Genomic DNA, 288,358 nt, shown 5'->3' on the forward strand with positions numbered 1-288,358 from the left:
GAACGAAGTTACCACTCTGAAACATCTTTCACCCAATTAAACATCGGCCCACTCTGGGAAATGTCAAGACACCATCAAGGAACATTACACAAACTGCATACATGTTGTCTTTAATAATGAGAGCCTTAAGTAATTCTCATCAATAGAACATGCCTGAGACTGCTTTAATAAATACACTACAATAGTAAGGAAACCTGTTCTGGATATTTAAATTACCTCACATTTTAGTAAAAATTACACTGAATCACCATCAGTACTGACCATTGCAGTGCAATGTACCAACAGATGCCCTCTAGGAGAAGTAGAAGTGTGGGAGTGAGAAAAATGGAGAGAGGGAAGGAGTTACATACTTAGGCACAGTTGTTATAAAATATTCTCAACTTTTTATTTATGGCAGTTTATTTATTTTATAAATATATATTTTACAAATCATATTGTACGGTCAGTATTCATCACACATTCTGAAAGAAATTACTAACCATGATCTATTTTCTTTAGCTGCCTTATTTCAATCTGTCAACAATGAAAAATTGTATCTGCTTACCTCTACATCAGGTGATTATTTGAGTAACAGACAAGTGTAAAGAGAGATCTATTCTGCTTTTAAAAAGTTTCATTAAGCTACGAGACTAAAAACGTTACACACATGTCTCTCCATTATTGACACAATGAAAGTATCATGGGAGGAGAACGTATCAACTACTACCCAACAAGTGAGGAGCTGGACTTTATATCTTTATTACATGTCTCATATATGAAATTAAGCATACTGAATGATATACTGATCATATATTCTATAATGATAGTGACAGCTGACTAAGGGAATATACGAAGTAAGGCTGCCAGATTACCTGGCAGCAATTTTCCTTTGCAGAAGAGAGAATTTTATATACTTGGAAACCATTATGAATGAAAACATATTCACAAAAATATAGATACAATAATTTGTACAATACAATTAAGCTGAGCATTTGAAAAGAAGAATTCACTTCTTTTTCAGTAATCTTTTTTTGACATGTTTCTTCATCTTTGTTTTCCTCTTTTCAGCCTGTTGTTCCTTGATAGCCTTCTTTCTTGCCTGGAACATTAATGGAATTAAGGTCACTTGCTAGTGAATCTGCTTCAAAAATTCAAATTTTTTTCCATCTTAAATCAATATTTACAGTTTTGTGAACAAACTGGTGGTTAAATAAATCGATTTGGACATCGGGAACATCTTTAAAAACAAATTTAAATATATGTTGATACGCGGCAATGACCATGTTTTCGCTGTGGTCGGGTGTCAAATGGCGTCATTATTATTTTGCCACTTCGAAAAGATACACTGCGTAATAGTTTTGAGTTAACAGCCCTGTTAGCACACATGATTTCCAATGCTCCTTTGTTTTCCTTTGTATATCTATGGTTTTCAAGAGTTGTTTGTGTTCGAACTACTGTACGTTGTTGAGTTGTTGGCGATGTGTCATTCTCAGAAGTAGTTATGCCTTCAAAAAAGTGTTTTGAAATGGGAAAACGTAAGTTTTATGGTAATCGGTTTACTTTGTGGGAAAGTAGAGACTGTGTAATTACATCCACAAACCAACTGGATGTTATGTCAACTCCACCAAGCGTCTCAAGACAGAAGCTACAATATTTGAGTACCCAGAGTGACATTTCTATGAAATATGATCAAAACACTGTAACTGAAAGTGTTTCCATAATTGCTGCTTTACGTTTGCTTCTAAAGAATGCTGCTGTGTGTATGCTTTGTGGAAAAGGTGGTATTAAAATCGCCGAAGATTTTGAAGGCAGGAAAGGTGTGGTTAGTAAGTTACAAGTGTTTTGTGATTTCTGTGGGGTAACTAAAACTGGGTATTCTTCTGGATTGTGCAAAGGAAGAGTTTATAACACAAATATCCGACTTGCATATGGAATGAGGTGTATTGGGAAGGGTAGAAAGGCAGCTCAAACATTTTGTGCTATCATGAATTTGCTCCCACCTACAAGATTTGAGAAGTACACACAGTTATTTCTTGAAAGTCTTGGTCAAGTGAGTGTTGTGTCAGTGAAGAAAGCAGTAGAAAAAACTGTGTAATGCTATGAATATAGCTGCAGCCTTTGATGGGACATGGCAGAAGCGTGGTCACCTATCATTGAATTGGGTTGTCACCACAACATCCCTAGAAAATGGAAAGGTGATCGACACATAATGTATGAAAGTACTGCCATGGTTGCAAAGGAAATAACCAGGATCATGTTTGTGTTCAGAATTTTTCTGGGTACAGTGGTGGAATGGAATCAGAGGGAGTTCTCAGAATATTTCAAAGGTCAGAAGAGAATTATGGTGTACGGTATGTGAAGTAACTTGGAGATGAGCACACGTTTACAAAGTTAATAAAAGATATGAAGGGGAAAAGGCTCAGTAATGGCAAACCAATTGGTGGTCGGGTCGTCTTACTAAGGAAGAGGTGGACAAACTGCAGCTCTATTATGGTTTAGCCATAAGAAGGAATCGAGACAATATTGAGGCCATGAAGAAAGCAGTATGGGCTACCTTTTTCCATAAAGCTTATACGGATGACCATCCACAGCATGCTCTCTGCGACATGGTGTGGATACAAAAAAGCAATCACTGCCTGCCATATGCGGTATTGGAAGCAATTAAGCCCATATACAGGGATGTAAGTGACACTAAACTATTGTCATGGTGCTTACGTGGAAAGACACAAAACGTTAATGAAAGTTTCAACCTTGTAATTTGGGAACACCTGCCTAAAACTGTGTTTGTTCGTTTCAATACCATGAGATTAGGTGTAATAGATGCAGTTATTTGCTTTAATGATGGGGCAGTTAGCAGATGTGATTGATGTTTTAGAGTTGTTGGGACTAACTCCTGGTTTCAATAAGAGACAAGCACTGATGGCAACTGATTCCTTGAGAGTGGCCAAAGGTGAAAACTAGGTTCTTGAGATAACTAAAGAGGCCAAAATAGCAGAGGAGCAAGAAAAGGAAGAGAGAAGATGAGGAACATACAAACCAAGGATATTAAGCAACTGGAGGGATTTAAGAACAACAGAGGTGAGTAACAGATGAAGTGTACCTTTAAACTGAGTTTCCAAGGAGTCAAATTTTCTGACATGTTTATTTTATGAAAAAAAACTATTTCAGCTAGAGGTCTGAAATTTGTGATATTTCAGGCCACCGTTTGGAGAAAAGTAGACTACAGACACCAGCTTAGTATCACCCGGAGGAAAAATATACCCTTACTAATTATTAAAAAAATTACCTTACTATTGACTGTCTAATTTATGTATTTATAGTATAAAAACTATTGATTGAAATCATTTGATTGTATCTACTTTTTACATAACAATGTCATAAATGTATGTACAAAGTTTTAAGCATCTAAGAAAAGGAGTTAATAAGTCTACACACTTCGAACACAGACTGGCAGGAAAAATTTTAAATTACTGACCGACATAAATGTTTAAATAATAAAGTTTATATCAAAGCTATTCTAATTATTCTTCTACCAAAATCTTCATCCTTAAAACACTTTCATTGTCCTAAAATTTCTTTGTATTCAGAGTTCGCATTATTTAGTTAGACCCTCATAAACTTTATGAAAATTCTTCCTGTTTTTCCAGCCGTTCACTGGCAAGTTACCTTAAAGGATTCAAAAAGATAAAAACAAATCTTTGCAAATACAAGAAACGAATCAACAAAGTGAACATTGAGAAACAAACCAAACTTCTTAACTAAGTTAATGTATAACAAGACACCTCCTAATATAAGAGGATTTTTGTTCTTATCTTACTTCTAAGTGAGATGATAATTAAATAGACACCCTAGCTGCAAACAGGCGTTTATGTACTTCATTGGGGACATGTTGAAAATGTGTGCCCCGACCGGGACTCAAACCCGGGATCTCCTGCTTACATGGCAGACGCTCTATCCATCTGAGCCACCGAGGGCACAGAGAATAGTGCGTCTGCAAGGACTTATCCCTTGCACGCTCCCCGTGGGGTCCACATTCCCAACATGTCCACACCACTACATACGTAGTGCCCCTAATAGATGTTTGCCCATGATACTCATTACTCATGGCAGATTAATCTACCAAGTCCCGTAAGAGTTCGGGCATAGTGTGTGCGTTTGCACAAGAAGGTCAATGGCCGGGAAGCCATATTTTAACTATATATGATGGTAGTATCTGTTCCCGAAAGAGCAGTTACCGTGGATGACCATGCAGCTTTGCTAGAAATGAGATGATAATTAAATGGACACCCTAGCTGCAAACAGGCGTTATGTACTTCATTGGGGACATGTTGAAAATGTGTGCCCCGACCGGGACTCGAACCCGGGATCTCCTGCTTACATGGCAGACGCTCTATCCATCTGAGCCACCGAGGGCACAGAGGATAGTGCATCTGCAGGGACTTATCCCTTGCACGCTCCCTGTGGGATCCACATTCCCAACATGGGAATGGATAGAGCGTCTGACATGTAAGCAGGAGATCCCGGGTTCGAGTCCCGGTCGGGGCACACATTTTCCATCTCTTACCAATTTATGCGGTATCAATCCCTAAATTGCTGTTGCTACTATATCTTTGAATTTGAACCACATCTCGTCTACATTTGCATAGCCAGTTCGGAAGGAATGGAGATTGTCTCTTAGGAAGGCTTCTAGTGACACTTCATCCGCTTTTTTAAATAAAATTATTTTGCGTTTGTTTCTGGTGGTTTTGGAAGAAATTGTATTGAGCCTAGCTACAACAACCATGTGATCACTAATCCCTGTATCAGTCATGATGCTCTCTATTAGCACTGAATTGTTTGTGGCTAAGAGGTCAAGTGTGTTTTCGCAACTCTGGAAACAATAGTTACAACTCATCTTCCACAAACTCTGTGCGTGAGAGCTGTCTCTGTTGTTGCATACTTTTTGCTGCTCATTATACTTTGCTCCATTGTGGTGGACTGAATGCAATCTTTCAAATTGTAGTTTCATGTTCCTTTCACAAACTCTTAAGTATTATATCTACATCTACATCTACATCCATACTCCGCAAGCCACCTGACGGTGTGTGGCGGAGGGTACCCTGAGTACCTCTATCGGTTCTCCCTTCTGTTCCAGTCTCGTATTGTTCGTGGAAAGAAGGATTGTCGGTATGCTTCTGTGTGGGCTCTAATCTCTCTGATTTTATCCTCATGTCCCTTCGCGAGATACACGTAGGAGGGAGCAATATACTGCTTGACTCTTCGGTGAAGGTATGTTCTCGAAACTTTAACAGAAGCCCGTACTGAGCTACTGAGCGTCTCTCCTGCAGAGTCTTCCACTGGAGTTTATCTATCATCTCCATAACGCTTTCGCGATTACTAAATGATCCTGTAACGAAGCGCGCTGCTCACCGTTGTATCTTCTCTATCTCTTCTATCAACCCTATCTGATACGGATCCAACACCACTGAGCAGTATTCAAGCAGTGGGCGAACAAGTGTACTGTAACCTACTCCCTCTGTTTTCGGATTGCATTTCCTTAGGATTCTTCCAATGAATCTCAGTCTGGCATCTGCTTTACCAATGATCAACTTTATATGATCATTCCATTTTAAATCACTCCTAATGCGTACTCCCAGATAATTTATGGAATTAAATGCTTCCAGTTGCTGACCTGCTATTTTGTAGCTAAATGATAAGGGATCTATCTTTCTATGTACTCGCAGCACATTACACTTGTCTACATTGAGATTCAATTGCCATTCCCTGCACTATGCGTCAATTCACTGCAGATCCTCCTGCATTTCAGTACAACTTTCCATTGTTACAACCTCTCGATACACCACAGCATCATCTGCAAAAAGCCTCAGTGAACTTCTGATGTCATCCACAAGGTCATTTACGTATATTGTGAATAGCAACGGTCCTATGACACTCCCCTGCGGCACACCTGAAATCACTTACTTTGGAAGACTTCTCTCCATTGAGAATGACATGCTGCGTTCTGTTATCTAGGAACTCTTCAATCCAATCACACAATTGGTCTGATAGTCCATATGCTCTTACTTTGTTCATTAAACAACTGTGGGGAACTGTATCTAACGCCTTGCGGAAGTCAAGAAACACGGCATCCACCTGTGAACCCGTGTCTATGGCCTCGTGGACGAATAGTGCGAGCTGGGTTTCACACAGTCGTCTTTTTCGAAACCCATGCTGACTCCTACAGAGTAGATTTCTAGTCTCCAGGAAAGTCATTATACTCGAACATAATACGTGTTCCAAAATTCTACAACTGATCGACGTTAGAGATATAGGTCTATAGTTCTGCACATCTGTTCGACATCCCTTCTTGAAAACGGGGATGACCTGTGCCCTTTTCCAATCCTTTGGAATGCTACGCTCTTCTAGAGACCTACGGTACATCGTTGCAAGAAGGGGGGCAAGTTTCTTCACATGCTCTGTGTAAAATCGAACTGGTACCCCATTATCAAATGTAATCACCATGTTATGACCTTAGAATTCTCTCATCAGTGTGTCACTTCCAGTTAAATAGCTGGATATGCACTGTATTCCAAGCCATGGTATTCTTTTTTGGAGAGAAATGCAACATAGTTTTCAAACTACAGAAAAGGGCAATAAGAATAACAGCCAAAAATAAGAATCACATTCATCTTAAATATCTGGTTAACACAAATGGTGATTTCAACTACACCATGTGAGTACTGATGCGTCAACATCGAGCCCACTATAGATTTGCTGATATAACATTTGGGGATCTGTGGATTGCAAACCCTATGAAATAGCATGCTACATGCACAGAGTGGTCTGTTGGTTGCTGTTGAGGAGGCTGTGAGGAGGGGCAGCTGGTGCTGGCAGTTGCTCTGGACGGTGGCATGCAGAAGTAGCAAGATACAGCCGTGAAGTGGGCACTGCCTTCAGTCTTGGTGTACTTGGATTTCAGCCAGGATGAGGGTGTGTTCATCCTCGTCATTCAGCACGATGTCATTGCAGATACAGACATCCAAAAACTAGGTGAGCTGCACTTGGGAACTGTGTGGAGTTGTGGCGACATGCTTACTCTGTCAAATGTTGTCTGAAGTGAGGGCTGTGTTATTGGAGAATTGTGAGAATAAACATACTACTGATGTCTCTGCATGTCAAATGTTTAATAGTCGGCAACGGAAAGAGGAGACCATGGTTCAATGGGGTTCTCACATGGATACAATGAATTCCATTTCAGGGAGACAGCAAAACGAATAATGAAGGACGAGGAAATGATAGGCAGTTATGCCTTAGTTGGGAAACTAGGGAGGGCAGTCTTTGTTGAAGAATTATATGAGGACAGGATAAAGATGGTAATAAAGGCTCAAGGGGAAAAGTTGACTATCGGAGACCATTGATTTAGTGGTGTCAGAAGAATGCGTAATTCTGTCTAACAAGGAGAAGCACCAGGTAGTAGGCAAGCCCCGGCTAAAACGAAAAGTAGCTGCTAAATATTTCAACTGTGACAGGACTGGGCATATAGCATGAGAATGTAGACAGAGGTACACTGTTCATAAGGCAGATACAGCAAAAGAAGCTCCCCACAGACCCAACAGTGCTAGGCTGCCAACTAAAGAGATAATTGTTAAAGAATTCAAGGGAAACGGGTCGCGATCACATTGTCCTCTGCCAGTATGATGTTCACAGTGTAATCTAACCAGGCACTCTGCACCATGCCTCAAGGAAAAGCCTGTGACATGCATCAAATGTCACCGGTTTGGACATTTCACCCAGGAATGCCAGGAGAGGAATGAGTTGGGAAACACTAGACGGGCGTATTGCAGCAGTCCCATTACGCTGCGTCAGGGATAGTACGAACCGCTGACTGCATTGGAAAGAATGACTACGTGTGCTTGCAAAGTAGGGATGTGAATGGAACAGAAACAATGCCATTAATTGATAGCAGTGTTCATGTGAATCTCATAAAGGCGAGTGTCTTGGAAAAGCATGTACAATGGGACACCAGGAAGGTAGTAACTATAAAAAGTATTGCAAATAATGAAATGCAAACAAAAGGGAAGGTATCCATACGGCTGCAGACCAAGATAGAGGCCAAATAGATGTCTTAATTCCAACCAGTAGATGCTCATATCAATTTACCATTTGACAGACTATTGGGGGCTAGAATTTCTGGGAAAGAACACGGTCGTACTAAATTTTGCTCACCATGAAATGTGGATACATGAACTAACAGAAACCGGGGGAGGCAAACAACCGCAGTCTTCAGTTGTAACGAAAATGACCTGTAATAAATGTAAGGCAGCTATATGAGATGGCAGTCTTTCTCGTTGTATTCCACTGATGAATTCTTCTCGGGTTATCATCCGAGTGTTGGCGTTATCTTGTTGCAACGTTTCAATGAGTTTCGGGCCCATCACCATCTGGCGAAGTGTCAGGATGCTGTGTTTTGCATATCTATGTAGCTGCTTGGCTGCCGTCCACCACTGTAGGCTGCCCAATCACGTTCTTCTGGAAGGGGGTACTGCGTCAGTGGTGGTGGTGGTGGTGGTGATGGTGGTGGTGGTTGTGGTTGTGGTGGTGGTGGGGCAACGGCGGCGCGGCCCTATGTCGAGACCCAGTGGTTATCTTGACGGCAGGAACACTCCGATCTGAAGGCAGTGGCATCCGCAGACAGATTGGATAGCCACCTGGTCTTGACACCAGGCCGCGCCCCCCACGGGCGTACAATTTCCCGGCACTTTAGAAATCGAAACTCAGGGAAAAAGACATGTTTTGGAAACATCTTTGACGTGCAGCAACATGTACGATGCGTATTTTCGAATTACGGAAGTATACACTGGAATCCCACCAGACATTGCATGTTACTTTCGGGATCATTGAAACCGAGATTTCGCCGCACTTTTTTTGTAGGCCGTTCGTAGTTCATGTCACGTGATCTCGCCAGCCAATGACAGCGGGTATTCAGAGCAAAGGACACATGATGTAGTCAGCCAACAGCAACATCACTGTTAAGTAGCATGAACACACAAACAGGGACAGTAAATAGTTTAAATTAATATACATAGTGTTGCTACAAGAAAAGCAAAGTTTTCACATATAATAATGTTCTCAAGCTGCAAGAGAAGCTAAGCTTTCGCATATACTGTTGATCTTTTTTGCGCATATTACACTTTAAGATATATCACACAAATGTGCCAGTCAAATTTTAAATGATGACATAAATGTATGATCTTCGAGGTTCAAAATTCTTCTAAATGGTGCGTCATCAAAGAGTTGATTTTTAAATGAGAGTCAAACGCTCTGTGATTTAATAAATTCATGGTACATTCTTGCACGTAGTTCAACTCACGTAAAAGGATATTTACTTTGAAAGTAACGCTTTTCAAACCACTATTCGCAATACTTTCCCACGACCTGTTAGAAATAGGTTCGTTTCAGCAGTTGCCAGAAAGCACAGATAACAGGTAACACCACGCTTGGGTAGCTATCATGACGTAGGAAGCCCGTATGTATGTACATATAAGACATTGAAAGATCACACATTATGTCATAAAAGAAACGAGACATCAGAGGATACTGCAAGAGCATCGGCATTTCGTGAACAATATTAGAATGTGCACATTTAAAGTGCACATTTGAAGTGCACATTCGTATTTCCGAATTCCCAATGAAGTAGACCTCGACCTGATATTAAGCTTTTCAGTGTGGTTTTCGGGATGTAAATTTTCTTGGAGCACCAGTACTGTATTATATCAGGTATGGTGAAGGCAGCAGAGAATCAAGTAGGTAAAAAGACGAGGGCTAGTAGAAATCCTTGGGTAACAGAACAAATATTGAATTTAATTGATGGAAGGAGAAAATATAGAAATGCAGTAAATGAAGCAGGCAAAAAGGAATACAAACGTCTCAAAAATGAGATCAACAGGAAATGCAAAATGGCTAAGCAGGGATGGCTAGAGGACAAATCTAAGGATGTAGAGGCTTATTTCATTAGGGGTAAGATAGATACCACCTACAGGAAAATTAAAGAGACCTTTGGAGAAAAGAGAACCACTTGTATGAATATCAAGAGCTCAGATGAAAACCCAGTTCTAAGCAAAAAAGGGAAAGCAGAAAGGTGGAAGGAGTATATAGAGGGTCTATACAAGGGCAATGTACTTGAGGACAATACTATGGAAATGGAAGAGGATGTAGATGAACGTGAAATGGGAGATACGATACTGCGTGAAGACTTTGACAGAGCACTGGAAGACCTGAGTCAAAACAAGGCCCCAGGAGTAGACAACATTCCATTAGAACTACTGACGGCCTTGGGAGAGCCAGTCCTGACAAAACTCTACCATCAGGTCAGCAAGATGTATGAGAAGAATATAATAATTCCAATCCCAAAGAAAGCAGGTGTTGACAGATGTGAAAATTACGGAACTATCAGTGTAATAAGTCACAGCTGCAAATACTAATGCAAATTCTTTACAGACGAATGGAAAAACTGGTAGAAGCCGACCTCGGGGAAGATCAGTTTGGATTCCGTAGAAATATTGGAACACGTGAGACAATACTGACCTTACGACTTATCTTAGAAGAAAGATTAAGGAAAGGCAAACCTACGTTTCTAGCATTTGTAGACTTAGAAAAAGCTTTTGACAATGTTGCCTGGAATACTCGCTTTCAAATTCTAAAGGCGGCAGGGGTAAAATACAGGGAGCGAAAGGCTATTTACAATTTGTACAGAAACCAGGTGGCAGTTATAAGAGTCGAGGGGAATAAAAGGGAAGCAGTGGTTGGTAAGGGAGTGAGACAGGGTTGTAGCCTCTCCCCAATGTTATTCAATCTGTATATTGAGCAAGCAGTAAAGGAAACAAAAGAAGAATTCGGAGTAGGTATTAAAATCCATGGAGAAGAAATAAAAACTTCGAGGTTCGCCGATGACATTGTAATTCTATCAGAGACAGCAAAGGACTTGGAAGAGCAGTTTAACGAAATGAACAATGTCTTGAAAGGAGGATATAAGATGAACATCAACAAAAGCAAAAAGAGGATAATGGAATGTAGTCGAATTAAGTCAGGTGATGTTGAGGGAATTAGATTAGGAAATGAGACACTTAAAGTAGTAAAGGAGTTTCGCTATTTGGGGAGCAAAATAACTAATGATGGTTGAAGTAGAGAGGATATAAAATGTAGACTGGCAATGGCAAGGAAAACTTTTCTGAAGAAGAGAAATTTGGTAACATTGAGTATAGATTTAAGTGTCAGGAAGTCGTTCCTGAAAGTATTTGTATGGAGTGTAGCCATATATGGAAGTGAAACTTGGACGATAAATAGTTTGGACAAGAAGAGAATAGAAGCTTTCGAAATGTGGTGCTACAGAAGAATGCTGAAGATTAGATGGGTAGATCAGGTAACTAATGAGGAGGTACTGAATAGAATTGGGGGGAAGAGGAGTTTGTGGCACAAATTGACTAGAAGAAGGGATCGGTTGGTAGCACATGTTCTGAGACATCGAGGGATCACCAATTTAGTATTGGAGGGCAGAGTGGAGGGCAAAAATCGAAGAGGGAGACCAAGAGATGAATACACTAAGCAGATTCAGAAGGATGTAGGTTGCAGTAAGTACTGGGAGATGAAGAAGCTTGCACAGGATAGGGTACCATGGAGAGCTGCATCAAACCAGTCTCAGGACTGAAGACCACAAAAACACCACCACCACCACCACCACCACCACCACCAACAACAACAACAACAACAACAATGCCATACGTGCTAGAAAATGAAAACGTGCACTTGAAATGCGGCGAACAGTTCAAACTAGCCAGTACTGTGTAATTAAACATTTCGTTTCAAATACCTTGACTGCCCCTTCGGAAAAGGTTAACAAAAGTCAAATTTCTTTAGCAAACAGACAAAAATAACTTCATTGTTCTGCAAGGCGATTAATGCTTGACTGTCAGAAAGGTGGAAATAAAGTAAAATCTGAAACTAATGACATACTTTAGCCTGCCGTAATTATGTGAATGTGTTTTAATTCACTTGATAGCTCCCGGCCACAGATATCCGTTTTGTTTTCATTTGACGTGACAGTAAACGAAGGGGAAACAGCAAAATCACTAAATGTAAACACGGGTCATGTGGAGACTACCCACTACAACTCAGACTGCTCTGCACATCAGCCCCGGATCTACGACATTTGAGAACCGAGTCAATACTAAAAAAAATCAAATTTCCAAAATACACTCCTGGAAATTGAAATAAGAACACCGTGAATTCATTGTCCCAGGAAGGGGAAACTTTATTGACACATTCCTGGGGTCAGATACATCACATGATCACACTGACAGAACCACAGGCACATAGACACAGGCAACAGAGCATGCACAATGTCGGCACTAGTACAGTGTATATCCACCTTTCGCAGCAATGCAGGCTGCTATTCTCCCATGGAGACGATCGTAGAGATGCTCGATGTAGTCCTGTGGAACGGCTTGCCATGCCATTTCCACCTGGCGCCTCAGTTGGACCAGCGTTCGTGCTGGACATGCAGACCGCGTGAGACGACGCTTCATCCAGTCCCAAACATGCTCAATGGGGGACAGATCCGGAGATCTTGCTGGCCAGGGTAGTTGACTTATACCTTCTACTGCACGTTGGGTGGCACGGGATACATGTGGACGTGCATTGTCCTGTTGGAACAGCAAGTTCCCTTGCCGGTCTAGGAATGGTAGAACGATGGGTTCCATGACGGTTTGGATGTACCGTGCACTATTCAGTGTCCCCTCGACGATCACCAGTGGTGTACGGCCAGTGTAGGAGATCGCTCCCCACATCATGATGCCGGGTGTTGGCCCTGTGTGCCTCGGTCGTATGCAGTCCTGATTGTGGCGCTCACCTGCACGGCGCCAAACACGCATACGACCATCATTGGCACCAAGGCAGAAGCGATTCTCATCGCTGAAGACGACACGTCTCCATTCGTCCCTCCATTCACGCCTGTCGCGACACCACTGGAGGCGGGCTGCACGATGTTGGGGCGTGAGCGGAAGACGGCCTAACGGTGTGCGGGACCGTAGCCCAGCTTCATGGAGATGGTTGCGAATGGTCCTCGCCGATACCCCAGGAGCAACAGTGTCCCTAATTTGCTGGGAAGTGGCGGTGCGGTCCCCTACGGCACTGCGTAGGATCCTACGGTCTTGGCGTGCATCCGTGCGTCGCTGCGGTCCGGTCCCAGGTCGACGGGCACGTGCACCTTCCGCCGACCACTGGCGACAACATCGATGTACTGTGGAGACCTCACGCCCCACGTGTTGAGCAATTCGGCGGTACGTCCACCCGGCCTCCCGCATGCCCACTATACGCCCTCGCTCAACGTCCGTCAACTGCACATACGGTTCACGTCCACGCTGTCGCGGCATGCTACCAGTGTTAAAGACTGCGATGGAGCTCCGTATGCCACGGCAAACTGGCTGACACTGACGGCAGCGGTGCACAAATGCTGCGCAGCTAGCGCCATTCGACGGCCAACACCGCGGTTCCTGGTGTGTCCGCTGTGCCGTGCGTGTGATCATTGCTTGTACAGCCCTCTCGCAGTGTCCGGAGCAAGTATGGTGGGTCTGACACACCGGTGTCAATGTGTTCTTTTTTCCATTTCCAGGAGTGTATTACCTCATCAAAGTTCGTCAAACGTTTTGCTACATGAAAAATCGAAATGTCGTTATCTGGTACTGAAGAAGCTGTTAATACAAATAATACCCAAGACTGGTGTGGTTTCTCGATCTGATTACGTCACTGTCTGCTAGATAAAACAAAATAGGCCTTTCTAATATGGCAGCAATTTTGTAACACACCAAATAAACGAGACGGTTTTGGCACAAATGGCCATTTTTATAACACAACAGAATATAATTCACGAAGTATCAATATCAAATGTCTATTAGGCCTACTGCAAGCAAAAACCTTTATGTTAGGAAATAGTTTCACATTTCATTCAAACGCACCAGCTTCTCAAGCACGAGATCGGAAAGTAGTATTACGAAATTTTTTATATAAATTTGGAATCGTCTTATTCTTCCATAATTTGTGTGATGTCCCCGTTTCTTCTCCTTCCTCGTTCTAACAATCTTGTCATCACCAATTCTGTAGCTATTGCTGCCATTGTCAAAATCTGTTCGCCAATTAACTTCACTAACCCTGTCAGAATCACAGGTTTAGTTATCCCGCGATTATTTTCCAGTTAGGCGTTATTACGTGTTCGAACAACACGTTTTCCGCGTTACTTCCAGAATAGAACTTAAGCGGCTGCTAGCCGGGGACTGTACAACTGGTCCTTACTAGTGTAGCGATCTGGCCAAAAATTTCTGTCAAAATTTCATTTTCTTGGATACACCGAGAAGATAATACGTAATCTTTCTCACCTGTTACTCCTGTTAGTCATTTATTTCCATTCTGGTAGTCTGAATCTACGGATTTCGCTAGTAATTATAACAATGCTGTTGTTGTTGTTGTTGTGGTCTTCAGTCCTGAGACTGGTTTGATGCAGCTCTCCATGCTACTCTATCCTGTGCAAGCTTTTTCATCTCCCAGTACCTACTGCAACCTACATCCTTCTGAATCTGCTTAGTGTATTCATCTCGTGGTCTCCCTCTACGATTTTTACCCTCCACGCTGCCCTCCAATACTAAATTGGTGATCCCTTGATGCCTCAGAACATGCCCTACCAACCGATCCCTTCTTCTGGTCAAGTTGTGCCACAAACTTCTCTTCTCCCCAATCCTATTCAATACTTCCTCATTAGTTACATGATCTACCCATCTAATCTTCAGCATTCTTCTGTAGCACCACATTTCGAAAGCTTCTATTCTCTTCTTGTCTAAACTATTTATCGTCCATGTTTCACTTCCATACATGGCTACACTCCACACGAATACTTTCAGAAATGACTTCCTGACACTTAAATCAATACTGGATGTTAACAAATTTCTCTTCTTCAGAAACGCTTTCCTTGCCATTGCCAGTCTACATTTTATATCCTCTCTACTTCGACCATCATCAGTTATTTTGCTCCCCAAATAGCAAAACTCCTTTACTACTTTAAGTGCCTCATTTCCTAATCTAATTCCCTCAGCATCACCCGACTTAATTAGACTACATTCCATTATCCTTGTTTTGCTTTTGTTGATGTTCATCTTATATCCTCCTTTCAAGACACTGTCCATTCCGTTCAACTGCTCTTCCAAGTCCTTTGCTGTCTCTGACAGAATTACAATGTCATCGGCGAACCTCAATGTTTTTATTTCTTCTCCATGAATTTTAATACCTACTCCGAATTTTTCTTTTGTTTCCTTCACTGCTTGCTCAATATACAGATTGAACAACATCGGGGAGAGGCTACAACCCTGTCTTACTCCCTTCCCAACCACTGCTTCCCTTTCATGTCCCTCGACTCTTATAACTGCCATCTGGTTTCTGTACAAATTGTAAATAGCCTTTCGCTCCCTGTATTTTACCCCTGCCACCTTTAGAATTTGAAAGAGAGTATTCCAGTCAACATTGTCAAAAGCTTTCTCTAAGTCTACAAATGCTAGAAACGTAGGTTTGCCTTTCCTTAATCTTTCTTCTAAGATAAGTCGTAAGGTCAGTATTGCCTCACGTGTTCCAGTGTTTCTACGGAATCCAAACTGATCTTCCCCGAGGTTGGCTTCTACTAGTTTTTCCATTCGTCTGTAAAGAATTCGTGTTAGTATTTTGCAGCTGTGACTTATTAAGCTGATAGTTCGGTAATTTTCACATCTGTCAACACCTGCTTTCTTTGGGATTGGAATTATTATATTCTTCTTGAAGTCTGAGGGTATTTTGCCTGTTTCATACATCTTGCTCACCAGATGGTAGAGTTTTGTCAGGACTGGCTCTCCCACGGCCGTCAGTAGTTCCACTGGAATATTGTCTACTCCGGGGGCCTTGTTTCGACTCAGGTCTTTCAGTGCTCTGTCAAACTCTTCACGCAGTATCGTATCTCCCATTTCATCTTCATCTACATCCTCTTCCATTTCCATAATATTGTCCTCAAGTACATCGCCCTTGTATAGACCCTCTATATACTCCTTCCACCTTTCTGCTTTCCCTTCTTTGCTTAGCACTGGGTTTCCATCTGAGCTCTTGATATTCATACAAGTCGTTCTCTTATCTCCAAAGGTCTCTTTAATTTTCCTGTAGGCGGTATCTATCTTACCCCTAGTGAGATAGGCCTCTACATCCTTACATTTGTCCTCTAGCCATCCCTGCTTAGCCATTTTGCACTTCCTGTTGATCTCATTTTTGAGACGTTTGTATTCCTTTTTGCCTGTTTGACTTACTGCATTTTTATATTTTCTCCTTTCATCAATTAAATTCAATATTTCTTCTGTTACCCAAGGATTTCTACTAGCCCTCGTCTTTTTACCTACTTGATCCTCTGCTGCCTTCACTACTTCATCCCTCAAAGCTACCCATTCTTCTTCTACTGTATTTATTTCCCCCATTCCTGTCAATTGCTCCCTTATGCTCTCCCTGAATCTCTGTACAACCTCTGGTTCTTTTAGTTTATCCAGGTCCCATCTCCTTAAATTCCCACCTTTTTGCAGTTTCTTCAGTTTTAATCTACAGGTCATAACCAATAGATTGTGGTCAGAGTCCACATCTGCCCCTGGAAATGTCTTACAATTTAAAACCTGGTTCCTAAATCTCTGTCTTACCATTATATAATCTATCTGATACCTTTTAGTATCTCCAGGGTTCTTCCATGTATACAACCTTCTTTCATGATTCTTAAACCAAGTGTTAGTTATGATTATGTTGTGCTCTGTGCAAAATTCTACCAGGCGGCTTCCTCTTTCATTTCTGTCCCCCAATCCATATTCACCTACTATGTTTCCTTCTCTCCCTTTTCCTACACTCGAATTCCAGTCACCCATGACTATTAAATTTTCGTCTCCCTTCAAAATCTGAATAATTTCTTTTATTTCATCATACATTTCTTCAATTTCTTCGTCATCTGCAGAGCTAGTTGGCATATAAACTTGTACTACTGTAGTAGGTGTGGGCTTCGTATCTATCTTGGCCACAATAATGCGTTCACTATGCTGTTTGTAGTAGCTTACCCGCATTCCTATTTTCCTATTCATTATTAAACCTACTCCTGCATTCCCCCTATTTGATTTTGTGTTTATAACCCTGTAGTCACCTGACCAGAAGTCTTGTTCCTCCTGCCACCGAACTTCACTAATTCCCACTATATCTAACTTCAACCTATCCATTTCCCTTTTTAAATTTTCTAACCTACCTGCCCGATTAAGGGATCTGACATTCCACGCTCCGATCCGTAGAACACCAGTTTTCTTTCTCCTGATAACGACATCCTCTTGAGTAGTCCCCGCCCGGAGATCCGAATGAGGGACTATTTTACCTCCGGAATATTTTACCCAAGAGGACGCCATCATCATGTAATCATACAGTAAAGCTGCATGCCCTCGGGAAAAATTACAGCTGTAGTTTCCCCTTGCTTTCAGCCGTTCGCAGTACCAGCACAGCACAATGCTGATCAATCACAAATCCAATCAACCACATAATCAGACAGCGATTGGCATTCATCTGTTCGGCTTTACTCCCTCAGCTCGTATTGCCCCGCCCCCTTTTGTCTGCGGAAAGTTTTTTTCTAGATGCGACGAGGATTCTCCTGACAGACACATCACATACACTATGCATGCATTCAAAAGCCAACTTACGATTCATTCAGAAATCCACTTAAAATGAGTTCAAAAATGTTCAAAAACCAGCAGGGAAGCGTTTCAAAATCATATGAATAATCGATAGGCAAACGTGTGCTGGATGCTAGGCGCTTTGTGAAACAAGTTTTTTTTCCTGAAGAATATGAATTTGGCACCCCATTTTCCCGGTAGCATCTAGCTGCTTGCTGTGACTGCTTGCACAGCCAACAGCCACATTCCTGTAGCCAGAAGTGGGAGAATCTACTACTCAAACGTGACTCAACTGCGCATGCGCACGAGCCTGCGCGTAACTGCTAAAACAAATCAAATGTAAACAGTTGCGACTTCACGCTCATTGGAGGCAATTTGTTGTTTTGAAGCACTGCATAGTCTTCCTAAAGCCTTTGACACATTTTCAATTGGCAGACGCTTGCATGAGCACTGTGTGTCGTCGTTGTATATGGCGCATTTCCTTTGCAATTTAAGTTATTTTCGTTTTTTTTTTCTCTTGTTTATGTTTTATTGTTGAAGCATTATTCTGCAGTAGCGGGATACAGTAATATCCTTTGTTAGAGTTTCGGTTCTTATCAGTCAAGATTACAAAAATTTAACTGAAAACTCGAACAATGAAAATTTCCCGGAATTCTAAAAATATCCCAGGTTTTTCCTGGATCTCCCGGGTCGTATACACGATGTACAGTTCCCCACACTTGAAGTGTTTGTGGAGGAAGTTGCATCCCCGAGCTGTCAAAGTTTTTTAAACCTTGTCAAGGTACAAGAGTGGCAGGATGTTTATAGTTCTGATAGCAAAAATGACAAATATAATGCTTCCCTTAACACATTTGTCATGCTCTTTGAGAGTTTCTTTCCATTAGACCGCTCTAAACAGTGCAATAGCAGCAAAAAGCATCTTGGGTGGCTGATTAGTGGGATAAGGATATCATGTAGAACGAAGTGGGAATTATAGCAAAATGTTAGAAGTAGTCACAATCAAACAACAGTAGCCTATTACAAACAGTACTCTAAGGTGCTAAAAATTTTATTAGGAAGGCAAAGAGTATGTTGTATGCAAATACAATAGCTAATTCACGGGGTAAAATTAAAAAACCATTTGGTCAGTTGTGAAGGAAGTGCATGGTCGGCAGCACAAGGTCGACGATATAAGTCAGTTCGTAGTAAAAATATTTCTTTTACTGATAAATCAGATACATGTACAGTCCATAACCATCATTTTCTGAGCATTGCTGGTGAATTAAATAACAATTTAGTTTCTACAGGGAATAATATAACTCTCTTGGCAAATGCCTTTCCAAGATTGACGTCTGAAATACAGACAAGGGAGAGATTGAGTCAATAATTAAATCGCTGAAGACTAAGGACTCTCAATGGATATGATGAGGTGCCTAGTGGAATATTAAATTACTGTGCTGCACATGTTAGCCCTGTATCCAGCCATATTTGTAATTTTTCCCTTATGAATGGTAAGTTTTCTAAACGATTAAAGTACTCAGTAGTAAAGCCACTTTATAAAAAGGGAGAAAGGGATAACATAGACAATTTTAGACCTATTTCTATGCAATCAGTGTTTGTTAAAGTTATTGAAAAGGCTGTGTATGTAAGGGTAATTGATCATTTTATATCACACGATTTGCTATCAAATGTACAGTTCGGCTTTAGAAGTCATTTAACAACTGAAAATGCTATACTCTCTATTCTCTGTGAGGTACTGAATGGGTAAAACAAAAGGTTTCGAACACTAGGCATATGTTTTGATTTAACTTAAGCGTTTGATTGTGTTGATCACAAAATACTCCTCCAGAAGTTGGACCATTAGGGGGTATGGAGAGTAGCTCACAATTGGTTCATCTCTTACTTTAGCACCAGACAGCAAAAGGTCATTACTCACAGTGTTGAGAATGGCTGTGATGTGGGGCCTGAGTGGTGTACGGTCAAAAGGGGGGGGGGGGGGGGGGTGCCCCAGTTACAGCCACTCCTGTTCCTGATTTATATAAATGATATGCTCTCCAGTATTAAGGATAACTCTAAAATACTTCTGTTTGCTGATGATGTTTGATGATGATGGTAGCAAAGGATGTCGTGTGGAACATTGGCTCAGTTTCAAATAGTGCAGTTCATGACTAGGTCATGGCTCGTAGAAAATAAACGAACACTAAATCACAGCAAGACTCAGTTTTTACAGTTTCTAACACACAATTTAACAAAACCTGACCTTTTAATTTCACAGAATGGGCATATGATTAGTGAAACTGAACAGTTCAAATTTCTACACATCTGTATCTTGTTCAAAGACTTACTGCTGAGATTTTTACTATTCGAACGGTATCTGAAGTGAGTTATCATTTGACATGAAAATTAGTCTGCTTTGCTTATTTTCATTTGCTTATGTCATATGGTATTATATTTCAGGGTAACTCTTGCCATTCTAAAAGTGTATTTTCGGGTCAGAAACGGGTGGTTTGGGCAATAAGTAGTGCAAGTTCACAAACCTCTTGTCGACCCCTGTTCACAAGTCTGGGTATTTTGACATTGGCTTCTCATTATATATATTCCTTACTGTCATTTCTTGTTAACAATATTAGCTTATTCCTAAGAATAAGCAGCTATCACTCAGTTAACACTCAGCAGGAATCAAACCTGGATTTGGATCGGACTTCCTTAACTCTTGTGCACAAAGATGTGCAGTATACTGCTGCATCCATTTTCAATAAGCTATCACAAGAATTCAAAAATCTTAGTAGTAATCCATGCGCTTTCAATTCGAATCTGAAGTGTTTCTTCGCGGGTCACTCCTATTCTGTTGAGGAGTTCCTTGAAAAATTAAGCTCATTCTTGTTATATTGTTGATTGCATTTACTTAAAAACATATGGACTGCCTTTTTTCAGGTTCATAAACATTTTATTTTTATCAGTTATTACTTTGATGTTGTAATTTCATGTACCGACACGTTCCATGACCCTGGAGATTTGCTCCTCAATTTGGTCCTATGGAACTTGACGTGAAAATAAATAAATAAATGTGAGTTTCTCCGCAAGGAAGTGACACTCCTAGGACAATTGCTAATTGAGGAAGGGCTAAAACCTAATCCTACCAAGGTCAAGGCAATAGAAAAATATCCGCAACCAAAGACAATGACTGAATTAAAAAGTTTTTTAGAGATGATTGGGTATTACAGGCATTTCATGAGCTATTTTAGAAAAATTCCTAAATCTTTGCATGAGCTACTAGCGAAAGGGGTTCCCTATGAATGGGGAGGAGTGCAAGAAGAAACATTCCAGCAGTTGAAGGAGGAAATGCTCAGTGCTCCATCTCACAATACCCGGATTTCGACATGGACTTTTTAGTCATGATGGATGTGAGCAGTCACTCTTTGAGCACTTACCTAAGCCAAGGGCCAATGGGAAGAGACTTTAAGTTGTTAAAATTCCGCCTAAAGTTAGAGGAGTACGACTACCAGATACTGTACAAAGAAGGTAGAAGTACAATTAACAGATACTGTACAAAGAAGGTAAACAGAATCGAGTAGCTGGTGCGCTTTCCCGTATCCACAGCAAGTTAGATGGGGATGCAAAACAGAAAGAGAGTGCTGAGGAGTCAGTCAGGAACAATGACAAGTGTAAAATAAGCCGACTGCAGCCACGTCCACGGAGATGCAAGCAACAATAATGGCTCCAACACTGAGCACTGAAGAACAAGCCAGTGACATAGGAGAAGACGCACCAGAAACACGCAAGGAGAATGTGATGAGTACCAAAGAAAAGCAGGGAGCACTTAAGCAAATGCACTATCGGCAGACATCAGGGGATGGGGAGGACATATGAGCGAGTAAATCAATACTGTACTTGGCCTGAGATGAAGGCAGAAGAGAATTTCATAAAGAAGTGTGAAAGTTGCCAGAAAAACAAAATAACACAGATAAAAACGAAGCAGCCACTGGAATTAACACTGACCCCAGAGTCTATTTTTGAAAGATGTGATATTGACATCTTAGGTCCCCTACCACTAACCCAATCCGGTAATCGATATATTCTGTGGTTTTAGGGCTTGCTCAGAAAGTTTGTTATAGCTGAGCCAATTGACTACTAAGACGCAGACATGGTCCCGCATAAATTGGTAGAGAACATAATCCTGAAGTTTGGGATCCCAACAGATTTACTCAGTTACATGGGGAGTAATTTTATAAGCGACACTATGAAGCGAGTAAGTAAACTATTGAGGATAGATAAAATACAGATGACAGCTTACAGCTTACCATCCACAAACAAATGGTTACAGCACTACATTAGCCGAGATCAGGGCAATTGAGACCACTGGACTTCTTTCACGACATTTGTGTACAACACGACCCCACACCGTACAACCGGGTACACACCTTACAAATTGTTTTTTGGGAGGAAGTGTAAGCTACCTAGGTGGTTACATAGAAAACCTGCAAATGTAGTTTATAACTACATGGATTACGTGACTGAGGTCTGAAAATGCATGCAACTGCTGCATCAAGATGCCCCTGTGGTGACCCAGAAAAGCAAGGGGAGAAACAAGATTAATTATGACCAGATGCAAAACCCAAAAGAATTTAGAATGCATGACCACATGCTGTATGATGAAAGCGTGTGAAGGGGAAGCAGTTAGAAGCTGGACAGTCAATGGAGAGTGTCATACACTGTAAAAGGTCCAAATGTAATAATTCGATTAAAAGTAAATAAATGTGTAAAAGTACATACGAATTGGTTGAAAGAACTTTTCTGAGTAATACGGGATGATTAAGGTAGTGCATACCAGAGTGAACTGATGTCAGGGAAAGGAATAAGGGGTCATGCAAATGGAAACAGAAGGCTGAGGAAAGCCGTTTCTTTTGCAGATGAACATGATGCAGGCACTATGGGTGACAATCATTATGGGAAGTATGATGCTGTCCATCCTCATGGAATGAAGAGTGCTGCCAATGGACATATGAGTGCAGCAGTTTAAGTCAGCAACAGGGATATATTACGACAACCACGATATAGTTAACCTGTACAGCACAACTTTGAGAATTGTGAGTTATTTTCAATTAAAGGAACTACACGAAAACTTCGAGCAGATGCAAGCATTGGCTGACAGAGCAGTAGTGCATTGTCTCCACAGGTTGCACCAGGTAAAGTTGAAGGCTGAGGAGTGTGAAAACGTTCAAAAGACAGTAGCAAACATGCGGGAAAAATTACACAGTCAAGGTGGTTAACTGGGCAGTTACCCCAGCATGAGAGACCCAGAACTAAATAGAGGAAATTAAACTTTATTGGGGAGACTAGTAAAATACTATTTGACGCAGCATTTTTCAAGGCAAAAACAGATGTGTTAGAGAGCTGTTGCGACTGTCCAAGGAGCAAGAGATGATAGCCAAGTCGTCATCGACAGGGGATAATCAGACACTAAACACGGTAACTACAAATGCTTAAATTATTGCAGATGAAATCACGAAGCTAAATGCACACATAGAAGACTACAAGAACAAGGTACAAGAGGCCTTGATTATGATAACCATCATGGAACAGTTAGTGCAACCTACGGCCATGTTAAATGAATTAGAGTGAGAGTATGATTTGCCGATTTCTGCAATTGTGAATGCGCAGAGGGGGCTCCTAGAACCACCTTTGATAAATCTTGTGCAGGTAGTTAAATATTTGGAACCAATCAAAGGAGAAATGAAAGATAAAAAGTTCCTGCAGAACTCCGGAAGGACCAAGGATATATGTTATTGCAAATAATATATTTAGACATCTTTTTAATAGACGACACCGTAAGGTAAGTATTAAATGTATTTTTAGTTGATAGTTACATATATACACTGTATAAGGTATGGCCATTACCGATTGAGTACAATAAGGTAAGGAAATTGTTCTCTTATATAGCACCAGAGGAGGAGTTCCTCATAATAGATGAAGCGAAGTGACAGTATGCGCAACTGTCATGTGACCAGTTACTTTGTAAAATGGTTATGGTGAGAAACCAACAGGCAATACTGACCCCACGACTTAGCTTAGAAGACAGATTAAGAAAACGCAAACCTACATTTCTTGCATTTGTAGACTCAGGGAAAGCTTTTGACAATGTTGACTGGAATACTCTCTTTCAAATTCTGAAGGTGACAGGTGTCAAATACAGCGAACAAAATGCTATTTACAATTTGTACAGAAACCAGATTGTAATTATAAGAGTTGAGGGCCACGAAAAGGAGGCAGTGGTTGAGAAGGGAGTGAAACAGGATTGTAGCCAATCTCCGAAGTTATTCAATCTGTATACTGAGCAAGCAGTAAAGGAAACAAAAGAAAAATTTGGAGAAGAAATTAAAATCCGTGGAGAAAAAATAAAAACTTTGAGGTTTGCCGACGACACTGTAATTCTTTCAGCGACAGCAAAGGAGATGGAAGAGCAGTTGAATGGAATGGATAGTGTCTTGAAAGGAGAATATAAGATATCAACAAAAGCAGAACGAGGATAATGGAATGTAGTCGAATTAAATCAGGTGATGCTGAGGGAATTAGATTAGGAAAGGAGACATGTAAAGTAGTATACGAGTTTTGCTATTTGGGGAGCAAAATAACTGGTGATGTTCGAAGTAGAGAGGGTATAAAATGTAGATTGGCAATGGCAAGGAAAGCGTTTCTGAAGAAACGAAATTTGTTAACATTTAGTATAGATTTAAGTGTCGTGAAGTCTTTTCTGAAAGTATTTGTACAGAGTGTAGTCACATATGGAAGTGAAACATGGGCGATAAATAGTTTAAAGATAGTAGAAGCTTGCAAAATGTGGTGCTACAAAAGAATGCTGAAGATTAGATGGGTAGATCACATAAATAATGAGGAGGCACTGAAAAGAATTGAGGAGAAGAGGAATTTGTGGCACAACTTGACTTGAAGAAGGGATCAATTGGTAGGACACGTTCTGAGGCATCAAGGTATCATCAATTTAGTATTGGAGGGAAGTGCAGAGGGTAAAATCGTGGAGGGACACTGAGGCATGAATACACTAAACAGATTCAGAAGGATGTAGGTTGCAGCAATTACTTGGATGATGATGATGATGATGATGATTAGTGTTTTAGGGCGCACAACAGCGAGGTTATCAGCGCCCGTTCCCAAAAGTTCAATTCAGAGCCGAATCGTGAGAGAAGTGGTATTGTTCAAATTCAAGATTGGACACAGCACATCAAAACAGGGAGATAAAACTAAAAATAAAATAGCAGTACAAACAGGGAAAAATAAGTAACGGTGGCTGAGTGACCACTTACAAATAATGGGTGACCAAACCACTGGACAGCACATTAAGACTTCAATCCCAATATTTTGGGAAGAAGGCCAGACAACACACAAAAACGTAAAACTCTAGTGACACTCGCCTCATTATTAGTTAAAAGAGAGGGTAGGTCCGGTGGGAAACTGAAATCGTCCCTCAAACCTGCATATAAAACACACTCAGTTAAAATATGCCGTATCGACAGCTGTGCCCCACATGGCTGACACGTTGGTGGCTCCTCACGACGTAACAGAAAACCATGAGTCAAAGGACAATGTCCTATTCTAAGCCGTGTAAGGGCGACTTCCTCAGCGCGTCGTTGTCGGAAGGAGGTGAGCCACGGTCGGACAGAATCCTTCACCGCTCGCAACTTATTATCCCTCACGTCCAGCCACTGAGCCTCCCACCAACGCATGACCTTCCGAGTCACGAAAGACATAATAGCCTGCAGGGGGACGGAACAGCGAGCAGGAGGTGGGATGGAGCAAGCCTCCTTGGCAGCCGCATCTGCAAGTTCATTTCCAGGAATCCCTACGTGCCCTGGAACCCAGCAGAAAATCACATCCTTACCCTGCTGTTGCAAGAGCAGGAGTGCGTCCTGCACCTCTTGCACCATCCGATCTGCAGGGTACATTTGTTGAAGAGCGTGTAGAGCACTTTGGGAATCGGAGCAGATAATGAATTTCGTGCCACGATGTCGGCGCATATGCTCTAATGCGTGCAGAATGGCAAACAGTTCTGCGTAGTAAACTGAGAACTGCTCTGGGAGCCCTATCCGATGGACAGTATGGGGAAACACAGCAGAGCAGCCCATAAAATCCCCCTGTTTAGAACCATCCGTGTAAACAGGAGTAAAATCGGAATGGCGTTCTAAAATCTCAGTAAGTTTAATTTTAAAAAGGTGGTCCGGGGTACAATACTTCCTGTAAGCAGCCAGATCAAGAAGTAATCTTGGCCTTTGTAGTCGCCAGGGAGATCCCCTACTCCATCCCTGGTGGAGGACCTTAATGCCCTCCAGGTGTACCGACTCGAGACTCTCCTTTGCACGGATGCCAAACGGCTTTGTCGCCGCCGGACGGTGGCGGAAGAGACGTGCCAGTGCCGGCTGGGAAAAAGTGTCGGACGCCAATGAAAGAGGAGTGGACCTGGTCCTGTACGCGTGCCGTACCACGAGGAGAAGACGCCGAATGGACAGCGGAGGCTCTCCCGCCTCGACACACAGACTAGCAACCGGACTCGTGCGATAAGCCCCCGTTGAAAGCCTAATACCCTCATGGTGAATCACATCCAACATTTTGAGGTAGGAAGGTCTTGCAGAGCCATAAGCTTGACATCCGTATTCCAGTCGAGGTCGCACAAAGGCCTTATAAAGTTGGAGCAGACGTGCCCTGTCAGCGCCCCAGGATCTATGACTGACGCATCTAAGGACGTTTAAAGCCTTGAAACAGCGGACCTTTAGATCCTTTAAGTGTGGCAACCATGTGAGCTTCTCATCAAAAATAAGCCCGAGATATTTCACTTTTTCCATAAAGGGGAGAACAGTGTCTCCTAGTTTTAAAACAGGGAGGTTAAAAAGAGAACGGGAACGGTTAAAATCTACACAAATGGTCTTCTCCAAAGAGAATTTAAAGCCCGTGGTCTTAGACCACTTCTCCAATCGCACGAGTGTCAGCTGTAATTGGCGTGTAGCAGCTGTGACGGAGGAAGACGCACAGAAAATGGAGAAATCGTCCACAAACAAGGAGCACTGCACGGGCCGGCGCACTGTGGACGCAATACTATTGATGGCAATTGCGAAAGCTGTCACACTGAGGACACTTCCTTGAGGGACACCGTTCTCCTGCTTAAAACGATCAGACAGGACATTCCCAACCTTATACATAAAATACCTGTCTGACAGAAAGGATCGGATGAGTGTGGGTAAACGCCCACGGAAACCCCACTCATAAAGCTGCCGCAAAATGGTATGCCTCCAGGTAGTATCGTACGCCTTCTCCAGGTCGAAGAAAACCCCGATAAGGTGTTGCTTACGGAGGAAAGCATCTTGTATTGCTGTTTCGAGTAGGATCAGGTTATCTAGGGTGGAATGATACCTCCTGAATCCACACTGGCAGCGGGTAAGTAAGGATCTAGATTCGAGAACCCACACCAAGCGCCTATTGACCATACGCTCAAATGTCTTTCCGGCGCAGCTCGTGAGACTAATGCTACGGTAGCTGCTGGGTTCGGTCCGATCCTTCCCTGGTTTTAAAAGCGGAATTAAAATCGATTCTTTCCACGAACTAGGAAAGTCGCCGGTCTTCCAGATTTCATTAAAAAGTTGAAGGAGGACTTCCTTTGACCGCAGATCCAACTGCTGCAGCATGCTATACGATATCAGGTCTGGACCAGGTGCGGTATCCCGAGATATGGACAGTGCAGAGTCCAACTCCCACAAAGAGAAAGGCTGGTTGTATTCCTCAGTGTTCTGTGAACGGAAATCAAAACCAGCCCTCTCCTGTGTACCCCGATAGCGCAGAAATTCGGGGTCCTGGCTAGAATCGGCCGTAATAGTTTGAAAAGATTCTGCCAACGCCCGGGCGATGTCTCTCGGAGATGTTAGGAGACACCCCCGCTCACGTATAGCGGCTAGTGGCGGTCGAGAGTATCGCCTTGAGATCCTCCTAATGGCTTCCCATACTTTGCTTGAAGATGTGGACCTATTGATGGAGTGCAGGAACTCACGCCAAGACCTCCGTTTACTCTCCTGAACGATTTTCCTCGCCCGCGCCCGTGCTATCCGGAAAGTTGTCAGATGCGCAGCAGTGGGGCACCGACGGAATCTCCTCAAAGCCGCCCGCCTGTCTCTGATGGCGGTACGACAGTCGTCATTCCACCAAGGGACAGGCTGCCTCACAGGTGTTCCCTTTGACTTTGGTATGGATACATCAGCGGCATGGTGCATCACCGCCGTAATGTGATCCACCCAATCCTGGACGCCTTCACACCGTTCAAAAACAGCCAACTGCCGGTAGAGCGTCCAGTTTCCCTTCCGGAACAACCATTTCGGCGGCTGTGCGACACGACCCATTTCAACTGGCAGATGGAGCCAGATAGGGTAATGGTCGCTGCCATGAAGGTCGTCGTCGACGACCCACTGAGCAATGTCCGCAAGCACAGGCGAACAAATAGAGAGGTCTATGGCAGAAGACGAACCTGAAGCGGTGCTAAAATGCGTGGCCTGACCTGTGTTCAGCAGTATGACGTCGGAAGTCCTGAGCAACTGCTCAATCATCTGGCCTCTGGGGCAGGTTTTGTTGGAACCCCATAATGCATTATGAGCATTAAAGTCTCCTAAAAGGAGAAAGGGACGGGGTAGCTGATCAATGAGCCGTGCGAGGGCTTCACTGTCAATGAGCTCAGCGGGTGGTAAATAGACGGAGCACACCGTAACATGAACCTGGGCCAGGATCCGAGCTGCAACCGCTTGTAGCGTCGTGGTTAAGGTCACAGGTGAGGAGTGGAATGTGTCCTTAATGAACACTGCCACCCCACCCTGAGCCCTATTACCAGTCAGGTCGTCTTGCCTGTACATGCGATATCCCGTAAGCACAGGCGTGTCAGTCTCTTTAAAATGTGTCTCTTGCAAAGAGATGCAAATGGGGTTTGCCTGTACTAACAGCCGCAATTCTGCAAGGCGAGGTCTGACTCCATTCAGATTCCACTGAAGTATGGGAGCCATATCAACGTTTCGGTTTAGATTTCCCCCTGTCTTTGCGCCGCGCTGGTGAGGCACTTGTAGAGCGATTGGCAGCAGAGGGGCTGCCAGGTTCTGGGGAAGAGGTATCAAAATCCATGACGATGTCCTCCTCATCAGTCAGGGATGCCATGACGACATCCGATGGTGCCTTTGGCAGGCGTGACGTCAAACGCCGTGCCCCTTTCCCTGGTCCCGTTTTCTTTGTGGAAGCTGGGGATGCGGGAACTGGAGAGGCACTCTGTTTCTGGAGGGCCTTCGAAGGTTTCACTGGAGCCGTCTCTGCAATAGCGGTGGGTGCAGGCGGAGCAGCCTGAATAGCGATATCGTTAGTGGGAGTGCTCTGGCAGGTACAAACACAGGTACAGGTATTGGTGAAGGATACTGCGACGCTGGACATGGTCTGCGTCGAAGCGTCGACTCGCGACGCACGGTTGTGCACCAAGGAGGCATAGGACGTGGCGAAGACAGTGGGTGTTGTAGCCCTGTACTCTTTTTTGGCTTCCACATAAGGTAGCCTCTTTGTCACCTTGATCTCCTGAATTTTTCGTTCTTCCGCAAAGACGGGGCAGTCTCTGCTCCAGACGGGATGGCTCCCAGAGCAGTTTATACACAGCGCTGGAGATGTGCAGTTGGTCCCAGCTTCATGAGCTGCCTTGCCACAGATACCGCAGGTTGGTTCACCCCCACAACTCATTGTCGTATGGCCAAATCGCTGACATTTGAAACAGCGCATAGGGTTAGGTATATAAGGCCGAACCCTAAGTCTGAGGAAACCAGCCAGAACGTATTCAGGTAAGACAGGCGAATTGAAAGTCACAATGAAAGTGGCAGATTTCTCCGTGACGCCATTATTTCTACGTGTCCTTTGTTCCACGTCTACAATCCCCTGTGTTGCCCATTCTTGCTTCAGCTCGTCGACATCGATATCCATTAAATCACGGCAGGTGACAACGCCTTTACTGGAGTTGAGGGAATTGTGCAACTCGACAGTGATATCATACTCGCCTAACTTGGGTGACTTCCGAAGCAGCTCCACTTGCGATGCCCTAGTAGTCTCAACTAACAGGGTACCATTCCTCAGGCGTTTGATAGATTTCAGTGTACCTGCGAGTCCTTCTAAACCTTTATGTATGTAGAAAGGAGACACTTTTTCAAATGAGCCCTCCTTCCTCTTAATCACGATGAAAACATTGTCATTTACGACTCCATGAGCCCTGTTACTCTTTTCCATATGCATATCTGGAGGACTAGCCTCCCTCATGCGCTTGACTGATTGCGAAGTTGGTGAAGGGAAATACGTGGTTGCCATGTGCGTCCCACGAGCAGCTAGGGAACGAAACGTCAGCCCAGACAGAGCCCCGCATGCCTGGGTAAGCCTTATACAACTGAGGTGCGGCAGGTTCCCCAGAGGTTGCCCGCTATCGACTGTTCCACCTCAACAGCCATGCATCTCATCAGCGCGCAGCACACCTTGAGATTGAGGGTTTTTTTATAGAGGTTTATTCCATCCTCACGATCCGGGCGGTCAAGCCAAGATCCCCATTCCCTGAGACACACAACGTTCCACCGCCGCGCCGCACGGTGGTCGCTGAAGCATGCTCAGAGGTTACGGTGACAGGGGACGGGCGGCGCTTACCAGTCCCCAGCTCAGGAACCCCGGGGTCGCCAAGCCCGTACCCAGCAAATGAATGCTGAGCCCCTGGGGGGCAATTACTTGGAGTTGAGAAGCTTGCACAGGATAGAGTAGTTTGGAGAGCTGCATCAAACCAGTCTCTGGACTGAAAACCACAACAACAACAAGCAGTTTTGAAGGACAGCAGGTACACAGGAGAAGCATAAAATTATGCTACAGTAAGTCCCCATGGAAGGGACTAAGTACAAAAAAAATTCTGCTGAAAAAATAAGGGAAAGATCAGGAGAAAGAAAGTAAAAAAGACGAACAGGAAAAGCGCTGCAAATTGAGGTCAGGCGGGCTGGAAGAAAAAGTACATGTTGCGAATTTCCATCTGAAGTTCCAAGAAACTGGCACCAGAAGGGAGAATACACATAGTGTATATTGAGATCGAAACAAAGATTGTATTGCAGATGTAGCTCTCCACAGGGCACTATGTATTGCCACGGTGGGCATGTGCACGCTTTATGCGAGTTGTTTGGCTCTCCCTTTGATGAATAGTTCTTGCCAGTAATGAAGTTGGTGCAGGTGGCAATCAAGTGCAATGAGATAAGTTTTACACAATGTGGCAAGTTAGTTGAGTTGCTTCCCCATCAAAGGGAGAGCTCCCTCCAGGCCTGGACCCAAAGTCAAATGCATGATGTACCAGGATAAAGTTCAAGTGGCAAACTGCTGCTGTAAAGCTCTGAGGTGCATCAAGCGCTCAGGCAACTGCGACAGCTGTACCTGTGATCGGCAAAGAAGAGGCTCCAAGATGTGCATGCTGTGGTGGGCCTCGTGTTCCCAACTGGTATGACTGCCAGACTGCCTCAAGCAGCAGCTGAGCCACAGACAAGAAAACAGCTCCAGCTCCAGCAGAAATGGACATTGATGCAGGAGAAGGTGCTGACAGCAGTGGACTATGCTATTTCCTTGGAGTGCCTGGGAAACCTCAACTGTTAAAATAGTTGTGTGTGTGTGTGTGTGTGTGTGTGTGTGTGTGTGTGTGTAGAGGGAGGCAGTACAAGAATGGAAAGTGGCAAACACTGCCTGTGCCAAAGACGATGCACTGGAGGTGGTAACACCATCATTCAGTGAACTCTTGCCCGATGCAACAGAAGCTAGCCATCCTCAGCTGTCCTGCCCATTAACAGCTACAATACCACCCAATGAGAGTGGAGAGCCAGTCAGCCATGTGCTAAAAGACAGCAAGGGCTACATCAGGGGCAACAAGAAATTAACGATGCCCTTCTTCATAAGACATATGCTGACAAGACATAGACGAAGATCAAATTCGTGCTCTAAGAAGCACAGAGTAGGTTCTTTGAGCAGCAGATTCAGAACTGAGTGCAGCAATGAAAATTACTGAAGACCCACAACTAACAATGGAGGAATGGGTGCCACAGGTGGAAGAAGATCAGCCCAAACCTTGAAGACCAACCAAGAAGTGCAGACTGACGAAGTTTTTTCAAGTGGAATGCTGGTAACCCAGGAGAGACAAGACCTCATATTAAAAATTAATGAGAAAGTGGTACAAACAGCACAACAGCAGAGAGAAAAAAAGCCATGTACCACAATGGAAACATCCTGTGGCAAAATAAGGTGTCAACACAAGCAGTTTTGGCCAGTGCTTTGGGAGGTTTCCCCTGACTGTACAATAAATATCTGAACTGTCCCCAACAACATCCTCCCCATAAATTCCCACTGGAAAAACAAAAATCTGCACAGCATCACAGAAAAACAATGAAGCTGTGAATAGAAAAACCAAACCCAAAGGCTGAAAAAGGGTATACAAAAATCCTTCAAACAGCCTGCCCTTCTTTGTAAGGCAAGGGAATGAAAAGTTAAAAAATGAAAAGTTAAAAATACACAGGGATATGAGCTATAAACAAGAAAATGGATTTAGGAGGAGTACAGGATCTGATCAGGATGCAACTGTAGTGAAGGAATTAGTTAGGATGATGTAGGGCCAGACTTTGTTGGCAATGGCAGTAAGGACTTCTGATACAAGAATTCACTCTCATTCTGCCAGAAGCCTTGTCAAAGACAGCAGAGGAGCTCACAGAAGTTACCCTCTTGATCTTGGGGTGGGAAATTGCCCCTAAAATGAAGCAATGATTGATGACAGGATGCTGAAGGCAATGGAAATCACAGAATTAAAGACATACTATGTATCCAAGTGAAATGTGGCCTGCAGTTGGAAATGTGTCATGGTGATCTCTACATTGACAAAAGAAATCTGGCTAACCCCCCCCCAATTAAATAACCAATGAAAGGATAACATTATTAGTCAGAGCACATGGAATGTGAAAAGCTAGAAAATTTAAAAGGAAATTGCAAAGGCTCAGTCCAGATATAGTGGGGGGCCAGTAACTTGAAATGGAAAAATGGTAACGAATTCTGATCAGATAAGATGTTGCAATGTGCAATGACAATCACAGGTGGAAATGGCTATGTTCCATCATGAAACGGGTCAGCGGCGAACAGGGCCTGTTAAGTACATAATGTCAATGCCAGCAGTGCGGATTATCTCATTGGACAGATCACAAATAACTTTATCAATACAACCTGACAAAGATGAAGAAGGTATGAACATGACCTGGCAGGTACATAGTGGCCAATCAGTATGATGGAAACCCATTGGGGTAACCTGGACATCAGCAGGCAGGAAGGGAAGTAGAGGAGAGAATCAACAGGAAGTGATCACTACCAGAAAGGACACTGTGGAGCGACCAGTGTAAGGAAGGATGAAGAGGAGAGGAGGGGTAGTGAGGCAAAGATCAGTAGCAGAGAAGGTGTCATATGCGGCAATATAATGAGTAGGGAAACCATAATTAAGAAGGCACATATCATGGTCCAAGAGAAACTGGTCAATAAGGAGCCCACAACTAGATAAAAAAGCACTGCACCACAAAGGGTGATGGGCATTAAAATCCCCAAGGAGGAAGAAGGGAGGGGGAGTTGCTAAAGTAAGGCAGGTAGGGCAGCAAGTGTGGGTGGCCTTTCGGAAGGGAGATAGAGATTGCAAACCATGACTGACTGCAGTGTCCAAGTGGACCTGGACGGGAGCTCTTAAAAAGTGGTACGAAGGGAAAGCCAAGTACTAACAATGTCCAAATAGACCAACGTGCAAACACCACCAGAAGCCCTCAAAGGGCCGACCCGGTTCCTACAGAAAGCACAGAACCCATGAATGTTAAGTGAGTGAGCAACAGTAAACTGAGATTCTTTGAGAACAACACAAACTGCCAAGTAAAATGAGATAAGGGATTGCAACTCTGGGAGGTGACGGTAGTATACATTACAGTTCCATCAAATAAGCACGGAGCAAGGATCCAAATGGGAGGCAAACAGGCTGGAGCCCATAACGCCATAGGGTCACCATCTGTCGCCAATGAGGATAGGGTAAGATCCATAAATAATAGGTTAGGCTCAAGTTGTGAGGGGGAAGACGGCGCCACTGAGAGCGAGGGGGCGGGTGCAGGGGCTTTTCCCGAGAACTCCTCCTCCTCCTCCTCCTCCTCTTCTTTTGTAGGTCGAGGGGGCAGGGCAAGGTGAGAGTGAGAGAGAGAGAGAGAGAGAGAGAGAGAGAGAGAGAGAGAGAGCAGGCTTCTCCTAGATCCAGAACTGAAAGAAAGAGGGCAGCCTTGGGTCACACTGACTGTGTGCACCACAGCTGAATTGTGGTAGCAGCTCTCTAGCATGGGTGATGCTGGTGGAAGAGTCCAGGAGGGAACCCCATCACCAGCAGGCACCAAAAAAGGGCACTCTTCTGGCCAGGGAGCAGAAGAGACACCCAAAGAGGGGGCGGGGTGCGCCATGGGAACTACAGGAGAGAGGTAGAGGAGCGGGGAGTAGTACTGGGGTAAGGAGGAGGGAGAAAGGATGCAACAGAGGCAAAGTTAGATGTTCATTGACACAGGACAAAGTCAGTCACATTTCTCAAAAGCCTCAGTGCAGAGTAAATGATAAAGGGATTTTGCCTCTTACCTTCTTCTCCTTCTTATAAGCCAGGCAATCTGGTAAGCATGTAGAAATGATCACGACAATTCAGACATACTAGCTCCCCTCATTTAGTGAGGGTCAACATTCACCACATAGAGGGTCCACCACACAACAGGAAGACACGTGCCCGAAATGCAAGCATTGGAAACACCCCATGGGTGGCAGGACGTATGGCTTCACGTCACACCAATAACAAGTAACCTTGACCTTCTCTGGGAGGGTATCTCAAATGCCAGAATAAAGGTACCAGTACCAGTGCAACTGTATTAGCTTTCTGATTATAACGAACAAAATGAACTCACTGTCGTTCCACAATGGCCCAGAATTACTTATCAGTTTGAAGGGTGATGTCCCTATGAAAAATGACTCCCTGAACCATATTCTAAGACTGGTAAGGAATAATGGACACTGGGACCTTGCCCAGATGGTCACAAGCCTGGAGGGCTGCAGACTGAGTGGCAGAAGTAATTTTGATCAACAGCAAACTCAACTGCATCTTACTGAGAGACACCACTTTACCAAACTTTTCTTCAATATTTTCCACAAAACATAACGGCTTGGTGGCGGTGAACCTGTCCACATCAGTTCTAATGCAGACCAGGTAGCGTGAAAAGTGTTTCACCCCAGGATGGTGAGTCTGGCCCTCCTCCCAGGGTGTAGCAAAGGAAGGGTAGACTGCAGGGTTATAAGAAGCAGACTTAAATGATCCGTTAGCAACTGAAGAGATGCCTGTAGATGAACAGCCAGTTTTTTTTTTTCAGTTTAATACGTTTCATATGCAAACCATCCACTCTGAAACCACCCATCCAGATCATGGGCTCTCTCTGGGGGCACCACTCTGCCACAGAAAGAGCCCTCAGGCAATGCAGCTGTTGCCACGATTTCCAATGCTGCAGGACAGGAAACCACTCCTAAGCATACACAGGGAGGCAACAGGTCAGGTATCATAAGTGAGATCCCTGTTTTGTCAGCGGGCTTCCATGCTGTGTGTGTGTGCATGTGCGTGTGTAAATGGAGAAATTTAGAAGTGGAGGTCAAATCCCAAAAGGGGATCAAAAATGCCAAAAAGGAAGGATGAAAAAGAAAAGGCAAGTGGAATAAAACTGGGAGTAACAGAAGAAACCAGGTGGATAACTAGGTCGATGTAAGTAGGAATACTGAGAGAAGGGAAGGAGGTTGCAGAGGCGGAAGGAGCACGGATAGAGAAGGAAGTGCAATGGGATGGAAATGCAGCCTGGGAAGGAAGAATGGGTTGCAGTAACTCAGGGTCCCGTGTGCTCTATGCGCGAACTCACAAAAGAACCCTGAGGCCCCTGGTGGGATTCCTGCTGAGTTACACCATCGTCAGACAGTGACAACGAAAGTAGATATTGGATTGTAAGACAGACCCAGGGACAGATAAAGACTCAGTTTAAGATTTAGTAATAATCATGAGTCGATTGAAATTTAAGAGAATAATTCAGAATAATCAATGTGGAAAGAAACGGGATAGGCCAATTTAAGTACTGAGGAATGATAGGGTGTGTTTCAAAGTTCTCTATGGCTATACATCCTGTGATAAAGAAAACCACAACAGTTAGTTCATTGAAGATGAGTGGGTATCTCTAAAAAGCACTACTGCAGAATCTGGAAAGACAAAAAGATGTACCACAATGTAAATGAGAAGAGATCTTGGGTAACAGAAGAAATACTTAACTGACTGACAGGAGAAGGAAGGATAAAAATGTTCAGGAAAAGATAGGGAAACAGCAATCTAAGACACATAGGAATGACATAAAGTAGTACAGAGGTGCTAGATGAAATTTATACACATCAAATGCAAAGAAATTGAAAAAGAATGAGTGATTCAGCACATAGAAAATTCAAAATGACCTTGGGTGAAATTAAAAGCAAGGGCATCAATATCAAGAGTGGAGGAGGAATTCCACTCTTACACATAGAGAAGAGAATAGATAGATGGAAAGAATAGACAGAAGGCTTCTACAAGGAGGAACTGTCTGATGATGTGATAGAAGAAGAAATGGGAGTCAGTATGGAAGACAGAGGATCTAGAGTTAGTGCCAGAGTTTAAAAGAGCTTTGGAATAATTTAAAAAAAAACTATGATTTAAGACATATCAGGTTTCCAGCAAAATCACTTCCACAAAAATCCTGAAGTTAGCAATGGCAACTAAGTGAAAAAACTATATACAATCAGTTTAATAGCACACATACCAAAGTTGCTGACAAGAACAGAAGAATGAATAATCTAGAATCTGTTAAATGATGAGCAGCTTGGTTTAGGAAATAAAGATACCAGAAAGGTAGTTTTGATGCACTTTATAGTAGAAGCAACACTTAGTAAAATTCGAACACATTAATACAAACAGTTCACCTAGAAAAAGTGTTCGGCAACGTAAAATGGTAGAAGTAAAAAGTTCTCAGAGAGACAGGTGTCAGCTATTGTGAAAGATGGGTAATAACAACACTAGTGAACCTAGCAATGTTTTGCATCACCCCAGTTTCCAGAACTCGGGAAGATAGATGTTGACTGTGGATTTTGTATCACAGATTCAGTCCCTTTGTTCAGAGATGTCACTAAACCTGCCCAAAGATGTAAACAATCATGCATGAGCACCGCCTATTAGACGGACGGGGTCCGACAGCCGGTGCGTTTCAGTCATTCCACCAGGAAGGATGTACACGGCTCGTGTTGTCTGTAGTTTAACCATGCCTAGATGGTCAATACCACGGTTTTATCGCATCCACATAGTTACTTGTGCTAGGAAGGGCTATCAACAAGGGTAGTGTCCAGGCGTCTCAGAGTGAACCAAAGCAATGTTGTTCGGACATGGAGGAGATATAGAGAGACAGGAACTGTCAATGACATACCTCGCTCAGGCCGCCCAAGGGCTACTACTGCAGTGGATGATCGCTACCTATGGACTATGGCTTGGAGGAACCTTACAACAACAACACCATGTTGAATAATGCTTCTCGTGCAGCCACAGGATGTCGTGTTAGTTTTAGTTATGTCATGTTCCGTAGATCATTTTCCTGATTATTTTATTGATATGATGTAGAACAAGTCAGATTACAAGAGATAGACACACACACACACACACACACACACACACACACACACACACACACGAATAGCGCTAATATTAATATTACTGAAATTTATAGTTCTACACATGAAACTACATTTAGAGGTACAATAACCCTCTTTGAGGCTCTTCTACTTCAGGTAACAAATCAAACTGATTGCTCACTGGAATCTGAAAAGTGATTTCAGGGGGTTTTCTTCTTCTGACTACACTTGTAACCTGTGCCCAGCCCCCATTGGCTCTTTCCCTCTCCAACCTGTCTAATTCAAAGTACACCATTTCTAGTTCGGCCTGAAGGGTTTTTCCCTGTTCCACAATTTTCTTGTCATGGCTAAATAATCTACACCTCCATTGGCGAGCTTCATCTGGCACTATAACAGCTTCCCTGTACAATCTCCCCATTGAAACACCAACCCACAATACTGACATTTCACTTCCATGCTCACTAATCTACAACAACATCCACATTTGTCACACATGACGGCAGATTAAACAATAAAAATTACACTACAAACAAACAACACAAATACAAACAATACAAATTACACTACAAACAATTCCGTTACACCAATTAATAATTCGCAGAAAGTAACTTAGCTTATGGTGAGATGAGTAGAGAACTTCTGGACGTCAGGCGAATGTAGCAGCAGGTGAATGTAAACAGCGCAAAGTTAATTGCTGGCATAGGTTATAGTGGTGCAAATCACGAAATGAGTAAGAAACTGAAGAGGCTAAATATTTTCTAATGACAATACTGAATTACGTATAAATACTCTAATGGAAACAGAAACACCACATAATGACTTTACTGCACAATATGGAAAATTAACTGTACGGACGTATAGAAAAACAGAAAACATGAACCGAATGCAAACTCCTCATAATAAAGCTACATAGACACTACCCGGAAATTATTGAATAATCATATAACTTATTGCGGTCGATAATGAAAACAAACCCATGCCAAAGGCTTGCACTTTAGAGCAGTTATCCTTTCAAGAAAACTACTCAAGTAAAAGTGAAACCTTCAATATATAGATCACAATAGATACTAATTTACTTATTCAAGCTACAATATTGCGTCAAACTGTGTGCAATAGGCTGCATGACGAGCAACTTCACTCCCGGCGTCCGTGGCGAGGTCCATCTTTGCAACCACACCACCATGCAGCGTGGTACAGATGGGCCCAACAACATGCCAAATGGATCGCTCAGGATTGGTATCACATTCTTTTCACCAATGAGTGTCACATATGCCTTCAACCAAACAATCGTCGGAGATGTGTTAGGAGGCAACCTGGTCAGACTGAATGCCTTAGACACACTGTCCAGCGAGTGCAGCAAGGTGGAGGTTCCCTGCTTGTTTGGAGTGGCATTATGTGGGGTGGACGTACACCGCTGGTGGTCATGAAATGTGCCGTAATGGCTGTACAATACATGGATGCCATCCTCCGACTGATAATGCAACAATATCGGCAGCATACTGGTGAGGCATTCGTCTCCGTGGACGACAATTCATGCCCCCATCATGCACATCTTGTGAATGACTTCCTTCAGGATAACGAAATCACTTGACTAGAGTAGCCAGCATATTCTCCAGACACGCATCCTATCAAACATGCCTGGGATAGACTGAAAAGGGCTGTTTATGGACGATGTGACCCACCAACCACTCTGAGTGATCTACACCAAATCGCCATTGAGGAGTGGGACAATCTGGACGAACAGTGCCTTGATGAACTTTTGCATAGTATGCCACGATGAATACAGGCAGGCATCACTGCAAGAGGATGTGCTACTGGGTATTGGAGGTACTGGTGTGTACAGTAATCCTGGACCACCAACCTCTGAAGGTCTCACTGTATTGGTGTACAACATGCAATGTGTGGTTTTCATGAGCAATATAAGGGGCGGATATGATGTTTATGTTGATCTCTATTCCAGTAATCTGTACAGGTTCCGGAAACAAGATGATGCAAAACTTTTTTTATGTGTGTAGATCCTACATAGTTTCCAACAATGCATATTCCATAGTAGTATTCTAATCATAAGCTGACAAGCCGTACATACCACTTTCCTCTTTTCTGTGAAAACCAAATGCAAGGACAAAAACAAAACGGCACATAGCTGTGTATACAATTTTTGTTTAAAATAAAGAATGTATATGGGAGAAACACTGTATCTATGGTTTGAATGGACTGCTATTGTAGTTAAAGCTGAGTGAAAGGAAGAAAACAAAACCGTGCATTTTCAGAGTACAGCAGTTTCTTTCTTGCAGTTTGTAACAACAGAAAACCAAAAAAGTTTTTTATGAAAATATTTAGCCTATGTCCACCTGAAGATTTATTGGACTGTTGCGTAAAAATCTGAAGTAAAAAGGTCAGGAACTTATTTATAATTTTCCTAACAATGTTTTTTTACAAAAATTTGAAATACACTGGTTGAGAGTTTTACTAACATGTCTGTCTGATGTTTATTAGAGTATCGCGAAAAATCTGAAGTAAGTCTGTCAATAACATTTACCATATGGTATCATTCCATGCAGTAGAACTGTTTTTATTTTGTATGGATATATTGACCTAGTCTTAAAACCCACCTTCTTGCTTTCTGGTGATTCATCTCTCGGCCTTGCACTATCCACAAACTTGCTGCTTTTTTCTGTGTCTGAATCATCTTCTGAGGCATTTTCTGTATCTGAATCACTTTTCGCACCCTGAAGAATCTCTGGTGTTTGCTGTGGCTGGGACAGGTCACTTTTGAGTCCTGTGATTGTCTTGTATGTGATATCTTCTCCTTCACCCGCTTTTGCTTTTGTAATATCTCTCTCAAAATCTACAACCTGCAGCAGACATGAATTGATAGAATGGGACTCCAGGTATATCACACATGAAACTAAATACTCAAATAAACCAGATCAAGTTACAACAATATACAAGACAAATAAAAATAGCTATCAAACTGTCTTAAAGAGAGAGAGAGAGAGAGAGAGAGAGAGAGAGAGAGAGAGAGAGAGAGAGAGAGAGAGAGAGAGCAAACTCACTCGCTCCTCGCCACCACCACCGCCACCACCACCACCACCACCACCACCACCACCACCACTACCACACCTATTAATGTGTGTGATATTTAAACTATACTTAATAGTTTTCCTTCTCCTATATTTTTATTTAATACCCTTGAATTTCATACTTCCAATTCAATTTGCAATATTAATGTAAGGATTTATGCTTCCACTTTAATCTTTTCCAGTTTTCAAACACTCATTGTTTCACTTTCACACAGAGCTGTGCATCAAACATATTATTCAACAAATGCTTTCCCCTGCTCTAGAGAGTGTTTACGTAAGTTCATTTTTGCTGTCTAGAAAGAATGGTTCTGTACAGACAGTGAAACCCTCACTCCCACTCCACTTCTCTTCAGGAAAATCACTTTTCCAAGCACAGAATTTTTGCTAACTCTTTATTAATGAGTATCTCATCTAGAAATCTAGAAATATTAATCACGGAGGTGAAATTGAGATATCTGAATTTTGTAATTCTGTGTCTGAACACAGTAAAATTGAGGCTTAGCACTAAGATATTACACATCCTCAGGGTGAGAGAGTAGGTGTGGCATAAGAAGGAGCAAGAACATTTTGAGATTGGGTGGGTGACAGAACATTACTTTAGGAGGGGTGGGAAGGATTGCAGGCAGTTTCTTCCACATTTATCATAATGATGGTAAGTTGTTGAAGCCTGGCAAAGGATATGCTCAAGTTGTTCCAATCCATGGTGATGTGTGATGAGGTAGCTGGATCATGAGGGCGATGTGAGGATTAGGTGCATGTGTGGATCTAACATGGAAATCGTCACTGCTGATGTGCCATACACAGATTGCCAGACTATACTGTAGAGACCTTAGCTTGGAAGAGATGCAGGTACTGTGGGTGGCTAGCAGGTTTGATACGGGCTGAGGTTTGAATTGTGCTATCAGGGAAGTGAACACCCATGACCAGGAAAGGGGCACTATAGGCTGAGGACACCCAGGTGAAGTTGATGAGGGACACCATGTTGCAGCTGTGAAAGAAAGAGGACAGGATCTCGGCCCTGGGTCAAGACCATAAAAGAATCGTCAATGAACCTGAAACTGACAAGCGGTTTTGGATTTTGGATGGCTAGGAAGATTCCTCTAGATGGTCCATAAACAAGTTGGCATAGGAGGGTGTAATGTAGGCACCCATGTCGAGGTCTGTTGGTGTATCTTGTTTGCAAAGGAGAAATAGTTTTGTATAAGGATGTAGTTTGTCAGATACATAACGAGTGGGTTCAGAGTCAGTACAATGTTGGAAGAGGTAGTGTTCAATAGCAGCACCACCACTGGGCATGGGTGGTGGTGGTGGTTTATAGGGAGGCAGTGTCAATATTGGCAAGGGCACTGGGCATGGGCATGGTTGGTGTTTGTTTGTAAGGAGATGGTGCCAGCAATGAAGAATAGGGAACCATTTGGTAATGAGGTGAGCATAGTTGAGAGACAATGAAGGAAGTCAGAAATTGATATTATGCTAGACATCTGGGATGGGATCATTATCCTGGCAGGTGGAAGAATCATGCCAGGTTCATCACAACTGTGGCAGAGCCACTGTCTGCAGGGGCAGGTATTAAAATGGTGTCTGTCTTATGCTTTGAGTGGCTGTTCTTTCCCCCTGCTCAGAAATGAGGAATGTCCTAACCTAATAGTTCCCAACCTCCCAAAGTAGTAGTTCATCACCCACACTCTTGCCTATGAAATATCCTAGTCCATCCTAACACTACAAATGCTCCCAACCCTTGCCACAGAAGTCATACCATGAGAAGGACGTGGGTGTGAGACTTGTCTTAGCATCCACTAAGCACATCCTACACCAATCCTGTCAGAGGTAGCACTACGTGACAGTGAGAGCAGTCATGCCATATCATATCATATATCACATCATGCAACAGCTCTGCAGTAACTTCTATAGAGTATTTTACGTGAGAATGACCACCAACCAGCTGTCCACCCGAATGCATGGCAACTGCGAACTGGGGCCCAGAGCAGAGTCAACCACCCAGCGGCAGAACATGCTACTGAACAAAACATGCTCGATTTCAATGGATGCTCCCGAATCCATACAATCTGGTTACTTTCCACAACTGCAACTTCTCTGAATTGCCTAGCTGGGAACTGTTCTTCCAATGCACCCATCCATCCATAAATACTTCTGGTCTCAATGTCTGACAGCTCCTGCCCCACACTTGGCTCCAACCTGTCTAGCTTAACCCATTCTACACTCACACCCTCCCCACTTCAGTGTGTGTCCCTCTTTCTTCTTCTGTCAAATACTAACCCCCCCCCCCCCCCCCCCAAACCACTCCTCCGTATTATTGTGCACTGCACACAACTCCCCATACCTGCAGACAGAACAAGTTCACTGTCGCTACATTCCTATCCCTTGAGCCAACTGCTCTCTCTTACAGCTGTCAGCCACCTTATCCCACCTCTCCAACACATTTCCCCACCTATCTCCACTCAGCCACTCCACCTGAGAAGTATCCATACCCCAGCTGAACAGCAGCAGAGGTATAACATAGTCAGAAGAGTTCCTGTCATACGCTTTTGGTAATCACAGTTTCTGCGGTGTAATTCAGCTTTAAAAATATTAGCTGTAAGAGTTAAAAATCACCATAGTGAGGAGAGTACGTTTCCTGAAACAATAACTACATGTATGTTGTTACGGTCTTCAGTCTAAAGACTGGTTCGAAGCAGCTTTCCAAGCTAGTCCACACAATGCAAGCCTCTTCATTTCTGCATAAAAACCACAATCTACATCGATCTGAACCTGCTTACTGGAGGCCTTGGTCTCTCTACAATTTTTACCCTTCCACTTTCATTACCAAACAGAATTCTTTGATGCCTGAAGATGTACTCTGTCAACCAGTCCCTTCTTTTGGTCAAATTCTGCCATAAATTTCCCATTTTGGCAGTTCCATTCAGTACCTCCTGATCTATTATCTGATCTACTGGTCTAATCTTCAGCAGGCCTCTATAGCACCAAATTTCGAAAGTTTCTACTCTCTCTCCTTTCCTCTATTGCTTATCAACCACACTCCATTTCCATACAAAATTACACTCCAAATGTTAAAAAACAGGTGGATCCCTTCCAACTTTTCTCCACCCCCAACCCCCTTTTCATGCCCTCTGACTCTTCTCTGCAATTTATCTTCTGTAGAAGTCATAAATATCCTTTCAATCCCTGTATTTTATCACTGCTACCTTCAAAATTTCAAAGGGTGTAGTCCAATCAGCATGTCAAAAGCTTTCTCAAATTCTACAAATGCTATAAACATAGGTTTGCCTTTCTTCAAACTATCTTCTACAATAAATTGTAGAGTCAGTATTGCCTTATGCATTACTACATTTCTCTGGTATCAAAACTGATCTTTTCTGAGATTGGATTCTTACAGTTTTTCCATTCTTCAGTAAATTATTGATGTCAATATTTTGCACCCAAATTAAAATGATTTCTTTTTCAAATTCTTAACATTTTTCCTGCTGCCATTTCACTTCAGCTTCCCTTCCTATTTATTTCATTCCTATGTGCCTTATATTGCCATTTCCTGTCTTATCCTAAACAATTCTGTACATCCTTAGCTAATCAACAGAAATATTTCTTCTGTTACCCTAGTTTCTCTGCAGTTATCTTCTTTGTACGTATATCTGTCTTTCCAACTTCACAAGATGGACTTCTTTGGTATGTCACATTCTTCTAAGTAATTTTCAGGCTAAGCAACACATGCAGCAGTGACTGTGTTCTAACCTCACCCAATTTTTAACGTACTACACAGACATTCTTACCTCCTGTAGATTCTTTGGTATGTAGGCTTTCTTGAAGACTTCTTCTTCAATTTGTTCTTGAGCTGTTGTCTCTTCCAGAGTTCTGGATGCAGCTTTTTCTGAAACTCTATCTAAGTATTCCTCCATATTTCTCTCCGTTACAGTTGGATCAGTAATGAAGTCAAACAGTTCTTTCACTGTCATTGTTGCAACTCCTTTGCGCCTAAAAAAGTCTGTAAATAAGGTGGTGTTCTATAATGAAAAAGGAGCCTAGTGATACATTTTATTAGGCACATAGTAAGCACACCAGAGTTAACTTATCTAGGATAGCTCATAATCAAGAAGTACAAATAAGTGCCCAGTTTCACATACTAGATTTAATAAGGTTTCACATATTGCACTGTAATAATACCCCTTCCACAAACACATATATATCTCTGTAATGTATATTTAAAGTACACCAATATGCAGTATGATTTCATGTTAGCTTAGCACAAGTAGCATACTTACACAGTAATATTACATCCGACCACATGAGGTACTTGATAACAGAGATTTACTTAAATCTAGGATATTATATACATTATAACAACACAATGCCTGATTTCAGTATCCTGTAAGTCAGAATGACACCTGAATTGGGAGTGAGAGTAGCCTTATTTAAGTCTATTTTAGGTTATTGGAGAGTGGGATGGGGAGGTCTCATTACAACACTCATAACTTCTATGTTCAAATTGATTCCAGAGAACTTTAACCATTTTTGAAAGCAAACTAATAGTTGTCCAGCAAATTGTCAATTTTTATTTTCATTCATCTTCATACTATTGCAGTTAACAAATTGGAAACAGGTTATACCAAGTTGTGTGAACATTTTCACATTTTAGCTGCTTATGCTTTTCTGAGTAATACATGGCTGATTATTTCCCAGATTATTGATGGCAAGTCATCCTCTCTTGTGCTGCCTTTTGATAAACAGGTCTGCAAACAATATGTGTCCCTTTTATGCTAAGATCACTATGGTTGTTTCAAATTGCCTTTCTTGGAATTCCAAAATGATCTGGTTTTGGTAGGGATAAGGTACGAAAATGACAAAACTATTTCCACGACAGTAGTGGCTGGTGCTCATTTGCGTTGGTAGGATGCGGGTAACAAATCAATGAACTTCATAACGGAACTGCTCCAAACTGTTTCACACAACCTCCAATTGTGTCATAATGCTTCAGAACCACTACAAAAATTGTAAATATGGTAATTATACACTTACAAATTTATGCCTAATCCAACAAATACTAAAGCTAATAATAAAGTATGTACAGAAGCGAACTAAATATTTTTTGTGTTGTGTGTGTAATAATGTATTTGGTTGATGTGCACCTAACCACTTGATCTGTAGCTTCTCTTCCTCACTGAATTAATGTATAATGTAAATGGATAGGCAAAAAACTCATCTCACCAAGTGGTGACAGGAGAACACACTTAAAGTTATTTAAGTTTGCAAGCTTTTGGAACCAGTGGCTCCTCCTCCTAGCAGAAGTGTTGAAGGAGAAGGAAGATGGCTGAAGGAAAAGGACTGGTGAGGTTACGGAAATGGGGAATGTTCAGGAAAGCCACCCAGAACCCTGGGTCCAGGGAGAAATAAGAGAGAAAGGCTGGTTTTCAGGACTGCACTGGATGAGATTTGACAATCTGAGAGCTTAAAGGTGGAAGAAAGGGTAATACGCATGACAGATAGTACTGCCAAAATACCACACACGTTAATGAGAGCAGAATGCCAAGTGCATTGTATGTGTTGTAGTGTGGAGGTGGGAGTTGAGAAGGGGGATTGGAGGGGGGGGGGGGGGGGGGGGGTGATAGACAAGTCAGAAAATGAGAGAGAAAACTAAAGGGAGTGGAGAAAGGAACAGTTACTGTGAACAATTGGCGAGACTGAAAAAATTAATGTAAATTAAGGCCTCACGGGTGGCAAGAATCAAGGACATGTTATAACACCAGTTCCCACATGCAAAGTTCTGAAAAATTGTCTCCAGGGGAAGAATTCAGATGGCACATGTAGTGAAACAGGCACAGAGGTCATGACTGGCATGTAGTAGAGCATGAGAATGTTCTACAACAGAATATTGTGTTTTTTCCTGTACACATTCTCTGTCTATTCGTCCTAACTCTTAACATAGCCATGCTGATGTTAAAGGGTGAGCAGTGTTTACATAACAGCTGGTGTACAACATATGTCATTTCATAGGTGGCTCTCCCTTTGAGAATATGTTTTGCCAGTTACAGAGCTGGTAAAGGTGCTGGTAGAACAGTGAGTAGATCTTTCATTTATCCAATTACATTACATTTTAAAACACTGATTATTTTCATTGATATAGTAACTTAAAAGGTGCTTTTAGCAAACAGTCTTCTTTATACGGATCGGTACTGAGAGATGGCACCATTTGCAGTTTGCAACATTGCTCATTGATGAATGACAATGGGAAGGGGGTGGCAGGCAGGAGAGGGGTGGGCAGAGGGGGAGGGGGAAGAGGGGCAATGCAAGGCAGAACAAGCATCACACTGTGTGTGCATCAAGAGTGCACTTAATTCATGCAGCTGCTGCTTCGACAGCTAGCTTCCCTCAACAATGGAAGTTTTGCTGTTGCTTCACTACAGTACTGTATGGTCTCAAAGTTTGGCCACTGGGTCTTAAAGCTTCCTATTATTGCCAATTTCTGCCAACTGAGAACTAGAGTCAAGTTGTTTAAGCTAGACTGATTCAAAATATTTGATAGAATAATAAGTGAAATGGGAAACCTCTCTCACAAATAATACATCATTTCATCCCATTTTAATTTCCTACCACAGCTCTATCTTATTCTGAAAAATATGCAGTGTACTGGAGAAGCAGTCAAATTCGGCTACCTTGGCAATGGACCATGACACAGCTGCTAAATTTGACTTCAATGAGTTTTCTGCACTCAGAGCAAGGAAATGGAAAGTAAAATTATAATAAGAGCTCAATTCCTGAAAAGCAATTTGTTGTCAACACCTGATTACAGACCTTTTTGTTTTGTTTCCCAATTAATAATTCATACATTGTGAATAAATGAAGAGGAGCAAATAACATCTGTTCTTTATTATATTATGATGATGATTGGTTTGTGGGGCGCTCAACGGTGCGGTCATCAGTGCCCATACACAGCCCAACCTTTTTTTTCACACACACACACACACACACACACACACACACACACACACACACAGTCCATTTTATTTACACAGTCCAATCTAACCACTGTCACTAATGATGATGACATGATGAGGACAACACAAACACCCAGTCCCCGGGCAGAGAAAATCCCCAACCCAGCTGGGAATCAAACCCAGGACCATGTGATCCAGAGGTAGCAACACTAGCTACTAGACGACAAGCTGCAGACACTTTCTCCCACACGTTACAGACTATCTACAATACACCATGATAAAATCAATGTACAGCAGCTACCACAAACAGTAACACAGACTTTGTTTTACTCTACATTCTTTTAATAAGTTTGTACAATTTGTAAATTATTTACTACAGTGATACATTTAACAGCAGAGGTGAGGTCCCAGTGAACAATGAAGGGCTGCACAATAAGAGATACAATTATAAACGAAGATATTAGAATAGAATGCATTATTTTCAACATGAATCAAAAAATTCAAAAATACACTCCTGGAAATTGAAATAAGAACACCGTGAATTCATTGTCCCAGGAAGGGGAAACTTTATTGACACATTCCTGGGGTCAGATACATCACATCATCACACTGACAGAACCACAGGCACATAGACACAGGCAACAGAGCATGCACAATGTCGGCACTAGTACAGTGTATATCCACCTTTCGCAGCAATGCAGGGCTGCTATTCTCCCATGGAGACGATCGTAGAGATGCTGGATGTAGTCCTGTGGAACGGCTTGCCATGCCATTTCCACCTGGCGCCTCAGTTGGACCAGCGTTCGTGCTGGACGTGCAGAGCGCGTGAGACGACGCTTCATCCAGTCCCAAACATGTTCAATGGGGGACAGATCCGGAGATCTTGCTGCCCAGGGTAGTTGACTTACACCTTCTAGAGCACGTTGGGTGGCATGGGATACATGCGGACGTGCATTGTCCTGTTGGAACAGCAAGTTCCCTTGCCGGTCTAGGAATGGTAGAACGATGGGTTCGATGACGGTTTGGATGTACCGTGCACTATTCAGTGTCCCCTCGACGATCACCAGTGGTGTACGGCCAGTGTAGGAGATCGCTCCCCACACCATGATGCCGGGTGTTGGCCCTGTGTGCCTCGGTCGTATGCAGTCCTGATTGTGGCGCTCACCTGCACGGCGCCAAACACGCATACGACCATCATTGGCACCAAGGCAGAAGCGACTCTCATCGCTGAAGACGACACGTCTCCATTTGTCCCTCCATTCACGCCTGTCGCGTAATCACTGGAGGCGGGCTGCACGATGTTGGGGCGTGAGCGGAAGACGGCCTAACGGTGTGCGGGACCGTAGCCCAGCTTCATGGAGACGGTTGCGAATGGTCCTCGCCGATACCCCAGGAGCAACAGTGTCCCTAATTTGCTGGGAAGTGGTGGTGCGGTCCCCTACGGCACTGCGTAGGATCCTACGGTCTTGGCGTGCATCCGTGCGTCGCTGCGGTCCGGTCCCAGGTCGACGGGCACGTGCACCTTCCGCCGACCACTGGCGACAACATCGATGTACTGTGGAGACCTCACGCCCCACGTGTTGAGCAATTCGGCGGTACGTCCACCCGGCCTCCCGCATGCCCACTATACGCCCTCGCTCAAAGTCCGTCAGCTGCACATACGGTTCACGTCCACGCTGTCGCGGCATGCTACCAGTGTTAAAGACTGCGATGGAGCTCCGTATGCCATGGCAAACTGGCTGACACTGACGGCGGCGGTGCACAAATGCTGCGCAGCTAGCGCCATTCGACGACCAACACCACGGTTCCTGGTGTGTCCGCTGTGCCATGCGTGTGATCATTGCTTGTACAGCCCTCTCGCAGTGTCCGGAGCAAGTATGGTGGGTCTGATACACCGGTGTCAATGTGTTCTTTTTTCCATTTCCAGGAGTGTATAATGAAGATAGGAGACAACAGATCATGTGAATCTCAGGCTACAGATTCCCCAGAAAATGTAAATAATAACAAGATGAGTGGGAAGACAGATACTGGAAGACCTTGGGGGAGGCGGAGGGGGGTGGGGGGAGGGGGGGGGGGGGGGGGGGGAAGAGAGAATGACTCACTGTGAGTTCGGAACAGGCAACACCTAATTGTTTTAAGGAATATGACTACAATGACGAGACATTTCATTTGTTCTGTGCAATATTTTTTTGTCAGTATAACTCACTGACATAATATTTTTCAGCAACACTTCATTTTTTATAAAACCTATCTTGCAAATTACAGAATTTCCTATATCTGTGTCGAAAAAAAATTGCGGAAAGATAGTCACATACATCATCTTCCCTGCATACAAATGATTTCAGACTAACTTCACCAAAATTTCACAAGATGACTGCCATGGAAGAGTGTGTCTGGTTGTGAAATAGAAATCTAGCACAATTTGGGCTTATGGCATTTAATGCACTGTGGAACTCTTTCCTTGGTATTTCTTGTAGAGAACTTTATTGATTGCTTTTGTAAAGGGCATACATTCACTGTGGAATATGATGCTCTTTGTGATGGAAAATGTGATGAGCATTCACACAGAGCCTTTACTCAGCATTTTATTGCATGTGGCTTTTCTGTCAACAGCGAGTCTGAGCCTACAAACAGCCTTTTTCCAGAACTGTTCCATGGGTAACAATACATTTTACTGCCTACGATAACAGGCACTCTGATGCCTTGATATGAGTCAGGAAATTAAATGAGTTAACATATGGTGTGTAATAACAATGGTGAAAATTTTGACTGGAGACAAGACTTGTGCCAGTGGCTGAGGGAGTAGGACCATGATTTTTACTGCACAGTTATACATGTAGAGGAGAAAATTCCTTTTAATGATGAGTTAGACAAAGTATACAATGGATATCGTAAAGGAGACTACAGGATAATCTTTGGAGATATTAATGCTAAACAGCCTTGTATTGGAAAATAAATCTACATGATTACCCAAATGACAATAGGAGCAAGTTTGTACAATTTGTTTCCTCCACAAATATGGTAGTGCACAGAAAAAAATTTAACCACAAAGATATACATAAAATGACCCAGAAATATCCAGATTGAAATACTTTTAAGCAAACTGACTATCTCCCAATACGCACAATGTCTGTTCAACATAACGGATGTAAGGTGTTGTAACAGTACTAATGTTGACTGTAACCATTACATTAGAATAGCAACAATCGGAAGTTGAATATCTAATGCGAGGTATGTATATGGATGTCATGCAAGTAAATTCCATATTGATTCACTCAAGGAGCCTGAGGCTGCTCGAAGACTTTCTGACCAACTAAAGTGAGACCTCATCCACTTACCCTACAGTGAGTGTATCTAAGAAATATGCAAGAACTTAAAAGCCAGCATTACAAAAACTACTCATGAAGGCCATACACAGTGGCTAGCAGAGCAGGAGCAGGAGCAGGAGCAGGAGCAGGAGAGAAAAGTTGCACTAAAAGAAAAAGAGAGACCAAGAAAAGAAAGAAATGAAACAGCTGAAAGGAATGAATGGGGAGTAAGTTAAATAAGATCCAAAAGGGTTCCCAGTCTAGGACACATTTATATAGAAGTACAGATGGTTCAGTTTTGAATAGTGATGAACCAATATGTAAAAGATGCTCTTAACAACTTTAACTGCTGAATGAGCATTTAGCTGAGAACCAAAGAATCTTACCCTCTATAAATACAAGTCAAAAACATAGAGACCAGTACCAACTGTTGGGGAAGTGGAGGCAGCCATCAAAAAGCTGAAGAATAATAATAAGGCCTCAGAAATGAATCTAATACAAGCATAATGTAAAAATGCAAGAAACGAACTTGTTAAACATTTCCAGTAGTTTATAATTACAATTTGGGTAAATGAAAATATCCCCGATAATGGAACATAGGTATCATATGTCCGATACACAGGAAATGTGGTATCATGGCATGCTCCAACTATAGGGGATTTGTCTATTATCTACAGCACATAAAATATTCTCCAGCATCCTCTTTAGTAGGCTTGCACCCTATGCTGAAAATGTAGCTGGTGACTGTCAATGTGGATTTCATGAGGGAAAATCTATTACTGATGAGCTCTTCAAGACACAGCAAATACAAGAAAGTGAAAAGAATTTTGGACTGATACACATCAACTTTTTATAGACTTCAAATCAGCCTATGACAGTATCGACGGAAGAGTGCTGTAGATAGCAATGGTTCCCAATAAACTGATTGCCTTAGAGAAAGCTACTATGAACAACACCTGGAGTCAAGCTAAAATATAGAATCTGTGCTGTGCTGTCATACAAAAAGATGGAGTAACACAAGCAGATGCATTATTCTGCCTTCTGTTTAATATTGCCATGGAAAAAGGTTATGTGAGATGCACGAGCCAATACACAGGACTATCTTGTACTAACCATATGTAGATGATATTGATAGAATTTCAGGAATAGCAAGACAGCAAGATCAACAAAAGAAGGTTTTCCAAGTCTTGAAAGAGTTGCTAGAAAGATGAACCTAGAGATAACTGGAGGAAGAACTAAGTATATACCCATAACTAAGAAACACTATCCTAATGAGCCTCCATTCATCTTCTTATCAGTTTGATTTCACATGTAATTTCACTTCTATCAGAAAAACTGTTCCTGAAGTTTCAGCTCTGAAATCCAAAATTAATGTTGTCCACCAACAAGTGCTACCATGCCATCAGGAAACATCTGAAATCTAACCTGCTGTTCGAGAAAACTCAAGTTATGATACAAAGTTTTCACAGAGCTTGCACTAAAATATGGTCTGAAACATGGACATTAACGAAATTCAGTGAAGAGAAATCAACACATCTGAAAGAAAGATTTTGTGACAAATTATTGGATAAGTGGAAGAAACTAGTATCTAAAGGAGGCAATTCAACTATGAATTACAGGATCTATATAATGAATGAGACACTGTCAGCTACATTAAGATTAGAAGGCGGTAATGGACAGGACAGGTACTGAGAGCTAACAACAGAATGATCAATAGATATTCAGTGGAGTCACTGAAAGAACAAGGAGAGCTGGAAAACCAGAGCTAAGGTGGGAGAAAAGTGTCAGAGAGGACCTAAGGAAAATCAGAATTCAGAATTGGAAGAGTTTAACACTAAACAGCAAAGAATGGAATAATCCTCTACAGAAGAGCAATGCTCATAAAGGGCTGTCTTGTCATCGCCGCTGGTGTTGGGTGGTGGTGGTGGTGGTGGTGACTTTGACTACATAGTCTGTTTACCACTTACGGAGCCAACTTACTGGGCTTAATCTCTTACCTCCCTAGAACTGTTTCGGAAATAAAAGTTTAAGACATGCAGATCCATGAAGCTTACATTTCCATTTGCAGCTCAAGGCAACACTTGAGTTATATTAATATGACAAGAACCAAAACAACGAAAGTTCATTGACATGAATGCAATCTCTGTCTCAGGCCAAAATTTCGTCCTGTCCTTTTAGTTTTATTCAAATATTTTCTGTTTTGCTGCTGTTGTGATACCTGCACATTACACTTTGCAATTATAATGTTTTCCTCACTTGCTCAGATGCTTCAAATGTGACATAACTATACTCTTCCGTGTACAAATGTTCTAAGAAATCTTTTCCTGACCATGTAAATGTTCATATAAATGCACATCAATAAGACAAAGTCAAATTTCATGAACAAACTAGACTCTCTGAAGATGTGAGTGGCAATTTCGTTTTCATCATATCATCACAAGAAAAAAGGACAGCTTGTGAAATAATAAAACTAAATTCCATACCTGAGATATTTGTACAGTCTTTCCTTAAGAATTCCAATGCATGAGGATGGTCATGTTCTACTGACTGAGACACATCTATCACATAAATTTGACCCTCGTGATACCTGTAAATAAACAAAAATCTGGTGAAGAGAGTTATACTCTAACATTTCGGGATTTTAACAAGCTTCAGTACTCGCATGACCACTTTGCCAAGTTATGAAAGATAATAGTGCATTATTCATATCAATAATATCTGTGTCTAAACTTTAAAATACAACAATCATCAACAATCATGCACTCTTTAATTCTGTTCAGCACCAGAGGCCACCTGTAACTTGTGCACATGTCATGGCATCTATCATGCCATCTACTGGAGCCTTCCTGTTTATAAGTGCAATGCACCTGGCACTCGCTCTTGTATTGTGTTCATCATAATAGTCAGCAACTGTTTGTATCTGTTTTTTGTCAATTTATTACCGTAAATGCACATATCATTGCAGCGCATGTCGAGTTCTATCATCATCATACACGGCCCTAGCAGCCAGACTCCACAGACTCACACAAATGTCAGTTTCCTGCCAATGCTCATCATTATAGTGATTCTACGGTCTGCGACACCATCATTTGGTTGGCTCCTAACAAGGAGATGCATCAACTTGCACTACAGTGTGAGAATCCTTTTTGGTTGAAGTGTTAAATACTGCTCACACTTTCAAGGTTCCTCATGCTGCTGGGGATCAGATTAAAGCCTGGTGTGATATCACCGTGTGACTCCTGTTCCTGGTCATCAGACATCAGTCAGTTCTGGAGCGGATTGTCAAGGGGTGGAGCGAAAGGGGGGGGGGCAGCACACACAGCAGCCCTCCAGGATCTCTGGTATTGTCTCCGGTTACTTGGTGTTTGATCAGCATTTTCCAATTTTGGGGCAATTTTTGGCAACCACTATGTATAAATCTACGGTTCGCTCTTTGACTTTTTTGGTAGTGGACGATGATGGCACAGCAAATTTGTTCAATCTGGATTTTCTTATCAATGCTTTTGGTTTTCCATTTCGGATGCTGTTGTTGTTGTTGTTGTGGTCTTCAGTCCCGAGACTGGTTTGATGCAGCCCTCCATGCTACTCTATCCTGTGCAAGCTTCTTCATCTCCCAGTACCTACTGCAACCTACATCCTTCTGAATCTGCTTAGTGTATTCATCTCTTGGTCTCCCTCTATGATTTTTACCCTCCACGCTGCCCTCCAATACTAAATTGGTGATCCCTTAATGCCTCAGAAGATGTCCTACCAACCGATCCCTTCTTCTGGTCAAGTTGTGCCACAAGCTCCTCTTCTCCCCAATTCTATTCAATACCTCCTCATTAGTTATGTGATCTACCCATCTAATCTTCAGCATTCTTCTGTAGCACCACATTTCGAAAGCTTCTATTCTCTTCTTGTCTAAACTATATATCGTCCACGTTTCACTTCCATACATGGCTACATTCCATACAAATACTTTCAGAAACGACTTCCTGACATTTAAATCTATACTCGATGTTAACAAATTTTTCTTCTTCAGAAACGCTTTCCTTGCCATTGCCAGTCTACGTTTTATACCCTCTCTACTTCGAACATCATCAGTTATTTTGCTCCCCAAATAGCAAAACTCGTATACCACTTTAAATGTCTCCTTTCCTAATCTAAATCCCTCAGCATCACCTGATTTAATTCAACTACATTCCATTATCCTCGTTCTGCTTTTGTTGATTTTTTTTTTGTCATCAGTCTACTGACTGGTTTGATGCGGCCCGCCACGAATTCCTTTCATGTGCATACCTCTTCATCTCAGAGTAGCACTTGCAACCTACGTCCTCAATTATTTGATTGACGTATTCCAATCTCTGTCTTCCTCTACTGTTTTTGCCCTCTACAGCTCCCTCTAGTACCATGGAAGTCATTCCCTCATGTCTTAGCAGATGTCCTATCATCCTGTCCCTTCTGCTTATCAGTGTTTTCCACATATTCCTTTCCTCTCCGATTCTGCGTAGAACCTCCTCATTCCTTACCTTATCAGTCCACCTAATTTTCAACATTCGTCTATAGCACCACATCTCAAATGCTTCGATTCTCTTCTGTTCCGGTTTTCCCACAGTCCATGTTTCACTACCATACAATGCTGTACTCCAGACGTACACCCTCAGAAATTTCTTCCTCAAATTAAGGCCGGTGTTTGATATTAGTAGACTTCTCTTGGCCAGAAATGCCTTTTTTGCCATAGCGAGTCTGCTTTTGATGTCCTCCTTGCTCCGTCCGTCATTGGTTATTTTACTGCCTAGGTAGCAGAATTCCTTAACTTCATTGACTTCGTGACCATCAATCCTGATGTTAAGTTTCTCACTGTTCTCATTTCTACTACTTCTCATTACCTTCGTCTTTCTCCGATTTACTCTCAAACCATACTGTGTACTCATTAGACTGTTCATTCCATTCAGCAGATCATTTAATTCCTCTTCACTTTCACTCAGGATAGCAACGTCATCAGTGAATCGTATCATTGATATCCTTTCACCTTGTATTTTAATTCCACTCCTGAACCTTTCTTTTATTTCCATCATTGCTTCCTCGATGTACAGATTGAAGAGTAGGGGCAAAAAGCTACAGCCTTGTCTTACACCCTTCTTAATACGAGCACTTCGTTCTTGATCATCCACTCTTATTATTCCCTCTTGGTTGTTGTACATATTGTATATGACCCGTCTCTCCCTATAGCTTACCCCTACTTTTTTCAGAATCTCGAACAGCTTGCACCATTTTATATTGTCGAATGCTTTTTCCAGGTCGACAAACCCTATCAAAGTTTCTTGATTTTTCTTTAGCCTTGCTTCCATTATTAGCCGTAATGTCAGAATTGCTTCTCTCGTCCCTTTACTTTTCCTAAAGCCAAACTGATCGTCACCTAGCGCATTCTCAATTTTCTTTTCCATTCTTCTGTATATTATTCTTGCGAGCAGCTTCGATGCATGAGCTGTTAAGCTGGTTGTGGGATAATTCTCGCACTTGTCAGCTCTTGCCATCTTCGGAATTGTGTGGATGATGCTTTTCCGAAAGTCAGATGGTATATTCCACACACCAACGTGAATAGTCGTTTTGTTGCCACTTCCCCCAATGATTTTAGAAATTCTGATGGAATGTTATCTATCCCTTCTGCCTTATTTGACCGTAAGTCCTCCAAAGCTCTTTTAAATTCTGATTCTAATACTGGATCCCCTATCTCTTCTAAATCGACTCCTGTTTCTTGTTCTATCACATCAGACAAATCTTCACCCTCATAGAGGCTTTCAATGTATTCTTTCCACCTATCTGCTCTCTCCTCTGCATTTAACAGTGGAATTCCCGTTGCACTCTTAATGTTACCACCATTGCTTTTAATGTCACCAAAGGCTGTTTTGACTTTCCTGTATGCTGAGTCTGTCCTTCCGACAATCATATCTTTTTCAATGTCTTCACATTTTTCCTGCAACCATTTCGTCTTAGCTTCCCTGCACTTCCTATTTATTTCATTCCTCAGCGACTTGTATTTCTGTATTCCTGATTTTCCCGGAACATGTTTGTACTTCCTCCTTTCATCAATAAACTGAAGTATTTCTTCTGTTACCCATGGTTTCTTCGCAGCCACCTTCTTTGTACCTATGTTTTCCTTCCCAACTTCTGTGATGGCCCTTTTTAGAGATGTCCATTCCTCTTCAACTGTACTGCCTACTGCGCTATTCCTTATTGCTGTATCTATAGTGTTAGAGAACTTCAAACGTATCTCGTCATTCCTTAGTACATCCGTATCCCACTTCTTTGTGTGTTGATTCTTCCTGACTAATGTCTTGAACTTCAACCTACTCTTCATCACTACTATATTGTGATCTGAGTCTATATCTGCTCCTGGGTACGCCTTACAATCCAGTATCTGATTTCGGAATCTCTGTCTGACCATGATGTAATCTAATTGAAATCTTCCCGTATCTCCCAGCCTTTTCCAAGTGTACTTCCTCCTCTTGTGATTCTTGAACAGGGTATTCGCTATTACTAGCTGAAACTTGTTACAGAACTCAATTAGTCTTTCTCCTCTTTCATTCCTTGTCCCAAGCCCATATTCTCCTGTAACCTTTTCTTCTACTCCTTCCCCTACAACTGCATTCCAGTCGCCCATGACTATTAGATTTTCGTCCCCCTTTACATACTGCATTACCCTTTCAATATCCTCATACACTTTATCTATATGTTCATCTTCAGCTTGCGATGTCGGCATGTATACATGAACTATCGTTGTCGGTGTTGGTCTGCTGTCGATTCTGATTAGAACAACCCAGTCACTGAACTGTTCACAGCAACACACCCTCTGCCCTACCTTCCTATTCATAACGAATCCTACACCTGTTATACCATTTTCTGCTGCTGTTGATATTACCCGATACTCATCTGAACAGAAATCCTTGTCTTCCTTCCACTTCACTTCACTGACCCCTACTATATCTAGATTGAGCCTTTGCATTTCCCTTTTCAGATTTTCTAGTTTCCCTACCACGTTCAAGCTTCTGACATTCCACGCCCCGACTCGTAGAACATTATCCTTTCGTTGATTACTCAATCTTTTTCTCATGGTAACCTCCCCCTTGGCAGTCCCCTCCCGGAGATCCGAATGGGGGACTATTCCGGAATCTTTTGCCAATGGAGAGATCATCATGACACTTCTTCAAATACAGGTCACATGTCCTGTGAATACACGTTACGTGTCAGTAATGCAGTGGTTTCCATTGCCATCTCCATCCTCATGTTGTTGATCATTGCTGATTCATTTTCACCTTATATTCTCCTTTCAAGACACTGTCCATTCCATTCAACTGCTCTTCCATCTCCTTTGCTGTCGCTGAAAGAATTACAGTGTCATCGGCAAACCTCAAAGTTTTTTATTTCTTCTCCATGGATTTTAATTTCTTCTCCAAATTTTTCTTTTGTTTCCTTTACTGCTTGCACAGTATACAGATTGAATAACTTCGGAGATTGGCTACAATCCTGTTTCACTCCCTTCTCAACCACTGCCTCCTTTTCGTGGCCCTCAACTCATAATTACAATCTGGTTTCTGTACAAATTGTAAATAGCATTTTGTTCCCTGTACTTTACCCCTGCCACCTACAGAATTTGAAAGAGAGTATTCCAATCAACATTGTCAAAAGCTTTCTCTAAGTCTACAAATGCTAGAAATGTAGGTTTGCCTTTCCTTAATCATTCTTCTAAGATAAGTCGTAGGGTCAGTATTGTCTCACGTGTTCCAACATTTCTACGGAATCCAAACTGATCTTCCCCAAGATCGGCTTCTATCAGTTTTTCCATTTGTCTGTAAAGAATTTGCGTTAGTATTTGCAGCTGTGACTTATTAAACTGATGGTTCGGTAATTTTCACATCTGTCAACACCTGCTTTCTTTGGGATTTGAATTATTATATTCTTCTCGTACATCTTGCTCACCAGATGGTAAAGTTTTGTCAGGACTGGCTCTCCCAAGGCTGTCAGTAGTTCTAATGGAATGTTGTCTATTCCGGGGGCCTTGTTTCGGCTTAGGTCTTTCAGTGCTCTGTCAAACTCTTCACGCAGTATCATGTTTCCCATTTCATCTTCATCTACATCCTCTTCCATTTCCACAATATTGTCCTCAAATACATCACCCTTGTACAGACCCTCTATATATTCCTTCCACCTTTCCCTTCTATGCTTAGAACTGGGTTTCCAACAAAGCTCTTGATATTCATGCAAGTGGTTCTCCTTTCTCCAAAGGTTTCTTTAATTTTCCTGTACGCAGTATTTATCTTACCCCTCGTGTGATAAGCCTCTACATGCTTACATTTGTCCTTTAGCCATCCCTGCTTAGCTATTTTGCACTTCCTGTCGATCTCATTTTTGAGACATTTGTATTCCTTTTTGCCTGCTTTGTTTACTGCATTTTTATATTTTCTCCCTTCATCAATTAAATTCAATATTTCTTCTGTTACCCAAGGGTTTCTACTAGCCCTTGTCTTTTTACCTATTTGATCATTTGCTGCCTTCACTATTTCATCCCTCAAAGGTACCCATTCTTCTTCTACTGTATTTCTTTCCCCCATTCCCGTCAATTATTCCCTTATGCTCTCCCTGAAACTCTGTACAAACTCCTCTGGTTCTTTCAGTTTATCCAGGTCCCATCTCCTTAAATTCCCACCTTTTTGCAGTTTCCACCCAGTTTTAATCTACAATTCATAACCAATAGATTGTGGTCAGAGTCCACATCTGCCCCTGGAAATGTCTTACAATTTAAAACCTGGTTCCTAAATCTCTGTCTTACCATTATATAATCTATCTGATACCTTCTAGTATCTCCAGGATTCTTCCATGTATACAACCTCCTTTTATGATTCTTGAACCAAGTGTTAGCTATGATTATATTGTGCTCTGTGCAAAATTCTACCAGGCGGCTTCCTCTTTCATTTCTTAGCCCCAATTCATATTCACCTACTATGTTTCCTTCTCTCCCTGTCCTACTCTCGAATTCCAGTCACCCATGACTATTCAATTTTCGTCTCCCCCAAAAGTCTTGTTCCTCCTGCCACCGAACTTCACTAATTCCCACGATATCTAACTTTAACCTATCCATTTCCCTTTTTAAATTTTCTAACCTACCTGCCCGATTAAGGGATCTGACATTCCACGCTCTGATTCGTAGAATGCCAGTTTTCTTTCTCCTGATAACGACGTCCTCTTGAGCAGTCCCTGCCCGGAGATCCGAATGGGGGACTATTTTACCTCCGGAATGTTTTACCCAAGAGGACGCCATCATTATCATTTAATCATACAGCAAAGCTGCATGCCCTTGGGAAAAATTACGGCTGTAGTTTCCCCTTGCTTTCAGCCATTCACAGCAGCAGAACAGCAAGGCCATTTTGATTAGTGTTACAAGGCCAGATCAGTCAATCGTCCAGACTGTTGCCCCTGCAACTAGTGAAAAGGCTGCTGCCCCTCTTCAGGAACCACACGTTTGTCTGAGCTCTCAACAGATACCCCTCCATTGTGGTTGCACCTACGGTACGGCTATCTGTATTGTTGAGGCACGCAAGCCTCCCCACCAACGGCAAGGTCCATGGTTCGGGGGGGGGATTTCAGATGCAGTGCACCTCATTTCTGGACAGGTTCTTTCCCAGCAATTAGGTTCTCTGTGCTCTGAGTTCATATCTCTTCTTGGATGGGATAATTTGTGCCAATAATTTTGTGGCCCACACTACCCTGAAACCTTTGGTGTGGCTGTACTTTTTCTTCTGTGTGCACCCTGTTCCAATGGCTTTGTGTAATCAAGTGATACCAAAATTGAACAGGCTGATATCAGGGGTACACAACCTATTACATGAGTGAGTTATTGGTTAGACTCATCTGGGTCCAGTTTTTCTCTAGAACTGATTTACCTGAAGCCTATTTACAGGTTCCGCTGGATGAAAATTCTAGATTGTACCTTGTGATTAAGAGGTCCTTCAAGTTGTACCAATATCAGTGCCTCCCACTTGGTGTGTCTAGTGCCCCAGCAATTTTTCAAACTTTTTGAAACAATTCATGATGTCCATTCTAGGGTGCATCAACTACCTCTATGTCATTATTGTGATGGGTGCATCCATGGAAGAGAATTTATGCACCTTGTTCACAGCCTTACATACTTCAGCGTTCAAATGCAACTTGGCGAAGTCCCACTTTTCTCAGCCATCTATTTTGTATTTGGGTTTGAAGTTCCTCGAAATGGTGTTAAATCTTTACATCATCATGTCACTGCAGTAACAGCTCTGCCTCGTCCTGCAAATGTCAAAGAACTCCAAGCAATTTCAGGTAAATTTGCTTACTATCACGAATTTATTCTGGGTGTGGCAATCTTGATCCACTCCTTCACGCATTGCTCCACAAGAATGTTCGTCTTCAGTGGACACTAGCCTGCGAATGCTTGTTCTTTCTTATAAAATCTAAATTACATTCTGTTCCTTGTTTGGCTACTTTCCATGCTGGCCATCATCTGGTTTTGGCTGCAGATGCCTCTCAGTAAGGAATTGGGACCATTCTCGCACATCGATATGATAATGGTTCCGAACGCCCGAAAGCTTACACATAAAAAATACTCAACTCTGTTCAGCAGTGCTACTCTCAAGTCGAAAATCAAGTGCTTGCTGTTGGCTACACATTCAGAAAGATGCAAATAAGAACATATGAACCTAAGTTCCACCTGATTACTGACTACAAGTCCTTGGTTTTTTTGTTTAATCCTTCTGCTTCATTGCCCCATAGAGCAGCAAATTCCTTCCACCATTGGGCCTTGTTAGTCTCTCACTACAGCTATGAAATACATTTTAGGCCAACCATGCAGCATGCCAATGCTGATACGCTGTCCTGGTTTCTAATGGGGCTGGATTCTACTTTTGATGAGGATGAACTCCTTTGTGTCAGTTACATGTTGAGATGCAATGTACAGTGGAAGGGTTACATAGTATGGGCTTCTGATTGCAGCTGCGGTCGCTACTGATCCAGTTCCGAATCAGGTTGTTCACTTTGTTAATTACTGCTGACCAGACAGGCTTTGGGCAGAGCTTCTGATCCTTTGTGTACCTATTTTGCCCTGTCATCATCTTTCAGTATATGATTATGTTGTTCTCTTAGCTAGAGATATTCTGTCACTTAAGAGTTGTGATCCTGGTTGCCCTATGGAGAGATAAGCTTCAACCCCTACATCATGGTCATTAGGGGCACTCACGTATTAAGTTATTGACCCATCAGCACATTTGCTGGCCCAGCATCAACAATGAGATTGTACATCTTACTGCAGCCTGCTCTCATGGTGCTACCCAACAGGCGGTGCTGCAAGTGATGCTTTCTCCATGGCCTGTACCACAACGTTCATAGGAACATGTACATGTTCATTTTGCAGGACCCTTCCTCAATTATTACTGGCTGTTGATTGTTCATGCTTTCCACTGAATTTTCATATGTTATCTGCTGTCCTTCGACATAAGCTGCCGCTTTCATTCATGCCCTCTCTAAAATTGTTTCTATTGAAGGATTGCATTATAAGCCTGTGATGAATAATGATCAACAGTTTGTGTCTCACGCATCCCAAGATTTCTGTGTCCGTCACGGCGTTCATCACATAACTGCTCCTCCTTTCCACACCCAATATAATGGCCAGATTCTAACAAATAAGTACTCCATGAACTCTTCCATGGACAATGCCTTGGCATGCATCTTGAGTTCCTACAGGTTTATGCCACTGGGGATCAGAGTCCAGCCAAGATATTATTCCATGGCTGCCAGTCAGACACCCTCTGTCATCATCTTATGTCGCCCAACCAACAGACATCGGTGCAGCCCTTGTCGCAGTTCACTCCTGGCTCCGCGTCAGGGGCTTACGGGTTTGGCCACCAACCAAAGTGGATTAAGAACACGGTTCACAGATGCTGAGGCTGCTGCCTCAGTATAGTGCACACCAGTGATGCCATGGTGGTGTGCCATCACAACCAGCTATGTTTTTACAACAAGTCAAGGCCTGCGGACCTGCCACTGCTGCATCTGCCCTCATCACTTTTATCAGCCTGATGGGGTATCTATGTCGATGTCACTGCCTCCTTTTTTCTCCTCCAGGGTCTACCGCCCCCCCCCTCCCCCTCCCCCTCCCATCCAGTACTGTTAGCGGGCCTTCTTGCAATGCTTCACTGCCAATGGTCACTCACAAATCGTTGGCCCAACACCTTCACCACAGGTGTCCATGGCACCCCATCCAAGTGGAAGGCACCTTCATGGTCAGCACAGTTACACCTGTTGAGGGATTAGACGTCGAGATTCTACCAATGCCCTTGTCACTGGTTATCTCTTATGGTACACTATGTGATCAAACGTATCTGGATACCCCCAAAAACATGTTTTTAATATTAGGTGCACTGTGCTGCCATCTACTGCCAGATACTCCATGCCAGCAACATCAGTAGTCATAGACATCATGAGAGAACAGAATGGGGTGCTCCGCAGAACCCGCGGACTTCGAACGTGGTCAGGTGATTGGGCGTCAATAGTGTCTTACATCTGTACACGAGATTTCCACACTCCAAAGCATCCCTAGGTCCACTCTTTCCAACGTGATAGTGAAGTGGAAACGTGAAGGGACATGTACAGCACAAAAGCGTATAGGCCGTCGTCTTCTGTTGACCGACATCTATCCACACCATCACACAGGATTTGAAAATTGCATCAGGATCCACGGCAAGTACTATGACAGTTAAGCAGGAAGTGCGAAAACTTGGATTTTATGGTCTAGCGGCTGCTCATAAGCCAGACATCACGCCGGTAAATGCCAAATAACACCTTGCTTGGTGTAAGGAGTATAACCACTGGGTGACTGAACAATGGAAAAACATTGCTTAGAGTGACGAATCATGGTACACAATGCGGCGATCCGATGGCAGGGTGTGGGTATGGCGAATACCTGGTGAACTTCATCTGTCGGCATGTGTAGTGCCAACAGTGAAATTTGAAGGCAGTGGTGTTATGGTGTGGTCGTGTTTTTTGTGGAGGGGGCTTGCACCACTTGTTGTTTTTCGTGGCACTATCACTGCACAGGCCTACATTGATGTTTTAAACACCTCCTTGCTTCCCACTGTTAAAGAGCAATTTGGGGGATGACGGTTGCCCTCTTTCAACACGATCGAGCACCTGTTCATAATGCACAGCCAGTGGCAGAGTGGTTACAAGACAATAACATCCCTGTAATGGATTGGCCTGCACAGAGTCCTGAGCTGAATCCTGTAGAACACCGTTGGGATGTTTTGGAACGCTGACTTCATGCCAGGCCTCATCGATCGAAATTGATACCTCTCCTCAGTGTAGCACTCCCTTATGATTGGGCTGCCATTCCCCAAGAAATCTTCCAGCACACCCCAATACTCACATTAGGGCAGTGCCCTTTTCCCAAGAGAGGAGGGGAGAGATAATTGTTGCATATACTACTTTGATATGCACTGTGGCTCCTGGCCACTGGTATACACTTTAAATATTTTGCCAATGGCATCCGTGTTTGCTGGCCACCAGAGGCTGCCTCCAATGGGCCGAACGAGTTGTGCATATAGCTCGGCATCTGCTGCACTGTCTGCTTGATTGTCCCCTCTTCATGAGCGAAGGCACTCGCTCTCGTATTGTGTCCATACTTACTGCCATCAACTACTTGTATCGGTACTGGGACTGTTTCTATGTTTGTGTCTTATGTTCTTAACTGTTGTTCACTTGTATGTGGAAGAAAACTAACATATAGTTCACTGTGGCCATGCTATTGTTTGTGTCTTAAAATGTAGGAGAATCTGAACTGAGGTGACATTTCACTTGCTTCTACAGTTTAAGCAGTTCCAAATCACAAAATTTCAATGTGAAAAACTCACAGCATATTGAATTCACTGAGGTCTGCATGCACAAGTTTGCACTTGTTGTACATTGTCCACATCATTACAACACAGTCCCTATAGAGCTTGCATGCTTTCGACACTGATAATTCCACATCCTGTAAAATTAAAAATAGTAAAAATAAGTATAAAAATATATTCATAATACTGAAAAGGAAAATGAAAAGCATGCAGACCGAAAAAAACAAACCTTTAATTTAGGAGAAGGCCAACCATTTTTGCCTAGGAATTCCATAACTAAAACATGGCTCCTTAGCAAAATAGGTTCTGGAACAGCAAGACCTACAGTGTACATGCGTACCAGATTCCTCATTTCTTTCTCTGCCCAAACTCTTACCATTTTCCGTGGGTTACGGCGGCAATAACCATGTCGAAACCTGTCCAGTTAAAGTTGCATGTATTAGTGTCCACAGTATCATTGAAAAACATAGCAACTAAAGATGTTCCTTAATGCTAATTATGATTACAGTAGCGAAGGAATGACTACTGACACACTACCTCCAAACCTTCTGCAGCATAATATATTAGCAGCTATATTTGTTGTTATAAAATCGATAATACAATATATTTCAAACAGTCTGTTTCAAAATACTGTAGGAAACAGGATTCTTTCTGACCTCCGGTTCTGTTCACGAATACTCAAGATTAGTTCATTTAGAGCTACTGTGTTGAAGAGAGAGCAACCAGGAAAATTAAAGAATTCAGAACGTCACAACTCCGGCACAGTCAGACCTCATATTGATCATGACTCATGATGCCTGATTAAGTGCATTTAATTATGGCCAAGTCATGCCCATCTGGTGCATGGAACACTCCAGCTTAAAATCAGTGGAGAGCATTTGGCTTTTCATGTGTCCTCTTCAGAAGCTCAGTTTAGCACATATTTCTGTCCAAGTGTGTGTGACTTTCTTGAGCAAAGAAGTAGGGTCTCCACTTTGTATATTTTCACTCCATGTTGCCTGATGTAATTACGTTCTGGGGATGTGCATCTAAAGCAGTTTAAGTATTTGTTCAGCAGAAGGGAACAGTAAGAACACAGTGTGAAGTAGATAACTGCACATCTTGTTGAGGCGTGTTGAAGGGTCTTTGAACTTTTACATCACTTTCCAGTACATTTTTGTGCTGGTAATAAAAATCAGTTTCTGATACACAATCACAATACAAGACACAAAAATGATTTTCATGTAGGTATTACCCTCTTGTCTGTGATTCCATGTGGTTTTATGTACTCTAGTACAAATGTATTCAAAATCTTCCATTTAACAAAGCAAGAAATTTGGAATCCCAATAATTTCCAAAGAAAATTGAAAACATATCCCTTTCGCAAGTTCTACAAATTATATGAAAAATCAAGATTCCAGAATTGAAAAGTTACATTAGCTACATGATAAATAACCGTGTTTATTATGAAGCTACACAATTTGCTGGACATACTGTAAACAGTACTTTGCATTTACAGATGTAGACACTTTTCTATTTTAAAAATTTCCACGTATTTAAGTAAATATTAAGCTATCTTCTGTATCTGACACCGATTCAGATTCCCCACCTAGTGCAGAGGTGAATATGTCAGAGGTATCAAGGGGAGCTACAGCCTGTGGCCCAGGCTCGTGGTGTACCTTATTGCTCAGTGTACTTTGTAGCTATTTGTATTGCATCATTGCACAGGCAAGATGACTGTTTCCTGACCTCACGTGATTACTGATTCAGAACTTATGCGTTTCCATGCCGACTTTGTATGATCAGACTTATTGGTGTTCACTCATGCACTTACAGGCTATTGTGGACTCACAAGAACATGTGTCCATTTCCCTGTTGTTTGGTCTACCAACTGGAGCAAGTGGAAATGAACAGTCTACCTATGACACAACTTCCAATATGAGATAAAAATCAGATATTTAATATAACTGAAGAAGCAAGCATTAAGGGTGTAGTAATGATTCACTGCCAATGAAATGTACAGATTAAGTTTCTATGATATGCATCAGTCCACATCCCTGATGGTTCCCCTTTCTGATGGATTCTACAGTGTAGCAAACTTCACGCAATATTTATAAATCCTAACAGACTTCCATACAATCAGTGCTTAGCTTTCCCAGAAACACATGTCAAAGTTAAACTTATACACAGGAAACTTACACATGTTTAAAAAGTCATGGTTGTTGAGTACTCAGAAAAATTCCAAAAATGTTGTAAAATAATACAGGTAAATTAGGATGCAAGGAGAGGTGGAGGAGAGAGGCACTAATATCAAAAAGAAAAGAAAAGTACAAATGTAAACACCAAATCTCACTAAATGAGTGTTTGGAATGATAAATCCAAGTGAAAATACAAACATGACAAAGAAAACATTCCAACTCTGCTGACATAAAATCATCTTTCTGTTATAACTTCAAGTTGAACAAATATATTTCAAGGACGACGCAATACATGAAAGTCACAGATGAAGTAAACAGAGTAAGACGTGTGTCACTTTAACAGTCAAATCATAGCTGAGTCCGAGTCTAGCGGCCACTTAGGTGGCGCTGCTGCTGCATGGCTGGCAGACAGCGCTGCATGGCTGGCAGACAGCGTTGCATGTAGAGGACGTGCCTAACTGTGCGGCGGCACTTTGAAAGATCGGCGAGTCACAACATTCTTCCCCTCTTTGAAGTTTTTCCACAGGTCTTGATGGAAGTGGTCTGTAGATTGCCAACGTCCATAGGTGTTGTTTGACTGGCCGTAAAAGCTCGAGGAGACGGCTTCCCGTACGGACGGAAGTGGCCCCGATGATAACGGGTCGAAATGACAGGAGACGTGGGGGTTGAATCTGCTGGGGCCCCATGCACCAATCTGCCCATTGCGGCAAGTCCGGGTGTTCTAACAGGAGACATGGGCGATGTGTAGGCGTCCGTGGGAGAAGGAGGCGAGTAGAGTTGCTCCGACAGATGGTCATCTGGTTCCTGCATGGGCACGTCTCCTGGTGGTGTCAGTTCTTGTGCTGCACCAATATGATGGTGAGAGGACTGCAATGTGAGTAATGAGAGATTTCAGTATCCTGAGCGTCAGGTAGAGCCGTAGGTGGTGTAGCAGCAGCTGGAACAGGTGTTGCTGGCACACGAGGCTGAAGCTGGTACGAATGACGCACTGCAACACCCGTGTCTGTCTGGATTTCATACAGGCGTTGGCCACGGTGTTGTAAGATGTGGCCAGGACTCCATTTTGGCCGCCTGCCATATTTACGTAGGCAAACAAGGTCGTCGGCAGTGAACCGGCCAAGCGAAGGCACTTGCGGCCATGAGGTGGAAAGCCGCAGAAGATGAAGTAGCGTGCGGGTCTGTCGGCCATGTAAGAGCTCAGCCGGGCTGTGGTTGCCCATGGGGGGGTGAAACGGTAAGAAGGCAGAAATTGGAGAAGCGCATCATCAGCAGCAGAAGAAGTCAGGAGTTTCCTCATCTGAGCCTTAAATGTACGGACCAGTCGTTCAGCCTCACTGTCTGACTGTGGATGGAACGGAGGGGCCGTGACATGTATGACGCTGCGACGGGCACAAAAATCCGTAAAATCGGAAGAGGCAAATTGCAGACCATTATCAGTAACAAGAGTAGAGGGAAGGCCTTCCAAAGAGAAGATGCGAGATAGAGCATTGGTGGTTGCCGCTGTGGTAGGGGACGTGCAACGGACAATGAAAGGAAAGTTAGAGTAGGCGTCAATAACGAGAAGCCAATAAGTAACTGAAAAAGGCCCGCGAAGTCAGCATGAATATGCTCCCAGGGCTTCTCAGGCGAAGGCCACGGTGACAAAGATGACTTCGGGGCAGTGGACTGTGACGCACAAGGGCAGCAGGCAGCGACCATGCGTGCGATTTCAGAGTCGATACCGGGCCAGTACACATGACGGCGTGCCAGAAATTTTGTGCGAGAGACACCCCAGTGCCCTTGGTGAAGGAGGCGCAAGACCGAAGCATGCAAAGACGCAGATACCACAACACGCGGTGAAGCATTTTCGATGGAAAGGAGGATAACACCATCCCTAGCAGTGAGGTGGTAACGCAAAGCGTAGTTGTTCTGCAATGGATCAGAAGTCTTAGCGGACGGACGATCTGGCCAACCCTTCTGAATACAGCATAAAACCTGGGAGAGGGTATGGTCAGAACACGTAGCAGCCGCCAGCCGGTCCCCGGTGATGGGGAACCCATCCACAACCCGCTGCTTGGCAACATCCAGGTGTAAACACAAAAGTTTGTCCCTATCGAATGCCAGATCAGGACCCATGGGAAGCTGGGAAGGGAAGACAGTGCATCAGCATTTGCATGTTGAGCCGTCAGCCAGAAACGAATCTCATAATTGAGACAAGTAAAGAGCCCAACGCTGGAGGTAGTGGGCAGCCTTGTCGGGAAGTGACGATGATGGATGGAACCAGGAAACAAGTGATTTGTGATCCATAACAAGGTGAAATTTAGATCCATAGAGAAAAACACCAAACTTATGAAGAGCATAAATAATGGCCAAAGCTTCTTTTTCAATTTGAGAATACTTTTGTTGGGCATCCGTGAGTGTTTTGGAGGCATAAGCAATGGGTTGTTCAGAACCGTCAGAAAAACAGTGCGCAAGGACTGCACCAGCCCCGTATTGAGAGGTGTCCATGGCAAGAACAAGATGTTGGCCAGGTCGATAAGTAGCCAGGCACGGGGCCTGTTTCAGCATAGCCTTCAATTTCTGGAAAGCTGTATGAGACCGGCAGTCTGTGAGGCGTGAAAAAGTGTGCAGAGATTTTGAAGATGTTCTTCAGTGGTGGAGCCAGTGACAACAATGTCGTCCTGGTAATTTATACACCCAGGGACAGTGAGCAATAAATGTTCCAAGAATCGCTGAAAGAGAGCAGGGGTGCTGGCAATGCCGAATGGCAATCGTTGGTATTGAAAGAGGCCGAAAGGCGTGTTAAGGAACAGAAACTACTGGGAAGCAGCGTAGAGAGGAAGTTGATGATAAGCTTCTGACAGGTCAAGTTTAGAAATATACTGGCCTCGAACAAGTTTAGTGAACAATTCTTCACGTCAAGGCATACGGTAAGTGTCAATAAGGCATTGAGCATTTACAGTGGCTTTGCAATCGCCACAGAGACGACTATCACCATTTGGCTTAGCAATGACAACGGCAGGAGAGGACCACTCACTGGAAGTGACAGGAAGCAAGACCCCTGAAGCAGTGAGACGATCCAGCTCCGTTTGACCATATCACGAAGGGCCACAGGAGTGGGCTGAGCCCCAAAAAACTTAGGCCAAGCAGTGGGTTTGAGGGTGATATGAGCTTCAAAGTCGTTTGCACGGCCTAACCCAGGAGAAAAAAAGGGACGAAAATGTCGTCGACAAGGAATACAATTGAGCATAAGGAATGGCATCAGAGACGATATTGACAGTCATCTATGGAGAACCCAAAAACGTGAAAGGCATCGAAACCAAAAAGATTCTCCGCGTTACTATGCTCGACCACAAATACGGGAACAGTGCGAACGACAGATTTGTAAGACACCTCAGCATCAAATTGTCCCAAGAGAGAAATCTTCTGTTTATTGTAATTCTGTAATTGCCTAGTGACAGGTGACAGGATTGGAGAACTCAACTGAAGATACGTCTGAGAATTGATGATAGTGGCAGCAGAACCAGTATCCACCTGCATGAGAACATCTCGACCAAGTATTTGGACAGTGAAGAATAACTTCCCTGAAGGGGAAGAAGTACAATTGACAGACAACACAGAATCGGAATCAGCATCATGTTCATGAACATCATGTATGCGGTCGGATTTGCAAACGGATGAAACTTGATCCTTTTTTTTTGCATTTGTGACACACGGCCCAACGTAAGGACAATCTTCTCGTGAATTATTCGTAAAACACGGCGGACATGAAGGAAGTTGCCGTGGGTTTTGCTGCAGTTTCTTAGAGGTTTGTTTAAGGTTAGGCCGAGGCTGTGCTTGGGAGCGTACTGCGGCCACGTCGGCCGGCAGGGACACACCACACGCTTCGTAAACATCGCACAGAGGTTGTATTTCCGCGACGTCACCTCATGCCTCTATTTGCACTGCAGCGGTGCAAGAAATTTCAAAAGACTGAGCAATGGATAGGGCTTCAATCTAGAGTCGGATTTGCCAACTGAAGAGCATGTTGCCCAACTTCTTTGTCGGGCGCCGATCGGATAATAGCATCCCGTACCATGGAATCGGCATAGGATTCTTTGTGAACTTCAGTAACAAATTGACACTTTCTACTGAGGCCATGAAGTTCAGCAGCCCAAGCACGATAGGATTGATTCGCTTGTTTTTGACAATGATAAAAGGCAACAAGAGAGACTACCACATGCGTATGCTTTTGAAAATAGACGGCAGAAGTGAGCACATTTCAGCAAAGGACAAAGTCGCAGGATCTTTCAAAGGAGCCAATTGCGACAACAAGCGATTCATTTGAGGTGAAATCCATGAGAGGAACAGAGACTTACATGTTTGTTCGTCCGCGACATGAAATGTCAAGAAGTGCTGTCGAAGACGTTTTTCGTTATCAGACCAGTCTTCCACTGTCTCGTCGTAAGGAGGAAAAGGATGTAAAGACAACGACGAGAAACGCCCCGTATTTGATGCCGCGACAAAATCACGAATCGCATTTGTAAGAAATGTTTGCTGTTCTATGAGACCTTGCAATAGTTGCTCTAAAGTAGCCATGGAAACACGTGGGTCAACGATGAGAAAAAAAAAAGTCACTACCTTGTCGCCAGTTGTTATAACTACAAGTTGAACAAATATATTTCAAGTATGACACAATACATGAAAGTCACAGATAAAGTAAACAGAGTAGGATGTGTGTCACTTTAACAGTCAAATCGTAACTGTGTCCGACTCTAGTGGCCTCTGGCTGGCTGGCCACTTAGGTGGTGCTGCTGCTGCATGGCTGGCAGACAGCGCCACATGTAGAGGACGTGCGTAACTGCGCGGCAGCAACTCTACTCGCCTCCTTCTCCTACGGACGTGGACACATCGCCCATGTCTCCTGTTATAGCACCCGGACTTGCCGCAACGGGCAGATTGGTGCAAGGGGCCCCAGCAGATTCGACCCCCACGTCTCCTGTCATCTCGACCCGTTATCATCGGGGACACTTCTGTCTGTACGGGAAGCCGCCTCCTCGAGACTTTACGGCCAGTCAAACAACTCCTTGAAATATATTTGTTCAATTTGAAGTTATAACATAATGCATCATCATTCCAATAATGCCTTCCCAGGAATAAAGTCAAAGTAAAACGTACATGCATGAAACCTCATAATGGTGTGTCATAAATGGGGTAGGAGTGTCATCCAAGACTTAAGTTACTATACATGCAAAGTAACTACGGCAATCCAAGCTTCCACAAGTATTTTTGAGTGTACAAGAAGATCCCAAATAAAGTAATATCAAAGGCACAACAGCTAGCAAATAAACCCTTGATATCTGAACCAGAAATGTATAGAGATATGGAATATTCTAAGGTAGACTTTACAAAGTGACACCAAACAAAATCGTGGAATCACTCAGTTACAATGGTAAACAAACAACAGATATCAAGCAATAATTTGTCACATGTAGCTAGCAATCTTCCGCTTGTTCACTCTCCATCAACAAATGCGCAAAAATCACTTTAATGGCTTCAGGTCTGGAAGAGTTCCTTCACATTAATCGAACTATATGACAAATTTCCTTCACATTAATCGAACTATATGACAAATTCTCTTCCCATTTGGTTTTGATGGTATATCTTACTATGTAATAAAATAGGGAGATAATTGAAGCCAGAAAACTTATGTAACAAATAGCTCCGTGAGCACTGGAATTTTCTCTGAATCATTCAAAATTTCCAAAATCATTCCCGCACACAATAAAGGAGATAAGCACGAGCTAGACAACTGTCAACCTATCACCCTCCTCTGAATTTTATGCAAATTAAAAGATGGAAAAATCATGTATACAGGCGTAATGAACTTCCTTGAAAGTAACTACTTGCAAACCACACAGTAGTTCAGCTTTCAGAAAAATAAATTCATATAAAGCTCTATTTTCATTAACGGTCAAGACAGCTCTTGCATAAATGAAACACTTTGCTTCTGTACTGTTTACAGGTCTCACAAAGAAATCTGATTTAGTTAGCCACTCTACTCTTAAGCGAACTAGATGCATGGCAAAACAGGATACTGCAATGAGTAATTTCAGTCAAATCTATTGAACAGGGGGCAGCTAGTAGAAATAACACATGAGGTGAGAACTAATACAAGTCACTTCAGGTACCACAAGCATCAACCCAGGCCAACTCCTTTTCACTTGTGTTATAAATGATCTTCCAGAAAAATCTATCAACAGCTCCTGTATTATTTGCTGATTGTACATACTTTCTCTCTTGGGACATTTCTAAAGAATAGATGTGAGATGACACAGTTGACAACAATGAAGGGTTCTTGTACTGGCTCTATGAGAACTACCTCTTGCTTAATGTGAGTTGAACAGCTCATATGATGATTTGCCCATCAAAGACCACAGAACATGTATAGAACAGTCATTCAAAATAAAGCTATGGAACAGGTCGATAATGTCTGGGAAGTTCTGGTTTAAAGTTCTGAATTATTTAGGAATAAAGAGATGACTCACCAAAAGGTGGAAGTGTTGCGTCGTCAATAGGCACAAACACAGCAGAGCACAACATGCGAGGTTTCGATGGCTGCTTCACAGCCGGTGCCATTTGGATCATCTTCACCACCAGCAGCTTTTCTGAGCTGCACAGATGGGAGCTACCCTTACAGCATATCCTTCACTCCTGTAATCTTCCTGGCCTAAATCTAAGATAGCTCGCTGCCCCCTCCCTCCCAATAGTATCCCTCTACCTACACCCCTAGCTAGCCCACAGATGGATCCCTACTCTCCCATGAGCTGCCAGACACTTCTGCCCAACTACTTCCTTGCCTCCAGCCACTCTCCATCTCCCACGCCAGTACACTCACCATGGGCCAGTAAGCAGCTGGCAGAGCACACTGTAGGGAGACAGGAGTGTGTGTGTGTGTGTGTGTGTGTGTGTGTGTGTGTGTGTTTCCTGCAGCTAGAAAATGAAAGTGCATTCCGAAAGATAGCCTTTCGTTTCTGTGCCTATAGTCAATGCCGCGCTTCTGCCTTTCTGTGAGTCATCTCCTTTATTCCTAAATAATATGGAACAGGTCAGTAAGACCTAAGTCCTTGGATTGTGGATCAGCAACACATTACAGTGGAATATTCACAGAGAAATTAGCAGTCTGTGCTATGTCTTTAGAGCACTCAGTTACAGGTGCAACTTGACTACCGTAAAAATTCTTCACTTTACTCTGGTCAATTCTGTCTTCTCATATACGATCCCTTTTTCATTGAGGGAATGGGGAGGGGTGACAATACACATAATTATATTTACCTTGGGAAAAAAGGCACATGGAAGATCACGATGTAATCCCCATCACATGCAACCACTATGCCTATTTTCAAATATCTTACTTTCGTTTATGTGTAAGAGTCCCACCTCTTTGAAACGAGTGATGATCTGCACAATCACTGCACCCATACTAGTGCTAACTTTCATTTAACAAGTTGGAGACTGAGTAAATGCCATAGCAGTGAGAGGTGCATATGCAGAAAACTTTATAACGAACTGCCCTGCTCAGCCAAAGATAATAACTTGTTCAGTAAGAATGTCACCAGAATACTGCTACAATATTGTTTTTATTCACTTCCTGAATATATGACAGCCAATTTATGACAAATTTAACTTACATTTATAGCTAACTTTTAATTCTTATTTTGTTTTTGTTGTGACTCGCCGATCATTCAAAGCGTCGCCGCGCAATTACGCATGTCCCCAACGTGCGGCGCTGTCTGACAGTTATGCAGCAGCTGCGCCACCTAAGCGGCCAGCCGAGCAGTGGCTGCTAGACTGGGACTCAGTGCTCATTCGAATGCTAACGTGTACACATCTCTTGCTTGTCAACTTACTCTGTGACTTATATGTGTTGGGTCGTTCTGAAATATGTGTGTTAAACTTGACGTTATAACAGTTTTTATTTGGTTGTTGTTATTATGAAGACCAATTTACATAAAATATAATGCTAAAACCTTAAATATAACAGAAGTGAGCTTACAATTAATTCTTATGTAGATGATTATAGTCTACTCTGCCCTTTGTAAAATATGTATACATGTGTACAAAACCTATCATGACGAAGAGATAAATGATTTTTCAAGATTTGGATTAACGTGTAGCCCACATCAAGAACATGATTTTGCTCATAAATAAATACACTACAAAAGGAATGAATGAATGAATGAATGAATGTCAAGAGTGTGCCAGGATTACCTCAATTCTGAGAGAAAGGGCACTGCCATAGTAAACTCCCTTGAGTAACATGTTAATGAATGGGCTCACTACTGACTAACATAGTTCGTAGTAGCAGACAGACAGGTCAAAATGCAGCCAATTAGTCATCAATTCAAGCTGGACATCAACTCTTGAGCAGCCATGTCATCTTAGAATCATTTCCTTGCAATGGGATTCACAAGCCATTGCCCTAAACTTGTACTTCCACTCACTGCACTTAGCAGCTGCCAAAGTTCAGCATGGATGCAAGAACACCACACTAGACACTCAGTAGTTACAAAAAAAATCACCTGGTACAATGGGTCATACTGCATATTGGTACACAAAGATGAGTAGATACATTTGTTAAGTCAGAAATCACATGCAGTGATGCAGCCTACTTGTCAACAGCACATTGTTCAAGAAAGTGGTGGATATATTACCATTAGGAAAATTTTATATGCAATGAAGCAAGTTCCCAGAGATGCCTACCATCATCTTGACTTACAAACCTAATGTTCAATCATGTGCATCTGCTTGTTAGCTTGCCGTCAACAGCATATACCTTCTAGACAATGCATTACCCAATAACTCCCACACCTTGTCACAAGTGATTTGAGGGGCACTAGATATACATGAGGGTATTAGTGACCCTTCTCTCTTAATAACCACACCTCCAACCTGCTGAACATATCTAGGATGTCATTAGGTGAGATGGTTGTGCCATGGACTAAGCTATGACCAACGTCACGAGTTCTGGGCAGTGGTTGAGCATTTGCAGATCAGGATAGCTTCTCAAGGCTTTTGGAGTCTCCGTACATGTACATCTACGACACGATGGATCACCACTATCAGGGCAAAATGGGAACCTTCAAACTACTGGGTACTGTGAAGCCATTGCTAATTACATACAAATTTTTTGCCACGATTTTCTTTTGTTTTCTATTTTTTTCTATTGTTCCTATTGGCATATGTAATTATGATGATGTAACGTACTACTGTGGGTTTTAAATGTAAAGATGTACTTGTAATTATTTTGTTTGCCAACGGATACATATGTTTCTCGGTTTGTGACTGTGGAAAAGTTCATAAATTTCTTTTTTGGTATATTATTAATTGGGAAAAATGCAATCAAGAACACTTATAAAGATATATGTAATTTATGATAATGATACAATATCTGTAGATAGGGGACAGCAATAGTGATATTGATAGTCAAAAAGAGGAGGGCATAATAGAAGGTATGGTGGATGATGCATCTGTGAAACATGCATGGGAAAATGATACTATGTTTTTACGAAAAGCACCTGGAATTGTATGGACAGTGACACCGAACTATGAGAATGACAATTCACTTTACCACTGTGGAAAGTAATGCCATCGCCAGCGAACTTTAGGAGCAAATAAACCAGACTGTGAAAGTGCTGCTAACAAGACTTTGTTGTGACCAACACGAGCAGTGCTTTTATGTGAATGAACTTTGCCGCCATTGATATTTGGATGGTGGAACTGTTGTCTTTCACATTCCATCAATCCGTGAAAGTTGAGACTTTAATGAACTGTGGAGTATATCTGACTTTCAATGACCTTACAGAAGTTTGAACTGCGAGAACACTGCCTATGGTGTGCATCACGTAAAAGAACATTTCTATGAACTGTGTAATTGTAGCTACGGCTATATGAATGTGAGGAGTTGTGTAGTTATGGATGGAAGCGTCATGGAAAGTGGACAGAAAGTATAAATGAATGCTGTCTACATAATGTGCTTTGCAAGAGGAGACACGTCAACAATGGTCACATACCAGCGTCTTGTGTTAATTGCCGCTGGGTTACTGATACAGCTGTGCAGGAACTTTGTTCACATTCCACCGGAGACGATTAACAAACAGAACTGCCTGTTTCCCGCTCATAACATTGTAACCTGTTGACATCGTGCTGCCCAGTGCAAAGCTTTGTATGCAATGAAAAGTTAAGATATTTCACCAAACACTAACCCCTGATTTAAAAACTTATTTTCTCTATTAAAAGTAGTAGTATTATGGACTATTAAAATCAGTTCTTTGCTTGTTTACATTTGCTTTCTGCTAACGAAAATATAGGTACCATTAATGAACCAATAGTTGCACAGTAGTCATTATTGAAACACCAGTAAATATGAACTACTACCTCTCATTAGAACTATTTCTCCTTGCATGTCAAAATTCTTGCAGTCACATTATTTTAGGTGATTTTATGTATTGTTATGAGTACAGCAATGTGATAGTGACCAATAAGAGTATTTTGTCATGAAATACATCTGCACGTGTAAATTACGGCAACCACCATAGTTGCCCGAGAAGCGACCAAGAACATAAAAGCTGCTGTTTCACCATTGGTGCATTTCCTGCCATGAGTGCAAAACACATATATCAGTTGTCAAAACATGTGAGGAATGTTTACACAGGATTAAAAACTTTGATATTGTATTGCTGTGAGTTGTCATATTGAGAGATGCAGGTTATACTCTAAAGTGGGTAGATGTATGGTGAATTCCCCCCCTCAGTGTTCATGTAATGTGATTCACATAATTTTGTCATCTTTTCTAAATTCTGTCAGATATTGTCTTTTATGTTTGTTGACTCAGGTTATTTTTCAGAGCAGTTTCTCATAAACATTTAGCTTTTCAGTTCATAAATAAAGTGGTATTGTGACCAACTGTGAAGTATAGCAAATAGTTTGGCTTTCCAACTAGAATTTTGGGCGACTTCACAGTTCAGATTTTGATAATTATTTTTCCTATGGGGTGAGGTCATCACAGTACATACATACATACATACATACATACATGTAATTCAATTACACATGCACATATATGATGAAAGAAATTGTGCACCTGATATCATAAGAAATGAGTGATGTAGAAATTTGAGTTTGTCCAATGTTTTACACAAAAGTCAACTGCCATTGTTCATTAAAGTAAAAATACTTTCACTGGAGTGTGACTGAAGGTGTTATACCCATAGGACACAATCTTCAAAAATTCATGATAAAACCTGAGCTATCTGATTCCTAAGACCACAGACATGGAGAAGGAGATGGAATTAAGAATGCTGATGTCATATGCAGGGTAGTGGGCTCAACAAAATGCAAGCTGGCTGTCAATGTGTGTGTCTCAGCTGCCCCCAACACAGGTGACAGACCACAAAAGAATCCAATTTTTACACAGAGAGGGAGCCATGTGGCAAGGACATGATTATCAAAGGCCAGTGGTAGCCACAAGCATAGTAATGGTACTCTATGTTCAATACTGACAACAGCAGAAAATCAGCTGAGCTACGATAAAACCAAAAACACCATTGGAAAATAAATTTCAGGCAAGAATTTTTGTTGTAAAGGACTAATTCAAACAACAAACACTTTGAAGTTATTCTTATTTAAAAGTGAAGAATTGGGTAATTTATTTGAAAATAATGTTAAGCAAATAAATATTGCTACAGCGATTGACAAAATATCAGTTACTTTTAATTCTTACGTATTATCAAATGCTTTAGAGACCTCTGATAAAATTAGTTTCAGATGTGGTATATGGCAAAGGAACTTGAGACTAATGTACAGTAACACTAATATAGTTTTACCTTTAAGTTTGGATCATAGTTGCTGACTCCAGAAATTGTGTGATGCTAACCATCTTAATTACAGCAAAACTGTGCACAGTATTGATTTTATTAGAAGAAAGGTAATGAAAAAGTCTTTCAGAATATCATATTGCATGTCTGTTTATTGTGAAATGTAAACAAGTTTCTTTTATCGTACAAAAATCATTCTAAGTGAGAATTCTTAATTGCTTGTTTACCAAAAGACCTGTTAAGATAAAAATTACCTTCTGGCACCATGTTGATCGGAGCATCAGGATGCACATTTTTGTATACTTGAATTTAATATTTAAATGTTACACAATAATCATTTACTTATGTAGTGAGAGGGTTAGTGTTCAGGTATATTGTGCCAGTAGCACAGAGTGTACAGACCAGTATAGTGCAGTTAACTAAGAGGAACCTTTGTCCGACTGGCAAGTAACAAAGTCACACGAGCTAGCTGGCTTTAGTGTGAATCCTGATAGTGAACTGTGAAGACTTAACGTTTTTCACTATGTGCGACTCTTATTTTTGGTAAATTTCATGGCAAAAGTCACACGACTGACAGAATTTAGTGTAAGTTTGAACAATGGAAAATCCAGCATGGAATGTAGCAATATAATGAAAAGGATAGTTGCTGCTCACCATATACTGGAGATTCTGAGCTGCAGAAAGACTCAGCAGGTTCGCTATACGATGAGTAGCAACTATCCTTTTTATTATGTTGTTAGTGTAAGTTCGGGAACTTAAGAGAGTTTACAGCATTATGGGTTATCATGTCTATGATGTATCTGACACAATGTTGGATTGATTCCAGAATGGTCTAGTGTTTGAGGCTACTCATTCTCTTTATATTTTTCAAGGTACATTTTCCCGATGTTCTTAACATTGTGTGTTGGTAAATCCAATGTCACTATGTATACCAAGTAGCTGGCTCAACACTGCTGTCACATTGTGGTGCTATACCCAGGGGCTGCTGATTATCAGGAGCACCCTCCGATAGCATCATGCCAGAATTTGCCATGTAAGCTGGCCGAGGGCCAGTCTGAGTCAATTTTAATGTGATTTACAGATTGCTTGGCAGATGTGCTACTGCTAAGGCTAAGGTGTTAATATGGTGGGTTCTATCTGTTGTAGGTGGAACTTTGATACAGTGTGGACTGAACCTCGCTTTGAAATACTGACGTAAGTTAGCTCATACTGTTTCCAATGAGCATCCTGTACATATCTTATGTTGTAAATAGATCAGGCATTGTCCCTTCCAGCTCGTGTGTAACTCAAATTTAGAAATGTGGTGATGAAGATGGGATCTGTGGTGTACATCACTCAGGCAGTGAAAATTTTAGTAATCAGGTGAGAGCATGGAATTTCAGCTATGGAGGAAACCACTACAAATACTAACACAAATGGTGCAGGGTTGTCAGGAGCTAACAACAGCTATACTATAGGATGCAAGTGCTACAAAGTTTTGCAGGAACATCTCCCACAATAGCTGTATTTGTGGGTTTTCCACCATATAACAAACAACACAAAGGGTGGTAAGCTTTACTGCAAATGACTGCAGTTACATTTGTCAGCTTTTTGATATGGAAAGACAAAAGACCATATTTTTTTCACAAAATCCTGACCTGTATAATCTAATTTGAAGAGCCATTAACAAATCTGGTGGAACTTGCGTTTTCTAAAAGACTTTTCTTTTTACAAGACTTTTTTTGCAATAAAGTAACATATTATTGCAGAAAGGCTAGAATTCTGGCAGTGGAGACAGAGCTCCAATCAATTAGAATTACATGTACTTCATAGTCAGGTACATTATAGCCCATCTTACCTCTGAATAAGGTGACGAACCACACACTGAGGCAATGAGATCTGCCTTTGACGGCAGTAACACAAATGAAACTGCCCATGCAGCCCAGAGTTTGTTTATGATCAACATAAAAATCACAACAGTCAGCTCTACGACACCAGCCACATTGGAAATCATGTCCTTTTCAGTGGGGCCTTCACCTGCTCCATGGCCCAGATGTTCTCGTAAAGAATCATACCTGCAGCGATGGCACATGTCTTATTCATTATATACACAGCACTTGCCCCCATTGTGTACAACATGTCCCAGGCGTGGCAAGAGGTGTGCTGTAGCAGTTCTGATTCAGATACAACCAAAGTTATGGAAATGTAACAAGTGAGTGATGACTCTACCGAAGTGTTTATTTCTCAGCGTGCGGTCCAGCAAATGTATTTACAAGCATTCACTGGCAACCACACTATGAGGTTACTCTGACACCACTGATTCTGTGACCTTGCTAAACCAATCTACTTATTTAAGTTTTGGGTTTCCGCCTTGCAATCAGCTGAGACAATTCTTTGGATCTATATACATCAGGTTGTGAGGTTACAGAATTGAGCCGAATTAAATTCAGCAATTTTCCCATAAACCTTAGAGGTGATGCATTTTCTGCACCATCGACTAATACATGAGCAGGAGTGTGTAAAATTACAGCCTCTATATGCGGACAAAAAAAAAGTTCTCCAGTTTTTCCCATATTTCCTGGTTAAAAATAAACTTTTTATTCGGTGAAAATACACTAAATCCCTGGTGAAATTACTGTTTTCCAAGGTAAGTGGTGATATATTTTCTTCCAGAGCTGTAAAACTTAGCAATCTTTTAAATGGTAAAGGTTTGGCGCAGAACTTCCCAGCGATTTACGAAACAAAACACAGCAAGAAACAATGTGTTTTGGAAATATCTTCAACACACAGCAACATTTACGCTGCGTATTTCGTGTTACAAAAGTACAAATACAATTCCACCAAATACAGCACTATAGCCAATGGCAACATCATGGTTAAGTAGCATAAACACATAAATAGAAAAAGTTAATGGTTTAAATTAATATAAACACAGTATAGTTAACAAAGAAACCTAGGCTTTCATGTATAATATTGGTCATTAAGAGTTTTTTTTGCTGTCTTTTCTGACAGTGTGGTTAGGCAGGATCCTAGGAGCACAGTTTAAATTGTAGCAGCTGAATATTTCTGACAAGTATGATTATAAATTTCCCTGCTGTGCACCAAACACTTTGTGGGTTACTTGGCCGAATACATATTCCATAGAGCACTTCAACTTTTTCACAGAGAAGGCAATTGTAGGTGAAACCGCTAAAGAACGCACTTTGCCGCCCTCCTCCCCCCTCTCCTCCCTTCTAAGGATAATTATACTTTTTGCTATCATTATTGTAGGGTTTGTAATCTATGAAAGAACTAAAATAAATGTGAAAAACTAACCTTGAAACCCCCTCCCCTCCCCCTTCTATTTAGCATGTGTTACATTTTACGATATGTCAAACACAAATGTGCCAGCAAAATTTTAAATAATGTCATAAATGGTTGTCTCCTGGGCTTGAAAATTTTTTAAGTGGCTGGTCCTCAAAGTGTCCTTTTTGAATGAGAGTCAAATGCTCTGCGATTTAAGATATTCATTGACATTCTCTCAATTAACATAACTCATTTGGCTTACAAGGAAATTTACTTTGAAAGTAATTCTTCCTAAACCACCATTCGCAATCTTTTCCCACGACCTGTTAGAAATGTGAACAGTTGTGATGTTATGCTCATCGAAATGAGACATATGAGAAAGATGCAGCAAAAGCAGTTTGTTGGTATGAAGTATTGCGTGGACTGATACATTTTGCTGGCAGCAGATGCTTTTGTGTGCACTGTGTTTTGTTGCTGTAAGCACATTTTGTTTGCAACTAAAGTTTTATTTTGGTGTTATTCTCTTGTTTATGTTTCACTCCTGCAGTATTATTCCAGAGCAGTGAGCTAAAGTAAAATTACTTGTTAGATTATTAGTTCTTACCAATAAAAATTACAGAAATTTAATTGAAAACTGAAACAACGAAAAATTCCTGAAATTCTAAAAAATGTCTGGGTTTTTCCCAGGGCATATACAACCTGTAATTAGTTTTGTTATACTTCTAACAATAATGAAAAGGGACCACACTAGTCCAGAAAGATGTTATTTATTCACATGTGGGAGATATATGTGTCCAAAGATTTGTTTTATATTTTTATTATTATTTGTTTGATGTCCTTTTTAGGCACCTTGCGGCACATGGAGTTTGAGAGCAGACATCTTTACATCACAGCAGGTACTGCATTGAGCTACCAACATCACACAGAATGCCAAGGTGGGCCTCAGTACTCCATTCCATGGATGTGCAGTCATTGATGAAACTACATATCTGTTCTCACATATGTAATGAAAGATGATTGTTATCTTAAAGGGACATAAATAGTTTTAAGTACATAATAATAATAATAATAATAATAATAATAACAGAAGAGGAAGAAATAAAAATTAATATAAAACTGAGTACTAAAAACGTTGAAAAATAAAGGTGCAGTAATGTGAGAAACCAGATAAGGGATAAGCACTCATCAGATAAATATTACACTGTTGTTGGTCTTCAAAAATTCAGAAGGTAGGAGAGATTTTAAAACCAAATACCAATAACTTTTATTTCAACTCAATTCTGCTCACATTTTGCCTTTCAAGGTGTCCTTGCAAGGAAATCTTTCAGTTTCACTCACTCACAAATGAATTCTCTTATCCAGTGAAATTCCTTGAGATAGCTGACTCCAAAGCTTTGGTCACTGGTGTGACTCCACCACTTTCATGATATTCAGCTCTTCATTTCTGGAATACTCTTCATACTTTCGGATTTATGGTTCATGAAACATGCACACCACATCAATCTAGAGTATCTTGCACTGCCAGAAAGACTTGCTGTGATAGACATGCTCAAATTTTCTCAATGAGATTATGTAAGACACCTGATTTCAAAGCTGGTGATACTCAAACCGACTGCTACTCCAAGTTTTTTGAAAGTTAGCCCTGTGCCCATAGCTCTAAAGGATGCCCTCAAAACAGAGCTGGACAGACTCACTCACAGAGGCATGTTAATGCCTATTCTCCACAGCTAATGGCCCACACCTCAGGGAACAACACACAAACCCAATGGCACACTAAGACTTTGCAGTGATTTCAAGGTAACAAACAATGCACAGGTGGAAATGGAAATTTACCCCTTACCAAACTCAGATGAACTCTTTGTAATTTATTCATTGATCTCTGGGAAGCATATTTTCAAATCCCCTTGCATGTAGCATCAAAGGCTCACCTCACACCAAATACCTCACATAGCCTTTATTATCATAATTTATTAACTTTTGGAATCTATTCAGTTTATGCCGTATTTCAGCATTTGGTCATCTCTTGCTACAAATACTCCCAACTGTGCCACATGCCTTGATGTTATTTTGGTCACTGGTATGACTCCATCACTTTCACAATATTCAGCTCTTGATCTAAATGCTGGCAGATAGACTCAAATGCAATCCACGAGTATTTTTTCATTAACCATCCTTGACATATTTGGGGTTCAAACCCCTTGGCAGATGGACTTGCATCAATGAAGGACCAAGCCGCAGCTGTCATCTGTAAGGAAATCATGTCTAACACTGCACGTAATGCGTTATATGGTTTTTTAACAACTTACAGAACTACCCTATCTGAAGGCCACAGCCCAGCCAAGTGGCATCTGGCCACTTATCACCAAAATCTTTGGGACATGCCAAACCCACTGCTGACACACAATATCATTGAGGCCTCTCCCTTCCAGGTGGGCACTCTGGTATGGGCTTGTAAGTTTATGCCACCCTCCCTAGATCCATGGAATGCATCCTCCACTTGCCAGGAGTCTGTGACAGTTACCACGGCTTTCAGCTACAGATTTTGGCGGTGCTGTCAAAATCAGCTTTACCTCCAGTATCCCGGTCAGTAACCACCTGCTCCTCTGCCCCTTGCAGATCCTGGTTCCATGGTGACTCTTGCATCTTCCATTCAGCCTCATCCTTCCTCGACCTTTCACAGCAACTTCCTCATACGCTGACACGTGGCACCTTTCCTGGTGGCCGTTCCTTTGGACCGTGCACCACCTGCATCTTGCAGTGATGCTACACAATGTCAGTATAGAAACTAAACAGCTGGCGCAACATTACTATTGATCACTGTTGTGTCACTTGTCATTATCTAGCATGTGCTTGGTCATCTGAAGCATCCTCTTGATGGGACCAGACCACAATCAGGCATATTAAGGCCCATACACATGCAACGATCTGCCTGCGCAAATGCCTGTGCATGCAACTGATCACCACAAATATTTGTGTGACCCAAGTTCCAATTCGCTCTCCAACTGTTTGTGAAGAAACGAAATTTCAGTGGCAAGCGACTACACCCTTACGCAGTAACCTTGAAGGTTATTTCATTATTCAAAAATGGAGAAAATTCAATTACGGTCTGTGTTTGCAGCTTGTGTTGCAATAAGGAGGAGGAGGAGGAGGATATTAGTGTTTAACGTCCCGTCGACAACGAGGTCATTAGAGACGGAGCGCAAGCTCGGGTGAGTGAAGGATGGGGAAGGAAAGCGGCCGTGCCCTTTCATAGGAACCATCCCGGCATTTGCCTGAAGCGATTTAGGGAAATCACGGAAAACCTAAATCAGGATGCCCGGAGACGGGATTGAACCGTCGTCCTCCCGAATGCGAGTCCAGTGTGCTAACCACTGCGCCACCTTGCTCGGTTGTTGCAATAAAACAAGTGAACAAAATGCCAGAATCGTGAAGACAGATGAAAATGGTCTACATAGTGGCTGCTTCGGCAAAGCCAGTTTTCAAACATATATTTACTTCATGAGCAGCAGAACTAACTTGAGGACAGGTGTAATTATTTGAGAGTAAATTTAGAAATGTTTGATGCTTATAACTCTTAGCATAATGTTGAAAAAAATTTGTTTGAGAAGAGCAAATTCTCCATATGACTGGCGAATGGCAATGAAATTGGCTCAAATGTCTCTGAGCACTATGGGACTTAACTTCTGAGGTCATCAGTCCCCTAGAACTTAGAAGTACTTAAACCTAACTAACCTAAGAACATCAAACACATCCATGCCCAAGGCAGGATTCGAACCTGCGACCGTAGTGGTCGCGCGGTTCCAGACTGTAGCGCCTAGAACCGCTCGGCCACCTCAGCCGGCGATGGCAATGAGATTCCTGGCAATTGGAGCTACAAATGTCCAGAATTTGATACTGCAATTTTGAAACAAGCATTGTGTGAAATCATACCCAACACACCTGAGCTACTTATGAAGTCGTGAATGATGATTTTATGATGTCAATTAAAGTACTGTACCTCGATTCTGACAATATACAGATCCCAGGCCTAGTTCTACCATTTTAGAAGTGTGTGAGACACAGTGTATTCTTAGAAGTAATATGCGTCGTCAGTGAGCTAGCTGAGATTCTTAAGTCCCTGCCTGACATCTAGCAGCAACTTTTACACCGGAGTATAAAATTCCATTCTGAACTCTTGACAGAAATTCATAATAATAGATTTGGAAAATTTTACATGTAATATTGTGGTAGCAGGTTCTGAAGTTCACCTCTAAATCCCTCTCATTATGAACCACATATTATATTAGGAAGTAAAAGTAGTGTAATAATAACTTTGTCCCTGAAGGCTCTGTTTGAAGATCTTCCATTGTCAGGTTAACAAAATATTCTGTCAAAACTCTTCTTTAGGACAAATAGGGCCTACTTTTTTGGCTACACTGTCACAACTCACAGTACATTATGGTGTTGGGCAGTAGCGAGTGAAAGTATGTTAGCAATGCCATGGCACCAGATTGAACAGATTTTGTTACTTTGCTTTGCTCTTTGCAGTAAGCATTCTGCCATGAATTTTTCCTTTTTTTTATTATGTAATGTTTGTCTGTTTGCTGTACAATCAACTGCTCATAATTTTTCTGTTAAAGAATCATAAGCAGCTACCGTCTTATCCCTATTGCTATATTCCCTGCTTTTAATTTTCCATAAACATGTATGGCTCCTACACATTTCAATAAAGTTGCCAATGAACTACCAGTATCTAGAACACTGATGTGTGACTGCCATTTTAAAATCCACTCTGCACACACAGATGAGAAACACACGAGTGAAGGAACAGCTGCCTGAAACACCTATTAGTGACATTTTTAGTGATCTCCTGTCCACATGCTGTAAATTGTCTGTGCAGATGTGACCTGAACCCACAGATTTCAATAATTTCACTCAAATTTCCAACTATAACTTACGAGTTTGCACACATCTCATGTCTGTGAAAATCTTCTGTTTACATGCAACAATCTGACCGTGCAGATGTGGTGTGCACACACATTCGTGCGCATGGATAAGTGTGTGTGGATGGGCCATAAGACAGTCCAGGCTTAGGTGAGTCTTGTGATGTGAGCTGTGTAGTCTGCAGCAGGCGTGCTACCAGTTTAACTAAGGTGTTAATATGGTGTACTTTATTTTTCATAGGCAGAACTTCAATATGGTATTGACTGGACTTGCTTTGGTTTTTTGGTTGGTTTAAAAGTGTGTGTGTGTGGGGGGGGGGAGACAAAGGACATGCGCTAAAACTTATAACTCATATAGAATGATAAAACCCACCATCACGTATAAAACATAAAACTAAATTAGCTGATTAGGCATTGTCGGCTAAAATTAACGGCAACGAGGCCAGTAACTGAAGAGTCAGTCGCAGGGCAGTCAAAGTGGGACAGTGCATCAGAATAAGGGCCACTGTCAACCAGGCGCCACACCGACACCAAGGTGGGTCATCACGGCGCAGGAGGTGGCCATGTCTCACCCAAGCGCGGCCAATGCAGAGCCGGCAGAGAACTACAGAGTCCCTGTGAGAGGCCTGCATGGAGGACTACCACACATTCATGGTCTCCTTAATGGCACGCAGTTTGTTGTGCGTGCTGAGGTTATGCCATTTCGTCTCCCAAAGCCACAAAACCTTTTGGTGTAGTACTGAACGCAGGTCAGTTGCAGAGAAGCTGATCTCCTTAAACGGTTTCCGCATAGCCTGTTTGGCCAGCCTGTCGGCAAGCTCATTGCCTGAGATTCCAAAGTGACCTGGGGACCAGACTAACACCACAGAATGACCGGACCGTTCCAGGGCATAGATGGACTCCTGGATGGTCGCTACCAAAGGATGACGAGGGTAGCGCTGGTCGATAGCTTGTAGGCTGCTCAAGGAGTCAGTACACAGAAGAAACGACTCCCCAGGGCATGAACGGATGTGCTCAAGAGTATGAGATACAGCCACCAGCTCGGCAGTGAAAACACTACAGCCATTGGGCAAGGAATGCTGTTCAATAGGTCCTCCATGGACATATGCGAAGCCGACGTGACCATCAGCCATCGAGCTATCAGTGTAAACCACTTAGTGGCCTCGGTACATATCAAGAATCAAGAGGAAGAGACAGCAGAGCCGCAGGGTTAACCGAGTTCTTAGGGCCTTGTGAAAGGTCCAGGTGAAGCCGCAGCCTAGGTGTACATCATGGAGGTGAAGATGAATGGACCTCAAGCAGAGGTGGTAAAGGCAAGGACTCCAGTTCGGAAAGATGGGATTGGACACTAACTGAAATCGGAAGCCCTGACCTGGGCCACTGATGTGGGAGATGAACCGCCCAGGGAGGGGAGGGGGGGGGTGAAGGAGATGGTAATTTGGATGCGCGGGGAACTACAAACGTGTGCAACGTAACTGGCCAGCAGTTGTGCGTGCCTAACCAGCAATGGAGGGACTCCGCCCTTCACCAGGACGCTGGGCACCGGACTTGTCCGAAAAGCTCTGGTCTCTAGGCAAACGTCACAATGGTGCACTGGGTCAAGTAAACGCGATGCTGAGGGCGCCCCCAAACCATAAACCAGACTCCCATAGTCAAGGCAGGATTGAACAAAGGCTCTGTAGAGCTGCAGCAGCGTAGAGCGATCTGCACCCCAGATGGTGTTGCTCAGGCAGTGGAGAGCATTGAGGTGCTACCAGATCATCCACTTAAGCTGACAAAGGTGAGGAAACCAAATCAATTCGGCATCAAAAACCAGTCCTAAGAATCAATATCTCTCCACTACAGTGAGTGGATCATCATTAAGGTAAAGTTCTGGTTCTGGATGAACAGTACGATGCCAACTGAAGTGCAGACCACACGACTTTGAGGCCAAAAACTGAAAACCATGGGCTAGAGCCCATGACTGCGCCTTGTGGATGGCTCCCTGTAGGTGCCACTCAGCAACACCAGTACTGGTGGAGCAGTACAAAATGCAAAAGTTGTCTGCATACAGAGAAGGTGAGACAGATGGGCCTAAAGCTGCTGCTAGACCATTAATGGCTACTAAAAATAGAGAGACACTCAATACAGTGCCCTGCGGGACCCCATTTTCCTGGATATGGGGGTGGGGGGGGGGGGGTGGGGGGGGGAACTATGGGAGGCACCAAAGGCGACAGGAAATTTTGGCTAAAAATCAAGAGCGGGCCTCGGAGAACCCACTCATATAATGTGGCAAGGATATGATGTCACCAGGTGGTGTCATACGCTTTTCGTAAATCAAAAGAGACAGCAACCAGGTGTTGGTGTCTGGAAAAGGCTGTTCAGATGGCAGACTCGAGGGCCACAAGATTATGAGTGGTAGAGTGACCCTGGCGGAAGCCACCCTGACACCTGACATGGAGCCAGTGCGTTACGTGACTTCAGGACCCAACCCAACCACCGACACACCATGCGTTCCAGCAGCTTACAAAGAACATTGGTGAGGCTGATGGGTGGATAGCTATCCATATCAAGTGGGTCTTTGCCGGGTTTGAGTGCTGGTATGATGGTGCTCTCCCACCAGTGAGATAGAAAGACACCATTGCACCAAATCTGGTTGAAGATGATGAGATGTTGCTTTTAGTCAGATGAGATATGTTTAAATATCTGACGGTGGATCTGATCTGGCCCAGGAGCTGTGTCGGGGCAATGTGCAACGGCACTGAGGAGCTCCCACTCTGTAAATGGGGCGTTACAGCATTCACTGTGGTGCTGGATATCAGGTGCAACCAAGCATACAAGTCCATTATCATCGTCAGAATAGAAAATGATACTGCACAGTTGAAGAAAAAAAATGCACCCAGCAAGGTGACCTCACCTAACAGCTGAAGAATGAGTAGAAGTGCAGATCCAAGTCGACAAACGATGTGACAGGTCTCAGCGCATGATGGACATGATGCACCATGTAAGGCGCCTTTCCCCAATTGGCTCGCTCTTCGGGATAATTTTGAAAAATGGAGGTCCAACCCTACAGGGGACCATCACAAAGGCCGAAATGTGAGAGAAACTATTCAGTCGTGTCTTACGACAGGCAGGAATACCTCGCGCCTATTCTAACCCGCAGGGGGACTTGCTTAGGAATATGGAATTAAGTTAGCTTGCACTGTTTCCAAGGAGCATCTTTGATTATAATAAACTGGGGTAAGTCCTGACCAGCTCTTGACGAACTGGACCAATAGGAAATCCAGGATGGACTGTGGCTTCAGTTGCCAGAGACTGTGGTCGTGTGTGTGTATTGCATCTGCCGTGTGTGTGTGTGTGTGTGTGTGTGTGTGTGTGTGTGTGTGTGTGTGTGTGTGTCTCATCTGTTTTGACAAAGGCCTTGTTGGCCGAAAGCTTTTGTGACAGTCTTTTTCTTGTGCCTATCAGACTCAAGATCTCCACTATATCTTGACTAACTTACCATTATAAAGCAATGTGTGTCTAATCAAAGTGCAGTCAAAATTTATTTCACTTCCTGATATACCAGTAGTACAAATTCCCTCCCAAATTTTTTTCACCAAAATCTTCACAGATGAGTTACCACATTTGGCAACTGTGTCTGGTCCTCAGCATCTGTTTCTGCTGGTCACTTAATTGTTGTAGAGTGTTGTTGTTGTTTTGGTCTTCAGTCCTAAGACTGGTTTGATGCAACCCTCCATGCTACTCTATCCTGTGCAAGCTTCTTCATCTCCCAGTACCTACTGCAACCTACATCCTTCTGAATCTGCTTAGTGTATTCATCTCTTGGTCTCCCTCTATGATTTTTACCCTCCACGCTGCCCTCCAATACTAAATTGGTGATCCCTTAATGCCTCAGAAGATGTCCTACCAACCGATCCCTTCTTCTAGTCAAGTTGTGCCACAAATTCCTCTTCTCCCCAATCCTATTCAGTACTTCCTCATTAGTTATGTGATCTACCCATCTAATCTTAAGCATTCTTCTGTAGCACCACATTTCGAAAGCTTCTATTCTCTTCTTGTCCAAACTATTTATCGTCCATGTTTCACTTCCATACATGGCTACACTCCATACAAATACTTTCAGAAACGACTTCCTGACACTTAAATCTATACTCGATGTTAACACATTTCTCTTCTTCAGAAATGCTTTCCTTGCCATTGCCAGTCTATATTTTATATCTTCTCTACTTCAACCATCATCAGTTATTTTGCTCCCCAAATAGCAAAACTCCTTTAGTATTCCATGGAAAATGTCTAGCATAAACAGAGTGAACACTGTATGGCATATAGTCAATATAATCATAGACACTTCACTTCATTTTGAGATATGTGAGTCAATGTAAGAAGACCTTAAGCACAGCAAAATTGATTAAGTAGGTATTAAACTACAGTCCATCCAAAATTTTCTGTTCTGAAAGCCATGTAAAGCAGAAGACTGCAATGAATATAAATTCACAAAAAATGTTGCAAATATATATCTTTTCATAGTACATTAAAAGAAGAAGATGAATTTGTTAGCCAACGAGGTAAGAACTGACTTAATTTTTCCATGAAGGAGACGAGTGTTGTACTACAATGCTAAGACGAGGGGGGGGGGGGGGGGGGGTTCCTATATTGGGGAGGGGTTTCCTATATTTAAACACTCCCTCATTAAAGCAGTGGTGCCTAAGGGGCAGAGTTTGCCATAGTAAGGAGGCACTGCAGACTACATATCAAAAGTCCATCACGGAAAAAACAATTCACTAACTTACAGTCAATACTTCGAAAAGTTTCACATTTTGTTGGGATAGAAATTCTAGTAGTCAATTTGATTAGTATGCAAATACTTTAGTGGCACATGGTATGACAATGCATTCACTTGTTTGACTAAAGGTGTGATTAAGAACTTAATAGCCAAGTGTTGTTATGATTTAGCAGCAAATTGCTTTGGCGACCCAGCCCAAGCACAACTGGGGCCATGAAATTTCGTTCAAAGGAGTGCACCCAAGTATATCTCAGGCTGTGATGCTTCATAATGCGTAAGCTACCTATTGTTCGATAACTGGACTGGATCCGTATGAGAAGAATGTATGGATGCCTTGTAACCTATCCTTTGACAATTACCACCCTCTACTGTCTTGACTGATTGAGCTTCTGTGCTGCTTGAATGACACAGCGTTAAAAGGTATGGGAACAGTCTGAAATAAATGGTGGAGGACTCTTCCAGGAAGGCACAAAATGGCTCAAGAAACTATTACTAGTGCAACTATCAGCAACTGGCTTGTATGCCAACACTTTCCTGATGATATTCTTGCAGCTGAGATGAAACAGCATCCAACACAGGTTTGCGAGATTTGTCGGAAGAAGGCCACACAATCTATTGGCAAAGCAAGCATGAAACAAAGCAGCTGATATTTCCCTGACTGCAACATACTTCTGTGAAAGCCAGAATGTCTCTGACTTCATTGTTGTGGCAGAAGTAACTGTTGGTCTGTTGTGTTTGATTTGTCATCAAATGCCAGAACTAAAGGTACTAAAGGCCCACAGGTATGGCAAAGGTCTCCCCACCCTTTTCATTGCTTGATGTTTCATTAAGTTCTGATACATTTCCATCAAAGCTCAGTGGCTTCTCCAGCTGACAATTATCCGCTTTATCATCAAAAAATACTGGCACTCCAGACAGGCCACACATACAGTTGAATTTTTTAGAATCTTATCAGTGAAGCAATCTGAAAGGCATTGCTCATCACGGACCCATGAAAATATTGTATCACAGCTAATATTTGATGCTGCTTTTGACATTATTGTAAACTGTGTACAGTTGCTGATGGATTATAATGCTTGCTTTTTACACTAATGGTTGTGGCACACAAAATGTTCAAATCGCTTGTAATTCAATTTTAGGTCTTAATGTTCAAACTGTGTAAAAATTAATTTACAGCCACACATTACAATTCTAGTTAGAACAAATATTAACCCTTCAACCTAATTTACAATATGAAGCCAATAATAATAATCATCAAGACAATACAATTATATTAGTATCTGAACAATGGCCAGGTCAAACTTTATTTTCCACATACCTGAATTCTCCAGTAACATATTTATCCCTGTCTTTAAATACAAGTATTGAGGTTTTATAAATCTTGATCGCGTAATCCGTCCCAGATTTTGAGGTAGCGTGATACACATTAGCTTCTTTGCCAGTAGAAATACAGCCATTTATTTCAGAGATGACTTCTCTACTAAGCAGTTTGAAAAGTATCATCCGTGTCCTGGGATCCATAACCTGCTCTGCTGTCGCTCTGTCATGTTTATCTTTGGTACGTATCCTTTAAAACAAAAATGATGATTGACGATTACCAGTGAGCGCGTTTATATTATTCTAAAAAATTGCCTAATTGCAATAACTGTCGCGAAAGTTCTAAAATGAAAAATTTCTTTTTATTATAGAAATTATGTACATATGCACTATACAGGGGCAGCATAAAATTGGTCACCAACTAATTTTACATCACACTAGTAATTATGTCACTATCGATTAAGTTACTCAATGAAACTGAAAATTTCAGTGTCAATATTTCAAAACACTATTTTGAAAATAAAAAAATGCTTCAAGACATTAATTATAAGCACTAACCTGTCAGAATCCAGTTTTCTACTGCTTTCTATTAAATGATTTAAAGCATGTGATGGTAGTGCTGGTCCTTCATATCTTTCAACATTTATTTTATTTAAAAATTTGTTGAACAGTTTATCCTGTGGTTGATAATCAATTGTTTTTCCTCCTGCATTTACTTCATAATTGGAATCTAGGTAAGTACTGACTGAGTGTTCTTTATTCTTCTGATTACATGCTGGAAATTGAATTTACAGTTATTAAACGTATCTAAATATATAAGTGACTACCATTGTGTAGGTGCTTTTTGTAACTAAACACCTGTTTTAAAATACATAAAACTAAAGTAAATATAAGATTTTTTTTAAATCAATTTAACAACAGCTCCAAATTATAAAGAAAAATGTAATCACTTCATTTCAGGGTGCACTTAGAGTGGAGGGAAAAAAACAAATATAAGTAAAAAAAAAAATTGAAGACGGGTAATGCAACAAATACACAGTGATCGGCATATATGTGACATCCACATCCGAGCAGTTATGAGCTCACCTATGTTTTATAGTTATTAGCATTATGACAGATACTGGTTCAGCACCTTCATTTAAGTGATTTCTTGTGTAATTGTGTCTCTGGAGCACAATTAATTTATTGTCCATTTCCTTGCATTAACATGTTCTTCTATGACACTTCGATAACCTGTATTATTCTCCACTTTCACAATTGTCCATATTTCTATCTTCCAAAATCCACCACTGTCTTTCCTGGCACACACTTCACATGGCTATAATCAAATGTGTTCAGTACATCAACAATTTCCAAGATTATTTGGGATTGATGCCTGTCCACCAGCATTTGGGATTGATTTGTGTCTACCTAATGTCACAGACTGATATACATTCATATTGTTTTCTGAAGACGACTTTCGTGTCTATTCACAGAAGAGTTACGGCCTCATTCCACGATTTCATTTTACAGTACTAATCATGGGCACTTACGCTACTGCTGTCAGGTTTGGTGTCCCCCTCCCGTAACATTCCCAATGACAGTGGATAAGCACAGGCCAACAGCAGATGATAATTCATTTATAAATCCAACTGTATTTCATGAAGTAAATGTACATCCCATAATAAACAGTTCACTGACTACATATGGTACAAAAGTTCTCTCAAGCTCATTAAAGTATAAATCTGAAAGCTAAAACGTTTTCCTTCATTCTGTATGCATAAGAACAACTAAATACTTCTGCTTTTTGGCGAGTCATCCTCTTTAATCAAAAAGCGTTTACTGTATAAGGTGGTTAAATGGAACCACTTGTGCATCCCCATCAACCAGTCTTAGCAAAGAAGAATAAAGTACTGTTTTATAGAATTATAAATGCTAACAGTGTCACACTATTGGGAGAGAATTTACAGAATGAACAAGGAGAAGAAAGTTTACTGAGGACAGTAGAAGAGAAATTTAATTCCTTCTCTAAAACTATTTTAATAACCCAGTTTTCTTTTGTAACGGGAAAGAGGTAATTAATGTGGAAGTTGAGACATATAGTGGTTAACATCTATGGTCAAAGTATTTTGTGCCAGGAAAAGCTGAATTAAAACAAGTCCATGCTTATTTTGATATGACTCACACGAAGGACTTCCAAAATTGCAACTATATGAAGCAATCATGAGCACAATTTGGAACTGCACGAACAGGAATAAATGTTTACAAAACAGATGCTGCCAGACACTTCAAATTAACAAATATGCTACAGTTCATGTGAAGAATCAACTATGAGGAAGTTTTGTACAAAATGGGCATTGCATTTGTTGAATTCTGATCAAAAGCAAATATGAAATGCAATAGCTCAGCAATTTGTGGACCATTTCCAAAGTAAACCAACTGATTCTGTTTTTCAATATTTTGCTGAGGGCGCAACATGTGTTCAATTATTTACACCATAAATTAAAAGGGCAATGAAAGAAGAAAAAAGGTAAAAGTGACAATATTGTGATTAATTTGTCACCTACCAAATGGTAGAACAATAACTATCAATTATCATTAAGTCTTCTGAACCAACTTTATGAAAAACAAGAAAGCTAGATTACAAACTCAGGTACTATAAGTAAAGAACAATGAAATATCAGTGGTATATAGCATGCTCTTACATATTACCATGGCTTAAGATCATTATGGCTAGAAAAGTTATGAGTCATCAGACGGTAAGCCAAATAGGCTAGTTGAATGTGGGTATTCACAAACCTTCCATGATTATACTCTTGACCCTGGAGTGGGAAACTGCCCCTAAATAGCAGAAAGATCAGCAATTATCATAGGCTTGAGGATGCAGAAGGCAATGGAAACTGCAGCATTAATGACAAAATGGGGCATGAGGCTTTTAACTGAGAAACTGTCATTATGGTCACTCCACTGGCAAAAGTCCCAGATTTCTATGAGGGAACTTGCAAGGAGATGATTACGAAGAAAAGACTGAAATACCAATGAAATGGCCATATTCTAGGAGTCTGAGCATGCACTGTCTGAAGTCCTATTTGTGGTTAAGAAGTTAACAAAAATCTGAAAGGGGAAATCTAAAGGATCAGACTAGATATAGTGGAGGGCAGTGAAGTGATATGGAAAGAAAATAACGATTTTTAGTTAGACAAATGCAGGGTAATATTAACAGCAGCAGAAAATAGCTGTGAGAGAGTACAATTCAGTTAGAGCAGGGAGAATTTACTGTGAAAAGGTCAGAGATAGCACTATTCTCTTCAAAATATAAGGAAACTAGCACCAACAACAATTCAGGTTTACAAGCTGGCGTAATAAGCACAAGATTAACAGGCAGATGAAGTACATAACAATACCAAATGTGTAATTCATTACTTAAAGAGAGAGGAAAATATAATAATTAATGGGAGAACATGGACTCAGTAGTAGAAATTAGAGAGAGAGAGAGAGAGAGAGAGAGAGAGTGAATTTTGCTATAAATTACAGCTACTGATGGTGAATACATTGTACAACACTCACAATCAATGGTATATTTGGGAAAGGCCTGTGAGGGGAGAGGACAATTCCAGCAGGCTTACATCATGGTCAGGCAGATTCAAAAATACCACAGTGGATTATAGGACACACCCAAAAGCATATACAGACTCTGATCACTATTTAGAAAAGATGAAGATTAAATTGAGTGAAGATGGATCAGCTTGCAAAGGAATAGGATATTTAGGTACAATACTGTGGAATGAGGTGGTGTGTTTGAAGTTCTCTAAGACAGCAGACACTGCTATACTAATACCATAACAGACAGTTATTTTGAAGAAGAATGGACACCTCTAAAAAAAAGGCAATCACAAAAGCTGGAAGACAAATATAGGTCCGGGGCAGCGGGCAGGGAGGAGGGATGGAATGGTCACCAAGAGTGACTCAGCATACAGAAAAGTTAAAAGAATCTTCAGTGAAGCAAAGGCATCAACATCGTAAGTGCCATGGGAATTTCCATCTATACGCTCTCACCATAGATAATGGTGAGAGCATATAGGTGGAAAGAGTGCACTTAATGCCTTTACGAGAGGGAAGAACCATATCATGGCATGGTGGAAAAAGAAATGGAAGTTGATATGGAAGACATGGGATCCAGTATTAGTGTGAAGAGCTTAACAGAGCTGAGCTTTCAAAAACTTATGACCAAATAAGATGGAAGGAAAATATTCATTGCTTTGCAATTTCTAAAATTATTGCACGAGGGGGGGGGGGGGGGGCAGGGAGTGATGGCAGTATGACTACTATTCAAACTGGTTTGCAGGTTCTATGAATCTGGAGATCTATAATTAGACTAATGAAAAGTATTATTTGCACAATCCTGGCCATAACAATGTTACATAAGAGTGAGCACAGTCACATCATCAGCTTAACAGTTCACACATCCAAATTGCTGACAAGAATAGTGTCTGTTACATAAAGATCAGTTCATTTTTAGGAAATGTAAGGGCACAAGAGAGGCAGTTACACGCTGTGACTGATGATGGAAACAAGATTTAAGAAAAATCAAATATGTTCATTGGATTTGTTGATAAAGGAAAGCAATTGACAATGTAAGTTGTCACAAGATGTTAAAAATTCTCACCTGTGCAGTTCAGACAAGCTGGTGTTGGTACAACACATCCAGATGGCATAAGAAGTGAAGCAGTCATTGAACTGGAACACACTGTATTGGGCAGCGTGTTCTGCAACTTGGTCGTCCTGCTATCTCTTGGCCATAATTTGTCAGTAGCCATTCATGCAGACAGTTTGTTGATTGTCATGCTCATGTAGAAAGTGACCCCATTTCAAAAATCCAACAGAATCTCCATTCTCTCCTCAAATCCTTGGACCCTTCCCCTTGGAGTCTATCTCCCTCCTCACTCCTACCATTCCTATCTGCTTCCAACCAACCAGGATGCCCCATTGGGGCTGGTTACTGTGCCCCACTGAGAGACTCTCCGCTCTCCTGGACAAACACCTTCAGCTTTGTTACCTGTAACCTAGCCTCCTGTATAAACGACAGCAATCTTTCTCCAATGAATCTCTACAGTTCCTGCCCCTTTACCACAAAGCACCCTGCTTGTCACTATTGATGTAAACTTCCTCTACACTAACATCTCAAATGCCCATGACCTTGCTGCTACTGAACGCTACCTTTCCCAACACCTGACTGACTCCAAACCTACAGTCTCCTTCGTGGGCACCATGAACAACTATACCCCCACCCACAACTATTTCACCTTTAAATTAAAAGAATCACCTACAAAGAAATCTATGGGACAGCAATGGACCACCTACTCCTGAAACATCTAGAGGAATCAGAATGAGATTTTCACTCTGCAGCGGAGTGTGCGCTGATATGAAACTTCCTGGCAGATTAAACCTGTGTGCCCGACCGAGACTCGAACTCGGGACCTTTGCCTTTCGCGGGCAAGTGCTCTACCATCTGAGCTACCGAAGCACGACTCACGCCCGGTATTCACAGCTTTACTTCTGCCAGTACCTCGTCTCCTACCTTCCAAACTTTACAGAAGCTCTCCTGCGAACCTGGAAACATCCCCCAGGCTGTGGCTAAGCCATGTATCCGCAATATCCTTTCTTTCAGGAGTGCTAGTTCTGCAGGTTCGTAGGAGAGCTTCTGTAAAGTTTGGAAGGTAGGAGACGAGGTACTGGCAGAAGTAAAGCCGTGAATACCGGGCGTGAGTTGTGCTTCGGTAGCTCAGATGGTAGAGCACTTGCCCGCGAAAGGCAAAGGTCCCGAGTTCGAGTCTCGGTTGGGCACACAGGTTTAATCTGCCAGGAAGTTTCATCTAGAGGAATCCTTCCTCACCACCCAGAATCCGAAACCCTTCAACCGGTTCAGATTCACTGATGACATCTTTGTGATGGTGATGACACCCTAGCCACATTTCTACAGAACCTTAACAGCTTCTCCCCCATACACTTTATTTGATCTTCCTAAACCAAGTAAACTCTTTGCTGCTGACCTCCACTTCGAAGATAGCTATATCAGCACCGGCCTACCAGCCACCAGCAATACATCCACTTCAACAGTTGCCACCCATTCTGCACCACGATGTCCTTTCCATATATTCTAGCCACCAATGACTGTCACAACTGTAGTGACATGCAGTCCATTTGCAAATATACAAATGGTCTCACCAAGGCCTTCAGAGACTGAAATTACTCTCCCAACCTTGTATGAAACAGATCTCTCTTGCCTTGCCTCTCCCGCAACTTACCAGCTCCCACACTCCCACCACCCAGCCACAAAGGAGCACTCCCCTCGTGACTCAGTACCATCCAGCACTGGAACAACTGAATCACATTCTCTGTCAGGGTATGTCCTGAAATGAGGAATATCATACTCACTACCCCTTCCTCAGTGGTTTTCTGCTGGCCACTGAACCTATGTAATATCTTTGTCTAATCTTGCAACACCTTGTCTCATGGCTCATATCCCTGCAACAGACCTAGATGCAAGACCCTTCCCACACCACCACCACCACCACCACCACCACCACCACCACCACCTACTCTATTACAGTCACAGGAATCACTTTTTCCATCAAAGGCAGGGCTACCCACGAAAACAGTCATGTGATCTACAATTAAGCTGCAACTGATGTGCTGCTTTCTATGTTGGCATGAATCCAACAAGCTGTCTGTCCGCATGAATGGCAACTGACAAACTGAGGCCAAGAGACAGTGGGACTGTGTAGTTGCTCAACACAATGTGCTTCACTTCAATGACCAATTCACAAGCTGCGCCATCTGTACCCTTCCTACCAAAACTAGCTTATCTGAATTTCCCAGGTGGGAACTCTCCATGCAATATAATCTATGTTCCAGTAACTTCTCTGTCCTCTACATTCGCCAGTCCCAGCCTTATATTACACCAACACACAACACATCCTCTTCTCCACTTCTCACCTAACCCTGCTCCACCCCCCCCCCCCCCCCCCCACCTAATCTCCCAACTGTATCTAACAGCCTTACCCTGTCCCCATCTTGTGTGGTATCAACATTCGATACCACACTTGTTAGGGGTTGTAGTTATCGACCGCGGTCTGTACTAGTATCGCTGAACCCCTGAGTCGAGACTAGTGCCACTCCGCGGCTTGCAACAAGTCTCTAGCATGTGCTCGGCAACTCTTGCATGGAACGACAAGTAGGAAAGTAGTATAGCCTTCAGCTAATAGGAGGCAACCTCTAACAAGGCATATAGTTAAAGTATGGCCTATGTGATGTCTCTATAGCACTCCGTTTAATTATAGTCCTCCTGACTATGAAGACTCCTGTACCACCAGTTAAGTAAAATATATTATTTTTTACCAACGACTTCTAATTATTTTAGTCGCTGTAGACCCAGACCATGCAGCCAGCTCCTTATTGATTTCACTGACAAATCTGCTGTATATGCAAAGAAGAGGTTTGTATATTTCTATTTAGCACTGGCCACCAGTCATTCACATTGGCGACGATTCGTTCATTGTCGTCATAACACCATGTCCATGCTTGCTCCCACAGGCACCGTTACACCCTCCCCCGGCCCTACCTGCTATCCAATCCCCTCACCATCCCAGCTTCCTCCTAACCCCCACTACCCACAGACTGCTTCTCCTATCAGGCGCTACTGCTCACAGTCCGGCCTGAGTGGCCAGAGACATACGTCATGTGTGTTGGTTTGTCCTACTTTAAATATAGGTCTTTTGTCTGAATGCTCAAGCTGTATAGCTGACTTTTTGTTGTGCCTGTTCGCAACTCAAAATCTACTCTATATGGTGAGTAGCAATCTATCCTTTTACTATATTGTCATTATTTGGAAACAGCTTTCCTCGTAAACTAATCAGAAAGTATGAACAGTCATGTAAAAATCATTGAGTACTACAGGCATTAAAGTCTCTTGTGAAAGAAAAAAGCAAATGGACCTGTTGGCAAGAACATGTAAAGATTCTGTAATAGCTGCACTCTATAAAAACTACTCAAAATTATTAAGATCAATTATTAAGAATCCAGGAACATATATTTAATGTCCGAAATTGGTAATTCTGACAATGATTTCAATGGAAGGCTGTAAATGATCAGTCAGAGGTACTCCCCTTTCTGAAGTTAAGAAAATTATATATTCTCTCACAAGTAGAAGCTCATGTGTATTTTTATGGTGTTTCCAACAGAACATTAAGACTTGTTCCCATATAATAAGCACGGTCTTACCTAAAATAAACAACACATCTCTCTCACAGTATTTTTCAAACATATTAAAATAAGCCATTGTTAAATACATCTATAAAGAGGTGATAGGTGAGATCTCTGTAATTACTGACCTGTTTCACTACTGACATCTTTTCCCAAATCTTTTGAGAACATGATGTATTCTAGAATAGTATCCCACTTCAACAACAATAATTTGCTTAGTAAATCACACTTTGCATTTCAGAAGAATTGCTCAGCTGAGAAACGCTATTTACATACACACTCACCACATTTTACAAGTATAAAAAAAATAAATAAATAAATAAATAAAAATAAATAAATAATTCCGTCACCTCTCTAAAGCATGTAATAGGACGAGTCATAAAATTCTCCTAAATAAACTGAGGTTTTATGGCGTTGATGGTATGGCCAACCAATGTAGTCCAGTCAACAAAGGAAAATTAAGGGGGAAAAACTTGCATAGTCGCAATGTTGTACAGCAGTAATGGAGAGTGTAATGAATGAACAACGTACTAAAACTCCTGATCAGGGGGGTGTGAGCATGGGAGGAGAGTGTTAAAAAGTAAATTTTTACATTTTTCTTGAGTATCTTGAAGACTGAGGCTTCTAGAGAAAATGATTCCCAGTACTAAATTAAATTACATTAAAATCCTACAAAAAAGGTCCTATCCATTTTTCCATAGATCTAATAGTTTCTGTGTTGCAAGATATGGAAAAATTGCAGATTATTAAAAATAGTGATTTACTTAAGGGTGTTTCAACAAAATTATAACGACCCTTCCTCAGCTGACTTTATGAGTCAATTTTTCTTTTTCACAAAGAGTGTCAACACCACACTGAATAGAGATGCAAATTATTAATAACATTAATGCAAGAAATGCATCAGGGCAGACTACGTAAACCTCTGCACAGGAGAAGTTGATTCTTAGTCATCTTCTATGGCAACTGTAGTGTTCTTCCAGGGCGGACTTCCTCCACCACGAGCGCTTCTCGCTTTTTCTGTTTACAAACAGACCATACCTCCCCAGCATTACCTCTCAAGTTCTCTCACATGAGCAGACACAGTAACTTCACTGAACTTTTATTTATATAATGGAATTAGGCTAAAAGATCAGGGCCAGTGGCACTCATGGTGGAGCTTATCTACTGCTCATAGGCTGACAACATGGCAGTTTTGTGTACCCAATGGGGTGATGCTTTCAAACAACTAATGAGAGGGTAGAACATAGGCAATGTATTTCTAGCATCAAAATTGAAACCACTGTCTTGTTTGCCGTTTCTTAACTGCGTTAATGAGTTTACAATGGTATTCTGTGATTATGTCAGCAAATGGTACAAAGTGAAGTGATTTAACAGATTTAGTTCCACACAGCGACATTGCCCATTGGTATATGCATCAAGGACTAACGGCAGAGATTTGGAAGGGTATTAAATGTGTGTGTGAAGTGGTTCTTAAAGAGTCTAGAATTTGTGTTAATGGAGTCGTTTGGAAGTGTAGCAGAAGCAGCCACTTCTAAAAGTGCAGTATTAGAAAGAACTACTGGTTTTCTGGTAATAAGCTACAAATTAGTATGGTTTTGCAGTTCACATACTTATGAATTCATGAATACAATTCAAGAATTTGATTTGGCGAAGCAAACTGGGATCGAATGGTGACATTTCTGTACATAGGTTTGCATGGACACAGGACTCTGACAGAATAACAGATTGCCGAGATTGATGAATCACAGTTCGGAAAGCAAACAGGACGATGGGTGTTTGGCACTACACGGTGAAATACACGGAAGTGTTCCTTTCCTGCTGTGTCAATGCGATAGAAAGCAGTTCTTCTGATACTTATTAAAGAAAATATTTTGCTAGGGGACAACCTTTACTTCTAACTATTTCTCAGCATACAAATGTTTGAAAAATGAAGGCTTCAGGCACCTTCAGGTAAATCATAAAGTAATTTTCAAAGATCCCGAAACACTATAGAAGACAGATGGGCTGTCATCAAACAGTCCCTCCATGGCATGAAGCACTGTAAAAATTTCTTTGGCAGCTACCTCTTTGAATATATGTGGAGGAAGCAGAAACAGAGCCAGATATGCTTATATGTTTTTGTGGGTAGCTGCACTAGTCTACAACACATATGAATAAAATATGCTGTACTTTCAGTTTTTGCTTTAATCTTATTTGCAGACCTCAACCAAGAACTAATAACATTTATTAATCTTCCTCCTCCTCGTCTTCTTCTTCCTCCTCCTTCTCCACAGAAATCCCCCCATGATTTAATTATAAAACACTGATCCACCTACCTTTTAATTAAAAACATTGAACCATCTACACCCTCCCCCCCCCCCCCCCCCAATGATTTACTTCAGAAATATCGGTCCACTTACCTTCTCCCATGACTTAATTAAAAAACATTGATCTACTTACTCAATGTGCCCAAGCAGATCAAATGCTTAGCAATACACAGCAGAGAAATACTCTGCTGTTTTTTTTTTCTTTTTGGTTACATCATAGTTTACCATGCAGTACTTGCAATACACTTATAATCTGATTTATAGCAGAGTTTCAATTTCTCTTGTCAATGTATTCAAAACACATCTGTTTGCTACTCTCTCATTGGCTGTGTAGCACAAACAGCTGACACATCATCTTTGTTCCCATCATACCTCACGGTACGCACTAACAATATTCCTGTGTGAAACACAGAAGTATGCCACTGGTCCTATTGGCTTACTCTGTAACAGTTTTAGGTCACCTAGATGTTATGCAACTTCAAATATTTCCACTCAAATCAAGCAATGCATTGCAGAGATTACTGTTTTAGATTTGAACATGATCAATCTGTTCCACCAGACATTTTGACACCCACCTTGCAAGGTACACTGTGAAGGCAAGTGCAGCCCACTCTAAAACTGAAACCATTTCCTGGTTTGAAGAGATTAATGCAGTCTACTGGTTACACAATTAATAGTGAGAGAAGTGCAGCAGCTGACTCTGTTTTTAGATGCTTGTGTTCCCTTTTGCCTATTCATTTGATGAATTTTTTATTTTCTCCTTTCATCAATTAAATTTAATATGTCATGTTAAGCCCATGGATTTCTACTAGGCCATTTTGTTTTGTTTTGTTCTAGGGCACGAAAACAACTGGGGTCATATGTGCCCAAGTCAAAACTATAGAACACAAAGACAGAGAGGAGTTAAAGAACGACTATACGTCAGTCTCAATTGATGTAAGAGAAGACAGGTAAAGACAGGGGTGTTGAGAAAGGGCTACAAAAGGCACCATGCAGAAACAGAGAGAAAAAACTAAAAATTAAATGGCCTTTGCCATATTGCTATGATGGGTAAAAAGTAAAATGCGGTCGACAGTCTGCACATCGTTTGCTAAAACAGCCGATAACTCGGATGGCAAACCCAAGCAGGAACATCAATGGTTAAGAATGGACATTCCATCAGGAAATGACGGACAGTTAAAACTTGGGTGCAATGTGTACAAAGTCATGGGAGAGCAACACTTAACAAATGACTATGGCTAAAAAGGCAGTGCCCAATACACACCTTAGTTAAAACGACCTTCTCCCCATCGGAAGGCCGAGAGGTGGTCATCCAAGCCACTGGGAGAGGCTTAATAATGTCGATACCATAGTGACGCCACCTCCTGACAGACAGCAACACAGAGATCATTGGAAGGAATATATGAACTACTGGGCTGTTTCTAGAATGAAATTTTCACTCTGCAGTGGAGTGCGCGTTATATGAAACTTCCTGGCAGATTAAAACTGTGTGCCGGACTGAGACTCGAACTCGGGACCTTTGCCTTTCACGGGCAAGTGCTCTACCAACTGAGCTACCCAAGCATGACTCACGCCCCGTCCTCACAGCTGTAATTCTACCAGTACCTCGTCGCATACCTTCCAAACATACGAGGACTGAAGCTTTGGCAGGAGCATCGTTTCCTGGCAGACCAACATGACCAGGAACCCACACAAAATATCACAATGACTCTACTAAAAGTGAGCAAGTGACAGTTTCCCTGGACTCGTTGCACTAACGAATGGGTAGTGTACAGTGAACATAGATTTTGAAGGGCGCTGCACAGTCTGAGCAGAGAAGACAATTGGTAAGTGTGTCGCCAGATGTACTACATGGCCTGTTACACGGCAAAGAGCTCAGCTGTAAATACTGAGCAGTATGCCAAAAAGTCGATATCGAAAAGTGTTGGTGCAAACTATGAAGGAAAACCAGACACCATAGTCAGTTCAAGAACCATCATTGAACACAAAAGTACTATCGTGAAGTTCCATTCGAAGGTCATGAAACCGAAGGCGACAGAGTGAAGCTGGACTAGTGTCCTTAGGAAGCAAATGAAGGCCAAGGTTAACACAGGCCTCTAAACGAAGCCAAGATGGTGAAGGGTTCCACCCACTGGGAAAGTTGCAGGTAGTGTTAAGTTACGCCAGCAGAGCAAGTGCCGAGAGCGGACTCCAGGAGGTAACAGAAGAGGGATGCGCCCTATACTGGCAATCGAAGGAATCATTGAAGGAGGCAGCATAGGATGGGTGGCTACGCATGGCAGACAAACGGCACGCATACTGGCTGAGAAGAAAGTCATGGCGATAGGACAGTGGTAGTTTAGCAGCTTCAGCATACAGACTCTCCACCAGGCTAGTGTAAAAGGTGCCAGTGGCCAAACAGATGCCATGATGGTGGATAGTGTTAAGACAGCGTAAGAAGGACGAATGTGCAGATGCATAAACAAAACACCCACAGTCTAGTTTCAAATGGATAAAGGACCAGAACAAATGGAGGAGGGTGGTTTGTTCCGCACCCTAGGAAGTACCACTGAGGACACGTAGGACATTGAGAGACCAGGTACAGGGGGCTGGTAGGTACGACACAAGGCAGGACCAAGAGTGTCTCCTACAGAGCATGAGTGGCAGGAATTTCATAGTTTCGACAAATGGAAGAGCAACAGGCCCAAGATGTAAAGATGGTGGGAGAAATCAATTGTGCCGCAAGAACTTCATACAGATGGTTTCGTCAGTGGAAAAACGAAAGCCATTTCGATGCTCCAGGAGTAAAGATGACCAAAACATTGCTGAAGAGGCCACTCAGTGAGGCAAATCTGTGGAGAACTGCAATAGATGGCAAAATCGTCAACAAAAAGGGAGCTGGAAATGTCCGGCGGGAAACGGTTAATGGCAATAGCAAAGAGGACGACTCTGAAGACTGAACCCTGAGGCACACCAGTTTACTGGATAAAGGTGCCTGACAAAGTAAAACCCACACACATCTTGAAAACTTGATCTTTTAAAAATTTTTGAAGGAAACACGGCAGGCAGCCATGGAAGCAGTAAAGAGTACAAAGGATACCAGTTCTCCAGCAGGCGTCTTAGACCTTCTCCAAAAAACAGAGTCACAGTCTGGGATTTCCACAGAAAAACATTCAAGACATGGGTGGACAAAGTGACAAGATGGGCAATTGCAGAACCGTGCAGTCGTTAGTAAATTGCAAGACTCGAGCGACCATACCAGCCGGGCACGAATTATACGTTCCATCATCTTGGGAACACAGCTGGTGAGAGAGATGAGGCAGTAGCTAGAAGGAAGGTTTTTGTCCTTAGTGGGCTTAGGTATGTGTATGGGTTTAGGTATGTGTATGACGGTGGCTCCTCGCCTATGTCTGGGAAATATGCCCTCTGTGCAGATGCAGTTGTACGTATTAAGCAAAAAGTGCTTGCCCACAAGAGAAAGGTGCTAAAATATCTGAATATGGACAGCGTTTGACCCTGGCGTGGAGGATCAGCATGAACTGAGAACATGATCTAGCTCCCTCATAGTAAAGGTAGTAAAGGTAGTAAAAGTAGCACTCAATTCTGAGACAAGAAAGGTATTGCCCAAACCTCCTCCGCTCGTTTCTGATGGAGGAAGGCAAGGTGATAGTGGGAAAATCTTCAAATTTCTGCAAAATGGCGGCCCAAGGTGTGAGAGAGAGCAATAGGGTCAACGATGACGTGGTCTGCTAGTGTCAGGCTGGAAACTGGCAAATGGATCTTGGTCCCAGAGAACTGTCCGAAGTTGGCCTACACAACAGAGGAAGGGGTGGAACTGTTAAAAGAACTAGTGAATGAAATCGAGCTAGCCTTTTTGCTATCCCGAAGAACGCGACGCACTTTGTGAGAATCTGTTTATAATGAATGCAGTTTGCCATCACAGGATGATGGTTGAAAACACAGAGAGCGTGTTTCCATGCGCGAATTGCATCGTGGGATGCCTCAGTCCACCCAGGGACTAGGGACACAGCACGGTAAAAAGTAATGTGTGAGGAATCGAATGTTCTGCAGTAGTAAGGATAATTTGCGAGATATTCCACCTGGTCATCACAACTGGGAAAACCTTGTCCTTCGGATGTCTCCAGGGAGGACTAAAGCCACCAGTCAGCCTTAGTAAGCTGCCATTTGGGTGTGCACACAGGTAGGGTAGGAGTCAGCTAACGGATAGCACATGGGAAATGGTCGCTTGAGTAAGTGACAGAATGAACGGACCACTCAAGACAATGGGCAAGCTGGGCAGTGCAGAAGGATAGGTCCAAATGAGAACAGGTGTGCAAAGAAAGGAATGTGACTGCTCAAGTGTTAAGGCAGAGGAGGTTGTGTTGATTAAGAATATTAGTCAAAAGGGCACCTCTCTGACAGATTCTGGGAGATTCAACAGGGGGGGAAGGGGGGGGGGGGTGGAGGTAGCTCGCAAACAAGCTAAAGAAAGTCTGTCCTGGTGGCACTGAATGACAGAGGGACATAAATGGTACGGAGGGAAAAAGTCAGGTGAGGAAGTAAAAGGCCAACTGCAACAGCTTGAAGATGGGTTCACTAGAAATGTCATCCTGTATCAGCAACAAGATGCCCCCACGAGATGGCATGCCAAACTCAGGGAGAAGGTCAAAACGAACCGGGATGAAAAGTGATAGCTCAAAGCGGTAGTGAGGATGCAATTTTGTTTCCTGAAGGCAGAGTACAAAGGGACGCACTGATGTTGAAAGCAGCCGTAAATCCTCTTTGTGGGGCCGAAGGCCACGAACGTTCCACTGAAGGAGAGTTATGATGAGGAAGAAATGAAGGCGTGTCACCTTGGCGGCTGCCGAGTGACAGCCTGCAAAGACTCACTGCTACAGGAAACTGAAGCAGGAGGATCCTGCTCCATGAGGTCCACAAAAGCATCAGCTTGCTTGTGCTGACAGTCTGTGGAGTCCAACACAGAAAAAAGGTTGGTGGTGTGCAACGGCGACATGGAGGCTAGCCGGGCTAAGGTATCATGTGACAACACCATCAAAGAGGATCTTCGAGTCAGTGAAGGAGAAGACCATTTGCCTTTGTTGGACTTCCTCAAGCCTTTCTGTTTAGTAGACAAAGATTCAGATGTTGGTTAGCTGGAGGGATATAGTAAGTCTTCACAGGAGTACTCTTTCTGTCCTTTCTGGACTATCGGTTACGTAGCTGGTGGCTTCGCCCCTTGAGGCGAGAGTTTGATGGCGTGTTGCACAGCTAGACGAAGGGATGGCAATGCTACCTCGACACTGAGCAATTTTACAACCTCAGAGCTCAATTTGAGGTTGCACGTCTGCATGGCCATGTCCTTTATGGAGTAAGAGGTAGCAATAACAGAACTATAAGTGCCAGACAGGAGACCGCAGGGTTTGCGACTAGCCAATAACTTGCGAGTGACTGGGTTAGGCACTTTTTCCTTTACCCGGATCTCCTGCACAGCCCGCTCGACAAGATACATGGGACAATCCCAAGAGGATGCAGCATGGCCGGCATTGCAGTTGATAGAGCGGGCAGGAGAAGGTGGACAGTCACCCTCGTGCTCATCCCTACTGCTGGTTACACATTTGGTTGGATGTTGACAAGACATTCTAGTGTGGTTGAAACAATGACACTGGTAGCAGCACATCGGGTTCAGAAGTTACAGACCAACCGTGATAATTTCATAGCTCGCTTTGATCTTGGACGGAAGGTGAGAAAAAAAGAGTGCGGGTGGGCACTAAGGAGGAATCTAACCTTTTCATCACCCGATGGAGGCAATGACACCCTGATCAGAGTGGTATGATTGGATTATGGCCTCTTTCAGACTATCTAGCAGCCTAGTGTAGGTACCACAATGGGAAGAATCAGAGTTCTATGGGCCTTGACACAAACAGCATAGCCATGGAGAAGCGAGGTGGCAAGCAGCTGTTGTACTTGAGAATCATAAATAGTCTCCGAAAGCAAAGTGCCATACTATAAACAAGAGCAGGATTTCACAAGGCCGGCAACTGCATCAAAACCTTTCTGAACAATAAACAGATTTACATGAAGGACTGACTGTCTTCAGTATGTGAAACCATGAGGAACCATGTTGCAGCTGGAAGGGGTCTTTGAATCGTTAACCTCAGCCCATTTACGTTTTGTAGACATTGATTATGAAGATGATTTGCTCATTGCAAGAAAATCCCCCACGGTTGCCAGCATCTCCGATGGCGTGTTCCTTCCAACTGGAGGCCCCATTCACTTGGGAGCACATCTCCCTTAGTTAATTGTTCACATCTCAGGTCACATCTCTCTAACATCTGACAGAGGGACCAATTGGCAATTTGGGAAGGTAGCAGCTCAGGCAATCACCCCTCCCTGGGCCTGGCCTGTACCAGGGGGTATGTGCGAAACCTACCTTTTGACGCGGGGCTGGGAATTTCGCATTACCGAGTCACCTGTTAAGTGTTAGACACTTGGGCCGATAGTCAGGAATGCACAGCGAGGAAGAAGGAAAAGAAGAACCTCAAACGCCGAAGCAGAGAAACGAGGGGAGAAGGGAAACAAAGAAAGGTGAAAGGGAATGAAAAACAATGGTGAGACTGTTCTTATGTCAGCGACGGACAATGCGGAACATTCCCAGTAACACCCCAAACATGTTCCAAAGGGAAATTATGGAGATGGGAAGAGTATAAATTGAAATAACCTGAAATCAATGAGAGTTTCGAAGGAGTGTGAAACAACAATTTATGAAACAAGCGAAAGGAATACAATACAAGATGAATTAGTAGCTCAGAGATTAAATAGTGAAGGCAGTAGAAAGTCAAATGGATTAAATCAGGGCCTAGTAGAAATGGAAAGGCAAGAGGAAATACATGTATACGAGGTGTGGCATAAATTTCTTTTCACCCTGATTCTAACTATCATACATCCCCCAAACAAAAAACTGTGCCCATTTCTTTGATAAAAGCACAGGTTACAACTGTCTACAAGAAGGGTAGCAGAAGTTATCCACAAAACTACTGTCCAATATCCTTGACATTGATTTGTTGTAAAATAACGAACATATTCTGAACTCAACATAATGAGGTATCTTCGACAGAATGACCTCCTCAATGCCATCCAGTATGGTGTCCAGAAACATCGATCATGTGCTACCCAACAACTTGCACTTTTCTCACATGACATACTGAAAGCTTTAGACCACAGCAGTCTGGTAGATGCACTATTTCTCAATTTCTGAAAAGCATACGACTCAGAATCACACTAACACTTATTGCGTGAAGTACGATCATACGGGGTATCACATGAAATTTGTGACTGGCAGGAGTTTTTGGTAGGGAGGATCCAGCATATTATCCTGGACGGAGAATCATCGTCAGATGAAGTAACTTCGGGTGTGCCCCACAGAAGTGTGTTGGGACCCTTGCTGTTCACGCTGTATATTAATGGCCTTGCAGACAATATTAATAGTAACATCAGGCTTTTTGCTGATGATGCAGTTCTATATAATGAAGTACTATCTGAAAGAAGCTGCATAAATATTCAGTCAGATCTCGATAAGATTTCAAAGTGGTGCAGAGATTGGCAACTTGCTTTAAATGTTCAGAAATGTAAAACTGTGCACTTCACAAAACGAAAAACCATAGTACTCTATAACTACAATATCAATGAGTCACAGCTGGAACGTCTGCCTCGACAGCTGAGTGGTCAGCGTGGCAGACTGCCCTGTAAAGGAGCCTGGGTTTGATTTCCAGCTGGGTCGGATGTTTTCTTTGCTCAGGGACTGGGTGTTGTGTTGTCTTCATTATCATATCATTCCCATCAGCACGCAAGTTGCCAAAGAGGCATCACCAAAAAAGACTTGCACCAGGTGACCAGTCCACCTGACGGGAGGCCATAGCCACACAACATTTCATAGTTGGAACTCGCCAGCTCATACAAATGTCTGTGTGCAACATTTTGTAGGGATACAAAATGGAATGATCACACAGGTTCAGTCATGGGTAAAGCAGGTGGTGGTCTTCAGTTTACTAGTAGGATACTGGGGAAGTGCAGTCAATCTACGAAGGAGAGTGCTTACAAATCACTCATGTGACCAGTTCTAGAACTTTGCTCAAAGTGTGTGGAACGCATACTAAATACGACTAACGGGAGATATTGAACTTATACAGAAAAGGGCAGCACGAATGGTGACCGGTTTGTTTAATCCATGGGAGAGTGTCACAGAGATACTGAAGGAACTGAACTGGAAGACTTCTGAAGACAGACAAACTATACAGAGAAAGTCTATTATCAATGTTTCAAGGATCAGCTTTAAATGATGTCTCAAAGAATATACTACAATCCCCTACATACTGCTCACATAGTGATTGCAAGGATAAGATTAGAATAATTACTACACACACACACACACAGTTGGAATTTTGCGAACAATATATTTCGTGTGAGATGGCGGCAAAGTGCATCACATGAAATATAATAGACTTATCTGGTGCTATTGCATGTTATGAGTTTGTGTGTGTAATATAATGTAACTTGGTTTTTGTGTTTGATTTGTTTGACCTGGAAGTGCAAATATAGTTACTGCCACTAAATGTCTTTTACTCACTACTACTTATGCAACTGTGTCAACTCCAATAGCTTATGGGCTCAGTGATGCATTTGGAATAAGTATATCCATAGTATAAGTAGTGAGAAAGTATTGGACAAGTTCCTAGTAGTGCACTTGCGTAAAGTACAAGTTACCCTTAAAAGACAAATGCAACTCTTTTTTATTATTCTTCAGTATTATTCTTTACGTTAAGAGAGATCAAAGTTACCATTAAAATGAACACAGTACAAATTCTGTAGATTGAAAGACTTATGGGTCACCAAAACTATGCAACATGGAAATCTGCAGTAGAAGTGTATTTAAGTTTGGACAAAGGTGGTGATGGGACAATGAAATCCACGGATCAGAATTGTTCAAGTAAGGACAGGAAAGCTAAATCAAAGTTGATATTACTGATTGACTCAGTGAATTATGTTCGCATTGAAAAAGCTTTGACAGCGAAAGAAGTCTGGGAGAAATTACGAAGTGCATTTGAGGATGGAGATCTTACAAGGAAAGTAGGATTATTAGGCGAGTTAATTACCACTCCGCTAGACAAATGCAAGAGTGTAGACGAATACGTCAACAAAATAATAGCCACATCAAACCGACTGAGAAACATTGTGTTTGAGATCACTGACAAATGGATAGGAACACTACTGTTGGCAGGACTGCCTGAAAGGTAAGCACCTATGATTATGGAGCTGGAATGCTCAGGTATACCGATCATGGGCAACAGTGTTAAAAGTCAAAATCCTACAGGATGTAAAGAGTACTTCAAGCTGTCATGTATTGGAGAAGGAAACTGCATCTGCTCTTTTTAATTTAAAGAGAGAGACAGAGAGAGAGAGAGAGAGAGAGAGAGAGAGAGAGACCAATAATAAAGGTAAGGCACTCTCATGTTTTTATTCTTTTGGAGATGTGGGTAATTGTCAACGGGAATGGATTTTAGACTCAGTTGTATCTGTGCATATTGTTAAACACAAATCTCTTCTTTATGATGTTAAAGATAAGACTCCTATGGGAATATCTACTGTTGATGGCAGTAAGCTCCAATGTCATTTGGATGGGAAACTAGACCTACATGTAAGTGTGAATGGGAATGTAATATGGTTACAGCACATGATGTTCACTATGTAAAAAGTGTTGCGACTAACCTACTGTCTGTAGAAGAAATTGTCAAGAAAGGAAATGCACTCACTTTTGACATGCACAGAGCAAGAGAAATCAAGGAAAATGGTGAAGTTATAACTACAGCAAGTAACAAAAGGGGTATTTTTAAGTTGAATACCACTGACAGTAAACATAGGAATTTTAAGTCATTGAGTACACTCAGTGGAAGGTTTTTTATGGCACTGCAGACTTGGACACCTAAATAGAAAGAGTATGTCTTTAATAAGGAATATGGTAAAGGGAATACAAAATTAATAGTATATTCAAGGACCCTTGAGAGATATGCATGAAAGGAAAACAAGTGAGGCTACCTTTTAAGACTGGTAAAAGTAAATTTGCAGAGGTCTTACAGTTAATCCATACAGATGTATATGGCCCAACTAAGTGTAAATCCATAGGTGGGAGTTGTTATTTTCTTACATTTATTGATGATTATTCACAACATCATGTTTATTTTCTTAGTTCCAAAGACTAAGTGAGTGACACTTTTGAGGAATATTGTAATATGGTCGAAAGGTGGACGAGAAATAAGATGAAGATCATCAGGTCTGATAATGGGAGAGAATATGTTAACCAGAAATTGAAGACACTTTGGCAAAAATGGGAATCAGACATCAAACCACCATAAGGTAGGCCTATAGCCCATCTCAAAATGGGGTTGCTCAGAGGGCGAACAGGACCATTGTTGAAAAACAAGGAGCATGAGAACTGATGCTGGATTATCAAAAGATATTTGGGCAGAGGCAGTATCAATGGCTGTATATTTGAACAACAGATCACCTACAAAAGCATAAAGGGATAGAATCCCCCCTCCCAATGAGATATGGCTAGAGAGGAAACCTGACCTAAGAAATATAAGAGTTTTTGGGTGTGATGTGTGGCACACATTCCAAAACAGTCGAGAGGAAAATGGGACCCAAAAGCTAAATAGTATATCTTTGTAGGCTACTGTGAGAATTCAAAGGGCTACCGATTAATGGATCCATTGGATAAAAGCATAGTTACAAGCAGATATGTAGTATTCTTTGAAAATAGAAAGGACTTTGAAAAGGGCAAGACTTTAAGTTAACTGCACCTAATCCCGAGAGTGAAACCTTATGTGAAGAATGGCAAAGTGAAGAACAGGAAGGGGACAGTCAAAGGCAAATTGAGACTATTTATGATGACAATGAGTTGAGGATGAACAAAATGAAGAGAACAATGTAAGGTGTTCGTCTCGCGTACCAAAACCGAAAGAATATCCGGATTTTGAGATGTATGCAGCCCAGGCTTTTAATGATGAGCCAACAACAGCAGAAGAAGAAATGAGTGACCTGAACTCTCAAGAATGGAAATAAGCGATGGAGAGGGAATTGGAATCTTTATCTCAGAACGAAACCTTTGAATGGGTAAATACGCCAGCAGATAAGAAACCATTACAGGCAAGATGGGTATTCCTTTGAGGAGCCCTGAAAATTTATCACCAAGATATAAAGCACGACTTGTAATAAAAGGATATTCACGAAAACAAGGGGTAGATTACAAAGAAACTTTTTTACCTGTAGTCGAGTATGTCTCATTAAGATATCTTTTAGCCTTGGCAGCAAAACAAAATTTAACAATTCATCATACAGATGTAAAAACAGCATATTTAAATGGGAAATTGGAGGAGGAGATATATGTCATTCCACCAAGAGAAGTCATGAAAAACAGATGGAAAGGGAAAAGATTTGGCATTTGGGAAAAAGTATTTATGGACGTAAACAGAGTGGACATTGCAGGAATCGATGTCTACATAAACTCTAATAAATATGAATATGAAACAAATACTAACAAAGAGATAGAGGGGCTGGCCAGTACTTACCTCAGCTCAGTACAGCCAATAGATACACATAAAACAGAACTGAAAATTTACATTCCTAGCTTTCGGAACTTTGTTCCTTCATCAGGGAGGAGAGAGGGGAAAAAAGGGAAGAAGGGAAAGTGGATTCAGTTACTCACAACCCAGGTTATGAAGCAACAGGGAAAGGTAAACAGGGAGGGTAGCCCTCCCTGTTTACCTTTCCCTGTTGCTTCATAACCTGTAGCCCTCCCTGTTTACCTTTCCCTGTTGCTTCATAACCTGGGTTGTGAGTAACTGAATCCACTTTCCCTTCTTCCCTTTTTTCCCCTCTCTCCTCCCTGATGAAGGAACAAAGTTCCGAAAGCTAGGAATGTAAATTTTCAGTTCTGTTTTATGTGTATCTATCGGCTGTACTGAGCTGAGGTAAGTACTGGCCAGCCCCTCTATCTCTTTGTTAGTATTTGTTTCACATCTTATATGAGATTTTCCATTAATCATTTAAATATGAATATGAAGCACTCTAAGGCAGATCCCAGTATACACTATAAAAGGGGAGGAGAATGGATGATGATGATAATAATAATAATGGCAATATGGGTGGACAACTTCCTTATCCTGACTGAAAGTGAAAGCCAAATGAGAATTTTTAAGAAACAGCTGTAAACCAAGTTTGAGGTGCATGATTTGGGGGAGGTTAAACATTATTTAGGTATCACTAAGGATGAAGAGAGACAAGAACTGAGCATAAATCAATCGTCAAACACAGAAAAAACCTTAAAGAAATTTGGCATGAGTGATTGTAAACCCATAACTACTCCAATGGAAGTAGGAGTGAAGTTGAATATAAATGAGACAGACATGGAATGTGATAAGAATGTTCCATATTTAGAAGCATTAGGGAGTCTGTTATATTTGTCTCAAATGTCATGACTTGACATTGCTTTTGCCACCAATGGAGTGAGCAGATACCACAGAGACCCAAAGGGAAAGCACTGGAAATCTGTGAAAAGGACACAATTTAAGACATAGAGAAGGTAATGAAAAACCAGAAGAAAACAGCGATGTGAACTGGGGGACTGAATTGGGAGATAGGCAGTCCACTACTGGCTGCTGCTTTAAATTGATGGGGGGGGGGGGGGGGGGGGTGCATTTCATGGTCTTGTCAAAAGCAAAAAACTGTTGCATTGATTACCATAGAGGCTGAGTATATGGCGCTATTTTACACCACACAGGAAACATTGTGGCTAAGAACATTAATATGTGAAACAAAACCCAATTTAATTGTGGAACCTGTAATGATCTTCTATGACAATAAAGGAGCCAATAACCTAGCTAAAAATGATTTCACTAGTACTAGGACAAAATATATTGATATAAGGCACCATTTTATTCCAGACAACACAGAATGACAGAAAATTGCCATGGACTACCTGAGCACAGAAAACATGTGTTGAGTGACCTGACAAAACACTTGAGCAAAGAGAAGTTAGAACAGATTGTGGGGCTATTTGGTTTATCTTGTGAAGGCAGAGGGGGTGCTGGGATTGTGTGAACAATATATTGTGTATGAGATGGCGGCAAAGTGCATCATGTGAAATATAATAGCCCTGTTTGGTGCTATTGTACACTCTGAGTTTGTGTGTGTAATATAATGTTTCTTGGTTGTTGTGTTCAATGTATTTTACCTGGAAGTGCAAATATAGTTACTGGCACTCTGTGTCAACTGAAAAACACACACACACACACACACACACACACACACACACACACACACACACACACAGAGAGAGAGAGAGAGAGAGAGAGAGAGAGAGAGGAGAAGAAGAAGACTGTAGTTGCAGACATAGATGAAGATTCAGTTAAATGACTTAATAAGTTACCTGACCTAAACACTAATCTGTATTTGATGTTAACACATTAATCTTTCCTCTACTTTTGCCATCAGTTATTTTGTACCAGAACAACAATCTCATCAATTATTGCTAGAGCCATTTCCTAATCTACTTCCCTTGGCACCATGTTATTTAATTATACTTTATCATACATATCTGGCTAAACTGTGTTAGAGTTACAAGATTATAGCAAAAACTTCAAAATAGTTTAAGTCTTCTTCCTGAACTCTAATTTCTTCTCCAAATTTCTTCTTGGTTTCTTTCACTGCTTGTTCAACGAATATATTGAATATTTGCAACCATATATCATTCACTTGTAAACTACTGCTTCCCTTTCATGTCCTTCGTATCTTACAAATGCAGTTTGATTCAGGATGCAGTCAATGTATCCCCTGCCTCAGCTCTTTAATAATTGATGATGGGTGTAAAGTTAAAAATAGTAATGAGTAATGTAATAAAATGTGAGACTGAATTCTACTATTTGCTTATTACTTCCTTGCACAGTCTTGTATAATACTTATGACTGTAAAATCAGAGAAATTCGGCTTATACTGAGGTATGACAATTATTTTTCTAACAATCATCAAATGGATGATAAGAGTGGGGTGGAAATGCTATACTAGTACATTATGTAGCCTTCAAGCCACACAGAAGTGGGTTATGAAATCAAAATGTAGATGGGGAGATGATGTACTGATTCCACCAAGAACTAAAAACTCAGAAATGTGAAACAAAACGTTACAATACAGTTGGGTAATCACTAATTAACTAACATTAAGAACCGTATTACAAAGGTGATCATCGACTACAATATCTTACTCAGGTTTGCTGCTTTCATTCAAATTGAAAGGGTGAACTAAACACACTGCAAGGAAGCAGAATAAGGCGAGGGGAAAAAGGGCAAAATCGCGGGTTATTTCACGTAGCAGCTCAAATATTCTTATTAATTGACAGACCTGCCATGCAGAACAGTTTACAAAGCAATTAGAGCTCTGCTTCAATGCTTCATGCAGTATCAAAATGATTTCGTCCAGACGTTTACCAGCTAGAGATAATATCTGGATTTAAACGGCCACCACACGGGTCTGTACACGTGACAGCGCAAGGCAACATGCCCGTTAAGTATTTACAAATAATTGGCTTACAATATACATTACTTTAGGAAAATTCATCTAAAAACAACTGGGACTTAAATTTACCTGGTGCTTTTTGTGGCCAATCGTACATTTCATCCAGATAGTCTCCATTATCATCTTCGGCTTCATATCCATCACTTCCACTTCCATCATTGATTTCGAGGTTCTGCACACCTGTCACAAGCTGTGATTTGACCAGTGGTTTGCCTCTAGGTGTCGGATAGCTTTAAAATAATAACAATAATAAAGAAACACAAATAAGTAAAACTTTCAAAGTCCTGTTTACGCTATTTTCGTCGGTGGTGCTTACCCAACATCGTCCTCTGCGTCGCTAAATTGCCCATCGACGGAATCTATATTCCAAGCCTCCTTAATTTCTCTATCAACCAAATCCATTTTCTATGCATTAGCAGACTACTGTTATACATATGCAATACTCACAACACCTAAACAGACCGACTTTTGTTATGACGCAATCATACGAATGCACTGTCGCCAATAGTAGTAAAATCAGAGGCGATTGCAGGGTGTTGAAGCTGTAATGTTTACGAATATTGTAAGCAGTCAGTGCAGTTTCATATTACTAATCTGTAAAATAATACACTATACTGAAGAAAACCAGTTGAGTAGTCAGTATCGTTTAAAAGTTTCAAGTTTCAAAAGTTGGAAACATGTCACCCACGTCCCGATACACTTTTGTTCACTGGATGTTGCATGATTGAAAACTGAGTTTCAAATGTGTAGTTTTGTGTTGTGAAATAGTTCAATGCTATGACAACAAATACTAAACGTACGGTGTATGTTGGTAAGTGTGATAACTGTTGTTTACATTGCCGATACTTGTAAGATGACTTTATATTTGGATTACAAGTAATATACTCAAGTGATATAATATAGACATATACCGCGATGACATATTATTATTGAAATCAATTGTAAATGAAAGAAAATGCTATCCTTTTCTTCTGTTCGTTCGGTAATTATATGGTAACGGGTATGTGGCGTAGCCCATGGCTTATGATCATGGCCGCTTCTGCTATAACGCCTTCGTTTCCTGGGAAACAACATGTTCTCGGAATAAAGGTAGGTGGGTCATTCCATGCCAAACTGAGCCTGAGGCTTATTTTTTGAAAAAATGCCAAATTTAACAATGTTATAGTTTTTCGAATCTACAAAAGTTGAATTTTACTGTCCTGAAAAAATTATAAAAATTACATAATTAGCTGAGGAAATATAGTTAAACAAAGTTGGCGATTGTACAGATGAGGATGGAAAACAAAATGTTTGCTTTTTGTGTTGGCAGCTTTTTAAATTTGGGTTGCAGCAATTGTTGATGTTTTAATTGTTTAATTTCAAGAGCAGAATCATATCTTCCTGACAAACTTCAGTTTTTAAAGAAAGGTAAGTTATTAAGTATGCAGCTAATTCACAAAAGTTACTATGTATTTAGTGTCCCACCCGTGACAAAAAACATGAAAAAGTTTACCTTCTAACTCAGCAATTATAGTAATTCTATATATTTTAGGTTAGAAGTAAGAAAAACAAATAAAAACATCCAATGAACCATAAGGCACCTTCTAAGTTGTAAATGATCATCTATAAATGTTAAAAGAAATTGTGTCCCACCCGTGACAGATTTTTGGATGTTAGTCAAATCTAAACCATTTAACACTTCTTGTTATTGTTAAGTTAAATTGGTTGATATAACAAGTGCTTTGATGGTTTACACTAAATAAAAACTTCCTGTTTATTCAGAAAATGGGGAAAACAACATCAGCAGAGCGTATGAGAAAACTTCGAGAAAAACTGAAGAAAGATACCAGCAAGTACAATGTCCATAAAGAAAAAGAAAGAGAGCGGGATAAAAGAAGAAGGGAAAATATGAAGATGAAGGTATCCTACAGTGAAAAATCTTTATTGGAATATCGAAAGAGGGAAGCTGAAAGAAAAAGGAAGTACAGACTTAAACTAAAATCCGTATTAATTGAAGATCAGTCTGAGACCTGTATTTCCCAGTTAGGATCATATAAATGTCCTCAGTCCCTTGGCAAAGCTGTTTCTCGGGTAAAGAAGTTGCTTCCTTCAAGCCCCTCAAAAAAATCAGCAGTAATAAAAAAGCTTGTAAGTGAAAGCTTACCTAAAAAGGTAGTAAAGCCGATTTTCCCAGTAGTGAAGAAGACATCTCGAAAACTTACAGGTGATAATCTGCTCAAAATACAAAATTTTTTCACAAATGATGAAATCAGCAGGCAGACATCTGGCATAAAGGATGTAAAGTCTATTGTAGACCATGGAACTGGGAAAAGAGTTAGCTTGCAGAAACGTCACATGAATATGACAGTTAAGGAAGCATTTTTTCTTTTTAAGCAAGACAATCCAGATATTGATATCAAGATTTCAAAATTCTACGAGTTGCGGCCTAAAAATGTTGTTCTAGCGTCTCAAATGCCTCACAATGTATGTGTGTGCAGATATCATGCTAACTTCAACTTCATCATTGAAGCCATTCACAAAGAAATAGCTAGTTTCCCTGCTACTCACACTCACCTTATGAATCTTGTTTGCTTTGATGTAGAAAGTGAAATATGCATGACAAGTCAATGCAAGAAATGCATCATGAATTTACACACATTAATAGATGGAAAGTTTGATTTGTGTGACATAATATCTTGGAGAAAATGGACCGAACATGAGTGTCACCCTAAACAGACTACTACCAGTGGAACACTTTGTGAAGCTCTCTCTGAACTTAAGTCTCAACTAAAAACATTCAAAGAGCACTTCTGTGTCAAAAGGACGCAATCTGGAGCTTTCAAGACTGTGAAAGCATCAGTTAGTGATGATGAAGTGGTATTGCAAATAGATTTTGCAGAAAACTATGTAGCACTAGCACAAGATGAGATACAAAGTGCCCACTGGAGTCATACACAGATTACAGTGGTCACTATTTGTGTTTGGATGAAAAAAGGGCTGCAGTCATTTGCAATTGTGAGCGATGAACCGTGCCACGACAAGTACTCAGTTTATGCATGTTTGAAGAGTATAATAAGTAAGCTGAAACAAGAGCTTCCCAATTTGACCTCGATACGAATTTTCTCTGATGGTTGCGCAGGTCAATTTAAGAACAAATTCACCATTTCTAACCTCTGCTACATGATGCAAGACTTTGGAGTGTCTGGAGAATGGTTTTTCTTTGCAACATCACATGGGAAAGGTGCAGTGGATGGCATTGGAGCTGTAACAAAAAGGGCTGTTTGGAATAAAGTTAAGCAAAGAAAAGTCATCATCAGCAATGCACAGGAGTTTTTAGACTGTGCCAAATCATCTGTTTCTGGAATAAACTTTCTTCTTCTGACAAAAGATCATATTGATGAAAACAGAGACCTTCTGGATGGCCGCTGGAAAGCTGTTAAAAAAATAAAAGATATTCGCAGCAAGCATTACTTTAACGGTTACAATACTTGTAACCTAGTATGTGGTAGAACTTCCCTAAAATCAGATTTTGAGAAAGTGGAGGTTTTCCCACTTTCACCCAACATATATTCACTAATCTACACAGATTCTGAGATGAGTGATGAGGAATCATATCCTGATGTCCTGTTGACATCCAATTCCCAAGAAGTTACAGGTTCAGAACCAGCTGTGGAACAAATCATGCCAGGAACATTTATTTTAGTTGAGTTCCAAACTGCAAGAAAGAAATCCACTACATACAGATATGCTGCAATTGCACAGAGAAGTGTAGAAGACAATGGGGAAATACAGATTATGTGTATGCGATCTGTTGGGGACTCAGCAAAGGTATTTAAAGCTGACAAGGAGGATGTATCCTACATAGAGTTTAAACAAGTTCTTGCTATTCTGCCGAATCCAAATGTCAAACATGTTAGGGACACCTTATATTATGAGTTTCCTGGCAATTTAGACATTTTCGAAAGTGGGTGAGAGGCCAAGTGTATTTTTTCAAAGTGGTACATTCTTCAAGTGAAATAATTAAGTACTCAGAACTGTAAACTAATACCATACCAAAATTTATATTACTTATAAGCAACAAAAATGTTCTACAAAGTTATTAAAACTTAAAGTGTCCTCTAAGTATATGTTACCTACTGATTCGTAGCTAACTGACAATAATAATAAAATCAGTTTAAATAAAAAAAAAAAAGATTGTACTTCACATGAGTCCCACCCGTGACAATTCCTTGTCCCACCCGTGACAGTCTTTGATTGCAATTATTGTAAGTAAGTATTACTAATCTAATATTTATTGATATTATGTCATGTAGAGAATTGTTTTATTAATGTGAATTCAATATTTTCAAAAGACAATAAGTGCATAAATCACAGAATTCTTCTAAAATGTTGGTGGTTATTCAATGCTACGTCTATTTGCTGTCCCACCCGTGACAAAGTTTTAAAGATGAATAACAGCTCAATATGTAAACTTCTGACATTCAGATTTAAAGGGAAGGTAAAACAATTATTTGTAAGGCAACCAGTTAATTTTTACTTTATTTCTATTTATACTTCATGTTATATTAGCATCTGACTGTTGAAAAACGTAGTGCAACTGTCCCACCCGTGACAATGGAATCCCCCAGGTAGTAACACTGTAGCAATGTCTAGCGTAATTTATATTATATAGAACATACGTTATTGCAGTTCTGTCTCTTAACATTCTACAGTAAATAAATATATAAAGTGGGACACTCAATAATAAGATTCATACTAAGAGAATATGACATCAGTTGTAAAAATAATGGTGATGCAGCATACTTAACAATGCACAATAATATAAACATGGATTATTATATACAGTAATGTAGCTTATTATAACTTGGAGTTCCTATGCGTGAAAATTAAGTAAAAAATCAACATTAAAGACTGAAAAATAATTTTTGTTTAGAACGCAGATAGGTATATAGGGATAATTGGAGAGGTAACCATTGCTTAACTGTGCACTTGGGCGCAGGAATGATCCAGGAAAGAATTAACAAGAATCATGTGGGAGGAGTTTAAGATGCTGTTCAGAAGTGATGGAAGAAGGAAAAAAGGAGGGCAGGTTGAAGGTGAAATACTCAGAGTGGAGAGAGAGAGAGAGAGAGAGAGAGAGAGATCTAACCCATCCCATCATGGAGGAGAACCTTTGGGTGGGGATGTTGAAAGAGCCTAGTAATGTGTTACTAGGCAAAAGCAGCCACTGCTGGCTACTTCTTTAAAGTGTTGTATCAATGGATTATGAGTAAACTCTGACTAAAACTTAAGGTAATTACTTTTGATTTTGTAATGTGTGTATGTTAGGAGAAAAAGGGCTACCTTGGAACAAGCCACTTAATGAAATATGGTGTGAAGGTTCTATATGTTCTTTGATGCTTATATACCAAATTTCAGTTCACTATCTTCAGGGGTTGAATTTTAGGGGCTTTTAAAGAGAGGCTACTCATCTTCACATCACATGCAAAGGTGCAAATGTAATAAGCTTTTTTAAAAGTTCTAGCACACATTTGGTCATTAGCTTTAACATACATAGGTAACTTTTTATGTTGAATCACACCACGGCAAAAATTTGGGATTTAGCCACACCTAAATATAGATATAAGCCTCTAAAGTGGCTAAAAAATTTGTCGTGCTATTCTGAGAGCTAATGTTTTACCAACCACTGCTACTTTTCCTATGAAACATAAGAGGGCTATTCCTACTTATAATGTCTATATATGGATCAAATTTAACTAACATTGGATGCCTAGAAGAAAAGGTCTGCATCTGGGAGATTCCATGGCGACTCACATTAGATTTTGAAATCGGTGTTTTACTATGGTGACTTGTTATCAATCTATTAACCCATATTTTCGTTTGTAAATCATTATTATAAATTGTGTTATTCAGGCAAAGATCCTGAAGTGTTATTTAAGCAGGGAAGAGGGTTAAACATAAAGAACAAGAATGTAATTTATTTTGTGACTCATGTTGCAAATTTGGGACATCCTACTCCTAATGTGCATGTTAGGTCCAAAGTGTCCTCAAACTATTAAGAGTGTGGATCTGGTTTTATCAAAGCAAATGCATATTAGATTGGCATTCAAATGACAGAGTTACAGATTTCTAAAAATATTTATTCCATGTGAAACATTGTAGCCTAATATATTGAATAAGGCACATGACTCAATGTTACGTTATAAACATTAGTTGCTGCTACTTGTTGGAAAAACTTTTTTCCTGCAAACAGAGAAATGAAAATAAGACATTATGTGCCAAATAAGATAAACTTAACATTAACATTTCACTTTTCGAACACTAAGAAAAATTATAAGAGCATGACATCTGGGAAAATGAACTGTAAATTCAATTAATTCAGAGAAATGAAATATCCTTTTGTATTGACATCATCAAATGGATTAATTTTCTTTATAATTTCATCACGTTTTTCGGGCCATTTAGAATAGCGACCAGCACACTCCATTGCACTGACTAAGTAAGAATTTCCAAAAACTGCACATACTTCTCCAGCATTGAATTTACCGTCATATACTACTTTGTTCCAGTCTCCAGTTTTCACACTTTCTATGGTTTCTTCAGTATGATGATCTGCAGTAGCAAAATTATTTGGAGACAGCAGAAAGGTTTGTAGTGAAAGCTTTTTATGCTTGGTACTGATGGTGCTGAAGAAAATATTTGAGCCAGATTAAGTTTCACATTGATCCCTTGAATTTCATCAATAGACATATGAAAAACCTGCATAGTTGTGGGACTTGCAGCAATCTGACCATGGGATGTAGCAAATAAGTTCCAGTAGATTTCCCCGTTATGAAATGCTTGAAATTGAGGTACAGAAGCAGTAATATATTTGTTTTTCAGTTGTGAGGCAGGCCCATCTGACCAGATTGAAACTACCTTCACATTTTCAGGTATAAGTGACAGTACCTTGCCAGTGTAAGCAATTGCAGCACTCAAGCCATGGCTTTATCCAGAGCATTATGTGACTTCTACAGAACAGAGACAAACTTGCTTTACTAGGTTGCTGATCGTACACCATATGTTGCCTATGTTTTCTAACTCTCTCCACCGCACGGTCCAAGGCGTCTTCTTAAATTCTTCAAATTTTCCTTCACTCTTTAACTTTTCCCTCCTCCTACTCCGTCATTCTGCTGCTGCTAAGGGCCATTGTCTTCTTCTAGTCTTAAATTAATACAACTGTGACTCACAGCACACATTTAATTTTCTCTTTCTACAATATTGGTTGAAACTGGGAAATTTTTAGTAGTGTTATTAGTTACACATTCACACTATGAAGTAAATTACTGAACAAGATAAACTTATCTCTAATATCTCTCTTGGTATAAAAACTTAATTACATGAAAGGTCGTGCTGTTGTATTATATTATTTACCCCAACCTGTAATTTACCTACTTCAGTTTTATACTCTTTATGCGATACATTAGGGTATGTAACAATAATATAAATAATGATATGCTAATTCTTACCTGCCAGTTAGTTGAAATAAAGGTCCAAAATCACCAATAATTCACTCTCATCACTTGAAAAACATATGGTGTTATAAAAATGTCTACAAACCATGGAGGGAAAGCAATAATGGGCCACAAACCATAATTGCCCTACAGTAAAAAGTCCACCCTTTTCCAAACATACATAAAAAGTGCCAAATTTGAAACTTTTAAATATTGTAAACATGTCCTACTTTACATGGAGTATGCCATCTGCAAAGTTAGCCAAATTGTTTTATGTGCAAATTTTAGGGTATTTTTGGGAGGCAATATGTCATTTGTGTCTTGTTCAATCCTCTTTTTCTTGCTACAGCTGGAAAGAGCATGATTTAAGCTTTCAAAGCCATGTTGTTTAATTCCTGGATCTAGCATATTGATGGGTAAGAATACATTTCAGAAGTTATTATTTCAGCATGTCAAGAAGATTGAAAAGTGAAATATTTTGATCATTAAGTCCAACAAGTATTTTTTTTAGTCTATAAATCATTGTGAAACATTAATTTAACATAAGCTATAAAACAGATCCCCCCCCCCATAGACCTTGCCGTTGGTGGGGAGGCTTGTGTGCCTCAGCGATACAGATAGCCGTACCGTAGGTGCAACCACAACGGAGGGGTATCTGTTGAGAGGTCAGACAAACGTGTGGTTCCTGAAAAGGGGCAGCAGCCTTTTCAGTAGTTGCAGGGGCAACAGTCTGAATGATTGACTGATCTGGCCTTGTAACACTAACCAAAACGGCCTTACTGTGCTTTTACTGCGAACGGCTGAAAGCAAGGGGAAACTACAGCCTAATTTTTCCCAAGGGCATGCAGCCTTACTGTAGTGTTAAATGATGATGGCATCCTCTTGGGTAAAATATTCCGGAGGTAAAATAGTCCCCCATTCGAATCTCCGGGCAGGGACTACTCAAGAGGACGTCGTTATCAGGAGAAAGAAAACTGGTGTTCTTCAGATTGGAGCGTGGAATGTCAGATCCCTTAATCGGACAGGTAGGTTAGAAAATTTAAAAAGGGAAATGGATAGGTTAAAGTTAGATATAGTGGGGATTAGCGCAGATCGGTGGCAGGAGAAATAAGACTTTCGGTCAGGTGAATACAGGGCTATAAATACAAAATCAAATAGGGGTAAGGCAGAAGTAGGTTTAATAATGAATAAAAAAATAGGAGTACGGGTAATCTACTACAAACAGCATAGTGACCACATTATTGTGGCCAAGATAGACACGAAGCCCACGCCTACTACAGTAGTACAAGTTTATATGCCAACTAGCTCTGCAGATGACAAAGAAATTGAAGAAATGTATGATGAGATAAAAGGAATTGTTCAGATAGTGAAGGGAGACGAAAATTGAATAGTCGTAGGTGACTGGAATTCAATAGTAGGAAAAGGAAGAGAAGGAAACTTTGTAGGTGAATATGGATTGGGGGGGAAGAAATGAAAGAGGAAGCCGCCTGGTAGAATTTTGCACAGAGCGTAACTTAATCATAGCTAACACTTGGTTCAAGAATCATAAAAGAAGATTGTATACATGGAAGAGGCCTGGAGATACTGACAGGTTTCAGATAGATTATATAATGGTAAGACAGCGATTTAGGAACCAGGTTTTAAATTGTAAGACTTTTCCAGGGCAGATGTGGACTCTGACCACAATCTATTGGTTATGAACTGTAGATTGAAACTGAAGAAACTGCAAACAGGTGGGAATTTTAAGAGATGGGACCTGAAGCAGGCAAAAAGGAATACAAACGTCTCAAAAATGAGATTGACAGGAAGTGCAAAATGGCTAAGCAGTCAAGGCTAGAGGACAAATGTAAGGATATAGAGGTTTATCTCACTAGGGGTAAGGTAGATACTGCCTACAGCAAAATTAAAGAGACCTTTTGAGAAAAGAGAACCACTTGCGTGAATATCAAGAGCTCAGATGGAAAGCCAGTTCTAAGCAAAGAAGGGAAAGCAGAAAGGTGGAAGGAGTATATAGAGAGTCTATACAAGGGCGACGTACTTCAGGGCAATATTATGGAAATGGAAGAGGATGTAGATGAAATGGGAGATATTATACTGCGTGAAGAGTTTGACAGAGCACTGGAAGACCTGAGTCGAAACATTCCATTAGAACTACTGACATCCTTGGGAGAGCCAGTCCTGACAAAACTCTACCATCTGGTGAGCAAAATGTATGAGACAGGCGAAATACTCTCAGATTTCAAGAAGAATATAATAATTCCAATCCCAAAGAAAGCAGGTGTTGACAGATGTGAAAATTACCGAACCATCAGTTTAATAATGCGAATTCTTTACAGACGAATAGAAAAAGTGGTAGAAGCCGACCTTGGGGAAGATCAGTTTGGATTTCATAGAAATATTGGAACACGTGAGGCAATACTGACCCTACGACTTATCTTAGAAGCTAGATTAAGAAAAGGCAAACCTACATCTCTAGCATTTGTAGACTTAGAGAAAGCTTTTGACAATGTTAACTGGAATACTCTCTTTCAAATTCTGAAGGTGGCAGGGGTAAAATACAGGGAGCAAAAGGCTATTTACAATTTGTAGGGAAACCAGATGACAGTTATAAGAGTCGAGGGGCACGTAAGGGAAGCAGTGGTTGGGAAGGGAGTGAGACAGGGTTGTAGCCTCTCCCAAATGTTATTCAATCTGTATATTGAGCAAACAGTAAAGGAAACAAAAGAAAAATTCGGAGTAGGTATTAAAATCCATGGAGAAGAAATAAAAACTTTGAGGTTCGCAGATGACATTGTAATTCTGTCAGAGACAGCAAAGGACTTGGAAGAGCAGTTGAACAAAATGGACAGTGTCGTGAAAGGAGAGTACAAGATGAACATCAACAAATGCAAAATGAGGATAATGGAATGAAGTCGAATTAAGTCAGGCGATGCTGAGGGAATTACATTAGGAAATGAGACACTTAAAGTAGTACAGAAGTTTAGCTATTTGGGGAGCAAAATAACTGACAATGGTCGAAGTAGAGAGGATATAAAAAGTAGACTGGCAATGGCAAGGAAAACGTTTCTGAAGAAGAGAAATTTGGTAACATTGAGTATAGATTTAAGTGTCAGGAAGTCGTTTCTGAAAGTATTTGTATTGAGTGTAGCCATGTATGGAAATGAAAGATGCACGATAACTAGTTTAGACAAGAAGAGAATAGAAGCTGGCGAAATTTGGTGCTACAGAAGAATGCTGAAGATTAGATGGGTAAATCACATAACTAATGAGGAGGTATTGAATAGAATTCGGGAGAAGAGGAGTTTGTGGCACAACTTGACTAGAAGAAGGGATCGGTTGGTAGGAAATGTTCTGAGGCATCAAGGGATCACCAATTTAGTATTGGAGGGCAGTGTGGAGGGTAATAATCATAGAGAGAGACCAAGAGATGAATACATTAAGCAAATTCAGAAGGATGTAGGCTGCAGTACGTACTGGGAGATGAAGCGGCTTGCACAGGATAGAGTAGCATGGAGAGCTGCATCAAACCAGTCTCAGGACTGAAGACTACAACAACAGCAACAAAACAAATCTAATACACAACACAGCAGATTTGCAAAACAGAAACACTAAAGAGTGAGTTCCATTTTTTGTTAAATAGTTATCGATTTTGTAAAGGCAAATTTAGAAAAATTATCTTCCTGATGATGACTGTGATTGTGCTTTTGAAGTCACAAGAATAGGTTGCACAGGAATCCAGCAGGTGTCTTACGCAGCTGGCCAGTGGAAGAAAGGAGCAGAACCATGTGGGTGCATAAAGCTGATGAGGCATCTTCTTGTTCATGTGAAATATGCTATTAACTTTATTTGAAAGGCATGGACAGCAATGGTATCATAATGGAGACAGTCGGTAATCAAACAAATGCTAATACTCTGACTTTCTTTGCCACCAAAATAGATAACAAATGGATGTAATGTGGCCTTCTCCCAATGAAATCCTTGCACAGCATCTTCAACAACAAATGAATAATTCTCAGCAAAATACGTCAATATAATTAATTCATTTTCTGCAAGATTTCTTTTTAGCGGCTTACTTTACACCTTAGTGTTTTGTCACAAAGTGATAGCTTCTTAAACCAGTAATTTTCAAAATCAGTGTGCCTATGAAATCTTCAACAGTTCTCTGACGTGTCTCCAATGCATGTCTGTCAGTATGGATCTGTTGTTAGTGTTAAATTGTTTCTTCAGGGTCATAGTCTTCAAAAATGTCTCCGAGAAAAGCTTCTAGTTTTGTATTTCCTGGACATTCCTCACAACATTGCATTACACAGTCTTTTGATTTCAAACTGCATACAGTTTTTTTTCAAAACCTTGTAGTCATCTTGAATGGATGGTTCTGAAGCCAACATTAATTTGACATTTTGATGAACTGCACATACACATATTGAATGTGTACCAGAAGCACCAACTGTAGTACACCATTTCAGCCTGAACTCACAAAATTTTGAGAAGCTCAGTTGATTTCCATATTGCTTACAATAAGCAATGAACATTTCTTTCAGGTTTCAAAGGAGCATACATTTCTGCTTCTGAATCTTTTTCCCATTTATTTTTACTGCATCACAATCCTTTTAGCCTGGACATAAACAAGAAAAATCTCCAAAAAAAGTGAAGACATTTTGTTTTACTTCATCGTTGAGCTTTTTCCCTTTTCAGTTTGCACGTGTTGCCAAAATCCCATCTTCTATCTTTAGTTTCCTAGACTTCTCCATTTTAGTCAAAACAGCAAATTCTTTAGCCAGTTTTTCAATAGTCCAGCTATTTGGGGCTAGGGTCAAAATTTGAACTTTACTGCAATTTCTTGAAGCCTTAAACTTAAGTTTTTCATTTAAGATATCTACGTCTTTAAATTTTTGGCACACGTCCATTTGTATTTGAGCAATATCTACTTGGCCTATACCACCAGCTGTGGTAATTACCTTAGTAATGCTACCTTGGGCTTTCAGAACTTTGCACTTTATGTATCTTATTGAACCCCTTTTGGTGACCTGTTGAACCTTTAATAGTGACTCTCCAGGTGATGGTACTGAAGTATTAGCAGTAAAGCAAGCATCAACAACATCCATATCTTCAGTGAATGATGATTCTTGCTTAAGCTGGTGGAATGATTCTTTTTGGGCCACTTCATGTCTACATTTGGTACAGATTTTCTGACCATGTTTAAAAACATTAGTCAGTAACGTCAACCTATCAGACATTGCAGCTGTCACTGCTCTTAGAGCCTTCTTGGTTAATGTTTTTCTTTACCAAATGGGTTGCAGTAAGTCTTTTGCAGGGACTGAAATTTTGTCATCAACAAGGCATTTTGATATTATGGACAAATTTGGATATCTTCAGTAAAATCAAGCCCAAACCTATGCAGTAGAAGCTCCTTGTCCATTGGAGACATTCCCTTAACTAGTTGTAGTTGACTTTTGTCATCTGATCCACCAAAGTAGCTGGGTGAAGGGGTCTCTTGGTTAATTTTATACAATAGTTTATTAACCTATAACTAGCAATTTTGAAAGCTTATGAATATCCAGGTTTGAAGCATGGAAGATTCAGTCTTGTTTGTATATAAAATATACAAATTAGGCCATAAAGACATTTGTTTTAGTGCTTACCTTGTACTGCAACAATGATTGTTGATTATTCAAACACTCAGTACTCAACACTAAGTCTGTGTAAGGTCAACACCAAAGATTACACCTCACAGAAGACTGACACATTGAAAACTGCCAATAATGAAAGGAACAATTGAAAGTGGTATTTCAGCAATGTATCACTGCTGTGAGGATAGAGGCTTAAAAAACAATTGCTGCTTTATAATGTCGATGGAAACAGTGACAGTGCATATATGCATCACCATGCATTGTAGGGTTAAAACATTCATTATGATCATCTAGATTTTATGATCTTAAGAGCATTTTCTGAGGTTTTTTTATTATATTGTATATTGTAAAATAAAGTAAAAACACTTATTAATGCAGTCACATTCCCTAAACTGCAGGCAAATCTTACACCATTAAATCACACTACAATTACACATTTTTTGATTTACAACTTCAAATTTTATTAATTTTCTGTATTTACCAATAATCCATTTTCCCTACTTTTGAATAGGTGTTCTTACTCATCAATATGCAAGGTCCAGAAATTAAACAATATAGCTTCGAGTAGAATATTCCGGAGGTAAAATAGTCCCCCATTTGGATCTCCAGGCAAGGACTACTCAGAAGGACATCATTATCAGGAGAAAGAAAACTGGCATTCTGTGGGTCGGAGCGTGAAATGTTGGATCCCTTAATCGGGTAGGTATGTTAGAAAATTTAAAAAAGTGAAATGGATAGATTACAGTTTGATATGGTGGGAATGAGTGAAGTTAAGTGGCAGGAGAAACAAGAGTTTTGGCCAGGAGAATCAAAGGTTATAAATACAAAATCAAGTAAGGGCAGTGCAGGAGTAGATTTAGTAATTAATAAAAAAAAATAGGGGTGTGAGTAAGCTACTACTAACAGCATAGTGAATGCATTATTGTAGCCAAGATAGACACGAAGCCCACACCTACTACAGTAGTACAAGTTTATATGCCAACTAGCTCTGCAGATGACAAAGAAATTGAAGAAATGTATGATGAGATAAAAGAAATTATTCAGATAGTGAAGGGAGACGAAAATTTAATAGTCATGGGTGACTGGAATTCGATAGTAGGAAAAGGAAGAGAAGGAAAAGTTGTAGGCGAATATGGAATGGGGGTAAGGAATGAAAGAGGAAGCTGCCTGGTAGAATTTTGCAAAGAGCATAACTTAGTCATAGCTAACACTTGGTTTAAAAATCATGAAAAAATTTGTATATGTTGCAGAGGCTTGGACACACCGGAATGTTTCAGTTAGGTTATATATTGGTAAAACAGAGATTTAGGAACCAGGTTTTAAATTGTAAGACATCTCCAGGGGCAGAGGTGGACTCTGACCACAATGTGTTGGTTATGAACTGTAGATTAAAACTGAAGAAATTGCAAAAAGGCAGGAATTTAAAAAGATGGGATCTGGATAAACTGAAAGAACCAGAGGCTGTAGACAGTCTCAGATAGAACATTAGGGAACAATTTACAAGAATGGGTAACTTTGAGAGATGAAATAGTAAAGGCAGCAAGGATCAAGTAGGAAAAAGACAAGGGCTAGTAGAAATCCTTAGGTAACAGAAGAGATATTGAACTTAACAGATGAAAGGAGAAAATATAAAAATGTGGTAAATGAGGTTAGCAAAAAGGAATACAAATGTCTCAAAAATGAGATTGACAGCAATTGAAAAATGGCTAAGCAGGGATGGCTAGAGGACAAATCTAAGGATGTAGAGGCATATATCACTAGGGGTAAGCTAGGTACTGCCTACAGGAATATTAAAGAGACCTTTGGAGAAAAGATAACCACTACAATAAATATTAAGAGCTCAGATGGAAAACCAGTTCTATGCAAAGAAGGGAAAGCAGAAAGGTGGAAGGAGTATACAGAGGGTTTATACAAGGGCCATGTACTTTAGGGTGGTATTATGGAAATGGAAGAGAATGTATATGAAGATGAAACATGAGATTGATACAGCATGAAGAGTTTTACAGAGCACTGAAAGACCTAAGTCAAAACAAGGCCCCAGGAGTAGACAACATTCGATTAGAACTACTGTTAGCCTGGGAGTGCCAGCCCTGACAAAACTTTACCATCTGGCGAGCAAGATGTATGAGACAGGCGAAATACCATCAGACTTCAAGAAGAATATAATAATCCCAATCCCAAAGAAAGCAGGTGTTGACAGATGTGAAAATTACCGAACCATAAGTCACGGCTGCAAAATACTAACGCGAATTCTTTACAGACGAATGGAAAAAGTGGTAGAAGCCGACCTCGGGGAAGATCAGTTTGGATTTCGCAGAAATATTGGAACACGTGAGGCAACACTGACCCTACAACTTATCTTAGAAGATAGTTTAAGGAAAGGCAAACCTACAGTTCTAGCATTTGTAGACTTAGAGAAGGCTTTTTGGCTGTTGAGTGGAATACTCTCTTTCAAATTCTTAAAGTGGCAGGCAAAGGACCTGGATGACCAGTTGAACAGAATGGACAGTGTCTTGAAAGGTGGACATGGGGGGGGGGGGGGGGGGGGGAAAGGATAATGGAATAAAGTTGAATTAAATGAGGTGGTGATAAGGGAATTAGATTAGGAAATGAAACACGTAAAGTAGTAGATGAGTTTTGCTATTTGGAGAGCAAAATAAATGACGACACTTGAAGTAGATGTAGACTGCCAATGGCAATGAAAGCATTTCTGAAGAAGATAAATTTGTTAACATTGAGTTTAGATTTATGTGTCAGAAAGTCATTTCTGAAAGTATTTGTATTTAGTGCAGCCATGTATGGAAGTGAAACATGCACGATAACTAGTTTAGACAAGAAGAGAATAGAAGCTGTCGAAATGTGGTGCTACAGAAGAATGCTGAAGATTAGATGGATAGATCACGTAACTAATGAGGAGGTACTGAATAGAATTGGGGAGAAGAGGAATTTGTGGCACAACTTGACTAGGAAGAGGAATCGGTTGGTAGGAGATGTTATGAGGCATCAAGGAATCACCAATTTAGTATTGGAGAGCAGCATGGAAGGTAAAAACTGTAAAGGGAGACCACGAAATGAATACACTAAGCAGATTCAGAAGGTTCTCCCCCCCCAGGGCGCTCACCACCCTTAGGCGGGTTCGTGCTTGGCTACCATGGAACCCCAGCCTTTGCAGCAATTTTTCCCTTCCTTGCTGCATGTCTATCCTCTCGCTATTCTTTTTTACCCTCCCTTGTGAAACATGTCTGGGGTATTATAGGGAATGTTCTGCGTTGTGTCGCTAACATGCGAACAGTCTCACCTTTAAAACTTTAATCCATTCTGGATTTGGAACATTGCTATTGTCTTGTTAAAGGTTTCAGGAATTACTGCAACCAATCGCCGTTTTTTCTTGAATTTTTATTTATTCATGACCAGTTTCGAATTGCCTGGCGATTCATCATCAGATGAACCAAAGAGTGTTCGGTTTGTTTATATTTTATAAAGTATGTGGGAGTCACCATCGGTGGAAAAGTGCTTGTTTCACCTGATATTTAACAATACTGGAAAGCATACATTATGTTTTCCAGAGCAGTGCTTGCAACAAGAATAAAAACAATGCACGACCCCCGCAATACTCCAAACTAAATGGTATCATCTGATGATGAATCGCCAGGCGATTCGAAACCATTCATGAATAAATAAAAATTGAAGAAAAAAACGGCGATTGGTTGCAGTAATTCCTGAAATCTTTAATCTCACCTTTGTTTTTCGCTCCGTTTTCCTTTCTTTGTTTCCCTTCTCCTTTTGTACCTCGGCTTTGGCATTTGAGGATTCTTTTCATCTTCTTCTTCTTCTTCTTCTTCTTCTTCTTCTTCTTCTTCTTCTTCTTCTTCCTCCTCCCTGTCCACTCCTGAAGGCCGGCACATGCGTCTGACATATATCAGGTGACTGGGTAACGTGTAATTCCCAGCACCGAGTCGACAGGTAGGGTTCGCACGTACCCCCTGGTACCGATCAGGCTCAGGTTGAGGTAACTGTCTGAGCTGTAACCTTCTCAGATTGCTGATTGGTCTCTCCGTCAGATGTTCAGGAGGTGTGACCTGTGGTGTGAACAGTCACCTAAGGCAGGTGCGCCCTCTTGTGAAGGGGGCCCCCAGTTGGAAGGAGCGTGCCATCGGAGACGCTGGCAATCATGGGGGATTTCCTCACAATGAGTCAATCATCTTCCCCATTGACGTATACTAAAGGTAAATGTAATGAGGCTACTGATTTGAACACCCTTCCTGCTGCACCGTGGTTCCTTGTGGTCTCACGTACTGAAGCTGGTCAGTCCTTCGCCACAGTCAATCCGTTTATTATCCAGAAATGTGTTGATGCAATTGCTGGCCCTGTGAAATCCTGCTCTCATTTACGGAATGGAGACAGCTTCTGATTCTCAAACACAACAACTGCTTGCTGCTTCGCTTATACATGGCTACTCTGTTCGTGTCGAGGCACATAGAACTTTGAATTCTTCCCATGGTGTAATTTACACCAGGCTGCTTGACAGTCTAACTGAGGCTGAAAAACAGTCTTACCTCTCTGATCAGGGTTTCATTGCTGTCCATTGTGTAATGAAAAACATCAATTCCTCCTTGGTACCCACCTTGGTGCCTCACCTTTGAAAGGATGGTGCTGCTGTCCAAGATCGAAGCAGGCTATGAAATTATCACAGTCCGGCCTTATGTTACGAGTTCGATGCGGTGCTACCAGTATCATCATTTCAACCACAATCGAACATCTTGTCAACACCCAGCGAAATGCGTAACCTGTGGCAGGGTTGCACACGAGGGTGAATGTCCACCTATTTCTCCTGCTGTATCAACTGTAATGGCAGCCATGCCGCCGCCTCTCGAGATTGTCGCATGTGTCTAGATGAATGGGCTGTTCAAAAGATTTGGGTAAAGGAAAACGTGCCGTACCCAGTAGCTCGCAAGTTAGTGGCTAGTCTTAAACCCTGTGTTCTCCCGTCTGGCACCTATAGCTCTATTCTTTTTATCCCTTGCTCCATGGAGGACATGGCCACACAGACATGTGACCTCAAATTCGGCTCTGAGATTGTGAAATCGCCCAGCGTCAAGGTAGCATGGCCGTTCCCCCACCCCACTGTGCAGCAAACTGTCAATCTCTCGCCTCAAGGGGCGAAGCCACCCACTACACAATCTGCAAGCAGGAAAGGACAGAAGGAGTACTCCCATGAAGTTTTCCTCTGTCCCTCCAGCCAAACAACACCCAAGTCTTCCTCTAACCAGAAGGACTCGAAGAAGTCCGCTAAAGACAAACGATCTTCTTCGCCAACTCGAAGATCCTGCTCGACAGTGGCACCACGTGGTCCCTAAGACTGGCCGACCTGTGTCTCGCCAGTGCACACCACCAACTGTTTTTCAGTGTTTGGCTCCACAGTCCAACTGAACAAGCACGCCTTTGCTTCTGTGGACCCCAAGGAGCAGGATCCTGCTGCTTCCGTGCCCTGTAGCAGCGACTCTACATCGTGTGTCACTCGGCGGCTGCTGAGTTGACACCCCTACATCTCTTCCTCCTCTTGACTGTCGTCCAATGGAATCTTCGTGGCCTTTGGTCCCACAAAGAGGATTTTCGGCTGCTTTTAGTATCACAGCAACCCCTTGTACTCTGCCTCAGGAAACGAAATTGTACCCTCATGACCACATTGAGCTTTCACATTACTTACCAATTCGTTTTGACCTTCCCTCTGAGGTTGACATTCCATTTCATGGGCCGTCATGCTGCTCTTACGGGATGACCTTCACAGTCAACCTGTCTTCAAGCTATAGCAGTTTGCCTTTCCTCCCCTGCTTGACTGTTTGCCTCTGTGCCATTTATGTCCCTCCGTCATTCGCTGTCACCAGGGCAGATTTCGTTCAGCTTATTGGGTAGCTACACTCCCCCCCCCCCCTCCCCCTCCCCCACATTCCCTGTTTTTGCTACTCGGTGACTTTAATGTGCATCATCCCCTTTGGGGTTCTCCCAGGACCTGTCAAGAGAGGTAACCTCTTGGCTGACCTTCTTAACCAATTTAACCTCTTTTGCCTTAACAGTGGAGCACCCACTTTCCTTCAGACTCCTCCCTCACATATTCCCATTAAGACCTATCCTTTTGCACTACCCAGCTTGCCCATTGTCTTGAGTGGTCCATTCTTTCTGACGCCTACTCGAGCAACCATTACCCATGTGCTCTCCGTCTGCTGACTCCTACTCCATCTGCGTGCATGCTCAAATGGCAGCTTACTAAGGCTGACTAGCAGCTTTACTCCTACCTGGCAACTTTTGAAGAACAAGATTTCCCCAGTTGTGATGACCAGGTGGAATATCTCACCAACATCATCCTTACTGCTGCAGAACGTTCCATTCCTTGCACGTCCTCTTTACCACGCCATGTCCCAGTCCCTTGGTTGACTGAGGCATGCTTCGACACAATTTGCACATGGAGACGTGCTCTCCGCGTTTTTAACTGCCACCCGACACTGGGAAACTGCATTCGTTATAAACAGATGCGTGCAAAGTGTCGTTGAGTTCTTTGGGATAGCAAAAGAGCTAGCTGGATTTCATTCACTAGTTCTTTTAACAGTTCCACACCTTCCTCTGTCGTGTGGGCCAACGTCCGATAGCTCTCTGGAACCAAGATCCATTCCCCAATTTCTGGCCTTACAGTAGCTGATGATGTCATCGTGGACCCCATTGCTATCCCCAACACCTTAGGCCGCCATTGTGTGGAAGTTTCGAGCTCTTCCCACTATCACCCTGCCTTCATCCATTGGAAATGAGTGGAGGAGGCTCAGGTGATACCCTTCTCTTCTCAGAATCATGAGTGCTACTATGCCGCCTTTACTATGAGGGAGCTAGATCATACTCTCAGTTCATCTCGATCTTCCGCCCCAGGACCAGATGCCATCCGCATTCAGATGTTGCAGCACCTCTCTCATGCAGGCAAGCACTTCCTACTTAACATGTACAACATCATATGGGCTGAGGCACATTTCGAGCATGGATTTCGAGCATGGCATTCTGCAATTGACCATCTTGTTACTTTGTCCACCCATGTCATGAATGGTTTTCAGCAGAAATCCCATACTGTGGCCGTGTTTTTCGATTTGGAGAAGGCTTACGACACCTGCTGGAGAACTGGTATCCTCCGTACTCTTTACATGTGGGGCTTCTGTGGGCGCGTGCCCTGTTTTCTTTGGGCATTCACAAGACCGAGTTTTCAAGGTACGTGTGGGTTCTGCCTTGTCAGACACCTTTATGCAGGAAAATGGTGTGCCTCAGGGTTCCGACCTGTGCGTCGTCCTCTTTGCTATTGCCATTATCCCTCTAATGGCCTGTCTCCCACCGGGTATCTCCAGCTCCCTTTTTGTCGATGATTTTGCCATCTATTGCAGTTCTCCACGGACCTGTCTCACTGAGCGGCTTCTTCACTGCTGTCTGGATCATCTTCGCTCCTGGAGCATCGACAGTGGCTTCCACTTTTCCCCTGACAGAACCGTCTGTATGAATTTCTGGCAGCACAAATGGTTTCTCCCACCATCTCTCCATCTTGGGTGTGTTGCCCTTCCATTCATTGACACTACGAAATTCCTGGGGCTCAAGCTTAATAGGAAACTCTCTTGGTCCTCCCATGTGTCTTCCTTGGCAACCCACTGTACGCTGTCCCTCAGTGTCCTACGTGTCCTCAATGGTACTTCCCAGTGTGCCGATAGAACCACCCTCCTCCGTTTGTAATGGTCCCTTGTCCTTGTCTGTTCGAAACTCGACTATGGGTGCTTTGTTTATGTATCTGCATGCCCATCCCTTGTACGCCATCTCAACACTATCCATCATCATGGCCTCCGTTTGGCCACGCATGCCTTTTACACCAGCCCGGTTGAGAGTTTGTATGATGAAGCTGCTGAACTACCACTATCCTACCGCCATGACTTTGTCCTCAGCAGGTATGCGTGCCGTTTGTCTGCCGTGCATGGCCACCCCTCCTATGCCTCCTTCTTTGATGATTCCTTTGATCATGGGTATGAGGCTCGTCCTTCTTCTCTGTTGTCTCCTGGAGTCTGCTTTCGCCACTTGCTATGGCAGATTAACTTCACGCTACCTGCAACCTTCCCAATGGGTTGAACCCTTCGCCACCTTGGCTTTGTAAAGCAGCCCACGTTAACTTTGGCCTTCATTTGCTTCCCAAGGACCCTACTCCAGCATCGGTCTGTCGCCTTCAGTTTCACAACCTTCGCATGGAACTTCACAATAGTACAGGGTGGTGCAGGGGAACAGGAAATTTTGAACGTTGCGGTTGGCAGCACTGTAGCGCCGGCAGATGTTCGAAACTTTGCACAATTGATGTGAACACATTGCTATCTAGTAATCATGGAGAATTGGACTGGTGCGGAACGTGCAGTAGCTGTGAGAGCGTTTTACAAAAATGGCGATAGTGCGACTGCCGCGCAGAGAACATTTCGACAGCATTACCAGCTTGGACGTTATGGACGTGGCCCATCTGCGCATGCGATTACAACGTGGGTGCATAATTTTGAATAAACAGGATGTGCCTTGAAAAAGAAACCTCCAGGTGGCATTCCAACGGTACGTACCCCTGAGAACATTGCAGCTGCTAGAGCTGCAATCGAGAGAAGTCCTCGCCGCTCCGTTCGACAGCATGCATCTTCGCTAGGGATTAAGCGACGAAGCTCACAAAGAATACTGCACAAATTAGACTTCCATCCCTATAAGTTGCAGATTGTGCAACACTTATATGAACGAGGCCCAGCGTCACGTATGGAGTTTAGTAGCCAGATATTGGCTAAAATCAACGAGGACGCGAATTTCCTTGGTAACTTATGGATATCAGACGAAGCCCATTTCCACCTGAACGGATTCGTGAACAAAGAGAATTTTTGTTATTGGGCACAGGACAATCCTTGTTTCACCAGCGACCACTACATAGCGCCAAGGTCACAATACGGTGTGCTGTATCATGTCATGGTGTTATCGGCCCTTATTTTTTGGAACGTGAGGATGGTAGTGCAGTGACAGTAACATCCGCTCGATATGTTGAAATGCTTCAAACATTCTTTACACCGAGACTGTACGAGCTTAGTCATAATGTCGAAAACATGTGGTTTCAGCAGGACGGAGCCACGTCACACACTGCTCAACAATCGATGGCAGCAGTTCGTCAATTGTTTGGAAGACGCATTATTTCACGTAACGGTGACATTGCATGGCCTGCGAGATCCCCTGATCTTAGTGTGTGCGACTTCTTCCTGTGGGGATATGTTAAAGGCAAGGTGTACCGTACACGTCCTGCAACAATCCGTGAACTGAAGGAGAACATTGAAAACGAAATCACTGCCATTCCCCAAGATTTGCTACACCGCGCATTCCAGAGTTTTCATAACAGGCTGTTAGAGTGTGAACGCCGAATGGGAGCACATCTTTCCGATGTCATCTTTAAAAAGTTAAGAGACACTTTTGGACATTTTGATTGTAAAGACATAACTGAATAATGGCATACTGAATACATTCACTTTCATTAATAAAATACTAGTTTTGTATGGTGTGAATTTATTCATGGAAATGACGTTATTTCGAAATTTCCCGTTTCCCTGCGCCACCCTGTATCTTCGTATGCACTGATGGCTCTCAGACTGACCGTGGGGTCAGGTGTGCCTTCGTCATTGGCACCTGTGTCTTTCTATTGGCTTCCGGCACATTCCTTAGTATTTACAGCTGAGCTTTTCACCTTGTATCAGGCCACAGAGGACATCTGATGACACAGCCTTCCCAATTGTGTCCTGTGCTAAAACTCGCTCATTGCCTTCCAAAGTCTCTGTGCGCTGTACACTGCTCGTATCTTAGTGCAATGGATCCAAGAAAACTGTCACTTGCTCACTCTTGGTAGAGCCAATGTCATGTTTCTGGGGGTCCCTAGTCATGTCGCCCTGCCAGGAAACAGGGCAGCTGACGCTGCTGCCAAGGCTGCGGTCCTTGTACCTCAACCTGCGAGTACCTGTATTCCCTCCGATGATCTGTACGTTGCCGTCTGTCAAGAGGTGGTGTCCCTTTGGCATTGCCAATGATTCTCCATTCACGGGAATAAGCTTCGGCTTATTAAGCCTCTCCCGGCACCTTGGACGACCTCCTTTTGGCGTTACCGCCAGGAGGAGATTATTTTAATTCGGCTGCATATTGGGCACTGCCTTTTTAGCCTTCATCATTTGCTCAGTGGTGCTACCCCGCCACTTTGTACTCATTACGCCCAAATTATAACTGTCTGCCACTTTGTGCTGGAATGCCCTTTTTTTTAACAATTTACGTTCCAACTTGGGTTTGCTGTCTGATTTATCAGCCGTTTTAGTGAATGACGTGGGCTGTCGACTGCGTTTTACTTTTTATCTGCCGAAGCAGTATGGTGAAGGCCATTTCATTTTTAGTTTTGGACCTCCATTTTTGTATGGTGTTCTTTTGTAATAGCGCTTTTTCCACGTGCCTGTTTTTAGCTGTCTCCTATTCTGTCCATTGGGACGGACATATAGTTATTTCTCTCCTCTCTGTTCATGTTCTGTAGTTTTGACTTGGGTGCGTATGATCCCAGTTGTTTTTTGCACCCTAAAACAAAACAAACAAACAGATTCAGAAGGATGTAGGTTGCAGTGGTTACTTGGAGCTTGGAGATGAAAGAAGCTTGTGCGGGATATAGTAGCATGGAGGTCTGCATCAAACCAGTCTCTGGAATGAAGACTAAACAACAACTGCTTTGAAAGCTTAAAGCATGCTCTTTCCAGGTTTGGTAAGAAAAATAGGACTGAACAAAGCACAGTTGAGATATTGCACCCCAAAAATACTGTAAAATTTGTATGTAGAACATTTTGGCCAACTTTGCAGATGTGTACCTTTTCTTCTAGGCATCCAGTGTTAATTAAATTTGATCCACCTACAGACATGATAGGTAGGAATAACCCTCTGAAGTTGTGTGATTGGTTCATTTGAAAAGTAGCAGTGGTCAGTCAAACCTTGGTGCTAAGAATTGCATGACGAATTTTTTTGCCATGGTGTGATTCAGCATAAAAAGTTGCCCATGTATGTTAAAGCAAATGACCAAATGTGTGCTAGAACTTTAAACAAAGCCTAGCAAACATGGCACATCTGCACCTTTGTACATGATGCAAAGGTGAGTAGCCTCTCTTTAAAAGCCACTAAAATTCAACCATTGAAGATACTGGACTGAAATTTGGTATATAAGCATCAAAGACCATATAGAACCTTCACACCAAATTTCATTAGATTTGGAGATGATCGAGTGGGGACACTTTTTAATGTGATCCGTTTGACGTGGAATGACCCCACTGCTCCTTCTTCTATGGTACTCAGCTGCTGTTTTTATCCAGTGCTACAAACAAAGCATTTACGTTACTTTACACAAAAAGCTGCCTCCCCCTGTAGCAACACCCCCAGTGCCCATAACAATAAACTTTTAAGTGGTGGACCATCCTTGCATTTTTCATAGTTTGTCTGCAATATATGTACTGTATACATTATCCATCAGAACACCATCAGAGTTTCATAGCTAAAAGGGTCATTCCATATCAAATCACCCAATAAAAAATAAATTTTACACCCACCTCCTTAGATTTTCATGAAATTTGGCTCAAATGGTTCTAATACCATCCTGACAACACCTGCAATTTTTTTTTTTTTTTGCTGTATCTCTTAGAGTTTTTTTTATAAATTTTTAAAGTTTTTATGTTTTGCGTTTTCTGAACCTTCGGAAATGGTCAGTTTAATTTGTATTCAAAACTTTGAATTTGCTTATCTTAAAAACTCTTTTAGATAACATCATGAATTTTTGCAGCAAGTTTATTTATTATACATATTTGAAGATAAAAATGATGCTATTAAAAAATATATATATATATATATATATATATATATATAATTTTTCCCACGTGGAATGTTTCCTTCCATTTATATATATATATATATATATATATATATATATATATATATTCTTTTTTTTAAACGAATGTTTTGTTTTATAAGAATTGCAAAATCTCGAGTCTCAGACCTGATAGAATGCTCAAATTTGTTTTAATTTACTCTTAAACATATAGGCTACTTGATAAAACAAAAATAATGATGGCTTTTTAACATGTTTATTAATTATAGTAGATTACATTAGAATTATGTACAAAGATAGTTTACTTACGACACTTATGTATAACCCAACTGATTGCTTGAAGCATTGAATTTTTTGAGTAATTTTGTCTTTTTAATAAACATTAATGCTGATTCAAACTGTTTTTCCACTTCATCCAAGAGCTTTCAGTTCTTTTGATACAGTCTTTTTTGAAGTAATACATTCTCCCAGTGCCACTCGATTGAAGTGCGTCTAGTACACAGACTATATGCTCCAAAGGCACTATGCAGGAATCTTCTCTTTCAGGCCAATAAAATGATGCAGCGGGTCCTGAAGGATGTAGAAATAGAATTTCTGCATCTTCTTCATCATTGAATATTGTTTTTACCAGTCCAAAGTACCAGTTACCATCATAATTTGCAGCCACATAGCAATTTATGGATGGTTCAACACGAGCCCAATCAGAAGAAGAATGGAAAGAAAAGACTAAGGAGGGTTTTACACTATCTGTAGTCCTTCTAATTTCAAGGTTGTTTGTTGGAAGTGGTTTGAAGTTATGAAAACTTCTAGTTCCAGGAATGGCTCGGGTTGCTGAAAAACGTTTTTCTAGTTTTAACCGTAGCAAATCAGCTTCTTTTTTTGTCAATAAAGTGAAAATGAATGTTTTCAATATTTTTTTCACAAAACTTATACACATCGATTGCTGTCATTATTTGTTCTTTGTCTGAAAGCTGTAGACTGGCTTTCCTTAAAATTCTTTTAAGTTCCTCCTAGGCCATCACAAATTGACTTCCCATGACTTGTTGCAAAAAAAGAGTGTTGGGCCTTCAAATTAAAGTCTCTCAAGTGTTCAATCAAATTTTTAAAACTGTTTCTATTTTTGTACTGCCCAGCACAACCATCTGTAAAGTAGTGAACTGAGTCAATGTCAGTATGATGTAATGACAGCCACTTTGTAATTTCTTTTTGTACAAAGTTAACAAAACCAGTGTCATGTTCTTGGTCATCACTAATAAAACAGTGGTTGGAAACAAAAACATTGTTTTCCTCATTTCTTAGAAAAACTCCAACTGGGTGTAGAGTACAACCACCTCTATTCCAGTGGTAACTTTGGATCTTATTTTGTATAACAAAGGAATAATTTTCACTGAAATCCATCACAATAATTGCTGTTTTGGGTGGTGGGTCTTCTTTCAATCTTTTAAAGGCTGCTGATTGGGATTTTGCTATAAACGAGTGTGGGGTGAGCTTTTCCAATGACCTAACCAATAAAGAAATGTAGTCTTCAACACTGATAGACTGTTTGATCATTTCCGCCCTGTCTGTGTTAACCCACTGACTGATTACAATTTCTTCTTCTAAATCATAATCTTCACTTAGTTTTTCAGTTAAGCACTCTGTTAGTGCAGTATTTGCAGGACAGCTGTTGCAATGATGTAGCATGCAGTTTTGGTTTTCTGTGTTGCACACAAGCATCTTAATTAGGTCTTTATAAGATTCTTCAATTTTCACAGCATCCAGTAATAGTTTAACATTCTGGTGGATACTGCATACACATCCAGTGTGTGTGCCTGCAGCACCAGCAAGGATACACCATTTAGGTCTCAAGAAACAAAATTTTGAAAATCCTACTTCTACCTCGGGATTCTCCCATTTGAAAGAATAATAAGAGTTCTCTCAAGTTACACAAAATGAGTCTTTTTTTGCATGTACACATTTTTTTGAACACTTACTTTACAAGTCTTACTGTATTTTCAGAAAGAGTTTTACCTTTTTTTGGACCAGGAGTTTCCAAAATACCATTTTCAGATTTTAGCTTTCTAGCTTGTCGCACCATGTACTCACTTACATTAAATTCTTTCATCACTTTATTTCGAGTCCAAGAATCTGGAGCCAAGGTCAGAATCTGGATTTTTCTAGACCTCCCAACAGATGAAATCTTCTCTTACATAAGAGAAATCATTACATCAAAATCCTTTGCTTTCTCAACCACACTTTTATCTTCTTCGTCATCATCAGAACTTGGTGCATCATATTTTAATGCTTTTGAAACCGCCTTTTTTGCAGTCTTTCCAATATTGCTAACCTTCCTTTTAAAATAAGGCCCTTTACTTTGTTCTGACAAGCCATGAAGCTTTATCGGTGTTAAACCTAAATAATCAAGAGCAATGTTTGTTTGTACGAGGGATTCATTTCTGGATTCCAATGATTCTAATTCAACCATGACTTGATCATCTGTTTCACTTTCATTGACTTCAACTCTTAATTTTTCCTCACAAAAGTTACGGCATGTTGAGCAAAGCTTTTATCCAGGTTATGCTAATATTTTTTGTCAGTAATTGTTTAGAAAGATCCAAGCCTACACTTCTCAACGATTTTTTGATGGGCTTTTTGTGTTTTTTTAGTGGGTCTACACATGTTGTTTGATACTTTTCAAAAACATTTAAAAACTTTTCAAAAACATTTAAAAAGTAGTAGCTGTGGTGTGAACATATATTCTTAAATTCACACAGATTAATTCCAGATCGTAAGTGGATCAAATCTTTTTCTTCCTCACTCAATTCTGATACCAGTTGTAACTTTTTTGAAGGTGTGTAGGTTGTTTGGAAACAGTCAGATTTTTTAAATAACCCTACACTACAGGTTTGAATATCTGACATACTGATTTCACTTTTGGTCTGATTTCTGCTCTGGTTACTTTTATAGGATATTGGAAAAGAATCTCTGTAAACTGAGCAACAGTACTTACTGAGAGTTCGAATAAACTTAATAAAATACTATCCAAGCACTATTTAACACTGTAATAATTTTTTACTTCAAAACACAGGAGTAACAATACAAAATCCAATTGTACATTGTTACTCCAAGAAGACAAAAACTTATTTTCGGTGTCTAAGTCACTTGGCATTTTTTATTTTTAAAATATAATTAATATTACTTTAAAAAATAAATAACTATTAAACAGGTTAAAAAGCCAACATAATTTTTCTTTAATCTAATAGCCTATACAATTAAGAGTATTTTAAAACAAATTTGAGCTTTCTATCAGGTCTGAGACTCTAGATATTGCAGTTTTTGTAAAACTAAACATCCGTTAGTTAAAAAAAAAATAAAAAACTTATAAATTTTTTTACATTTGGAAGAATTTAATATATCTTTATGGTAATTTTTTTAACATTTAGATATAATACACAAACTTATTCCAGAATTTCATACTGATATCTTGAGTATTCTTTAACATACAAATTTTTTTAGTTGTGAGGACACGTTTAAGTTACAATTTCCGACTGCTGAAACAAAGCCAAATCTAAAAACTTTAAAAATTTATAAAAAAAAAACTATAAGAGATAGAGCAAAAAAATTTTACAAGTGCTTTCAGAATGATAAAAGAAGTAATTGTACCAAGTTTCATTAAAATCTGACATGGTTGGTGTCAAGGCCTAGGTGACTTGACATGGAATGACCCAAAAATATTATACAGGGTGTTACAAAAAGGTGCAGCCAAACTTTCAGGAAACATTCCTCACACACAAAGAAAGAAAATATGTTATGTGGACATGTGTCCGGAAACGCTTACTTTCCATGTTAGAGCTCATTTTATTACTTCTCTTCAAATCACATTAATCATGGAATGGAAACACACAGCAACAGAACGTACCAGCGTGACTTCAAACACTTTGTTACAGGAAATGTTCACAATGTCCTCCGTTAGCGAGGATACATGCATCCACCCTCCGTCGCATGGAATCCCTGATGCGCTGATGCAGCCCTGGAGAACGGCATATTGTATCACAGCCGTCCACAATACGAGCACGAAGAGTCTCTACATTTGGTACCGGGTTTGCGTAGACAAGAGCTTTCAAATGCCCCCATAAATGAAACTCAAGAGGGTTGAGGTCAGGAGAGCGTGGAGGCCATGGAATTGGTCCGCCTCTACCAATCCATCGGTCACCGAATCTATTGTTGAGAAGCGTACGAACACTTCGACTGAAATGTGCAGGAGCTCCATCGTGCATGAACCACATGTTGTGTCGTACTTGTAAAGGCACATGTTCTAGCAGCACAGGTAGAGTATCCCGTATGAAATCATGATAACGTGCTCCATTGAGTGTAGGTGGAAGAACATGGGGCCCAATCAAGACATCACCAACAATGCCTGCCCAAACGTTCACAGAAAATCTGTGTTGATGACGTGATTGCACAATTGCGTGCTGATTCTCGTCAGCCCACACATGTTGATTGTGAAAATTTACAATTTTATCACGTTGGAATGAAGCCTCATCCGTAAAGAGAACATTTGCACTGAAATGAGGATTGACACATTGTTGGATGAACCATTCGTAGAAGTGTACCCGTGGAGGCCAATCAGCTGCTGATAGTGCCTGCACACGCTGTACATGGTACGGAAACAACTGGTTCTTCCGTAGAACCCACCATACAGTGACGTGGTCAACGTTACCTTGTACAGCAGCAACTTCTCTGATGCTGACATTAGGGTTATCGTCAACTGCACGAAGAATCGCCTCGTCCATTGCAGGTGTCCTCGTCGTTCTAGGTCTTCCCCAGTCACAAGTCATAGGCTGGAAGGTTCTATGCTCCCTAAGACGCCGATCAATTGCTTCGAATGTCTTCCTGTCGGGACACCTTCGTTCTGGAAGTCTGTCTCGATACAAACGTACCGTGCCACGGCTATTGCCCCATGCTAATCCATACATCAAATGGGCATCTGCCAACTCCGCATTTGTAAACTTTGCACTGACTGCAAAACCACGTTCGTGATGAACACTAACCTGTTGATGCTACGTACTGATGTGCTTGATGCTAGTACTGTAGAGCAATGAGTCGCATGTCAACACAAGCTCCAAAGTCAACATTACCTTCTTTCAATTGGGCCAACTGGCGGTGAATCGAGGAAGTACAGTACATACTGACGAAACTAAAATGAGCTCTAACATGGAAATTAAGCGTTTCCGGACACATGTCCCCATAACATATTTTCTTTATTTGTGTGTGAGGAATGTTTCCTGAAAGTTTGTGCGTACCTTTTTGTAACACTCTGTATATAAGGCAGTGTGTATTAAATGTGGCATGAATGTAGTCATCAAGATGCCCTGCAAATCAATCCGTTATCACAATCAATATTTCGTTTTCACAATCATTGGTTTCACCAATTGCCAACCATATTCTACCTTTCAGTGCAACCTAGACCTCCAACTACACTGTATATCAGTCTGACACTAGATGTCGGGAGGGGGGGGGGGGGGGGGGCACAAACACACTCCAGCCCCATAAAAAGTTGTCTCTAATGACAATGTTAAACCTGATTCCCATCCTTCTCCTCCCAGCTCTCATTATCTAGCTACCATAAAAACATTACCTATCTCAGTATTTAGTTGACTCGATCCCGTCACTTCTCCAGTCGGATTCGTCCCGCAACATAATTATGTTGTGTGACATACATGTGCAAACAGGAAGAGAACAGAACACTGTCTGTATTATTTTTTTAAATGTAGCTTGTGGTGACAGACTGATCTGTAGTATAGCCAGAGGTATAGGTTTGACGGAAAGGTGATAGTTGAATTTGAGTTGGCAAAGCCAACAAATGTGTATTATGTGTATGAAATATTCAGAAACTACTTCAGGTATGTAATCTATCTGATCATTCATGTGGATCTTCTATCCTATTATACTTTTCTTTTTTCTCATCCAGTAGTTACAACATTTTATTTGTTATTGTTGTTTGTACTTTCATTTACTTACTGGTTTTTCTACCTAACTGCTCCTCTGATCTCACCAAATGATTAATACTTCCTATTCTTACCTTTCTCACACGTTAGTGCATTTTTCTTTCCCTCGGGTTATAGTATTCCGCCTGATGGCGGATCCATAAGTGATCAAAATATTCATCTAGACTATTGTTCTTTGGATTTGATTATGGATCCATTTATTTCTATCTCAGTTTCTTTCTCAAATGCCAATAATTTCTGTGTGGTCTTTAATTTATTATTCACTTGCTGTCTTCTTCCTTGCATTTACATTTTCTTTCTATTCTGTATTTTCCACTGTCATGTAGAAGACACTTAAATCTCCTTTTGTTACCTACCCTATTATTATGCGTGTAGGGTATTTTTCAGAATAAATTTCCTCTCACTAAGTTGTTTCATCACCCCATTTTCCCAACTGGACCAATATTTATCTTAATAGACACTAGATATGTTTATTGACTGTCTCTGTGACCATGTCAATTTGACATCTAATTTCATTGGTACAACAATCAGTTGTTGCCATGAGGCCCCCAGTGAGGCTCACAATTCTTCTGTTGTGATTGACAAACATAAGGCCACCAGCATAAGTAGTACTATTTCCCTCTCTGTGGTGAAAGTCTAATCTCTGACTATAACATGTGAAAAAGATTCACCACATAGAGGAGATGTTCAGTCACAGTTAGCCACAACAAAACGTCTGCTATACTTGTGAGCTTCCGACCAAAACACCTTCTTCTAATGATGAAAACACACACACATACTCACACACACAACTTGCACAAAAATGACCACTGTCTCTGGCTACTGAGGCTGGACTGCAAGCTGTTGCATGTGATGGGAGAGGCTATCTACCTGGTTGATTTAAGGGGGATAGCGGGGTAGGGGTGGGGGAGGGTGTAGTGCTGCTTTTGGAATCATGCAGGGGTCAGGGTAGGGTAAGTCAGATGGATGGTTTGGGGAGAGCACAAGTAGCACTACACCCACCCCCACCCCTACCCTACTATCTCTCTCCCTCCCCACCCCAGCCTCTTCCTTACCCCACCACCCAGATTGCTTCTTGTCTGAAACCCACATGTATAGCAGTTTTGTTGTGGTACCTGGCAGCAACGCAACATCTCCTCTATACGGTGTGTAGCAATCTATCCTTTTCATAGTGTTGTCATTATTCCATCCTGGTTTTCCATGTTTGATAATGTCTGACTGTCGTATACACTCATCACAGAGGTTGGCCCATTAGAGAGTTCAGTTATAGGGAAATTAGGTTTCCCAAGTTGTGGGTTGACCAGTGCTGCCAGTCCTCATTTACTGTAAGCTCTGTGAGTGTTTCATCAACCACTGTGCAGTCCAGGGTGGAACATTGCGTTTTTCTGAGAGCAGGGATCTTGCCTTAAGTGCTCAGGTTGGAAGAATTCTAAAAACCTATAAAAGTTCCCTCGATGTCGAGGTGTGCTCTGGTTTGATGGGTTGTATGGCTGTTGGGGCAAAACAGTCTCTAGTGGACTGCCTCTGGGTTTCAGGGGCACCCCAGTTTAGTGAGACTTACTCAGGAAAGCAGAACTTATTTGGTTGAACATCTGTTTTGGCTCAACTCACAGTGTAAAGGGAGTACTAACACCCAGTCAGCACTGAGAGCTCTGGTGGAGAGCCCTGAGAAAACAAATTGTAGGAATTGTAGTGAAGGAAGTTTTAGTAGGAGGGGCTCATTTGAAATGCTCTTCCATTTCTTTATTCACAATGATTTATAAGTAACAGCGGGATCATTGAAAGAAGTCAAATGGCTTTGAAGCAATGCTCTGCTGGCCAAGACAGCCACATAACATGAAGTGTCTGAACTTTCAGGGTCAAAAAAAATAAGTGACTGCCATATAGTAACTGAAATCTGTAACACCTGTAATTCCAATAATATAATGGAAATTGACCTCCAAGAATTAGGAGAAGAATGGCCAAATCTGGGCTTCACAGAGATAAAGAACAATATGAAGGAAGTAAATAACTAACTAGGAAGAAACTGTGGTTTGTATTTTAATATTCAGCTTCCTTGTATTACCATAGTACTTCTTAGTTAGGTGTATCACCTTCATTGTTAGACCATGTGTATCAAACCCTATGGAATTTTTTAAATCCCTGAAGTTTGCCCCCCACCCCCACCCCTGCGGGTCCAGGGGTTAGAACAGGCCTAAGGTATTCCTGCCTGTCGTAAGAGGGGACTAAAAGGAGTCTCACACTTTTTGGCCCCATGAGTTCAGATCCCATTCTATGGTTTGGCCTGCCACTTTCAAAATTCTACAGAATTGTGGGCCATATGGGAAGGACGCCTTATGTGGTGCATGCCGGCCGAAGTGGCCGAGCGTTTCTAGGCACTACAGTCTGGAACCGCGCGGCCGCTACGGTCGCAGGTTCGAATCCTGCCTCGGGCGTGGATGTGTGTGATGTCCTTAGGTTAGTTATGTTTAAGTAGTTCTAAGTTCTAGGGGACTGAGGTCTCAGTAGTTAAGTCCCATAGTGCTCAGAGCCATTTGAACCATTTTTTATGTGGTGCATGAGTTATCCACAGTGCCCTCAGATTCGATCTCCTGAATCTCTTGTCGTGGCTTTGCATCTACACCTGTGATTCAACTATTTGGGCGAGGACATTCTCCGGGGTATGTTATCTTCTTCCGCTGTCTCCTGTCCTCTTTTGCCTCCATGACAATATTGGATTTCTCTGCACCCAATATGCAGCATGGTAGCCAGTCTGTTGTGGTGGGGCCATTATGTACCCATTTGGTGGTAGCCCCCTGACAAGACAGGGATCGCACTGCTGATGCCTGAGCTGTAAACCCCCCACGTATGCCAAAGAGTAGATGCCTGTCTTCCTGGAGCATCAGGACTCCTGGCAACGGCCATCATGCCAGTTGGTCTTTGCTGTGTCTGGGTGGCACCCCTGGGGAGAGCCCCTGATCGGAGTGGGTGGCATCAGAGCGGATGACCTGCAATGAAGCAGACTGTATCATCTCTTGCTGGTGACCATACGGCACCAGCAGTCTCTAAGAAGGCAAGATTGAATACATTGCTGACAGGTATGACCCTAAATAGTTTCCCTCCCTCGCTACACCATGGGAGGAACGTAGGGCAACAGAACAGAGAGAGCTGTATTCGCATCAGTTTTTAATATGTAGCAGAATTGATGGGCACTCCTTTTAACTAGTAAGCCTCAGTTTTTCATTGAACAGCTTGAGGATAAGTTTGGAGAAGTGACAGTGCTGTCCAAGATTCGAAACAGCGCAGTCTTGATTCAGACAGCAACCCTGGCCCAATCTTGAGCATTACTCGCCTGTGACCAGCTGGGTGATATTCCTGTTTCTGTCATTCCCCGTAAAAGCCTCAACATGGTCTAGGGGATCATTTTCCATCGCGATCTCCTCTTGCAGTCTGACAGTGAGCTCCGCACCAGTTTAGAATGGCGGGCTGTTCATTTCATCTGGTGCATTTACAGGGGACCGAAAGACAACAGGGTTGCTACCGGTGCCTTCATCTTGGCCTTTGAGGGTGATTCATTGCCTGAAAAGGACAAGGTGATGGTTTACCGTTGTGACGTTAAACCATACGTCCCTCCCGCTATGCAGTGCTTTAAGTGCTGGAAGTTCGGGCACATTTCTCACTGCACTTGCGGCACCACATATCGAGACTGCGGACGTCCACTGCACCCAGATACTCCATGTGCACCTCCTCCCACTTGCATCAACTGTGGGCAGCACCACTCCCCCCCTGCTTGCCAGACCGCCCAGTACTCCAAAAGGATTGGAAAATACTGTGGTACAAGACCTTGGACCGATTGGCTTACACAGATGTTAAATGTAAATTTGAAAGATTACACCCCATTCGGTTGACGTCGACATATGCTGCAGTTACGTCACCGTTCCTGTCCCAAGTGCCAGTGGTTCCTCACTCTATGCCATGAACAGTGGGCTCTCAGGGCCACCAGAATACATCTGCCCCCTTGGTGGTAGAGGGCAAATCTTCCTCCATTGCTCCCAAAGCACCTACTTGGGAGCAAGATCCCCCTCCCAAACACAAGGGACATGGGTCCCCTGCCCCCTGACAGAGAAGTAACGGCATTGCCGGCTCCTCTCGTGCGGAAGGGGTCCCTTGGGGCCCTCTCTCCCAAGGTCTCCACTAACGCCATGGCAGACACTTGCCAGTGGCTCAAGGAGCCTAAAGCTGCTGGGACGAAGAGCTTCACGGTCTTCCTCCGTGCCTGAAAGCTACTTCGGAGAAATCTCCCCAACAAGCCCCTAAAGAGAAATGAGAGAGCAAGCAACTGAGAAGTAGTCTGCTAAGAAACAGGACCCTCTGGTGGCCCCAACACCACCACTCGCTATCAGTTCTGCATCTGAGGATGTGTGGAGATCTCAGCATCCCCTGAGGACCTGGATCTCACTGATGCCTCATCCACAACAGGAATGGATACAAATATTGAATCGGCGCCAGCAGGTGACCCTGAGGCATAACCTGCCTCCTTGCGTACTTCATACCTTCCTAGCCTCACAATAATGTCATTCTCCAGTGGAATTGCGGCGGTTTTTTCCACCACCTAGCTGAACTATGGCAACTGTTAAATTTTTACACCTGCTAACTGCATTGCCCTCCAGGAAACCTAGTTCCCGGCAATGCGAACTCCTGCCCTTTGCGGCTGCAGGGGATATTACAATAACGTAGCTAGTATAATAATGTGTCAGGTGGAGTTCATGTCTATGTCCTGAAATCCGTATGCATTGAACCTGTACCCCCTCAAACCCCTCTTGAAGCTGTGGCTGTCAGGATAAGGATGACACAGGATCTAACAGTCTGCAACGTATATCTTCCTCCAGATGGCCCAGTACCCCTGAACGCATTGGCTACACTGATTGATCAACTCCCTAAACCTTTCCTACTTTTGGGAGATTTTAACGCTCATAACCCCTAGTGGGGTGGCACCGTGCTTACTGGCCAAGGCAGAGATGTCGAAAATTTACTGTCACAACTCGACCTGTGCCTGCCTCTTAAATGCAGGTGCTCCCACACATTTCATTATGGTACGTGGCACATATTTGGTCATTGATCTCTTGGTTTGCAGTCTTGGCCTTCTCCTATCTATCCACTGGAGAGCATCTGACATCTTGTGTGGTAGTGATCACTTCCCCGTCTTCCTGTCACTGCCCCAGGGTCAGGCCCACTGACGCCTACCCATATGGGCTTTAAACAAGGCAGTTGGGTAGCCTTCACCTCTGCTGTCACTGTTGAATCTCTCCCACATGGTAACATCGATGTGGTGGTTGAGCACATAACTGCAACGTTTCTGCAGCGGAAAACACAATCCCTTGTTCTTTATGGTACCCTGGTGAATGACAGTCCATTGGTGTTCGCCTGAAGTTGCTGAGGCAATTAAGGAATGTAAGCAAGCTCTACAGCAGTATAAGTGGCACCCTTCCCCGGGAGCACCTCATCGCCTTTAAACGGCTCTGTGCCTGCGTTCACCAACTTATAAAATGACGGAAACAGGAGTGTTGGGAGAGAAACATCTCGACCATGGGGTACCGTACTTCACCTTCCCAAGGCTGGGCAAAAATCGAACGAGTTTTTGGGTACCAGTCCCTAACAGGTGTTCCCGATGTTAACATCAATGGCGTGTTATCTACCGACGCAAATGCGATTGCCGAGCACTTTGTTGAGCACTATGCTCGTGCCTCTGCATCAGAGAATTAACCCCCAGCCTTTCGCACTCTCAGACGGCGGATGGCAGGGAAAATCCTCTTGTTCACTACACACCACAGTGAACCCTATAACGCCCCATTCACAGAGTGGGAGCTCCTCAGTGCCCTTGCACATTGCCCCTACACAGCTCCTGGGTCAGATCGGATCCACAGTCAGATGATTAAACATCTCTCAACTGACTACAAGCGACATTCCTCGTCATCTTCAACCAGATCTGGAGTGATGGTGTCTTTCTATCTCACTGGCGGGAGAGCACCATCATACCAGCACTCAAACCCAGCAAAAACCCGCTTGATGTGGATAGCTATCAACCCATCAGCCTTACCAACATTCTTTGTAAGCTGCTGGAACGTATGGTGTGTCATCGGTTGGGTTGGGTCCTGGAGCCACGTGGCCTACTGGCTCTGTGCCAGGGTGGTTTCTGCCTGGGTCGCTCTAACCACTGATAATCTTATGTCCCTTGAGTCTGCCATCTGAACAGCCTTTTCCAGACGCCAACACCTTGTTGCCGTCTTTTTTGATTTACAAAAAGTGTGTGCACCAACTGGCGACATCATATCCTTTTCACATTATATGGGTCGGGTCTGTGAGGCCCACTCCTGATTTTTAGCCAAAATTTCCTGTTGCTTCATACTTTCATGTCCAAGTTAGTGCCTCCCAAAGTTCCTCCCATATCCAGGAGAATGGGGTCCCACAGGGCTCTGTATTGAAGTGTATCTCTATTTTTAGCGGCAATTAATAGTCTAGCAGCAGCTGTAGGGCCGTCTCTGTATGCAGACAACTTCAGCATTTCGTATAGCTCCACCAGTACTGGTGTTGCTGAGTGGCGTCTACAAGGCGCAGTCATGGGTGCTAGCCCAAGGCTTCCAGTTTTCAGCCTTAAAGTCATGTGTTATGCACTTCTGTTGGCATCGTACCGATCACCTGGATCCAGAACTTTACCTTGCTGATGATCCCCTCACTGTAGTGAAGACATATCGATTTTTAGGACTAGTTTTCAATGCCCAATTGTCTTGGCTTCCTCACCTATGTCAGCTCAAGTGCTGGCAGCACCTCAATGCCCTCTGCTGACTGAGCAACACCAAGTCAGGTGCAGATCACTCTATGCTGCTGCAGCTCTACAGAGCCCTTGTTCAATCCCACATTGACTATGGGAGTCTGGTTTATGGTTGGGCGGCACCCTCAGTATTGCGTTTACTCGACTCAGTGCATCACTGTGGCGTTCGACTAGCGTCGGGAGCTTTTAGGACGAGTCCGGTGACCAGCGTCCTGGCAGAGGCTGGAGTCCCTCCATTGCAGGTCAGGCACGCGCAACTGCTCACCAGTTATGTTGCACGCATTTGTAGTTCTCCTGCGCATCCGAATTACCGTCTCCTTTTCCCATCCACGGCGGTTCATCTCCCGCATCAGTGGCCCAGGTCAGGGCTTACAATTGCAGTTTGCATCCAATCTCTTCTGTCTGAAGTGGAGTCCTTTCCTTTACCACCTATACTTGAAGTCCATTTGCGTACACCTCCATGGTGTACACCTAGGCTGCGGCTTCTCTTGACCTTTCACATGGCCGAAAGGACATGTACCAAGGACATGAAGTGGTTTACACTGCCGGCTAGATGGCTGATGGTTGCGTCCGCTTCGCGTATGTCCATGGAGGACACATTGAGCAACATTTCTTGCCCGATGGATTTAGTGTTTTCACTGCCGAGCTGGTGGCTTTATCTCGTGTTCCTGACCACGTCCGTTCATGCCCTGGGGAGTCATTTCTTCTGAGCACTGACTCCTTGAGCAGCCTACAAGCTATCGACCAGTGCTACCCTCTTCATCCTTTGGTAGGACCATCCAGGAGTCCATCTATGCCCTGGAACGGTCCTTTCGTTCAGTGGCATTAGTCTGGACCCCAGGTCACGTTGGAATCTCGGGCAACAAGCTTGCTGGCAGGTTGGCCAAACAGGCTACGATGAAACCGCTTATGGAGATCGACATTCCAATAACTGATCTGCGTTCATTTTTACGCCGCCAGGTTTTTTGGTTATGGGAGATGGAATGGTGTAGTCTCAGTACAAACAACAAACTGCGTGCCATTAAGGAGACTATGACTGTGGCAGTCTTCCATGCGGGCTTCTCGCAGGGACTCTGTGGTTCTCTGCCGGCTCCGCATTGGCCACACTCGGGCAACCCACGGCTGCTTCCTGCGCCGTAAAGACCCGTCTCATTGTTGATGCAGCACCTGGTTGACAGTGGCCCTTATTCTGATGCACTTTCCTACTTTGTCTTCGGTTACCAGACTCGTTGCTAATTTTATCTGACAACGCTTCATCAGCTGATTTAGTTTTACGTTTTATTCGTGAAGGTGGGTTTTATCATTTGATCTAAGCTGTAGCACATGTACTTTGTCCCTCTGTGTCCTCCACCCTAGTGGTTTTAGCGTGGAGGTTTTAATGTGTTGTAGAGTGGCTGGCTTCTCCCTTTTATTCTCATGGTCAGCCAGCCATGGTAATCTGTTTAGTTGTTTTAATCTCTTCTACCTGTTTCTTGTGTTACCGTGGTTTTCTTGTCCCATTTTGTCCATTTAAGTGTTTGTTGCTCTTCCTTCGTTCTTGTGGTTTTTCCTTTCTCTCCGTTTTCTGTTGTCAGTCTTGCTTGTTTTATTCTCACTCTTGTGGCATTGTTTTATTCGGAACAAGGGACCAATGACCTAGCAGTTTGATCCCTTCCCCCTTCCTTTAAACCAACCAACCAACCAAAGGTTTGGAAGCTATGTGTGAGGCACATGAAGGAAATGGACTATGTTCATACCTACCAAAATGTATTAATTGTTCATCACCATGTCAGAAAGATAAAGAAAAAGGAAGCCCTCACTGATCCACAGCTCCTATAATTCAATGGAGGTTGAAAGGACTGAGAACTTACATCATGGAGTTGAAACTACTGGCACAGCAAAAACCACTGTGTCTTTGTAGAAAATGCATTTGAAAATGTCTGATGTCATTGTGCTAAGAGCTTACTCTCTTCACAGTATTATTGATCTTAGTGATGAAAGACTTACAGGGGATGGGGGCATTATTCCTTAGTAATACAGGCAACATATCATCTGCCCCACTTACGTCCAGTTTGCAGGAAATACTTCTCGCCATCTGCGCATCACTAAAAACCGCTGTATGCACAGTATTTTCTGTATGCACTCAATAAAAAGGCTTTCATAACCCTAATTAGACAACCTTCCTGGCCATTCCAAAATTTTTGAGGATTTTAACGCACCTCATGTGCTATGGAATTTCAGGAGCACCTTGCCCCGAGGATTGAGTCATTCAGAATCTCATTGTATCAGGAGATATCTGTCTTTTAAAAACAGGTTTGGCAACACATTTCAGCTCTGCCGCAAGGTGATTCTGAGCCATCAGCCTTATCTTCTACAGATTAGAAAGTTGGCACTGATCTCCACTCAGTGACAATTTCCCCATCTGGATTTACTTTCCAGATAGAAGAGAACTCTAAAGGAAGCTACCAAAATGGGTCCTCAGGATACTATGTAACAAGTAATGAGACTTAAACAAAGAGATAGCGTACAGGATTGGGTGAATCACATTGCTGCATGCCATTCGTCATTTTGCGTGCGATAGCAGTTATGGTTGCTGGCTGGCAGTGTTTGGGTCACTGGCTCTATTCTCTCCTTCTGTAATTTTTTATTATTTAAGGTTTTGGAGTTGTGTATGAAATATTGAAATTTACTCCAGCATGCTGTATATGTATAAATAGGAGCATTCTCTGCTCTGACACCACCTGCAGGTCCCGGGGTTAGAATAGGCCCAAGATACTCCTGCCTGTCATAAGAGCTGAATAAAAGGAGTCTTACACCTTTTGGCCTTTATGTGATGGTCCCCTGTAGGGTTTGACCTCCATTTTTCAAAATTTTCCCAAAGAGCAAGCCAATTGGGGAAGGCCACCTTACATGGTGCGTCGTGCATTGAGATCTTTAGCCCACTTTCTCATTGCAGTCCCACTCATCCTCCATCTCTTGAGCGAGGACACCTTCCTGGGTGCGTTTTTCTCCTCTCAATATGCAGTGTCGTTTTCTGTGCCGATGATGACCATGGAATTCCTTGCATCTCATATCCAGCACAGTAGCCAGTCCGTTGTGGTGGGGCTGCAATGTACCCTTTTGGTTGTAGCCCCCTGACTACACAAGGATCACTGCTGATGTCTGCGCCATTAACTCCCCATGTATGCCAAGGAGTAGATGCCCGTCGCCCTAGGGCTCAGTACTCCCAGCAATGACCATCCTGCTGCTGGGTGGCACCTGTGGGGAGTGCCACTGGTTGGAGTGGGTGGCATCAGGGTGGATGATGCGTGATGAAGTGTACCATGTCATCAGTTGCTGATGATCAAATGCCAGCAGTCTGTAAGCTTCCCAGGTCTCAGTACAATGCAAGAAAGTGTGATCCTAAATCGTTCCCCTCCCTGGCCACACCATGGGAGGAACGCCAGGCTAAGGATGGCAGCAAACATTATTCTCCCTTGTACCTCGTATGTATGAGAGTTGATGGGGACTCCTTTGTCTCGATGAAGCCTCAGTTTTTGTAGAGCATTTAGAGGACAAGTTTGGGGAGAGGGAGGACTTGTCCAAAATACAGTCAGGGTGAATCTGGATGAAAACGGCATCCTCTTCCCAGTCACGGGCATTACTTGCTTGTGACAAGCTGGGGGATGTTTCCGTTACCATCACGCCTCATAAGGGCTTAAATATGGCCCAGGGTATTATATTCCATACTGACCTCCTTTTTCAGTCTGATGATGAGTTGCGCACCAACTTAGAGTGACGACGAGTCCATTTCATCCAGTACGTCCATCGGAGTCCGAGGGATAATCAGGTTGCCACCAGTACCATCATCTTGGCTTTCGAGGGTGACACATACTCGAGAAGACAAGGTGATGGTCTACCGCTGTGATGTCAACCATATATCCCTCCCCCAATACGATGCTTTAAATGCTGGAAGTTCGGCCATGTGTCTTCCCGCTGTACTTCCAACATCGCATGTTGAGATTGTGGTCATCCATCCCATCCCAATACTCCATGTGCCCGGCCTCCCATCTGTGTCAACTGTGGAGTGCATCATTCCCCTTGTTCAACAGACTGCAGGATTTTACAGTGAGAAAGGAAAATCATGGCATGGACTGACTGACCTATACTGAGGCCAAGAGGAAATTTGAGTGCTTACATCCTGAGGCTATGACCTCCTGTTATGCTGCCACTACGAGAACAGTTCCACGAGTTCCAGTTGGCTCTCAGAGCCAGAAGACAACACCTGTCCCCTTGATGGTGGGGGACACTTCCCTCCCTGTTGCTCCCACACCACCTACCTTGGGAGCATTGTCCCCCCAATCATGTGGGACAAATATGTTGGCCAGCATATTTGCCGCTGCCGACCGAGGACTTCAGTTAAGTAGTTTTAATTCATCATGGTACCACGGTACAATAGGTTTTAATTTTAATGTTGACTGTGGCTTACTATGGCATGTTATAGTAATTTTATGCTTCTGAAGAAGGCTAGATTAATTTAGCCAAAACCTGGTAAAGACCAGAAAATTTGTGCAACTGAGGCTGATTCATCAACATATTAGTCTAATACAGTTGCTGACGGGGCTGCAATATGCTAATAGTTCTTAGAAATTGCAGTTGACGATACACATTTGGATGTCTTTTGTGGGGATGCACACAGTCAAACGAAACAATAGATCAAAATGTTTCATATACTATTACAAGCATCTGTCCTGTTCCTCATTGCTTTCATTAGTGTCCTTGGAAAACATTAGGAACAGGACATACATTCATTTTATGTTTTTTGTTCAGAATCACTAATACTATCATCCCTCAAAGCATATACCTTTCCTCCTGATTCACCCTGTGTATTCCAGTCTTCATTTAGGATTTCATTATTGCTTACTTCCAGTATCAATGAACTTTCTGTTCATAATACTATCTGGGTATTATTACCTTTGATAAGGGAAACTATTTAACTGTCGAACCCTACCAGGATGAAGTCTGTTGATCATTCATACCAATCTCTTCAAGATGAACTGGCATTGAGCAATATTTAGTCAGGAACCCTGGAATAATACCATAATTGTCAGATGACATCCAAGGTTCTCAGAAACACATATACAACTTGTTGCCTTGCAAGTTCCATGGGTGTCATGTAGAATAATAGACATTTGGAAAATGTTGAACAACATGCTGGTATATTTCCATCATAAATGCCACAAAGGCCCATTTGTACTGACTGCCCGCCATGTCATCCTCAGCCACAGATGTCCCCGCCATGTCATCCTCAGCCACAGATGTCACTGTATGTGGATAGGGAGGGGCATGTGGTCAGCACACCATTCTCCTGTCCGTATGCCAGTTTATGAGACCAGAGCTGCTACTTCTTAATGAAGTAGCTCATCAATTTGCCTCCACAAGGGCTGAGTGTAGCCCATTTGTCAGTAGCACTCACTGAGCGAGGTGGCGCAGTCGTTAGCACACTGGACTCGCATTCGGGAGGACGACGGTTCAATCCCGTCTCCGGCCATCCTGATTTAGGTTTTCCGTGATTTCCCTAAATCGTTTCAGGCAAATGCCGGGATGGTTCCTTTGAAAGGGCACGGCCGATTTCCTTCCCAATCCTTCCCTAACCCGAGCTTGCGCTCCGTCTCTAATGACTTCATTGTTGACGGGACGTTAAACACTAACCACCACCACCTGTAGCACTCAGTAGACTGGATGGTTACCCATGCAAGTGCTAGCCCAGCCCTACAGCATTTAACTCCCGTGATCTGACGGAAACCGGTGTTACCCCTGCGGTAAGGCCATTGGCACATTCTACACTAATGAAGAGAAGGATGAAGATCGTTTGATGACTATTACAGTACTAAACATCAGGCAGCAGGGCCAGTCTGTTCATGTCAAGCAATGGTAGACAATTACTCCAGCAGAATGAAGCCCATTGCTGTATCCAAGTCTAGTTCACTGTCCAGCATGCCACAGTCATTCCCACAGTCTCCATCTAAACAATGGATAATTTAGATGGAAGTGGAAAAGATGTGTTAGACAACATTATACAGCTATCAGAAAGTTCATGGTCCTCCCCAATGTTGCCTGCGAAGAAGAGAGATGGCTCATAGCATTTTTTTGTTGATTTCCAATTGCTGAACAAAATCACAAATAAGATATGTATCCATTGTGACAAATGGATGACACCTTGGAATGTATGAAGGTATAGAAAATTACTTCTCCGCTATGGATATTCACACTAGCTACGGACTGATCAATTTTGACAGGGTCGACATGAAAAAGGCTGCTTCTGTAACACCTGATGGCCTCTTTGAGTGCAAAGTTATGATGCTTGGCCTGCACAAAACTTCAGCTACCTCTGAAAGCATAATGGAAAACGTGATTCGACATCGTGAATGGATTATATGTCTTCATTATCTGGATGGATGACACTGTTGTTTTATTGAAGACTTTTTATTAAAATTGTAACCACTGGTCAACTGTGCTAAAGTGTTTCCATGGTGCAAATCTATGACTGGATTTGAGAAATGCGTCTTAATCAGCCAAGAAATAAAAATCTTCGGGCACCTGCAGTAGTTAGTGGAAGCGTAGTCTGACCTGATTCTGAAAATGTAAGAGCCATAACAGATTTTCCAATGTTTCATCACATATGTGATGTGAGAGGCTTCCCAGGAATCTTCTCCTACTACAGATGCTTCATAATAGTTTTCAGTTCCAAGGCACAGCTACTGTAAGGTCTTTTCAGGGAGATGCCAAATGTTCTTGGGCCCACGATCAGGGAACATCTTTTTGTGATCGTAAAGCGGCACTGACATCTTCATTAGTCCTAGCATTTTTGATGAGAATCCTGAGACAGAACTATAGTCTGATGGTAATTATTACTGGAGGGGTGCAGTTCTAATGTAAATCTAGGAGGGCACTTAAAAAGTGATTGCTTAAGCCTCCAGAGTATGTTCCAAGTTCTGACTATATTTATATGGCTGTTGTGACTGACAAACATTTTTTATGCTGGCTGACAAGCCCAAAGGATCTCTCAGGACCCTTTGCAAACTGGGCACCAAAAGTTCAGGAATATGGCATCAAAGTAGTTTACAAAAGTGAACACAAACACAAATTACAGACTACCATTGATAGAATCGATTGGAAGAATATTATTGCAGATCTGGCAGTATGCCAGACATTGCTGCACAAATGAGCATTGGTAGTTGAACAAAGGAAAGGTCCAACATTGCAGAAGAGCATGGAAGACTTAATGAAGGAAAAACATTTCCATTGAGAATTCAGACTAACAGATGGGCCGTAAGAAATATTGAGCCAATGGGAAGTAAATTGTTGTTTGTCTCGTAACTCTTCTACAGCTAGTCAAACTAATGTATTTTCACTTTTGTATTTTCATGGGATTTTAACATCAGGATCTCTGGGATTTAAAAAGACCCTTGATAAAATCAGAAACAGGTATCACTGGCCAGGTTTGTGCTTATCTGTCAGATATTTTGTAGGACATTATAGAGAATGCCAACAATGGGAGCATGTGCCTCACTTACCCCAGAACATCTGGTACTAATTTGTCCTGCACTAACTTAATCAGATTGAAATTGACTTCTTGCGGAGATTTTGCAGTTCAGTAAAAAGGAATAAATGGATAATATTTTGGACTGAGTATCTAACTTGCTATGCTGTCAGCTGGCCGGTGTGGCCGAGCGGTTCTAGGTGCTTCAGTCTGGAACATCGCGACTGCTACGGTCACAGGTTCGAATCCTGCCTTGGGCATGGATGTGTGTAATGTCCTTAGGTTAGTTAGGTTTAAGTAGCTCTAAGTTCTAGGGGACTGATGACCTCAGATGTTAAGTCCCATAGTGCTCAGAGCCATTTGCTATGCTGTCGTTATGGATGCACCGATTGCTGAAGTTCCAGGAATCACCAGGTTTACTCCAGAAGACATAATTTTGAAGCATGTAACTCCAGGTGCAGTGAGTTATGACTATGGGAAAGTATTTTAGTCAACGCTAGTGACAAAAGTAATTAAAAGTTGCAAATCGTGCACAGGATGATAACTGCTTGCCATCTGCAGATGAAGGCATCACCAAATAATTTAATAAAATGACAGATATGCTCTCAGTGTATGTGGACATCAAACAGAGAGACTAGGATACAGCACTGCTTGTCATGACATTCACATGCAACACAAGAAAATAAAACACTGCAGTTTCATGCATTTTTTTCTAGATACATAGTTGAGAGCTGAAACAAAAATGGATACTTTGTTTGTGTTTCAACCCAATACATTTGAATATTATTGGATTAAACAACTGAACAACCCAAATGAAGATGCAAGACAGTTGGCATGCATGTGGGCCTTGGATGCAACAAGCTAAGGACTGTGGATGTTATAACGCCCATAACCAATCTTTAAGCTACAACCCAGATGAAGTAGTGTGGATTTTTACACCTGTGCAGATGGTCAGGCTATCAGAAAAGTTATTAAAGTGCCACTTGAGTATAGGAGGCAAGAGATGTTGTCCAGTCCCTTTGCATGAAGCTCTATCGAACCCTTGAGGCCCAGTCTGACAATAAAGGTTTGCAAAACATCATGAAGCCTGCCCAATGATCATGATGGTTCAGTGGAGGCAATTCCATTTGAATGTTGCAATGACCGTGAGGATATGATAACACAATTGGAACATGGGGATCCACCATCATTGTCATATGAAAGCCAGGAAGCTGTTGTCCACTTCAAAACACCAAGTTGCTGTAATGAGAGGAAGTGAAGCAATGCCAATTGATGTATACCTTCTGCTGTGGAGTAGTGGTTACATAGCTGTCTGACTGGCAATGAGTAGGTCGCTATTTTGATTCCGTCCTCCTGCAATTATTTATCATTTAAGTTTTGTAATTTGTGGTTGGCTTTGGGATTTGCTTATTCTTGAAATACTGGAATGTACCACATCTGTGTGTACTTTGTCTGTACTCAATAAATGTATTTTCATTGTAAACAGTTCTTGTTGATAACCGTGGTCTTGTAACTGATAATTGATTGTGGATTCTACATGTCAATGATAATTGTGATATGAGACACGTATTGGTGAAATACATACACTAGATGATGTCTATGAACAAGAATTTTAATTCTTCTCCAAAAATTTTTGTGTTATTCTAGTATAACGTCATTAATTTATGATTTATGTATTTGCTTTTATAGGTGGTTTGGCAGAAGAAGTTGATGAGAAAGTTCTGCATGCAGCATTCATTCCATTTGGTGATATAGTTGACATTCAGATACCTCTTGATTATGAAACTGAAAAACATAGAGGTTTTGCATTTGTTGAATTTGAGGCAGCCGAAGATGCAGCAGCTGCTATTGATAACATGGTAGGTTACTTTAACTCTGAATGGAAATGAAAAGCAGGAGCAGTGGATGCATTCCTAAAGGTCCTTAAAAATAAGTCACTGCTGGCCAATAACATGTCTGTATTCAGTAGCTACACTGAAGCACCAAAGAAACTAGTATAATCTTTTGTATTCAAATACAGAGACATGTAAACAGGCAGAATATGATGCTGCAGTTGGCAATGCCTATATAAGACAACAAGTGTCTGGTGCAATTGTTAGATCAGTTACTGCTGCTACAGTAGCAGGTTATCGAGATTTAAGTGAGTTTGAACGTAGTGTTATAGTTGGCGCACAAGTGATGGGACACAGCATCTCCGAGGTAGCAGTGAACTGAGGATTTTCCCATGTGATCATTCCATGAGCGTATTGTATCAGGAATCCGGTGAAACATAAACTCTCCAACAATGCTGTGGCCGGACTTAAGAGAGTTGTTCAATGTGACAGAGGTGCATTCCTTCCACAAATTGCTACAGTTCTCAATGCTGGGTCATCAACAAATGTCAGCGTGCAAACCATTCAACAAAACATCATTGGTATGGGGTTTCAGAGCTGAAGGCCCACTCATGTACCCTTGATGACTGCATGACACGAAGCTTTATGCCTCACCTGGGTCCCTATTCTGTATTGTTCAAACCGATTGGTGCAGTAGGTTAGCCTCGGTAGTGATGTCATTTCCAGTTCTTTATCCGAAGTTACTATTCTGTAAGCTTCTGAGACCTGTTATCGATCGGTCCTCCAGCCAATTTTTTGACAACTGTACTGAGAGGTTTTTGATTTCAGTATGGCCCTTTCATTCGATTCAATGTGATTTATTTACACCTAGAATTTGTTATTTTAAAAATATTTGGTGTCGGATTTAGTGATTATGTTACCGAAGAATCACCAGGACGTGTCCGGGTGGAAAGTGAGTTCATAATAGACTATTTTCCTTTGTTAGAAATATGGTTTGTATTGATACTGTGAATGATTATAACATAAGAAAAACAGTTTGTCAATATTCTCACAAAATACCTGTTATTTTTACGTAGTTAAGAGTTTGAAAAAAATCATTAAGTTTCTGCTTACATGTATCACACGAATGTTAGCTGAAATTACTAGTGACTTCGTGTACTTTTTCCCGCAAATGGTTTGCTTATTAATTATTGAAACACGTTTAAAACTTTGAAGTAACAATGTAAAGGAATTTTGTGAAGCCTGATAGACGAAACCTTCCAATATTTCATGCACGTATGGCTTAAGCGCGCATCATTTGGCAACGAAGTCAGCCTGCATTTCTCTTGAATGGAATTGTGTGTTAAAGCACTACATGTAAGCGAGGGCTGCTAGCATAGTGGGTAAGGCAACAAACTGCCATGTCAAAGGTCGTAGGTTCATATACCTCTGGATACTGAAATTTTTTCCCCTCTTCGTGTTTGTAACACGTTCTTAGACTTCATTAATCATCAATCTTAAGAATTTTTCTGATATATTCATTGTTATTTATATGTAAGAGTATGCTTTCTCAGTATCTTCAATTTCATGACTTCCATTTGTTCAAGAAATTGAAGATGACATTGCTGTACGTGAAAGAACTGACAGTGACATAATACTTTTTCATGTCAGAAATAATTCACCATTATTTTCTGAATACATAGCAATTTCCGAGTGTGTGGTCAGACAGGAATCTAAGAGCATAACTTAAATTACTGTGAATGAAACTAGCAGCAATCGTCTTTATACTTTAGCTTGTCAGAAGTATTTATCTGTGATCAAATCCTTAACAACGGTAGACAGAGATGAAAAATTCCTCCCACAATATTTTTAGACTGTACCACCACAAGTGAAACATTTTGATTCATCAAATGCGTGTTATAAAACTTGAGCGAAATTCTATAGTTGCACTCGCCACACGCCCTCGAAAAGGCGTTTTTTAATTTTGTTTTTATGAACCAAATTGTTGATGTATCATATAGGGAAGTAGGCTACATCATCATTTGGATCTCTAGGAGCGAGTTACAACCACATTCTATGCACATTCTTATTCTTTGACACTCTCTTAAACAATTTTCAGGTTCGTGGATATGTGTTCCGTCTATGCAACTAATTGAAGGCAGTTCGTTTACTGCCATACGAATTTCGCTTCTTTTATTTGCGAAGCATCTTCTCGAATAAAACAAGCGAAACGTATATGGCAATAAACAAACTGCCTTCAATTAGTTGCATAAACGTGCGTTAACAGAACATACCTCCAAGAATTTTGGAGCAACTAAGGAACGACAGAAAACAGAAAAAAATGATGAATTTTTTGGGTATTTCCATACCTGTATTTGTACACTGTGGTACTACACTCCATTCCTAACTTATATTCCGAAACGCAAAATTCAAAACAAGATGTTGATGTGAATGAGGATAAAATGACATAGTGTGACATTTATGACAGTTTCCACACCACAGTCAATATTCTATCATTATCATGCATTCATGGAAGCACATGGTCAGCAAAATTTGAACAGTATTACGTACTCCAACCACATTTTTTGGTACTGTGAAGAATAGCGTGCCTTTGTTGGCTACTAGCGGCTTTGGGTTCGTGCCGCTGTGGCGCTGCAGTGCGCCTACGTGAATCTGAGGCAGATTGTTTGGTGCAAGGAGAACAGACAACAGCGTTTCGGTTTGCTAGGACCATTCGGCATCATGTCTGAAATGCTTACAGAATAACGTTGGGGCTCTCCTTCGAAAATGAGACCGTTCGTGCGCTCGTGTACCGAACCAATTGGTAAAATGGCGGAAAGATACAGAATATGTCTCCTAGACTCTTCAACACTGACATTGGACCATTGATGATGGGAAACATGTTGCCTGGTCAGACAAGTCTCGTTTTAAGTTGTATTGAACAGATGGGCTTGTATGAGTATGGAGACAATCTCATGAATCCATGACCCGTGCATGTCAGCAGGGGAATGTTGAAGCTGGTGGAGGCTCTGTAATGGTGTGGGATGTGTGCAATTGGTGTGATACGGGGCCACCAGATTCCACAGACATGAACATTATTGAGCGTATCTGGGAAGCCTTGCTATGTGCTGCTCAGAAGAGATCTCCACCTTCTTATGCGCTAATGGATTTATGGACAGCCCTGCAGGATTCATGGTCCAATTCCCTCCAGTATTACTTCAGACATTAGTCGAGTGCATGCCATGTCGTATTGTGGCACTTCTGCATTCTCAAGGGGGCCTTACACGATATTAGGCATGTGTACCAGTTTCTTTGGCTCTTCATGTATAACAGCGATCATACACCTGAGGTGAATATGGAAATGGGAAAAAGGGTGGTGTGTGTGAGAATCATTTCAACTGAGGTTGAAAGTTTCCAGAAACGAGGAAGACCTTTGGGAGCATCAGCAACACTGCTAGAGAAACTCATCCCAAAGACCCTGAACAATCAGCATATAGGGCGAAGGAAAAAATTCTGCACTTGGATGTCAGCCCGTGAATCCTGATCCAGTTTCTCTATTGAAATCAACAATGTAGGAAAAGATATATTGCTACTTACCATAATGATGACATGTTAAGTTGCAGATAGGCAGAATTAAGACACTTGCATGTAAGCATTCGGCTACAGCCTTCATCAGAAAAAGAGAAACACATATTATTCATTCACACAAGCAAGCACACCTCATGCACACGTGACTGCCAACTCCAGCATTTCGGGGCCAGAATCAAGTATCACTTGGGATGGAAGCAGCGATCTGGAGGGCACAGGGAAGGAGAAGGGATGGCAGTGTATGGGTGGGGGGAGAGGAGAGCTGTCTGATAGAGTGTGCAGAGTGTAGAATGCCAACAGGCGCACTGTCAGGAGGTTGTGGGGCAGGGCGGTGGGGAAAATGGACTGAAAAAGGAGGGGAGCAGGGAATGATGGGTGAGTGCATTGGCCGAGGGCAGCAGACAAAAAGGGTGAGAGATGAGCATGAGGAGGACTTGATAGGACAGAGGGGTCAGAAACTTGGGTGGAGGGTGTGGGGACAGTATGTTACCATAGGTTGCAGCCAGGATAATTATGGGTAATGTGTTGTAAGGGTAATTCCTATCACAGTTCAGAAAAGCTGGTGGCGGAAGGGAGAATCCAGATAGCTCGGGTAGTGAAGCAGCCATTGAAATCAAGCATGTTAATTCAGCTACATGTTGTGCCACAGGATGGTCTACTTTGCTCTTGGCCATAGTTTGGCAGTAGCTGTTCATCCTGGTCAACAGCTGGTTGGTAATCAGACCAATATAAAAAGCTGTGCAATGATTGCAGCAGAGCTGCTAAATGACATACCTGCATTCACAGGTGGCCTGGTCCCTGATGGAGTAAGATAAACTTTTGACTGGACCGGTACGGGAAGTGCTGGGTGGGTGGATTGGGTAAGTCTAGCATCTGAGCCTTCCACAGGGATATGACCTTTGTGGCAAGCAGTCAGAATTGGTAGTGGTGTAGGGATGACTAGGACGTTATGGAGGTAGCTAAGTCGAAGCCCTGGCGAAGCATGTGGTTCAAATATTCCAGGACAGGGTGGTATTGAGTGATGAAGGGGGCACTCTTTTGTGGCTGATTCTTGGGGCTGGTGGAAGAGTTGGGGTTTTGAGGGGAAGTTGCGTAGGAAATTTGTTAGTGGACAAGGTCTGGGGGATAGCGCCTGTCTGTGAAGGCCTTAGTGAGACCCTCAGCATACTGGGCAAGGAAGTTCTTGTTGCTGCAGATATGCTGTCCCTGGGTGGCAAGGCTGTATGGTAGGGATTTATTGATGTGAAAGGGATGACACCTGTCGGTATGTAGGTATTGTTGGTGTTTGGTGGGTTTAATGTGGACAATAGTGCAGATTGAGCCATCAATGAGGAGGAAGGCAGCATGCTGGGTTGAGGAGGACTAGGTGAAGTGAATGAGAGAGAAGGTGTTGAGGTTGTGAATGTAGGGTATGAATGTCTTGACTCTGAGTCCAGATCATGACATCAATGAACCTGAACCAGACAAGGGTTTTGGGAGGCTAGGAATATCTCCTCTAGATTATCCATAAACAGGTTGGTGTAGCAGGGTGCCTTGCAGGTGCCTATGGCTGTGTTGCAGATTTGTTTGCATACCTTTCCTTGAAAGGAGAAGTAGTTGTGGGTTAGGATAAATTGATAAAGTGTATGAGGAATGAGGTAGTGAGTTTGGGTCTGGACATTGGGAAAGCTAGTGTTCAGTAGTGGTAAGACCATCTAGAAAAATCAGATTGGGTGAATTTTGAAAATACATGTATGAAAATGAAGAGCTGGCAACATTGTTCATCATGCAGCACATCGGAATGTGCAGAGGAATGTATCACCTCACAATACCACACCAGCCATTGTAGCTCATTGAGTAGACGACTGGGATAGCAGACCCGTGTTCACCATGTAGCTATGGTTTGAATCTTTGTCAGGTTCCTTTTTTTATTTTTTTAGATGTCCCTTCCCTAGTTTTCCTCATTTGTAAGCAGGACGTCATTTTGTCACATGCCAGTAGCCTGTCACATGACAGTGGGATCCTTTAAACTGCATGCATGTCTCTGCTTACCGTGCAATGCACAACCATTAACTGGTCCTGTCTAGTTACTGTAGGGCAGGTTCCCGATGGAGTACAAAAAAGACGAATATATCAATATGCTTTTAGTGCTGGGTGCATTCATTAACCAAGCTGCTGCTGCTGCTGCTGCTCGTGCGCATGCTGCACGGTACCATCAAAGCCACCATCCTGATAAGATTGTTTTCTGTCACCTGGAGCAATGACTTCGGGAATCCAAGGACTAAACGCATGCCACAAATAGAGAATGTGATTCTTGAAACTGTTCACCAATCACCTCATTAAAGCACCTGTGACACTGCAAGGCAGTTCAGATATTTCAAAAACTGGTTGTTGAAGTGTTGTACTATGAAGAACTGCATCCTTATCCTTTCACATTCTCTCACACCTGCTGCCAGAAGAGTGCATTAGATGCGTATAGTTTTGTAAATGGCTTTTGCACCAAGTTGAAGATAACAAATATTTTATAAAAAGCGTGATATGGACTGATGAACCTAGCTTCACTCGTGAAGGTATTTTCAACCACCACATCAGTTACTGGTTTGAACACAACCTACATGTCACCTGTTGTAAATGTGGCACACTTTGGCAAAAACCCTTTGGCTGGAATCATGAGAGGAGTGCTTTTAGGCCCTTACCTATTGCCTGACAAGTTGAATGTGCACCTGTATCATATGTTTCGTTGTAATACTTTGCCTGCTTGTTCTAAAACATTCCACCTGGTGTTCAGCGACAGCTTTGGGTTCTGCTTGATGGTGCACCGACACACTTTGGAATGAATGTGCATAACTATTTAAATGAAGCATTCCCCGGGAAATGGATTGGTCCAATGTTCTGGGCTCCAAATTCCCTGGATCTTAATCCACTAGATTTTTGAGTTGAGACACTTGAAAGGAACAGGTTTATAGTACATCCACCCATAGATGTACACAACCTGATAGCTCACATGTCTCTTTACCATTGGCGGATGCAGGTGTGTTGTGTAGCGTCCAGCAAAGTATGATCCAGCAAGTGGCAAAGTGTTTGCAAATGCATGGTGGTAACTTTGAACATTTTCTCTAATGTGAATGTTGCTCTTACCTGTACATATTAGCTTTGCAAAGATAAGCCTGGACATCAAAAGTACAGAACGCAATTATTGTGCATATCATAATGTGAAATCTAGTGTAACACAGCTATTGTCTTTCTTGTACCTCATTGGATACAGATGATGATACTGTATCCATGATTATTTTGTATCGCCTTTATTCGTATAAACGAGGAAACCAAGTGGTCATTTACATCTGTAAGAAGTTCATGTTGTGTCTTCATGTTTAAATAAAGGTAACAGGAACAGAAATAAATATACAAGAAACTGCATTTTGGAGGTGTAAATTGGATATAATTTGATGCTTTAACTGGGAAAAAAATAAACAAATGGTGTGACTAAGACTGGAACACCTGGAAGTCTGCATATCTGTTTCCCATGGCATTACCTCATCTCAGTGAGCTAATGGGACAGCTCCAGGTGCAGAGTTCATGTTACTTGTTGTTGGCCAAGCTGCACACAGTTGCAGTATTGTCAGAGTCTCTTTTTCCTAAATTGAATTTCTGTTAAACCTATTGACAGGACTAGGTTTTGCTAGGTGTACCCTTTGTTATGAATTGGGGTAAGGAATTGTATGCCAACTGCCAAGTGCATCAGTTTTATTTCACCCTGTATAAGCACGTAGTGCACAGGACCAAGTTAGTCGTGGCCAGACCAGTCACAGTTGGGGCCAGTACCAGGAAGAAGAAGAAGAAGTACTACTACCGCAGCCTAGTCTCATAGTCACTAGAATGACACTTCAGTGCTGCTGCAATGAAAACTATGAGAAGATTGGACCCATTCAAGGGGGAATGCCACTGAATTTTCAATAAGTATCCAGCAATAGTTACTATCTTCAGTTTTCTATGTTACTAAAGAATAAGTCTGTAGAATTTGTCACTGCTAATAGCAACAAGTAGTAGTTGATATTTTCTTTGTGTAGCTCTCTTGCACTTGTCTCCCAGTCAGAATAAGGTGTCTTAATTGCATAAGTCGCAGGGAGTCATAATTAGTGTTTTCTGTATTTCAGAATATAGACAGGATTGAGTGCTGTCTCCGACTTGTCTCCTGTTGTGGTTAGTGTGATTTATTGTGCATAGTTGGTACAGGTTGCAAGCAGAGCACTTGTCTCTGATAGTGAAAGGTAGAATTCAGGAACTAGTAGTTGGTGGAAAGGCCTACCACATAGTGAGGTAGGGTGAAATTGTTGATGTAAAGATGTACAGCCACTGGAAGGTGCCTCTCCAAGTAAGACTAAATTATTGGGAACTGAAGTTTCCTTCAGTCATATCATTAAAGGTTTGTACCCTTATTCATTTCCTATGAAGCAACAGCTCATCCAAAGTTGGTGATAGGACCAGTGCTGGGATGCGACACTGCTCTGTAAGTGGCAGGCTGTGGACAGAATTATAGAATGAAAGTATCTTGATGTCTGGTGGTAATGTTTGGCTAACCTGCATTGCTGCATCTCAGTTAATTGACCTGAAGCTGGCAAATGTATCGAGAGATCATCAATAGTTTAGTAGTCCCACCAGACAACAGTATGTAAAAATATATTATCATTGTGTGTGACTGCTAGGACCTCCAACCAGTACACTGCCACTGCTAACTCTCAGGTATGCGAGCTGTGGCTTTGTACATAGTGAGCCAGCTGCATGGCCCGATAATAGGCTGCCCACCACCTGATAAAAGCCATTTCTGTCTTTACTTGTGCCCACATTGTACAACACTGATTTCAGTGTGTCTGTTGTAGTGGATTGTGCTATTCTCTAGACCTGGTTTGCTCTTTAGACTTTGTCTGTATCTTCTAACATTAGGCTTGTGCTAAGGCTCGGATTGTGATAGGGTTTCTTCTCACGATTTTTCTTCCTTAACACCTGATTACCATATCCATTTCCAGGGTGTTATTTTATGTGGTTTTGTTGTGTTGCATTTGGAAATAAATGCTGAGAGCTGTCTACAAACATGACGTAGAGATATTTGTGAGATTGAACATCTGCACTTGTATTTTGAACTACGTACTGTGCTAAGACATGCGAGATAGCACTGGAATTGTATTAAGTGAACATTCACTTGGGATGCATGGAAGACATTCAGCAATTGCTGTACAACAGCAGCAACAGTAGCACCAGCAGTGACACCATCAACAGCAGCTGTCAGCATTAGTACTAAGCTTCTGGAACTCAATCACAATATGATCGATACTTCATTTCCAGACAGGTCAGATCAGTGACCCACAGTGACAGTGTGCATGTTTGCTGTCAATAAATTTTCATTTGTTCCATTTAGTACAGAAATTAGAGTTATTAACAGAGCCATTCATCCTCCCATTGGGAAGACCATACAGAGGCCATTTTACATGTATGTGGTAGCTGCTAGGCTGGAGTTCCTTCAGCATAAAGAACAAATAAAGCAGAATGGGTTGCAAGGTTTGTAAGGACTTTGTTGTAAATTTAGTTTCAAGTACATGTGTAACAAATCCTACCGTGAAGTCTCATTAGAGGTGATGCGATCCATTTGTCAGTGGATGAAGATGCTTGCTCATACGCTTATGCAAGTCAGATAACTCCTGTGCTTCAAAGCACCAAAACTTTTGAGATTTCGGAAGTAGAACAGTAAGCTTCCTCAACAGACTGTGAGGTTACCAGACTGTTTCATCTACCTTCCAGGACTGAAGCCGCCGCTAATCAGGCCACATCATGCTGTAAACTACTTCAGTGTTTATGTATGCTCGCATCTTATAATGGTGATTTCATTGTTCATAACGGACTGTACTGTTTTCAAGACTGTGTGGACTTTGCTCTTCAGAGTTTACCTGTGTCTGCTGATGCTAGAGTTGTGCTTGAACTTGGGTTGTGACAGCATTTCTACTCCTAACTTTATTGCCTCAGCATATGATATCAGTTGCCAAGTTTATAATACCGCATTAATTTCAAGTGCTGGTACCAAGCTTTTTGTGAGAATAAATGTTGAATCCTTTTGCAAGAAAAAAGAAAGGAAAATAGTTATCTTGACATTATAATGCTTATGGTTTCACTGAATTTGAATTAACCTCAGTTTCTGTGTTTCAATCATTTATTGTCCATTTGCATGACTGAGCGTAAGCATTTTTTGAAACAGAAGTTGAAACATTGGTTCCATATCGACTGCAATTGCAGGGAATGAAATTCCCATGGGGAACTATCAGGGAGCTTCATTCTGACGTTAATTTTTGGTTATTGCTTGCCTGCTTGTCTTGGTGGTGCCTAATGTTAGGTTTAAGTATGAACTTACATTGTGTAGTGACCCACCTTAACTTTACAGTTGATTGCCAGCTTTCTACTGTTTGCCATTCTTTAACCATACGTTATTACAGGAATGTTCCCAGATATCCTGTGTCTCAGCTTTACGCAGTTGCCATATATGAAAATGCTTAATTGAATTTTTACTACGAAGGGGATTTTTAAATGTATAAGCAAGGACAGAAGCAAATGTTGCAGTTGACAATTTATTATGGAGCTGAGTTAATTCCTGAAAGCCTTACCTAACATGTGATATTTACACATTGTTGTAATTTGTGTCTGGCCGTCACAGAAAACCATTAACTCAGGATACATCTTCCTTGCACATTCAGCATAAAGTTATGGAACTCAAGGAAACTTTGTCTTTCCAGTGAATGTGAGCTTAATCATACTCTTATCAGTAACACACCGTAAAATTACTTTCTCTTCCATGTGGGTCATGAAATAAAGTAATAAGAATACTGTACATACCACTGCATGTGTCATTCCACATTTTGACATCATAATAAAAATATATTATGCATTCACTAATGCACTATACTACTATCAGTGGGTCATCAAGTATAGAAACATAGCCACAGAGAAAGGAAATAACACAAAGTAAAGTGCATGGTGTAAGCATACTTACTTGGTCAGGAGGGACATGGGGTCTTCAGTGCACTGTTCCTTTCCAAACCATACCATTTGCATATTTAAGAAACATGGTAAACAAACCTTGGCACATGAACTGAATCAAAAAGTTAACAGCTGTTTGGTCTTTTACTTTGGCATTTGCAGGATATGCACTCTTAACAACTATTGCGTAATCTGTGCAATCCCTTGGAAAGTTCCTGAAATGCCTATTTTCACTGATCGCCCACTGCCAAGTCTCTGCCTGAGAGTATCCCCATCATCTCTCCATCACATTCAAGCCATCCACGTGCTATGTTTCTCATACTTTCTCATTATCATGTCTGATACCACTTCACATGTTTTTAAAATCTTTCTCAGATATCGACCTCCCGTAAAGGATTATCACATTATCTGCTCTCAATTTAATTGCTGAAAAAATAATAATTTTCTACTGCAGTAATGCTTCCTCTATTCCTACCAGAGTCAGATGGATGAGTCCATTCACATGTCTGAGGAGTATCTTCTCAGGCCTACTGCATCTTTTAAATTTAGGTAGACAGGAAGGCCACTTACGCAGAATGTTCTTGAAGCTCTTACAGGCCCTTCATATGGCCACCCTCCAATCGCTCACTGGTTTCATGGCGTTACCTCTTTCTCATACTCTGCATTCTGTTGCTCTGGTGAAGACAAATGCAGAATTAGCTTCCTGTGTGACTCCTTACATTAACATGTTTCGTTCATGTAAATTAATTACCAGACTACTTTTGTCATTACACACAAAATGGTTTCATCAGATGATGCAGATCACTGTGACTTTCCATCTGGAAACATTAAAGTGCGTATATCCTGTACTTTAGCATTGCATTTAACATTAATGGAACGAATATACGTGGGTTGCTATGTTTCACATGTAAAGTATATTTTAGCAAAAGAAACAGCAGGAAACTACAAGTGGCTGAAATTTATTCTTGTGATCTCTAATGCTGCGCTATTAACTTTTAAAGTAAAAGTTCAGAATTCCAAATTTAAAAAAAACAGGTGAGGTATTAGAAACAAAAATGTGAATTTCATTAATGTTAATAATCTCAAAGCACGTATCAGCGAAAACAATGAATTTTTAACAGTATAATGTCATTGGATAGATAATAATAGAGCATATATTGTGTTTCAGAATGATTCAGAACTTTTTGGAAGAACCATTAGAGTAAATTTGGCAAAACCTCAGAAGATTAAAGAAGGCTCATCAAAACCCGTTTGGGCAGATGATTCTTGGCTTCAAGAACATGCTGGTGCAACATTAAAGAAAGCTGATAATGCAACCAAGAGATCTGCTAGTGGAGAAACAACTGTAAGAATGTATAACAGTTTGTTATCAACACACGTGTCTGGTGTGGTATTTTTTTCTGCCACAGCTTGTTTTCTTTTGTAGGAGGATGAACCTGAAACAAAGAAAGTTAAGAAAAATCCACAAGTATATTTTGATATCAAAATAGGAAAAGTTGATGTTGGTCGCATAATAATGATGCTCAGAAGTGACATAGTTCCCAAAACTGCAGAAAATTTTAGATGTCTTTGTACACATGAAAAAGGTTTTGGTTATCAAGGAAGTACCTTTCATCGAATAATACCTGATTTTGTATCCTTAAAAGCTGAAAAGTGCAGACTTGTCACTACTAGTTCGAAAAATGTGATGTCTCATGTTTTTTATCATCATGTGTTGTGATATTTTGTGTAACTGTGTAAATGAAAGTGAACATGTACACTACATTTGAAGATGAAGATGAGTATACTGTAATATATATTTGTAGTCAAATTTTTCAATTATTCATTTGTTTCGACATTGATATCTGTAGTTTCTGTGTAAATAATTAATACTGAAATTGTCTGTGTATCTAATAAGGCAGGTAGCAGCTTCATGAACATAAGAAGTAACCTACTGATAAAGCTTACAATCTTCAAATTTGTAACCTAGTTGTTTAAATACTGGAAATCTGGGATGCATTAGCATCAGTATTATGAAGGGTGGAGAAAAGTTGTGTCACAAAATTTTAACCGTAGATAGCTGATGCCAGTAGGAACCAAAATTACTAATGTTGTGTAGGTCGACAGTGCACAATTTTTAAACTACGGGAACTTGGTGCCATGCACTCTGATTGGCCGCAGGATTGCCCTGTTGCCGGATGTTCTGGACAACGCATGATTGCAAATGCTTTGCCTGCTGGAGATCACGATGTATCCAAGGCAGCCGCACGCTCGGTGGTAGTGCACCAACCTTCTATTCTCGGGGCCTGGGAGCGTATCCGTCGGGGTCCTGACACATCCATTGTAGTTTCATGATAAAACGTACTCGGAACAAACCAGTCAACAGCTGTTAGTTCACATACAGAAAGTCTTACAAATTGTGTCTACCCTGAAAAAGGCCTTTTTTGTAGCTAGGACATTGTTTGCAACTCTGGGTCCGGAGGGCTATGCTGTTGGTGGCTTGGCTACCAGAAGGTTCACCCAAGCTGGACAGGCTAAAGGGGAGGAGCCAGACAAAGTGTGTCCTACAACGACCTAGCGATATCCTGTATCCTATCCTATCCTATCCTATCCTATCCTATCCTAAGCCTCCTATCCTAAGCCTATCCTTTTTCCTTATCATTCTCAATCAAAATTGTAGTGTGAAAAGGTCTACGGCTTGAGGGGTGGACGAAGATGGCCAGTCATTTCAAAAGAAGATGTGGCGAATCTCAACAGTCATCAAGCCGGATGAACCTTCTCACAACAGAGTGGCGTCTGTCCTCCAGTGGAGCGGCCACAAAAGACGTCTGATCTCAGTGGGGGCGGCCGGACTACATCCTCTGGGGCTAACCACCTCAGTTGTAACCACACTACTGCAAATGCAGTAGCCAGAGTTGAAACTTCGGCTTGTGAGGCAGTCATGAAGCATGTGATAATCACAAATATACCCCAGGGGGCTAATCCCTCATTGACTGAGGTCAATGCAAGCAGGCTGTTGGATTCTGGGGAGCCTGCATCATGTGCAAAACAAAACTGTGAACCTACCAGTACCTCCAAATCTGATCTAAATCATGGACACAAAATCGGATCGAAACAGACTTTTAAAATGGGAACCATAAACATACAGACAATGATGAAGGTGGGCAAGCTGTTGGCAGTATGAGAGAACTTGTGATTGGCGTACTGGCACTATAGGAAACAAGATTAAGGGACGAAAGCATGATGGAATCGGAGGGATATGTAATTCTGAAAGGGAAACCCGGTGTTGGAGGGCCAAAGCAACCTTTTATGTTTGGCACAGCCTTTGTAATAGATTGTAGATACCTGGATAGTGTCACTGCGTGGAAGGGCATAAATGAGAGGCTGTCGTATCTGACAATGAAAGTAGGAAACAAAACCTATGCAATAGTAAATGCACATGTATCAACATTTTATAAGAACAAAAAAGACGAAGCAGGAACTGAACATTTTTGGTCCACTTTGGATAAGGTAGTGACAGATGTGCACAAAAGAGGTGTCACTATTTTGCTAGGAGATTTTAGCACGCAAATAGGCATGGAAAGGAAGTTTAGAGGCCCTGTGGGAGATCATGCAGCCCACAAGAGAACAAGAATGGTGAGAGATTAGTGGACCTAGGTAGGAGACACAAGATGAGAATAATGACAACCCATTACAAAGCTAAGGCAAGCAAGAAAACTACGTGGGTCAGCCCTGGAAAGGATTGGAGAAAAACAGCTAGACCATGTAGCAATCTGTGACAAGAATCACAGAGAAATTATGAACATAAAAGTGAGGAAAAATAGCAGGATGGAATCAGATCAACTTCTCCTGGCATATTTCTTGCTCGAACAGTCCACGGGTGTACTGCCGGTCCATAGTGTCCAACGGGCACAATATTTTGGCGATCAGACATGTCGCCATCGTCAGATGCGCTGATGAACTGAGCTCCTGAGGTCGGCGGCTTTCCTAAATCCCCTTCCCCCGCGAGGCGCTCTTTCCGCAGTTCATGCCCACGGCTGCGTGTCGGCGATCGCCGAGAGGCTGGCGTTGGCATCTGTGGTGGCGTCAGTGTAACTGCCTCGTCCGGCCTGATTGCCTCTTTTTAATTAGACTCAGTGGCGGTTCCCATGCCTTGCTGAGGTTATAGCCGCAATCTCTGTTGATGAGTCCGTGCCTGGTACGAATTTCGATAGCCTCTCTAATGACGCTGTCCCAGTATTTAGATGTCTGTGCAAAGACATATTGGTAGTCCATTTTGTGATTTTCGGACAAACGGTGCTCTGCAACTGCCGACTTGTTGGGGTACATAAGTCGAGTGTGCCTCTGATGTTCTCGGCAATGATCTTCGATGGTGCGCACTGTCTGTCCGATGTAAGTCTTTCCAAACTCACAGGGAATCTGGTATATGCCAGCCTTTCGCAAACAGAGATCATCTTTGACACTTTCCCATAATGCTCAAGTTTTATTGGGCGGGCAAAAGACAGTTCCTACTCGGTGTTTCCTCAATATTCATCCTATTTTCCCCGATAGTGTGCCAGTATACGGTGTATAGGCAATGGCTATCTCTTCCTCCGTGACTTCGTCCATCTCCACACACTGTACTGTAGAGGTGGGGCGGAGAGCGCGTCTGATCTGCCATTCCGAGTACCCATTTTTCCGGAATACAGTTTTGAGGTGTTCCAGCTCATGGGGCAGACACTCTGCGTCCGAGATGGTGCGCACCCTGTGCACCAGTGTTTTTAGTACCCTATTCCTCTGTGTAGGGTGGTGGCAGCTATTTGCATGCAAATACAGGTCGGTGTGTGTTTTCTTCCTGTATACCCCATGGCCCAGGGTGCTATCCGCACTTCTTTTGACCATGACGTCCAGGAATGGTAAACTTCCTTCTGCTTTGGTCTCCATAGTGAATTTGATGTTCAGATGTATGGAGTTCAGGTGTGTAAGGAAGTCTAGGAGCTTTCCCCTTCCATGGCGCCATATCACAAACGTGTCATCAACATAACGTAGAAAACTAGGTTTCATCCTCAATATACTCATATAGAAATTCGTGACCACAGGCGAAAGTGGGCTCCCCATTGCGATTCCTTCTGTTTGCTCATAGTATTCTCCATTAAACAGAAAATACGTGGAGGTCAGAACGTGCCTGAAAATGTCGGTCGTCTTCACATCAAATTTCTGTGCAATGAGCTCAACTGACTCTCGAAGAGAGAACGTCAAAACTCACCAGGATATCTGAGTCTTTCAGCTTGAAGTTCTCGAGACGTTATACGAAATCCATAGAATTCCGAACGTGATAAGGGCTTAGTAGTTCTGCCAGGTATTTGGCCAGCAAACATGTAGGTGCCCTAATGTTGCTGACAATTGGGCGTAACAGCACCCCTTCTTTGTGGACTTTAGGGAGTCCATAAAATCTTGGCGGTACTGGTCCTTGAGGTGTCAATTTGTTGGCGACACCCTCTGGTCAATCTGCGTCCTTGAGAAGAGCCCTAGTCTTGTTCTCCACCTTCTTTGTGGGGTCAGCATTGATCTTCCTGTAAGATTCGTCACTTAGCTGGCTCTGCGTCTTCTCAATGTAGTCCTTATGGGAAAGGACAACTGTAGAATTGCCTTTGTCAGTTAGTAAGACAACAATCTCAGGGCTCTGTCTCAGGTCTCAAATGGCTGTCCTCCCCATGCTGGTAATATTCAACTTGATCGGTTTAGTTCTTGTTGGAGCACGGCAGGTTCCCCGGCGCACTTCCTCAGCTGCTTCAGAGAACGTCTCGAGGGATAACTACAGGGGCATCTCTCTCTTAAACATAGGGTACAAGGTTTTATCAAGAATCTTGCTGAACAGAGTTGGAGAACAACTGGCAACTGGGGCCGGCAATAGGAGAGTACCACTGTGGCTTTAAAAAAGGGAGGAACAGATAGTTGGAATAAAAAGGGTAAAAGAACACAGACACAGGAAGGAAAAAAGATAATACTGACATTTGTGGACTTGCAAAGGCCTATGATTCAGTTGACAGAAGTACTCTGCTTGATGTGTTAGAGGACTGGATGCTACATCACATGCAATAATAAAGGAAACATTAAGCAACGCTACTGTCAGGATCAGGCATCACAGTACACTATCAGACAGCTTCGAAATAAAAACAGGAGTCTGGCAAGGGGATGGACTGCTACCAATTTTATTTAACCTGGTTTTGCACAAAGTAGTGAGACAGTGGAGACAGCTAAATAGTAACATGAAGATCAAAGGTGTGCAGATAGATACAAGGTCAAACATAATGCAACAGTGGACTACCTGATGTTCGCAGATGACATGGCACTCTTAAATGAGGTGGTAGAAGAGGCAAAGACAGCACTAAAAAATCTAGCCGAAACAGCAGAAAAGGTCAGTCTGAAGACTGCTTATAATAAGACCAAGACATTGAGCACTGAGTCTGACTGGAAGATAGATGGCCAATTGGTTGAGAAAGCCATCAGTTTTCGTTATTTGGGGGAGAAGATAACTGGTGGCATACAGATCAACAGTAGTGCAGTAGACAGGGCACAGCTTTTGCAGAAGCTTCGGTATGCGGTGAAAACAACATATGGCAAGAAAAATCTGTCTTGGAATGCCAGATTGCGACATTACACAGCAACTGTAAGAAATCCTGCTCTGTGTGCATCAGAAACAATCACACTCAGCAAGAGAGCTTGTATACAGTTTGAGGAGGAGGAGTGAAAAATTTTGAGAAACATATGGGGCACCAAAAACATGGGGCTATCTGGATACACAGAACATGGACAGGAACTGTATGAAAATATTGAACCCATATCAAGCGAGATACAGAAGAGGAGGTTACAATTTGTTGGGCTTATTGGAGGATGGATGAGGCGAGGTTGACTAAGAGGATATGGACTGCAACATTTCATACTGGTAACAACTGGGTGAAGGAAGTCAGAGATGACTGGAAGGCTGTAGGGAATAAAAGAAAGGAATCTGCAGGCAATAGTACAGGACAGGGAGAACTATAAAGGGTTGGTAGATAGTCACAGGTGGCCGGACACTAAAATCAAAGTTGTCATAATAGAAGAAGAAAGAAACAGAAGAAGCAAGAGAGTGAAGAGGTATTGGGAAGAAAGATGATGTGCAAAACAAGCCATACGTGATCCTTAAGGGTCCTAGTGAAGCAGAAGAAGAAGAAGGACATTGTTTACTTAAGGCAGCTGCTCAAACTCGTGACCCTCTGACGCAACACAAGCTTGGTAACACCAAATGGTGTTTTGCTGAACTCTCTCAAAGATTTCTGGCATTGCCCTGATGTGATTGGTGGCATGTTGAATGTGATCCATTAATTCCTCTTTGTTTCTAGGTGGTTTGTGTCCGGGTGGGTGAACTAGTACCCTGAAGAATCCTCACAGGAAAAAGTCCGGTGGCGTGAGGTCTGGTGACCGCAGCAGCCATGTCCTACAAGTACCTCTGTCAACTACCCGACTGTCAAAGGGTTCATTTAAATATCCTCGCACAGCACGACTGTTATGTGCGGGTGCCCCATCATGCTGCTACCACTTCCATAGCCGTATGTCTATGGGAACATCTTCCAGCAGGCTGGGTAGAGTTTCTTGCAAAAAGTGAAGGTAATTTGCCCCGGTAAGTCGAGGAGGTAGACGGACTGGCCCAATCAGATGGTCACCCACAACGCCTTCCAAAATATTGAGCGAAAATCGTTCCTGGTGTACATGGTGTGAGGATTTCCCCGTACCGAATAATGAACATTTCGAGTGTTGTAAAGGCCATCACGATGGAAGGTTCATTCATCAGTAAACAACACAATTGCAGGGAAGTTGGGATCTCGTGCAACACGTCGCAGAAACCACTGGTAAAACCCTAGCCTGTGTTCATAGTCCGCCACAGGGTTTAGGTCTCGGACAGGGCAGAAACTAAATGGATGCTGGCTGTTATTCCTCAAAACCTCGCAGACTAACTGATGAGTAACCTCCATGTCATGTCCAACCGCATGAGTACTCGTAGTTGCTTCCTTGAAGTGCTTGAGAACAGTCTCTTCAAATGTAGCATTCTGTCATGTTAGAGGTCTTCCAGCATCACCACGATATCCTGCTAACGAGCTTGTTTCGCCAAGTCTCTGGTAAATTTCTGTAAATGCTTGCAAGTATGAGTGGCATCTTGCTGGGTACCGCTCGTGATACAACCGCCAAGCTTCGTGCACATTACTATCGGCTAGTCCTTAAACAAAAACCATATCACGTTGTTCTTCAAACAAATACTGTGCTACCAAGCTTACTGTATGAGTAAATCGCATGTGACATGTGCTCTGAAGCAAAGCTTACCTGTGAATGCCTCTGACGTGAGGTGGAGACAAACAGCAAGACCTATTTGACATGTGTGCATTTCACGTTGATGCATTGATGGGGCAAGGGATGTTTGTATGTGTGAACCGACAAGCATAGCGCTGCCCATCAACCAACGAACGGTAACAGGGCAATCCCACAGCCAATCGGAGCATGTGGCGCCAAGTTTCCAAGGTTTAGAAATGGTGCTTTGTCAACCTACACAACATTAGTAATTTTGGTTCATACTGGAATCGGCTATCCAGGGTTAAAATTTTGTGACACAATTTTTCTCCACCCTGTAGAGAAGACACTGAGTTGTATACAGGCATAGTAGAAGACTGCTATACATTTAAGCTTGTAGGTAAAAGGTGTCCTCCCAAAGAAAACACGCACACACATTCATACAAATACAACTCTCTCTCTCTCTCTCTCTCTCTCTCTCTCTCTCTCTCTCTCTCTCTCACACACACACACACACACACACACACACACGCTACAGCTGGCTGCTTTGACCAGGCTGTGGACTGCAAGTGCCCCTGATGGGAACAGCAATCTGGTGTAGATGATTGGAGAGGTGGCATGGGGTGGAGAGGGGTAGGGATCGCAAGGTAAGGGTGGGGGAAGGTGTAGTGCCACTTCTGTGTGTTTTTTATTTCAGAAGAAAGCCTGTTGGCTGATAGCTTCAATGTATAGCAGCCTTTTTATTGCACATCTGCGACTCTTGCATTTCCTCCGTATGGTAAATAGTAATCTGTACTTTCGTAGCACTGTTGTAACCTAGTTGTGTATGTTGTTAGCATTATTGGCAATTTTTTCCTCTCAATATTTTATCAGTCTAAAAGTTTCAGTTCCTTACAATACAGATATTGTTCTGAATTTAATGACTTGGATCAAATGTCTTGATTTTCTATCCTTAATGAGGAATACAGATGTGCCAAGGAGGAGATTTCACTAACCATAATGGCACAGGGGGTAGATCTATATATGGAAGTAAATTTGAAGATGAGAATTTTACTCTCAAGCACACTGGACCTGGAACACTTTCCATGGCCAATTCTGGTCCTAATACTAATGGATCACAGTTCTTTCTGTGCACTGCCAGGACTGATTGGTGAGACAGATACTGCAATACATATTTTTTGCCTTTATTTGTAATAAATAAATTACGAATATATAAGAATTACGAAAGAATGGTAATGGAAAGTCCTGTTCGAATGTAAACATTTAAGCAGTAAAGTCTACAACTCCCCAAATTGTTGTCAAGCCAATAGGGTTTAAGTTTGTGTTTGAAGTTAACTTTATTATCCATTAAATTCTTTATGTCACTGGATAGGTGGACAAAGATTTTTTGTACCGCTGAATACCTCATTCATTTCTGTACCACACTAAAGCTGAGTTACGAACAGTGTAGATAAGTTCTTCTTCTAATATTATGTTTATGAATGTTCCTGTTGCTTTCAGAGTGTTATTTATTGTTGGCTATAAAATTTACAAGGGAGTAAATGTTGTGTGATACTGCTGTCAGTATGCCCAACCGTTTAAAAAGTTGTTTAGTAGAATTTCTAAAGAGGACAGCACACATTATCATCTGCCCGACAAACACCTTTTTCCTCAGTGACGAGTTATTCCAGAATAAGATGCCATAAATGTTAGTGAATGCAAAGGGGAAAAGTAAAGTGTCTTCCTTAAATTTTTGTCTCTAGAATCTGATATTGGCAACGAAAAAGTTACAGAGCTTAGATATTTAAGAGGACATGTAACATACAACTTCCAGTTTAGATTCTTGTCAGTATAAATATTTGATTATTGTGTTTAATTTATTGATTTACAGTCTCCCGTAATTTATGATGGTATGGTCAGACCTTACGCATTACTGCAATGCATTGTGTTTTAACTAAATTTAGTGACAGTCCGTTGATAGGGCACTAGTTACAGATTTTCAAGAAAGTATTATTTACATTTCCAAATGTTGAAGTTACTCTATTAGGCTTGATTAGAATACTATAATTTTCAGCAAAGAGAACTATTTGTGCTTCTCGGATGTATAATGGAAGATCAGTTATATCTGATCTGAAGAACAAGGACCCAATATCAATGCCTGTAGTACACATGCACAGATTATTCTCCATTCTGAAATATTTTCATTCTGTACACTCCCAGATGTCTTTGATCTGCTTACTGACTTAAATTAAGACCAAAACTTGGGATTTTTGTCAGTTTGGTAGATAGAATTTTACTTTAGAACTCATTGAATACTTCACACATAGTCCTCCTCAAATTCATTTCGGCTTCATTCAATTTTGTTTGATTTAGTAGTGGCCTGGTGTACCTGGGTACCCACCCATTGGCCACCAACCTGCTATGGACTTCTGTGAACATACATTGATGCATATCACATTTTCTCTTCTTCCATCTTTCCTTTCCATTTTAGTGTTTCCTGTATGTTTTCCTCCATTATTTCATTAGAGTGTCAGGGGTCTCCAAGGCATGGGCAGCTCTGTGGCATTTCCTCCTCACACTAGGTATGCCCACTTTTATATATATATATATATATATATATATATATATATATATATAATTAGAGGGAAACATTCCACGTGGGAAAAATTATATATATAAAACAAAGATGAGGTGACTTACCGAACGAAAGCGCTGGCAGGTCGATAGACACACAAACATACACACAAAATTCAAGCTTTCGCAACAAACTGTTGCCTCATCAGGAAAGAGGGAAGGAGAGGGAAAGACGAAATGATGTGGGTTTTAAGGGAGAGGGTAAGGAGTCATTCCAATCCCGGGAGCAGAAAGACTTACCGTAGGGGGAAAAAAGGACAGGTATACACTCGCGCGCACACACACACATATCCATCCACACATACAGACACAAGCTGGAATTTGGCTTGTGTCTGTATGTGTGGATGGATATGTGTGTGTGTGCGAGTGTATACCTGTCCTTTTTTCCCCCTAAGGTAAGTCTTTCTGCTCCCGGGATTGGAATGACTCCTTACCCTCTCCCTTAAAACCCACATCCTTTCGTCTTTCCCTCTCCTTCCCTCTTTCCTGATGAGGCAACAGTTTGTTGCGAAAGCTTGAATTTTGTTTGTATGTTTGTGTTTGTTTGTGTGTCTATCGACCTGCCAGCGCTTTCGTTCGGTAAGTCACCTCATCTTTGTTTTTATATATATATATATATCTGTGTGTGTGTGTAATAGAGAGAGAGAGAGAGAGAGAGAGAGAGAGAGTTAAAGTGAAATAAAATAAAGTATAATTGTACAAAAGTGTAGCTATAAGTTCAGTCATGTTCATGTTAATGTGCCTGTTACTACTTACACCTCAGCTATGTGATTAGTGGCTACCTTTATTCCTTTCATCATTTGTATTTCACTCAGGACTTTCTAGCAGGCTTACCTTATTTATGATATCCTATAGTCAAGCACTCGATCTGTTGCAACTAGCTAATTTTGTTTCCCTTCTTACAGGCTAGATGGGAAGCATGTTGTATTTGGCCATGTTATTAGTGGTCTAGATGTCCTAAAGAAAATGGAGGTAATGATGTATTTTCATAAGTAATAATGTAGTTGTAGTCGGGTTGCAAAAAGGACACCCCTGACCCATGACACTTCATGCATGAGGACCCGATTGTGTGGAGGGGACAGACTAGCACCATTTTGAGCTCTGGAATTTGTAAACATTGCCACAGTGATGGTGTCAGGTTGCCACCACTATGCTCAAAGTTGCATGTGGTGCCATGCTTTCTTAGCGGCCGCAAAGCTTTTGTTTGATTTTCATCATTTGTTATGGATTGTGTGTTTCATTTCGGTTCGTGTTAAAAGTGCATTTTACAGTGTCATGAATTTCAAACGTTTGTGATACAGCCTTTTCCTCCAGCTGTAGGAAAGTAGGCAGGGGTACTACCTTAAAGAGCAAATCTTTTGAGCTTGCATATAACGTATGACACTGTTTTTAGGAAGAAAGGGATAACAGGGGGTCATTTATACCATTGTCAAAAGTCGTTGAATGAATATCTGCTGCTCTGAAAACTGGAACAACTTACTTTAAAGTAACAAAAAAGAAGTGTGCTGGAGATCTACAGGTGCCAATTGCTTCTATTTTGACTCCAATGAAAACCAGAGTGCATTCTACTAAAATGACAATTCACAACATACTTGTATATGTAAGTATTAACATGGAAAGATTATCCAACCTGGAAGAAGCTGCTTTGCTGGCTATTAGATAGTGACTTGTTTTTCAGAGAAAAAACAAATCTTTTAGGTGTACTGAGGGAGTAGGGTTTTGATGGAAACTTTTTCTAGATGAAGAGTTCTGCTTGAACAAGAGGATTTTGTCATCTGGAGATGCCATTTTTTGAGGGAAGTGTCTTAAGTGTAAACCCAACTAAATCATTTGATTCTACAAAATGTGGGTGAATGATGGTCATTCCAAACCCACTGTATCATCATGACACAACATATCATTGCCATTTTAATGGAATAGAACTCGTATGGTCTCAGAAAAAATTAAGTGTTGCACACAGAAATAAATTAAAAGATGTAGGATTTTTAGTGCATGAGGCAATGTGCAGTATTATGCCCAACAATGTGGTACATCGTTGAAGAGGCATGGCAGTGAGAAGGTACACTGGAAGAAAGGGGTGAAGAGTTAATAATAAGATTAGGGGATGATAGCAGCAGCAGCAAGGGAGAAAATAGTGACAGTGATATAGGAAAAATGGATAATGACGACACACTCCTTGAAGGCTGTACGGTCAACCTTCTTCCCTAAACTTCCCTAAAATGCAGATAGAAATCAGAGCCAGTTTAAGGCCGAAGTGATGCAATAATACTGTGCAATAATGCTGTGACATGTGGTTTATTCATCTCATTACGTACAATTTTCAAATCATTTGATTTGATGTACAGGAGACATGTCAAGGTTTACAAAAGAAACTTTTTTCACCTTTTTAAGAGAACTACAAAAGTTTACATTATATTTTAGATTTCTAAGTTACAGCTACACATGTAGATAAAATAATACATGTAATACAATCCCTGTGTTCAGATTGTGAAGCTGTCGTCAATGAATTCATCGACAGAATAATAACGCTTTTCCACCAGAAGAGTAAAGAGCAATCTTTTCAGTGAACCAATCTCCATTTTAAATATATTACTGCCTTTTATTTTATTGAAAATTTTTAACCCCATATACTCTGGCATTTGGGTATAAAGTTTGAAACGATGTGTTGGAAGTTTGAAGGTATCTCTGTGGCGAGTGCTGTAGTTGTGCTCAAAACGGAAAGTGTCTAGTGTATGTTGATTTGTATATAGGAATACCACCATCTCATATATGTAAAGTGAGGGGATAGATAGTATTTTTAAATTTTTTAACAGTGGTCGACAGGATTCTCATTTTTTTGCAACACACATGTTTCTAATTACTTTCTTTTGTAATACTAGGAGCCTAGTGACATTTGCTGAATTTCCCCAGAAGATTATGCCATAACGAATAACTGACTCAAAGTAGCAGTGATAAACTATCTTTCTGGTATCCATGTTTGTGGCACCTGACAAAACACATATTGCAAATGCTAAGTTGTTCCGTTTATTTGCTAAGTAATCTATGTGTACCTTCCAATTTAAATTTTTGTCAAGATTTAGGCCTAAGAACTTCACGTGGTTTGCTTCTGTGATATCCTGATCATTGCACGTTATCTTTATTTCACTCCTTTCTACTGATTTAGCTTCAAATTGCATCATTTTGGTTTTAGTTACATTTAGTTTTAGTCCATTTTGATAGAACCAAGATTCAAGTTTTTCTAAAGTATTTTTGGCTTTTTCTGGAATATTTTCAATTAGAACTGATGTATCATCAGCAAATAAGACTGAATGAACATCAATAGCAAGTGGTAGGTCATTTACGTAAAAAAGAAACAGATAGGGACCCAATATCGAACCTTGTGGGACTCCTTGGGGAACTGTTTTCCAGTCTGATGAATAATTGGTTCCATTTGAAGTTAAAATTACTCTTTGTTTCCACCTGACAGGTAAGAGCTAACCATTTTAAAGCAGTGTCTCTGATTCCAAAAATCTGTAATTTGCGGAAGAGTAATGCATGGTTCACTGAATCAAAAGCTTTAGTCAGATCACAGAATATACCTGTGACCTTTCTACCTTTATCTAACGTGGAGCATATTTTTTGGATAAACTCATTTATAGCGTTCACAGTGCTTTTACCCTTTTGGAATCCAAACTGGTTTTTAAAAACTATATCATTTACAGTAAGAAAGTTATTAATTTGTTTTGCTGCAATCTTTCCAAACACTTTAGAGAAGACTGGCAAGAGAGAGAGAGAGAGAGGGCGGTAATTCCCCATATCTTCTGTCGATCCTTTCTTGAATAGAGGTTTGATCTCACCATATTTCAATACATCTGGAAAGCATCCCTGTTCAAAAGATTGATTTATAATAGTTGACGGCGGTTTAGAAATAATATCGTACACATACTCGATTACAGATGCTGTTATTTCATCCCACCCATGTGAGGTTTTGATTTTTAGAGACAATATTTCCTTTTCCACATCCCTTTGGGTGATTTTTTCAAATTGTTTAAAAGATGTGTTCTGGCTGTTTTCCAAACTTGTGATGCCCTGATAGAATGTCATATCCACATCCGATCTTACTACATTTAGGAAGAATTCATTGAAACAACTTGACATCTGAACAGGATTTACTATAATTTCATTTTCATGACTAATTTTCAAAATCTCATGAATTTTTACTTTGGCTCCTAATTCAAACTGAACAACTGACCACACTGATTTTGTCTTATTTCTGTGTTCTTGTATGAATTTATTATTTGCCATTTTTTTTAGCTGCCGCTTCAACTTTCCTAAATAAAGCTTTATACTGTTTGACATAAATAACAAAATCCGGATTTCTGTTTGATTTTAACTCATTGTGGAGCTCTCTCTTTCTGGCACTAGAGATTTTTATTCCTGTTGTAATCCATTTGAGTTTACCATTAACTTTCTTTTGCTTATATCTGCGAGGGAATGATTCATTAAATACCTCTAAGAAACAATTTAAGAATTTGTCATAGTTTATCGAGCTTGAACTACTGTAGTCTACAGGCCAGCTTATTATACTTAATTTACTGTGGAATAAATCCATTTTACTTTTACTGAGATCCCTTTTTATACACACTTTTGGGAGCTCAATAAACAGAGCTGAGTGATCTGAAATACCCAAGTCTGAGCAGTATTTGTGCTTATTTCCACTGTCAAATTTATAGTTAGTAATAATATTATCAATGCAGGTCACTGATCTGCTGTTTTCTCTAGTGCTTTCAGAAAAATTTAGCTTGAAACCAGATTTCTGAATTAAGTCACGAAATTTTGTGGAATCATTGCTTTCAGCTAAGACATTTAAGTTGAAGTCTGCTGCTATAACAACTTTTTTCTTACTTTCTTTCTGGAGTTTTTCCAGGAGGCATTCGAATTTGGCTAAAAACACTTTTGTTACCACACATCCAGGAATTCTGTAGATTGCTATAACCAGTGTATTCAGATCACTTAGTTCTACAGAGCAACTTTCAAACACGTTCTCTTCATTTAAATTAAAACTATCTCTTACTGTATAACTTACAGAACAATTGACAAGAATGCAGGAGCCTCCACGAGATTTGCTTATTCTACAAAAGCTAGCAGCTACCTTAAAATTATTAATACTATTTAGTACTTTTATACTATCTTCTGTTAACCAGTGTTCATTTAGGCACATTATTTTAATATTTACAGATTCTGAAAGCAGTTCGTCGATTTTTGAGAATTTACGATTTGGTAGTTCTGCCCCTAAGCCATTTATGTTCCAGTGCATCAATAGATCATTTTTGCTTTTAGCTATTTCACGTGCATCCTTTGTTTGGTACCTAAACTTTTTATTTTCAGTTTGAGTTTTTTTCTTTGTCACCTCTATCAGAATGAATTAGTTTCCCTTGCTTCTTAGGATTTTACACACGTCTATGAACATTTTACTAAGGTTCACAGAGCCTAATCTATTCAAGTGCAGGTCGTCTTTTCCCAGACACTTGCAGTTTAAGAATTTCTTTGGGTCAATGAATACTGCACCGGGTCTGTTGCACTGTTTCCTAATGCCCGTATTTATCCTGTTGATGTAAGTATCACTTACCGATCTTCGATGAATAATTCCACTAATTACCAGCCTGGATGTTGGGTATACAGTTTTCGCCGATCTAATCAGATTCCGTGTTCCATTCACGATTTCTTCCTCACTGTTACTGCGGATGGAGTTTGTGCCCACGTGGATTAAGACACCTCTGTAATCGTCGGTACTTAAAGTTTTGTTACCAGTTTCGCCCGTATTTCTTCTCGTGGACAATACATTCTTAAAATGTGTTTGTTGAGTTGATGCGATCGGATTCCAGGTCGAACATCGACCTTGCAGTGATTCAGAGTGCTGAATGATAAAGACGCTGTGCTGTGATAATTGTTCTACTTTTTTGCAAGCAGAAAGAAAGGTGGATGAAAAACTGATACAAGGAGCGTCAAAGATCGCTCATGAAAACTTGTTGAAAGAATTGATGATGGGGCAAAAACAAATCTGTAGCTTGTGGTATGTTGATGATCCAACATCGCAGTTCCGTAAAATCAATGCTTACCTCATATGTTATATTACTACTGACAATCCTTTTGAAGACTTGAAATTTACAAGTGCAGTTTCAACTCACAGTATTTGAGACGTAGTTATGGAAACATATCCTGCAGTAATACATGCACTAGACAGTTATATTCAGATAAGTAATGTATACATAGAGATAAATATGTGTATATACTTTTATTCATAGCTTTGCTCCAATTAAATTTCTTAAAAGCATCTTCCTTCTTGGCCATTTTCTATTTTCTGGGCAACAAATCATGTCATTCATCATTCTTAAGACTTCTATTTTTGTACTCATCTGCCCTAACATCCCACAGTGCCAGCAATGATTTATACATTTCAGTGTACTTCAATAATAATACTCTTTCATCTTGGTTTGGACCCATTTTCCACACCACAACAACAACAACGACAAACACATTCTTACCTAACCTCATTGGTCTGTGTAGCACACAATAGACTGTCGAGGATATTGTCAACACAATATATGGTTCAAATGGCTCTGAGCTCTATGGGACTTAACATCTATGGTCATCAGTCCCCTAGAACTTAGAACTACTTAAAGCTAACTAACCTAAGGACATCACACAACACCCAGTCATCACGAGGCAGAGAAAATCCCTGACCCCGCCAGGAATCGAACCCAGGAACCCGGGTGTGGGAAGCAAGAACGCTACCGAACGACCACGAGCTGCGGACACACAATATATGGTTGTCTGGGTTAAACATAGAATAATATAAAATGCATTAACTTGAGAAGTAATTGAGATATTTATTGATATATTTCTTCAAGTATGGTAACTCATTATGTTTCTTTACACACCTAATACACATCGGTATGCACACTGTTAGTTGTGCGATAGACATGTGATCTGTATTCCACTTCTCCCCAAGCGTTTTACAGCATTGCATGTGTAACATTTGTGATAGCTGCATGAATATGATGGGGCAACCTTTTATGGATGACATCATGTGCTGTCGAACGAGATAACTTAAACTATCTATTTGCTTATTGGATTGACTTTTGAGGGCTCCACTGGAAGGATGTACAGAATAACTCAACAGTAGCATCTGGAACTCCACATTTGGCTTGGTGGCCCAGCGTTGAAAGTAAACTTCCAGTTTCCTCGAAGCTGCTTTTCCCATTTCTTGATTGTTACGTCGGTGGAAACATTATCAGTCAGTCACAGTCCATACTTGCACTGGAATTTATGTTGTACTAGTGTGACAGACTTTGGTTTCTTGAGAGAAATCATGCCGAACACCTTCTGCTGTGGAGTCCACATGGCTACTGAAGCGTATTTATACAATTAAAGCAGTTAAGCGCATGCATGCATGGTACCAACCACTGCATTCAAACACAAAAAACATTTCGAGTTACCACACTTATAGAAGCAAACTGCCAATAAATACCTCAGTTAAGTTATTACATTTTATATTATCATATGTTTAACCCAGACATCCTGGATTTCCAAAGCTTTTGGTATTCTCAGTATTACTGCACAACTTTTCAATCTCATGCCTAGCAAGTCAAGATTATTGCTTATCTAGGAAATCTTGTCAATATAATTGACTGTCTTGGGGAGGGGGGGGGGGGGGAGGCGGCGATTATTGTTCTGTACTTGACATATCTCAATTAAGTGGCCCCTAGACAGTTGATAATGCGGACAATATTTTCCAGATGCACAATAATACTAAGCATCCAGGAGTGAAAGTGAGATGTGATTGTAGAATAATGGTGAGGGCATCAGAAACTTTGGAAATATATTGCACTTCCTGGAAATACTGTGCTGTCTGTGGGCAGTATTGATGATATCATTGCAACATTGCTGGCTACACAGACCAGGGTTAGGTTAGGTTTGTTGTTGTGTGGAAAATGAATTCAAAGCCAGTTAAATGAGTATTATTATTAGAGTGCATCGAAATGTGCAAATCACTGCTGGTGTAGTGGGATGTTAGGGCAGATAGTCCAAAAACAGAAGTCTTAAGAATGGTCTTAAGAATGATGAATCATATGATTTGTTGAAACTTCCTGGAAGATTAAAACTTTGTGCCGGACCGAGACTCAAACTCGGGACCTTTGCCTTTCGTGGGCAAGTGCTATACCAACTGAGCTACCCAACCATGACTCACGCCCTGTCCTCCCAGCTTTACTTCCGCCAGTGTCTCGTCTCCTACTTTCCAAACTTCACAGAAGCTCTCCTGCGAACCTTGCAGAACTAGCACTCCTGGAAGAAAGGATGTTTCCGTAAGTTTCTCAAATACTTTGAATTGAAACTGTACTTATAAATTTCAGGTCGTTGGAAGAATTGTCAGTAGCAAGGTAGCATAATAGATATGCGCTGATTTGGTGGAACTACAACTGTTGCTGCATTTTATGTTTTTTGATGATGGGAACATGGGAGGGGGTCAGGCAGGAACCTATGTATGTGGAGAATCATTTCTAGTTATGTATCAAATGTTGGACCATCAACACACAAAATGTTAATATAATCCCTCTGGATCTGAAAGGAATGCTCGCATGTGTGACTGCATGAATACTCATGCCATGAAGTTGTGGTGACATCTCTGTGTGTTCTTCTTAAATGTGTATATTTCTTTGTGACTCTTATACTACCATTGCACCATACTGGCCTACTGGTATGACTTTATCAAGGCCTTTGAAGGTTTACCTGATTTGACAGGTGCTTCAGCCTAGCACAGATCCATTTTATGCTTCTTTTTTAAAAAAAAGAGAGAAAAAAATGTTGTAAAAGGAAAATTTTAAGATAATCTGAAGACACCCCACATCGATGAAACACATTGTTAATGAAAGAATAAATGGCAACCAAGACTGCTCTTAATTCAAATCTTCCATAGTTTCTTTCAGGGCAGCTTCTCATTGCTGTGCTCCTTCAAAGATGTGCTTTAGTAGTAGGCTTTTGGAGTACCAAACTGAGAGGGGTTTCAAAGTGACTGGTTTGTATACAGTGCCTATCACAATTAGTTGTGAAATCTAACAAGAGTGTAGGAGGAAAATGAGTTAGAGGGCCACGAAATGAGTAGCTGTTTGTGTGGAAAAATGTTCTCAGTCCAGCCCTGTAAGAAATGCATTAAAATACTGAAACTTTGTAATTTTTATCTTGACATATTTCCAAGACTTTTTAATTGTGAAGTGTGTCTGTTTCGATCACACAAGGTTATTAATACCTGTGAGGGTCGTTCCTTCTGCAGCTCGACTGTAGTTTTAAGAATTAAGGAAGATTTTTAGTATTACATTGTTACACAACTGTTTGAGAGATTAAAATATTTCTGCTTAAATATTCTTTGGTGCTTATATGTATTTGCTTGGAATGTAATCAATTTCTTTCATTTTTTTCTAGAAATGTGGGACAAAAGCGGGCACACCAACAGAAAAAGTGACAATTGCAGCATGTGGGGAACTTGTTTAATTTTATCTACAGTTCTATGTATGGGGACATCCACCGCATGAACATGTGTCCCTTGAAATCTGCTGGGCAGTACAAATTAATTATAATTGTGCAACTGTGAACATTTTTAAAACTGTCACCACTGTGAAGCAACTGTGTCTGTACATTGGAATGTTACCTTCTAATTTTTATGAGATTACTAGAAAATAGAAGAAACATTGCTATTGAGAAGAAGAAGAAAACACACACACACACACACACACACACACACACACTGTGATACTCACTGTTGTTGGAGATGTGCCCTGTATATACAGTGAAATTATTAGCCTATCTTTTATTTTGGAGCAAACTGATTGGAGCAAACTGATTTTGTAGCCTTTTTTTGAAATTGTTGTTAATGTCATTGATTTTTACATCATAGGTTCTTATCATATTTGAAGTGGTGTAGAAGTATTGATGTTTACATAAAATTCTTGCAGTACAAATATCAGTTTAGTTACTGACTGATGTTTTTTATTTATTTACATGTCAAGTTCTGTAGGATCAAGTTGAGGAGCAAATCTCCAAGGTCATGGAACATGCGAGTACAAAAAATTACCAAATAAATGTAATAACATATAAAATTAAAATGTTTATGAACCCGAAAAAAGTCAATCCATAAGTTTAAGTAAACACAATCAACAATACAACAAGAATCAGTTTAATTTTTCAAGGAACTCCTCGATAGAATAGAAAGAGTGAGCCATGAGGAAACTCTTCAGTTTCGATTTGAAAGCGCGTGGATTACTGCTGAGATGTTCGAATTCGAGTGGTATCTTATTGAAAATTGATGCTGCAGTATACTGCACACCTTTCTGCACAACAGTTACGGAAGTCTGATCCAAATGGAGGTTTGATTTCTGCTGAGTATTAACTGAAAGACAGCTGCTTATTCTTGGGAATAAGCTAATATTGTTAACAAGAAATGACAGAAGGAATATATATATTGGGAGGCCAATGTCAAAATATCCAGACTCGTGAACAGGAGTCGACAAGAGGTTCGTGAACTTACACCACTTATTGTCTGAACGGCCCATTTCTGAGCCAAAAATATCCTTTTAGAGTGGGAAGAGTTACCCCAAAATATAATACCATATGACATAAGGGAGAGCATAAGGGAACAATTGACAGGAATGGTGGAAAGAAGTACAGTAGAAGAAGAATGGGTAGCTCTGAGGGATGAAGGAGTGAAGGCAGCAGAGGATCAAGTAGGTAAAAAGACGAGGTCTAGTAGAACTCCTTGGGTAACAGAAGACATATTGAACTTAATTGATGAAAGGAGAAAATATAAAACTTCAGTAAATGAAGCAGGCAAAAAGAAATACAGGCGTCTCAAAAATGAGATCGAAAGGAAGTGCAAAATGACTAAGCAGGGATGGCTAGAGGACAAATGTAAGGATGTACAGGCTTATCTCACTAGGGGTAAGACAAATACTGCCTACAGGAAAATTAAAGAGACCTTTGGAGAAAAGAGAACGACTAGTATGAATATCAAGAGCTCAGATGGAAACCCAGTTCTAAGCAAAGAAGGGAAAGCAGAAGGGTGAAGGAGTATATAGAGGGTCTATACAAGGGCGATGTACTTGAGGACAATATTATGGAAATGGAAGATGATGTAGATGAAGATGAAATGGGAGATATGATACTGCGTGAAGAGTTTGACAGAGCACTGAAAGGCCTGAGTCGAAACAAGGCCCCGGGAGTAGACAACATTCAATTAGAACTACTGATGGCCTTGGGAGAGCCAGTCCTGACAATACTCTGCCATCTGGTGAGCAAGATGTATGAGACAGGCGAAATTCCCTCAGACCTCAAGAAGAATATAATAATTCCAATCCCAAAGAAAGCAGGTGTTGACTGATGTGAAAATTACCGAACTATCAGTTTAATAAGTCACAGCTGCAAAATACTAACGCGAATTCTTTACAGACGAATGAAAAAACTAGTAGAAGCCGACCTTGGGGAAGATCAGTTTGGATTCCGTAGAAATATTGGAACACGGGAGGCAATACTGACCTTACAACTTGTTTCACAAAGCGCCTAGCATCCAGCGTACATTGGTCTATCGATTATTCGTATGACTTTGAAAAGTGTCCCTGTCGGTTTAACATTGTTGAACACATTCTAAGTTGATTTCTGAATGAATCATAAGTTGGTTTCTGAATGCATGCATAGTGTATGTGATGTCCCTGTCAGTGGAATCCTTGTCACTTCTAGAAATAAACTTTCCTGCAGACAAAAAGGGGTATATGAGCTGAGCAGAGTATAGCCGAACGAAAGATAGCCAACCACTGTCTGATTGTGTGGTTGATAGAGTTTGCGAATGATGAGCGTTGTTACGATTACCAGCGAAATCCATAGATTCGGACTACCAGAGTGCGAATAAACGACTAACGGAAATAATAGGTAAGAAAGATTACGTATTATCTTCTCGATGTATCCAAGAAAATGAAATTTTGACAGAAAATTTTTGGCCAGATCGCTATACTAGCAAGGGCCAGTTACGCAGTCTCCGGCTAGCAACCGCTTTAAGGTCTATTCTGGAAGTAGCGCGGAAAAGCGTTGTACGAACACGTAACAATGCCTAACCGGAGAATAATCGCGGGATAACTAAACTGGTGATTCTGGCAGAGTTAGTGAAGTTAACCGGCGAATAACCTTTGACATTGGCAGGAATAGGTACAGAATTAGTGATGACAACATTGTTTGTTAGAACAAGGAAGGAGAAGAAACGGGGAAATCACACAAATTATGGAAGAATAAGACGATTCCAAATTTCTATAAAAATTTCGCACTATTCCTTTTCAATCTCATGCTTGAGAAACCAGAGTGTATGAATGAAGTGTAAAACTGTTTCCTAATGTAAAGCTTTTTGCTTGTAGTAGGCCTAAAAGGCTTTTGATATTGAATTATATTCTGCCGTATTATAAAAATGACCATTTCTGCCAAAACAGTTTTGTTTATTTGGCGTGTGTTACAATTGCTGCCATATTATAAAGGCATATTTTGTTTTATCTCGCAGTCAGTGACAAACTATAGGTAATCAGGTCGAGAAACCACACCAGTCTTTGGCCTATTTGTGATTACAGCTTTTTCAGTATTAGACAACGACGTTTCGATTTTTCAAGTAGCAAAACGTTTGACGAACTTTGGTGAGGTAACAGATCCTTTCGCAGAAAGAAAAGCACACCATGTACAGCTGTAACAAGATTAGAGAGAAAAAAATTCTAGGAGCTAAGGATTGAAGCAATGTGTACTGTCTTGCTTGTCTCTTCTCTTTACTGGCTTTATGTATCCTATACTTAATTGTATGTCACACAAAGCAGCAAGCTGTTAGCTAATAGGGAATAAAGAGTGCAAATTTTCTGAAGAGTTTTTTTTAAAAAAAAGAAAAAAGAGGGCCATGATGTCAAACTGGAAGCAGGAGAGGCACCATATGACATTTTAATTTCCGCTGTCCTGAATATAGTTTGATTGTATCCAGTACAAAATATACACATTTCAATTCCACAGATTGAAATACAGTGACGTGCGATAGAAGAATGCTGTGTGAAGACATGTGGCGTTGCACTTTGGCACACTTAAGATCAGATAACATGTCTTACAATTCCTCGGACATGTATGTTTTATGTATCAGAGTCTTCAGAAAGATGTGCGCTACAAAATGAACGTATTTTTGAAAATTCAATTTTTTTTTTTTTTTTAAATTTTTGACGTCCTATCTCAAACGCTCGAGGACGCCACTATCTACTGTTGCCCCTGTTCGGAAATATCGTAGATACGGGTCTGATGCGCAGAGCAGTCTGAGTTATAATAGGGAAGCGGGTAGTCTCCATGTGACCCGTGTTTGCATTTAGTGATTTTGCTGTTTCCTCTTTGTCTACTGCACTCACATCAAATGAAAACAAAATTGAATGTTTTGGCTGGGAGCTATCATGTGAATTAAAATACATTCACATAATTACGGAAGGCTAAAATACGTTATTAGTTTCAGATTTTATTTTATTTCCACCTTTCTGGCAGTCAAGCATTATTTGCCACGCAGAACAATGAATTTATCGGTTTGCTGAAGAAATTTTCTTTTATCAATCTTTTCTGCTGAGGCAGTCAATATATTTGAATCAAAGGGTTTAATTTCAAACTATTGGCTAGTTTCAACTGTTCGGTGCATTTCAAGTGTACCTTTTCATCTTCTAGCACGTATGGAATTATGCCATAACAAAGTGCCAGACATGAGATAACAAAGTACTGGTACCAAAGGAAATTTACATCCCGAAACCACATTGAAAAGCTTAACATCAGGTCGATGCCTACTTCACTGGGAATCTGGGACGCATTTAAAAATCAGCTCTTTGATGACGAGCCTCTTAGAAGAATTTATAGCCCAGAAGATCACACTTTTATGTCGTTATTAAAAAAATTTACTGGCACATTTGTGTGATATATCTTAAATGTAATACGTGCATAAAAGACCAACATTAATATGTGAAAACTTAGCTTCTCTTGGACCGTATTGGCCTTAGAGACCAATATTGTATGTGAAAGCTTTGTTTTTCTTGTAGTAACATTATATATAAATTTAAACCATTAACTTTTCCTGTTCGTGTGTTTGTGCTACTTAACAGGGATGTTGCTATTGGCTGACTACACCATGTGTCCGAAGCTCCGAATATCCGTTGTCATTGGCGGGCGAGATCACGTGACATGAGCTATGACTGGCTTACAAATACACATCCCAATCTCGATTTCAATGCTTTGGAAAGTAACATGCGGTGTTTGGTGGAATTCAAATTTACACTTTCGTAATATGAAAATATGCAGCGTACATGTTACTACACATCAAACATCTTTCCAAAAGGTGTTTCGCTTTCTAAAACGCCGGAAAATTCTACGCCCATGTATAAAACCATAACCATTCAAAGGATTGATAAGTTATACAGTTCCGCGAGAAAATATACTGTCAATTAACAGGGAAAAACTATGTTTCAACCCGGGAGAAAGTGTCGTTTTAACCGGGAAATGAGGGAATTCTTTTTCCTTGTCCACATATACACCCTGTATTTGAAACCAAGCCAATGTTGCACACAATATCCTTTACTACCAAGTAAACAGAAATATTTTAGAGTTACCTGTAATACTAGAAGGCATATCATTTATATAAAAAGGGAACAGGAGTGGTCCTAACACTGATACCTGGGGCACGTCCCCCCACCCCCCACCCCCCACCTGACCGTACCCCACTCAGACCCCACATCATAGCCATTCTCAACATTGTGAATAATGACGTTTTGCCATCTGTTGCTAAAGTAAGAGGTGAACCAATTGTGAGCTAGTCCCCGTATTCTGTAATGGTCCAACTTCTGGAGGAATATTTTGTGATCAACACAATCAAATGTCTTAGTTAAATCAAAAAATATGCCTAGCATTTGAAATCTTCTGTTTAACCCATCCAGTACCTCACAGAGAAAAGAGAATATAGCACATTCAGTTGTTAAATAACTTCTAAAGCCGAACCGTACATTTGATAGTAAATTGTGTGATATAAAATGATCAATTACTCTTACATACTCAGTCTTTTCAATAACTTTAGCAAACACTGATGATGGCATAGAAATAGGTCTAAAATTGTCTACGTTATCCCTTTCTCCCTTTTTATAAAGTGGCTTTACTACTGAGTACTTTAATCATTCAGGAAACTGACCATTCCTGAAGGAAAAATTACAAGTATGGCTAAATACAGGGCTAACATGTGCAGCACAGTACTTTTAATATTCTGCTAGGCACTCCATCATATCCATGAGAGTCCTTAGTCTTCAGAGATTCAATCTCCCCCTTGTCTGTATCACAGAGGGGTATTTCAGGAAGGCATTTGCCTAAAAAGTTATTTGATTCCCTGCAGAAAGTAAATTTTCATTTAATTCGCCAGCTATGCTCAGAAAATGATTGTTAAATTCTGTACATATATCTGATTTATCAGTAACAGAAATATTCTTACTATGAACGGACTTTGTATCGTTGACCTTGTGCTGCTGACCAGACACTTCCTTCTCAAATGACCGTATGGTTTTAATTTTATCCTGTGAATTAGCTGTTCTATTTGCATACCACATTCTCTTTGTCTTCCTAATAACATTTTTGAGCGCCTCACAATACTGTTTGTAATGGGCTACTGTAGCTTCATTGTAACTACTTCTAACATTTTGCTATAATTCCCGCTTTGTTCTACATGATATGCTTATACCTTATCAGCCATCTGGGCTCCTTATTACCGCTACTACCCTGTTTAGAATGTTCTAATGGAAAGCAACTCTCAAAGAGCATGAGAAATGTGTTAAGGAAAGTATTATTTTTGTCATCTATGTAATCGGCACTATAAACATCCTGCCACTCTTGTTCATTGACAAGGTTTAAAAAAACACTATTGCAGTTGGATTAACTTTCCTACGTAGTTTGTAATTATATGTGACATTCTTTTGCATACAAAAGACTTTTAGTGTTAAAAATTGTGCATCATGGTCTCAAAGGCCATTCACCCTTTTACTAACAGGATTCCCATCTAGTAATGAAGAATGAATAAAAGTATTGTCTATGGCTGTGCTACTGTTCCCCTGCACCCTAGTTGGAAAAAACACAGTCTGCATCATATATAAGATTAGGAGATCTACCAACACCCTTTTCCTTGCACCATCATATAGAAAATTTATATTGAAGTCACCACATATAACTAATTTCTGGTACTTCCTACAAAATGAATCAAGAACTCTCTCTAGCTTGCACAGAAATGCTCTGAAGGCAGAGTTAGGGGACCTATAAACAACAACAACAACAGTTGGAAGTTTAGTTTTACTAAATGCAACTGCCCGTGCATGACATTCAAATGTCTGTTCAATACAGTGCTATGATACGTCTTTGGACTCAAATGGAATACTGTTTTTTACATACATAGCCACTCCCCCACCCCACAAGAAACTCCTTGAAAAACAGCCAGCTAATCTGTATCCTGGTAAAGGAAGCTTCAGAATTGTCAAATTATTTAAGTGGTGCTCCGATATACCAATAATCAACACCTATAAGCAGTTCACTAACTTTATCTCTAATACCTCGTATATTTTGATGAAATATGCTAATTTCTTCTCTACTTGGAAACATAACTTCCTCTGAAGGTGAGCCTTTAGTTAGAGGGACTTACTTTAAGCAGGTATACCTATCAGCTGACTTCAGTCTAAAAAAAAAGTGCAGCTCTAACCCCCAACTACTACAGGAATTTTTCCATGCGTGGTCCCACCACCACCCACTACACTGTCTTCTATAAGCTCTACCAGCCTTCCTTTCCCATACCTATTGAGGGGCAGGCCATGCCTAGTGAAACCCAATCAACTGATGACCCAACTGGCACCACTGAAATGTGATGTTTGCCCTCTGCCATCAGCACCCTCTCCAGCCCCATGTTAATGCACCCAAGGGCCACATTAAGGCCGATAATGGCACTGAAACAGTTGCACAAAATGCACATTAGTGCCACCAGTTTGAGTAGCTATCTTTACCAGGTCACCACATACATCATATTCCCCATCCCTATCAAGACTGTTCCCTGCTCCACCCACTATCCCTACCTGATCCTCCTTCATAAAATTCCTATGTAACTCCCCTATACTGTCAGTCACCTGAGCCAATCCTACACTAGGCCTCACAATGCTGGTGACCTGGTACTCACTCCCCAACACTTTCTGCAACTTCTGGCGCACACCTCTAACGTGTGAACTACCTAGCAGCAGAACCTTCTTCTTTCTGTTAGACTTTGAAACTGACCTAGGCCTCCTAACTGCTGCATGTTTCCTACATCTACAGCTACAAGAGGCTCCTCTCCACTCAACTCTGACAGTTGGTCAGATCTATTGCATATACGCAAAGTATAACTCTCTGAATATCTCCTCCTCCTCCTCCTCCTCCTCGCTGCCTTCTTGCCAACTGCCAGTCCCCATACCCCACCACCCTTCACCCTCCTCGACCTATCTAGTTCCTCCTTTGTACGTTGTAACTGCACCTGAAGGGCACAGATCTTATGCTCCTGTTTCTCTATCAACTTATTTCTACTGCAGATTCTGCATTCCCAGGAGAGGATCTTGCTAGAATCCGCACGGGCTTCCCCATTGCATTCCCCCCCAGTGAAAATACTTTGAACAAATCCCACACCGTAATCCTCTACTCACAAATCTACGACAGAGCCCACACTCCTCACTCATGGTAAAATTTTACAGTTACTGAAAAAAAAAAACTATATGTCTACATTACCTAGGTTCAGTTGCACCAGTAGAACTATTTATAGAACTAACAATAGTGGCCTATAAATTCTCTGTCTACTAAGAAAGCAACTACTTGTATTAATACTACTACACCACAACTAATACCAATACCAATAAAACTTAACAAAATTATTAGCTAAAACCAAAAATTCAAGCAGCCACTGGAACACTCAATCAAGTTAAAACACTGAATGAAAACTTTACTGAAGTATTTCACTAGAAACAATAGGAAATGTCAGCTGGGAACTAAAGCATGAAGTTTACTTAACAACTTCAACGCACAGAAAACTCTAAAAATCACAGTAAGTGAATGTTTCCAAAAGTTTATTAAATCATTATTTCGCCACAAACAGCACGAAACACCACTGAAAACTATTAAATTTAGTAACCGTATAACAGTGCACATATAACTTTGTCAGTACTTAGCTTTATAACCACTACAGCTGCAACTACACACTGCAAAATGTAAACACTACATGTGTAAGCATGTTTTATAACTTTGGTAAGGTTAAATTAAATGATGCTGTTCAGAGAAGCATTGAAAATACAGAGCAAGCCTCATAGGAATTTGTGACAAAGCAAGCTGGGATAATTTTAATTCCCCTCTTGTTTTGCCATCTGCCTCCTTAAAATTCATTTTTTCATTTTGACTTAATTAACATTAACATACGTGACTATAAGCTGTAGTTTCATAAAAGAGAAAGACTGCCCTTAGTTTTTAAAGAATGTAACACCAGGTCTAGTTTTGTGCTTAGTTTTATAAATGATTTTCTAATTTATTTTGACTATTCCTAAATAGTATCTTTCGTTACAGGGTGAAATCAGTGGTTGTTTCGGAACTTAAATTCTATTGTTGATGTATAAGCAAATATATAAATTCTGTACTATTATAAACATTTGGAAGACAAAATGCTAGTATTCTCAAAGTATTTATTTGGCTCTATTTGAAAGCATGTTAGCAAAGCCAGCCCTTCATAAATTCCAAAGTAATCAACAGTTTTGTCAAAAATATTGTTTGCGTAACTATATTTGCTAATTTCATGATTTAAACAAATAATTCAGCCTAAGCCTTGTAGTAGAAGAAACTGCTAAAAAGACACAACTTTTCAATGTATTCAGTTAATTTAATGATTTAAGTTTTAATTGTAATTTCTGTAAATTAAATTTTGAACAATCTGTAGTTTCAGCACCTATTATTGTGATGATATATAAGGTTCCAATTTTTGGTCACGAGACAGTTAGTCCATGCCTGAGTTTCAGACGAGCAACCTGTGCTGGTTAGAACAACAACAATGCTTCAAATTAACTGTGGAACAAATGTTAAACAATTAAGCCATGTGTAAAAACAGTGACAGTGTCTGCTCCAAATGTGGCTGATTATTCTTAAGAACTGTGAACTTCGTGGTTAGCTTTTACTGCTCGTAGCTGTTCAACAGTAAACTATCGTAGCAGTATGTGGAGTTCCACCTGCAAACTATTAATGAGGCTTATAGAAAGTTTAAACAATAGTGCACAGGCCATATAACTTCGTATTATTCTAGGGTTGTGAAGTTACATAACTTGCAGTAGTCGGTGTCGGAATCCACAACCCATTTTTTTGCCAGTGTAGCGATGCAGTACATTGACAATCAACAAACGAAGAAATAAAAGCAGGAGGGACCACCACAAATTGAGCTACCTTCCCTTTGTAAAGTCAATTGTAGAAGTGATGTCTAGTTTTCTTAGTGTACGACAAAGTATTTGATTGCACTTAGAATTTATTTCACCACTCAGCACACCAGCAGTTTGTATTTTCATCCTTGCAGTGATATGGAGTCAACTAATGCTTTTAATAATCTAATGGATTTTTATGTTGACGGGTAAGTACTCTCACGTGTTTCTTCAGATTCATCTTTTATAATAACGAGGATGTTTCAAACAATTACTCTGAATCCTTGCTCCTTAAAACCAGTTGATCAACATTTTAACAATGGAATACACAATAAACAATAAAAACTCGGAGGTATCTCAAAAATTGGCATCATCATACTACCATAAACATCTCATTTCATTAACAGCTTCTGGCCCTAGGAATTTCCATGTTGTGAAGGACTACACGTAACGAAATGTTAATGTTTGAAAAAGGCTTACTTCCTTTTTAGAGCATAGGATGTTCCTTTCTGTTGTACTAACCATAAATATAATATGTTTCATGTCCTCGGCAAGTAAGGCAATTGGTAAACTCCTTATATCATGTTTCCACCAGAGTTTCCTTCTAGGATTGTTTCTCTGCTTCCCCTCCTATCTCAAAACATTTCCTTGCTAATATAAATTGCTATTGAATTATTAGTTCCCATAAGGAATTATTAACTGAATGCAAGTGTGAAACTAAAAGTACAGCATTGAACTAGTTATAACCAAGTGGTTGGCAGCAGTATTGTAAATATGAAAAAGTGAAGTGTTGTAGTTGTGCCAGTGGAAGTTTAGCGACAATAAATAGTTCATATTGTTAACTGTACTGTGAGATTTGCTAAATGTGTGCTTTCTCTCCTGTATGAAGATAACACTTCCACCTCATTCGTAGCTGTCAATTGATTTTAAACAGAGTAAAGGAACAATTTTTATATTTTAGTATTCCTTCCTCAATCTCAGTTCCTAATTGACCCAGCCCCTCTTAACCATTTGGATTGTGGATCCTAACACATACTCGAGGCCCTAACCATGCCCTCTAACCTCTTTCTAAATGTGTATTTCTGTGTTATTATGAATTACAAATTGAAGTGAAATAAATATTAATAATCATATTTATCAAGAGATAGCCTCCCTTAAGACATTTGCTTCTGTAGTTTGCCATCAATATACAAAGCCAGTTACCTTTTAAATCAGAGTTTTTATACTTTTTTGTTAAGTCATCACATTATTGGCTTAAAAACCTTTTTAATCATTTCACTATAACCAGTAGTTTACCTTTGCCACTATTTTTGCATATTCAGGCTCCAGTCATAAATTTCTGTAGATCACAATCTTTTTTACTGCACTTGAAAACGGGTTTGCTTCACACAGGTACCATTTGTGCCATATGATTACTGGTTGTACGATTTGAATTTCCACCTCCCCACCCCCCTCATTGAAGCAATGAAATTCCAGTTCAATTTTATACAGTGAATGTTTCAAGTGCAATGAAATCTGACAAACAGTTAATGAGTTAAACATTATAGCACTATTCACACTTCGTTTTCCACTTTCTTTCACTTGTACACCGAACAAGATGGACTGTTGTCCAAACCCCTGTCCTGCTATCCAGATTTAGATTTTTCATGATTTCTGTAAATAAATCTGGGCAAATAATAGGATGGTTTTTATGAAAAGAACATGGCTATTTCCCTTTCTCAATCCTCAGTTGTGTGCTCCATCTCTAATAACCTTGTTGCTGACAAAATATTACATTGTAGTCTTCCTTAATTCCTTTGTTGTTTTACAGTTATCAGAAGTCCCAAATTGAGTCACTTTACTTCTCTCATAAATTCCGTGAGAATACGTGTATAAAAATAGCATTTGCTCCAGTGTTTGGAGATATTTTGGAACAATTTGAGTTGTTAAATGCACGGAACTTCCAAACAAACTTCCTGTAATTTTTGAAAGTAAGCTCTTGGTTTTTATTTTTTTGCCCCCTTTGCTGCTTCATTAACACTTCCTAGGACGTAATCCATTTTAGAATGAGTTACTTTGAACCCATGTTTTAAGTCACAGCCTTTGTCCCAAAGAATATACTTAGTTCTGGCTACATAAATTTGTCAGCTGACATTGCATTTCGAAGGCGTATTTGTTGTGACTCGCCGATCATTCAAAGTGCCACTGCACAATTACGCATGTCCTCTACATGCGGCACTGTCTGCCAGCCATGCAGCAGCTGCGCCACCTAAGTGGCCAGCCAGCCAGCAGCCGCTAGACTTGGACTCAGTGCTCATTCGAATGTTACCGTGTTCACATGTCTTGCTTGTCAACTTGCTCTGTGTTGTCGTTTTGAAATATGTGTGTTCATCTTGACGTTATAACAATTGGTGACGAGGATGGGATTTTTCCCTTTTATCGTTGACACACAGGTTTCCATGGCTACTGTCGAGCAACTATTGCAAGGTCTTATTGAACAGCAAACGCTTCTAACACCGGCGATTCGCGATTTCGTCGCGGCGTCAAATGCGGGGCTTTTCTCGTCGTTGGCTATACCTCCTTTTCCTCCTTACAACGAGACGGCGGAAGACTGATCTGATTATGAAAAACGTCTTGACAGCACTTCTTGGCATTTCATGTCACAGACGAACAAACATATAAGTCTCTGTTCCTTTCCTGGATTTCACCTCAAATGTATCGGTTGTTGTCGCAATTGGCTCCTTTGAAAGATCCTGCGTCTTTGTGTTTTGCTGAAATGTGCTCACATCTGTCTGTCTATTTTCAAAAGCAAACGCATGTGGTAGCCTCTCGTGTTGCCTTTTATCGTTGTCAAAAACAACCGAATCAATCCTATAGCGCTTGGGCTGCTGAATTTCACGGCCTCAGTAGAAAGTGTCAATTTGTTACTGACGTTCACAAAGACTCCTATGCCGATTCCATGGTACGGGATGCTATTATCCGGTCGGTGCACGACAAAGAAGTTCGGCAACGTGCCCTTCAGTTGGCAAATTCGACTCTAGATGAAGTCCTCTCCATTGTGCAGTCTTTTGAAATTTCTCGCGCCGCTGGGGCGCAAATAGAGGCGTGGGGTGATGTCGGGGAAATACAACCTCTGTGCGCTGTTGACCACACGTGCGGCGCGTCCCCACCGGCCGACGTGGCCGCATTGCGCTCCCACGCGCAGCCTTGGCCTAACCGTAAACAACCCGCTAAGAGACGGCAGCAAAACCCCAGGCAACTTCCTTCATGTCCGCGGTGTTTTACGAAACACTCACGCGAGGATTGTCCCCAACGTTGGGCTGTGTGTCAAAATTGCAAAAAGAAAGGTCATGTGTCTTCCGTTTGCAAATCCGACCGCATACATGATGTTCATGAACATTACACTGATTCTGATTCTGTGTTGTCTGTCAATTGCACTTCTTCCCTTTCAGGGAAGTTATTCCTCACTGTCCAAATCCTTGTTCTGGATGTTCGCATGCAGATGGATATTGGTACTGCTGCCACTATAATTAATTCTCAGACGTATCTTCATTTGGGTTCTCCACTCCTATCACCTGTCACTCGGCAATTACGGACGTACAATAAACAGAAGATTTCTCTCTTGGGACAATTTAATTCTGAGGTATCTTACAAATCCGTCGTTCGCACTGTTCCCATATTTGTGGTCGACCAGAGTAACGCAGAGAATCTTTTTGGTTTCGATGCCTTTCACGTTTTTGGGTTCTCCATAGATGACTCTGTCAATATCGTCTCTGATGCTATTCCTTATGCTCAATTGGATTCCTTGTCGATGACATTTTCGTCCCTTTTTTCTCCTGGGTTAGGCCGTGCAAACGACTTTGAAGCTCATATCACGCTCTAACCCACTGCTCGGCCTAAGTTTTTTCGGGCTCGGACCATTCCTGTGGCCCTTTGTGACGGGTAAAACGGGAGCTGGATTGTCTCGCTACTTCAGGGGTCTTGCTTCCTGTCACTTCCAGTGAGTGGTCCTCTCCTGTTGTTGTCATTGCTAAGCCAAATGGTGATATTCGTCTCTGTGGCGATTTCAAAGCTACTGTAAATGCTCAATGCCTCATCGACACTTACCCTATGCCCCGACCTGAAGAACTGTTCACTAAACTTGCTGGAGGCCTGTATTTTCTAAAATTGACCTGTCAGAAGCTTATCAACTTACTCTCGACGCTGCTTCCCAGCAGTTTCTAGTCCTTAACACGCCTTTCGGCCTCTATCAGTACCAACGATTGCCATTCGGGGTTGCCAGTGCCCCTGCTCTCTTTCAGTGATTCTTGGAACAATTATTGTTCCCTGTCCCTGGGTGTATCAATTACATGGACGACGTTGTTGTCACTGGCTCCAACACTGAAGAACAACTTCAGAATCTCCGCACACTTTTTCATGTCTTACAGGCTGCTGGTCTTAAGTGTAATCTTCAGAAATCACAATTTGTTCAGCCATCTATAACATACTTGGGGTTTCAACTCTCTCGGGATGGTATTTGTCAGCTTCAGAAAACTGTCGCTGCGATCGATGCCCTTCCTCGCCCTACATCTGTTAAGGAACTGCAGGCCTTCCTGGGGAAAATAGCATACTATCACAAGTTCTTACCATCTTCTGCTTCGGTGGCTCAGCCGTTGCATCGCCTGTTGCATAAAAACGTACCTTTTCACTGGTCCGTGTCATGTGATGCGGCTTTCCAGAAATTGAAGACTATGCTGAAACAGGCCCCGTGCCAGGCTACTTATCGACTTGGCCAACATCTCGTTCTTGCCATGGACACCTCTCAATATGGGGTCGGTGCAGTCCTTGCGCACCGTTTTTTAGACGGCTCTGAACAACCCATTGCTTATGCCTCCAAAACGCTCACGGATGCCCAACAAAAGTATTCTCAAATTGAAAAAGAAGCTTTGGCCATTATTTATGTTCTTCATAAGTTTGGTGTTTTTCTCTATGGATCTAAATTTCACCTTGTTAGGGATCACAAATCGCTTGTTTCCTGGTTCCATCCATCATCGTCACTTCCCGACAAGGCTGCCCACTACCTCCAGCGTTGGGCTCTTTACTTGTCTCGTTACAATTATGAGATTCATATCCGGCCGATGGCTCAACATGCGAATGCTGATGCACTGTCTCGCCTTCCCATGGGTCCTGATCTGGCATTCGATAAGGATGAACTTTTGTGTTTTCATCTGGATGTTGCCGAGCAGCGGGTTGTGGGCAGATTCCCCATCACAGGGGACCGGCTGGCGGCGGCTACGGGTTCTGATCCTACCCTCTCCCTGGTTTTACGCTGTATTCAGAAGGGTTGGCCAGATCGTCCGTCCGCTAAGACTTCTGAGCCATTGCAGAACTACTACGCTTTGCTCTACCGCCTCACGGCTAGGGATGGTGTTATCCTCCTTTCCACCAACAATGCTTCGCCGCGTGTTGTGGTTCCTGCGTCTTTGCGTGCTTTGGTCTTGCACCTCCTTCACCAAGGGCACTGGGGTATGTCTCGCACAAAATCTCTGACGCGCCATCATGTGTACTGGCCTGGCATCGACTCTGAAATAGCACACATGGTCGCTGCCTGCGACCCGTGTGCGTCACAGGCCGCCACCCCAAAGTCATCTTTGTCACTGTGGCCTTCGCCTGAGACGCCCTGTGAGAGCATTCATGCTGACTTTGCGGGACCTTTTTTAGGTATTTATTGGCTCTTCATAATTGACGCCTACTCTAACTTTCCTTTCATTGTCCGTTGCACGTCGCCTACCACCGCGGCAACCACAAATGCTCTCGCCCGCATTTTTTCTTTGGAAGGCCTTCCCTCTACTCTTGTTACTGATAATGGTCCGCAATTTGCCTCTTCCGATGTTGCGGATTTTTGTACCTGTCACGGCGTTACGCATGTCACAGCCCCTCCGTTCCATCCACAATCAAACGGTGAAGCTGAACGACTGGTCCACACATTTAAGGCTCAGATGCAGAAACTCCTGACTTCTTCTGCTGCTGATGATGCACTTCTCCAATTTCTGGCTTCTTACCGTTTCACCCCCATGGGCGACGACAGCCCGGCTGAGCTCTTACATGGCCGACAGCACCGCACGCTACTTCATCTTCTGCGGCTTTCCACCTCACGGCCGCGGGTGCCTTCGCGTGGCCGGTTCACCGCCGACGACCTTGTCTGAGTACGGCAATATGGCAGGCGGCCAAAATGGAGTCCGGGCCGCATTTTATGACACCGTGGCCGATTCCTGTATGAAATCCAGACGGACACAGGTGTTGCAGTGCGTCATTCGGACCAGCTTCGACCTCGTGTGCCAGCAATGCCTGTTCTGAATGCTGCTTCACCACCTTCAGCTCTACCTGACACTCGGGATCTTGGCATATCTCATTACTCACAATGCAGCCCTCTCACCGTCATATCGGTGCCAGTACAACAACGGACGCCACCAGGAGACGTGCCCATGCAGGAACCGGAGGACCATCATTTGTCGGAGCCAATCTACTTGCCTCCTCCTCCTACGGACGCCGAAACATCGCCTATGTCTCCTGTTATATTGACTGGACTTGCTGCAACGGGCAGATTGATGCACAGGGCCCTAGCAGATTTGTCCCCTATGTCTCCTCGACCCGTCCGTACGGGAAGCCTCCTCCTCGAGACTTTACGGCCAGTCAAACAACGCCTATGGACGTTAGCAATCTACAGGCCACCTCCATCAAGTTGTTGTTGTTGTGGTCTTCAGTCCTGAGACTGGTCTGATGCAGCTCTCCATGCTACTCTATCCTGTGCAAGCCGCTTCATCTCCCAGTACCTACTGCAAGCTACATCCTTCTGAATCTGCTTAATGTATTCATCTCTTGGTCTCCCTCTACGATTTTTACCCTCCACGCTGCCCTCCAATACTAAATTGGTGATCCCTTGATGCCTCAGAACATCTCCTACCAACCGATCCCTTCTTCTGGTCAAGTTGTGCCACAAACTTCTCTTCTCCCCAATCCTATTCAATACTTCCTCCATCAAGACCAGTGAAAAAAATTTCAAAGGGGGGAAAAGTGTTGTGACTCGCCGATCATTTCAAAGTGCCGCCGCGTAATTACGCGCGTCCTCTACATGCGGCGCTGTCAGCAAGCCATGCAGCAGCCGCGCCACCTAAGTGGCCAGCCAGCCAGCCAGCAGCCGCTAGATTTGAACTCTGTGCTCATTCGAATGTTACCGTGTTCACATGTCTTGCTTGTCAACTTGCTCTGTGACTTATATGTGTTGTGTCGTTTTGAAATATGTGTGTTCAACTTGACGTTATAACAGTATTGCACTAAATGTTTACTGATCTTCAAATTCTCAGTGATTAAAAAACGTTTTTATCATTGTGTCTTCGCCTGCTTGGCAATAAAGGTACTGTTGTAATTGAGAATTTTCTCTTGTTGTCAGTCTCAAGACAGTGTACAAATGAAAGCAACATATTTGTGAAAGAAAATACTACTTACACTCTCCGAGCATTGCCAAAATCCAGTTGAAGAAGCATATTTGAGGGTATTTTTTTTCAGTTTGTATAATTGATGGAGATAATTTATTGCTACAATGTTACTGATTTAGAAAACCTTAAGCATTATAAAACAAATTACTTAAACTCATTCTAAATAGTTACAGTATCAAGTTAAAATTGTATCATGGGGTTACATTATAAACACCACCACAAAACCACAATCAACAGTTGTCCCTTTGTACCCACTGTGATACAACCTAGCAAGAATTGGGATGTACTGTCAGGTAATGTGGGCCCCATTGTCTTGGGTTATTGCTGTTCCATAAAATGAATCAAACCAGTAATACAACCGTCAGCACTAAATCATGAGGAAGGTAGGAGGAAAAGTACATAAAAGTAATTTGACAATGTTCATCAAAATTTAAGACACAGAATGTAAGGAGTACATAACAATCAATATTTTAATGCAAAATAAATAGCATTCATAAACATTTTCAAAAAGATTATGTTAATTGACACAACAGGCAGGGTACACATCCGGGGTTGTATATTCAATGTGTGCTAGACGTGCAGTGCATGCCCTGCCAGAATTTGTCCATTTTTATGAATACTTCTATTTTTGAAATCACTGAGAAAAAAATTAGAGGAACAGGAAACAGCAGTGTATTCTGCTCTTTTATTGGACATGTGTACAACTGACAGCTACTTATGGTGGAAAACAAGCACAGATACACTACGCAATGCAAGTGACAGCTCTCTTGGGATCAGACTTGGGAAACAGAGGAAATGTTGTCTGCTGGCAGATAAGCTGAGTGTTGTGGAAGGAGGAATCATTCAGTGGCAAGGCCGCACACATCAGAGAGAAAATGTGGGCAGGAGGAGACAGGCAGGCAGAAGGGTGCTCACACATTCAGTTTTGTGGAGGGGATGCAACTTAATGTTATTGACAGTGTGCAGTGAAAGCTCCCTTGTTTTGACTGGAAAGGATGCTTTCACACATTAGTGTTGGTATTCTATATATATTCCCGTAAGTGTATGGTTTTTGTATTTAACTGAAGATTTTTTTAAGAGTCTGAGATACAGTGAGGTGTCTTATTTCATGTCGAAAACTACAGTAGGTTTTATTGCCTTTGTTCCAGTTCAAAACTGGCAATGGAAGTAAGTGAAAGTAAAACATTTGCTAGAAAAACCATTTGCCATGAAAACACTTTAAGAAAAACTGGAAGTAGTTAGATAAGGGAGGCAGAAGTCACCATTATCTAATCTATTTGTAGTTCAACGCCATAATGCATTATCGTTTTTCGCAATATGAAAGTGTTGTTGATTGGCGGGTTTTCATGATTCGAATAAACTTTTCTGTTGGTCCTGTTTACTGTTTTCCAGAGAAAAAATGGCATTGAGTCAACACAGTTTTTCAGACTTAAATCAACAAAGACATTTAAAATCACTTTAAGTCAATTTTTGCTGTTAATGTTTGAGGTGGTCAGAACTGACATCTTACTAAATGTGCAGCACTGAAGTAACATAAACCAACATAATGAACAAGTTAAGAGGAACAGGGAAATTTGGAAAATACTTGTTGATGCAGTGTGTTATTTAGCTAAACAACAGCTTTCATTTTGGGGACATAATGAGTCAGATGCTTCTGTTGACAGAGGAAATTACCTGGAGGTACTAAATGTTTTGAAAAACTATGACCTTGTTGAATTTTCTGTTGACATTGACTAGTTTCTGGATAGAAATAACCAACAATGAAGATCGAGCACTCTTTATTCACACACAATAACCAGAAAATTAAGCACATTGAGCGAAAAAGACAGACAGTTCCAAACGAGATCCAAAGCTCAGTGAATCCGAAGATAGAGCAGTCCTTGTTCTAGTGTTATTGGCAATTGACGGTCGCCACAAAGGACGCACCCCTCCCAGAGTGCAGAGCACTGGGGAGAGGAAGTGGGCATTGTTGAATACAGAGGTGTTGTGGCCACTTGATGGATGTTTGTTGATTGTGCTAGGTAGATTGACCACTCATGCCGTGGCTGGTCTGAATAATTTCTCACGGATTCCATGGGGTTCATGCATGGTGGTCTAGAGGTGTAGCCTGCCCTCTAGTAAGGACAAACCAGTCGCCCTGCACATGTGAACTGGACCAGTATGGGAGGTGGCAGTGTCAGTGGAGCCGCGAAGAGGGGGACATGCATTTTGAGCATCCTGTTGGTGCCAAGTGTCATTGTTATTCCAGCTGCATCCATCTCACAGGATGGTTACATGTGAAGTGGGCGTGGCCTCGTGTAAGGGAAGCTCATTGCACGGGCACCCAGAAGTGTTGATGGAAAAGCAGGTCTCAATGGTAGTCATAGGGGGTGCTGTAGAGGGGGGGAGGTATTGTAGCTTGGGTTGGGAGAAGCGCTAGAACACACTGTCTGAACAGCAAGTGACAGCATTTGTATTGATGTAATGTCACGGGCAGCAGATTGTTACAAACAGAATCTGAGTGAGGCAAGGCAGAGGTATCATCACACACAATGACTGAGTGACAGATGGGCATATGCTCAGTGCATGCAAGATCTGGTTGGTACACGGGCAGAATGGTAGTATGTGCTGGTTAAGGGCTATCGCGCAGTGGTGGAGAACTCAGTTCAAGAGGTTGTCATGGGACAGATTCCTCAATCGTCCAAGCTGGTTCAACCTGCTGATGCAGCAGGTTTAGTGCCTGTTTGATTGTGTCATCCTGTAATATAATAAACAATTGGCCTTCCAACACCCATACACGTGTATCAACAGCCTATCTGAGCCCAGTAGGTTGCAAGAAACTATCTGTAGAGAAGTTGAAGAGTCCTGAAGTAGGTTGTGCTGTTCAAGATCACTGTTCTGTTAGCAGGCTGTTCATCAAAATTAATAGGAGATGAAATAACATTTCATGTGGCAGATAATCAGCTGTCAGATTTTCTGAACCACGGATATCTTGGATGTCAATCATGTACTGACAGATGAGATCCATCTGCCAAAACCTGTGTGGGGGGAAGGTTGATGGCAGGATTGTGAGTAGCAACTGCAAGGGGACCTCATCTGGTTGAGGAGAACCATGCATTTGGGCCGCGAAACGCAGCAACCAAGTGGTCTGTAGTAGAGTGAGGTAGAAACTCTGGAGAGAGGGGGCCAGAATCTCATGCAGAAGAAACTTCCTGGCAAACATAGAATGCAGTAGCAGGTGTCAACGCAGGTGTACGCTGCATCCGGTGTGGTGTGACAAAGGAGGTTACAGCCATCTGTTTCGGTGGAGGAAACACTAGAAACCCTAGAGAAATGAGCATTCTCTGTATAATCCGTTACCAAAAAATCATCCATAAAATACTTGAAAATGGCAGCTGAAGGCTTCACGAAATCATTCAAAAACATTCTCATTGTATTGGTAGCACCCATGGAAAAATGTTGTGCTTCACAATTGAAAGTAATTTCTGCAGTAGTGACGTCCTGCACTGTCAGGAAGATTGGAGGTTGAATCATTGTTTGAGCTGCTGCAAAACTGGTAGTAAGTAAGTAAGTAAGTAGTAAGTATATTCATGGCATTAGTGGTCACCTATGTGGAATTTTCTATCGACCTTCGTGAGTCTCTAGATAGATGTTGCTCTTTATTTGGCTCAATAACCAGAACATAAAGCACATCAAGCGAAGACAAACACAGTAAAAAACAAGATCTAAACTTGCTGAATCACTGGTAATTGATGTCTGCCACAACTCCTTGGTAGAGGCACCATTGAGTACATTTACAGTACTTTGAGGAACGTCCATAAGTATACAAAATGGCAGTATTAAAGCTATTTCTGAAGCATCCTAAGAATCACTGAACTGGAAAATAAGATCAGCGTACTTCATAGACATTATGCTTGATGAAACTTCTGACATATTGGGTAAATTGTAAATGTCAATAATTTTGGTTTATGTTTATGAAAGCTATAAAAGCAAAATATTCTTTGGTTTTGCTGTTGTCAGACCAGACAGAACCACTAATGGTTTGTTTCCTCATGTTGAAAGCATAGTTGCAGAATTTTCCATTGCAGAGAAGTTGTCTGGCTGTATTTATGATGGAGCATACGTAATGAGTAGGGATATTAATGGCCTGCTGAGTACTAGTATGTCAAAATATCTGAAGGCTGTCTTCACTCTCTGCTACATCCACATATAAAATTTGGTTTTTCAACAAAGCACCTCTAATATAAAAGAATGTATAATATTTTCCCAAACTCAGAGTGGTCTTTCTTCACTTTTTCCAAATCTTCCAAAAGTATTTGTACATTACAGGAATTTGTTCAGAGAAAGTTGCCATCACTAGCCCCATTTAGTTAGATCACCTCATTCAGATTAGTCCACACATTTGAAGAACACAGAGTAGGGCATTGTTAAATTTCTTTAACAGTTTCTTGATAATGGTGACAATTCGGATAGTGATGCATTGGTGAACTCTGTTTTGGATTTTCTGAACAGTTTTCTTGTTAGGACTATTTTCTAAGCTGTTCAGTTACACATGTCTTAAATAACTACTGGAAATGAAACACTATGATGTAATGCATGGCACCAAGAAGATTAAGGAGATTTCAGAACAGCTGCAATTTGGCAGGATGTGGAAGTCATCTGTGATTCAAAACTGTGATACCAACTCCAAACAGAGAGTGAAGAGACAGTGTTCAGATGAAACTGATATGCAAATAGAAATACCTAACTGATCGCAATAAGAGTGGTCATAAAACAAGTTCTCCTCTTTCTGTGAGCTGAAATTTTTTCACCTGTTTTACTTTCAGAACGATGAAAATTATGAACTAAAATTTCCTGACAATCTTTTACAAAACCTATTATCAATTTATGGGACCTTCATAGAATATTTAGCTTTGTACTGTGCTGTGTTCTAGTCAAGGAACATGTACGAGATGGTTTCATTAATGACTGAGTATGACCCAATTTCTGGGTTCAGTGAAGTATATAAATTATGAACCTTTATACTGACAATTCCAAGTATTTTGTCTTCAGTGGATCTATCATTCACAGCTCATAAAAGAATTAGCACATATTACAGAAGCACACATTTGCAAGAAAGAGAGTGGATCAAGTGTAATGTCTGTAGATCAGTGAAACCTTGTCACTCTGAAAAGCAAGCTCCTGTTTTATGACAATGTCGAAGAGAAATTCTCATGCTAGTCCCAGGAAAGAACAATTGAACCCATGTATAAGTAAGTAAATCCGCCCATTTATAATTTTTGTGTCAAAATTAATTGTGTAGTTGTAAACTGATGCCAAAACAAGACTGAAAAATAAGAATCATGTAGAGCACGGAGAGTATTTTAAAAATTGACGTTATGATTCACAACTTGTGTACCATTCTACATTATGTCTGACTTGTCCAGAAGTGGAATTATATTTTCTGTGTCAATCACTGCTTGGCTATCTACATGGTGTAATGGTTAGAGTAGCTGACAACTATTCTGGAGATCAGGATCGATTTGCGATACTTCCAATAATTTTGAAAGGCACAATTATTGCTGCCTAAATGGTGCCGAAATTAGGAAGGCTTAAGACTGTAGATTTTTCATGATTTGACTGTACTATCAAGAGAAGGGAGATTATTTAGCTGTAGGATGTTCAAAAAATTGTAAAAACCTCAGAAACTTCAGAAATTGTTACAACGATGTCCAAAAGCTCATAATTCCTTTTAAAAAAGTCCCCCTCTTTTAACACAAACCACAGCCGTGTTTGTACCTAATTATTACTTTCTAGTATGTTTTTACAAATTTGGAAAATATTGTCAAATGTGTAAACACTATTTTTGAAAATGTTGCAGCCATATATGCATAAATCACTAATTTTAAAAATATGCGAGAGTTCTCAAAGTGTGTGCTTTTTTTATATATATATATATATATATATATATATATATATATATATATATATATATATATATATATATATATACTGTTAAAGAAATTTAACAATGCCCTACTCTGTGTTCTTCAAATGTGTGGACTAATCTGAATGAGGTGATCTAACTAAATGGGGCTAGTGATGGCAACTTTCTCTGAACAAATTCCTGTAATGTACAATTACTTTTGGAAGATTTGGAAAAAGTGAAGGAAGACCACTCTGAGTTTGGGAAAATATTATACATTATATATATATATATAGGAAAACATTCCACGCAGGAAAAATATATTTAAAAACAAAGATGATGTGACTTACCATACGAAAGCGCTGACAGGTCGATACAAACACAAACAAACACACACATACACACAAAATTCTAGCTTTCGCAACCAATGGTTGCTTCGTCAGGAAAGAGGGAAAGACGAAAGGATGTGGCTTTTAAGGGAGAGGGTAAGGAGTCATTCCAATCCCGGGAGCGGAAAGACTTACCTTGGGGGGAAAAAAGGACAGGTGTACACTCGCACACACACACATATCCATCCGCACATACACAGACACAAGCAGACATTTGTAAAGGCAAAGAGTTTGGGCAGAGATGTCAGTCGAGGCGGAAGTACAGAGACAAAGATGTTGTTGAAAGACAGGTGAGATATGAGCGGCGGCAACTTGAAATTAGCGGAGGTTGAGGCCTGGCATATAACGAGAAGAGAGGATATACTGAAGGGCAAGTTCCCATCTCCGAAGTTCTGACAGGTTGGTGTCAGTGGGAAGTATCCAGATAACCCGGACGGTGTAACACTGTGCCAAGATGTGCTGGCCGTGCACCAAGGCATGTTTAGCCACAGGGTGATCCTCATTACCAACAAACTGCCTGCTGTGTCCATTCATGCGAATGGACAGTTTGTTGCTGGTCATTCCCACATAGAAAGCTTCACAGTGTAGGCAGGTCAGTTGGTAAATCACGTGGGTGCTTTCACACGTGGCCCTGCCTTTGATCGTGTGCACCTTCCGGGTTACAGGACTGGAGTAAGTGGTGGTGGGAGGGTGCATTGGACAGGTTTTACACCGGGGGGCAGTTACAAGGGTAGGAGCCAGAGGGTAAGGAAGGTGGTTTGGGGTTTTCATAGGGATGAACTAAGAGGTTATGAAGGTTAGGTGGACTGCGGAAAGACACTCTTGGTGGAGTGGGGAGGATTTCATGAAGGATGGATCTCATTTCAGGGCGGGATTTGAGGAAGTCGTACTCCTCCTGGAGAGCCACATTCAGAGTCTGATCCAGTCCCGGAAACTATCCTGTCACAAGTGGGGCACTTTTGTGGTTCTTCTGTGGGAGGTTCTGGGTTTGAGGGGATGAGGAACTGGCTCTGGTTATTTGCTTCTGTACCAGGTCTGGAGGGTAGTTGCGGGATGTGAAAGCTGTTTTCAGGTTGTTGGTGTAATGGTTCAGGGATTCCGGACTGGAGCAGATTCGTTTGCCACGAAGACCTAGGCTGTAGGGAAGGGACCGTTTGATGTGGAATGGGTGGCAGCTGTCATAATGGAGGTACTGTTGCTTGTTGGTGGGTTTGATGTGGACGGACGTGTGAAGCTGGCCATTGGACAGATGGAGGTCAACGTCAAGGAAAGTGGCATGGGATTTGGAGTAGGACCAGGTGAATCTGATGGAACCAAAGGAGTTGAGGTTGGAGAGGAAATTTTGGAGTTCTTCTTCACTGTGAGTCCAGATCATGAAGATGTCATCAATAAATATGTACCAAACTTTGGGTTGGCAGGCGTGGGTAACCAAGAAGGCTTCCTCTAAGCGACCCATGAATAGGTTGGCATACGAGGGGGCCATCCTGGTACCCATGGCTGTTACCTTTAATTGTTGGTATGTCTGGCCTTCAAAAGTGAAGAAGTTGTGGGTCAGGATGAAGCTGGCTAAGGTGATGAGGAAAGAGGTTTTAGGTAGGGTGGCAGGTGATCGGCGTGAAAGGAAGTGCTCCATCGCAGCGAGGCCCTGGACGTGCGGAATATTTGTGTATAAGGAAGTGGCATCAATGGTTACAAGGATGGTTTCCGGGGGTAATAGATTGGGTAAGGATTCCAAGCGTTTGAGAAAGTGGTTGGTGTCTTTGATGAAGGATGGGAGACTGCATGTAATGGGTTGAAGGTGTTGATCTACGTAGGCAGAGATACATTCTGTGGGGGCTTGGTAACCAGCTACAATGGGGCGGCCGGGATGATTGGGTTTGTGAATTTCAGGAAGAAGGAAGAAGGTAGAAGGTAGGGGTGCGGGGTGTCGGTGGGGTCAGGAGGTTGATGGAGTCAGGTGAAAGGTTTTGTAGGGGGCCTAAGGTTCTGAGGATTCCTTGAAGCTCCGCCTGGACATCAGGAATGATATTACCTTGGCAAACTATGTATGTGGTGTTGTCTGAAAGCTGATGCAGTCCCTCAGCCACATACTACCGACGATCAAGTACCACGGTTGTGGAACCCTTGTCCGCCGGAAGAATGACGATGGATCGGTCAGCCTTCAGATCACGGATAGCTTGGGCTTCAGCAGTGGTGATGTTGGGAGAAGGATTAAGGTTTTTTAAGAAGGATTGAGAAGCAAGGCTGGAAGTCAGAAATTCCTGGAAGGTTTGGAGAGGGTGATTTTGAGGAAGAGGAGGTGGGTCCCGCTGTGACGGAGGACGGAACTGTTCCAGGCAGGGTTCAATTTGGATAGTGTCTTGGGGAGTTGGATCATTAGAAGTAGGATTAGGATCATTTTTCTTTGTGGCAAAGTGATATTTCCAGCAGAGAGTACGAGTGTAGGACAGTAAATCTTTGACGAGGGCTGTTTGGTTGAATCTGGGAGTGGGGCTGAAGGTGAGGCCTTTGGATAGGACAGAGGTTTCGGATTGGAAGAGAGGTTTGGACGAAAGGTTAACTACTGAATTGGGGTGTTGTGGTTCCAGATTGCGTTGATTGGAATTTTGACCTGCCAGCGCTTTCGTATGGTAAGTCACATCATCTTTGTTTTTAAATATATTTTTCCCGTGTGGAATGTTTCCCTCTATTATATTCATATCATTAATTATTTTCTCTTTCTGTTTTTGCCAGTAGGTTCACTTTGTATTCACCTCCTTTTTACCGTAATCTACTATACAATTTTATCCCGCCTATATATACTCAATAATACGTAACCCACTTCCAAACCATAACCAAAAAAAAATTATTTTTTTTTCCCACTTTCAACACTACCGTCTCTATAAAATCCACCGTTTCTAGTTCACAAACCGTTATTTTCATCTATTAAACAACCATTTCGGCTAGTTCCAATAACTTTCTCTTTATTTCCATTGCCGTTTTTTCACACATCATTGATCATTTTTAGCCGCTTCCCACAGGTTTTAACGTCATTATTTCTTCGTCAGACAATTGTTAGCATCATTCTCATAATCTGCCACCACAGAACCACTCCTTTTAATACATTTACACGTAGTTTTTTTGAAATTTTCCCGAATTTCTCCACCCTTTAACGTGTTTTGGCGGCAACACTACCACCTAACCTTTATGCACATCGTTTTCTACCAACACTTTTTCGTCTTTTTCCACACCAGATCTCCAGTTGCTTTCTAGTTCACCTTATCTCTCCCCATATATATATTTTTTTCATTTTCATTTCAGCCTCATGTTACACTTTCCACCTTCTAATACCATGTCACCCTCACAACACCCCCACAACGACCCCATTAAGTTTTATTTACATTCCCTCCGCAAACATGCCTTCGCCCTAGCCAGATTACGCTCCCATATTTTATTTTCTCAGGCTTGTCTGACATTTGGCATTACCCCCAAAGGTCTCACACTTAAAGTTCCCATCTCTGGCTGCAACCCTTCTTTCCATCAGTCCCTATACCACTTCCAAACTGAACAATCCATTGCCCTCACCCACCTAATCCTTCACCTACACATCAACTCAGCCAATGAACACACCCATCAACTCCTATCCTTAATAAAAGTCCTCAATCTTTCCTCTCCCGCATCCACACTAGCTGTTCAAAGCATCCTCCTACAGGCCAACTGCAAATTAGAACAGCATGCCACCCTCCACCTCAAAAAATTATCCAATCTCCTGGTTTCCCACCTCCAGAAAGGCAACTCACTCACCCTTCACAACCTTTCCAGCAAACCTCAACCTCCTCTCATAGCACACAAACCCAGTCTCTCCCATCTACTCAGTCTCCCACTTCCAGCTCCACTCCCTCCAAAACCTCAAAATTCCAATCAACGCAATCTGGAATCACAACACCCCAATTCAGTAGTTAACCTTTCATCCAAACCTCTCTTCCAATCCGAAACCTCTGTCCTATCCAAAGGCCTCACCTTCAGCCCCACTCCCAGATTCAACCAAACAGCCCTCGTCAAAGATTTACTGTCCTACACTCGTACTCTCTGCTGGAAATATCACTTTGCCACGAAGAAAAATGATCCTAATCCTACTCCTAATGATCCAACTCCCCAAGACACTATCCAAATTGAACCCTGCCTGGAACAGTTCCGTCCTCCGTCACAGCGGGACCCACCTCCTCTTCCTCAAAATCACCCTCTCCAAACCTTCCAGGAATTTCTGACTTCCAGCCTTGCTTCTCAATCCTTCTTAAAAAACCTTAATCCTTCTCCCAACATCACCACTGCTGAAGCCCAAGCTATCTGTGATCTGAAGGCTGACCGATCCATCGTCATTCTTCCGGCGGACAAGGGTTCCACAACCGTGGTACTTGATCGTCGGGAGTATGTGGCTGAGGGACTGCATCAGCTTTCAGACACCACCACATACATAGTTTGCCAAGGTAATATCATTCCTGATGTCCAGGCGGAGCTTCAAGGAATCCTCAGAACCTTAGGCCCCCTACAAAACCTTTCACCTGACTCCATCAACCTCCTGACCCCACCGACACCCCGCACCCCTACCTTCTACCTTCTTCCTTCTTCCTAAAATTCACAAACCCAATCATCCCGGCCGCCCCATTGTAGCTGGTTACCAAGCCCCCACAGAATGTATCTCCGCCTACATAGATCAACACCTTCAACCCATTACATGCAGTCTCCCATCCTTCATCAAAGACACCAACCACTTTCTCAAACGCTTGGAATCCTTACCCAATCTATTACCCCCGGAAACCATCCTTGTAACCATTGATGCCACTTCCTTATACACAAATATTCCGCACGTCCAGGGCCTCGCTGCGATGGAGCACTTCCTTTCACGCCGATCACCTGCCACCCTACCTAAAACCTCTTTCCTCATCACCTTAGCCAGCTTCATCCTGACCCACAACTTCTTCACTTTTGAAGGCCAGACATACCAACAATTAAAGGTAACAGCCATGGGTACCAGGATGGCCCCCTCGTATGCCAACCTATTCATGGGTCGCTTAGAGGAAGCCTTCTTGGTTACCCAGGCCTGCCAACCCAAAGTTTGGTACAGATTTATTGATGACATCTTCATGATCTGGACTCACAGTGAAGAAGAACTCCAAAATTTCCTCTCCAACCTCAACTCCTTTGGTTCCATCAGATTCACCCGGTCCTACTCCAAATCCCATGCCACTTTCCTTGACGTTGACCTCCATCTGTCCAATGGCCAGCTTCACACATCCGTCCACATCAAACCCACCAACAAGCAACAGTACCTCCATTATGACAGCTGCCACCCATTCCACATCAAACGGTCCCTTCCCTACAGCCTAGGTCTTCGTGGCAAACGAATCTGCTCCAGTCCGGAATCCCTGAACCATTACACCAACAACCTGAAAACAGCTTTCACATCCCGCAACTACCCTCCAGACCTGGTACAGAAGCAAATAACCAGAGCCAGTTCCTCATCCCCTCAAACCCAGAACCTCCCACAGAAGAACCACAAAAGTGCCCCACTTGTGACAGGATACTTTCCGGGACCGGATCAGACTCTGAATGTGGCTCTCCAGCAGGGATACGACTTCCTCAAATCCTGCCCTGAAATGAGATCCATCCTTCATGAAATCCTCCCCACTCCACCAAGAGTGTCTTTCCGCAGTCCACCTAACCTTCGTAACCTCTTAGTTCATCCCTATGAAATCCCCAAACCACCTTCCTTACCCTCTGGCTCCTACCTTTGTAACCGCCCCCCGGTGTAAAACCTGTCCAATGCACCCTCCCGCCACCACCTACTCCAGTCCTGTAACCCAGAAGGTGTACACGATCAAAGGCAGAGCCACGTGTGAAAGCACCCACGTGATTTACCAACTGACCTGCCTACACTGTGAAGCTTTCTATGTGGGAATGACCAGCAAAAAACTGCCCATTCGCATGAATGGACACAGCAGGCAGTTTGTTGGTAATGAGGATCACCCTGTGGCTAAACATGCCTTGGTGCACGGCCAGCACATCTTGGCACAGTGTTACACCGTCCGGGTTATCTGGATACTTCCCACTAACACCAACCTGTCAGAACTTCGGAGATGGGAACTTGCCCTTCAGTATACCCTCTCTTCTCGTTATATGCCAGGCCTCAACCTCCGCTAATTTCAAGTTGCCGCCGCTCATACCTCACCTGTCTTTCAACAACATCTTTGCCTCTGTACTTCCGCCTCGACTGACATCTCTGCCCAAACTCTTTGCCTTTACAAATGTCTGCTTGTGTCTGTGTATATGCAGATGGATATGTGTGTGTGTGTGTGTGCGCGAGTGTATACCTGTCCTTTTTTCCCCCTAAGGTAAGTCTTTCCGCTCCCGGGATTGGAATGACTCCTTACCCTCTCCCTTAAAACCCACATCCTTTCGTCTTTCCCTCTCCTTCCCTCTTTCCTGATGCGGCAACAGTTTGTTGTGAAGGCTTGAATTTTGTGTGTATGTTTGTGTTTGTTTGTGTGTCTATCGACCTGCCAGCGCTTTCGTTCGGTAAGTCACCTCATCTTTGTTTTTATATATATTTTCTCCCACGTGGAATGTTTCCCTCTATTATATTGATATCATTAATTTGAATCCAACAATTACGTTTGTTATTGTCACTGTTGCATTTCGAAATCTTTTCTGTCGTCTTATTTTCCTCTTTCTGTTTTTGCCAGTAGTTTCACTTTGTATTCACCTTCTCCTTTTTACCGTGCCCAAACTCTTTGTCTTTAAATATGTCTGCTTGTGTCTGTATGTGTGGATGGATATGTGCGTGTGTGCAAGTGTACACCTGTCCTTTTTTCCCCCTAAGGTAAGTCTTTCCGCTCCCGGGATTGGAATGACTCCTTACCCTCTCCCTTAAAACCTACTTCCTTTCGTCTTCCCCTCTCCTTCCCTCTTTCCTGATGAGGCAACAGTTTGTTGCGAAAGCTTGAATTTTGTGTGTATGTTTGTGTTTGTTTGTGTGTCTATCGACCTGCCAGCGCTTTCGTTCAGTAAGTCACCTCATCTTTGTTTTTGTATATAATTTTTCCCACGTGGAATGTTTCCCTCTATTATATTGATATCATTAATTTGAATCCAACAATTACGTTTGTTATTGCCACTGTTGCATTTCGAAATCTTTTCTGTCGTCTTATTTTCCTCTTTCTGTTTTTGCCAGTAGTTTCACTTTGTATTCACCTTCTCCTTTTTACCGTGCCCAAACTCTTTGTCTTTAAATATGTCTGCTTGTGTCTGTATGTGTGGATGGATATGTGCGTGTGTGCGAGTGTATACCTGTCCTTTTTTCCCCCTAAGGTAAGTCTTTCCGCTCCCGGGATTGGAATGACTCCTTACCCTCTCCCTTAAAACCCACTTCCTTTCGTCTTCCCCTGTCCTTCCCTCTTTCCTGATGAGGCAACAGTTTGTTGCGAAAGCTTGAATTTTGTGTGTTTGTTTGTGTGTCTATCGACCTGCCAGCGCTTTCGTTTCCAAAATGCCGTCATTTCATAAACGATTTTGCCATTCAGTATTCTTTTTGACTAAATGAATTGAAAATGTTTTTGTGATTTTAAAAGCATATTTAAAAGGAAGTTGGTTATAAAAATGTTATTACATAATTTGAGTAACATATTACAGAAAAAAATGTGCTGATGACTCATCACTATGAATTTTCTTTTAAAATCATTTTATCAATGTTACTACTGATGCACCAAATAGCAAGTGTGTTATTTAATGATGACAAATCAGAATTGGAATCACCATAGGGCAACGGATTGACAATCACTATTGAAGTGGAAACAAGTTGCAATATCATTGAAGAGAACTTGCAACATTGTGGCAGAGGTCATGGTGGTGTACCAGAGACAACATAGGTGTGAGGTGGCATTGTCCACACTTGTCTCCAGTACTAAGTTGGTGATCCCTTGATGCCTCATAACATATCCTACCAACTGATCCCTTCTTCTTGTCAAATTGTGCCACAAATTCCTCTTCTCCCCAATTCTATTCATTACCTTTTCTTTCAATAGCTTCTATTTTCTTCATGTCTAAACTGTTTATTGTCCATGTTTCACGTCCATACATGGCTACACTCCATACAAATACTTTCAGAAAAGACCTCCTGACACTTAAATCTATTCTTGATTTAACAAATTTCTCTTCATCAGAAACGCTTTCCTTGCCATAGCCAGTCTACATTTTATATCCTATCTGCTCTGACGATCATCAGTTATTTTGCTCCCCAAATAACAAAACCCATTTACTACTTTAAGTGTCTCATTCCCTTATCTAATACCCTCAGCATCACCTGATTTAATTTGACTAACATTCCATTATCCTTGTTTTGCTTTTGTTGATGTTCATATTATATCCTCCTTTCAAGACAATGTCCATTCTGTTCAGCTGCTCTTCCAGGTCCTTTGCCGTCTCTGACAGAATTACAATGTAGTTGGTAAACCTCAAAGTTTTTATTTCTTCTCCATGGACTTTAATTCCTACTCCAAAATTTCTTTTGTTTCCTTTACTGCTTGCTCAATATACAGATTAAATAAAATTGGGGATAGGCTACAACCCTGTCTCACTCCCATTCCAAGCACTTTTTCCATTCATGCCCTCAACTCTTACAACTGCCATCTAGTTTCTGTACAAATTGTAAATAGCCTTTCGCTCCTTGTATTTGACCCCTGATACCTTTAGAATTTGAAAGAGAGTATTCCACTCAACATTGTCAAAAGATTTCTCTAAGTCTACAAATGCTAGAAATGAAGATTTGCCTTTCCTTAACCTATCTTCTAAGATAAGTCATAGGGTCAGTATTGCCTCATGTGCTGTAACGTTTCTATGAAACCCAAACTGATCTTCCCTGAGGTCAATTTCTACAAGTTTTTCCATTTGTTTGTAAAGAATTTGTGGTAGTATTTTGCAACCATGACTTACTAACTGATAGTTCGGTATCTTTCACACCTGTAAACACCTGCTTTCTTTGGGATTGGAATTATTATTATATTCTTCTTGAAGTCTGATGGTATTGCGCCTGTCTCATACATCTCGCACACCAGATGGAAGAGTTTTGTCATGACTGGCTCTCCCAAGGCTATCAGTAGTTCTAATGGAATGTTGTCTACTCCCGAGGCTATGTTTCGACTTACGTCTTTCAGTGCTCTGTCAAATTCTTCATGCAGTATTGTATCTACCATTTCATCTTCATCTACATCTTCTTCCATTTCCATAATATTGCCCTCACATACATCGCCCTTGCATAGACCCTCTATATACTCCTTCCACCTCTCTGCTTTCCCTTCTTTGCTTAGGACGGGTTTTTCATCTGAACTCTTGATATTCATACAGGTGGTTCTCTTTTCTCCACAGGTCTCTCTAATTTTCCTGTAGGCAGTATCCATCTTACCCCTAGTGATACATGCTTCTACATACTTACATTTGGCCTGTAATCATCCCTGCTTAGCCATTTTGCACTTCCTGTCAGTCTCGTTTTTGAGATGTTTGTATTCCTTTCCACCTGTTTGATTTATTGCATTTTTATATTTTCTCTTTTCATCAATTAAATTCAATATGTCTTCTGTTACCCAAGGATTTCTACTAGCCTCTTCTTTTTATCTACTTGATCCTCTGCTGCCTTCACTATTTCATCTCTCAAGGCTACCCATTCTTCTTCTACTGTATTTCTTTCTGCTGTTCTTGTCAACCGTTCCCTAATACCCTCTCTGAACCTCTGGTTCTTTCAGTTTATCCAGGCCCCATCTACTTAAATTCCTACTCTTTTACAGTTTCTTCATTTTCAATCAGCAGTTCATAACCAATAAATTGTGGTCAGAGTCCACATCTGCCCCTGGAAATTTAAAATCTGGTTCTGAAATCTCTGTGTTACCATTATATAATCTATCTGAAACCTTCCACTGTCTCCAGGCCTCTTCCATGTATACAAGCTTCTTTCATGATTCCTAAACCAAGTGTTAGCTGTGACTAAGTTATGCTCTGTTCAAAATTCTACCAGGCAGCTTCCTCTTATTCCTTACCCCCATTCCATGTTCATCTACTACTTTACGTTTTCTTCCTTTTCCTACTACCGAATTCCAGTCCCCCATGTCTATTAAATTTTCGTCTCCCTTAACTATCTCAATAATTTATTCTATCTCATCATACATTTCTTCAATCTCTTCATCATCTGCGGAACTGGTTGGCATATAAACTTGTACTAATGTAGTAGGTATGGGCTTCATTTCTATCTTGGCTACAGTAATGCATTCACTATGCTGTTCTTAGTAGCTTATCCACGTATTACAAACTGAAAAAAAAAAGATTAAACAGACTCATTGTCAGAGATCTTTCATTAAGTGTGTCAACAGTTTGTTCTACCTATTATGTGAATCACTTACTATGGAAGGTTATTGTATCATGACTGTAATTCCATGTGACATTTTGTACCACAGCAGATGATAGTCACAAAACATTTGTTATCAGTACTATTGCCTCCCCTCCCCATAATGTTACTCTTCTCATGGAAGTCTATGTGATTGTTCTTCTCTGCCTGTAAACCACACAAAGCTGGCAATATAAGTTATACAAAAACTGGACCACCCCTCTCCAATTTTCGATTTAGTGATCAAGAGAACTATGTGCCTAATGTATACACGTGCACTATAAAATCTAGGCAAAACTTTTATGGGAGAGGAAGCTAATTTCTACAAGTAGCCAAATGAGTAATTTTTTTTACTACTGTGAAAACAAAATTTACAATTGTTTTTAAATTTGATCCACAGTGCTGAGAAAGTACTGTTGTTGAACTGCCGACTTCAATAAGAGGGTGCCCACCAATGAGCTGAGTTGCAGAAAACTGTTTAAATAAGTACTGTAACACCAGTAATACTTGCAGAGGTGCCTCCAAAGTGCCTTAACAGCATTAATAGGTTACTATTAGCATAGATGTCCACTAGAGGGGACACTTGACCCCTTCTGGAATCTGGGTACAGACTTTTTATTTGATATAGAATTCAGATGCGTTTTTAGCAATGATAGGCTGTAATTTCACTAAACTACATAGTTCTCATCATTTCTGAATGTGACAGGAACTTCAATGCCTTTAGCAATCAGTATACATTGAGGAGACAAAAGTCATGGGATAGTGATATGCACATAAAAGAGGCGGTAGTATTGCATACACAAGGTATAAAAGGACACTGCATTGGAAGAGTTGTCATTTGTACTCATGTGATTCATCTGAGAAGGTTTCCAATATGATTATGGCCACACAAAGAAATTCAGACTTTAAATGCATAATGGTGGTTGGCGCTAGACACATAGGGCATTCTATTTCGGAAATCATTATGGAATTCAATATTCCGAGATCCATAGTGTCAAGAGCGTGCCGAATATACCAAACTCCGTGTATTACCTCTCACTACAGGCAACGCAGTGGCCAATGGCAATCACTTAACAGCTGAGAGTAGAGGCGCTTGCATAGAGTTCTCAGACAAGCAACACTGTGGGGTGTATGATGAATGTATCCATTAGGACAGTCCAGCAAAATTTGGCGTTAATGGGCTATGGCAGCAGACGACTGATGTGAGTACCTTTGCTAACAGCATGACATCACCTGCAGCACCTCTCCTGAACTTGTGACCATATTGTTTGGACCTTACACAAATTGAAAATGTGACCTGATCAGATGAGTACCAATTTCATTTGGTATGGCCTGATGTTAGGTTTGAGTGTGATGCAGACCCCACAGAGCCATGGGCGCAAGTTCTCGAGTTGCCGTGGAAGCTGGTGGTGGCTCCATGATGGTGTGGGCTGTGTTTAACAGGAGTGGACTGGGCCCTATGGTCCAGCTGAACCAACTGTTGATTAGAAATGGTTATGTTTGGCTATTCAAAGACCATTTTGCAGCCATTCATGGACTTCATGTTCCCAAATAATGATGGAAGTTTTATGGATGACAATGCCCCATATCACTGGGCCACAGTTGTTCATGATTGGTTTGAAGAACGTTCTGGACAACTTGAGCAAATGATTTGGCCAACCAGATTGCCCAACATTAATCCCATCAAGCATTTATCAGACATAATTTAGAGGTCAGTTTGCATACAAAATCCTGCACCAGCAACACTTTTGCAATTATGAACGGCTATAGAAGTAGCAGGGTTCAGTATGCCTGCAGGGGACTTCCAATAAATTGTTGAGTCCATACCATCTCAGTTTGTTGCACTACACCAGGCATAATGAGGTCCGACAATATTGGGAGGTAACCCATGACTCTCATCACCTCAGTGTACAACTTTGGTTTGGTACATTAACTTACCATTTATGGGAACTTATTCCATATCTAAGGTGTGATGGTGGTTTTTGCACAGTTTTGCTGTCAAGGTGGATGCAAATCTTATGAGACAGAGCCAAAATTGTGTCCTCAATCTCTTCTCTGTTGCTTACCCGTTGAACTGTAGAAAGGGTCCCATCCAACATCGTGGAATAGTTACCTCTTAAAGGTATGTGCTAGTCTTGTTTACCTGCTTTGGGCTGACTATACCAGATATGACGTGTTAATGGTCTATGAGCTTACAGTATTGTTCTCGATAATGACATAAAATCTGAAACTTAGATTGTACTGAAGTTGTTGTTGATGTGGTCTTCAGTCCTGAGACTGGTTTGATGCAGCTCTCCATACTACTCTATCCTGTGCAAGCTTCATCATCTCCCAGTACATACTGCAGCCTACATCCCTCTGAATCTGCATAGTGTATTCATCTCTTGGTATCCCTCTACGATTTTTACCCTCCACGCTGCCCTCCAATACTAAATTGGTGATCCATTGATACCTCAGAACATGTCCTACCATCCGATCCCTTCTTCTAGTCAAGTTGTGCCACAAACTCCTCTTCTCCCCAGTCCTCTTCAGTACCTCCTCATTAGTTATGTGATCTACCATCTAATCTTCAGCATTCTTCTGTAGCACCACATTTCGAAAGCTTATATTCTCTTCTTGTCCAAACTAGTTATCGTCCATGTTTCACTTCCGTACATGGCTACACTCCATACATATACTTTCAGAAACGACTTCCTGACACTTATATCTATACTCAATGTTAACAAATTTCTCTTTTTCAGAAACGCTTTCCTTGCCATTGCCAGTCTACATTTTATACCCTCTCTACTTTGACCATCATCAGTTATTTTGCTCCCCAAATAGTAAAACTCCTTTACTACTTTAAGTGTCTCATTTTCTAATGTAATTCCCTCAGCATCCCCCGACTTAATTCGACTACATTCCATTATCCTCGTTTTGCTTTTGTTGATGTTCATCTTATATCCTCCTTTCAAGACACTGTCCATTCCGTTCAACTGCTCTTCCAAGTCCTTTGCTGTTTCTGACAGAATTACAATGTAATCAGCGAACCTCAAAGTTTTTATTTCTTCTCCATGTATTTTAATACCTACTCCAAATTTTTGTTTTGTTTCCTTTACTGCTTGCTCAATATACAGATTGAACAACATCGGGGAGAGGCTACAACCCTGTCTCACTCCCTTCCCAACCACTGCTTCCCTTTCATGTCCCTCGACTTATAACTGCCATCTGGTTTCTATACAAATTGTAAATAGCCTTTTGCTCCCTGTATTTTACCCCTGCCACCTTCAGAATTTGAAAGAGAGTATTCCACTCAACATTCTCAAAAGCTTTCTCTAAGTCTACAATTGCTAGATATGTAGGTTTGCCTTTTCTTAATCTAGCTTCTAAAATAAGTCATAGGGTCAGTATTGCCTCACGTGTTCCCATATTTCTACGGAATCCAAACTGATCTTCCCCATGGTCGGCTTCTACCAGTTTTTCCATTTGTCTGTAAAGAATTTGCATTAGTATTTTGCAGCCGTGACTTATTACAATGATAGTTTGGTAATTTTCACATCTGTCAACGCCTGCTTTCTTTGCGATTGTAATTATTATATTCTTCTTGAAGTCTGAGGGTATTTTGCCGTCTCATACATTTTGCTCGCCAGATGGTAGAGTTTTATCAGGACTGGCTTTCCCGAGGCTGTCAGTAGTTCTGATGGAATGTTGTCTACTCCCGGGGCCTTGTTTCGGCTTAGGTCTTTCAGTGCTCTATCAAACTCTTCACGCAGTATCATATCTCCCATTTCATCTTTATCTACATCCTATTCCATTTCTACAACATTGCCCTCAAGTACATCGCCCTTGTACAGACCCTCTATATACTCCTTCCACCTTTCTGCTTTCCCTTCTTTGCTTAGAACTGGGTTCCCATCTGAGCTCTTGATATTCATACAAGTCGTTCTCTTTTCTCCAAAGGTCTCTTTAATTTTCCTGTAGGCAGTATCTGTCTTACCCCTAGTGAGATAAGCCTCTATATCCTTACATTTGTCCTCTAGCCATGCCTGCTTAGCCATTTTGCACTTCCTGTTGATCTCATTTTTGAGACATTTGTATTCCTTTTTGCCTGCTTCGTTTACTGCATTTTTATATTTTCTCCTTTCGTCAATTAAATTCAATATTTCTTCTGTCACCCAAGGATTTCTACTAGCACTTGTCTGTTTACCTACTTGATCCCCTGCTGCCCTCACTACTTCATCCCTCAAAGCTACCCATTCTTCTTCTACTGTATTTCTTTCCCCCATTCTTGTCAATTTTTCCCTTATGCTCTCCCTGAAACTCTGTACAACCTCTGGTTTAGTCAGTTTATCCAGGTCCCATATCCTTAAATTCCCACCTTTTTGCAGTTTCTTCAGTTTTAATCTACAGTTCATAACCAATAGATTGTGGTCAGAGTCCACATCTGCCCCTGGAAATGTCTTACAATTTAAAGCCTGGTTCCTAAATCTCTGTCTTACCATTATATAATCTACCTGATACCTCTTAGTATCTCTATCTTCAGGCTTCTTCCATGTATACAACCTTCTTTTACGATTCTTGAACCAAGTGTTAGCTATGATTAAGTTATGCTCTGTGCAAAATTCCACCAGGCAGCTTCCTCTTTCATTTCTTACCCCCAATCCATATTCACCTACTACATTTCCTTCTCTCCCTTTTCCTACTAGCGAATTCCAGTCACCCATGACTGTTAAATTTCCGTCTCCCTTCACTATTTGAGTAATTTCTTTTATTTCATCACACATTTCTTCAATTTCTTCGTCATCTGCAGAGCTAGTTGGCATATAGACTTGTACTACTGTCGTAGGCGTGGGCTTTGTGTCTATCTTGGCCACAACAATGTGTTCGCTGGGCTGTTTGTAGTAGCTTACCCGCATTCCTATTGTTTTATTCGTTATTAAACCTACTCCTGCTTTACCCCTATTTGATTTTGTATTTATAACCCTGTATTCACCTGACCAAAAGTCTTGTTCCTCCTGCCACCGAACTTCACTAATTCCTACTATATCCAACTTTAACCTATCCATTTCCCTTTTTAAATTTTCTAACCTACCTGCCCGATTCAGGGATCTGACATTTCACGCTCCGATCCGTAGAATGCCAGTTTTCTTTCTCCTGATAACGACGTCCTCCAGAGTAGTCCCCGCCCGGAGATCCGAATGGGGGACTATTTTACCTCCGGAATATTTTACCCAAGAGGACACCATCATCATTTATCCATACAGTAGAGCTGCATGCCCTCGAGAAAAATTATGGCTGTAGTTTCCCCTTGCCTTCAGCCGTTCACAGTACCAGCACAGCAAGGCCGTTTTGGTTAGTGTTACAAGGCCAGATCAGTCAATCATCCAGACTGTTGTCCCTGCAACTACGGAAAAGGCTGCTGCCCCTCTTCAGGAACCATACGTTTGTCTGGCTTCTCAACAGATACCCCTCCGTTGTGGTTGCGCCGACGGTATGGTTATCTGTATTGCTGAGGTACGCGAGCCTCCCCACCAACGGCAAGGTCTATGGTTCATGGGGAGAAGTGTACTGAAGAAAAATACAATAATGTACAGTCAAATGGTAGTGTATGCTTTCAAAAAATTCTGATGTGTGAACTTTGGTACCAGTTTCCAACTCAACAAAACATTGCTGGATGTTACCTTCTTGGCAGTTATTCCCATATAGTCACAATAAGAGCTTGAGGTTTGTCTGTGGACATAGAAGACCCTCATTGTCATGCTGATTCTCCATTCAGTTTTAAACTGTAGAGATACTGTAACGGACTTCGTATCACTACATTCCACTAGTCAGAGGCAGTTTATTCATGTATCACATGCCTAGTGCTTATAATTAAATTGATGGTGTTCTGAGTGCTGATGTGCATGCTGTATACATTGCAGGATGTGACACATTGTAGGTATGTTCATTAATTGGTGTGCTGTGGAGCACGTTGAAAGAAATAATAATAGTTCCAATTTTGGCAACCGGGTGAAAATATGGAGCTGTAAGCAGTGAGAATGTGAAGTGTTCCCTGTTTTGATGTCAGTATGTTGTTTATTGCTAGGCAACACATGTTCATTTCTTTTGTAAAACGACTGTTGGTGTAAAGGGTTAAGATGGTTGAAACTGTCCATACAAAACCCAATGGCTATTGAGAAAAAAAGACAGTGCACTGCTGGTAAAGTTGTATTATTAGAACGGCAACAACAGCAGTGCTGCATTATGGGAATACCACCAGTAGAAAGAGATACAAAGAGTTTCATGTCAATAAATGGGCTAAGGAATGTGATCAAAAAATTTGAAGAAACAGGTGAAATAGGTGGTGCAGCAGGTAGAGGGAGGTGGCCCATTCCCATGTCAGTTGTTGATGGAATTGCTGTAGCTATGGCTGCCCATGCAGCCAGTGTTCGAGCTTACCAAAGATGATGCATTGCAAAGATTTAAAAGCATAGACGAATGTTGAGAAACAAACAATTGTAGCACAGAGAAAACAAATCATGGACATATCAACATGTACATCGATACTCTGCAAGCCACCGAGCAGTGCATGGCGGAGAGTACCCTGTACCATTACTTGTCATTTCCTTTCCTTAGTATTAAGAAAACAGTTTTAATTGCGTTTTTTATTTATTTAGTACTGACCGGTTTCAGCCCATCACAGGGGCCATCTTCAGGGTCACACCTTGGTAGATGTGACGCCATCAGCAGTCGACCATATGTTCGCCCTGAAGGTGGCCCCTGTGATGGGCTGAAACCGGTCAGTACTAAATAAATAAAAAAACGCAATTACGACTTTTCTTAATACTAAGTTAATTTATATTAATCGCTGTTACTCCATAACCATGATGTCTAACCATTTCCTTACCTGTTCCACTCACAAATAGAGTGAGGGAAAAATGACTATCTATATCCCTCGGTATGAGCCCTAATTTCTTGTATCTTATCTCTGTGGACCTTAGGTGCAGTGTATACTGGCGGCAGTAAAATTGTTCAGCAGTCAACTTCAAATGCCAGTTCTCTAAATTTTCTTAATAGTGTTTCTCAAAAAGAACATCACCTTTTCTTCAGGGATTCCCATTTGAGTTCTTGAAGCATCTCTGTAATGTTTACTTGTTGTTTGAACCTACCGGTAACAAATCTAGCAGCCCACCTCTGAATTCCTTCGATGTCTTCCTTCAGTCCAACCTGGTTCAGATCCCAAACACTAGAGTAGTACTCAAGAATAGGTTGCACCCTCATGCTATACAGATGAACCACCCTTTCCTAAAAATCTCCCAATAAACTGAAGTCGACCATTTGCCTTCCCTACCACATTTCTCACATGCTCGTTCCTTATCATATCACCTTGCAACATTATGCACAGATATTTAGATGACTTGACTATGTTAAGCAGAACATTAGTAATACTGTATCCAAACATTGCAGGTTTGATCTTACTACTCATCCGCATTAACTGACATTTTTCCACATTTAGGGCTAGCTGTCATTCATCACACCAACTGAAAATTTTCTGTAAGTCATCTTGTACCTTCCTACAGTCACTCAACTTCAACAGCTTACCGTACATCATGGCATCATCAGCAAACTACCTTAGATTACTGCCCACCCTATCTGCCAAATCATTTATGTATATAGGGAACAGCAACAGTCCTCTCACATTTCCTTGGGACACTCCTCATGATACCCTTCTCCCTGATGAATGCTTGCCATCTAGGACAACATACCGGATTCTATTATTTAAGAAGTCTTCAAGCCACTTACATATTTGTAAACTTATTCTGTATACTCGTACTTTCATTAATAGCCTGCAATGGGGCACTATGTCAAATGCTTTCTGGAAATTTAGAAATATGGAATCCCCCTGTTGCCCTTCATCCATAGTTTTCACTTTATCACATGAGAGAAGGGCAAGCTGAGTTTCACATGCACGATGCTTTCTAAAACCATGCTGATTTGTGGACAGCTTCTCAGCCTCAAGAAAATTTATTGTATTGGAACTGAGAATATGGTTAAGGATTCTGCAGGAAAGAGATGTTATGGATTTTTGAAAGTCTTTTCGGGTTTGCTGCCGGATCCTAAAATCAACTTGGCTCGATATTTCGGCGATCCAACTGTTCGCCATCTTCAGGAAATGCTGCTTCTGCTGATGAGTCCCGCTGAGAACTGACGCAAGATTGCAATTCGACGTCCTATATAGGCCACCGTTCAGCACATGGCGCATGCACCGCCCATCACGGTTTCTGACTTCCAAAACAGGGTGGTGGCGCCGCCCTTAGTGAAACACTGCTGGCAACGATATATCGCAATCAAGGCCGCATCGAAGAACGTTCAGTTTTGATGCGAGATAATACAGGATTCCACGTTTTGCTAAGAGGAAACCCATTGTCCCTGTTGATTAAATTATCAGCCAACCTAATTTCGATCGCCTCTTTATACACACTATTCCAAAAACCGGAAATGTTGGCAATTACGACAGTTTCCTCAAATTTCATTTTATGTCTCTCATTCAGGCAGTGTTCTGCTACGGCCGATTTTTTCCGGCTGTTGTAGCCTCGTGTGACGGCGATGTTCCACACACCTGTCATTCACTGTGCGAATAGAACGGCCAACGTAAGCTTTCCCACATTGACACGGGATCTTGTACACCCCGGGTTTCTTGAGTCCCAAATCATTCTTCACAGAGCCGAGCAGAGCCCTAATCTTAGAGGGTGGACGGAACACACTCTTAATGTTAAAACTCCTTAAAATTCGTGCAATCTTAAACGATAAGCCTCCAGCATAAGGAAGAAAGGCCACAGATCTATGTTGCTCTTTGGACACCTCCGGAGACGGTCCAAATTCCATAGCCCGACGAATCTGTTTCTCGGTGTTATCGTTTAAGATTGGACGAATTTTAAGGAGTTTTAACATTAAGAGTGTGTTCCGTCCACCCTCTAAGATTAGGGCTCTGCTCGGCTCTGTGAAGGATGATTTGGGACTCAAGAAACCCGGCGTGTACAAGATCCCGTGTCAATGCACAGTGAATGACAGGTGTGTGGAACATCGCCGTCACACGAGGCTACAACAGCCGGAAAAATCGGCCGTAGCAGAACACTGCCTGAATGAGAGACATAAAATGAAATTTGAGGAAACTGTCGTAATTGCCAACATTTCCGGTTTTTGGAATAGTGTGTATAAAGAGGCGATCGAAATTAGGTTGGCTGATAATTTAATCAACAGGGACAATGGGTTTCCTCTTAGCAAAACGTGGAATCCTGTATTATCTCGCATCAAAACTGAACGTTCTTCGATGCGGCCTTGATTGCGATATATCGTTGCCAGCAGTGTTTCACTAAGGGCGGCGCCACCTCCCTGTTTTGGAAGTCAGAAACCGTGATGGGCGGCGCATGCGCCGTGTACTGAACGGTGGCCTATATAGGACGTCGAATTGCAATCTTGCGTCAGTTCTCAGCGGGACTCATCAGCAGAAGCAGCATTTCCTGAAGATGGCGAACAGTTGGATCGCCGAAATATCGAGTCAAGTTGATTTTAGGATCCGGCAGCAAACCCGAAAAGACTTTCAAGACTTATTACGCCGGGAAAGCCTACGTAGTCAGATGTTATGGGTATTGGTCTGTAATTTTTTTGGGTCCGTTCTTTTATCCTTCTTATATACTTGAATCACCTGCATTTTTTTCTAGTCACTTGAGACTTGTGCTGGGCAAGAGATTCATGATAACTGTGAGCTGGGTAAGGGGCCAATGCTGTAGAGTACTCTTGGTAAAATCGAACAGGGATTACGTGCAGACCAGGTGATTTATTTGCTTTCAAATCTTTCAGTTGTTTCTCTACACCAGGTATGCTTATTACTATGGCTGGGGGATAGAGCACTTGCCCGCGAAAGGCAAAGGTCCCGAGTTCGAGTCTCAGTCTGGCACACAGTTTTAATCTGCCAGGAAGTTTCATACCAGTGCACACTCTGCTGCAGAGTAAAAATTTCATTCTAATCCTTGTTTCCATACTGACATTGTCAGTAAGGATATACCACGTACATCCATATTTCAAATGTAATATTACATATATCACATTTTTCACTGTAGAAAAGTAGGGCTAGTATTCCATACTTCAGCTGACCTACATAGTTCAATTAAAGAACAGAACACTTGTACTAGCAAAGGCAAAAACAGGACAAATGTAATATTTATATACTGCACTTTAGTTGACATATATAAGTCAACTGGAAAATAGGATACTAGTACTAGCGAAGATAAAAAAGTGACAAACATAAAATTTGTACCCTGTACCACTAGTGAATCCGAAAAAAGTGACAAATGGAAAATTTGCACCCTGTACTTCAATTCACCTATATAGTTCAGTTGAAAAAAAGAATACTAATATGAGTGAAAGCAAAAAAAGTGACAAATATAAAATTTGTATCCTGTACTTAAGTTACCCTATATAGGTTGATTTTTCTGGCTTCACTAGTACTAGTAGCCTGTTCTTCAGTTGACTTACAAGTACAAGGTATGAATCAGTTGTAGAGGGAACAGCAGTTGGAGGGGAGGAGGAGATAGATGGATGTGGGAGGATGAAGTGCACCCAGAAAGAGGGAGGAGGAGATGTGTTCATACATGAATTGAATGCACAAAGTGGATGAAGCCATGGGGAAAAGGCTAGTTATGTATAAAATTTGATTATTCTCTGGTAAACTTCAGAAAAAAGGTAATGCGTTCCATTGTAAGAGCTGTGTGCCTGTACCATTAATATATCTGTTCAGGTGAGTATAGGTTTGAAACTTCCTGGCAAATTAAAACTATGTGATGGATCGAGAGTCAGACTTGGGGTCTTGGCCTTTCATGTGCAAGTGCTCTACCAACTGAGCTACCCATGGACAATTCTCCACTCCAGAATGAAGAGGTGAGATACTGTCAGAAATGTGTCATGACCTGCCCTCACAGCTTTACTTCCGCCAGTATATCGCCTCTTCATTCTAGAGTAGAGGATTGTCCATGTAAAATCAAATAGGGGAAATATAAGAACAGGTTTAGCAATGAATAAGGAAGTGTGAATGTGGATGGTAAACTACACTCCTGGAAATGGAAAAAAGAACACATTGACACCGGTGTGTCAGACCCACCATACTTGCTCCGGACACTGCGAGAGGGCTGTACAAGCAATGATCACACGCACGGCACAGCGGACACACCAGGAACCGCGGTGTTGGCCGTCGAATGGCGCTAGCTGCACAGCATTTGTGCACCGCCGCCGTCAGTGTCAGCCAGTTTGCCGTGGCATACGGAGCTCCATCGCAGTCTTTAACACTGGTAGCATGCCGCGACAGCGTGGACGTGAACCGTATGTGCAGTTGACGGACTTTGAGCGAGGGCGTATAGTGGGCATGCGGGAGGCCGGGTGGACGTACCGCCGAATTGCTCAACACGTGGGGCGTGAGGTCTCCACAGTACATCGATGTTGTCGCCAGTGGTTGGCGGAAGGTGCACGTGCCCATCGACCTGGGACCGGACCGCAGCGACGCACGGATGCACGCCAAGACCGTAGGATCCTACGCAGTGCCATAGGGGACCGCACCGCCACTTCCCAGCAAATTAGGGATACTGTTGCTCCTGGGGTATCGGCGAGGACCATTCGCAACCATCTCCTTGAAGCTGGGCTACGGTCCCGCACACCGTTAGGCCGTCTTCCGCTCACGCCCCAACATCGTGCAGCCCGCCTCTAGTGGTGTCGCGACAGGCGTGAATGGAGGGACGAATGGAGACGTGTCGTCTTCAGCGATGAGGGTCGCTTCTGCCTTGGTGCCAATGATGGTTGTATGCGTGTTTGGCGCCGTGGAGGTGAGCGCCACAATCAGGACTGCATACGACCGAGGCACACAGGGCCAACACCCGGCATCATGGTGTAGGGAGCGATCTCCTACACTGGCCGTACACCACTGGTAATCGTCGAGGGGACACTGAATAGTGCACAGTACATCCAAACCGTCATCGAACACATCGTTCTACCATTCCTAGACCAGCAAGGGAACTTGCTGTTCCAACAGGACAATGCACGTCCGCATGTATCCCGTGCCACCCAACGTGCTCTAGAAGGTGTAAGTCAACTACCCTGGCCAGCAAGATCTCCGGATCTGTCCCCCATTGAGCATGTTTGGGACTGGATGAAGCGTCGTCTCACGCGGTCTGCACGTCCAGCACGAACTCTGGTCCAACTGAGGCGCCAGGTGGAAATGGCATGGCAAGCCGTTCCACAGGACTACATCCAGCATCTCTACGATCGTCTCCATGGGAGAATAGCAGCCTGCATTGCTGCGAAAGGTGGATATACACTGTACTAGTGCCGACATTGTGCATGCTCTGTTGCCTGTGTCTATGTGCCTGTGGTTCTGTCAGTGTGATTATGTGATGTATCTGACCCCAGGAATGTGTCAATAAAGTTTCCCCTTCCTGGGACAATGAATTCACGGTGTTCTTATTTCAATTTCAAGGAGTGTATAACTAGCATAGTCAATGCATTATAATAGCGAAGATATACACAAATTTAACACTCACCAAAGTAGTAAAAATTTATAGGCCACCCGCTCCCATAGACGTTGAAAGAATGTATGATGAGATAAATGATTCAGTATGTTAAGATAGACAAAAATTTAATTGTGATGGAGGACTAGCAACCGACAGGAAAAGGAAGGAAAGGAATTATAAAAGGAGGACGTGGACTGGGAGAAGGACTGAAAAGGAAGCTGTCTTGTAGAATTTTGCACAAGGCATAATTTGACAATTGTGAACGCTGTTTTAAGAATTTTGTGGATGTATTCCAATCTCTACCTTCTCCTACACTTTTTACCCTCTAGTACCATGGTTGTTATTCCCTGATGTCTTAACACATGCCCTATCACCCTGTCTTTTCATCTTGCTAGTGTTTTCCATGTGTTATTTACTTTGCCAATTCTGTGGAGAACCTTCGTGTCTTATCAGTCTACCTTATTTTCACCAATCATGTGTATTACCACACCTTAAAAGCTTAGATTCTCTTCAGTTCCGATTTTCCCACTGTTCACTACAGTACGATTCTGTGCTCCAAACACACATTCTCAGCAAATTCTTCTACAAATTAGTGCTTATTTTTGATACTAGTAGACTTCTCTTGGCCAAGAATGCCCTCTTTGCCAATGATAGTCCACTTTTCATGTGCTCCTTGCTTTGACCATCATGACTTATTTTGCTTTCACAGTAGTAGACTTCCTTAACTTTATCAAATTCATGATCACCAATGCTGATATTAAGTAGCTTGCTATTCTGCAATTCTTCTTCACTTTCACTGAGTATCATAGTGTCATGTCTTATCATTGGTCTCCTTTCACTTTGAATTTTTATACCACCTTTGAACCTTTTGTTTATTTCCATCATAGCTTATTTCATGTATAAATTGAACATCATGGCCAAAAGAGTCCATCCTCGCTTACAACCTTTTTAATTTGTGCATTTCATTCATGGTCTTCCAAATTTTATTGTTCCCTGTTGGTGTTTGCACATATTCTGTTACCCATCTTTCCCTTTAGCTTGCTTCTATTTTTCTCAAGATTTTGAACATCTTACACCATTTCACATTGTAGAAGGCTTTTTCTAGGTTGAGAGATCCTATGAGCATGCCCTGATTTTTCTTAAATCTAGCTTCCATTATCAAGTGCAATGTTAGAACTGCTTCTCTAATGCCTTTCTCTTTCATAAAGCCAAACTGATCATCAGCTAACAGAGCTGCAATTTTCATTTCCATTTTTCTGTATATTTTTTTGTCAGCAGCTTCAATGCGTGAGATGTTAAGCTGACTGTGCAATAATTCTCACACTCAGCTGCTCTTTCTGTCTAATGAATTGTGTGGATGACATATTTCTGAAAGTCTGGTGATGCATCTCCAGTCTCATGCATGCTACTCATCAACTTGAAAAGCTATTTGGTTGCCATTTCCCCCAACGATTTTAGAACTTCTGATGGAGTGGCACGTATCCCTTGTTGTATTTGATCTCAAGTCATCCAGAGCTCTTTTAAATTCTGTGTCTAATTCATGATCCCCTATGTCTTCCTTATAAACTCCAGTTCATTGTCAGAGAAGTCCTTCGCCTCATAGAGGTCTTCAACGCACTTTTTCCACCCATCCATTCTCTCCTCTACATTTAACAATGGAATTCCCACTGCACTCTTAATTTTGACAACCTTGCTTTTAATTTCACTGAAGATTGTTTTGACTTTTTTATATGTTGAATCAGTTCTTCTGATGGCTATTTCTTTTTTGGTTTCTTCACATTTTTCCTGGAGCCATTTCACCTTAGCTTCCGTGGACTTCCTATTTATTTTATTCGGAAGTGACTTATTTCTGTACTCCCTTCTCTCGTCAATCAGTGGAAGTATTTCCTTTGGTATTCAAGGTTTCTTCAAAACTTACCCTCCTTGTACCAATGTGTGATTGTCCTTTTTAGGAGACTGAAACTGCCTACTCTAGCATTTCCTACCACAGTATCCATATATGAACTTCATATAGGTCTCATCATTGCTAGTATTTCAGTTCCACACTTCCTTCCACACTGATTCTTCCAGATGATGCTCTTAAACTCAAACCTATTCTTCATCACTACTTGGTTGTGATCTGAGTCTGTATCTACTCTTGGGCACGCCTTACAATCCAGTATCTGATTTAAGATTATCTGCATAACCGTGATGCAATCCAACTGGAATCTTCCCTTGTCTCCAGGTGTTTTCCAACTATACAGGGTGATTCAAAAAGAATACCACAACTTTAGGAATTTAAAACTCTGCAACGACAAAAGGCAGAGCTAAGCACTATCTGTTGGCGAATTAAGGGAGCTATAAAGTTTCATTTAGTTGTACATTTGTTCGCTTGAGGCGCTGTTGACTAGGCGTCAGCGTCAGTTGATGCTAAGATGGCGACCGCTCAACAGAAAGCTTTTTGTGTTATTGAGTACGGCAGAAGTGAATCGACGACAGTTGTTCAGCGTGCATTTCGAACGAAGTATGGTGTTAAACCTCCTGATAGGTGGTGTATTAAATGTTGGTATAAACAGTTTACAGAGAATGGGTGTTTGTGCAAAGGGAAAAGTTCTGGACGGCCGAGAACGAGTGATGAAAATGTAGCACTCATCCAGCAAGCATTTGTTCGCAGCCCAGGAAAATCGACTCGCAGAGCTAGCAGAGAGCTGCAAATTCCACAATCAACTGTATGGAGAGTCCTCTGAAAAAGGTTAGGTATGAAACCTGAACGTCAACTACCCGAGGCGATGGATCGGCCGCCAGGCAGCCCGTGACAGAGCACTTCATCACTGGCCTCCAAGAAGCCCTGATCTTACCCCCTGCGATTTTTCCTTATGGGTGTATGTTAAGTATATGGTGTTTCGGCCACCTCTCCCAGCCACCATTGATGATTTGAAACGAGAAATAACAGCAGCTATTCAAACTGTTACGCCTGATATGCTACAGAGAGTGTGAACGAGTTGGAGTATCGGATTGATATTGCTCGTGTGTCTGGAGGGGGCCATATTGAACATCTCTGAACTTGTTTTTGAGTGAAAAAAAAACCTTTTTAAATACTCTTTGTAATGATGTATAACAGAAGGTTATATTATGTTTCTTTCATTAAATACACATTTTTAAAGTTGTGGTATTCTTTTTGAATCACCCTGTATATCTCCCATTTGCAATTCTTGAACAGAGTATTTGCTATTACCAACTGAAATTCATTGTAGCAATCAAGTAGCCTTTCTCCTCTCTCATTCCCACTTCCAAGCCCATATTCTCGCATAACCCTTTCTTCTGTTCCTTCTGATACAACCACATTCCAGTCCCCCATTATTATTAGAGATTCATCTCCCTCTTCATGCTGAATTTCGAGTTCAGTATTCTCATATACTTCTTATATTTCTTCATTTTCTGCTTGCAACATTGGCATGTATATCTGAAGCTGGTGGTGGTTTGCTATCAGATCTTATGAGCAGAACCCCATCACTGAACTGTTTGCAGTACTTCACTCTCTGCCCTACTTTCCTATTCATAATGAATCCTACTCTGATTATAACATTTTCTACTGATATAAGCTAACATTTGCCTGACCAGAAATCCACATTTTCTTTCCATTTCACTTCACTGACCCTTGCTCACTATACCTAGATTGAGTCTTAGCGTTTCCTTTTTTTCTAGTTTTACTGCTACATGCAAATTTCTGAAATTCTGTGCTCTGACTCATAAAATGTTATCCCTTTGTATAATATTCCATCTTTGTCCCATGGTCAGTTACCCCTCGGCAGCCTGCTGGTGAAGGTCCAGATGGGGGCTACTCTGGAATCTTTTGACAATGGAGAAATCATGATGACAGTTTATAATTACAGGACACATGTCCTGTGGATATTTATGATGTGCCTTAATGTGGTGATTTACATTGTGTTGGGCATCTTCATGTCGACAGCTTATGGCTTATTCTTTCAGCTTCTAAAGGCAGTTCTCCATCAAAGGGGCAAGGAGTGCCTTGGACCTCTGTTCACTCCTCTGCTCTCTTTGGATACATCACAGACGGAATAAGGGTGACTTCTTATGCTGATAACCACCATTCCTGATGACCTTTATTCAAAATTTAAGCAACAGCTGGAATATTTTGAGTACTTGTCAAAAGGTTGTAAATGTGAAAGAGATTTTGAAAAAACCATCAAGTTTGGGGTATATCATATAATGGTAAGACACAAATTTCAAAATAATATTATAAACTACAAAACTTTTCCAGGGGCAAATGTGCTCTGACCATAATTTGGTTATGGACTGCAGATTAAAACTGAAGAAGTTGTAGAAAAGTGTGAAATTAAGGAGAATGAGAGAACCAGAGGTGGTTGAGAGTTTCAAAGCCATAATTAAGGGCAGTGGACTGAATTAGGGGAATGGAATACAGTACATAACAAGTAGCTAGTTTTGAGAAATAAAATAGTGACAGCTGCAGAGGATAAAATAGGACAGAAGACAAGGCATTTTAGGAGCTGTTGGATAATATGCAAGATATTGAATTCAGTCAAAGCTGCCAAAAGGGAATTAAGGAGTTTTTAACACACAGACAGAAACAATAAAAATGCTACTGTACGTTAAAGCTTTCGGCAAAAAGGTCTTCTTCTGAAGTAGAAAACACCCACCCAAGCATAAGCACAACTCTACACACACATGACCACTGTATCAGCCACTGATGGCTGGACTGTGAACACCCACAGCACCTAAAGGGATAGGCAGTCAGTGAGTAGTATGGATAAGGAGGAGGCTGGGAAGGGAAGAGAGAGTAATAGCAGGGTAGGGATACGGGAGGTTGTTGCGCTGCTTGCAGGGATTGTGGGGAGGGGGAGGGGAGTGGGAGGTCGGGCTGACAGGTGCAGTCAGGACGTTTGAGTGGGGGAAGGGTGGCAGCGGAAAGGAATGTGGAAAAGGAGAGAAGTGGTTATGAATAAAACAACCAGTGGGTGTGATAGCGGCAGTTTCACTTGTCGGAAGATACTTCCGCCACAGGCAGTCGTGGCCGAGTGGTTAAGGCGTCTCACTCGAAATCAGATTTCCTCTGGGAGCGTAGGTTCGAATCCTACCGGCTGCGTGCGATTTTGCGTAAAGAGGAGCAAACATTTTCACACACATGTGACATGTGTGGGCGAATGCGGGTGCAAACCAGTGACGCCATTCTCAACAAGACGAAAATTTCCGTTTTAAGAATACTGAGTTTTCGCGACGACCGCTGCTTACTCTGGCTATCGGTTCACCTCACACTGACACTGACGCTGGGACTGCAGAAAGCCGTCGCTGAGATCGTGAGTACACAGATGTGCTCGAAAGTGATGGACAGAGCGAACATCTCATTTTCTTTTTAAGAATCGCAATTTCAATCACTCGAGTGCGGCAAAAGCAGTGGTGCAGCGTTTCTTTTCTTAAGATCTTACAGCTGCTTGGAGGTATGTCCATCGTTTTAAGACGACAGAAAACTAGTGTCAGCGGTGCGTCAGTGGGAAGTCGGTGAAGTCGCCATTGGAGCCATAAGCCAGTAATTACGACATGCAAATTACTCGCACACCATGCAGCTGTATGATAATGCTCTTGCGTGGGTCCGCACAGCTGAGTCGGTAGAGCGTTAGGTTTTCAACCAAAAGGTCCTGGGTTCAAGTCCCTGTCTGGGCGAAAATTAATACACTTTCGTAACGGCTAATGGAAACCGTACAGGAAAGAGTGAGGCCACGCCGTTTTCTGCCACCAGATTGCTTCTAAAGATGGCGGTTTCAGTTGTCGGGAGTCGCTTCCGCCACCGGCAGTCGTGGCCGAGTGGTTAAGGCGTCTGACTTGAAATCAGATTCCCTCTGGGAGCGTAGGTTCGAGTCCTGCCGACTGCGAAAATTTTCTCGCTCTCAAATGGCGGACGTTCAGCTGCATCCTAGCAGTTGCGTCACTACTAAACACGTGGGTCACCAGCAATGTGCAGTGCTATTTGATCCAGGGCGCAGCGCTACAGTCGCGCCCAGAAGCCGCAGCTCATCTCCGCGTCTCACAGGCGTCCACCAGGTGTTAGTACAAGTGTCGCCTCACTGGGCAGTGCAGATGTGTCCATTTTAGCTTGCAGACGATGACGTGTAGCAATTTATGAGCTAACGCAAGTCGAATGTTTTACCGTGTGTATCTGCTAGATACTGCCTCTCATACTGTGGAGAGACTCACTCTTTCTTGTGTTTCGTTCTCCGCACACGAGTTGCCCCTGGCATCGATATAGCACGGGTTTTCTAGCGTCAGCGAAGTCAATATTACACGAATCGAGTCGACATGTTTGCTTGTTACGATGACGGAAGAAGAAGAAATGTGTGTGTAACTTCACTGCATCGGCTGCTCGCCTTTCAGCGCCCCTGTGTCTTATCAGACGAAGGTGACTGTGAAATTGGCAACGAGGCAGAGGTTAATGAACACATGCAAATGAGAACCTTCAACGTCAGCCGAAATAGCTCAGTTGGGAGAGCGTTAGACTGAAGATGTAAAGGTCCCTGGTTCGATCCTGGGTTTCGGCAGGGATTCGTTTTGATGCGACGCCAATGGAATTACTCTGCGTTTGTGATAATGCAACTACCGCTGACAACAAAAATGACTCTCTCCTGTAGCTGTTCTGGTTGTCTAGTGCATGCCATAAGAGGAACTCACTAGACAACTAACTCCCCTAGAAGCAAAAGAATTAAAAATATCCTACCGACTGCATTCCTTTTTCTGTGTCAGGTGGTGAAGAACGTCTTCAACGGAACCGTGAAATGAGCGAAAGCGTGGGAAACATTGCATTCGAAATGCTTGTGAATTTTCCAATTGCCCAGTGAGTGTCGACAAAACACGTAAATTCTCTGCTCCAACGTATGAGACGTAAAAACTGGTGCAATTTGTTGTTGCATCATGTGCCAGCAGTCTTCGATAGTGTGTTACGAGCTTAGCGCGATAAGTTTGTTGACAGCATTTAGGCGACGTTTTATTTGTTAACGGCCCCATACAGCGATTGCACAACAGTAAAGGACATGAGTCAATGTATAGTTGTGCGTCGTGGGAGGTTTTGCAGCCTCGTGTGAGCCCGGATAGCTCAGTCGGTAGAGCATTAGGCTTTTAACCTAAGGGCCCAGGTTTCAAGTCCCTGTGCAGGCGGAAATTTTAATACTTTGGTAGCGATTCGTCTGGTAGCGGTGGAGACGCTACAGAAAATAATGCAGCTACGCCGTTTTCTGACACCACAGTGCTTTAAACGGTAGCAGTTGCATGTGTCCGGAGAACACCGCGCTAACGGCAGTCGTGGCCGAGTGGTTAAGGCGTCTGACTCGAAATCAGATTTCCTCTGGGAGCGTAGGTTCGAATCCTACCGGCTGCGTGCGATTTTGCGTAAAGAGGAGCAAACATTTTCACACACATGTGACATGTGTGGGCGAATGCGGGTGCAAACCAGTGACGCCATTCTCAACAAGACGAAAATTTCCGTTTTAAGAATACTGAGTTTTCGCGACGACCGCTGCTTACTCTGGCTATCGGTTCACCTCACACTGACACTGACGCTGGGACTGCAGAAAGCCGTCGCTGAGATCGTGAGTACACAGATGTGCTCGAAAGTGATGGACAGAGCGAACATCTCATTTTCTTTTTAAGAATCGCAATTTCAATCACTCGAGTGCGGCAAAAGCAGTGGTGCAGCGTTTCTTTTCTTAAGATCTCGCAGCTGCTTGGAGGTATGTCCATCGTTTTAAGACGACAGAAAACTAGCGTCAGCGGTGCGTCAGTGGGAAGTCGGTGAAGTCGCCATTGGAGCCGTAAGCCAGTAATTACGACATGCGAATCACTCGCACACCACGCAGCTGTACGATAATGCTCTTGCGTGGGTCCGCATAGCTGAGTCGGTAGAGCTTTAGGTTTTCAACCAAAGGGTCCTGGGTTCAAGTCCCTGTCTGGGCGAAAATTAATACACCTGGGTTCAAGTCCCTGTCTGGGCGAAAATTAATACACTTTCGTAACGGCTAATGGAAACCGTACAGGAAAGAGTGAGGCCACGCCGTTTTCTGCCACCAGATTGCTTCTAAAGATGGCGGTTTCAGTTGTCGGGAGTCGCTTCCGCCACCGGCAGTCGTGGCCGAGTGGTTAAGGCGTCTGACTTGAAATCAGATTCCCTCTGGGAGCGTAGGTTCGAGTCCTGCCGACTGCGAAAATTTTCTCGCTCTCAAATGGCGGACGTTCAGCTGCATCCTAGCAGTTGCGTCACTACTAAACACGTGGGTCACCAGCAATGTGCAGTGCTATTTGATCCAGGGCGCAGCGCTACAGTCGCGCCCAGAAGCCGCAGCTCATCTCCGCGTCTCACAGGCGTCCACCAGGTGTTAGTACAAGTGTCGCCTCACTGGGCAGTGCAGATGTGTCCATTTTAGCTTGCAGACGATGACGTGTAGCAATTTATGAGCTAACGCAAGTCGAATGTTTTACCGTGTGTATCTGCTAGATACTGCCTCTCATACTGTGGAGAGACTCACTCTTTCTTGTGTTTCGTTCTCCGCACACGAGTTGCCCCTGGCATCGATATAGCACGGGTTTTCTAGCGTCAGCGAAGTCAATATTACACGAATCGAGTCGACATGTTTGCTTGTTACGATGACGGAAGAAGAAGAAATGTGTGTGTAACTTCACTGCATCGGCTGCTCGCCTTTCAGCGCCCCTGTGTCTTATCAGACGAAGGTGACTGTGAAATTGGCAACGAGGCAGAGGTTAATGAACACATGCAAATGAGAACCTTCAACGTCAGCCGAAATAGCTCAGTTGGGAGAGCGTTAGACTGAAGATGTAAAGGTCCCTGGTTCGATCCTGGGTTTCGGCAGGGATTCGTTTTGATGCGACGCCAATGGAATTACTCTGCGTTTGTGATAATGCAACTACCGCTGACAACAAAAATGACTCTCTCCTGTAGCTGTTCTGGTTGTCTAGTGCATGCCATAAGAGGAACTCACTAGACAACTAACTCCCCTAGAAGCAAAAGAATTAAAAATATCCTACCGACTGCATTCCTTTTTCTGTGTCAGGTGGTGAAGAACGTCTTCAACGGAACCGTGAAATGAGCGAAAGCGTGGGAAACATTGCATTCGAAATGCTTGTGAATTTTCCAATTGCCCAGTGAGTGTCGACAAAACACGTAAATTCTCTGCTCCAACGTATGAGACGTAAAAACTGGTGCAATTTGTTGTTGCATCATGTGCCAGCAGTCTTCGATAGTGTGTTACGAGCTTAGCGCGATAAGTTTGTTGACAGCATTTAGGCGACGTTTTATTTGTTAACGGCCCCATACAGCGATTGCACAACAGTAAAGGACATGAGTCAATGTATAGTTGTGCGTCGTGGGAGGTTTTGCAGCCTCGTGTGAGCCCGGATAGCTCAGTCGGTAGAGCATTAGGCTTTTAACCTAAGGGCCCAGGTTTCAAGTCCCTGTGCAGGCGGAAATTTTAATACTTTGGTAGCGATTCGTCTGGTAGCGGTGGAGACGCTACAGAAAATAATGCAGCTACGCCGTTTTCTGACACCACAGTGCTTTAAACGGTAGCAGTTGCATGTGTCCGGAGAACACCGCGCTAACGGCAGTCGTGGCCGAGTGGTTAAGGCGTCTGACTCGAAATCAGATTTCCTCTGGGAGCGTAGGTTCGAATCCCACCGGCTGCGTGCGATTTTGCGTAAAGAGGAGCAAACATTTTCACACACATGTGACATGTGTGGGCGAATGCGGGTGCAAACCAGTGACGCCATTCTCAACAAGACGAAAATTTCCGTTTTAAGAATACTGAGTTTTCGCGACGACCGCTGCTTACTCTGGCTATCGGTTCACCTCACACTGACACTGACGCTGGGACTGCAGAAAGCCGTCGCTGAGATCGTGAGTACACAGATGTGCTCGAAAGTGATGGACAGAGCGAACATCTCATTTTCTTTTTAAGAATCGCAATTTCAATCACTCGAGTGCGGCAAAAGCAGTGGTGCAGCGTTTCTTTTCTTAAGATCTCGCAGCTGCTTGGAGGTATGTCCATCGTTTTAAGACGACAGAAAACTAGCGTCAGCGGTGCGTCAGTGGGAAGTCGGTGAAGTCGCCATTGGAGCCGTAAGCCAGTAATTACGACATGCGAATCACTCGCACACCACGCAGCTGTACGATAATGCTCTTGCGTGGGTCCGCATAGCTGAGTCGGTAGAGGTTTAGGTTTTCAACCAAAGGGTCCTGGGTTCAAGTCCCTGTCTGGGCGAAAATTAATACACCTGGGTTCAAGTCCCTGTCTGGGCGAAAATTAATACACTTTCGTAACGGCTAATGGAAACCGTACAGGAAAGAGTGAGGCCACGCCGTTTTCTGCCACCAGATTGCTTCTAAAGATGGCGGTTTCAGTTGTCGGGAGTCGCTTCCGCCACCGGCAGTCGTGGCCGAGTGGTTAAGGCGTCTGACTTGAAATCAGATTCCCTCTGGGAGCGTAGGTTCGAGTCCTGCCGACTGCGAAAATTTTCTCGCTCTCAAATGGCGGACGTTCAGCTGCATCCTAGCAGTTGCGTCACTACTAAACACGTGGGTCACCAGCAATGTGCAGTGCTATTTGATCCAGGGCGCAGCGCTACAGTCGCGCCCAGAAGCCGCAGCTCATCTCCGCGTCTCACAGGCGTCCACCAGGTGTTAGTACAAGTGTCGCCTCACTGGGCAGTGCAGATGTGTCCATTTTAGCTTGCAGACGATGACGTGTAGCAATTTATGAGCTAACGCAAGTCGAATGTTTTACCGTGTGTATCTGCTAGATACTGCCTCTCATACTGTGGAGAGACTCACTCTTTCTTGTGTTTCGTTCTCCGCACACGAGTTGCCCCTGGCATCGATATAGCACGGGTTTTCTAGCGTCAGCGAAGTCAATATTACACGAATCGAGTCGACATGTTTGCTTGTTACGATGACGGAAGAAGAAGAAATGTGTGTGTAACTTCACTGCATCGGCTGCTCGCCTTTCAGCGCCCCTGTGTCTTATCAGACGAAGGTGACTGTGAAATTGGCAACGAGGCAGAGGTTAATGAACACATGCAAATGAGAACCTTCAACGTCAGCCGAAATAGCTCAGTTGGGAGAGCGTTAGACTGAAGATGTAAAGGTCCCTGGTTCGATCCTGGGTTTCGGCAGGGATTCGTTTTGATGCGACGCCAATGGAATTACTCTGCGTTTGTGATAATGCAACTACCGCTGACAACAAAAATGACTCTCTCCTGTAGCTGTTCTGGTTGTCTAGTGCATGCCATAAGAGGAACTCACTAGACAACTAACTCCCCTAGAAGCAAAAGAATTAAAAATATCCTACCGACTGCATTCCTTTTTCTGTGTCAGGTGGTGAAGAACGTCTTCAACGGAACCGTGAAATGAGCGAAAGCGTGGGAAACATTGCATTCGAAATGCTTGTGAATTTTCCAATTGCCCAGTGAGTGTCGACAAAACACGTAAATTCTCTGCTCCAACGTATGAGACGTAAAAACTGGTGCAATTTGTTGTTGCATCATGTGCCAGCAGTCTTCGATAGTGTGTTACGAGCTTAGCGCGATAAGTTTGTTGACAGCATTTAGGCGACGTTTTATTTGTTAACGGCCCCATACAGCGATTGCACAACAGTAAAGGACATGAGTCAATGTATAGTTGTGCGTCGTGGGAGGTTTTGCAGCCTCGTGTGAGCCCGGATAGCTCAGTCGGTAGAGCATTAGGCTTTTAACCTAAGGGCCCAGGTTTCAAGTCCCTGTCCAGGCGGAAATTTTAATACTTTGGTAGCGATTCGTCTGGTAGCGGTGGAGACGCTACAGAAAATAATGCAGCTACGCCGTTTTCTGACACCACAGTGCTTTAAACGGTAGCAGTTGCATGTGTCCGGAGAACACCGCGCTAACGGCAGTCGTGGCCGAGTGGTTAAGGCGTCTGACTCGAAATCAGATTTCCTCTGGGAGCGTAGGTTCGAATCCCACCGGCTGCGTGCGATTTTGCGTAAAGAGGAGCAAACATTTTCACACACATGTGACATGTGTGGGCGAATGCGGGTGCAAACCAGTGACGCCATTCTCAACAAGACGAAAATTTCCGTTTTAAGAATACTGAGTTTTCGCGACGACCGCTGCTTACTCTGGCTATCGGTTCACCTCACACTGACACTGACGCTGGGACTGCAGAAAGCCGTCGCTGAGATCGTGAGTACACAGATGTGCTCGAAAGTGATGGACAGAGCGAACATCTCATTTTCTTTTTAAGAATCGCAATTTCAATCACTCGAGTGCGGCAAAAGCAGTGGTGCAGCGTTTCTTTTCTTAAGATCTCGCAGCTGCTTGGAGGTATGTCCATCGTTTTAAGACGACAGAAAACTAGCGTCAGCGGTGCGTCAGTGGGAAGTCGGTGAAGTCGCCATTGGAGCCGTAAGCCAGTAATTACGACATGCGAATCACTCGCACACCACGCAGCTGTACGATAATGCTCTTGCGTGGGTCCGCATAGCTGAGTCGGTAGAGCTTTAGGTTTTCAACCAAAGGGTCCTGGGTTCAAGTCCCTGTCTGGGCGAAAATTAATACACCTGGGTTCAAGTCCCTGTCTGGGCGAAAATTAATACACTTTCGTAACGGCTAATGGAAACCGTACAGGAAAGAGTGAGGCCACGCCGTTTTCTGCCACCAGATTGCTTCTAAAGATGGCGGTTTCAGTTGTCGGGAGTCGCTTCTGCCAGCCACCGGCAATCGTGGCCGAGTGGTTAAGGCGTCTGACTTGAAATCAGATTCCCTCTGGGAGCGTAGGTTCGAGTCCTGCCGACTGCGAAAATTTTCTCGCTCTCAAATGGCGGACGTTCAGCTGCATCCTAGCAGTTGCGTCACTACTAAACACGTGGGTCACCAGCAATGTGCAGTGCTATTTGATCCAGGGCGCAGCGCTACAGTCGCGCCCAGAAGCCGCAGCTCATCTCCGCGTCTCACAGGCGTCCACCAGGTGTTAGTACAAGTGTCGCCTCACTGGGCAGTGCAGATGTGTCCATTTTAGCTTGCAGACGATGACGTGTAGCAATTTATGAGCTAACGCAAGTCGAATGTTTTACCGTGTGTATCTGCTAGATACTGCCTCTCATACTGTGGAGAGACTCACTCTTTCTTGTGTTTCGTTCTCCGCACACGAGTTGCCCCTGGCATCGATATAGCACGGGTTTTCTAGCGTCAGCGAAGTCAATATTACACGAATCGAGTCGACATGTTTGCTTGTTACGATGACGGAAGAAGAAGAAATGTGTGTGTAACTTCACTGCATCGGCTGCTCGCCTTTCAGCGCCCCTGTGTCTTATCAGACGAAGGTGACTGTGAAATTGGCAACGAGGCAGAGGTTAATGAACACATGCAAATGAGAACCTTCAACGTCAGCCGAAATAGCTCAGTTGGGAGAGCGTTAGACTGAAGATGTAAAGGTCCCTGGTTCGATCCTGGGTTTCGGCAGGGATTCGTTTTGATGCGACGCCAATGGAATTACTCTGCGTTTGTGATAATGCAACTACCGCTGACAACAAAAATGACTCTCTCCTGTAGCTGTTCTGGTTGTCTAGTGCATGCCATAAGAGGAACTCACTAGACAACTAACTCCCCTAGAAGCAAAAGAATTAAAAATATCCTACCGACTGCATTCCTTTTTCTGTGTCAGGTGGTGAAGAACGTCTTCAACGGAACCGTGAAATGAGCGAAAGCGTGGGAAACATTGCATTCGAAATGCTTGTGAATTTTCCAATTGCCCAGTGAGTGTCGACAAAACACGTAAATTCTCTGCTCCAACGTATGAGACGTAAAAACTGGTGCAATTTGTTGTTGCATCATGTGCCAGCAGTCTTCGATAGTGTGTTACGAGCTTAGCGCGATAAGTTTGTTGACAGCATTTAGGCGACGTTTTATTTGTTAACGGCCCCATACAGCGATTGCACAACAGTAAAGGACATGAGTCAATGTATAGTTGTGCGTCGTGGGAGGTTTTGCAGCCTCGTGTGAGCCCGGATAGCTCAGTCGGTAGAGCATTAGGCTTTTAACCTAAGGGCCCAGGTTTCAAGTCCCTGTCCAGGCGGAAATTTTAATACTTTGGTAGCGATTCGTCTGGTAGCGGTGGAGACGCTACAGAAAATAATGCAGCTACGCCGTTTTCTGACACCACAGTGCTTTAAACGGTAGCAGTTGCATGTGTCCGGAGAACACCGCGCTAACGGCAGTCGTGGCCGAGTGGTTAAGGCGTCTGACTCGAAATCAGATTTCCTCTGGGAGCGTAGGTTCGAATCCCACCGGCTGCGTGCGATTTTGCGTAAAGAGGAGCAAACATTTTCACACACATGTGACATGTGTGGGCGAATGCGGGTGCAAACCAGTGACGCCATTCTCAACAAGACGAAAATTTCCGTTTTAAGAATACTGAGTTTTCGCGACGACCGCTGCTTACTCTGGCTATCGGTTCACCTCACACTGACACTGACGCTGGGACTGCAGAAAGCCGTCGCTGAGATCGTGAGTACACAGATGTGCTCGAAAGTGATGGACAGAGCGAACATCTCATTTTCTTTTTAAGAATCGCAATTTCAATCACTCGAGTGCGGCAAAAGCAGTGGTGCAGCGTTTCTTTTCTTAAGATCTCGCAGCTGCTTGGAGGTATGTCCATCGTTTTAAGACGACAGAAAACTAGCGTCAGCGGTGCGTCAGTGGGAAGTCGGTGAAGTCGCCATTGGAGCCGTAAGCCAGTAATTACGACATGCGAATCACTCGCACACCACGCAGCTGTACGATAATGCTCTTGCGTGGGTCCGCATAGCTGAGTCGGTAGAGCTTTAGGTTTTCAACCAAAGGGTCCTGGGTTCAAGTCCCTGTCTGGGCGAAAATTAATACACCTGGGTTCAAGTCCCTGTCTGGGCGAAAATTAATACACTTTCGTAACGGCTAATGGAAACCGTACAGGAAAGAGTGAGGCCACGCCGTTTTCTGCCACCAGATTGCTTCTAAAGATGGCGGTTTCAGTTGTCGGGAGTCGCTTCTGCCAGCCACCGGCAATCGTGGCCGAGTGGTTAAGGCGTCTGACTTGAAATCAGATTCCCTCTGGGAGCGTAGGTTCGAGTCCTGCCGACTGCGAAAATTTTCTCGCTCTCAAATGGCGGACGTTCAGCTGCATCCTAGCAGTTGCGTCACTACTAAACACGTGGGTCACCAGCAATGTGCAGTGCTATTTGATCCAGGGCGCAGCGCTACAGTCGCGCCCAGAAGCCGCAGCTCATCTCCGCGTCTCACAGGCGTCCACCAGGTGTTAGTACAAGTGTCGCCTCACTGGGCAGTGCAGATGTGTCCATTTTAGCTTGCAGACGATGACGTGTAGCAATTTATGAGCTAACGCAAGTCGAATGTTTTACCGTGTGTATCTGCTAGATACTGCCTCTCATACTGTGGAGAGACTCACTCTTTCTTGTGTTTCGTTCTCCGCACACGAGTTGCCCCTGGCATCGATATAGCACGGGTTTTCTAGCGTCAGCGAAGTCAATATTACACGAATCGAGTCGACATGTTTGCTTGTTACGATGACGGAAGAAGAAGAAATGTGTGTGTAACTTCACTGCATCGGCTGCTCGCCTTTCAGCGCCCCTGTGTCTTATCAGACGAAGGTGACTGTGAAATTGGCAACGAGGCAGAGGTTAATGAACACATGCAAATGAGAACCTTCAACGTCAGCCGAAATAGCTCAGTTGGGAGAGCGTTAGACTGAAGATGTAAAGGTCCCTGGTTCGATCCTGGGTTTCGGCAGGGATTCGTTTTGATGCGACGCCAATGGAATTACTCTGCGTTTGTGATAATGCAACTACCGCTGACAACAAAAATGACTCTCTCCTGTAGCTGTTCTGGTTGTCTAGTGCATGCCATAAGAGGAACTCACTAGACAACTAACTCCCCTAGAAGCAAAAGAATTAAAAATATCCTACCGACTGCATTCCTTTTTCTGTGTCAGGTGGTGAAGAACGTCTTCAACGGAACCGTGAAATGAGCGAAAGCGTGGGAAACATTGCATTCGAAATGCTTGTGAATTTTCCAATTGCCCAGTGAGTGTCGACAAAACACGTAAATTCTCTGCTCCAACGTATGAGACGTAAAAACTGGTGCAATTTGTTGTTGCATCATGTGCCAGCAGTCTTCGATAGTGTGTTACGAGCTTAGCGCGATAAGTTTGTTGACAGCATTTAGGCGACGTTTTATTTGTTAACGGCCCCATACAGCGATTGCACAACAGTAAAGGACATGAGTCAATGTATAGTTGTGCGTCGTGGGAGGTTTTGCAGCCTCGTGTGAGCCCGGATAGCTCAGTCGGTAGAGCATTAGGCTTTTAACCTAAGGGCCCAGGTTTCAAGTCCCTGTCCAGGCGGAAATTTTAATACTTTGGTAGCGATTCGTCTGGTAGCGGTGGAGACGCTACAGAAAATAATGCAGCTACGCCGTTTTCTGACACCACAGTGCTTTAAACGGTAGCAGTTGCATGTGTCCGGAGAACACCGCGCTAACGGCAGTCGTGGCCGAGTGGTTAAGGCGTCTGACTCGAAATCAGATTTCCTCTGGGAGCGTAGGTTCGAATCCCACCGGCTGCGTGCGATTTTGCGTAAAGAGGAGCAAACATTTTCACACACATGTGACATGTGTGGGCGAATGCGGGTGCAAACCAGTGACGCCATTCTCAACAAGACGAAAATTTCCGTTTTAAGAATACTGAGTTTTCGCGACGACCGCTGCTTACTCTGGCTATCGGTTCACCTCACACTGACACTGACGCTGGGACTGCAGAAAGCCGTCGCTGAGATCGTGAGTACACAGATGTGCTCGAAAGTGATGGACAGAGCGAACATCTCATTTTCTTTTTAAGAATCGCAATTTCAATCACTCGAGTGCGGCAAAAGCAGTGGTGCAGCGTTTCTTTTCTTAAGATCTCGCAGCTGCTTGGAGGTATGTCCATCGTTTTAAGACGACAGAAAACTAGCGTCAGCGGTGCGTCAGTGGGAAGTCGGTGAAGTCGCCATTGGAGCCGTAAGCCAGTAATTACGACATGCGAATCACTCGCACACCACGCAGCTGTACGATAATGCTCTTGCGTGGGTCCGCATAGCTGAGTCGGTAGAGGTTTAGGTTTTCAACCAAAGGGTCCTGGGTTCAAGTCCCTGTCTGGGCGAAAATTAATACACCTGGGTTCAAGTCCCTGTCTGGGCGAAAATTAATACACTTTCGTAACGGCTAATGGAAACCGTACAGGAAAGAGTGAGGCCACGCCGTTTTCTGCCACCAGATTGCTTCTAAAGATGGCGGTTTCAGTTGTCGGGAGTCGCTTCCGCCACCGGCAGTCGTGGCCGAGTGGTTAAGGCGTCTGACTTGAAATCAGATTCCCTCTGGGAGCGTAGGTTCGAGTCCTGCCGACTGCGAAAATTTTCTCGCTCTCAAATGGCGGACGTTCAGCTGCATCCTAGCAGTTGCGTCACTACTAAACACGTGGGTCACCAGCAATGTGCAGTGCTATTTGATCCAGGGCGCAGCGCTACAGTCGCGCCCAGAAGCCGCAGCTCATCTCCGCGTCTCACAGGCGTCCACCAGGTGTTAGTACAAGTGTCGCCTCACTGGGCAGTGCAGATGTGTCCATTTTAGCTTGCAGACGATGACGTGTAGCAATTTATGAGCTAACGCAAGTCGAATGTTTTACCGTGTGTATCTGCTAGATACTGCCTCTCATACTGTGGAGAGACTCACTCTTTCTTGTGTTTCGTTCTCCGCACACGAGTTGCCCCTGGCATCGATATAGCACGGGTTTTCTAGCGTCAGCGAAGTCAATATTACACGAATCGAGTCGACATGTTTGCTTGTTACGATGACGGAAGAAGAAGAAATGTGTGTGTAACTTCACTGCATCGGCTGCTCGCCTTTCAGCGCCCCTGTGTCTTATCAGACGAAGGTGACTGTGAAATTGGCAACGAGGCAGAGGTTAATGAACACATGCAAATGAGAACCTTCAACGTCAGCCGAAATAGCTCAGTTGGGAGAGCGTTAGACTGAAGATGTAAAGGTCCCTGGTTCGATCCTGGGTTTCGGCAGGGATTCGTTTTGATGCGACGCCAATGGAATTACTCTGCGTTTGTGATAATGCAACTACCGCTGACAACAAAAATGACTCTCTCCTGTAGCTGTTCTGGTTGTCTAGTGCATGCCATAAGAGGAACTCACTAGACAACTAACTCCCCTAGAAGCAAAAGAATTAAAAATATCCTACCGACTGCATTCCTTTTTCTGTGTCAGGTGGTGAAGAACGTCTTCAACGGAACCGTGAAATGAGCGAAAGCGTGGGAAACATTGCATTCGAAATGCTTGTGAATTTTCCAATTGCCCAGTGAGTGTCGACAAAACACGTAAATTCTCTGCTCCAACGTATGAGACGTAAAAACTGGTGCAATTTGTTGTTGCATCATGTGCCAGCAGTCTTCGATAGTGTGTTACGAGCTTAGCGCGATAAGTTTGTTGACAGCATTTAGGCGACGTTTTATTTGTTAACGGCCCCATACAGCGATTGCACAACAGTAAAGGACATGAGTCAATGTATAGTTGTGCGTCGTGGGAGGTTTTGCAGCCTCGTGTGAGCCCGGATAGCTCAGTCGGTAGAGCATTAGGCTTTTAACCTAAGGGCCCAGGTTTCAAGTCCCTGTCCAGGCGGAAATTTTAATACTTTGGTAGCGATTCGTCTGGTAGCGGTGGAGACGCTACAGAAAATAATGCAGCTACGCCGTTTTCTGACACCACAGTGCTTTAAACGGTAGCAGTTGCATGTGTCCGGAGAACACCGCGCTAACGGCAGTCGTGGCCGAGTGGTTAAGGCGTCTGACTCGAAATCAGATTTCCTCTGGGAGCGTAGGTTCGAATCCCACCGGCTGCGTGCGATTTTGCGTAAAGAGGAGCAAACATTTTCACACACATGTGACATGTGTGGGCGAATGCGGGTGCAAACCAGTGACGCCATTCTCAACAAGACGAAAATTTCCGTTTTAAGAATACTGAGTTTTCGCGACGACCGCTGCTTACTCTGGCTATCGGTTCACCTCACACTGACACTGACGCTGGGACTGCAGAAAGCCGTCGCTGAGATCGTGAGTACACAGATGTGCTCGAAAGTGATGGACAGAGCGAACATCTCATTTTCTTTTTAAGAATCGCAATTTCAATCACTCGAGTGCGGCAAAAGCAGTGGTGCAGCGTTTCTTTTCTTAAGATCTCGCAGCTGCTTGGAGGTATGTCCATCGTTTTAAGACGACAGAAAACTAGCGTCAGCGGTGCGTCAGTGGGAAGTCGGTGAAGTCGCCATTGGAGCCGTAAGCCAGTAATTACGACATGCGAATCACTCGCACACCACGCAGCTGTACGATAATGCTCTTGCGTGGGTCCGCATAGCTGAGTCGGTAGAGCTTTAGGTTTTCAACCAAAGGGTCCTGGGTTCAAGTCCCTGTCTGGGCGAAAATTAATACACCTGGGTTCAAGTCCCTGTCTGGGCGAAAATTAATACACTTTCGTAACGGCTAATGGAAACCGTACAGGAAAGAGTGAGGCCACGCCGTTTTCTGCCACCAGATTGCTTCTAAAGATGGCGGTTTCAGTTGTCGGGAGTCGCTTCCGCCACCGGCAGTCGTGGCCGAGTGGTTAAGGCGTCTGACTTGAAATCAGATTCCCTCTGGGAGCGTAGGTTCGAGTCCTGCCGACTGCGAAAATTTTCTCGCTCTCAAATGGCGGACGTTCAGCTGCATCCTAGCAGTTGCGTCACTACTAAACACGTGGGTCACCAGCAATGTGCAGTGCTATTTGATCCAGGGCGCAGCGCTACAGTCGCGCCCAGAAGCCGCAGCTCATCTCCGCGTCTCACAGGCGTCCACCAGGTGTTAGTACAAGTGTCGCCTCACTGGGCAGTGCAGATGTGTCCATTTTAGCTTGCAGACGATGACGTGTAGCAATTTATGAGCTAACGCAAGTCGAATGTTTTACCGTGTGTATCTGCTAGATACTGCCTCTCATACTGTGGAGAGACTCACTCTTTCTTGTGTTTCGTTCTCCGCACACGAGTTGCCCCTGGCATCGATATAGCACGGGTTTTCTAGCGTCAGCGAAGTCAATATTACACGAATCGAGTCGACATGTTTGCTTGTTACGATGACGGAAGAAGAAGAAATGTGTGTGTAACTTCACTGCATCGGCTGCTCGCCTTTCAGCGCCCCTGTGTCTTATCAGACGAAGGTGACTGTGAAATTGGCAACGAGGCAGAGGTTAATGAACACATGCAAATGAGAACCTTCAACGTCAGCCGAAATAGCTCAGTTGGGAGAGCGTTAGACTGAAGATGTAAAGGTCCCTGGTTCGATCCTGGGTTTCGGCAGGGATTCGTTTTGATGCGACGCCAATGGAATTACTCTGCGTTTGTGATAATGCAACTACCGCTGACAACAAAAATGACTCTCTCCTGTAGCTTTTCTGGTTGTCTAGTGCATGCCATAAGAGGAACTCACTAGACAACTAACTCCCCTAGAAGCAAAAGAATTAAAAATATCCTACCGACTGCATTCCTTTTTCTGTGTCAGGTGGTGAAGAACGTCTTCAACGGAACCGTGAAATGAGCGAAAGCGTGGGAAACATTGCATTCGAAATGCTTGTGAATTTTCCAATTGCCCAGTGAGTGTCGACAAAACACGTAAATTCTCTGCTCCAACGTATGAGACGTAAAAACTGGTGCAATTTGTTGTTGCATCATGTGCCAGCAGTCTTCGATAGTGTGTTACGAGCTTAGCGCGATAAGTTTGTTGACAGCATTTAGGCGACGTTTTATTTGTTAACGGCCCCATACAGCGATTGCACAACAGTAAAGGACATGAGTCAATGTATAGTTGTGCGTCGTGGGAGGTTTTGCAGCCTCGTGTGAGCCCGGATAGCTCAGTCGGTAGAGCATTAGGCTTTTAACCTAAGGGCCCAGGTTTCAAGTCCCTGTCCAGGCGGAAATTTTAATACTTTGGTAGCGATTCGTCTGGTAGCGGTGGAGACGCTACAGAAAATAATGCAGCTACGCCGTTTTCTGACACCACAGTGCTTTAAACGGTAGCAGTTGCATGTGTCCGGAGAACACCGCGCTAACGGCAGTCGTGGCCGAGTGGTTAAGGCGTCTGACTCGAAATCAGATTTCCTCTGGGAGCGTAGGTTCGAATCCTACCGGCTGCGTGCGATTTTGCGTAAAGAGGAGCAAACATTTTCACACACATGTGACATGTGTGGGCGAATGCGGGTGCAAACCAGTGACGCCATTCTCAACAAGACGAAAATTTCCGTTTTAAGAATACTGAGTTTTCGCGACGACCGCTGCTTACTCTGGCTATCGGTTCACCTCACACTGACACTGACGCTGGGACTGCAGAAAGCCGTCGCTGAGATCGTGAGTACACAGATGTGCTCGAAAGTGATGGACAGAGCGAACATCTCATTTTCTTTTTAAGAATCGCAATTTCAATCACTCGAGTGCGGCAAAAGCAGTGGTGCAGCGTTTCTTTTCTTAAGATCTCGCAGCTGCTTGGAGGTATGTCCATCGTTTTAAGACGACAGAAAACTAGCGTCAGCGGTGCGTCAGTGGGAAGTCGGTGAAGTCGCCATTGGAGCCGTAAGCCAGTAATTACGACATGCGAATCACTCGCACACCACGCAGCTGTACGATAATGCTCTTGCGTGGGTCCGCATAGCTGAGTCGGTAGAGCTTTAGGTTTTCAACCAAAGGGTCCTGGGTTCAAGTCCCTGTCTGGGCGAAAATTAATACACCTGGGTTCAAGTCCCTGTCTGGGCGAAAATTAATACACTTTCGTAACGGCTAATGGAAACCGTACAGGAAAGAGTGAGGCCACGCCGTTTTCTGCCACCAGATTGCTTCTAAAGATGGCGGTTTCAGTTGTCGGGAGTCGCTTCCGCCACCGGCAGTCGTGGCCGAGTGGTTAAGGCGTCTGACTTGAAATCAGATTCCCTCTGGGAGCGTAGGTTCGAGTCCTGCCGACTGCGAAAATTTTCTCGCTCTCAAATGGCGGACGTTCAGCTGCATCCTAGCAGTTGCGTCACTACTAAACACGTGGGTCACCAGCAATGTGCAGTGCTATTTGATCCAGGGCGCAGCGCTACAGTCGCGCCCAGAAGCCGCAGCTCATCTCCGCGTCTCACAGGCGTCCACCAGGTGTTAGTACAAGTGTCGCCTCACTGGGCAGTGCAGATGTGTCCATTTTAGCTTGCAGACGATGACGTGTAGCAATTTATGAGCTAACGCAAGTCGAATGTTTTACCGTGTGTATCTGCTAGATACTGCCTCTCATACTGTGGAGAGACTCACTCTTTCTTGTGTTTCGTTCTCCGCACACGAGTTGCCCCTGGCATCGATATAGCACGGGTTTTCTAGCGTCAGCGAAGTCAATATTACACGAATCGAGTCGACATGTTTGCTTGTTACGATGACGGAAGAAGAAGAAATGTGTGTGTAACTTCACTGCATCGGCTGCTCGCCTTTCAGCGCCCCTGTGTCTTATCAGACGAAGGTGACTGTGAAATTGGCAACGAGGCAGAGGTTAATGAACACATGCAAATGAGAACCTTCAACGTCAGCCGAAATAGCTCAGTTGGGAGAGCGTTAGACTGAAGATGTAAAGGTCCCTGGTTCGATCCTGGGTTTCGGCAGGGATTCGTTTTGATGCGACGCCAATGGAATTACTCTGCGTTTGTGATAATGCAACTACCGCTGACAACAAAAATGACTCTCTCCTGTAGCTGTTCTGGTTGTCTAGTGCATGCCATAAGAGGAACTCACTAGACAACTAACTCCCCTAGAAGCAAAAGAATTAAAAATACCCTACCGACTGCATTCCTTTTTCTGTGTCAGGTGGTGAAGAACGTCTTCAACGGAACCGTGAAATGAGCGAAAGCGTGGGAAACATTGCATTCGAAATGCTTGTGAATTTTCCAATTGCCCAGTGAGTGTCGACAAAACACGTAAATTCTCTGCTCCAACGTATGAGACGTAACAACTGGTGCAATTTGTTGTTGCATCATGTGCCAGCAGTCTTCGATAGTGTGTTACGAGCTTAGCGCGATAAGTTTGTTGACAGCATTTAGGCGACGTTTTATTTGTTAACGGCCCCATACAGCGATTGCACAACAGTAAAGGACATGAGTCAATGTATAGTTGTGCGTCGTGGGAGGTTTTGCAGCCTCGTGTGAGCCCGGATAGCTCAGTCGGTAGAGCATTAGGCTTTTAACCTAAGGGCCCAGGTTTCAAGTCCCTGTGCAGGCGGAAATTTTAATACTTTGGTAGCGATTCGTCTGGTAGCGGTGGAGACGCTACAGAAAATAATGCAGCTACGCCGTTTTCTGACACCACAGTGCTTTAAACGGTAGCAGTTGCATGTGTCCGGAGAACACCGCGCTAACGGCAGTCGTGGCCGAGTGGTTAAGGCGTCTGACTCGAAATCAGATTCCCTCTGGGAGCGTAGGTTCGAATCCTACCGGCTGCGTGCGATTTTGCGTAAAGAGGAGCAAACATTTTCACACACATGTGACATGTGTGGGCGAATGCGGGTGCAAACCAGTGACGCCATTCTCAACAAGACGAAAATTTCCGTTTTAAGAATACTGAGTTTTCGCGACGACCGCTGCTCACTCTGGCTATCGGTTCACCTCACACTGACACTGACGCTGGGACTGCAGAAAGCCGTCGCTGAGATCGTGAGTACACAGATGTGCTCGAAAGTGATGGACAGAGCGAACATCTCATTTTCTTTTTAAGAATCGCAATTTCAATCACTCGAGTGCGGCAAAAGCAGTGGTGCAGCGTTTCTTTTCTTAAGATCTCGCAGCTGCTTGGAGGTATGTCCATCGTTTTAAGACGACAGAAAACTAGCGTCAGCGGTGCGTCAGTGGGAAGTCGGTGAAGTCGCCATTGGAGCCGTAAGCCAGTAATTACGACATGCGAATCACTCGCACACCACGCAGCTGTACGATAATGCTCTTGCGTGGGTCCGCATAGCTGAGTCGGTAGAGCTTTAGGTTTTCAACCAAAGGGTCCTGGGTTCAAGTCCCTGTCTGGGCGAAAATTAATACACCTGGGTTCAAGTCCCTGTCTGGGCGAAAATTAATACACTTTCGTAACGGCTAATGGAAACCGTACAGGAAAGAGTGAGGCCACGCCGTTTTCTGCCACCAGATTGCTTCTAAAGATGGCGGTTTCAGTTGTCGGGAGTCGCTTCCGCCACCGGCAGTCGTGGCCGAGTGGTTAAGGCGTCTGACTTGAAATCAGATTCCCTCTGGGAGCGTAGGTTCGAGTCCTGCCGACTGCGAAAATTTTCTCGCTCTCAAATGGCGGACGTTCAGCTGCATCCTAGCAGTTGCGTCACTACTAAACACGTGGGTCACCAGCAATGTGCAGTGCTATTTGATCCAGGGCGCAGCGCTACAGTCGCGCCCAGAAGCCGCAGCTCATCTCCGCGTCTCACAGGCGTCCACCAGGTGTTAGTACAAGTGTCGCCTCACTGGGCAGTGCAGATGTGTCCATTTTAGCTTGCAGACGATGACGTGTAGCAATTTATGAGCTAACGCAAGTCGAATGTTTTACCGTGTGTATCTGCTAGATACTGCCTCTCATACTGTGGAGAGACTCACTCTTTCTTGTGTTTCGTTCTCCGCACACGAGTTGCCCCTGGCATCGATATAGCACGGGTTTTCTAGCGTCAGCGAAGTCAATATTACACGAATCGAGTCGACATGTTTGCTTGTTACGATGACGGAAGAAGAAGAAATGTGTGTGTAACTTCACTGCATCGGCTGCTCGCCTTTCAGCGCCCCTGTGTCTTATCAGACGAAGGTGACTGTGAAATTGGCAACGAGGCAGAGGTTAATGAACACATGCAAATGAGAACCTTCAACGTCAGCCGAAATAGCTCAGTTGGGAGAGCGTTAGACTGAAGATGTAAAGGTCCCTGGTTCGATCCTGGGTTTCGGCAGGGATTCGTTTTGATGCGACGCCAATGGAATTACTCTGCGTTTGTGATAATGCAACTACCGCTGACAACAAAAATGACTCTCTCCTGTAGCTGTTCTGGTTGTCTAGTGCATGCCATAAGAGGAACTCACTAGACAACTAACTCCCCTAGAAGCAAAAGAATTAAAAATACCCTACCGACTGCATTCCTTTTTCTGTGTCAGGTGGTGAAGAACGTCTTCAACGGAACCGTGAAATGAGCGAAAGCGTGGGAAACATTGCATTCGAAATGCTTGTGAATTTTCCAATTGCCCAGTGAGTGTCGACAAAACACGTAAATTCTCTGCTCCAACGTATGAGACGTAACAACTGGTGCAATTTGTTGTTGCATCATGTGCCAGCAGTCTTCGATAGTGTGTTACGAGCTTAGCGCGATAAGTTTGTTGACAGCATTTAGGCGACGTTTTATTTGTTAACGGCCCCATACAGCGATTGCACAACAGTAAAGGACATGAGTCAATGTATAGTTGTGCGTCGTGGGAGGTTTTGCAGCCTCGTGTGAGCCCGGATAGCTCAGTCGGTAGAGCATTAGGCTTTTAACCTAAGGGCCCAGGTTTCAAGTCCCTGTGCAGGCGGAAATTTTAATACTTTGGTAGCGATTCGTCTGGTAGCGGTGGAGACGCTACAGAAAATAATGCAGCTACGCCGTTTTCTGACACCACAGTGCTTTAAACGGTAGCAGTTGCATGTGTCCGGAGAACACCGCGCTAACGGCAGTCGTGGCCGAGTGGTTAAGGCGTCTGACTCGAAATCAGATTCCCTCTGGGAGCGTAGGTTCGAATCCTACCGGCTGCGTGCGATTTTGCGTAAAGAGGAGCAAACATTTTCACACACATGTGACATGTGTGGGCGAATGCGGGTGCAAACCAGTGACGCCATTCTCAACAAGACGAAAATTTCCGTTTTAAGAATACTGAGTTTTCGCGACGACCGCTGCTCACTCTGGCTATCGGTTCACCTCACACTGACACTGACGCTGGGACTGCAGAAAGCCGTCGCTGAGATCGTGAGTACACAGATGTGCTCGAAAGTGATGGACAGAGCGAACATCTCATTTTCTTTTTAAGAATCGCAATTTCAATCACTCGAGTGCGGCAAAAGCAGTGGTGCAGCGTTTCTTTTCTTAAGATCTCGCAGCTGCTTGGAGGTATGTCCATCGTTTTAAGACGACAGAAAACTAGCGTCAGCGGTGCGTCAGTGGGAAGTCGGTGAAGTCGCCATTGGAGCCGTAAGCCAGTAATTACGACATGCGAATCACTCGCACACCACGCAGCTGTACGATAATGCTCTTGCGTGGGTCCGCATAGCTGAGTCGGTAGAGCTTTAGGTTTTCAACCAAAGGGTCCTGGGTTCAAGTCCCTGTCTGGGCGAAAATTAATACACCTGGGTTCAAGTCCCTGTCTGGGCGAAAATTAATACACTTTCGTAACGGCTAATGGAAACCGTACAGGAAAGAGTGAGGCCACGCCGTTTTCTGCCACCAGATTGCTTCTAAAGATGGCGGTTTCAGTTGTCGGGAGTCGCTTCCGCCACCGGCAGTCGTGGCCGAGTGGTTAAGGCGTCTGACTTGAAATCAGATTCCCTCTGGGAGCGTAGGTTCGAGTCCTGCCGACTGCGAAAATTTTCTCGCTCTCAAATGGCGGACGTTCAGCTGCATCCTAGCAGTTGCGTCACTACTAAACACGTGGGTCACCAGCAATGTGCAGTGCTATTTGATCCAGGGCGCAGCGCTACAGTCGCGCCCAGAAGCCGCAGCTCATCTCCGCGTCTCACAGGCGTCCACCAGGTGTTAGTACAAGTGTCGCCTCACTGGGCAGTGCAGATGTGTCCATTTTAGCTTGCAGACGATGACGTGTAGCAATTTATGAGCTAACGCAAGTCGAATGTTTTACCGTGTGTATCTGCTAGATACTGCCTCTCATACTGTGGAGAGACTCACTCTTTCTTGTGTTTCGTTCTCCGCACACGAGTTGCCCCTGGCATCGATATAGCACGGGTTTTCTAGCGTCAGCGAAGTCAATATTACACGAATCGAGTCGACATGTTTGCTTGTTACGATGACGGAAGAAGAAGAAATGTGTGTGTAACTTCACTGCATCGGCTGCTCGCCTTTCAGCGCCCCTGTGTCTTATCAGACGAAGGTGACTGTGAAATTGGCAACGAGGCAGAGGTTAATGAACACATGCAAATGAGAACCTTCAACGTCAGCCGAAATAGCTCAGTTGGGAGAGCGTTAGACTGAAGATGTAAAGGTCCCTGGTTCGATCCTGGGTTTCGGCAGGGATTCGTTTTGATGCGACGCCAATGGAATTACTCTGCGTTTGTGATAATGCAACTACCGCTGACAACAAAAATGACTCTCTCCTGTAGCTGTTCTGGTTGTCTAGTGCATGCCATAAGAGGAACTCACTAGACAACTAACTCCCCTAGAAGCAAAAGAATTAAAAATACCCTACCGACTGCATTCCTTTTTCTGTGTCAGGTGGTGAAGAACGTCTTCAACGGAACCGTGAAATGAGCGAAAGCGTGGGAAACATTGCATTCGAAATGCTTGTGAATTTTCCAATTGCCCAGTGAGTGTCGACAAAACACGTAAATTCTCTGCTCCAACGTATGAGACGTAACAACTGGTGCAATTTGTTGTTGCATCATGTGCCAGCAGTCTTCGATAGTGTGTTACGAGCTTAGCGCGATAAGTTTGTTGACAGCATTTAGGCGACGTTTTATTTGTTAACGGCCCCATACAGCGATTGCACAACAGTAAAGGACATGAGTCAATGTATAGTTGTGCGTCGTGGGAGGTTTTGCAGCCTCGTGTGAGCCCGGATAGCTCAGTCGGTAGAGCATTAGGCTTTTAACCTAAGGGCCCAGGTTTCAAGTCCCTGTGCAGGCGGAAATTTTAATACTTTGGTAGCGATTCGTCTGGTAGCGGTGGAGACGCTACAGAAAATAATGCAGCTACGCCGTTTTCTGACACCACAGTGCTTTAAACGGTAGCAGTTGCATGTGTCCGGAGAACACCGCGCTAACGGCAGTCGTGGCCGAGTGGTTAAGGCGTCTGACTCGAAATCAGATTCCCTCTGGGAGCGTAGGTTCGAATCCTACCGGCTGCGTGCGATTTTGCGTAAAGAGGAGCAAACATTTTCACACACATGTGACATGTGTGGGCGAATGCGGGTGCAAACCAGTGACGCCATTCTCAACAAGACGAAAATTTCCGTTTTAAGAATACTGAGTTTTCGCGACGACCGCTGCTCACTCTGGCTATCGGTTCACCTCACACTGACACTGACGCTGGGACTGCAGAAAGCCGTCGCTGAGATCGTGAGTACACAGATGTGCTCGAAAGTGATGGACAGAGCGAACATCTCATTTTCTTTTTAAGAATCGCAATTTCAATCACTCGAGTGCGGCAAAAGCAGTGGTGCAGCGTTTCTTTTCTTAAGATCTCGCAGCTGCTTGGAGGTATGTCCATCGTTTTAAGACGACAGAAAACTAGCGTCAGCGGTGCGTCAGTGGGAAGTCGGTGAAGTCGCCATTGGAGCCGTAAGCCAGTAATTACGACATGCGAATCACTCGCACACCACGCAGCTGTACGATAATGCTCTTGCGTGGGTCCGCATAGCTGAGTCGGTAGAGCTTTAGGTTTTCAACCAAAGGGTCCTGGGTTCAAGTCCCTGTCTGGGCGAAAATTAATACACCTGGGTTCAAGTCCCTGTCTGGGCGAAAATTAATACACTTTCGTAACGGCTAATGGAAACCGTACAGGAAAGAGTGAGGCCACGCCGTTTTCTGCCACCAGATTGCTTCTAAAGATGGCGGTTTCAGTTGTCGGGAGTCGCTTCCGCCACCGGCAGTCGTGGCCGAGTGGTTAAGGCGTCTGACTTGAAATCAGATTCCCTCTGGGAGCGTAGGTTCGAGTCCTGCCGACTGCGAAAATTTTCTCGCTCTCAAATGGCGGACGTTCAGCTGCATCCTAGCAGTTGCGTCACTACTAAACACGTGGGTCACCAGCAATGTGCAGTGCTATTTGATCCAGGGCGCAGCGCTACAGTCGCGCCCAGAAGCCGCAGCTCATCTCCGCGTCTCACAGGCGTCCACCAGGTGTTAGTACAAGTGTCGCCTCACTGGGCAGTGCAGATGTGTCCATTTTAGCTTGCAGACGATGACGTGTAGCAATTTATGAGCTAACGCAAGTCGAATGTTTTACCGTGTGTATCTGCTAGATACTGCCTCTCATACTGTGGAGAGACTCACTCTTTCTTGTGTTTCGTTCTCCGCACACGAGTTGCCCCTGGCATCGATATAGCACGGGTTTTCTAGCGTCAGCGAAGTCAATATTACACGAATCGAGTCGACATGTTTGCTTGTTACGATGACGGAAGAAGAAGAAATGTGTGTGTAACTTCACTGCATCGGCTGCTCGCCTTTCAGCGCCCCTGTGTCTTATCAGACGAAGGTGACTGTGAAATTGGCAACGAGGCAGAGGTTAATGAACACATGCAAATGAGAACCTTCAACGTCAGCCGAAATAGCTCAGTTGGGAGAGCGTTAGACTGAAGATGTAAAGGTCCCTGGTTCGATCCTGGGTTTCGGCAGGGATTCGTTTTGATGCGACGCCAATGGAATTACTCTGCGTTTGTGATAATGCAACTACCGCTGACAACAAAAATGACTCTCTCCTGTAGCTGTTCTGGTTGTCTAGTGCATGCCATAAGAGGAACTCACTAGACAACTAACTCCCCTAGAAGCAAAAGAATTAAAAATACCCTACCGACTGCATTCCTTTTTCTGTGTCAGGTGGTGAAGAACGTCTTCAACGGAACCGTGAAATGAGCGAAAGCGTGGGAAACATTGCATTCGAAATGCTTGTGAATTTTCCAATTGCCCAGTGAGTGTCGACAAAACACGTAAATTCTCTGCTCCAACGTATGAGACGTAACAACTGGTGCAATTTGTTGTTGCATCATGTGCCAGCAGTCTTCGATAGTGTGTTACGAGCTTAGCGCGATAAGTTTGTTGACAGCATTTAGGCGACGTTTTATTTGTTAACGGCCCCATACAGCGATTGCACAACAGTAAAGGACATGAGTCAATGTATAGTTGTGCGTCGTGGGAGGTTTTGCAGCCTCGTGTGAGCCCGGATAGCTCAGTCGGTAGAGCATTAGGCTTTTAACCTAAGGGCCCAGGTTTCAAGTCCCTGTGCAGGCGGAAATTTTAATACTTTGGTAGCGATTCGTCTGGTAGCGGTGGAGACGCTACAGAAAATAATGCAGCTACGCCGTTTTCTGACACCACAGTGCTTTAAACGGTAGCAGTTGCATGTGTCCGGAGAACACCGCGCTAACGGCAGTCGTGGCCGAGTGGTTAAGGCGTCTGACTCGAAATCAGATTCCCTCTGGGAGCGTAGGTTCGAATCCTACCGGCTGCGTGCGATTTTGCGTAAAGAGGAGCAAACATTTTCACACACATGTGACATGTGTGGGCGAATGCGGGTGCAAACCAGTGACGCCATTCTCAACAAGACGAAAATTTCCGTTTTAAGAATACTGAGTTTTCGCGACGACCGCTGCTCACTCTGGCTATCGGTTCACCTCACACTGACACTGACGCTGGGACTGCAGAAAGCCGTCGCTGAGATCGTGAGTACACAGATGTGCTCGAAAGTGATGGACAGAGCGAACATCTCATTTTCTTTTTAAGAATCGCAATTTCAATCACTCGAGTGCGGCAAAAGCAGTGGTGCAGCGTTTCTTTTCTTAAGATCTCGCAGCTGCTTGGAGGTATGTCCATCGTTTTAAGACGACAGAAAACTAGCGTCAGCGGTGCGTCAGTGGGAAGTCGGTGAAGTCGCCATTGGAGCCGTAAGCCAGTAATTACGACATGCGAATCACTCGCACACCACGCAGCTGTACGATAATGCTCTTGCGTGGGTCCGCATAGCTGAGTCGGTAGAGCTTTAGGTTTTCAACCAAAGGGTCCTGGGTTCAAGTCCCTGTCTGGGCGAAAATTAATACACCTGGGTTCAAGTCCCTGTCTGGGCGAAAATTAATACACTTTCGTAACGGCTAATGGAAACCGTACAGGAAAGAGTGAGGCCACGCCGTTTTCTGCCACCAGATTGCTTCTAAAGATGGCGGTTTCAGTTGTCGGGAGTCGCTTCCGCCACCGGCAGTCGTGGCCGAGTGGTTAAGGCGTCTGACTTGAAATCAGATTCCCTCTGGGAGCGTAGGTTCGAGTCCTGCCGACTGCGAAAATTTTCTCGCTCTCAAATGGCGGACGTTCAGCTGCATCCTAGCAGTTGCGTCACTACTAAACACGTGGGTCACCAGCAATGTGCAGTGCTATTTGATCCAGGGCGCAGCGCTACAGTCGCGCCCAGAAGCCGCAGCTCATCTCCGCGTCTCACAGGCGTCCACCAGGTGTTAGTACAAGTGTCGCCTCACTGGGCAGTGCAGATGTGTCCATTTTAGCTTGCAGACGATGACGTGTAGCAATTTATGAGCTAACGCAAGTCGAATGTTTTACCGTGTGTATCTGCTAGATACTGCCTCTCATACTGTGGAGAGACTCACTCTTTCTTGTGTTTCGTTCTCCGCACACGAGTTGCCCCTGGCATCGATATAGCACGGGTTTTCTAGCGTCAGCGAAGTCAATATTACACGAATCGAGTCGACATGTTTGCTTGTTACGATGACGGAAGAAGAAGAAATGTGTGTGTAACTTCACTGCATCGGCTGCTCGCCTTTCAGCGCCCCTGTGTCTTATCAGACGAAGGTGACTGTGAAATTGGCAACGAGGCAGAGGTTAATGAACACATGCAAATGAGAACCTTCAACGTCAGCCGAAATAGCTCAGTTGGGAGAGCGTTAGACTGAAGATGTAAAGGTCCCTGGTTCGATCCTGGGTTTCGGCAGGGATTCGTTTTGATGCGACGCCAATGGAATTACTCTGCGTTTGTGATAATGCAACTACCGCTGACAACAAAAATGACTCTCTCCTGTAGCTGTTCTGGTTGTCTAGTGCATGCCATAAGAGGAACTCACTAGACAACTAACTCCCCTAGAAGCAAAAGAATTAAAAATATCCTACCGACTGCATTCCTTTTTCTGTGTCAGGTGGTGAAGAACGTCTTCAACGGAACCGTGAAATGAGCGAAAGCGTGGGAAACATTGCATTCGAAATGCTTGTGAATTTTCCAATTGCCCAGTGAGTGTCGACAAAACACGTAAATTCTCTGCTCCAACGTATGAGACGTAAAAACTGGTGCAATTTGTTGTTGCATCATGTGCCAGCAGTCTTCGATAGTGTGTTACGAGCTTAGCGCGATAAGTTTGTTGACAGCATTTAGGCGACGTTTTATTTGTTAACGGCCCCATACAGCGATTGCACAACAGTAAAGGACATGAGTCAATGTATAGTTGTGCGTCGTGGGAGGTTTTGCAGCCTCGTGTGAGCCCGGATAGCTCAGTCGGTAGAGCATTAGGCTTTTAACCTAAGGGCCCAGGTTTCAAGTCCCTGTCCAGGCGGAAATTTTAATACTTTGGTAGCGATTCGTCTGGTAGCGGTGGAGACGCTACAGAAAATAATGCAGCTACGCCGTTTTCTGACACCACAGTGCTTTAAACGGTAGCAGTTGCATGTGTCCGGAGAACACCGCGCTAACGGCAGTCGTGGCCGAGTGGTTAAGGCGTCTGACTCGAAATCAGATTTCCTCTGGGAGCGTAGGTTCGAATCCCACCGGCTGCGTGCGATTTTGCGTAAAGAGGAGCAAACATTTTCACACACATGTGACATGTGTGGGCGAATGCGGGTGCAAACCAGTGACGCCATTCTCAACAAGACGAAAATTTCCGTTTTAAGAATACTGAGTTTTCGCGACGACCGCTGCTTACTCTGGCTATCGGTTCACCTCACACTGACACTGACGCTGGGACTGCAGAAAGCCGTCGCTGAGATCGTGAGTACACAGATGTGCTCGAAAGTGATGGACAGAGCGAACATCTCATTTTCTTTTTAAGAATCGCAATTTCAATCACTCGAGTGCGGCAAAAGCAGTGGTGCAGCGTTTCTTTTCTTAAGATCTCGCAGCTGCTTGGAGGTATGTCCATCGTTTTAAGACGACAGAAAACTAGCGTCAGCGGTGCGTCAGTGGGAAGTCGGTGAAGTCGCCATTGGAGCCGTAAGCCAGTAATTACGACATGCGAATCACTCGCACACCACGCAGCTGTACGATAATGCTCTTGCGTGGGTCCGCATAGCTGAGTCGGTAGAGGTTTAGGTTTTCAACCAAAGGGTCCTGGGTTCAAGTCCCTGTCTGGGCGAAAATTAATACACCTGGGTTCAAGTCCCTGTCTGGGCGAAAATTAATACACTTTCGTAACGGCTAATGGAAACCGTACAGGAAAGAGTGAGGCCACGCCGTTTTCTGCCACCAGATTGCTTCTAAAGATGGCGGTTTCAGTTGTCGGGAGTCGCTTCCGCCACCGGCAGTCGTGGCCGAGTGGTTAAGGCGTCTGACTTGAAATCAGATTCCCTCTGGGAGCGTAGGTTCGAGTCCTGCCGACTGCGAAAATTTTCTCGCTCTCAAATGGCGGACGTTCAGCTGCATCCTAGCAGTTGCGTCACTACTAAACACGTGGGTCACCAGCAATGTGCAGTGCTATTTGATCCAGGGCGCAGCGCTACAGTCGCGCCCAGAAGCCGCAGCTCATCTCCGCGTCTCACAGGCGTCCACCAGGTGTTAGTACAAGTGTCGCCTCACTGGGCAGTGCAGATGTGTCCATTTTAGCTTGCAGACGATGACGTGTAGCAATTTATGAGCTAACGCAAGTCGAATGTTTTACCGTGTGTATCTGCTAGATACTGCCTCTCATACTGTGGAGAGACTCACTCTTTCTTGTGTTTCGTTCTCCGCACACGAGTTGCCCCTGGCATCGATATAGCACGGGTTTTCTAGCGTCAGCGAAGTCAATATTACACGAATCGAGTCGACATGTTTGCTTGTTACGATGACGGAAGAAGAAGAAATGTGTGTGTAACTTCACTGCATCGGCTGCTCGCCTTTCAGCGCCCCTGTGTCTTATCAGACGAAGGTGACTGTGAAATTGGCAACGAGGCAGAGGTTAATGAACACATGCAAATGAGAACCTTCAACGTCAGCCGAAATAGCTCAGTTGGGAGAGCGTTAGACTGAAGATGTAAAGGTCCCTGGTTCGATCCTGGGTTTCGGCAGGGATTCGTTTTGATGCGACGCCAATGGAATTACTCTGCGTTTGTGATAATGCAACTACCGCTGACAACAAAAATGACTCTCTCCTGTAGCTGTTCTGGTTGTCTAGTGCATGCCATAAGAGGAACTCACTAGACAACTAACTCCCCTAGAAGCAAAAGAATTAAAAATATCCTACCGACTGCATTCCTTTTTCTGTGTCAGGTGGTGAAGAACGTCTTCAACGGAACCGTGAAATGAGCGAAAGCGTGGGAAACATTGCATTCGAAATGCTTGTGAATTTTCCAATTGCCCAGTGAGTGTCGACAAAACACGTAAATTCTCTGCTCCAACGTATGAGACGTAAAAACTGGTGCAATTTGTTGTTGCATCATGTGCCAGCAGTCTTCGATAGTGTGTTACGAGCTTAGCGCGATAAGTTTGTTGACAGCATTTAGGCGACGTTTTATTTGTTAACGGCCCCATACAGCGATTGCACAACAGTAAAGGACATGAGTCAATGTATAGTTGTGCGTCGTGGGAGGTTTTGCAGCCTCGTGTGAGCCCGGATAGCTCAGTCGGTAGAGCATTAGGCTTTTAACCTAAGGGCCCAGGTTTCAAGTCCCTGTCCAGGCGGAAATTTTAATACTTTGGTAGCGATTCGTCTGGTAGCGGTGGAGACGCTACAGAAAATAATGCAGCTACGCCGTTTTCTGACACCACAGTGCTTTAAACGGTAGCAGTTGCATGTGTCCGGAGAACACCGCGCTAACGGCAGTCGTGGCCGAGTGGTTAAGGCGTCTGACTCGAAATCAGATTTCCTCTGGGAGCGTAGGTTCGAATCCCACCGGCTGCGTGCGATTTTGCGTAAAGAGGAGCAAACATTTTCACACACATGTGACATGTGTGGGCGAATGCGGGTGCAAACCAGTGACGCCATTCTCAACAAGACGAAAATTTCCGTTTTAAGAATACTGAGTTTTCGCGACGACCGCTGCTTACTCTGGCTATCGGTTCACCTCACACTGACACTGACGCTGGGACTGCAGAAAGCCGTCGCTGAGATCGTGAGTACACAGATGTGCTCGAAAGTGATGGACAGAGCGAACATCTCATTTTCTTTTTAAGAATCGCAATTTCAATCACTCGAGTGCGGCAAAAGCAGTGGTGCAGCGTTTCTTTTCTTAAGATCTCGCAGCTGCTTGGAGGTATGTCCATCGTTTTAAGACGACAGAAAACTAGCGTCAGCGGTGCGTCAGTGGGAAGTCGGTGAAGTCGCCATTGGAGCCGTAAGCCAGTAATTACGACATGCGAATCACTCGCACACCACGCAGCTGTACGATAATGCTCTTGCGTGGGTCCGCATAGCTGAGTCGGTAGAGGTTTAGGTTTTCAACCAAAGGGTCCTGGGTTCAAGTCCCTGTCTGGGCGAAAATTAATACACCTGGGTTCAAGTCCCTGTCTGGGCGAAAATTAATACACTTTCGTAACGGCTAATGGAAACCGTACAGGAAAGAGTGAGGCCACGCCGTTTTCTGCCACCAGATTGCTTCTAAAGATGGCGGTTTCAGTTGTCGGGAGTCGCTTCCGCCACCGGCAGTCGTGGCCGAGTGGTTAAGGCGTCTGACTTGAAATCAGATTCCCTCTGGGAGCGTAGGTTCGAGTCCTGCCGACTGCGAAAATTTTCTCGCTCTCAAATGGCGGACGTTCAGCTGCATCCTAGCAGTTGCGTCACTACTAAACACGTGGGTCACCAGCAATGTGCAGTGCTATTTGATCCAGGGCGCAGCGCTACAGTCGCGCCCAGAAGCCGCAGCTCATCTCCGCGTCTCACAGGCGTCCACCAGGTGTTAGTACAAGTGTCGCCTCACTGGGCAGTGCAGATGTGTCCATTTTAGCTTGCAGACGATGACGTGTAGCAATTTATGAGCTAACGCAAGTCGAATGTTTTACCGTGTGTATCTGCTAGATACTGCCTCTCATACTGTGGAGAGACTCACTCTTTCTTGTGTTTCGTTCTCCGCACACGAGTTGCCCCTGGCATCGATATAGCACGGGTTTTCTAGCGTCAGCGAAGTCAATATTACACGAATCGAGTCGACATGTTTGCTTGTTACGATGACGGAAGAAGAAGAAATGTGTGTGTAACTTCACTGCATCGGCTGCTCGCCTTTCAGCGCCCCTGTGTCTTATCAGACGAAGGTGACTGTGAAATTGGCAACGAGGCAGAGGTTAATGAACACATGCAAATGAGAACCTTCAACGTCAGCCGAAATAGCTCAGTTGGGAGAGCGTTAGACTGAAGATGTAAAGGTCCCTGGTTCGATCCTGGGTTTCGGCAGGGATTCGTTTTGATGCGACGCCAATGGAATTACTCTGCGTTTGTGATAATGCAACTACCGCTGACAACAAAAATGACTCTCTCCTGTAGCTGTTCTGGTTGTCTAGTGCATGCCATAAGAGGAACTCACTAGACAACTAACTCCCCTAGAAGCAAAAGAATTAAAAATATCCTACCGACTGCATTCCTTTTTCTGTGTCAGGTGGTGAAGAACGTCTTCAACGGAACCGTGAAATGAGCGAAAGCGTGGGAAACATTGCATTCGAAATGCTTGTGAATTTTCCAATTGCCCAGTGAGTGTCGACAAAACACGTAAATTCTCTGCTCCAACGTATGAGACGTAAAAACTGGTGCAATTTGTTGTTGCATCATGTGCCAGCAGTCTTCGATAGTGTGTTACGAGCTTAGCGCGATAAGTTTGTTGACAGCATTTAGGCGACGTTTTATTTGTTAACGGCCCCATACAGCGATTGCACAACAGTAAAGGACATGAGTCAATGTATAGTTGTGCGTCGTGGGAGGTTTTGCAGCCTCGTGTGAGCCCGGATAGCTCAGTCGGTAGAGCATTAGGCTTTTAACCTAAGGGCCCAGGTTTCAAGTCCCTGTCCAGGCGGAAATTTTAATACTTTGGTAGCGATTCGTCTGGTAGCGGTGGAGACGCTACAGAAAATAATGCAGCTACGCCGTTTTCTGACACCACAGTGCTTTAAACGGTAGCAGTTGCATGTGTCCGGAGAACACCGCGCTAACGGCAGTCGTGGCCGAGTGGTTAAGGCGTCTGACTCGAAATCAGATTTCCTCTGGGAGCGTAGGTTCGAATCCCACCGGCTGCGTGCGATTTTGCGTAAAGAGGAGCAAACATTTTCACACACATGTGACATGTGTGGGCGAATGCGGGTGCAAACCAGTGACGCCATTCTCAACAAGACGAAAATTTCCGTTTTAAGAATACTGAGTTTTCGCGACGACCGCTGCTTACTCTGGCTATCGGTTCACCTCACACTGACACTGACGCTGGGACTGCAGAAAGCCGTCGCTGAGATCGTGAGTACACAGATGTGCTCGAAAGTGATGGACAGAGCGAACATCTCATTTTCTTTTTAAGAATCGCAATTTCAATCACTCGAGTGCGGCAAAAGCAGTGGTGCAGCGTTTCTTTTCTTAAGATCTCGCAGCTGCTTGGAGGTATGTCCATCGTTTTAAGACGACAGAAAACTAGCGTCAGCGGTGCGTCAGTGGGAAGTCGGTGAAGTCGCCATTGGAGCCGTAAGCCAGTAATTACGACATGCGAATCACTCGCACACCACGCAGCTGTACGATAATGCTCTTGCGTGGGTCCGCATAGCTGAGTCGGTAGAGGTTTAGGTTTTCAACCAAAGGGTCCTGGGTTCAAGTCCCTGTCTGGGCGAAAATTAATACACCTGGGTTCAAGTCCCTGTCTGGGCGAAAATTAATACACTTTCGTAACGGCTAATGGAAACCGTACAGGAAAGAGTGAGGCCACGCCGTTTTCTGCCACCAGATTGCTTCTAAAGATGGCGGTTTCAGTTGTCGGGAGTCGCTTCCGCCACCGGCAGTCGTGGCCGAGTGGTTAAGGCGTCTGACTTGAAATCAGATTCCCTCTGGGAGCGTAGGTTCGAGTCCTGCCGACTGCGAAAATTTTCTCGCTCTCAAATGGCGGACGTTCAGCTGCATCCTAGCAGTTGCGTCACTACTAAACACGTGGGTCACCAGCAATGTGCAGTGCTATTTGATCCAGGGCGCAGCGCTACAGTCGCGCCCAGAAGCCGCAGCTCATCTCCGCGTCTCACAGGCGTCCACCAGGTGTTAGTACAAGTGTCGCCTCACTGGGCAGTGCAGATGTGTCCATTTTAGCTTGCAGACGATGACGTGTAGCAATTTATGAGCTAACGCAAGTCGAATGTTTTACCGTGTGTATCTGCTAGATACTGCCTCTCATACTGTGGAGAGACTCACTCTTTCTTGTGTTTCGTTCTCCGCACACGAGTTGCCCCTGGCATCGATATAGCACGGGTTTTCTAGCGTCAGCGAAGTCAATATTACACGAATCGAGTCGACATGTTTGCTTGTTACGATGACGGAAGAAGAAGAAATGTGTGTGTAACTTCACTGCATCGGCTGCTCGCCTTTCAGCGCCCCTGTGTCTTATCAGACGAAGGTGACTGTGAAATTGGCAACGAGGCAGAGGTTAATGAACACATGCAAATGAGAACCTTCAACGTCAGCCGAAATAGCTCAGTTGGGAGAGCGTTAGACTGAAGATGTAAAGGTCCCTGGTTCGATCCTGGGTTTCGGCAGGGATTCGTTTTGATGCGACGCCAATGGAATTACTCTGCGTTTGTGATAATGCAACTACCGCTGACAACAAAAATGACTCTCTCCTGTAGCTTTTCTGGTTGTCTAGTGCATGCCATAAGAGGAACTCACTAGACAACTAACTCCCCTAGAAGCAAAAGAATTAAAAATATCCTACCGACTGCATTCCTTTTTCTGTGTCAGGTGGTGAAGAACGTCTTCAACGGAACCGTGAAATGAGCGAAAGCGTGGGAAACATTGCATTCGAAATGCTTGTGAATTTTCCAATTGCCCAGTGAGTGTCGACAAAACACGTAAATTCTCTGCTCCAACGTATGAGACGTAAAAACTGGTGCAATTTGTTGTTGCATCATGTGCCAGCAGTCTTCGATAGTGTGTTACGAGCTTAGCGCGATAAGTTTGTTGACAGCATTTAGGCGACGTTTTATTTGTTAACGGCCCCATACAGCGATTGCACAACAGTAAAGGACATGAGTCAATGTATAGTTGTGCGTCGTGGGAGGTTTTGCAGCCTCGTGTGAGCCCGGATAGCTCAGTCGGTAGAGCATTAGGCTTTTAACCTAAGGGCCCAGGTTTCAAGTCCCTGTCCAGGCGGAAATTTTAATACTTTGGTAGCGATTCGTCTGGTAGCGGTGGAGACGCTACAGAAAATAATGCAGCTACGCCGTTTTCTGACACCACAGTGCTTTAAACGGTAGCAGTTGCATGTGTCCGGAGAACACCGCGCTAACGGCAGTCGTGGCCGAGTGGTTAAGGCGTCTGACTCGAAATCAGATTTCCTCTGGGAGCGTAGGTTCGAATCCTACCGGCTGCGTGCGATTTTGCGTAAAGAGGAGCAAACATTTTCACACACATGTGACATGTGTGGGCGAATGCGGGTGCAAACCAGTGACGCCATTCTCAACAAGACGAAAATTTCCGTTTTAAGAATACTGAGTTTTCGCGACGACCGCTGCTTACTCTGGCTATCGGTTCACCTCACACTGACACTGACGCTGGGACTGCAGAAAGCCGTCGCTGAGATCGTGAGTACACAGATGTGCTCGAAAGTGATGGACAGAGCGAACATCTCATTTTCTTTTTAAGAATCGCAATTTCAATCACTCGAGTGCGGCAAAAGCAGTGGTGCAGCGTTTCTTTTCTTAAGATCTCGCAGCTGCTTGGAGGTATGTCCATCGTTTTAAGACGACAGAAAACTAGCGTCAGCGGTGCGTCAGTGGGAAGTCGGTGAAGTCGCCATTGGAGCCGTAAGCCAGTAATTACGACATGCGAATCACTCGCACACCACGCAGCTGTACGATAATGCTCTTGCGTGGGTCCGCATAGCTGAGTCGGTAGAGCTTTAGGTTTTCAACCAAAGGGTCCTGGGTTCAAGTCCCTGTCTGGGCGAAAATTAATACACCTGGGTTCAAGTCCCTGTCTGGGCGAAAATTAATACACTTTCGTAACGGCTAATGGAAACCGTACAGGAAAGAGTGAGGCCACGCCGTTTTCTGCCACCAGATTGCTTCTAAAGATGGCGGTTTCAGTTGTCGGGAGTCGCTTCCGCCACCGGCAGTCGTGGCCGAGTGGTTAAGGCGTCTGACTTGAAATCAGATTCCCTCTGGGAGCGTAGGTTCGAGTCCTGCCGACTGCGAAAATTTTCTCGCTCTCAAATGGCGGACGTTCAGCTGCATCCTAGCAGTTGCGTCACTACTAAACACGTGGGTCACCAGCAATGTGCAGTGCTATTTGATCCAGGGCGCAGCGCTACAGTCGCGCCCAGAAGCCGCAGCTCATCTCCGCGTCTCACAGGCGTCCACCAGGTGTTAGTACAAGTGTCGCCTCACTGGGCAGTGCAGATGTGTCCATTTTAGCTTGCAGACGATGACGTGTAGCAATTTATGAGCTAACGCAAGTCGAATGTTTTACCGTGTGTATCTGCTAGATACTGCCTCTCATACTGTGGAGAGACTCACTCTTTCTTGTGTTTCGTTCTCCGCACACGAGTTGCCCCTGGCATCGATATAGCACGGGTTTTCTAGCGTCAGCGAAGTCAATATTACACGAATCGAGTCGACATGTTTGCTTGTTACGATGACGGAAGAAGAAGAAATGTGTGTGTAACTTCACTGCATCGGCTGCTCGCCTTTCAGCGCCCCTGTGTCTTATCAGACGAAGGTGACTGTGAAATTGGCAACGAGGCAGAGGTTAATGAACACATGCAAATGAGAACCTTCAACGTCAGCCGAAATAGCTCAGTTGGGAGAGCGTTAGACTGAAGATGTAAAGGTCCCTGGTTCGATCCTGGGTTTCGGCAGGGATTCGTTTTGATGCGACGCCAATGGAATTACTCTGCGTTTGTGATAATGCAACTACCGCTGACAACAAAAATGACTCTCTCCTGTAGCTTTTCTGGTTGTCTAGTGCATGCCATAAGAGGAACTCACTAGACAACTAACTCCCCTAGAAGCAAAAGAATTAAAAATATCCTACCGACTGCATTCCTTTTTCTGTGTCAGGTGGTGAAGAACGTCTTCAACGGAACCGTGAAATGAGCGAAAGCGTGGGAAACATTGCATTCGAAATGCTTGTGAATTTTCCAATTGCCCAGTGAGTGTCGACAAAACACGTAAATTCTCTGCTCCAACGTATGAGACGTAAAAACTGGTGCAATTTGTTGTTGCATCATGTGCCAGCAGTCTTCGATAGTGTGTTACGAGCTTAGCGCGATAAGTTTGTTGACAGCATTTAGGCGACGTTTTATTTGTTAACGGCCCCATACAGCGATTGCACAACAGTAAAGGACATGAGTCAATGTATAGTTGTGCGTCGTGGGAGGTTTTGCAGCCTCGTGTGAGCCCGGATAGCTCAGTCGGTAGAGCATTAGGCTTTTAACCTAAGGGCCCAGGTTTCAAGTCCCTGTCCAGGCGGAAATTTTAATACTTTGGTAGCGATTCGTCTGGTAGCGGTGGAGACGCTACAGAAAATAATGCAGCTACGCCGTTTTCTGACACCACAGTGCTTTAAACGGTAGCAGTTGCATGTGTCCGGAGAACACCGCGCTAACGGCAGTCGTGGCCGAGTGGTTAAGGCGTCTGACTCGAAATCAGATTTCCTCTGGGAGCGTAGGTTCGAATCCTACCGGCTGCGTGCGATTTTGCGTAAAGAGGAGCAAACATTTTCACACACATGTGACATGTGTGGGCGAATGCGGGTGCAAACCAGTGACGCCATTCTCAACAAGACGAAAATTTCCGTTTTAAGAATACTGAGTTTTCGCGACGACCGCTGCTTACTCTGGCTATCGGTTCACCTCACACTGACACTGACGCTGGGACTGCAGAAAGCCGTCGCTGAGATCGTGAGTACACAGATGTGCTCGAAAGTGATGGACAGAGCGAACATCTCATTTTCTTTTTAAGAATCGCAATTTCAATCACTCGAGTGCGGCAAAAGCAGTGGTGCAGCGTTTCTTTTCTTAAGATCTCGCAGCTGCTTGGAGGTATGTCCATCGTTTTAAGACGACAGAAAACTAGCGTCAGCGGTGCGTCAGTGGGAAGTCGGTGAAGTCGCCATTGGAGCCGTAAGCCAGTAATTACGACATGCGAATCACTCGCACACCACGCAGCTGTACGATAATGCTCTTGCGTGGGTCCGCATAGCTGAGTCGGTAGAGCTTTAGGTTTTCAACCAAAGGGTCCTGGGTTCAAGTCCCTGTCTGGGCGAAAATTAATACACCTGGGTTCAAGTCCCTGTCTGGGCGAAAATTAATACACTTTCGTAACGGCTAATGGAAACCGTACAGGAAAGAGTGAGGCCACGCCGTTTTCTGCCACCAGATTGCTTCTAAAGATGGCGGTTTCAGTTGTCGGGAGTCGCTTCCGCCACCGGCAGTCGTGGCCGAGTGGTTAAGGCGTCTGACTTGAAATCAGATTCCCTCTGGGAGCGTAGGTTCGAGTCCTGCCGACTGCGAAAATTTTCTCGCTCTCAAATGGCGGACGTTCAGCTGCATCCTAGCAGTTGCGTCACTACTAAACACGTGGGTCACCAGCAATGTGCAGTGCTATTTGATCCAGGGCGCAGCGCTACAGTCGCGCCCAGAAGCCGCAGCTCATCTCCGCGTCTCACAGGCGTCCACCAGGTGTTAGTACAAGTGTCGCCTCACTGGGCAGTGCAGATGTGTCCATTTTAGCTTGCAGACGATGACGTGTAGCAATTTATGAGCTAACGCAAGTCGAATGTTTTACCGTGTGTATCTGCTAGATACTGCCTCTCATACTGTGGAGAGACTCACTCTTTCTTGTGTTTCGTTCTCCGCACACGAGTTGCCCCTGGCATCGATATAGCACGGGTTTTCTAGCGTCAGCGAAGTCAATATTACACGAATCGAGTCGACATGTTTGCTTGTTACGATGACGGAAGAAGAAGAAATGTGTGTGTAACTTCACTGCATCGGCTGCTCGCCTTTCAGCGCCCCTGTGTCTTATCAGACGAAGGTGACTGTGAAATTGGCAACGAGGCAGAGGTTAATGAACACATGCAAATGAGAACCTTCAACGTCAGCCGAAATAGCTCAGTTGGGAGAGCGTTAGACTGAAGATGTAAAGGTCCCTGGTTCGATCCTGGGTTTCGGCAGGGATTCGTTTTGATGCGACGCCAATGGAATTACTCTGCGTTTGTGATAATGCAACTACCGCTGACAACAAAAATGACTCTCTCCTGTAGCTGTTCTGGTTGTCTAGTGCATGCCATAAGAGGAACTCACTAGACAACTAACTCCCCTAGAAGCAAAAGAATTAAAAATACCCTACCGACTGCATTCCTTTTTCTGTGTCAGGTGGTGAAGAACGTCTTCAACGGAACCGTGAAATGAGCGAAAGCGTGGGAAACATTGCATTCGAAATGCTTGTGAATTTTCCAATTGCCCAGTGAGTGTCGACAAAACACGTAAATTCTCTGCTCCAACGTATGAGACGTAACAACTGGTGCAATTTGTTGTTGCATCATGTGCCAGCAGTCTTCGATAGTGTGTTACGAGCTTAGCGCGATAAGTTTGTTGACAGCATTTAGGCGACGTTTTATTTGTTAACGGCCCCATACAGCGATTGCACAACAGTAAAGGACATGAGTCAATGTATAGTTGTGCGTCGTGGGAGGTTTTGCAGCCTCGTGTGAGCCCGGATAGCTCAGTCGGTAGAGCATTAGGCTTTTAACCTAAGGGCCCAGGTTTCAAGTCCCTGTGCAGGCGGAAATTTTAATACTTTGGTAGCGATTCGTCTGGTAGCGGTGGAGACGCTACAGAAAATAATGCAGCTACGCCGTTTTCTGACACCACAGTGCTTTAAACGGTAGCAGTTGCATGTGTCCGGAGAACACCGCGCTAACGGCAGTCGTGGCCGAGTGGTTAAGGCGTCTGACTCGAAATCAGATTCCCTCTGGGAGCGTAGGTTCGAATCCTACCGGCTGCGTGCGATTTTGCGTAAAGAGGAGCAAACATTTTCACACACATGTGACATGTGTGGGCGAATGCGGGTGCAAACCAGTGACGCCATTCTCAACAAGACGAAAATTTCCGTTTTAAGAATACTGAGTTTTCGCGACGACCGCTGCTCACTCTGGCTATCGGTTCACCTCACACTGACACTGACGCTGGGACTGCAGAAAGCCGTCGCTGAGATCGTGAGTACACAGATGTGCTCGAAAGTGATGGACAGAGCGAACATCTCATTTTCTTTTTAAGAATCGCAATTTCAATCACTCGAGTGCGGCAAAAGCAGTGGTGCAGCGTTTCTTTTCTTAAGATCTCGCAGCTGCTTGGAGGTATGTCCATCGTTTTAAGACGACAGAAAACTAGCGTCAGCGGTGCGTCAGTGGGAAGTCGGTGAAGTCGCCATTGGAGCCGTAAGCCAGTAATTACGACATGCGAATCACTCGCACACCACGCAGCTGTACGATAATGCTCTTGCGTGGGTCCGCATAGCTGAGTCGGTAGAGCTTTAGGTTTTCAACCAAAGGGTCCTGGGTTCAAGTCCCTGTCTGGGCGAAAATTAATACACCTGGGTTCAAGTCCCTGTCTGGGCGAAAATTAATACACTTTCGTAACGGCTAATGGAAACCGTACAGGAAAGAGTGAGGCCACGCCGTTTTCTGCCACCAGATTGCTTCTAAAGATGGCGGTTTCAGTTGTCGGGAGTCGCTTCCGCCACCGGCAGTCGTGGCCGAGTGGTTAAGGCGTCTGACTTGAAATCAGATTCCCTCTGGGAGCGTAGGTTCGAGTCCTGCCGACTGCGAAAATTTTCTCGCTCTCAAATGGCGGACGTTCAGCTGCATCCTAGCAGTTGCGTCACTACTAAACACGTGGGTCACCAGCAATGTGCAGTGCTATTTGATCCAGGGCGCAGCGCTACAGTCGCGCCCAGAAGCCGCAGCTCATCTCCGCGTCTCACAGGCGTCCAC

General features: G+C 42.7%; 2 protein-coding genes and 72 non-coding genes across 75 annotated transcripts; 71 read left to right on the plus strand and 3 right to left on the minus strand.

Moving 5' to 3' along the window:
- Window positions 1–406: 406 nt before the first annotated feature.
- LOC124605416 (serine/threonine-protein kinase RIO1) lies at window positions 407–118,609 on the minus strand. The gene is made up of 10 exons (XM_047137068.1): window positions 118,449–118,609; window positions 118,202–118,362; window positions 93,543–93,759; window positions 92,986–93,234; window positions 64,935–65,121; window positions 64,724–64,842; window positions 53,291–53,394; window positions 44,341–44,552; window positions 40,085–40,327; window positions 407–1,078 (listed from the first exon to the last, which is right to left on the minus strand). The coding sequence occupies exons 1-10, from the start codon at window positions 118,532–118,534 to the stop codon at window positions 986–988; spliced, it is 1,671 nt and encodes a 556-aa protein (XP_046993024.1). The 5' UTR covers window positions 118,535–118,609; the 3' UTR covers window positions 407–985.
- On the minus strand, window positions 3,880–3,954 carry Trnat-ugu. The gene has a single exon. It is a non-coding gene; the product is annotated as a tRNA-Thr (tRNA).
- Window positions 4,319–4,393, minus strand: Trnat-ugu. Its single transcript has one exon. It is a non-coding gene; the product is annotated as a tRNA-Thr (tRNA).
- A 222-nt stretch (window positions 118,610–118,831) lies between the features above and the next one.
- On the plus strand, window positions 118,832–196,367 carry LOC124607152 (peptidyl-prolyl cis-trans isomerase E). 2 transcript variants are annotated; one of them, XM_047139362.1, is made up of 7 exons: window positions 118,832–118,943; window positions 165,137–165,306; window positions 177,014–177,190; window positions 177,272–177,478; window positions 185,094–185,275; window positions 187,644–187,710; window positions 196,198–196,367. In XM_047139362.1, the coding sequence occupies exons 1-7, from the start codon at window positions 118,910–118,912 to the stop codon at window positions 196,264–196,266; spliced, it is 906 nt and encodes a 301-aa protein (XP_046995318.1). In that variant the 5' UTR covers window positions 118,832–118,909; the 3' UTR covers window positions 196,267–196,367. The 2 variants fall into 2 exon arrangements, with proteins under 2 accessions (XP_046995318.1, XP_046995319.1); XM_047139363.1 differs by lacking the exon at window positions 187,644–187,710.
- A 51,545-nt stretch (window positions 196,368–247,912) lies between these two features.
- Trnas-cga lies at window positions 247,913–247,994 on the plus strand. The gene has a single exon. It is a non-coding gene; the product is annotated as a tRNA-Ser (tRNA).
- A 702-nt stretch (window positions 247,995–248,696) lies between these two features.
- Window positions 248,697–248,778, plus strand: Trnas-uga. Its single transcript has one exon. It is a non-coding gene; the product is annotated as a tRNA-Ser (tRNA).
- Window positions 248,779–249,368: 590 nt separating this feature from the next.
- Window positions 249,369–249,441, plus strand: Trnaf-gaa. The gene has a single exon. It is a non-coding gene; the product is annotated as a tRNA-Phe (tRNA).
- Window positions 249,442–249,981: 540 nt separating this feature from the next.
- Window positions 249,982–250,054, plus strand: Trnak-uuu. The gene has a single exon. It is a non-coding gene; the product is annotated as a tRNA-Lys (tRNA).
- A 138-nt stretch (window positions 250,055–250,192) lies between these two features.
- Trnas-cga lies at window positions 250,193–250,274 on the plus strand. Its single transcript has one exon. It is a non-coding gene; the product is annotated as a tRNA-Ser (tRNA).
- Window positions 250,275–251,014: 740 nt separating this feature from the next.
- Window positions 251,015–251,096, plus strand: Trnas-uga. The gene has a single exon. It is a non-coding gene; the product is annotated as a tRNA-Ser (tRNA).
- A 590-nt stretch (window positions 251,097–251,686) lies between these two features.
- Trnaf-gaa lies at window positions 251,687–251,759 on the plus strand. The gene has a single exon. It is a non-coding gene; the product is annotated as a tRNA-Phe (tRNA).
- A 540-nt stretch (window positions 251,760–252,299) lies between these two features.
- Window positions 252,300–252,372, plus strand: Trnak-uuu. The gene has a single exon. It is a non-coding gene; the product is annotated as a tRNA-Lys (tRNA).
- Window positions 252,373–252,510: 138 nt separating this feature from the next.
- On the plus strand, window positions 252,511–252,592 carry Trnas-cga. Its single transcript has one exon. It is a non-coding gene; the product is annotated as a tRNA-Ser (tRNA).
- A 740-nt stretch (window positions 252,593–253,332) lies between these two features.
- On the plus strand, window positions 253,333–253,414 carry Trnas-uga. The gene has a single exon. It is a non-coding gene; the product is annotated as a tRNA-Ser (tRNA).
- Window positions 253,415–254,004: 590 nt separating this feature from the next.
- Trnaf-gaa lies at window positions 254,005–254,077 on the plus strand. The gene has a single exon. It is a non-coding gene; the product is annotated as a tRNA-Phe (tRNA).
- A 540-nt stretch (window positions 254,078–254,617) lies between these two features.
- On the plus strand, window positions 254,618–254,690 carry Trnak-uuu. Its single transcript has one exon. It is a non-coding gene; the product is annotated as a tRNA-Lys (tRNA).
- A 138-nt stretch (window positions 254,691–254,828) lies between these two features.
- Trnas-cga lies at window positions 254,829–254,910 on the plus strand. The gene has a single exon. It is a non-coding gene; the product is annotated as a tRNA-Ser (tRNA).
- A 744-nt stretch (window positions 254,911–255,654) lies between these two features.
- On the plus strand, window positions 255,655–255,736 carry Trnas-uga. The gene has a single exon. It is a non-coding gene; the product is annotated as a tRNA-Ser (tRNA).
- A 590-nt stretch (window positions 255,737–256,326) lies between these two features.
- Trnaf-gaa lies at window positions 256,327–256,399 on the plus strand. Its single transcript has one exon. It is a non-coding gene; the product is annotated as a tRNA-Phe (tRNA).
- Window positions 256,400–256,939: 540 nt separating this feature from the next.
- Window positions 256,940–257,012, plus strand: Trnak-uuu. The gene has a single exon. It is a non-coding gene; the product is annotated as a tRNA-Lys (tRNA).
- Window positions 257,013–257,150: 138 nt separating this feature from the next.
- Trnas-cga lies at window positions 257,151–257,232 on the plus strand. Its single transcript has one exon. It is a non-coding gene; the product is annotated as a tRNA-Ser (tRNA).
- Window positions 257,233–257,976: 744 nt separating this feature from the next.
- Trnas-uga lies at window positions 257,977–258,058 on the plus strand. Its single transcript has one exon. It is a non-coding gene; the product is annotated as a tRNA-Ser (tRNA).
- A 590-nt stretch (window positions 258,059–258,648) lies between these two features.
- Window positions 258,649–258,721, plus strand: Trnaf-gaa. Its single transcript has one exon. It is a non-coding gene; the product is annotated as a tRNA-Phe (tRNA).
- A 540-nt stretch (window positions 258,722–259,261) lies between these two features.
- On the plus strand, window positions 259,262–259,334 carry Trnak-uuu. The gene has a single exon. It is a non-coding gene; the product is annotated as a tRNA-Lys (tRNA).
- Window positions 259,335–259,472: 138 nt separating this feature from the next.
- Window positions 259,473–259,554, plus strand: Trnas-cga. The gene has a single exon. It is a non-coding gene; the product is annotated as a tRNA-Ser (tRNA).
- Window positions 259,555–260,294: 740 nt separating this feature from the next.
- On the plus strand, window positions 260,295–260,376 carry Trnas-uga. The gene has a single exon. It is a non-coding gene; the product is annotated as a tRNA-Ser (tRNA).
- A 590-nt stretch (window positions 260,377–260,966) lies between these two features.
- Window positions 260,967–261,039, plus strand: Trnaf-gaa. The gene has a single exon. It is a non-coding gene; the product is annotated as a tRNA-Phe (tRNA).
- Window positions 261,040–261,579: 540 nt separating this feature from the next.
- On the plus strand, window positions 261,580–261,652 carry Trnak-uuu. Its single transcript has one exon. It is a non-coding gene; the product is annotated as a tRNA-Lys (tRNA).
- Window positions 261,653–261,790: 138 nt separating this feature from the next.
- Window positions 261,791–261,872, plus strand: Trnas-cga. The gene has a single exon. It is a non-coding gene; the product is annotated as a tRNA-Ser (tRNA).
- A 740-nt stretch (window positions 261,873–262,612) lies between these two features.
- Window positions 262,613–262,694, plus strand: Trnas-uga. Its single transcript has one exon. It is a non-coding gene; the product is annotated as a tRNA-Ser (tRNA).
- A 590-nt stretch (window positions 262,695–263,284) lies between these two features.
- On the plus strand, window positions 263,285–263,357 carry Trnaf-gaa. Its single transcript has one exon. It is a non-coding gene; the product is annotated as a tRNA-Phe (tRNA).
- A 540-nt stretch (window positions 263,358–263,897) lies between these two features.
- Trnak-uuu lies at window positions 263,898–263,970 on the plus strand. The gene has a single exon. It is a non-coding gene; the product is annotated as a tRNA-Lys (tRNA).
- Window positions 263,971–264,108: 138 nt separating this feature from the next.
- Trnas-cga lies at window positions 264,109–264,190 on the plus strand. Its single transcript has one exon. It is a non-coding gene; the product is annotated as a tRNA-Ser (tRNA).
- Window positions 264,191–264,930: 740 nt separating this feature from the next.
- Trnas-uga lies at window positions 264,931–265,012 on the plus strand. The gene has a single exon. It is a non-coding gene; the product is annotated as a tRNA-Ser (tRNA).
- Window positions 265,013–265,602: 590 nt separating this feature from the next.
- Trnaf-gaa lies at window positions 265,603–265,675 on the plus strand. Its single transcript has one exon. It is a non-coding gene; the product is annotated as a tRNA-Phe (tRNA).
- A 540-nt stretch (window positions 265,676–266,215) lies between these two features.
- On the plus strand, window positions 266,216–266,288 carry Trnak-uuu. The gene has a single exon. It is a non-coding gene; the product is annotated as a tRNA-Lys (tRNA).
- A 138-nt stretch (window positions 266,289–266,426) lies between these two features.
- On the plus strand, window positions 266,427–266,508 carry Trnas-cga. Its single transcript has one exon. It is a non-coding gene; the product is annotated as a tRNA-Ser (tRNA).
- A 740-nt stretch (window positions 266,509–267,248) lies between these two features.
- On the plus strand, window positions 267,249–267,330 carry Trnas-uga. Its single transcript has one exon. It is a non-coding gene; the product is annotated as a tRNA-Ser (tRNA).
- Window positions 267,331–267,920: 590 nt separating this feature from the next.
- Trnaf-gaa lies at window positions 267,921–267,993 on the plus strand. The gene has a single exon. It is a non-coding gene; the product is annotated as a tRNA-Phe (tRNA).
- Window positions 267,994–268,533: 540 nt separating this feature from the next.
- On the plus strand, window positions 268,534–268,606 carry Trnak-uuu. Its single transcript has one exon. It is a non-coding gene; the product is annotated as a tRNA-Lys (tRNA).
- Window positions 268,607–268,744: 138 nt separating this feature from the next.
- Window positions 268,745–268,826, plus strand: Trnas-cga. The gene has a single exon. It is a non-coding gene; the product is annotated as a tRNA-Ser (tRNA).
- A 740-nt stretch (window positions 268,827–269,566) lies between these two features.
- Trnas-uga lies at window positions 269,567–269,648 on the plus strand. Its single transcript has one exon. It is a non-coding gene; the product is annotated as a tRNA-Ser (tRNA).
- A 590-nt stretch (window positions 269,649–270,238) lies between these two features.
- On the plus strand, window positions 270,239–270,311 carry Trnaf-gaa. The gene has a single exon. It is a non-coding gene; the product is annotated as a tRNA-Phe (tRNA).
- Window positions 270,312–270,851: 540 nt separating this feature from the next.
- On the plus strand, window positions 270,852–270,924 carry Trnak-uuu. Its single transcript has one exon. It is a non-coding gene; the product is annotated as a tRNA-Lys (tRNA).
- Window positions 270,925–271,062: 138 nt separating this feature from the next.
- Window positions 271,063–271,144, plus strand: Trnas-cga. Its single transcript has one exon. It is a non-coding gene; the product is annotated as a tRNA-Ser (tRNA).
- Window positions 271,145–271,884: 740 nt separating this feature from the next.
- On the plus strand, window positions 271,885–271,966 carry Trnas-uga. The gene has a single exon. It is a non-coding gene; the product is annotated as a tRNA-Ser (tRNA).
- A 590-nt stretch (window positions 271,967–272,556) lies between these two features.
- Window positions 272,557–272,629, plus strand: Trnaf-gaa. The gene has a single exon. It is a non-coding gene; the product is annotated as a tRNA-Phe (tRNA).
- A 540-nt stretch (window positions 272,630–273,169) lies between these two features.
- On the plus strand, window positions 273,170–273,242 carry Trnak-uuu. Its single transcript has one exon. It is a non-coding gene; the product is annotated as a tRNA-Lys (tRNA).
- A 138-nt stretch (window positions 273,243–273,380) lies between these two features.
- Trnas-cga lies at window positions 273,381–273,462 on the plus strand. Its single transcript has one exon. It is a non-coding gene; the product is annotated as a tRNA-Ser (tRNA).
- Window positions 273,463–274,202: 740 nt separating this feature from the next.
- Window positions 274,203–274,284, plus strand: Trnas-uga. The gene has a single exon. It is a non-coding gene; the product is annotated as a tRNA-Ser (tRNA).
- Window positions 274,285–274,874: 590 nt separating this feature from the next.
- Window positions 274,875–274,947, plus strand: Trnaf-gaa. Its single transcript has one exon. It is a non-coding gene; the product is annotated as a tRNA-Phe (tRNA).
- A 540-nt stretch (window positions 274,948–275,487) lies between these two features.
- Window positions 275,488–275,560, plus strand: Trnak-uuu. Its single transcript has one exon. It is a non-coding gene; the product is annotated as a tRNA-Lys (tRNA).
- Window positions 275,561–275,698: 138 nt separating this feature from the next.
- Window positions 275,699–275,780, plus strand: Trnas-cga. Its single transcript has one exon. It is a non-coding gene; the product is annotated as a tRNA-Ser (tRNA).
- A 740-nt stretch (window positions 275,781–276,520) lies between these two features.
- On the plus strand, window positions 276,521–276,602 carry Trnas-uga. The gene has a single exon. It is a non-coding gene; the product is annotated as a tRNA-Ser (tRNA).
- A 590-nt stretch (window positions 276,603–277,192) lies between these two features.
- Window positions 277,193–277,265, plus strand: Trnaf-gaa. The gene has a single exon. It is a non-coding gene; the product is annotated as a tRNA-Phe (tRNA).
- Window positions 277,266–277,805: 540 nt separating this feature from the next.
- On the plus strand, window positions 277,806–277,878 carry Trnak-uuu. Its single transcript has one exon. It is a non-coding gene; the product is annotated as a tRNA-Lys (tRNA).
- Window positions 277,879–278,016: 138 nt separating this feature from the next.
- On the plus strand, window positions 278,017–278,098 carry Trnas-cga. The gene has a single exon. It is a non-coding gene; the product is annotated as a tRNA-Ser (tRNA).
- Window positions 278,099–278,838: 740 nt separating this feature from the next.
- Trnas-uga lies at window positions 278,839–278,920 on the plus strand. Its single transcript has one exon. It is a non-coding gene; the product is annotated as a tRNA-Ser (tRNA).
- Window positions 278,921–279,510: 590 nt separating this feature from the next.
- Trnaf-gaa lies at window positions 279,511–279,583 on the plus strand. Its single transcript has one exon. It is a non-coding gene; the product is annotated as a tRNA-Phe (tRNA).
- Window positions 279,584–280,123: 540 nt separating this feature from the next.
- Trnak-uuu lies at window positions 280,124–280,196 on the plus strand. Its single transcript has one exon. It is a non-coding gene; the product is annotated as a tRNA-Lys (tRNA).
- Window positions 280,197–280,334: 138 nt separating this feature from the next.
- Trnas-cga lies at window positions 280,335–280,416 on the plus strand. The gene has a single exon. It is a non-coding gene; the product is annotated as a tRNA-Ser (tRNA).
- A 740-nt stretch (window positions 280,417–281,156) lies between these two features.
- Window positions 281,157–281,238, plus strand: Trnas-uga. Its single transcript has one exon. It is a non-coding gene; the product is annotated as a tRNA-Ser (tRNA).
- Window positions 281,239–281,828: 590 nt separating this feature from the next.
- Trnaf-gaa lies at window positions 281,829–281,901 on the plus strand. Its single transcript has one exon. It is a non-coding gene; the product is annotated as a tRNA-Phe (tRNA).
- A 540-nt stretch (window positions 281,902–282,441) lies between these two features.
- On the plus strand, window positions 282,442–282,514 carry Trnak-uuu. The gene has a single exon. It is a non-coding gene; the product is annotated as a tRNA-Lys (tRNA).
- A 138-nt stretch (window positions 282,515–282,652) lies between these two features.
- Window positions 282,653–282,734, plus strand: Trnas-cga. Its single transcript has one exon. It is a non-coding gene; the product is annotated as a tRNA-Ser (tRNA).
- A 740-nt stretch (window positions 282,735–283,474) lies between these two features.
- On the plus strand, window positions 283,475–283,556 carry Trnas-uga. The gene has a single exon. It is a non-coding gene; the product is annotated as a tRNA-Ser (tRNA).
- Window positions 283,557–284,146: 590 nt separating this feature from the next.
- Trnaf-gaa lies at window positions 284,147–284,219 on the plus strand. The gene has a single exon. It is a non-coding gene; the product is annotated as a tRNA-Phe (tRNA).
- Window positions 284,220–284,759: 540 nt separating this feature from the next.
- On the plus strand, window positions 284,760–284,832 carry Trnak-uuu. The gene has a single exon. It is a non-coding gene; the product is annotated as a tRNA-Lys (tRNA).
- Window positions 284,833–284,970: 138 nt separating this feature from the next.
- On the plus strand, window positions 284,971–285,052 carry Trnas-cga. Its single transcript has one exon. It is a non-coding gene; the product is annotated as a tRNA-Ser (tRNA).
- Window positions 285,053–285,792: 740 nt separating this feature from the next.
- On the plus strand, window positions 285,793–285,874 carry Trnas-uga. The gene has a single exon. It is a non-coding gene; the product is annotated as a tRNA-Ser (tRNA).
- Window positions 285,875–286,464: 590 nt separating this feature from the next.
- Trnaf-gaa lies at window positions 286,465–286,537 on the plus strand. The gene has a single exon. It is a non-coding gene; the product is annotated as a tRNA-Phe (tRNA).
- A 540-nt stretch (window positions 286,538–287,077) lies between these two features.
- On the plus strand, window positions 287,078–287,150 carry Trnak-uuu. The gene has a single exon. It is a non-coding gene; the product is annotated as a tRNA-Lys (tRNA).
- A 138-nt stretch (window positions 287,151–287,288) lies between these two features.
- Window positions 287,289–287,370, plus strand: Trnas-cga. Its single transcript has one exon. It is a non-coding gene; the product is annotated as a tRNA-Ser (tRNA).
- Window positions 287,371–288,110: 740 nt separating this feature from the next.
- Trnas-uga lies at window positions 288,111–288,192 on the plus strand. The gene has a single exon. It is a non-coding gene; the product is annotated as a tRNA-Ser (tRNA).
- Window positions 288,193–288,358: the final 166 nt, after the last annotated feature.

This window comes from Schistocerca americana, chromosome 3 (genome assembly GCF_021461395.2).
Source record: "Schistocerca americana isolate TAMUIC-IGC-003095 chromosome 3, iqSchAmer2.1, whole genome shotgun sequence".
NCBI classification, from domain to species: Eukaryota; Metazoa; Arthropoda; class Insecta; order Orthoptera; family Acrididae; genus Schistocerca; species Schistocerca americana.

Excerpts from the sequence above, each read along its gene's own strand:
- LOC124605416 (XM_047137068.1), bottom strand. The coding sequence starts at position 118,534 with ATGGATTTGGTTGATAGAGAAATTAAGGAGGCTTGGAATATAGATTCC. Across the intron at positions 93,760-118,201 it reads TTGGCCACAAAAAGCACCAG|CATGTAATCAGAAGAATAAA; the intron begins GTAAATTTAAGT and ends TTCAATTTCCAG. Across the intron at positions 93,235-93,542 it reads AGAAAACTGGATTCTGACAG|GATACGTACCAAAGATAAAC; the intron begins GTTAGTGCTTAT and ends TTTGTTTTAAAG.
- LOC124607152 (XM_047139362.1), top strand. The coding sequence starts at position 118,910 with ATGACAACAAATACTAAACGTACGGTGTATGTTG. Across the intron at positions 118,944-165,136 it reads TAAACGTACGGTGTATGTTG|GTGGTTTGGCAGAAGAAGTT; the intron begins GTAAGTGTGATA and ends TTGCTTTTATAG. Across the intron at positions 177,479-185,093 it reads ATCGAATAATACCTGATTTT|ATGTGCCAAGGAGGAGATTT; the intron begins GTATCCTTAAAA and ends TGAGGAATACAG.